General features: G+C 39.9%; 2 protein-coding genes and 4 non-coding genes across 9 annotated transcripts; 5 read left to right on the forward strand and 1 right to left on the reverse strand.

The window, feature by feature from the left end:
* Positions 1–12,179: 12,179 nt before the first annotated feature.
* TET1 (tet methylcytosine dioxygenase 1) lies at positions 12,180–153,366 on the forward strand. Of its 3 annotated transcripts, none has more exons than XM_047702924.1 (13): positions 12,180–12,439; positions 20,657–22,683; positions 48,157–48,210; positions 91,179–93,498; positions 97,824–97,914; positions 98,437–98,530; positions 120,596–120,807; positions 127,765–127,915; positions 128,252–128,338; positions 132,438–132,527; positions 134,713–134,850; positions 137,958–138,306; positions 144,892–153,366. In XM_047702924.1, exons 2-13 carry the CDS (start codon positions 20,779–20,781, stop codon positions 145,836–145,838), a joined length of 6,438 nt encoding a protein of 2,145 aa, XP_047558880.1. In that variant the 5' UTR covers positions 12,180–12,439; positions 20,657–20,778; the 3' UTR covers positions 145,839–153,366. The 3 variants fall into 3 exon arrangements, with proteins under 3 accessions (XP_047558880.1, XP_047558878.1, XP_047558881.1); XM_047702922.1 differs by having other exon boundaries at positions 12,181–12,439; positions 144,826–153,366; XM_047702925.1 differs by lacking the exon at positions 128,252–128,338 and having other exon boundaries at positions 12,181–12,439; positions 144,826–153,366.
* Positions 140,805–140,906, forward strand: LOC125085334 (U6 spliceosomal RNA). The gene has a single exon (XR_007122867.1). It is a non-coding gene; the product is annotated as a U6 spliceosomal RNA (small nuclear RNA).
* Positions 143,553–143,659, forward strand: LOC125085331 (U6 spliceosomal RNA). Its single transcript, XR_007122864.1, has one exon. It is a non-coding gene; the product is annotated as a U6 spliceosomal RNA (small nuclear RNA).
* Positions 153,367–174,552: 21,186 nt separating the features above from the next.
* CCAR1 (cell division cycle and apoptosis regulator 1) lies at positions 174,553–241,878 on the forward strand. Of its 2 annotated transcripts, XM_047702148.1 has the most exons (25): positions 174,553–174,768; positions 175,836–175,958; positions 190,073–190,245; positions 190,888–190,932; positions 193,704–193,736; positions 197,461–197,654; positions 198,521–198,635; positions 198,748–198,940; positions 204,188–204,317; positions 204,544–204,705; positions 207,895–208,120; positions 208,729–208,842; positions 209,371–209,537; positions 210,273–210,483; positions 211,300–211,383; positions 212,842–213,027; positions 221,266–221,457; positions 225,062–225,301; positions 226,504–226,615; positions 236,504–236,586; positions 236,932–237,078; positions 238,865–238,985; positions 239,063–239,248; positions 240,594–240,799; positions 241,528–241,878. In XM_047702148.1, the coding sequence occupies exons 2-25, from the start codon at positions 175,886–175,888 to the stop codon at positions 241,585–241,587; spliced, it is 3,453 nt and encodes a 1,150-aa protein (XP_047558104.1). In that variant the 5' UTR covers positions 174,553–174,768; positions 175,836–175,885; the 3' UTR covers positions 241,588–241,878. The 2 variants fall into 2 exon arrangements, with proteins under 2 accessions (XP_047558104.1, XP_047558105.1); XM_047702149.1 differs by lacking the exon at positions 193,704–193,736.
* Positions 209,175–209,239, forward strand: LOC125085383 (small nucleolar RNA SNORD98). Its single transcript, XR_007122906.1, has one exon. It is a non-coding gene; the product is annotated as a small nucleolar RNA SNORD98 (small nucleolar RNA).
* LOC125085357 (U6 spliceosomal RNA) lies at positions 217,143–217,250 on the reverse strand. The gene has a single exon (XR_007122884.1). It is a non-coding gene; the product is annotated as a U6 spliceosomal RNA (small nuclear RNA).
* Positions 241,879–268,035: the final 26,157 nt, after the last annotated feature.

Genomic DNA, 268,035 nt, shown 5'->3' on the forward strand with positions numbered 1-268,035 from the left:
TTATAAAGAAATTAGTCTTGCGGCACTTGGGTAGCTTGGTCAGTTAGGCATCTGACTCTTGATTTTGGCTTGGATCATGGTTTCAGGGTGTAGGATTAAGCTCCCTCGTCAGTCTCTGTGCTCAACACAGAGTCTGCTTGTCCCTCTTCTTCTGTTCCTCCCCCGGCTCACTCTCTCTCTTTCTCTCTCTCTCAAATAAATAAAGAATAAAATCTTTTTTTTTAAACGAGTTTATTTATTTATTTGAGAGTGAGAGAATGAGAGAATGAGCAGAGAGGAGGGGCAGAGGGAGGGGGAGAAGCAGACTCCCCACTGAGCAGGGAGCCTGGTGTGGGACTCCATCCCAGGACTCTGGGATCATGACCCGAACCAAAGGCAGATGCTCAACCGACTGAGCCACCCAGGCACCCCAGTTAATAAAATCTTAAAAAAAAAAAGAAAACAAAAACAAAACTAGTCTCAATTGTGCAAACAATTGCTGGATGGCAGCCATAGAGTTTAAATCAGACCTCAGAGAGGTATTTAACAACAAAAAAACACTTTTCTAAGTTTTAGTTATTTATTTTAGGGAGAAAGAGAGAGAGTGTGTGTGCAGGGGTGGGGAGGGGCAGAGGGAGAGGGAGAGAAACTTCAAGCCAACTCCCCTCTGAGCCCAGAGTCCTACTCCAAACTGGATCTCATGACCCATGAGATCATGACCTAAGATGAAACCAAGAGTCAGGGGCGCCTGGGTGGCTCAGTGGGTTAAGCCGCTGCCTTCGGCTCAGGTCATCATCTCAGGGTCCTGGGATCGAGCCCCAAATGGGGCTCTCTGCTCAGCGGGGAGCCTGCTTCCCTCTCTCTCTCTGCCTGCCTCTCTGTCTACCTGTGATCTCTGTCTGTCAAATAAATAAATAAAAATCTTTAAAAAAAAAAAAAAAAAGAAACCAAGAGTCAGACGCTTGATCTACTGAGTCACCCAGGTGCCCCTCCCCCAAATTTCTTCAGCTGTTTCCTGTCTGCTATGAGCCAGGTCCCGAGCTAAGCACTAGGGATATAAAAATGAAAGATAAGCCCCTTGAGGGGCATACAGCTTGGTAAGTGGAGTGGAGTGTGTGAGAAGCGTTATGACAGAGATGTGGAAATGTAGCAGACGCCATGTGGAGGGAGCTGTGACACTCCTGATTCTGCCTGGGTCATTTCATGAGGCTTCACAGACAAGGAGCTCTGTGAGCTGAGTTTTGAGGGATGAGGATAAGTTTGCCAGATCGACAAGAATAAGAGTAGTATAGAGGAAGGAGAGACAGAACAGGAGGAAAGACATTCCAGGCAGACCTGTATCTGTTTCAACCTTTCCATCCCTTCTATTCACAAAGCCAGAGAAAATATGTTTGTTAGGAGAGACTCACCAGGTAGTTAAGATCTCTTTGAATGAATTCTCAGTGGGGAGGAAGACAATGTCCAGAAATAATTCAGGCAATTGCTTTTAAAGTGCCTAATAGGGGCTCCTGGGTGGCTCAGGTGGTTGAACATCTATCTGCCTTTGGCTCAGGTCATGCTCACAGGGTCCTGGGATCCACACATTGGGCTCCCTGCTCTGCTGGGAGCTGTCTTCTTCTCTTTCTGCCCCTCCTCCCTGCTCAGGCTCTCTTGTGCTCGCTCTCTCTCTCTCTTAAGTAAATAAATAAATAAATAAATAAATTCTTAAAAAAGAAAAAAGTGCCTAATAGGTGGAGGTCACTACATGCGACATAGAGAAACATCAGCATGGAGCAGGACCCAGAATGCTTCAGGTAAAAATGAATGGAAAACAGATCAGGAACATCGCCCCTGGTTTCCAAGGTGAGAGATAATGGGCTGGAGTAACAAAGCAAAATATTCTGGGCTATGTTCAGCTTTGGAAGTCTTCTGCTGGACCAGGAGTCCTCAAGCCCTTGTAGTGCCGAGAGAACTCTGAAGAAGAGAGAGAAGATGCTGATGGCTTTTGGCTGGACATGTAAGATAAGACCAAGGATGGCCTACACGTGCCACAGAATTCCAGGACAGAGGTATGTCTTGGAAAGTAAGGTGGTGGGTGGGGAAGCAGCATGAAGGTGTGCTGGGAATGTGACCTCTGGAGAGTGGGTCAGTAGGCTTGGGGACAAATAGATTTTATAGGAACAAGAAACAGCAAGAAATAGAATTTGTCATGGAGAGAAATGGGACTGAAATTGGATGGGAGGGCAAGATCAGGCAAAGGGGTGACCTGGGCGTGCCAAACATAAAGAATCTAGAAGGCAGGGAAGATGGAGCATTGAAGAAACAATGGAAGATGCGAGAAAGAAGGGCCCTTAAAATAGTAAAAACAGAATAAACCTAACCAAAGAGGCTAAGAATCTATGCACAGAAAACTATAAAGTACTCATGAAAGAAATTGAGGAAGACACAAAGAAATGGAAAAATGTTCCATGCTCCTGGATTGGAAGAATAAATATTGTGAAAATGTCTATGCTACCTAAAGCAATCTACACATTTAATGCAATTCCTATCAAAATACCATCCATTTTTTTCAAAGAAATGGAACAAATAATCCTAAAATTTATATGGAACCAGAAAAGACCTCGAATAGCCAAAGGAATATTGAAAAAGAAAGCCAAAGTTGGTGGCATCACAATTCCGGACTTCAAGCTCTATTACAAAGCTGTCATCATCAAGACAGCATGGCACTGGCACAAAAACAGACACATAGATCAATGGAACAAAATAGAGAGCCCAGAAATAGACCCTCAACTCTATGGTCAACTAATCTTCGACAAAGCAGGAAAGAATGTCCAATGGAAAAAAGACAGCCTCTTCAATAAATGGTGTTGGGAAATTGGACAGCCACATGCAGAAAAATGAAATTGGACCATTTCCTTACACCACACACGAAAATAGACTCCAAATGGATGAAGGACCTCAATGTGAGAAAGGAATCCATCAAAATCCTTGAGGAGAACACAGGCAGCAACCTCTTCAACCTCAGCCGCAGCAACATCTTCCTAGGAGCATCGCCAAAGGCAAGGGAAGCAAGGGCAAAAATGAACTATTGGGATTTCATCAAGATCAAAAGCTTTTGCACAGCAAAGGAAACAGTTAACAAAACCAAAAGACAACTGACAGAATGGGAGAAGATATTTGCAAATGACATATCAGATAAAGGGCTAGTGTCCAAAATCTATAAAGAACTTAGCAAACTCAACACCCAAACTCAACACCCATTTCCAATCAAGAAATGGGCAGAAGACATGAACAGACATTTCTGCAAAGAAGACATCCAGATGGCCAACAGACACATGAAAAAGTGCTCCACATCACTCTGCATCAGGGAAATGCAAATCAAAACCACAATGAGATATCACCTCACACCAGTCAGAATGGCTAAAATTAACAAGTCAGGAAATGACAGATGCTGGTGAGGATGCGGAGAAAGGGAAACCTTCCTACACTGTTGGTGGGAATGCAAGCTGGTGCAACCACTCTGGAAAACAGCATGGAGGTTCCTCAAATGTTGAAAATAGAACTACCCTATCACCCAGCAATTGCACTACTGGGTATTTACCCTAAAGATACAAACGTAGTGATCCGAAGGGGCACATGCACCCGAATGTTTATAGCAGCAATGTCTTCCATAGCCAAACTATGGAAAGAACCTAGATGTCCATCAACAGATGAATGGATAAAGAAGATGTGGTATATATACACAATGGAATACTATGCAGCCATCAAAAGAAATGAAATCTTGCCATTTGGGAGGACATGGATGGAACTAGAGAGTATCATGCTTAGCGAAATAAGTCAATCAGAGAAAGACAACTATCATATGATCTCCCTGATATGAGGAAGTAGAGATGCAACATGGGGGATTAAGGGGGTAGGAGAAGAATAAATGAAACAAGATGGGATTGGGAGGGAGACAAACCATAAGTGACTCTTAATCTCACAAAACAGAGGGCTGCTGGGGGGAGGGGGGTTGGAAGAGGGGGTGGGGTTATGGACATTGGGGAGAGATATGTGCTATGGTGAGTGCTGTGAAGTGTGTAAACCTGGTGATTCACAGACCTGTACCCCTGGGGATAAAAATATATTATATGTTTATAAAAAATAAAAAATTTAAAAAAAATAGCAAAAACAGCTTAAATAAAATAGCATGGACACTATGGGCTCCAGGGCAAAAGTTACAGAGCAGCCATATAACAGGGAAGACACTTTAGCAAAGGAAGGAAATAGTACTGCTGAGGAAGGGTGGGAAAGGTAAGTAAGAAATCTATTGCTTGGGGGCACGTAGGTGGCTCAGTGGGTTAAGCCTCTGCCTTCAGCTCAGGTCATGATCTCAGGGTCCTGGGATTGAGCCCGGTGAAGGGCTCCCTGCTCGGTGCGGAGCGTGCTTCTCCCTTTCCCTCTGCTCTTCCTCTGGCTTGTGCTCTCTCGTGCTCTCTGTCAAATAAATAAATAAAATCTAAAAAAGAGAGAGAGAGAGAAAGAAATTTATTGCTTGAGGGCCTCACTTGACAGTTTGGGCTATGGGCAGCTTTAATAGTGAGGGGAATGAAGGCTTAGAACAGGTCCCATGGCAGAAAGAGGCTAAAAATCTCCCCAGACAGGGAGAACTAAGGAGCAATAAAGACTTCAGGCAGATTTAGGTCTTGAGATTTTGAAGCTGGCTAAGGCTCTAAGAGAATTCTGCTGCTTGCAAGCAGTAGAGGAAATGGATGATGGGAATTTAGAGGTCAAGTGGGGATGCTTCCTGGTTGAGTTTGGGAGATGTTATGAGAACAATTGAATTAGTGGATTGAAAAGGTTACCAGTGAATTCGCTGGACAAGGCATAAAAAGGAGAAAATGGCCTAATCTTGTCATTAGAAGTAGGGAAGTAGCTTGCACCAGAACAAGCTCACTTTGGCCACAGATAGTTCTCCATTTGAAGTTTGGTTCTTTTTGGAAGTTGTCTGTAATATAAAAGATACTGTTTCATCATCATAACTAGAATATGTCTTCATGCTTTACAATTACTGCGAAGACATGCCAATCCTACTTTCTTTCAAAACAATTCTGGCAATATCAGTTTTTTTTTTTTCCTTCAGAATACTAATTTGATTTCCTTCCTTCCACCTTCTGCACTGAAATGTCTTTTGGTTTGTATCCACCATGTGTTGTCTGGACCCTGTGCATTCCTTTTTTTTTTTTTTTTTAAGATTTTATTTATTTATTTGACAGACAGAGATCACAAGTAGGCAGAGAAGCAGGCAGAGAGAGAGAGGAGGAAGTAGGCTCCCCGCTGAGCAGAGAGCCCAATACAGGGCTTGATGGGATCATGACCTGAGCCTAAAGAAGAGGCCTTAACCCACTGAGCCACCCAGGTACCCCGCCCCTGTGCATTCTTGACAATTTTTGAATTCAATTTAGAAACTTGAGTAAAAAAGGGCTTTAGGTCTGCGTCTGCCATTAAATGGACCAATAAATGCCCTGAATTCCTACAGACTTGCTCAGTGCAAATCCTCTGGTAATTCCCTTGAATCTTTTCTGCTCTAAGTTTTCTTGCTCTCTTGAACTCCTGGCGGAATTGACAGCATAGATGTTTTTCAATATTTTTTTTTTTAAGATTTAGTTATTTGAGAAAGTGAGAGAGCACAAGTGAGCAACTGAGCATGAACAGAGAGAGGGAGAGGAAGAAAGAATCCTCTCTCTACTGAGCACAGAGCCTAGTGCAGGGTATCCCAGGACCCTGACATCAGGACCTGAACCGAAATCCAGAGTTGACAGCTTAACTGGCTGAGCCACCCAGGCAGGACAAGACAATAGACCTTTCTCAAAACTAAGCTATTGGGAGCATGGTTGGACCAATGGATTAAGCAACTGACTTCGACGGAGGTCATGATCCTGGACTTCCTGCACCGAGTCCCACATGGGGGTCCCTGCTTGGTGGGGAGTCTGCTTCTCCCTCTGACCCTCTTCTCTGTGTGTCTCTCTATCTCATTCTCTATCAAATAAATAAATAAAATCTTTAAAAAAAAGGTAAGCTATTATAGCTTGTGGAGCCTCCCCTGTTATCTTCTAGTATCATGCAAATTGTGCTGTTCTAGATCACCACAGGGCAATTAACTCTCTCCCACCCACTATTATATCATCTACCAGTCTATCCATCCACCCCTGATCTCCTAATACAGAATACTTGGTCTGTCTTCCTTAGTCCTGCCATTTACCGTACCAGGAATGTATAAGATGTCCTCACCAAAACTAGTACAGTGTTGCCAACTTTTTATTTTATTTTGTATTTTAACTCCTCTGTAGTTAATGGTGTTATATTAGTTTTAGGTGTACAAGATAGTGATTCAACAATTCTATACGTTACTCCGTGCTCATTATGATGAGTGTACTCTTCAGTCCTCGTCATGTATTTCACCCATCCCCCCACCCCTCTGGTAGCCATCAGTTTGTTTTCTGTAGGTAAGAGTATGTTTCTTGGTTTCTCGCTCTCTCTCTCTCTTTTTTTTTTTAACTTTTGCTCATTTATTTTGTTTCTTAAATTCCACATGTGAGTGAAATCCTATGGTGTTTGTCTTTCTCTGACTGACTTACTTCACTTAGCATAATACTCTCTAGATCCATCCATATTGCAAATGGCGAGATTCCATTCTTTATTATGGCTGAGTAATATTCCAGTGTGTGTGTGTGTGTGTGTGTGTGTGTGTGTGTGTGTGTGTGAGATCTTCTTTATTTTTTTAATTTTAAAAAATATTTTATTTGTTTATTTTTATTTTGTGGGTTTTTTTAAATTTTGGTAAAGATTTTATTTACTTATTTATTTGACAGAGAGAGAGATCACAAGCAGGCAGAGAGGCAGGCAGAAGAGGAGGCAGAGGGGGAGGGGGAAGCAGGCCCTCTGCTGAGCAGGGAGCCCAATGCAGGGCTTCATCCCAGGACCCTGAGATCATGACCTGAGCCGAAGGCAGAGGCTTAACCCACTGAGCCATCCAGGGGCCCCAAGATTTTATTTATTTATTTGAGAGAGAGAGAGTACAAATGAGCAGGGGGAGTGGCAGCGGGAAAGGGAGAAGCACGTTCCCCACTGAGCAGGGAGCCCCCGAGGCAGGGCTCCTCCCAGGACACTGGGATCATGACTGAGCTGAAGGCAGACACTTAATCAACTGAGCCACCCAAGCACCCCTTCTTTACCCATTCTTCTATTAATGGACACTTAGACTGTTTCCATGATTTGCCTATTGTAAATACTGAAATAAACAAGGGTACATGTATCTTTACAAATTAGTATTTTCATATTCTTTGGGTAAATATCCAGTAGTAGAAGTAAGTTCTATTTTTAATTTTTTGAGGAAACTCCAGTTTGGTGGAAACTCCATACTCTTTCTCTCAGTGGCTGCCCAAGTTTGCATTCTCACCAACAGTGCAAGAGAGTTCCTTTTACTCAGTATCCTTGCCAAAACTTGTGTTCTTTTATTGTAGCCATTCTGACAGATGTGAGATGATATCTCATTGTGGTTTTGATTTGCATTTCCCTGATGATGACTGATGTTGAACATGTTTTCATGTGTCTATTGGCTATCTGTGCATCTTCTTCAGAGAAATGCGTATTCATGTCTTTTGCCCATATTTTTACTATTATTTGTTTTTTTTGATGTTGAGTTATATCAGTTCCTTATATATTTTGGATCTTAACCCTTTATTGTATATATCATTTGCAAATATCCTCTCCCAGTTAGTAGGTCGTCTTTTAGTTTAGTTGATTTTTAAAAAAAATTTTTTTTATTTTTATTTATTCTTTTTTTAGTAGGCTTCTGGTCCCATGTGGGACTTGAACTCCCAACTCTGAGATCATGAGTCACCTGCTTTACCATGAGCCAGCCTGGCACCCCAGAAGCTTTTTATTTTGATGTAGTCCCAATAATTTATTTTTGCTTTTGTTTTCCTTGCCTCAGAAGACATATCCAACAAAGGGTTGCTATAGCTGATGTCAGATGCTCTCTGATGTCTGTGTTCTTCTAGGATTTTTATGGTTTCAGGGCCCACATTTAAGTCCTTAATTCACTTTGAGTTTATTTTTGTGTGTTGTGTAAGAAAATGGTCCAGTTTCATTCTTTTGCATGTTGCTATTCAGTTTTCCCAGCACCATTTGCTGAAGAGACAATATTGCCAAATTTAAAAATTTTTGCCAATTGAGATTATATTCTTTAGGAAAGAAACTGTGTATGGGTGTATGTGTGTGTGCATGTGTGTGTGTGTGTATGTGTTTGAGGAGAATATATGTATATTTTTTTTCCTAGAGCACTGCCTAAGGTAAATTAATACGCAGATAAGATGAAATTAGTTATATTTCACTTTTTTTTCTTCTTCTTAGGTAGACACTTTACGTTATTGACTAGTTCCTCATGAATTCTTCAGCCTTTTAGATTCTGTTATAAATATCAGACCCCTTTCCTTTTTTTTTTTTTTCTAAGATATATGTTTTTTTTGTTGTTTTTTTTTTTTTTAAGATTTTGTTTAGTGGCACCTAGGTGGCTCAGTGGGTTAAGCTTCTGCCTTAGGCTCAGGTCATGATCTCAGCCCCGTCTGGGGCTCTCTGTTCAGCAGGGAGCCTGCTTCCTCCTCTCTCTCCCTCTGCCTGCCTCTCTGCCTACTTGTGATCTCTGTCTGCCAAATAATTAAGTAAAGAGGCGCCTGGGTGGCTCAGTGGGTTGAAGCCTCTGCCTTCGGCTCGGGTCATGATCCCAGGGTCCTGGGATCGAGCCGCACATGGATCAGGCTCCTCCTCAGCGGGGAGTCTGCTTCCCCCTCTCTTTGCCTGCCTCTCTGCCTACTTGTGATCTCTCTCTCTCTGTCAAATGAATAAATAAAATCTTTAAAAAAAAATTAAGCAAATAAATAAAATCTTAATTTTTTTTTTTTTTTTTTTTTTTTTTTTTTTTTTTTTAAGTGGGGATCCTGTGTGGCTCAATCGTTAAGCGTCTGCCTTGGGCTCAGGTCATAATCCCAGGTTCCTGGATCAAGCCCCGTGTCAGGCTCCCTGCTCAATGGGAAGCCTGCTTCTCCCTCTCCCCCTACCCCTGCTTGTGTTCCCCTCTCTCGCTGTGTCTCTCTCTGTGAAATAAAATCTTAAAAAAAAAAATCTAATTTATTTATTTGATGTTTAACCACCGGAGACACCCAGGCGCCCCCAGACCCTTTTTCTGATAGGTTCAGATGGGCCTGATGATGTTTGGTGAGATGTTTAAGACTCAGATACCAAAGTGAGTATAAATATCATGTACATGTGGAGGTGTCTGGACGGCTGTCTGACTCTTGATTTCAGCTCAGGTCTTAATCTCATGGTCATGAGTTCAAGCCCTGTGTTGGGTAAATAAATAAAATAATAATGACTATTATCTCCATGCTGATGACTCTCACATTTGTTTTTCCAAATGAAACCTCTTTTCCAAATTCAAAATAGTCCCAGAGTTGGCCAATGGGAGTGCTCTATACTTTTTTCTGACATATTAATTTCCAGTACTATACTGTTGTGAAACGCAGTGAAATTGTTGTGTTACCACAAACACAATTTCACCTACAAGGCCTTTGCACTTGCTTTTTCCTACACATAAAATCTCCTCCAGCTCCCTCCCTTATCTTTTTCAGATCTACTCAATGAGCTCATTGCTGTGTTTAAAACTGCAGCTTTCAGGGCACCTGGGTGGCTCAGTTGGTTAAGTGTCTGCTTTCAGCTCAGATCATGATCCAAGGGTGCTGGGATCCAAGTACCTCATCTGGCTCTCCTCATCGGGAAGTCTGTTTCTCCTTCTCCCTCTGCCTCTCTTCCCCCTCTCCCCTCTCTCTCTCTCTCAAATAAATAAATAAAATCTTTAAAATTGCAACTTTCCCCAGAACTCCCTGTCCCCTTCCCTGTTTTTCTCCTCCTCCCTCTAACCATCACCATCTGACACACTATATGGATTCTGCTTCTTTGCCTTCTTTATTTTTGTTCCCACGCCCACTCCATTATGGAATGCAAGCTCCACAAGGGCAGAGGTTTCATTCTGCTACTGCTGTTTTCCCGGAGTTTAGAACAGTGCCTGGCACATAGGTATGGATTCAACTAACATTTATGGAATGAAGGGAATGAGTGTTACCATAGACATTTTTTAAAAATCACAGACATTTTAAAAAAAAGATTTTATTTATGTATTTGTCAAAGAGCACAAGCAGGGGTAGCAGCGGGCAGAGGGAGAAGCAGGCTCCCAGCTGAGCAAGGAGCCCAATGCTGGGCTTGATCCCAGGATCCTGGGATCATAACCTGAGCCCAAGGTAGATGCTTAACCATGGAGCCACCCAGGTGCCCTTGTTCTTTGTTTTTTTTTTTTTTTTTTTTAAAGATTTTATTTATTTATTTGACAGAGAGAGATCACAAGTAGACGGAGAGGAAGGCAGAGAGAGAGAGAGAGAGGGAAGCAGGCTTCCCGCTGAGCAGAGAGCCCACGTGGGACTCGACCCAGGACCCCGAGATCACGACCCGATCCGAAGGCAGCGGCTCAACCCACTAAGCCACCCAGGCGCCCATCTTGTTCTTTGTTTTTAATGTTCTTTCTTTTTTGTTTCTTATGGAGATCAAGTTATGAGTCAAGTTCTCCCAACATTCTTTTTTTTTTTTTTAAGACTTTATTTACTTATTTGACAGAGATCACAAGTAGGCAGAGATGCAGACAGAGAGAGAGGGGGGAAAGCAGACTCCCTGCTGAGCAGAGAGCCCAATTCGGGGCTCGATCCCAGGACCCTGGGATCCTGACCTGAGCCGAAGGCAGAGGCTTTAACCCACTGAGCCACCCAGGCACCCCCCAGGCACATTCTTTTCATCTAGGTCCTAGGTTGTTTCTGACATGTATTAATAATTAGGCTTCTGGAAACACTGAGAAAAGCCCATTATTGCAGATAAGATTTATTTCAAAGGCCACGTGTTTTTACTTTCTCCAGCTAAGGTATTTATCTGACTGTAGCTCTGAAAACACTGTAGAGCAGTCATTAGTTTGTTCTGCTTGCCACCCAGGATTCAGGTTCCTCCTGTTTAAGAGGTAAATTTTATTCATCTCTGTATACCTATATCCTAGCTCAAGAATAAATTTGAATGAATCAGTCTGTGAGAAAGGTTGAAAGTTTAGGAATCTTTCTCAAAGGAACAATCTGGTTATGCTTATTGAAGCAAGTATACCAAAGAATAAAACTTAGGTGGAGAATGGGGGTAGAACGGTGTTGAAAGTAATGATAGGGTAAGTCTTTCTCTCCAGCTGAAGTTTTGGCGTGGGAGGAATGATTGTTCCATGAATACCATTTTCATTGCCACTGTGAGCCCAGGAAAGACCTGGATTCCCTTGTCTGTGTCATGACTGACCGCTGGAAGAAGCAATAGCCATCCAACATTTAGGGAGAAATTCCAATGTACCACTCAGTCTTTAAAAAATATATATATATATATTTATTTATTTGACACAGAGAGAGAGAGAGATCACAAGTAGGCAGAACAGCAGGCAGAGAGAGAGAGGGGGGTAAGCCCGCTCCCTGCTGAGCAGAGAGCCCAACGTGATCATGACTGGAGCTGAAGGCAGAGGCTTAACCCACTGAGCAACCCAGGCACCCCATGCACCACTCAGTCTTAATTTGGCATAATGTACCTGGTTATTCCTTCCAATGCTGATAACTTACTTCTTCTGGAGCCTTCATTGTTTCATCCATGAAGTGAATATGACCACCTCAATGTGCAAGGGCCAAATGGCTAACAAAAATGTAATGATGACCTTTTCAGACATCAAGTGTAGAGTCAAGGGAACACAGCTCTCTTAGGGCCTCTCTTTGATGTTGAGGGCAGTTTACCATCATGTGCACCCTAGATATGGCTCAGTTGTGTCATCTCTGATCAGGCATTCCCTTGATCTATCTATAAACACTCAATTTAGAAACCCTAAAATTTGTCTCTCAGCCCAAGGGCCCCTTGGAAAAAAAAGATAATGACAAGAAAAACTTGACACCTCTCTTCCAGTCCAATACTCTCTTTTGACCTTAAGGGGGGGAAAAAAAAGGGTATTATGAGAGAGGAGGGCCAAGGGGAGGGGTAAGGGTCGAGAGGGGAGTCCAGCTCCAGTTTGGGGAAATCCAGCTCGCATTTTGACTGTAGCTCAGTGGTGCAGGGTCCAGCAAAGGCAGAGCCCCTGCTTCACTCCCTGAGGTCTGTCCTGGGGAGACACTGCTGCTCCGGGGGGCTGACCTGGCGGGGAGAGGCAGCGCAATCCGCTCCCGCACCGCTTTGTGCGCTCAGCCGCCGGTCCCTGGGCTCCCGGGTCTGCCCCCTGGGACAACCCCCTGCCCCGCCCCAGTCATGCAACTCTACCTGCCTCTCGCCCGTGGACCTTTGGGAAGCTGCCGCCCACCCCGGGGGCTCGGGCCCTGACCCTGCCAGGCAGCCGGTAGGTGTCCGCCCTGGGCCCGCTCGAGCTCCTCGCGCCCGCGGGGGCCCTGGGCTCCCAAGTTGTGGGGACCCGCGCGAGTTGGAAAGTTTGCCCGAGGGCTGGTGCGGGCTTGGAGCCGGGGCACGCGTGCTGCCCTCTCAGCCTGAGCCGGCCAGTGGTGAGCTGGGGCCGGGGCAGAGGGCAGGGGTGCGGGGACCCTCACGCCGAGGCCGGAAGGGGGTGCGAGGGGCGGTACTCGGCTGGAGCTGGGATGAGGGCCAGAGCTGGGCGTCCGCGGCTCCTCCGGGTCCTCAGGGGTGGGCCCACTCCCCGCGGAGACCCCCTGCCCTGAGCCGCTGGGGGAGCTTTTGTTGCGGGTGGTAAACAATGCCCCCGGCCGGAGGACTCGGCCGCCTGCCCCCGAGGCCCAGCTGCGGCGCGGGATTGGGGGGGATGTGGGGGGGAGCGGGGCCCGGGGCTCTTTGGGCTCGGACCTCAGGCGCCGCCGCAGCTGGGCTGGGGGAGGGCAAGTGTACCTTCGGGGATCCCTGAAGGTGCCGGCGACCCATGCGCCTCTTAGGAGACTTGAAAGTCCGGCGCCTTAAGATTGGAGGAGTTAGGGCAAGTTGCGGGTGGGGAACCCGTCCTGTCGCATAATCAAGCGCACCCCCCAAACATTTTCTCCCTCCCCCACGCTCGTGTCGGGCATAGGTTCGTTGGGAAACATTTGGCACTTCCCTCCCTGAGCATTTCGGGGAGGGGACTCCAAGGATGAAACTTTAGAGTGGAGGTAGCAGGGGAGTCAGACCCGAGGTGACCCGGAGTTACACCGATCGGGGAGGAAGGGAGTAGGGATAGAATTGGTGTTCTGTCAAAATGGCTTTTTGAAACTTCTTCTGAGCGCCACCAGGTCGCCGAGCGCGCTGGCGTTGCCTTCGCGTCAGTCGCACTGGCGGGATCCCGGGGGCCGTGGAACCGGGGGCGGTGGAGCCGGGGAGGGGCCGGATTCCGGCCGGAGCCTGCTGCCAGGGCCGCCAGCCCTTCACGTGTCGGGGAGGGAAGGGGCTAGATCTCTCTCCGGCTCCCTCGCTCCTCTCTTCCTCCCTCCACCCAGACCCCCAACTGATTGAGCTTCTGGAAGGGCTGTTTGCAGTCCACACAGTTCCACAAAAAGTGGTCAGGAAGTTGCCAGCCGTCTCCAGTAGGCTTTTCACATGAATGGGGAACCCAAATTGCGCATTTCGGACCCAATAAAATGAATGTATTACCAAGAAAACAAACATTGCTTGAACTAGGAGTGTTTCCCCCGCCCCCATCTCGTCCTCTTCCCAAATTAACCATTTTGCCTCGGTCACTCGTTTGCCACTCCTCCCCGGTTCCAGTCTCCAGTACCACATGAGCTGCACAATACATGGTAATGGACAGTTTATGAAGAAATAAGGTGTAAATGCTTCGAGACGAGAAGCGAGTGGAAGATAGGTGCACAGTTTAGTGTCCGTGGGGTGCGCTGCGCGCCGCACCGGGATGGGTTGAAGGGCGGCGCTGTAGGGCAGCAGCCTCAAGTCGGTCCTAAACCCAAAAGTGCTCACTTGCCTTTCTCCCCCCTCCCAACAATATTTAATAAAATAAATTTAATGAAGCAAAGACGATGGCTTCTTTAGGCCTCAGGATGCCAAACACACGTATGTATGTATGTATGCATGCATGTAGGCATGTAGGCAAATATATCTATATTTGCTTGTTAACCAGTTAGGGCAAGAGTAATTGAGGGCATATCAGGAATTTATGACGACAGTTAAACAAGGGTGGTACACGCAGGTAGGTGCCTAGATAAGGAAATGTTTGGAGATTAGTCCGTATAGTTTCCAAGAACTGAAAGACTTCCATACTGTGATTTTGGGTGTGTTTTCTGATTTTAATCAGTTTTAGGTTACCTTGCCTTCCCTTCCCTCCCCAATTAAGAGATCCTAAATAGGTTGGCTGCTAGCCTCTGACAGTGTTTAAAGCCATGTTATGAAATCAGCTAAACTTCAGAATCAAGATATAAGGGAGTTATTGGCACATAATGTCCCTTTTCCCTCTGCAAAGATTAGTAGCGGGGACTTAACAACTCTTCCACCACCGCTTACCATTTTAATGAGAGTTAACTACCTAATTCAGCTTTGGTCTTCCAGAATTGATAGGTCAGAGGTTTGAATCAGACATGGTTCTGCCCTTTGTTTCTCTTCCCTCTCCAATCTTCTTTATCTGGTTTGTCCATCCCCTCCCCCACTCTCTTTGCATCTATCCTTCTTTCCCTGCACACTTAAATTTCTTTTTTCCCCCTAGGTCTTCTACCTTTAGTCTTCAGCATTTTGATCCCAGTTATCTTTTTTATATTCTACCTTTATTACCATAAATCTCTTCCTCTTCCTCTTGTCTTTTACGCCCCCTCTCCCCTTTAAAGAGACTTTTTCTTCTTTAGGCTTTTTACTATTCCCCCTGTATTTTATGTTTTCCTTGTTTTTGGAAGAGTCATGCTATCTCCATTTTAACTTCTCCCTTCCCTTTTCTGTGGCCCTCTTAGGCCTTTTTTTTTCTTGCTCTCTGCAGGGCAGCGGGGTTATTTTACATATGGAAGGAGCCTTTGACTAAATCTGCTAGTATTCTAGTGAGTTTCCTTGAACAGCCTTTCCTTGTGCGGAGGGCTCTCACACTTCCTGTGGTAGAAGACTATCTAGGAACTGCAAGCAGCCCGCCCGCCTCATCTTCCTTTAGATGTAGAACTTAGTTGCTGGACGAAGCTAAGCCGGGTGGTGCCTTTTATTTTTATTTATTTATTTATTTTTTTAAAAGATTTTTATTTATTTATTTGACAGAGAGAGATCACAAGCAGGCAGAGAGGCAGGCAGAGAGAGAGGAAGGGAAACAGGCTCCCTGCTGAGCAGAGAGCCCGATGCGGGGCTCGATCCCAGGACCCCGGGATCATGACCTGAGCCGAAGGCAGAGGCTTCAAACCACTGAGCCACCCAGGTGGTGCCTTTTAAAAGAAATGTTTAACATCTTCTTTCTCTCAGTCAAGTGCAGTAGGCTTTAAATTCTAAGGCACTGAATGGAGTGACTATGAAATCAGAGCCTCTTTTGCCTCTAGCCCTACGATGAAAATACTCACCACTCTTTTTGGCCACCGCTGGTAGTGGGAAGGGTTGCAATATAATTTTAAATTGACATGCAGGCTGTATGGTTCCATCATTTCAGCCACTTCCTGCCCAGGGGACTTTGGGAGATGCAGGAGGAGGAGGGATGTAGGTAGGAGAGGATTTTCTGACGTCGTGCTATCAACATTGTCTTTTACAGAAAACTGATACAGTTTAGGAAGTCAGCTTTTTATTTTTTAAGCAAGGGGATTACTTCCATAATTACAAAAAAGGCCGTCTGTAGGGAAAAGTTGAATACTTAGTAAGCTCAAATAATAGTGATGAAAATACCTTATCCCATTTGTTGACCAATCTGGTTAGGTAGGTTTATGTTACTTGTGAATAATTAGCAGATCCTTACACTGGGATGTTTGTCATATTCACCCTGGTCCTGCTCCTGCCACTTCTGCCCTCTGTCTTTTAGCTTTATATTCTCTACTTTAGGCTGACATCATGTCTTTCCTGTTTGAAATTATATGTTGACCTCTTATCTCCTGGCTTAAGATGTTTGGATCTCATATGCTCTAGTCCCCTATATCACAAGGACATTTTAGGAAAAAGAATTTTTACTTTTGTGCCCTCTGGTGAAAAGACTTGCTAACTAATGTTTTGCGTCCCATAGTGGTTGGGGTTTTTTGTTTGTTTCATTTTGTTTTCTCTTCCAGGAAAATAAGAAGCCCCAGAATCATATCAATGAATTGCAAATAATTAGGGCCTATGGTATCTGTTTAATAACAGGAACACCATTTTCTTATTTTCTGCTCTGATAATATTATTCTGCAGCTATCTCTATAGCACTCAGACTCTTGGATATATTCTAGAGTAGAATAAAACTGATTTTGAGAAATACTATAATGTCAGTATTCATCGGAGATGAAAAATGGGAAAAAAAAGAAATGAAAACTGGAAGTAGAATTAATTTTCAATTGTAAATATCTTTTTGTATGACTTAAGTACTCTATAATAAACAAAAGCACCCAAAAAGAAGGAAATGGAGCCTCTAATAATGTTTACAGATTAATAAGGAAAATAAATATCAGGAGATCTGTGGGGATAATTCCATATTTAAATATGGACCTGTTAAGAGAATGGACTACATTGTTTTTTTTCCCCCCACAAATTAAAAAAAAAAAAGCAAAAAAAAAAAAAAAAAAAGCTTGCTGCCTCTCCTCCCAGAGTTCAGCCCTGGGGATAACTTAGTTTATCACAAAAGAAGGTCACATTTCATCAGTGGAGCCAAGGGTGATAAAATTAGGATCTTGTGGGAGCCCTTATTTTGTTTCTGATTGTCTGTTTCTTTGGCTGGGTGGTACCCAGTGGTTTCTCCCCTGCAGTTGGGTTTTTCAGGGGTCATTGGCCTCTTTCACGATCTCATAAAAAGGCTGTTACCATTTAAAGAGGCCACATCTTCCCAATCCATGTTGCTCATACCTTTTCCATTTCCTTGGCAGGCTCTTTTTCAGGAGATAAGGTTTGAATGGTAAACATTATCTTAATTACAAGCCTGAATTTCTAAAGCACTTTAATTTAAAAATATAAAAGAATAAATATATGGGACTGAGATCAATTTATAAACTACTTTCAAAAGCAGATCCCATGACACCTTCTGGCATATCCAGATTACTTGCCTACATATGTGAATTTTAATTTTCATGGCTGATTGCAATACCGAGATTATATGCTCCTAATAATTTTTTAGCAATGTAATCTTGATACAAGAGATAAAGCGAGCTTATACCGATATTGTTGAATTTCTGAAGAATGGAAAGGATTGCTTTTTGCTATCTGAAAAAACATCCTTATAAAGACTGCTGACTTTCTGGAGATTAGAACTGGAGTGTCTTTTGTTTTCTAAAAATACTGGTACAAAAAGCAGTGGTCTTTGGAGAAAATATCCTACAGTTTTTCACAGCCAAAAAGTTAGTGCAAGCCAAAACCTTTTTTTTCCTTTTTTTAAGAAAAGGGGGAAAGCAGTAAGCTTAGATGCCAAGAACTCAAGTGAAGTATTGTCTGGTCTAGTGTTTGTATTTAGTACAGATTTATCAGACTTATTTTTCTTGTGGTTAATGTTATCACTAATGTCAATTTAAAAAGTCTGTCTTAAAGGCACAATACTTTGACTTTCAGTGTTGTGCTCTGGGATCTTTTATTATAGTACCTGGCTTACTGTGTTAAGTGTTAACAGAAACAAAAGAACTGGATCTTGTTTTGCAGAATACAGCAGACTGTGGGTTAAAGTGCCTCTAATAATGATAACCATCCTTTCGCTTGTTTTCTCTTATTATTTTGTGTGTGTGTGTGTTTTAAGATTTTTATTTATTCACTTGACAGAGATCACAAGTAAGCAGAGAGGCAGGCAGAGAGAGATGAGGAAGCAGGTTCCCTGCCAAGCAGACAGCCCGATGCGGGACTCGATCCCAGGACCCTGAGATCATGACCTGAGCCAAAGGCAGAGGCTTTAACCCACTGAGCCACCCAGGCACCCCTTTTTTTGTGTTTTGGAAGTATAAGCAGCCTTTTATTTTTTTAGCTCCCATTTATTATTAAACATCTATTATATGCCAGCCCTGTGCTAAGTGTTTACACAGGTCATCTTATTTTATTCTCATGGTAACCCAATGAGGTTCAGTACTATTTCCTATTCTATTATACATGAGGAAACTGAAGGATAGAGAGACTAAGGAATATATCAGAATCCTATGACTAGTAATGTTTCTGAGCTGGAAACTGAACCCAAGTCTGCCTATTTCCAAAGTCCTTCTTACCTCCCCCCCCACCCCCCCACCCCCCCGTCTCTCCTCAACCTCAGATACCACTAGGAAGCCACCAGGCTTTCCTTGTAGGAGTCCAGTGATACCTCAAAACAACCTCGTTTTGATGTAGAAACTTTGACTCAGTTAAATAGGTTCTGGGAGGACATAGCTGGTGATCACAAATTCAAACTCAAAGCTTTCTGATGGACACATCTCTAGTTACTAAACCAACCAGTGCATCCCAGGATTACCTGGATGGAATTAGTACAGCAAAAACAAACGCACAATTGGAGAATGTTAGAGGGCTGTCAAATTTTTACTTCCTCAAGTAATAACAGTATAAAATAAACCTATCGCTATCATTTCACAAAAGAAAGGACTTTTATTTTTAAAAGAAAGGACATTTTTAAAAGGTTTTATGTATTTATTTATTATTTGAAACAATTTATTTGAGAGAGAGAGAGCGCGCGCGCATGAGCATGAAGTGGGAGGGGCAGAACGAATGGGGGAGGGGCAGAGGCAGAGGTAGAGGAAGAAGCCAACTCCCCCGCTGAGTGTGGTGTCCTGGCAGGCCAGCCCCCTGTGGGGATGGGGGTGGGGGACAGGGAGCGGACCTTCATTCTAGGACCCTGTATCATGACCTTAGCTGAAATCAGAGGCTTAACTGACTGAGCCATCCAGGCGTCCCTATTTATTTGAGAGAGAGCAAGTGAGCCTGAGTGCGAATGGCGGGAGAGGCAGAGGGAGAAGAGTGAGAGAATCCCAATCAGACTCTCCCTCAACATGGAGCCAGTCGTGGGGCTCCATCCCCTGATCTAAGATCATGGCCCGAGATGACCCCAGTGGAAACCAAGAGTGTGGGTTGCTTAACAGACTAAGCCATCCAGGCACCCCAAGAAGAGTTGTTTAAAATGAATAAATTCAACTTTATGAAAAACATGATGCTGCCTGTTTTTTTTCTGATTTTATCACAGACTGTTGCTCACTTGGTTGCAGACCAGTTTTTGGTAACTATCCTGTACCATGCTTTCTTACAAATCCAACAACTTGTCAACTGTTAAAGAATCCTCACCCATGGTAACACTCTTGATTCTGTGATCTTTAGGGAGTGTATTGATACATCTTGTATGGTAAGCTTTATTCTTTTTTTTTTTTTAAGATTTTATTTATTTATTTGACAGACAGAGATCACAAGTAGGCAGAGAGGCAGGCAGAGAGAGAGGAGGAAGCAGGCTCCCTGCAGAGCAGAGAGCCTGATGAGGGGTTCCATCCCAGGACCCTGGGAATCATGACCTGAGCCTAAGGCAGAGGCTTTAACCCACTGAGCCACCCAGGCGCCCCTGGTGAGCTTTATTCTTGTTCATAGTTTGGTTTTATTCTGCATTAGGGTAAGCAGTCTGAGGATACCAAAGACAATTATGATAGCTCTTAGTCCCCTTTCATTTTCTTCCTTTTTCTTGCTTACCTTCCAAATAATAGTTGCTTGCCTAGTATGATTTACTGTTCTAATGATCTCATTTTCTCTTTATTTCCAATTTCCTTGCCTAGGCATTCATCATGAAACTTTTGAGACCCTTGGTAGAAGGGATTTTAGAACCAGCAGTCTTTGGATTAAGTCGGGTGAAAGAGAAAAGAGGGACATCATTTCTGGGTGTGGGCAGTGCCCACCACAGTGCCTTCCTTATACATAGTAGGTACTCAACAGTTAATTGTTGGACCCGTGAGTCTTTTTTGTAACCTAATCTATCAATACTAACTCCTCAGATTTTATGCTATTTTTGTGTGCATGTGTAAAGCTCAGAATTTGTAGACTGTCCATTGGAATGTGGAACTAATATTATTGGATCTCCAAATAGAGTTTCTTGGATTATAATAAGGCTCTTCTTCTTATGGTTTTACCAGTTTTACTGTCCAACACATGACATCTTTGCCTGTGTGGTGATGTGCTGAGGAAAGAGATTAAGAGATAATTTTTTAAGGACCCAAAATTGTAAAGATTGGGATTTGACCTTTCAACTACACGTAACTACAACAGTTGTGGTTTCTAATACAGAATAACCCCCCTTGCTTACCCTGTGCATGGAACTTCGTCAACTAAGTCAGTTGTCACAGTAATTAAAGGGGCTTTATTTGTGAATCCAGGGTTTAAAGGATGCTTTAATATCTTTTGTGTTTATATTTTCTTTTGCAGTAAACCTCAGTGCCCTAATTTTGATTAATAATTGTTAGTAGATATTATATTTCAAATGGGAGAATACATAGGAAGAAGACTCACTCCCGTTTTTTTTTGTTGTTGTTGTTTTCAGACCAAAATCTTTTGCCAGTGAGCTCAGCCATGTTGCGTCCAGATTCTCCTCAGAAGTGAGACTTTCCAAAGGACCAATGACTCTGTTCCCTGTGCCCTTTCATTTTTTCCTACTCTGTAGCTATGTCTCGATCCCGCCATGCAAGACCTTCCAGATTAGTCAGGAGGGAAGATCTAAACAGAAAGAAAAGCAGCCAACTGAAGAAGCCATCTAAGGCAACCAACAAAAATGTGGCATCAGTCAAGACTGTGAGCCCTGGAAAATTAAAGCAATTAATTCAAGAAAGAGATGTTAAGAAAAAAATAGAGTCCAAACCACCTATGCCAGTCAGAAGCCTTCTGACAAGGGCTGGAGCAGCACGAATGAATTTGGATAGGACTGAGGTTCTTTTTCAGAACCCAGAATCCTTAACTTGCAATGGGTTTACAATGGCTCTCCGAAGCACCTCTCTTAGCAGACGACTCTCCCAACCTCCAGTGATCATAGCCAAACCCAAGAAAGTTCCACCTCCGAAGAATTTAGAAAAGCAACATGAGTGTGATTATAATGTAGTTACTGACATGGGAGTAAAACACTCAGAAAATGATTCTGTTTCAACGCAAGTCCCCCTAATTGCTTCCGATATAGAGAATCTAATTGGTGTACAAAATGCATCTTTATTTAAAGGTGAGAGCCAAGAGACAACCCAGTCTTGGTCCCAGAGGGTGGAGGGTTCCAAAGTAAATGTCTCCACTCAGAGTGATCCTATAGTAGAGATCGTTTCTGGGTCATCAGAAGGGACACGTGGTGGCAAAGGACTATTCTCTAAAGAGACTTTGAATGATATCAACGATTCCCCTAGAATGTTTGCTCAGGACACTCTGTGTGCTCCTTTGCTCCAAAGAGCAGCCCTCAAGGTTACTTATGAAGGAAACTCCAGCATTCAGTTAGAAGATTTGGGTTCACGAGTAGAATCTCTTAAGCTGTCTGATTCATACCTGGATCCCATCAAAAGTGAACGTAATTGCTACCCCACCTCAAGCTTTAATAAGGTTGTACCTGAATTGGACCTTAGAAACTGTTTGTCCATTGGTGGGTCCATATATCCTACCTCATTAATAAAACTCCTCTTGGCGAGCTCAGAACAAGAAGCCCTTGGTGCTAAACCGGATCATCAAGAGGTACTCAAAGCTATCCCAGATCAACCAGAAATTCCTAATACCACCCCTGTCATAGGACAGGCTTTTAGTGCTGTTCCACATCAATGGGAAGTTCCTGGTGCTAACATAATTCATGGAGAGGCTCTGGATGAGACCCCAGACCCACCAGAGATGCCTGGTGCTATTCCAGTCCAAGGAGAGGTCTTTGGTTCTATCCTAGACCAACAAATCCTTGGAATGGGTGGTGGTACTGCCTCCGACCCACCTATCTTTCTTCCTGCTCCTCTAAACCCAATTGCTACCTATAATGCTCTCCCAGAATGGCCTGAGCCCCAGAGCACTGTTTCATATGGGCTTGAGGTCCAGGGCGCTGTGCAGATTTTGCCCTTGGGCTCTGGTCACACTCCTCAGGCATCATCAAACTCAGAGATAAGTTCGGTACCTCCAATAATGACTATTAGCAATATAGAAAATGAGAAGCAAGTTCATATAAGCTTTCTGCCAGCTAACACTCAGGGGGTCCCGTTAGCCCCTGAGCAAGGACTCTTCCATGCTTCCCAGGGCATTATCCAACTTTCCCAGGCTGGTCCCAGCCCATTGGAAGGTGGGAGCTCCCAGATCGGCATGACCAGCGTGGCTGACCTCAACACCACAGTGGTGTCCAGGCCAGTGTCACTCGCCAGTACCTCTTCTCCTTCCTATACAACTTTGCTACCTACTTTGGAAAAGAAGAAACGAAAGCGGTGTGGGGTCTGTGAGCCCTGCCAACAGAAGACCAATTGTGGTGAATGTACTTACTGCAAGAACAGAAAAAACAGCCATCAGATCTGTAAGAAAAGGAAATGTGAGGAGCTGAAAAAGAAACCATCCATCATCGTGCCTTTGGAGGTGAGTAAATCCCCACAGGCTGGGAGATGCCTGTGGGGCTCCGTAGAGTGATCTGTGCAGAGACTAGGTGATTCAGATTCAGTATTATGTCCTTTGCCTTTGGTAACATTTTTTTTTTTTAAAGATTTTATTTATTTATTTGACAGAGATCACAAGTAGGCAGAGAGGCAGGCAGAGAGAGAGGGGGAAGCAGGCTCCCTGCTGAGCAGAGAGCCCAATGTGGGGCTCGATGCCAGGACCCTGGGATCATGACCTGAGCTGAAGGCAGAGGCTCTAACCACTGAACCACCCCGGTGCCCCCTTTGGTAACATTTTGTATTATCTATAAGAATTTGTGGATCTACCTGAAGTATATCTTGTCCAGTGAGTAATACTTTAGCTTATTTTTAGAATTTGTCTCAGAAAACTAGAACATAAAGTTTTTCCATTATGGGATTTGATGGAGACAGGGAAATGACATGAAATGTGGTTTTGCAAAGATTTCCACTATGCCTTATTTTGGCTAGTTGTGTGTCTTTTATGGAAGTTACAGATTTAACTTAAATTTAAATTAAGAGTGGAACAAATTAATTAACTCCCTTGCAGCTTGAGGAACCAGTGGAATTAAACTTCTACTCTTTTTTTTTCTAAAGATTTTATTTATTTATTGACAGACAGAGATCACAAGTAGTCAGAGAAGCAGGCAGAGAGAGAGAGGAGGAAGCAGGCTCCCTGCCGAGCAGAGACCCTGATGCGGGGCTCGATCCCAGGACCCTGGGATCATGACCCGAGCCAAAGGCAGAGGCCCTAACCCACTGAGCCACCCAGGCGCCCCAAACTTCTACTCTTTTGAAAGAATAAAACTGTCTGTATTCTTCATTTTGAAACTTTGCCTTTGAAGGTATAACAATAATAAAGCTTTAATCTTAACTTTTGGCAGATGATTTCCGCCTGATTCACATACCCCATGTGGTTGTTAGGATTATCAGAAGTTCAAAATGGTTTGCAAACTCCAAAGTGATACATTGGTTCTCATTATTACAGTTTATGAGCCTACGGTACTGAAAATATTGGTTGGCTTAGACTTTATTTAAAGGATTTTATGGAACTTGGTTAATACTTGATTTTCAGACCTTTAAAACACATGCCAACTATGGTGTTAATGATTTTTTGATCAATCATTTGAAGTTATGCTTATTTTGTGTCTGCTATAAATACAGGTATAGTAGAAGAGATTAATTTAAAAGTATTGTGAACTTAAACCTAGTCATTCTTTACTGTTTCACTCTTAAATTATCTGTCCCCAAATGCTGAATTTCTACTGGATCCTTTGTAAATGAGGTTGGACATTTAACTGATTATGTATTAATGGGCATTTGAGGTATTTCTAAAATATTCTGTTATTATAAACCTTACTGCAATGGATAATTTTTATTCAAGTCACTTCACATGTGTGGGAGTGGCCAGTAAATGGTTTACAAACATATGTCTAAACCACTAGCAGCAATATCTTACAGTTCCATGTTTGTAACATTGCCAAATGCCATCATTGCTGAAAGTACTCACGTGATCTCTAATAGGTATAGTTCAGTTTGTTTTCTTTTTTCTAAACCTGCTCCTCTTTTTGCATTATGTATTTGACTTAACGACTGACCATCTACATGGTCACCCAAAATGGAAAATTCAGTCATCTTTGAGGCCTTCCTCTCACTTTTCTAGATTTCTTGTTCTATGAGACTGGAGCACTCCTACCTTTCTATTTTCTTGGCTACTTCTGTAGTTGATGCCTTTGTCTTTTATTGGGACAATTTTAGTGTTCTCTATTACCAGCAAGTATTTACAGCACTTCTACTCCAGGTTGTGCACTGGGGATATAGTTGTGAGTGTCCCAGCTAAAAGAGAAGTCAGGATGTTGAACCCTTTTTTTTTTAAGATTTTATTTATTTATTTGACAGAGAGAGATCACAAGTAGGCAGAGAGGCAGGCAGAGAGAGAGGAAGGGAAGCAGGCTTCCTGCTGAGCAGAGAGCCCGATGTGGGGCTTGATCCCAGGACCCTGAGATCATACTTGAGCCGAAGGCAGCGGCTTAACCCACTGAGTCACCCAGGCGCCCCAATGTTGAACCTCTTAAGTGCAGTTCAAGTTTTCTTCCTAAAACCCTGATGATTCTCCTACTTAAATACATTTAGTTCTCTACTCTGTGTGATGTATCTCACGCAAAACAAAACAAAACAGAAATAGAGAAGAGCTCTTTGTGCCTTCCCAGTATAGATGAAGTCTAGCTTCTTTTTTTTTTTTTTAAGAGAGACTGCCAGAGGGAGAAAGATGAGAGGGGGTGAGGGAGGGTAGAGGGAGAAGGAGAGAGAGAATCTCAAGCAGACTCTCCACTGAGCACGAAGCCTGATGTGGGGCTTGGGATCCCATGACCCTGAGATCGTGATTTGAGCCAAAATCAAGAGTGGGATACCGGGGCACCTGGGTGGCTCAGTTGGTTGAGGGGCTGCCTTCCACTTAGGTTGTAATCCTGGAGTCCTGGGATGGAGTTCTGCATCTGGCTCCCAACTCCATGGAGAGTCTGCTTCTCCCTCTGACCTTCTCCCCTCTCATGCTCTCTCTCACTCTCATTCTCTCTCAAATAAATAAAATCTTAAAACAAACAAACGAACAAAACGTGAGATACTTAACCTGCTGAGCCACCCAGGTGCCCCCCAAAAGATTTACTTTTATCACTTACCAAGCTGATTCTGAAGAATGTATTTGGTTGTCCTTATACTGAACCCTGGCCCCAGATAGACCATAAGTTCACGGAGAGGCAGAGGAGAATAAAGGGAACACTTCTCTGAGGGAAGTTCGTTCTGAGAGACCAAAGAACAGTTGTATACTCTTGTTACTGGTTTCTTTGCTAATATTCATCAATAATATTGTTTATTCGTTTTTATTGCATTATGGTGTTCCATTGTATGTTTATATCACAATACATTAATCCATTCTACTGTTTTTTTTTTTAATTTTTAAAAGATTTTATTTATCCATTTATCAAAGAGAGAGAGAGAGCCCATAATCAGGGAGATTGGCAGACAGAGGGAGAAGCAGGCTTTCTGCTGAGCAAGGAGCCTGATGCAGGACTCAGTCCTAGGACCTTGAGATCATGACTTGAGCCAAAAGCAGACACTTACCAACTGAGCCACCCAGGCGTCTCCAATCCATTGTACTGTTAATGTGCACATTGTCATAAATGTCTTTTGGTGAATATATGTGTGCATTCTAGTGAATAGATTTCTGGGAGTGGAATTGCTGGGTCACAGAATATGAATGTGTAGCTTTCATGGATGTTATTCAGCAACTGTGGTTGTTTCTGTTAAGATTCTTCATCAGTACATATGAGAGTTTCCCTAGCTCCACATCCTTGTCCACACTTGGTATTTTCTGTCTTGTTTTACTTGAATCGTTTTGTTGGATGTGTAGCGGCATCACTACATTGGACTCATGAAATTGAGCTACTTTGCTTCTTAGTCATTTAGATATTGTCTTTGTCTATTTTTAAATGGGTTTTTCTGCCTTTTCATTATTGCTTTATAAGAGTTCATTACATTTTATTGATACAAATTCTTTGTTGAATATGTGATTGCATAGATCTTTACTGATGCCGTGACAACTTTTCACTCACTTTATCCTGCTTTTTAATGCATAGAAGATTTTTAACTTTAATGTCCAATTTATCCATGCTTTCCTTTATGTCCTGGTTAAGAAAATTTTGTCTATTTTTTGCCCATTCCAAGTCATGAAGATGTTTTTTGCTTCCTTCTTAAAAAGTTACTTTTTAAAAAAAATTTTATTTTTTCTTTTAAGATTTTATTTATTTATTTGACAGAGATCTCAAGTAGGCAGAGAGACAGGGAGAGAGAGTGGGGGAAGCTCCGTGCTGAGCAGAGAGCCTGCTGTGGGGCTCAATCTCAGGACCTTAAGATCATGATCTGAGCTGAAGGCAGAGGCTTAACCCACTGAGCCAGGCGCCCCTAAAAAGTTACTTTTTTAAGCTTTTCACATTTAGGTGTAAACTATATCTGGAATTGACTTCTGTGTGTAGTGTGAAGAGTCAAGAGTGATTCTTTTTCGTATGGATCTCTAATTGACTGGCACCATTAGTGAAATGACCATCCTTTCCCTGTTACTACAGTCTCGTTTTTGTCATAAATCAGGTGATTGCTTAGTTCTGAGTCTATTTCTAGACTCTGTTTCATTGGTCTTTCTGTCTATCCTTATGTCTAAACTCCTCATCAGTAGGCTTTATAATTGTAACAATTAAACTGGTAGTGTAAGTCCTTCAGCTTTGTTCTTCAGTACTGATTTGGGCTATTTCTATTGTTGTTCTTTGCATTTTCATTAACATTTTGAATCAGCTTGTAAATTTCCACTAGAAACTCTGCTGGGATTTTATTGTGATTATGTTCAACCTATACATCAATTTGGAAAGACTGACATTTTTACAATATTGAATCTTATAGTTCATCTTTATATCTTTTTTAAAAAAGATTTTATTTATTTATTTGACAGACGGAAATCACAAGTAGGCAGAGAGGCAAGCAGAGAGGGGGGGAAGCAGGGGGAAGAGAGCCTGATGTGGGGCTTGATCCCAGGACCCTGAGATCATGACCTGAGTTGAAGGCAGAGGCTTTAACCCACTGAGCACCCAGGTGCCCTCATCTTTCTATCTTTATATATATATATGTCATTTAATTTCTTTCAATAATATTTTATAGTTTCCAATAAAGAGTTATTTCATTTGTTTTATATCTAGGTATTTGATATTTTTACTCCTAGGTGTTTGATATATCCCTAGATTTTTTTTTAAAAAGATTTTATTTATTTATTTGACAGAGAGAGATCACAAGTAGACAGAGAGGCAGGCAGAGAGAGGGGAAGGGAAGCAGGCTTCCTGCTGAGCAGAGAGCCCGACGCCGGACTCGATCCCAGGACCCTGAGATCATGACCCGAGCCGAAGGCAGCGGCTTAACCCACTGAGCCACCCAGGCGCCCTATCCCTAGATATTTGATAGGTGTTTTTTTTTTTTAATATTTTACTTATTTATTTGACAGACAGAGATCACAAGTAGGCAGAGAGGCAGGCAGAGAGAGAGGGGGGAAACAGGCTCCCTGTTGAGCAGAGAGCCCGACTCGGGGCTTGATCCCAGGATCCTGGGATCATGACCTGAGCTGAAGGCAAAGGTTTTAACCCAGTGAGCCACTCAGGTGTCCCTGATAGTTTTTTTTAAATATTTATTTGTTGTTAGTATTAATGATTGGAGTCCATACACTTAGATGACTAAGAATACTGCTAAGCAAATATATTTCATGTATTTTTATGTTCCTTACATAAGAATTATTTTACTTATTGAGAGTTGGAGTGAGAAATAGAAAATACATTTATAATTTTAAAATATTAAAATTTTAGTTATTGCTTATGTTAAACAAGTGTACACTTTATTTTTTTATTTTTATTTTTTTAAAGATTTTATTTATTTATTTGACAGAGAGAGATCACAAGTAGGCAGAGAGGCAGGCAGAGAGAGAGAGGGAGAAGCAGGCTCCCTGCCAAGCAGAGAGCCCGATGTGGGGCTCGATCCCAGGACCCTGAGATCATGACATGAGCCAAAGGCAGAGGCTTAACCCACTGAGCCACACAGGAGCCCCCCGAGTCACAGTTTTTAGTTTTATTTTGGGGGGGGGAGAGGCAGAGGGAGAGGGAGAGAGTCCTTTTATTTAAAAAAAAATTTTTTTTTATTTATTTATCTTAGAGAGGGAGAGCAGTAGCACACGAGCTGCCTGAGGTTGGGAGGGAGAGAGAGAATCAACAAGTAGATATCCGGCTGAGCGCAGAGCCTGACCTGAGGTTCAGTCTCATGACCCTGACCGAGATCGTTACCTGAACTGAAACCAAGAGCCCTGTCTGTGCTCAACCTACTGAACAACCTCAGGCGCCCTAGAGAGAGGGAATCCTCCACACCCAGGGTGGAGCTCAATGTGCTCAATCTCAACCCTGAGATCTTGACCTGAGCCAAAATCAAGTTGAACACTTTACCCAGCTGAACGGCCCAGGTGCTCCTGAGTCAAGGTTTTCAAAAGAAAGTCATAGTGTTCTCCTAGAGAAAGAATAGTGATTAGAAGTGAGATGTTTGTTTATTTGTTTGTTTATTTATTTATTATTTTTTAGAAATGAGATGTTTAAATTACTTTAAAGCCCAAGCCTGGGATTTAGGAGGTACTGGCACTTAATAGGTGCTCAGTAAATGTTTGGTGAACAAATGATTCAATAATGAATGAATGAAAAAATGAAAATGTTATAAAAAATGGTAAGATTTTCACATTTCTCACATACCAATGTATCTTTTTATTTTTTTATTTTGTTTTATTTATTTTAATTTTTAAAAATGCTTTTTAAAAAAAGATTATTTATTTATTTATTTGACAGACAGAGATCACAAGTAGGCAGAGAGGCAGGCAGAGAGAGAGGAGGAAGCAGGCTCCCTGCTGAGCAGAGAGTCTGATGTGGGGCTTGATCCCAGGACCCTGGGATCATGACCTGAGCCAAAGGCAGAGGCTTTAACCCACTGAGCCACCCAGGAGCCCCCAAAATACTTTATTTTTATTTGCGAGAAAGAGAGGGTGAGAGAGAGCATGAGCAGGGGGAGCGAGAGGGTCATTGCGAGAAACAGGCTCCCTGATAAACAGGGAGCAACGTGAGCCAAAGGCAGACACTTAACCAACTGAGCCTCCTGGGTGCCCTTGATTTTATTTTTTTAAGATTTTTTAATTTCATTTTATTTTTTAAAGAAGATTTTATTTACTTATTTGACAGAGATAGACACAGCGAGAGAGGGAACACAAGCAGGAGGAGTTGGAGAGTGAGAAAAAGGTTCCTTGCTGAGTAAGCAGCCTCATATGGGGCTCCATCTCAGGACCCTGGGATCATGACTGAACCAAAGCCAGATGCTTAACAACTGAGCCACCCAGGAGCCCCTTAAAGATTTTATTTTATTTATTTATTTTTTTAAAGAATTTATTTATTTATTTATTTGACAGAGACAGATCACAAGTAGGCAGAGAGGCAGGCAGAGAGAGAGAGAGAGAGAGAGAGAAGCAGGCCCCCTGCTGAGCAGAGAGCCCGACGCGGGACTCGATCCCAGGACCCTGAGATCATGACCTGAGCCGAAGGCAGCGGCCCAACCCACTGAGCCACCCAGGTGCCCTAAAGATTTTATTTTTAAGTAATCTCTGTACCCACTGTGGGGCTAGGTCTTAAAACCCCAAGATTAAGAGTCCCAGGCTCTATCAACCCAGCCAATCAGGTGTGCTCAGTGTAGCTTTTCAAAAAGCATACTGCAAATCATCATTATATCCTATATGTACTTAATGTATCATCTTCACAGCTAGTACCCCAGAGCATTTTTTTTTTTTTTTATGAATGTCATTTTCAAGTACCAAAGATTAGGATCATGGGATATCCATAACAGAAATTCAAGAGGACTTGAAAAAGAGGTTGTTAGGAATGAAGACAGTGCTTTTTAAAATATATGTTAAAAAGCTTCTACCTATGTTGGTTAAAATTACTGGCATATGCACTTGAGATTGTGACTGATACCATGATGTGAAGTTTGGACAGCTCACAATCATGTATTTTTCTAATTGTAAATGGAAAAACAATTCTAGAAGGATACCTACCAAACAAAACTGTTGGAAGTGTTTACCTCTAAGGATAGGTTTTTTTTTTTTGGAGGAGAAAGGGCATATTAGGTAATAACATGATTTTAAATTTTTACTTAAAATTTTTTTACATGGTTTGAATTTTTTTATTATGAGCTTATGTTACTTTAAAAAATAATACAGCATACTAAGTCAAAGTTATATAATTTCCATTTAGAAAGTTTAGGAGCAGGAGAAAAAATAAACTATAATTCTACTACTTAGAGGCAACCATCATGGGTATATTAGCATATTTGCTTCCAGTATTTTTTCTGCATTTGAAAAATAACATAGTTGAAGTCAAATGGGGTAAATGTGTTTCTTCTCCTTTTTTCACATTTTCCCTTGTATTTAACATTTTATAAAGATTTGAAAGCTATGTGCAAAATACTCTCTTAGGTAAATGAACATAATCCTATTAAATTAATTTTCATTGCTGGATGCTTCAGTTTCTTACAGTTTTTTGTATGATAGTGAACTTCTTTCAGGATAAATCTTCGTTTACATTTCAGATTATTTTCTTGACACTGGAATCATTAGTCCCTTATTTCCAGCTAAAAGTATTAGCATAACCAAAATATTTAGTGTTTTTCTAATGAGTTATTGCCTAATGGTTTCTAAATCTTTACCACTTTTAGAAACCCAAGGTTTGTATTTATAGTACAAGTATCTTTTGGAAAGTCAGGTTTATTTCCTTCTCCGAAAATGAGAAACTGAAATTTCTATTACATTTTTTTTGGTTAGAACATCTTAGTTGCCTTCTCAAAGGTGGTGATTGAGGTAGCTCTATATTCTAATTAATGAGTGGATACTAGCCAGATCAGATTAGGTACTTGGTGAATTTTTAGCTACCATGGAAACACCAGAATTTTAAAATTACTGTTATTGTATTAGATTAGTTTTTTAAGTCCTGCTAAACTTGCCACATGCTTTTTTGGTTGCTAGACAAGAATCCCTAAGATGAATTTGATCCCGGTTTGAATGATCTCAACACTCATACAACATTTCAGTAATCATAAAAATAGAACTTATACATTAGAGTTTTTTTGAAGATTTACTCACTTATTTTCGAGAGAGAGTGAGGGCGAGGGGCAGAGGGAGAGACTCGAGTAGACTCTGACTGAGTGGGGAGCCCCATGGGGAGCTCTAGCTCACAACCGTGAGATCATGATCTGAGCCAAAATCAAGAGCCAGCCACTCAACTGAATGAGCCACCCAGGCACCCCTACACTGGAGGTTTTTTGATGTGGATGGCCTTTAGTATTCTGTGATCCCATTCCCTCAAAATATTATGCTCTCTCTCTATATATATTTTATGCTATATATATATATATATATAGATATATATTCCAGTATGGTTAACAAACTGTTATATTAGTTTGCAACATATTATTTTTATATGCATTTTTCTGGAGAGATGGTTCATAGTTTTTATTAGATTTTATAGAAATGTAAGTCATGTCTCCCATTCCCCAAAAGAAAAACAAGTATGAAAATCACACCACTCCTTTAAGCCATTGAAGGAATGAAATTAACAAGTGTTCCTATGGTTAAGGAAAAAACGGTTGTACTGAGTTTTGATATTCCCCTGTGTGGTCATCCGTGTGAGAATGGATCTATTTGTAACATTGTGACAGACCTGGGAAGGAGGGATGCTATAAGGAGCAGAAGTGATGTCTTTAAGAGCCCTGGCAGTGTACCTGCTACATACCAGGTACTCACTAGGGTAGTAGTTATTATATCCTTGAAGAGATTTGTATATTCATTTCACTACTCTCAGCCATTTCCCTCTTGCCACTTGATTCATGTTATTTAGAGAAAAGTAATTGAAGTCCTCAGAAGTAGCCAGTACACACCATTTTGCAACATCTGTAAAAGCATTTTTCCTGCTGGAGGATTAAGATGCCTTATGAATGAATTGGTTTCACTGTTCCCTTGAGATATAGAATTATAGTTGAGGTTTCCACTGAGACGACGATGGTACAGTTATTTTCTTGCCTTTGTATAATGAGAGGGTTTGGTGTTTCTGCTGTATTCTAGACATTTATACTACACAGCTTGTTTTCATATCAGATTTCATATGCAACACCAGTCTGTGGTGAGTTTTCTGTTAAAGAGCAAAAGTAGGATCAAGGCAAAGGAAGTGTGGGAAGACAAGGCAATGGAAGTCCACACTTCATGTGAGGCATGAAGTTTTGGATGGAGTCAATACAGTTTAGATTAGAAGAAAAGTGTGTACATGGGTGTGGGGGGGTGTGCCTGGGTGGCTCAGTAGGTTGGGGATCTGCCTTCAGCTCAGGTCTTAGTCTCTGGGTCCTGGGATTGAGCCCCACATCTGGCTCCCTGCTCAGTGGGTAGTCTGCTGCTCCCTCTCCCTCTTCCCCTCTGCCCTCCCTGAGCACCCTCTCACTCTCTTCCTCTCTTTCGCTGTATCTCAAAGAAATAAAAAAAAAATCTTAAAAAAAAAAAAAAAGTGTGCATGTGTGTGTGTGTGTTCTATACCTGGAAGAGTAAGTAACTTGTTTAGGAGTTAATTCAAAATTGTAGGGAGATTGGTGTACTGGGCAACATAGAAATTAAAATGCCTACTTTGTTCACCTAATTCCATTTCCTTGTGTATTATGAGATGTTCAAACAAACAAAAATCAATAAAACAAGGAAAACAAGATAATAACATTTTTCTCTTTTTTCGAAGAACTCATAACTTAGGGAACTCTGTCTTCATTGCTCATTATATACATAAGATTTTGAAAAAAATTAAACTTCTTTGACTTGAAATAGGAAACTGGCAAAGGGAAGAAAGAAGAAAGAAATGAGGGGTGCCTGGGTGGCTCAGTGGGTTAAAGCCTCTGCCTTCAGCTCAGGTCATGATCTCAGGGTCCTGGGATCAAGCCCCACATCAGGCTCCTTGCTCAGCGGGGAGCCTGCCTCTCTCTCTGCCTCTGCCTGCCTCTCGGCCTGTTTGTGTGCTTTCTCTCTCTCTCTCTCTCTCTCTCTCTCTCTCTCTCTCTCGTTCTGAAAAAAAAAAAAAAAAAAATTACCATATTCGATCCTGACAGTGATTGAAGTAGAAGCATTAGCACTCTCATTTTGCAGAGTGGGAAATAGAAACACACTTTAAAAATTGTGTTTAATTCCCATGGCTAGCAAGCAGTAGAGGCACTGCGTTAAAGGAGAATTAAGCAATCTCTATTTTTTAAAAAATTGAAATTGAGTTCACATAATAAAATTCACTCTTAATAGTGCACAAGTCAGTGATCTTTAATATATTTACAAGGATGTGCAACCATCACCACAGTCTAATTCTGGAACATTTTCATTATTCCAGCAGAAATCCTGTACCACTCTGCAGTCACTCCATTCTCCCCTCCCCAAGCTCCTGGCAACCACTAATCTGCTTTTTGTCTCTGTGGATTTGCCTGTTGTGGACATTTCATGTAAATGGAATCATACAGTATTTGGTCTTTTGTGTCTGGCTTCTTTCACTTAGTATAATGCTTTCAAGGTCCATCCATGTTGTACCATATATCAGTACTTTGTTCCCTTTTGTGGCTGAATAATATTTCCTTTGTATGAATAAACCATAGTTTGTATAAACATTCATCAGTTTATGGACTTCTAGGTTGTTTCCAGTTTTTGTCTATTACGAGTAATGCTGTTAGGAACATCTGTATACAGGTTTTTGTGTAGACATGTGTTTTCTGTTACATTTTTATATTCCTATAAGTGGAATTGCTGGGTCAAATGGTAACTTTAAATTTAAGGAATTACCGAACTGCGTTCCAAAGTAGCTGTACCATTTTGGATTCCAACCAGCAATGTATGAGGGTTCTAATTTTTCCATATTCTCACCAACACTTGTTATTATCTGACTTTTTGATTATTGCCATCCTAGTGAGTATGAGGTGGTATCTCATGGTGATTTTAACTTACATTTTTCTAATGATTAAGGAGGTCAAGCATCTTTCCATGTCTTTCTGGACTACTTGTATATCTTCTAGAAATACTTTGCAATTCTGTTTTAGTCTTTTTGGGCTGCTGTAACAAAATACTACAGACAGGTATCTTGTGAATAATAGGAAAATATTGCTCAAAGTTCTGGAGGCTGGGAAGTCCAAGATCAAGGTGTCAGCCTGGTCAAATTCTGGTGAAGGCCCTCTTCATAGTTCACAGTTGGTGCCTTCTCACTATTTCCTTACTTAGTGAAGTAAGTGAAGGATCTCTCTGGAGCTTCTGTTATAAGGCACTAACCCCATTCATGAGGGTTCCACTCTTATGACTTAAACATTTCCCAGAGAACCCATCTTCTAATATCACAGTGGGCATTGAGATTTCAACATAGATTTTGGGGGGACAGAAACATTCAGACCATAGCAAAGTCCTTTGTCCATCCTTATTTATTTATTTATTTAATTTTATTTAAAAAAATATTTTGTTTATTTATTTGACAGAGAGATCACAAGTAAGCAGAGAGGCAGGCAGAGAGAAAGGGGGAAACAGGCTCCCCACTGAGCAGAGATCCTGATGCGGGGCTCGATCTCAGGACTCTGGGATCATGACCCAAGTCGAAGGCAGAGGCTTTAACCCACTGAGCCACCCAGGCGCCCCCCCCTTATTTATTTTTTAATTGATTTTTTTGGTCGATCTTTTTTTTTTAAATTTTTATTTTTTAAAAGATTTTATTTATTTATTTGAGAGAGAGAGAGAGTGCATGAGAGGGGGTGCGATCAGAGGGAGAAACAGACTCCCCGCTGAGCAGGGAGCCTAATGTGGGGCTCAATCCCAGGACCCCAGGATCATGACCTGAATCAAAGGCAGTGGCTTAACCAACTGAGCCACCCAGGCACCCCTTTGTCCATCTTGAAATTGGCTTATTTGTTTTCTGTTGAATTGCCGGTGTTCTTTATATGTTCTGTATACTAGACCCCAATCAGATAGGTCATCCACAAATATTTTTCTGAGAGTTGTCTTTTCACTCTTGTCATAGGTCCTTTGAAACACAGGAAGTTTCAATTTTGATGAACTCTATTTTATTTTTTTCCTTTGGTTGCTGTGCTTAATCTCTTATTTTGTTTCTCAGTTCCAAGTGAACTTCACTTTTTGCTTTGTAGAAATGTCACGGACTTGACTGAAGAGGATTTTTTTTTTTCTTGCCCTTCATTTCCCTCCCTATGCAGTGCCTGGCATTTAGTTGCCACCAAACAGATGTTGGTCGAATTGAATGATACTCATCATAGATGTGGAAGTTGTATGCAATCAACTTGATATCTGAAGGGGTTAATAACAACTATCACGCTTTGAGTACTTACAATGCGCCCGATACTGTTTTAAGCACTGACATACTCATTGTCTCATTTAATCCTTTCAACAATCCTACTGAAATCTATATTCTTCCCCCAAGGTATAAAGTCAGCCACTGAAGCTTAGAGAGAGGCCCAGTAACTTGCCTAAGACCAAACAGTTGATCTAGGATTAGAACCCATGGCTTGGATGGTATGTGCTCATTTTCACCACCGTGTTCTTGAGCTAGGGCAACAATCAGAATGTGAAGAACCCAGAGGATGATGCTTTCCAAAGCAGTGGGACCAAGAGCCGGATTTGTGAATAGTCACATTAAGGGTATTCATGCTATCTTTCAGACTTGTGAAACTTTGAAAGAGAGGTTGTGTAAGAGTCTTAGGGGTTCATTTTGCAAAAGTGTCCGTCTTTTTTGACCTGAATCAAATCTTTTTTTTTTTTAAAGATTTTATTTATTTATTTGACAGAGAGATCACCAGCAGGCAGAGAGGCAGGCAGAGAGAGAGGAGGAAGCAGGCTCCCTGCTGAGCAGAGAGCCCGATGCGGGGGCTTGATCCCAGGACTCTGAGATCATGACCTGAGCCGAAGGCAGCGGCTTAACCCACTGAGCCACCCAGGCGCCCCTGACCTGAATCAAATCTTGAAACTCTCTGAGTTTGCCAGTTCCACTGTTTGTATATTTTACTTTCAAGGTTGCGTTTCTTTTTAACCATCTTTTTAGTTCTTTCCCTCCATTTTATATTTTTGCTTTAAAATATTTTGACCCTCCCTGGACCTCATTCCCTTTTGAATCTTAGTATGATAATTCTACACTATCATGGTAATTTTTCACTCTAAGGAGATGTTTTTGTATTTTGTGTAGCTTTTCTAATTGTCTTTAGCAGGGTGCTTGATCCAAATCACCAATTCTATTATCAGTGGAAGTGAAAGTTTCATATTCTTTTAAACTAATACATGTAAGATTGTGTTATAATGAAATGGTGGAGTTAGAATGCCCAACTCTAGCAGAAATCTTGTTAATACTACATTTATCTGGGAGAGGTTCTAATGTCCCCAAATAGTGTGTGCTTTGAATATCTTCAGTTTTTTATAGTAAATGAGTTTTAATTTCTCATTACATTTTTTTCATTACATTTTTAAAAATTCCAGTATAGTCAACATACAGTGCTAAATTAGTTTCAGATGTACAATATTGTGATTCACAATTCTGTATATCACTCAGTGCTTACCATCATAAGTGTACTCTTAATCCCCTTCACCTATTTTACCCATCCCCCACTCACCTTCCCCCTGGTAACCATCAGTTTTTTTTTTTTTTTTAAGATTTTATTTATTTATTTGACAGAGAGAGAGATCACAAGTAGGCAGAGAGGCAGGCAGAGAGAGGGGGAAGCAGGCTCCCTGCTGAGCAGAGAGCCCGATGTGGGGCTCGATTCCAGGACCCTGAGATTGTGACCTGAGCTGAAGGCAGAGGCTTTAACCCACTGAGCCACTCAGGCGCCCCTAACCATCAGTTTTTTCTCTATAGTTAAGAGTCTCTTTTTTGGTTTGTCTCCTTTTTTTGCCCCCCTTTGTTTCTTAAATTCCACATATGAGTGAAATCATATAGTGTTTGTCTTTCTCTGACTTCTAATTTCACTTAGAATTATACTCTGTAGATCCATCCATGTTGTTTCAAAAGGCAAGATTTCATTCTTTTTTATGGCTGACTAATGTCTTTATCCATTCATCTATTAATGGGCACTTGGGCTGCTACCATAATTCGGCTATTATAAATAGCCTATATATAATAGGCTATTATAAATAATGCTACAATAAACATATCCTTTCAAATTAGTGTTTTCATATTCTTTGGGTAAATACACAGTAGTGGAATTTACTGGATTATAGGGTGGCTCTAGTTTAAATTTTTTGAGGAACCTCCATACTGCATCTATGGTGACTGTACTGATTTGCATTCCCACCAGTGGTCCATGAGTGTTCGTTTTTCTCTGCATCTTTGATAGAGAGAGAGCACAAGCAGAGTGGGGGGAAGCATCAGGGAGCAGGTCAGAGGGAGAGGGAAAAGAGAAGCAGATTCCCTGCTGAGCAGGGAGCCCAACGTGGGGCTTGATCCCAGGACCTGAGTTCATGATACGAGCTGAAGGCAGATCTTCAACTGACTGAGCCACCTAGGCCCCCCCCACATTTTTTTCTTTATTACAGTGTTTCTTGTATACAGTTTTCCTAACTGGTGACAGCTGTGGTTCTCTGTTGCTGCAGTGGAACCACCTGTAAGCCAATTACCATTATCACATACTCTCCATAGTCATTTAACCCTAAGTCAGCATTTTCCTTCACTGAGTCTTGGGGAGGTTTACTTGCTCAAGGTCCCATATTTAATAACATCATTTGGGATTTGGACTCACCAGGGACATATGGATCTTTTTTTTTTTGGGGGGGGGACATATGGATCTTGTTTAAAATAATATTTTTGAGGAGCGTCAGGGTTCAGTTTATGAACAGTAGTAAAAGATTCAGAATCAGGGGTACCTGGGTTGCTCAGTCTTTTAAGCATCAGCTGTTGGTTTCAGGTCAGGTCATGAGCTCAGAGACCTGAGATCCAGCTTCACATAGGCTCCGGGCTCAGTATCTGCTCGAGATTCTCTCCCCCTTCCTCTTCTCCTCCCTACCTTTTGCTCTCATGCTAACTCTCTCAAATGAATAAATAAATCTTTTAGAAAAACCATTAAAAACCATTTATTTATTTAATTTTTTTAATCTTTTAAAATTCTATTTATTTATTTGACATAGAGAGACACAGCAAGAGAGGGAACACAAGCAGAGGGAGTGGGAGAGGGAGAAGCAGACTCCCTGCTGAGCAGGCAGCCCCATATGGGGCTCCATCCCAGGACCCTGGCTGGGATCATGACCCGAGCCAAAGGTAGCCGTCCAATGACTGAGCCACCCAGGTGCCCCCATTTATTTATTTTAAACAACAAGAGCTAATGTGTCTATTGAATAAATATTTGGAAGTCAGGGAAATAAAACATTGTTTTGGGAAAATTGCATTTTCTTAACTAGTATTAAGGGTAAATATCTATGGGTGCACCTGGCTGGCTCAGTTGTTAGAGCATTCCACTCTTGATCTTGGGGTTGTGAGTTGGAGCCTCATGTTGACTGTAGAAATTACTTAAAAATAAAATCTTGGGACGCCTGGGTGGCTCAGTTGGTTAGGCGGCTGCCTTCGGCTCAGGTCATGATCCCAGTGTCCTGGGATTGAGTCCCACATCGGGCTCCTTGCTCAGTGGGGAGTCTGCTTCTCCCTCTACCTCTGCCTGCCACTCTGTCTGCCTGTGCTCATGCTCTCTCTCTCTCTCTAACAAATAAATAAAAAATCTTAAAAAAAAAAATAAAAATAAAATCTTTAGGGGCACCTGAGTAGCTCAGTTTGTTAAGGTCAGCTTTAGGCTTTGGTCATGATCCCTGGGTCCTGGGTTCGAGCCCCGTGTTAAGTTTCCTGCGCAGTGGGGAGCCTGCTTCTCCCTCTTCCTCTGCCCCTGCCCCCCACCTCATCTTCTCTCTCTTTCTCTCAAAACAAATAAATAAAATCTTTTAAAAAAAAATCTATGGAAACTCCCTTAGAATAATTTATGCTAAAACATTCCTAATAAAGATAGGCAAGTTTTTCATTTGAATCTGCAGTTAGCACAGTTACAACCCTGAGCTCTATATTTTTTTCAAAAAGATTTTATTTATTTGAGAGAGAGAGAGTGTGTGGGGGAGGTAGGGGGTAGGGAAGGGGGTAGGGAAGGGCAGAGGAAGAGGAAGAGAGAATCTCAAGCAGACTCCATGCTGAGCACAGAGTCAGACTCAGGGCTGTATTTCAGCACCCCATTATCGTGACATGAGCGAAATCAAGAGTCCGTTTCTCAAACGACTGAGCCACCCAGTCACTCCTACACTTGCTGATTTCTAAGGTGAAGTGTGATGAAAATAACATTTTTGGTTTTTTGTTATGGCACATATATCTCTTGACTTCACAAGGTATTTCTAAAGGGCTTTACATTGCAAAAGTTTAAAAAGATCCCCTTCAAACAGAAATGGTAGCATGTTAGAACTGTCTCTAGTAAGGACTTTGAGAACCATTTCTTTATTTTACCTTAAATAAGAGATAACGTGCGCATTGAATAAGTGTTCGGCTGTCAGAAAAAATCAAGCAGACTTCAGAAAAAATTTTGATTTTTTAGGCATTCTGTTATTATAAATATTATAGACTCAATGGCAAGTTTTTTGGGTTTTGTCTTTCTGGTTCTTCCTGGGGGGAAAAAAAAAAAAGGTAGTTCCTGTCTTCTCTCTAGCTGAGTTAAGCTCCATGGAAAAGAATTACTCCTTTTTTTTTTTTTTTTTAAAGAATTACTCATTATTAAATCAGAGATCCCAAAGGTATTAAAAAGTGCCTCCAGGGGCGCCTGGGTGGCTCAGTGGGTTAAGCCGCTGCCTTTGGCTCAGGTCATGATCTCAGGGTCCTGGGATCGAGTTCCGCATCCGGCTCTCTGCTCAGCAGGGAGCCTGCTTCCCTCTCTCTCTCTCTCTCTCTCTCTCTGCCTGCCTCTCCATCTACTTGTGATCTCTCTGTCAAATAAATAAATAGAATCTTAAAAAAAAAAAAAAAAAAAGTGCCTCCAATATAGGGGGTAATCGCTTTTCTATTCCTGGCATGAACAAAGAGTACCCCTTACTTCAAACATCAAAAGCATCTGTCCAATACGTTACTCAGCTGAAAGAATAACTTACTTCCTGGCAGACAAGTTTGCTTCTCTATAGATTGTGTGAAATTCTGACATATAGCCTCAAAAACTAAAGGCGTTAACCCTTCCTGGGGTGCCTGGCTAGCTCAGTGGGTTGCCTTCGGCCCAGGTCATGATCTCAGGGTCCTGGGAATCCCTGCTCAGTGGGGAGCCTGCTTCTGCCTCTGCCCCTCTCTCCCGCTCATAACACACTCTCTCCCTCGCTCTCTCTCATTCTTTCAAATAGATAAATAAAAAAATCTTTTTTTTTTTTTAAGGAGTTGACCCTTCACAAATAACTAATCCTAACAGAAATTTTACGTACATTCATTTCCAAAACATGCTTTTCTCTGATTAGGAGACTTATTACACAGGGGTGCTTCTTACCTTAAAAACCAGGGTTTTCGAGATCGAAGCGAAATCAGTCACCTCTCCTTAGTTCTTCCCTTGAAAAAGTAGCTGATATTTGTGATGACTTAACAGGAGCATCCTTGTTGGCTTTTGAAAGGACTAATTATTGAAAATTGAAGGATGGAACAAAAAAAAAGCCGCATTTCACATTGGAATGATGGAGAATTGAAAGCTAATTATATCTCTTCTTGTGCAAGCACAGTGACCAGCCTTTTTATATGCCTTGTCCCCTAGTGTCCTTGTCCCCTCTAGTGTGACTTTTCTGTAGCCACAATGCTACCAGTGTCCTTGCACATGCCATTACCTTCATCGGGGGCACCTCCCTTTCTTCACTCCCCTGGATTTCACCAACTCCTGTTGAGTTAGGTTTTCTACCAAAACCTAAAGAGGTTAACTATTTAGGTTTTGGTAGAAAAGTCACTTGCCGGGGGAAGTCTTCTCTGCCTTTCATAGCTTTCTGGGCGCATTCCAGATGCTGTACTCTATCGTGACTGTCAGTTTGTGTCTCTTCTGAGTTGATGTAGGCTCAGCACCATTTTTTTTTTTTTAAGATTTTATTTATTCATTTGAGAGAGAGCTGGGGAGAGCAGCAGAGCGGGGAGGGGAAGCAGATTGCTGAGCAGAGAGCCCGATGTGGGGCTCCATCCCAGGACCCTGAGATCATGACCTGAGCCGAAGCACATACGGACTGAGCCCCCCAGGCACCTCATGGCCCAGCACCATTCTGCATATTGGAAGTTCACCAACATTTATTAAGTCTGTTGTATGGGTTTTTAATTATTACTTTTTATTATTAAGTTGTTAAAGGTTTAAATGGGGGAAGTTCATTGTAAAAAAATGAACTAACAAATTTTGAAGACAATGCTTTTGGGTGTGGGATCTTTTAAGGTTCAACAATTTTGATTTAGTTAAAGTTTGGGGATAACTAGATCTAACTTTCTCAAAAGGAAGTTGTGTGGGTGTAAAATGATTTGAGTTTCTCAGTGAAACAAATTTTTATGATTTTGCCATTAGACTTGATGAGACAATGGGATTATCTAAAAACGGAGCATACAATGCTATCTAGTCTCAGCTCTCTAGTAGGAATGACAGGGAGAAGGAGCCCAAAGATACAGAACTTCCTTTAAAAAAAAAAAGGATATTACCGATTCCAAAATACACAGGACAGACTAGCAAATTATAAGAAGCAAACTTCAATATATCACTCATAAAAGGGGACATTTTTCTAAATAGTATCATCTTCTGTGATTTCTTTGTTTTTGACAAAAACCCATAGATACTCTTGTTGGATTTACCTGTCCACATTATGGATCTAGACTGTAATGGAGTAGGCTTGTCTATTTCAAGGTAGTACTGAGAATGGCTGAGAAATGGAGGAGGTGGTATTTCAGGTCCATTAGTCTCTGGCATTATCTCTGGTTCACCTCCTTGTCAACAGTTTTCATTTGGCAACTACTGAAGACCATCGCTCACTTGTTCCTTAATTCTTGTAATTGAAAAGCAGTTATTTTTACCAGCAATAAGCATGATTGCTGAAGGGTATGGGGTAGTCACTAGGTAGACCTGGCCCCTTAGAAGGAAAAAGGGCTACTGCAGATAAGCCTCAGGGAAGGAAGTGGGGGAGGGAAGCCAAGGAAAGGCTGTTGTGAGGAGATCAGCCCCTTATACCCAGACTATTATTGTTTGCCCAGTCACCCAGGAAGATCTCCTGTTAATCTGAAGTTTTCATGTCTCACAGGAAATAAAACCAAGCTAACTTGGAGATCTCTGTTAGAACTGTGAAAAGAATGAGCCGTCCTTTTCTTACTCTTAATGATTGGAAATTTATAAAATATGGTTTTTGAGATATCTTTACCCAGGTGTCATAGTAAAAGCTATGACCAACTCCCTCCTCTTCCCGCCCCCCAATATGGGAGAAGAGAAATAGAGAAGGATTTCATGGAAGAGGAGAGTGTGGCTAATACCGGAAGGATTTTTTGCTGGAGAGGTGTCAGGCTTGAGGAACCGGGATCGCTTGAGATTACCTTAGGAGAAAACTCCTCCTGGGCAGTGTTTGTATGTGTAGTTTCTTATGGATGCAGAATGGTTTATGCTTAGAAAGAGAAGTAGACTTTTGAAATTACTCACTAATTTATCTCTGAGGGCACAAAATTAATCTTTTTTTTTTTTTTTAAAGATTTTTATTTATTTATTTGACAGAGAGAGATCACAAGTAGATGGAGAGGCAGGCAGAGAGAGAGAGAGAGGGAAGCAGGCTCCCTGCTGAGCAGAGAGCCCGATGTGGGACTCGATCCCAGGACCCCGAGATCATGACCTGAGCCAAAGGCAGCGGCTTTAACCCACTGAGCCACCCAGGCACCCACAAAATTAATCTTTTAAAAGCATACCTAATGTAAGGTTCATTTAAATACCGGTCTTCTAGAAATCTGAGCTGCTACTCCCGTATCCTAAGTATGTGGGACCACCTGGGTGGCTCAATAGGTTAAGCATCTGCCTTCAGCTCAGGTGCTGATCAGGGTCCTGGGATGGAGCCCAGCTTCAGCTCCCTGCTCAGCAGGGAGTCTGCTTCTTCCTCTACCTCCCCCCATCCCACCCTCTCCCTGGCTTAAGTGCATAGGCACTCTCTCTCTCTCTCTCTTCAAAAAGAGAAGAAAGAAAAGAAAACAACAACAACAAAAAACTTTAGCGTGTGGCTTTGAAGATGTTTCAGTCTTAAAGGTTATTAGGAGTTAGAGAAAGCAGTGTAGACGGTTGGTTATACCTCAGCTCAAGTTAAGTTCTTACTTGCTGTGTAATGTGAATTAAGGAATTTTATCTCTTCAAGCCTTAGTTTTTTCAATGAAATAATGTAGTTAGACTCAATTTTCTCTGATGTTCTTTTTTAGTTCTATAATTGTGATTTTAAGAGAAAAGAGATCTTGTTTTGTAATATTCGAAAGAACCTAATACTTGAGTTATCACAAAATTAAATACATCTCATGCAACTTAATAATCCATGATTCTTTGTGAGAAAAACAAATAGATTTAAGAGACAAAAACAAGGGATGCCTGGGTGGCTCAGTTGGTTAAGCGGCTGCCTTCGGCTCAGGTCATGATCCCAGCGTCCTGGGATCAAGTCCCACATCAGGCTCCTTGCTCGGCAGGGAGCCTGCTTCTCCCTCTGCCTCTGCTACCACTCTGCCTGCCTGTGCTCACTCTTTCTCTCCCTGACAAATAAATAAATAAAATCTTAAAAAAAAAAAAAAAAGAGAGAGAGACAAAAACAAGTTCTGAAGAAGTAGGATTATAACACAGGGTTTCTTAGTTTCTGACCTGCCATTCTTTCAATAGAATCTAGTTGTATGTACTTTGTCCTAAATAATAAGAGAATGGGAATGCCTCTCCTGCCTCCCAGTTTCTCTGCTAATAATGTCTGATTATTTTCTCCATCAAAGCTCACCATCACCTAAGCCCTAAGCTGAGAGACCGCCAAATCACTAAGTATAGGATTTAGAGCAGATGGTCACAACCAATATAGGTTACCAATGTATTCTGTGTTCAAACAAGTACAGACCTTCATAGCGTAGTATCAGTTGGATATTTTGAGTTAATCTTAGCTCTGGTCACTTTAACTAACCCTCATATTTAGCTGAGAAGAACTGTGGCTTTATTTATGAATTCATTTTACAGAACACTGCACACAGACCTCCAATGTTTGCTTAGTTTGCCGAGGGCAGTGTTGTATGGCTTCATGAGTGCCCCATGCAGTGAAAATGCTTGTCAGTGGGGCTTTAAAAAGTGGACTTCTCACTGATACGGATATTCAGTACACCTAACACTCAGAACCTGATTTTATTTTATTTTATTGAGACACACATGGATCTCACTGGTAATAGATTGTTTTTAATTTTAGAATTATATGCATTATATATGATGGACCACTTTACTAAATATTGAGCAATCGAGCTCAACGGAAAACATTGATGCTTTTTGAAAGTTATATTCAGGGTATTCAAGGGGGAGAGGTGTAATTTGTAACTGATATGCAAGGAACTTTAAGAAATGTAGACTACCCTTGTGTGCACTGCTGACAGGAATGTAGAATGGTATAGCCGCTCCAGAAAGTTTGGTGGTTAGCACCAAGGCTGTGTAACAAGCATTCCTGAACCAGTGGCTCCAAGAAGTCCTAGCCACTGATGCCGGCCCGTTCCGAGCAGCTCCTGGCCTAGGATCCAGCAGTAAGGCCCCCTCCCTGGTGGGTGACTGATTTTCTGTCTTCCTTAAATATTTAAACAGAATTATCATATGATCCAGCAATTCTTCTCCTAGGTATATATTCAAAAGAATTGAAAGCAGGGACTCCAATAGATACTTCTACCCATGTTCACGGTAGTATTGCTCACGATAGACAGAAGGTGGGAACAACCCAAATGTACATCAACAGAAGAGATAAACAGGTTTGGTGTATATACACATAGTGAAATACTATTGAGCCTTCAATAGGATGAAATTCTAATACATCCTACAACATGGATGAAGCTTGAAAACACTATGCAAAGTGAAATAAGCCAGACACGGAAGGACAGATATCATGTGATACCACTTAGATGCTAGAATAGGTGAATTTATAGCGACAAAAAGCAAAATAAAAAGTAGCAGGGACTGAGAGAAGGCGGATGAGTTACGGTTGAATGGGTAGAGTTTATGTTTGGGATAATGAAAAGATGCTGGAAATGGAGAGTGGGAATAGTTTCACAACATTGTGAATGGGGGCACCTGGGTGGCTCAGTCGCTAAAGCGTTTGCCTTCAGCTCAGGTCATGATCCCGGGGTCTCTGGATTGAACCCCCCTTCGGACTCCTTGCTCAGTGGGAAGCCTGCTTCTCCCTCTCCCTCTCCCCTAGCTTGTGTTCCCTCTCTCATTGTGTCTCTCTCTGTCATGTAAATAAATAAAAATCTGGAAAAAAGAAAAACATCGTGAATGTACTTAATGCTATTAAACTGTACACTTTAAAATGGTTAAAGTGGAAGATTTTATGTTACGTATATTTTATCGCATGTGAACACACGGACACACACATGTGCACACACATGCGCACACACGGACCTCAAAGAAGCAGCGTAGGGCCATTTCTAAGTCTTGCTGTATTAAGTCCTGTTTTTCTACCTTTTTCATGGCTTTGCTTCATTCGCCACAGAGAGCTCAGTATCCTCGATGTTGGCCTGATGGACGTGTTTAGGTCAGAATCCACTGGTTTTGCTACAAGGAAGCTTGCTTTATATATTTGTTGAAATTTTTGAGGGTGGGTAGGTGAGGGAGACGTAGTTTAATGTGGGAAAACAGTGCATGTTGGACTTAACCATGCTAACAAGGAAAGCGTGCCTTTGTGGCAAACTGAAAGGCTAGGAATCCCGAGTGATGAAACACAGGCCTTCCGGCCCTCACTCTGTTCCTGATTTCTGGTTGTGGGAATCTGTTCTGAATCCAACTGCAAGTGGAAAACCCATCTTTGGCTGGGCAGCCAGGGCGGCCCTCCTGCCAATCCCCTAAATGTGTTGTTGAAACTTTGGCCCTGTGAGGATAGAGCTGAGGCTGTCTTCCCAAGATCTGTGCAGCTGTCAAGGTGGCAGTGATGGGACTGTGACCACCTCTACACCACATTTTGGCAGTGACCTTGAGACCTGCCAGCTCACAGCAGCTGTCCTGGTTCTTTCTCTCCTGCCACGGTTGCCTGGCTAGGGGGCTGAGGGGAGGGAGCTAAACTCCGCTGGCTCTGGCATTCTCTGGGGACTGGCAAGTTCCAACTTCAGTGCCCAGCTCTCTCAGTGCCTACCACCCACTGGGCGCGGTGGCAGTCCAGGTGCGTGAGTGTGGGTGGCTGCTAGTGCCACCTCTGGCTCAGCTCCCAGTCTCTGGGAAGTGGGTGGCCCGGATGGCCCCAGTGGCCCCGGTGGTCCTGTCTGACCATCAGCCGGGTAAGCAGATAGGCTCTGGGGGTGTGGGGGTAAGCAGGGACCTGCTTGGCAGCTCCAGGGAGAGATGCTCAGTGACAGTTGATGATCTCCGGAGACTGAGGAGCCATAGGTGCCCCTTTTGTCCCAAAGGTATGAGCCCATCTTCTGGACCGGAGGGGTATCTTTAGGAAATGAAGGTCACCAGAGATGTCTAGAGAGAGAGAGAAATCTTTTCTCTCCAGCCACTGAGAGTGGCAAGTGTATTTTGAAAACTCCTCCCCCTCTCCTTGTCCTCATCCTGTCCTTTTCCTTTCAAGTGGCTTCATTAGTATTTTTTAATCCGCCTTTGTCATTGGACATTTATTGACAGAAATCAAATTGCTGTGTTTCTGGGCAAAGCGCCTGCTGCAAAGAGGTGTGGTTCCCAGGGAATGAGACACGCAGCCCAACAGCTGAGCCTACACTGTCCTCACATAACCTCCCTGCCTTAAATATCGCCAATATTTAGCCTTGCCTTATAAAGTAAAAATGCACAATACCTTCCAGAGTTTCAGCAAGCCCAAATGCCCCCCTCAGCTCAGTTATATCTCCTGTACGTTGGAGGCAGAGCCGCGTACCCCTCCCCCCCGCGCAGACCTGCCCTCGGAGCCGCCAAGAGGTTACTAATCAGGGAGCCTCCGCCATCGATCCGATGGTGGAGACCTGGGGGATTTGTGTGCATTGTTTTTGCTGAAGCCTCCTGTGATTTCGGCGCGACCAGATCCTCTGCAGCGCACTCCATGTCGCAGCTTGTGGCTGCCTGTGTCCTGTGGTGAGAGCGGAGCCGCACAGGAGATCCTTTGTCTAGGAAGGCTAGCAGAGAAGATCACTTTGGAGTTGCTAAGCTCTGCATTGCCATTGGCTGCACTCTTTGTGGGGCTGTTTTTGCAAAAGGCATGCCCAGCACGTCTACAGTGCTGGCAGGCCAGGGCTGCCTTTAAACACCATGATAATAATACCAAAAAGCAGTTTGCAGAACTGTTCCACTGTAGAGGCTTCCTCTGCAGAAGCAAGCAAGATGGCTACCTCGTGGGCTTCGCTGTGAAGAATGCAGAGGCTAATTAAGACAGACTTTAAGGGGAAAAAAGGGTATTTCCCTACTTCATCTTTATGCAGGGCTTTTTTTCAGTGACTTTTAAAGTATACATTTTACATAAGCTCTTTAGGTTCTGTCTAGCAAACATGTTGATGATTTTAAATGGTCTAAGTAGTTTTATAGAGAAATAGCCAAAAATTTTGGGGGGGTGGGAGCTAATTTTTTTTTTCTTAAACGGAGGCTCATTTTGCAATTTGATTTTTTTTAGGTTATAAAAGAAAACAAGAGGCCCCAGAGGGAAAAGAAGCCCAAAGTTTTAAAGGTAATCAGTTATTGATTAAATCATATTTAATTTTTTGCCATTTCATATAGTATTTTTCTGTCACTTAGGAGTAAATTTGGAGTACAGTGGATGTGAATTCTCCCAGATTTTCAGTAGATAAATGAATTTTCACTCAACTGAAGTGTTTCTGTCTCTCTTCCTCTCTCTCTTTTTTTGATGTGCTGTATGGTGTACATATTAGCATCCTTTATTTTCAACTCCACACAAGTCTGCAAAAGGAAAAGTTTATATGCAAAGTGTTGTGAATAAAATTTGTTTTTCTTTGTAGATCCTTTTGTAGCATCTGCCTTTGTGGTGTTGTACCAGTGTGTAAACTTAAGCTCTTGAGGAGACACTATTTGAAGTTGACAGCTATGATCCATTGTGATTTTAATAGACCTTCCATTAGATACTATTTTAAAATGTGTGGTTTTGCTTTCCAAAGAGAAAGGTCCTTAGAGGTTTTAGTTCAACTTAAAATATGTAAGCCATCGAGATCAGCCAAATTATCATTGCCTGATCCCAGATTCTCATTGTATCATTTTTAATTTTGGCATTCATAGAGCTGTAGAAATATGCATGTTTTCTTTATTTTCAGTAGTTTGCCTAATTAGTATTTAGCAGTAACCTAATTCGGTTGTAAGCTAACAGTCTGTGATACGAGCTTTGTACAGTATTTAGAAGGGTTAATTTAAAAGCATATGGCATTACTCAAAGTTCAAGGCTAGCTTTAGTTTAGCAAATGGGTGCTTATGTGTTAAAGGTTTCAAGTGGCATATTGCTGTTATAAATGTAAGAAACCTGAGCAAGTAATCTTTTTAATTAAAAAAAACAAACCTTAAGCAATAAAACTGATCTTTAAAATTATATCGTGTATATATAATTAACATTTTCACCTAATCTTAGCTTTTCTTTTGCAAATAAAGTTTTAGCACTCAAAGAGGAACAACATGTTGAACTATGGATGTGGCAAATTTTTATGTCATTTGCTTCCCCCATTGTGTACCTTGAAAATGTTATTGACATGGAGAACCAAACCTTGCATTGCTTTCAAATTTGTCTGACCACCTTGAGTTTCTGTTTCCTGTGTGTACGCGGCCGTTGCCATGTACATTTTCATCAACCAACAAGTATTTGTTTAATATTTACCACACAGTCATCGGTGTTCTAGGCACTGTGAAATGAATGAAATTGCTTGGCACAAATTCTCATTGGGCCTGGACAAATAGAATACTGGTTATTTTCAAGGTAAATTAACCCCTACTGTTTTTCTTCTGGATATTGATCCACTTGCCCCCTTTTACTTCCTTCCCCTCCTCCAACTGTCGAACTATATCATTAAAAGCCCGGCTTGTATTTCTTAATCTCTTCTCACACTTTCTGTGTTGGGTGTATCCATCTCAGGTGTTTTGTCTTCAGATTTTCAAGTGAGAAATCATTTTAGTGCTGCTGTTAAAATGGCTCTCAAATTTGCAGGGGTTAGGGTGGGGGCATAGAGAAAGAGTTCAATTGCATGGACAGACTGATCTAGAAGAAGCTTGGTAGCTAAATCATCATCTGCCTTTGCTAGGAAGTGAAATTGGGTTTTGGGGGATACTACTTAATTCTATGTTTATTTTGTTAGTCTGTGGGTCTCCTGTCACCTGAAATAAATTTCAGAAGTAAATATACCGTGTGTTGCTTTTTTGAATTTTGGCAGTGGACTCTGACTTATTTTAAAATAAAGTGCCTGTGAGTGGCTGAATTTCATGTGCCACAGCAATGGAACTGAACTGTTGCTCACTTTCCTCTATAGTTGTCAACTGTTATACAGGAGTAGGGAAATGCCCTAAAAGGAAAAAAAAAAATAATTTTTTCCTCTGATGTTGGCATTTTAAAGTGTTTTCTTTAATTTTCTATTGGCTATAATATATTTCATTCACCAGAGAAAGCTTTGTCTCTTTGTTCCACAGTAGAAATGCTAAAATACTTTCAGATTTTAGTTTGATATGTGTAAAATAGGTAGAATATTGTACAACCCTGAAGGAGATGTTATGAAAACTAAATTCATATTTTGGGAGGGAGGGCAGGGGAAGAGTACAACTTTCAGCTTAAGGTTTCATGGGTGAGGACTTAGCGTTCAGCTGGGTGCTACCTGGGGGAGCAGTGATGGGAGGCTACAGGTTACAACTTGGTCTCCTTTCATAATTCTCTCTTTGCCTTAGGCTTTGTGCCAGAGATCTAGTCCACTTCCTTTGACTCTGGCCTCTTAGATCTTCAGATCTGGGTCCCTTGCTCTTTGTCAGGGTGGATACTGCAGGTATCCTAAGCAAAGATTTTATCTGCATTTTCTGTGAAGAAGCAGTTGGACAGGTGAAGAGTCTGATTAAGGAAATTGGATGCAGAAGCCTGTCCCATTCTACTCTGAACCTGCTAACTAAATATTGAATCCAGTTGCAGGGCTAAAATTGCCTGGTATGTCTCATACCTCTCACTTTTAAGCACTCTATTATCTATATCAATAACCTGTATTCATTTTATTATAGTTCAGAATGTAAAAGTGTGGATAGTGACTTCAAGTCCCTGACTAGAGAGAGAATTCTCCTCTAGCTGATATGTTTCTGTTCAAAGTGCTCAAACTGCCAGAATGGGTATCAAATGATAGGGGTAGGAGGTAAGCGAAGCACAAATTCCTGTCCCCACTGGTCTGGAGGACCAGGTTCCTGCTCAAGCCCTATTTATTATCAACTAGAGTTATTTTATATATACGTGGTAGCTTATTGGCTGGGCTGTAATTGTCTCTTTGACTCTTAAGTAAGGTAAAAGTGGAAATAATTTCAGATTTTGATTTATAAAATTGGACTTGTGAGTGGCATGATTTTGGAACTCCACTTGGCAGAAACATTTATGTAAATATAATCTCTACTTGGTGTGTCAGGGTAAGAGGATATATTCCCTTAAGAGAATGTCAATTTTAAGGTAATACACTTTCGTTAGGTCATTAGTCATTGTCCCTGGAAAAAAATCAGATTGCATGGTCATTTGGGGGTATCGAGGGGAATTTAATAAAGGAATTGTTTAAAAGACATGGGCAGGGTAAGGGCGAAATGAGGGATGGCAAAGCATCCCAAGACTAGTGACTGCAGAGCTTTCTCACCGTTCTTAGACCTGAAGGGGCCAAGGAATGGGAGCAGAAACCCAGATAGAAACAGTAGTTGGAACTGAAGAGATGGAGGAGGGGTTTTTATTGCAGCCATTGATACTAGGATGTTTCTGCAGAGAGAAAGTTTTGGGGGTTGGGGGGTGCAAATAAATACCCTGCCCTCCAGTTTTCTGCTGCTTTCATTCGTGGATCTGATCAGAAGCCAAAAGGGACCAGTCGGCCAGTCAGTTGAGTGTGGACCAAGAGGGGCAGACAGGACATATTCAGCATCACTAGCGACTACAGGGACAGGATAGGATGATGGGTTCAAAAATGGTACCAGAACCATTATTACAATAGGGTAACATTAGACATGCCTGGGTGAAGTGTATGTAAGAAACCCTATACTGTGTTTGCAACTTATCTGTAAATCTAAAATCATTTTTAAAAAAAAATATTTTATTTATTGGGGTGTCTGGGTGGCTCAGTCATTAGGCATCTTCCTTCGGCTCAGGTCATGATCCCAGGGTCCTGGGATTGAGCCCCGACTTGGGCACCCGGCTAAGTGGAAAGCCTGCTTCTCACTCTCCAACTCCCTCTGCTTGTGTTCCCTCTCTCGCTGTGTCTCTCTCTGTCAAATGAATAAAATAAAGTCTTTAAAAAAATGATTTTATTTATTTATTTAACAGAGAGAGTAAGAGAGCATAAGCAGGGGAATTAGTAGAGGAAAAGGGAGAAGCACGCTCCGCACCCAGTAGGGAGCCCAATGAGGGAGTCGATCCCAGAACCCTGGGATCAACACCAAGCTGAAAGCAGACGCTTAACCATCTGAGCCATCCAGGCGCCCCTAAAATCATTTCAAAATAAAAAGTGTGGGCATCTGTGAGCGGCAACCATATTTATGCATTCTATAATTAGAGACACTCTTTCGAGGGCAGTAAGGGAATATTTTCTAGCTATTAGGTTATAAAATATAATCAGAGTCGCAATTGGAAGAACTGAGTGAACAAATACAAAGAAATGGCAGTAGATATTAAACCAGGAAACGGTCTACAGATGATTTAGAAAAGAAAAAATGAAAGCTAAGTGATCTTCCTGCTAGCTTCTACACTGGCAGCCCAGCTCTTCACTGTTTCCTTCCTTCCTTGATGATGCTGATAAAGGAGAGAACAAGTACTGCTGGCAGCTGATGGGGGACATAGACATACCTAAATAGATTTTAAAAATATTTTATTTATTTATTTTTCAGAGGAAGAAAGATAGCACAAGCAGGGGGAGTGGCAGGCAGAGGGAGAAGCGGGCTCCCTGCTAAGGAGTTTGATCCTAGAACCCTGGGATTATGAAAAGCGGAAGGCGGTTGCTTAAGCAACTGAGCCATCCCTACTTAAATATTTTTTGAAAACTGTTATAAAAGGAGAATCAAATCATAAATAAACCATATTCATATATGGTCTTGATTTGCATGACATAGTGACATTCAAAATATTTAGTACCATCATTGCCTGGCACATAGTAAATGCTCAGTAAGCTCAGTTTCCTGAACAACATTGAATAATTTCTCCTTTTTTTTTAGCCATATGCTAAATGCTGTGGCTACAATGGTGTATAAGACCAAAATGATTTCTGCCCTCATGGAGATTAACTTTGCTTAGGAAAAGCAGGCAAAAATTAAAGACAAATGAATAAATTACAAATTGTGGCATATGCTTTAAGGGAAACAAAAAAATTGCCAAGCTGGGGAAGTTTACCTCATATATTTGTGAGCTGTTCCCTTCATTTTTAAATTCTTATGCATTCTGGCGCTGATTTAAAAGTACCAAATTAGATACAATTGAGTTATCTTGTTTATTTTTAAAACCCATTAAGCTAAGAGAAGTGGAAGTTTGAACAGTTACTAAACATTTTTCTCTGCACGCTTATCTAGAACATTGTTTCAGTTAGTAAAAAATCATTGGTACATGATAAACTTTTCTTAACTATAGTTATAATGTAACATTCTATGATATAGTAACATGTTGCAAATTTAAGGGCCTGATCAGATACTGAGCTTGACCATTGTTCAGGCCAAAAAGCAAGACATTTTTATAGTCTTTCACAGTCAAATGCAGTGAATCCCAGACTTCTGAGTATAATGGGCTCATAGGGAAAAATTCAGAGTGGGTGGTGAGAGTATCCAGAAAGCAAGACCAGCTTTAAAAAAACAACAAAAAACAAAAACAAAACAAAAGACATATACATTCAAAGAAGATAATCTCAGAATATAGGACAGTTATAGAAATTTATTTATTTAGTTTTATGATTTAACATATGGTCCTTATTTTCCTCATTATGTCATAAACTGGCAAAAATTGTCAAAGATGTGTGCTCATGCATCAGTGTTTAGTCATATGATCAACGGCACGCATGGGGTTTCTGGTTTGCATACCCAGAAACTGTAATATAGCACTTTGCCTAGAGATGATCAGACTGATTTCAGGGCTAGGTTCTCACTAAGCCAGCTCACACACAGTCAAATCATTCATTTATTATTGGAGCACGTACATTTCCAGTGACTCAAGACCCATGTTCATTCTGTAATTTCTAGGAATGATCCCAGAGAATCCGTGAATAAAAGCCAACTGGGGTGAATGGGCGTGAGGAGAATTTCATTCAAGCTACCCAAAAAAACAAAACAAAACAAAACAAAACAAAAAAAACTGTTGAATTCTTCCTAGCTAAGAAAAGAATATATACCTTGTGTCTTGAATACTTATGCTCATTTGAAACTTGTTTGTGTTTTCATAGCGCTGGACTAGAATTTTTTTTTTTTTTAGAATGTATTTTTAAGAGTCCGAAAAAACGCTCAAAATAAATGTTAATAAATTTTTGTTGAAACCTTATTAGTATTTTAATTCATTTTCAGGTTTAATTAATGTAATAATTGAATGTCTTTCAGTGTCCAAAATGTTATAAAAGTAATATTTTTTTAAAGATTTTATTTATTTATTTGACAGACAGAGATCACAAGTAGGCAGAGAGACAGGCAGAGAGAGAGAGGGGGGAGCAGGCTCTCCGCCGAGCAGAGAGCCCGATGTGGGGCTCGATCCCAGGACCCTGGGATCATGACCTGAGCCAAAGGCAGAGGCTTTAACCCGCTGAGCCACCCAGGCGCCCCTAAAAGTAATATTTTTAAAGATCTGATCACAAAATTTACCCACCACAGAGCTGATGCAAGAGAATGAAGATTATAGAGTCTTTTTTTAACCTGTTGTGATGCTCTGTTGTTTTAAATACTAACTCTTTGAGTCCTTTTTGAACTAATAGCAGGACTTTCTGTATGTGACAGGTTTTAAGATAGGAGATGCTATAGTTTTATCATGTATGTTTAAAATTTACTGATGTCATATGAGTTTGATAAGAGCACATGTTCTTTTCATGGTTCTAAGGAACCAGATGTTAAACAGTAAACTTATTATAGAACTTCCTTATTTTAAAGAACTAAATTATTTATTTTAAGTATTATATGGAATATGTGCTTAATTTTAAATATAGTACACATGTAAACATACCTACATAAGACAGGATTACTATAGAGTTTAATTATTTAATACAAGTAAAGTGGTTAGGACAGCTTGGTATGTAATAATTTCTCAATTAGTGTATTATTATATCTAAAGGTCTTATATGTTACTAAAAATATTAAGTGAAACTTTCAGAAAATGTGTATTTTCTTTTTTAAAGATTTTTTATTTATTTGTCAGAGAGAGAGGGAGAGAGAGCAAGCACAGACAGACAGAATGGCAGGCAGAGGCAGAGGGAGAAGCAGGCTCCCCGCCAAGCAAGGAGCCCGATGTGGGACTCGATCCCAGGACGCTGGGATCATGACCTGAGCCGAAGGCAGCCGCTTAACCAACTGAGCCACCCAGGCGTCCCAGAAAATGTGTATTTTCTTAGCAGTACATTCACTTAATTACTTTATTTGAAAACTATAAACCTATATTCCAGAAAGCCTTTTCTTTCCTTTAAAAATTCCACTTAGCTTTTTGTAATGAGGAATATCAGAAATAAGAACTCAAACCCTGAAAGTCCTAAATTTCTCTTTCCCCTTTTATTTTTAAATATTTTATAGGGATGCCTGGGTTGCCCAGTTGGTCGGGCGCCTGACTCTTGATTTTGACTCAGGTCATGATGTCAAGGTCATGAGAAAAGCCCAAATTGAGCTCTGTGGTGGGCATAGAGTCTGCTTAAGATTCTCTGTCTGTCTGTCTGACTCTCTCTCTATGTATGTCTCACAACTAATGGTTGGTTTGAATTGTAGAACTCAGATACAAAGACAAAGGTAAGATGGACATGAACACATCCATCCAAAACAGAATACAAGTTTTAGGGATGTTTTCAGGTTATGTATCTTAAGCTTGTTTTCTCCCAGATAAGAATCACTTAATAAAGTTCTCACTAAATTATCAAAAAAATTATCTTAAGGGGCGCCCGGGTGGCTCAGTCGTTAAGCGTCTGCCTTCAGCTCTGATCATGGTCCCAGGGTCCTGGGATCAAGCCCCACATCCGGCTCCCCTGCTCAGCGGGAAGCCTGCTAGACTCTTCTACTCCCCACCCTCTATCCAGCCCCACCCCCCGCCGTCGCTTGTGTTCCTTCTCTTGCTGTCCCTCTCTCTTTCTCTCTCTGTCAAATAAATAAATAAAATCTTTTTAAAAAATTATCTTAAATATCTGAAGGCATTTTTTTCTATCTTAGAAATGTTTTCACTTAATATCTTACATACTCGGGGCGCCTGGGTGGCTCAGTGGGTTAAAGCCTCTGCCTTCAGCTCAGGTCATGATCCCAAGGTCTTGGGATCGAGCCCCGCATCCGGCTCTCTGCTCCGCAGGGAGCCTGCTTCCTCCTCTCTCTCTGCCTGCCTCTCTGCCTACTTGTGATCTCTGTCTGCCAAATAAATAAATAAGATCTTTAAAAAAAAAAAAACTTACATACTCATTTCACTTAAAAAATTATCTGATAACTTTATTTCAATTTTTGAAATAAGCTTAAGGTTTAGACAAAACTTCCTACTGAAAAAAAATAGGGAAAATATATCTGAAATTTTCTGAGCAATTAAATTATGATACTATAAATATCTGATGTTAATTACTTTTCATTTTTTTTTATTTTGAACTTTATATCTCCTAATTGTATCAGCAGTACCCAAAGGAAGGTGGGTGACCCTTAATGTCACATAGTCCTGGGTTAAGCCGTGTTTCATCTATTTACTATATTACCTAAGGAAGTTTAAGTAAAGTCTGAGACCTGTTTTCCATATCTGTAAAAGAGGAACAGTAACTAATCTACAGTGTTGTTGAATACTTGGATAATTTTTAATTTACTTAATTTATCTCATATATAGTGTATATTTAATAAATGATAGCTTATACCATCATTATTGTTTTTGTTATGATTGTTAATATAAAATCCTTTGTAGAATATTAATGTGTTTAGATTTTGAGTTCTCACTTCTTTTAAAAGATTTTATTTATTATTTGAGAGAGAGCAAGAGAGTAGGAACGGGGTGAGAGGGAGAAGCAGGCTCCCCACTGAGCGGGGAGCACATGGGGGGCTCAGTTCTAGGACCCTGGGATCTTGACCTGGGCTGAAGGCAGATGCTTTACTGTCTGAGCAACCCAGGTGTCCCAAGTTCTCATTCTTCTTCTTCTTCTTCTTCTTTTTTTTTTTTTTTTAAGATTTTTATTTATTTATTTGAGAGAAGAGAGAGAGAGCACACAACCAGGGGCAGCTGCCGGTGGAGGGAGAAGCAGGCTCCCCACTGAGCAGGGAGCCCTAAACAGGGCTCTATCCCAGGATCCCAAGATCATGACCTGAGCCCAAGGCACGTGCTTAACTGACTGAGCCACCCAGGGACCCCCTCATTTTTAAAACAAGATTGTAAACCTTTTAGTTCAGAGCAGCAGTCACTTTGTGTTCTGCATAGTGTCTTGGACTTATAATTCAATAAATGTTAGTTATGTGAATGATTAAATTAATACATATCATGGCTTGACTTCAGTTAGTTGGGTCGGAACTTTAGAAATTACTATGCTGACATGTTGGTGTACAAGAGAAACTGTTTTCTGAAAGCATCTGGCCAGGCCTGAGTAGTCTGTGAAATGAATTGCTATGGAAATCAGGATATATATCTAATAAATTTAAACTAGTTGGATTAATTTTTCTCTAATTTTTACTTGAAAAAGCTAAATTTACAGAGACATTGAAAGAATAATACATTAAACTTCTGTATTCCTTTATATACTTTTTTTTTTCTGGACCATGTGACATTTTACCTATAAATACTTCAGCATGCCTCTTCTGAGAAAAGATTATTCTATGTAACCATGATACAGTTATTAAACTAAACAAGTTTAATATTGACTCAGTCTAACCTAAAATACTGTCCATTGAAAAATCTTTTCAGTTGTCCTCCCAACCCCCTAAAAATCCTTTGCAGCTGTTTTCCTCCTGACTTAGCATCCAGTCTTAGATCACATCTTGCATTGGGTTCTGTCTCTCTGATTACCTGGCTTTTCTACCATTTTGTGTGTGTGTGTTTTTCTTGACTGAAGAGTTTGAATACTTCTTGTCTTTTCTGACATTCTTCTTTTTTTTTTTTTTAAGATTTTATTTATTTGTTCATTATTTGACAGAGAGAGGGAGAGGGAGAGAGCAAGCAAGCACAAGGAGGCAGAGTGGCAGAGGGAGGAGAAGCAGGCTCTCCACTGAGTAGGGAACCCCGGCATTGGGCTCAGTCCCAGGACCCTGGATCATGACAAGAGCTGAAGGCAGACGCTTAACGGACTGAGCAACCCAGGCGCCCCTCTTTACTTACATTCTTATAAAGTCTTTCAGTTTGACAGTCAAGAAGTCTGGGTAACTGGCAGTAAATTTCAGATTTTGGGTAGATTGCCCAGTTCACATTTAGCTGTTGGAGACTGTCCAGTGATTCCTGGATTGGATCCTAAATTTCTAATTAGAGGAGGTAAGCAGATTGAAAAAAAAATTAGTGTAAATTCAGAGATTAAATTGCTCTTTTGCATCTACACCTGGTGGTAGCAGGGAATGGACAAGAAAGGGATAGCTTAGTTATTGGTTCACTAAAATAAAGAAATAAAAAAGTGAAGTAGGAGTATTTATAGGGCCATGGGGAAGGACTTACAAATGTATTATTGGCTTGAAGTAAAGGTTTTGATGAACCTTATAAAAATCTGAAGTTTATTTGACTCAGATAAATAGAAGGTATTTCAAAATGTTAATTTTATTGCTCCACCCATGAAATCTAGTTTACTTAATGGCTGGTGTAAAATCACCGCACTGCAGGTTAGAACATTTCATCAGAAATGTAATCCAGCTGTCCGGGGTTTATTTAAAGCCTCTGATATTTGATCTCTTCACTAAAACAAGTTAGGACCATCAGAAAGCTGAGTTACCTGGGCCACATTGCCTAAGATCCCATATGCATTGGGACACATGATACAGTTATAGGGGGCCTGACGTCAGCTCAGTATAATTTCTAACAAAAATGGACTGTGAGGATTAATTTATGGGCTGCCCATGGTCAGAAAGAAAAAGACAATATAAATAATGTTTTCCAACTTCACTTTTCATTCAGAATACTCAGACTTGTAGGGCAAGCAGTGTAAGGTGCTCAACTTTGAAATGAGAAAGCATCCGGTCTACCCCCTACTTTTTTGTGAACTTCATTAAAATTAAAAAAAAAGTTTTTTTATATATTTTTGAACAACAGAAAAGCTATGAGTAGTACAGAGTAGTCCCTTATACCCCTCAGCGAGTTTTCCCAAATGTTAACATTTTATCTTGTTTGCTTTCTCTCTCTCCACATAGATAGATCTCCGTGAATTCTTTAGTGTAACTTTCAAATGTGATGTCTCTTTTTTTTTTTTTTAAAGATTTTATTTATTTATTTGACAGAGAGAAATCACAAGTAGGCAGAGAGGCAGGCAGAGAGAGAGGAGGAAGCAGGCTCCCTGCCGAGCAGAAAGCCCGATGTAGGGCTCAGTCCCAGGACCCTGGGATCATGACCTGAGCTGAAGGCGAGAGGCTTTAACCCGCTGAGCCACCCAGGCGCCCCAGTTCTCTCTTTTTTAAATTAAAGGTATTGTTTTATTATGCATAGCTTTATGATTACTTATATACATATATACATGCATGCACATATATACATATGTATATATAGTATACATAGTCATATAGATATGTCACTCCCAAGGTGACACAAGTTGAAATTCAGAATTTTATATCTATTAAAGAAATTGAAACTCCTTAAAATCCTTTCCTCAAAAAAGTAGAGTTTGTATAATTTTATTAGTGAATTTTTCTAAATAGGCCAAAAGCAAAATAGCATTTTTTATAAGCATTTTTCTTGAGAAAGGAACACTAATACTTATAAGAAGTAAGCGTAGTTTTTACTCCATAACAAGAATATTACAGAAAGGAAAATTACAAGTTAATCTCTTTCTGTATCTGAACATGCATGCGTACATGCATACAGCCTAAACAAAGTATTTCAGATAAATTCTAGCAACATATAAAGAGGATAATATATTGTGACCAAGTGGGTCCTAGTGTAGTAATGCTAGGTTGGTTTAGTATTCAAAGCAATCATTGCATCTTACCTCATTAAAAGAATAAAGGAGATAACGTGGGGCGCCTGGGTGGCTCAGTCTTTGCTCAGGTCATGATCCCAAGGTTCTGGGATTGAGCCCCGCATCAAACTCCCTGCTCAGCTGGCAGCCTGCGTCTCCCTCCCCACATTCCTTCCCGGGTTCCGCCCTCACTATCTCTCTCTCTCTGTCAAATAAATAAATAAAATCTTTAAAAAATAAAAAATAAAGGGGAGAACTCAAATGCTCATCTCAGTAGATGAAGGGGAAGCATCTGACAGATTTCAGCCCACATTTAAAACTGTTCAAAAATACAGAAAATTTTGGGTAGAATGGAACTGTACTTAATTTGATATATTTTGTTTAAAAACATTTAGAGCAGCCATTTTTTGTAATGGTTATATATTAAATTTTATCCTGAGACTGGGAAAATTAAAAGGCTGTCTCCCAAGACTAAGTGTATTCAATACTATATTTGAGTTATAAGCCATTGCAATAAGCTAAGAGACAAAAGATAGAAACCGTATAAAGGAATAAATAAAACTGATGAATATGACATAATATATATAGAAAATCCAAAAGAATCTACAGATTCTATTTAAAAAAAACAAACAACCAAGTAGTTTAATCAAAGTTTTTAAAAACTGAAGCAATTAATTTATTTTTTAAAATTTTTATTTATGTATTTATTTTTAAAGATTGTATTTATTTCTTTGAGAGAGAGAGAGTGAGAAAGCATGAGAGGGGGGAGGGTCAGAGGGAGAAGCCCAGGGAGCCTGCAGTAGCACTCGATCCTAGGACTCCAGGCTCATGACCTGAGCAGAATGTAGTGGCTTAACCAATTGAGCCACCCAGGCACCCTGTTTTTTGTTGTTGTTTTGTTTTGCTTTTTAGGTTAGCATATTTTATCTTGAAAAATTTCTTAATTAATTAATTAATTAATTAATTTTAAAGAAGATTTTATTTATTTATTTATTTGACAGATCACAAATAGGCAGAGAGGCGGGGGGTGGGGGGTGGGGGGAAGCAGGCTCTCCGCTGAGCAGAGAGCGGATGCGGGGCTCGATCCCAGGACCCTGGGACCACGACCTGAGCCAAAGGCAGAGGCTTTAACCCACTGAGCCACCCAGGCGCCCTGAAAAATTTTTAATTTAAATTAATTAACATATGATGTATTAGTTTCAGAGGTAGAGCACAGTGGTTCATCAGTCTTATGTAACACCCAGTGCTCATTACATTGCGTGTCCTCTTTAATGTCCATCACCCAGTTACTCCATCTGCCTACCCCCTCCCCTCCAGCAACCCTCAGTTTATTTCCTGTGATTAAGAAGAATCTCTTACGGTTTGTCTCCCTCTCTGATTTCATAATTTCCTTTTTTCCTCTCTTCATCTATATGATCCTCTGTTTTGTTTCTTAAATTCCGCATAAGAGTGAGATCATATAATGTCTTTCTCTGAGTTCTCTCTTTAATCTTGCCAGTCTGATGTTTTCAAAGAATGCAGGTCAGTTATTTTTGTAGAATGTCACTTAATTTGGGTTTATTCAATGTTTACTCATGATTAGATTCAGGTTATGTATTTTTAACAAGAATGCCGCAGAAGTGAGTTTGTGTTCTTCTCAGTGGATCTTACCTGGAGGCACATAATACCAGTTTGTTCCATTACTATGATCTTAACATTGATCACTTAATTAGGGTGGTATCTGCCAGGTTATAATTTATTCTTACCTTTTGTAATTTATTATAGTGAGGTACTCTAGGACTGTGTAAGTATTCTGTTTCTTCTCATTGATCTTTAGAGCCATTCATGATTCTTGTCTGAATGAAATATTATTATAATGTACTCAATTTTTAATCTAAACATTCTGTTTTTTATTTGATTATCTTTAAAGCTCCCTGACTTTTGGAGAGGGGCATAAAAAAGTTGATCTTAAAAACTTTTAAGTTCTAAAGATTAAATGAATAAAACATTTTAGTAGTAACGAAAAATGCCTTTGGCTGTATTTAATGCACATTGTAGGCAAATGGTTAATTTTGGTTAAGAATGTTGGATTCAGGCTACTGTGTGGTAAAAATGTGGGTAGAGTATCTGGGATGTTGAGAAAAAGCAGATATCAGGATGATGAGGCTAACTAGGCAAAGAATTCCAAGGGAATGTGACGTAGACCTCATTCCTTCTTTATCTTGCCCTTTCCATGTCTTATCTTCCACACAAACACACAATCTTACCAAGAACTTAATACAAAAGAAAGAAGCCCAACTCAGAAACTCACAGAGACAAAGTAAAATAGGAGATAATCAACCAGTGATAACCCACTGCCTCAATCAAGGACCCAATAGCTTTAAGAAGAAAGGACTGTTTATGAACCAGATAAGAAACCAATTACATTAGAGATTTCTTCAGAATATATACAAGAAACAACACTCACAAAATCACCTCTGGTGGAGTTAATAAGTTATAATAATCACAAAAGTATGCCATAATCCTATATACAGTTAGTGATCTGATGGAAACATCAAAGTGTAGTCAAAATTATGTTAAAAAATAAAATGCAAAGACCAGTATGATTTTTAAAATCCAGTAAACTCATTTAAAAATAGTTTGAAATTCCCCAAAAAAGAACACACTGGAAAGAAATTCAAACAGAAATGTGAAAAATCAGTTGTCTTATACTCACTGTCCAGCCCTTCTTTTTAGCCTCTTTACTGTCACATGGAGAGGTACATACTCTTAATAGTTTTGTGGGTATTTTCCATATATATATATATTTACAGTTCCATATATGTCATGTATATATACAGATGTATATATACAGATGTATCAGCTCATTTTTTAATACTGGTATTATTTTTTGAAATATTTGATATACTTTGAAATACTCAAATTTTATATGTGCTATTGAACCAGTTATGATGAATACATAGACACCAATCATATCTGTCACCACAGCAGGTTCTCCTATGATTCTTCCTTATATTACCCTCCCTCCACCCCAGCAACTACTGATCTGTTCTCTGTCATCATAGGTTAGTTTCTATTACATATGAAATTATATAGAATAAATTGGCTTCTTTCACTCAGTACTCGGTAGGTAGATTTGAACATCCTTAGTTTTTTGTTTTTGTTTTTTATTTTTATTTTTATTTATTTATTTTTTAAAGATTTTATTTATTTATTTGACAGACAGAGATTTACAAGTAAGCAGACAGGCAGAGAGAGGGGAGGAAGCATGTTCCCTGCTGAGCAGAGAGCCCTATGTGGGGCTCCATCCCAGGACCCTGAGACCATGACCCGAGCTGAAGGCAGAGGCTTTAACCCACTGATCCACCCAGGCACTCCTGTGTTTTATTTTTAAAACAGTTTTATTGAGATAAAATTCATACACCACACAATTCACTCATTGAAAGTGTACAATTCAGTGGGTTTTAGTATATTTACGGTTGTACAAGGACTACCATAGTCAGTTTTAGAAGATTTTAATTATCCCAGAGAGTAACCCGGTTCCCCTTCGCTGACACTTCCCCACCTTTCCATCGTCTCAAGCCGTGAGCAACCGGTAACTTACCCTCTATCTCAGTGGGTTTGCCTGTTCTAGACATTTCGTATAAATATAATCATTCAATACACAGTACTCTGTGACTGGTTTCTTTCATTTGGCATGATATTTTCAAGGTTTATCCTTGTAGCATGTATCAGTACTTAATTCCTTCCTTCCTTCCTTCCTGAATAATATTGCATTGTCTGTACATGGCACACTTTATTTATCCAGTCACCATTTGGTGGCCATTTTGGGACGTTTCCACTTTTTGGCTATTATGAGTAACGATGCTATGGTCATTCATACGTAAGTTTTCATGTGGGGCATATGTTTTCATTTCTCTTGGGGATAGACCTACAGGTAGAACTGCTGAGTTGTATGTTAACATTATGATTAACTTTTAGAAAAATTGCCAAACATTGCTAAAACAGCTGCCCCATTTTACGTTCTCACTAGAATTGTATGAGAGATCCAAGTTTTCTACATTTTGGCTGACACTCATTATTCTACGTCTTTTTTATTTTAGCCCTCCCAGTGGGTAGGCGAAGTGGTGTCTCACATGGTTAATGATAGTAAGCATCTCTTTATGTGCTTATTAGGGATTTGTGTGTCTTCCTTGGAGAACTATCTCTTCATGTTCTAGTGAGTTATTTGACTTGTAATTCTATGTGTGTATTCTATATTCAAAAACCTTATCAAGTTGTATGATTTGAAAATATTTTACCTCAATCAATAGGTTATCTTTTTCTTGATGTGTCTTTTGAAGCACAATAGTACTTTTATTTTTTAAAGATTTTATCTATTTATTTGAGAGAGAGAAAGAAAAAGAGAGAGAGAGCACAAATGGTGGGAAGGGCAGAGGGAAAGGGAGAAGCTGACTCCTCCTGGAGCGGGGAGCCCAATGCAGGGGCCCCTCCCACCATTTGTGCTAATACCAGGACCCTGGGATCATGACTTGAGCCGAAGGTAGTGGCCTAACCAACTGAGCCACCCAGGCACCCCGAAGCACAACAGTTCTTCATTTTGACAATGTTTAGTTTATCTGTTTTTTGTTGTTGTTGCTTGTGCTTTTGTTGTCATATCTAAGGAACAATTGCCTAATTCAAGTTTACAAATATACACAAGTTTTCTTTCTTTTTTTTTTTTTTTAAAGATTATTTATTTATTTATTTGACAGAGAGAGATCACAAGCAGGCAGAGAGGCAGGCAGAGAGAGAGGAGGAAGCAGGCTCCTTGCTGAGCAGAGAGCCCGATGCGGGGCTCGATCCCAGGACCCTGAGATCATGACCTGAGCCGAAGGCAGCGGCTTAACCCGCTGAGCCACCCAGGCGCCCCCACAAGTTTTCTTCAAAGAGATTCTTAGTTTAGCTTTTACTTTAAAATCTTTGATTCATTTTAAGTTGATTTTTATATGTTGTGATGCAGGGTCCCACTTAATTCCTTTGTAAATGGATGTCCAGTTGTCCCAACACCATTTATTGAAAAGATTATTTTCCCATTGAATTGCCTTGGAAGTCATCACATTTGTTAATTTCATTCATGCTGTTGTGTGTATCAGTACTTTGTTCCTTTTTATTGCTGAATAGTATTCCTTTGTAAGAATATACCACACTTTATTTATTCTCTCATTGATGGACATTTTGATTATTTCCAGTTTGGGGCTTTAACGAGTAATGCTATTATGAACGTTCTTACATAAGATTTTTTTTGGCGAACTTGTGTTTTCATTTCTCTAAGGGAGTTGAATTACTGAGTCATAGGGCAGGTGTATGTTTAGTATTTTAAAAATCTTCCAAATGATTTTCTGAAGTGAATGTGTCATTTTATACTCACACTGCGATTGTGAGAATTCTTAGTTGCTTCACATCTTATCCAACATTTGGTTTGGCACCTTTAAAATTTAGTCATACTCATGATAGCTGCATTCTTATGTTACCCATCATAAGGCTCTATAACTATATTTTTGAACACTATTCTGTACGTTACCTAAAAATAGTAACATTATTAAATTACATTAGTATTTTGGGAAAAACCTATCATCTAGGAGAATTAATTCACTCCTAGTTTTTCATCATTATAGTTATTATTAAAATAAGCATACTTGGCTAAACACAGATTTTTTTTTTTTAATTTTTTTTTTTTTAATTTATTTGTCAGAGAGAGAGGGAGAGAGAGCGAGCACAGGCAGACAGAATGGCAGGCAGAGGCAGAGGGAGAAGCAGGCTCCCCGCGGAGCAAGGAGCCCATTGTGGGACTCGATCCCAGGACACTGGGATCATGACCTGAGCCGAAGGCAGCGGCTTAACCAACTGAGCCACCCAGGCGTCCCCAGATTTTTTTTTTTTTAAAGATTTTATTTATTTATTTGACAGACAGAGATCACAAGTAGGCAAAGAGGCAGGCAGAGAGAGAGAGGAGGAAGCAGGCTCCCCGCGGAGCAGAGAGCCCTATGTGGGGCTTGATCCCAGGACCCTGGGATCATGACCTGAGCCAAAGGCAGAGGCTTTAACCCACTGAGCCACCCAGGCGCCCCTAAACACAGATTTTTAAAGGTATATGATCCAGGGCGCTTGGGTGGCTCAGTCGCTTAAGAGGCTGCCTTTGGCTCAGGTCATGATCCCACCCAGGGTCCTGGGATCGAGCCCTGCATTGGGCTCTCTGCTCAGTGGAGAACCTGCCCCTCTCTATCCCTCTGCCTGCTGCTCTGCATACTTGTGCTCTCTCTCTCTGTCAAATAAATAAATAAAATCTTTAAAAAAATAAAGGTATATGATCCATGCACCTATCATAATATTGAAGATGTCATAACAAGATGAAGAAAAATAGTAAAAATGCAGTGCAAAAAAACAAAAGCACAGTGCAGTGGATTTTTAAAAATTATTACTATTCTAAGCACTGGTGGTGAACTTTGGTAATTCTTCTATAGAGGAAGCAGGACCTATCTTGCATTTTTACCATTTGCCTTTAATCTTTGGATTAAAGCATAGATAGAACATCCAAAAGAGGAATTGAAGTTCAGGATGTTTGATGATAGTGTACAAAATTTTGCTCATAGTTGGTCCAAAAGTGTTCACAATCTACTTAAGATAGATGGCATCCCATAATAATGACAGTACTTGGAAATAAGAGTACCTAAATAATATCAGTGATGTTTATGGTGGCATGGAGAATGAAGGTGTTGTCTGGAAGTTTAAAATAAACAAAAAAACTTCCTAAGTGGTCAACATCACAATAGAAATATAAACATCCAAAAAATAGTTTTTCAGTGATCAGTCTCTAAAATCGTTTCAAAATGTGCATTAAGGGGCCTGGGTGGCTCAATCGGTTAGGTGTCTGCCTTCGGCTCGGGTCATGATCCCAGGGTCCTGGGATCAAGCCCCGCGTCAGGCTCCCTGCTCAGGGGGGAGCCTGCTTCTCCCTCTGCTTGCTGCTCCCCTTTCTTGTGTTCTTTCTCTCAAATAAATAAATACAAAATCCTTAAAAAAAAAAAAAAGAAAGAAAGAAAATGTGCATTAAGATTCTGTTTTTGTTTTTCTCTATATGTGAATTTGGAAAGGGAAAAGGATGAGATTAGCAAATATGAGAATTAGAATTAAAATGGGACACTTAGCACTCTGGGAAAAATAAATTGGTACTATCTTTCTGGAGAGCAGTCTGGCTTAGAGTCTTGAAAGTATGCATGCTGGGGCGCCTGGCTGGCTCAGTCGGTTGTGTCCGCCCCAGGGTCCTGGGATAGAGCCCTACATCGGGCTCCCTACTTAGTGGGGAGGCTGCTTCTTCCTCCCCTCTGCCGCTCCCCCTGCTTGTGCTCTCTCGCTCTCTCGCTGACAAATGAATAAATAAAATCTTTTTTTAAAAAAGTACGCATACCTACATCAGTCTTAAAAATGAGAGAATTATCTGGGACGCCTGGGTGGCTCAGTTGGTTAAGCAGCTGCCTTCGGCTCAGGTCATGATCCCAGCGTCCTGGGATCGAGTCCCACATCTCCCACATCGGGCTCCTTGCTCAGCAGGGAGCCTGCTTCTCCCTCTGCCTCTGCCTGCCACTCTGTCTGCCTGTGCTCCCTCTCTCTCCCTCTCTCTCTCTGACAAATAAATAAATAAAATCTTTAAAAAAAATGAGAGAATTATCTATATATTTTTTAATGATTTTATATATTTATTTGAGATAGAGAGCAAGAGCAGGAGAGGAGACAGAGGGAGAAGCAGGCTCCCCGCTGAGCAGGGAGCCTGATGGCGGAACTCAATCCAAGTACCCCAGCATCATGACCTGTTCCAAAGGCAGACATTGAGCTACCCAGGCACCCCTGTGTCTACATTTTTTAATTGAATAAAATAGGTTACAATATGACATGGTATAGATTTCACTTTTGTTTTAAAAATACAGTGCATCAAATATAATATACATGAGAAGGGATCTGGGAGACTACATATTAGTTTCCCCTGAGCAAATGATTTGTAGTCCTTATAATTTTCCTTGTCTGCCAGTTTTCATTTTGTTTTGTTCTTTTTTCCCCCATATGAGAATGTAATAAAATCAAAGAAATTTTAATTAAAATAAAAATTCAAGAGACCTTACCATTGTGATTAAAGAGCACCAACTACCACTCTGAACATTGCGAAAACCATTCCTTCTGTGTAAACGTTCTGTAAAGCTGTGAGGGCAGAAAAATCTTGGGGAGAGACTCTAATTTATAAGAGACTCTAATTTATAAGAATATTGCAAAATAGTACAATGTCTTTACCCAACATTCCCAGATGTTTAAGTTTTTATTTTAATTCCATTATAGTTAACATACAGTGTTATCGTAGATTCAGGCGTACAATATAATGATAGTGATTCTACAGATCTATTCATGACCAAGTCCTTATGACATTATATGTTCTTTTTAATCCGCATCACTTATTCCCACCCTGCTGCCTCCACTTACCTCCCTTCTGGTAACCATCAGTTTGTTCTCTATAATTAAGAGAGTTTCTTATTCGTCTCTTTATCTTTTCCCCCTCTTTGTTCTTTGTTTTCTTAAATTCCACATACGAGTGAAATTGTATTGTATTTGTCTTTCTCTGACTGACTTCACATAGCATTATACTCTCTAGCTCCATCCATGATGCAAATGGCAAGATTTCATACTTTTATATGGCTGAGTAATATTCCATTGTACATAAGTTTATAACATCCTCTTTACCCCTTCATCAATAGATGGACACTTGTGCTGCTTCCATAATTTGCCTTTTGTAAATAATGCTGCTATAAACATAGGGATGCATGTATCCCTTTGAATTAGGGGTTTTGTATTTTTTGGGTAAATACCCACTAGTGCAATTGCTGGGTTATAAGGTAGTTTTATTTTTAACTCACTGTTCTCCACAGTACCAGTTTGCCTTCCCACCAACCGTGCCTTTTCCCTGCATCCTCACCAACACCTGTTGTTTCTTGTATTGTTGATTTTAACCATTCTGAGGGAGGTGAGTTGGTATCTCATTGAAGTTTTGATTTGCATTTCCCTGATGATGACCATCCCCAAAAGTTAATATCTTAACATACTATGGATTGAAATTAAGACATTAACATTGACACAATTTTGTTTACTATTCTAAAGACCTAATTCGAATTTGTTCAGTTTCTCCACCAATGTCCTTTTGGGAGGGGAGGGGGCTCAGGGTTCAATCTAAGATCTCTTACCACATTTAATAGTCATGTTGCCTTAGTCTCCAAATTGTAGTAGTTCTCAGTGTTTAAGTCTTTCATGGCACTGGGACTTTTGAAGAATCCTGTTTGGTTATTTTGTAGAATGACCCACATGTTAGGTTGTGTGATGCTCTCTCATAATTAAATTTAGGATATGCATTTTTGGCAAGAATCCACAGAAGCAATGTGTCTTTCTCAGTGTATAATATCAGGTCTCATGTCTGAATTAACTTTGATCTCTTGGCTTATGTGTCTGCCTGGATTCTTCTCTATAAATTTACTGTTTCCTTTTGTAGTTAAAAGGTAGCTTATGGGGAGATACTTGGACACTATGCAAATATCCTGTCTCCCATCACATTTTTACCCACTAATTTTACTTTAGTTATATTTCTAGAGGTGGGTGAGAGGCAGAGGGAGAGAAGTAGGCTCATGCCCAGTTTGAAGCTGATATGAGGCTCAGTCTCACAACTCTGAGATCATGACCTGAGCCAAAATCAAGAGTTGGACACTTAACTGACTGAGCCATCCAGGTGCCCCTACCTACCTGCTAATTTTAGTATTCATATATAATTCTTGTTTCCAACAATGATTTATATGGTGCTTACCAAATGGTCATGTTCTACCATTCCTCTCCATCTATTAATAGGAATTGTACTGTAAGAAAACACTTTTCTTTTTTCTCCCTTACCTCCCTTATCTTTTTTCCCTTTTCTCCCACTTACGTATTCATTCAATTATTTATTCTATCAGTATGGACTCAGAGCTATTTATTTAATTCTGTGGGCTATAATCCATCACTAATCATTCAGTGAAGGGTTAAGGAAGACATACCATATCAGGTTCCAAGCATAAAAATAAGACTGATTAGTGTAGGATAGAAAGAAACAGCGTATTTAACTGTTTAGAGGTAGTTTGTTTAAAAAAAAAAAAATAGAGGTAGTTTGTTACTGCTTTGGATACTTAAGCAAAGGTGGATGAATCACTTAATAAAGGTAATGCAGAGATTGGGCTTGGCATAAGGAGGTGGATTCCATGACCTTGAAGGTCTGTTCTAACCTTGAGATCCTCTCATCTGCTTAAGCAGAAAACACAGATGGTCACTTCATAGCTTACTTAACTACTAAGCTTGTGTAGTAAGGGTTTTATATCAGAGCGTGTTTAGCCTCTGGTATATCTGTTGTGTAAATTGTAAAACCCAGCCAGCACCCCGGCAAAGGGTAAGGTGTGTGGAACCTCAGTGTGTATACTCTAAAAATGCCAGACCTGACAGTTTCCATCACTTTCATGTGGCGGGTTCTTACTTCTTAGAACTAAACATAATGATGTGTAAGTTTATCTCCAGGTGGCTTTTTCTTGGATGTGTAAAGGAAATAATTGCATTTATTTGCTGGTGTCATTGTGTTGTTTTATGATTTGCTGCCTGTTGTTCTTCACATCGTTTCAACTCTTCTTCCTTAGAATCTTAGCCTTGGTTTATACCCCCAGCCATTTTCATTTTTTCAAATGAGTTTTAAACTTGTCTTTGTTTCCATGGTTTCTGAAATATTTCCATGAAATAATAAAATCGTTTTAACAAACTTATTTTATTTTTTGTTCTTATATTTATTTTACACTAAAAAATACTGAATTTTATTTAAAAATTTTTCAAATTTATTTTTTCCCCACTTTTATTGAGATATACTTGACATACAAGTTTAAGGTAAATACAGTAAACAAAGGATCCTTGCCAGGGGTGAGCAGTACTTGGCTAGTAGAGATGTAAGTTTATAGTACAACATGCTTTTTTTTTTTTTTTTAAGATTTTATTTATTTATTTGACAGAGATCCCAAGTAGGCAGAGAGGGGGGTGGGAAGCAGGCTCCCTGCTAAGCAGAGAGTTTAATGCAGGGCTCGATCCCAGGACCCTGGGATCATGACCTGAGCCGAAGGCAGAGGCTTTAACCCACTGAGCCACCCAGGCACCCCTATAACATGCTTATTTGATAGACATATGTATTGTAAAATGATAACCACATTTTGGTGTTCATTTAGAATGTTATTTTGAAATTTTCCTCCCTTGTAGTAACTAGTAGCATTGGTCATAAATTTACTAGTGGCCCAAACTTTACTGTTTTCTGTGTTTTTCAATTAGTTGTTAGAGTTAGCAGGTCTTAGATGTTATTTTAATCTCCACTAGCCAAGTACTGCTCACCCCTGGCAGGGATCCTCTGTTTACCATATTTAATCCAGCTTTTAGTCCCACTGATTGCTCTTCCCAAGCTCATTTGTTTGAATCAGTTTTGCAAATACAATACTAAGAGGCCTGGTAGGAGTTGCCTCATTATTAATGTCCAAATGTGTAACAACATCTGGCGAGGCTTCTTCATGCTTGGAGCCCCGTGTTCTCAAAAGCCCTCTTAGCTCACAAGGCTGTCATCTCAGTTGTTCCTAAAGCATCCAAATGGTTCTAAGAACAGGCCACAAAAGTTTTCCTGGCAGCTTTCCAGGCAGGTACAGAAGAGAGGTATTTTAGGGTCAGACTGTAACTTTGGAATTCATAAAAGAGAGGTGAGAGGGGCGCCTGGGTGGCTCAGTGGGTTAAAGCCTCTGCCTTTGGCTCAGGTCATGATCCCAGGGTCCTGGGATCCAGCCCCACATCAGGCTTTCTGCTCAGCAGGGAGCCTGCTTCCTTTTCTTTCTCTGCCTGCCTCTCTGCCTACTTGTGATCTCTGTCTGCCAAAAAAATAAATAAAATCTTAAAAAAAAAAAGAGGTGAGAAAAATTCAGCGGTAACAGAAAGCCTTCAGTGTTCATAGAGTAGGAGACTTTTTTCTGGTGTTATTTTTGTTTATTTTTATTAAAAGCTCTGCACTTGGCTCTGTCCGTCTTTACAATCATCATCAGTTGTATGATAGTAAAATGTGACATTTTTCTATTTTATGACACCAGTCTTTTGGGAACTGTGGAATTCAGAATCGTGTCCCTTTCTGATTTATGTTTTTAATGCCTGTGTTTCTTACTTGGATTTATATTCCATGATGTTTAAGATATTTATGAAGAATTAAAAGGTAATATAGTCCCAGATTTGAATTTGTCTGTGATACCTGTCAAAGAAGTACATAGAGGGTGGGGGGAAATGCAGTGCTCTCTTCCTTAATGTAGTAATGACTTCTAAGTTCAGTGAAGTTTTTGTAATGCCTTCATTTTCTCCTCCATTTTGTTTGTGCTATGAAATACATAAAAAAATGATGATAACACATGTGCTGGTGTTCCATTCCACATAATGTGAGCCCAGGCAGATCACATTCTTTTTTAATGTTTTAAAGATTTATTTATTTATTTATTTGAGAAAGCGAGCAAGAGAGCATGTGCCGGTGTGTACCAGGGAGGAGCAGAGGAAGAGAGAGAGGAAGAATCTCAAGCAGACTCCTGGCTGAGTGAGGAACCCAATGGGGGGTCTATCTCAAAACCCTGAGATCATGACCTGAGCCAAAATCAAGACTCCAACGCTTAACTGAGTGAGCCACCCAGGCACCCCTAAGCATATGACATTCTAGACACTCTTTAAAAGTATCTCTTTCTTGGGGCATCTGTCTGGCTTAATCAGAGGAACATGCAAGTGTTAACTCATAAGTTCAAGTCATAGGTAAGATTATCTTTTTCATTAACTGTAAATTTATTTGTAGTGGACAGTTTACTTCCCCCAGCACACCCACATGGACCCACTTGGGCTCCCTGCTCAGCAGGGAAGCCTGCTTCTCCCTCTCACTCTCCCACTCTCCCTGCTTGTGTTTCCTCTCTCACTGTGTCTCTCTCTGTTAAATAAATAAATAAAATCTTTTTTAAAAAGGAAGAAGAAATGCCTCAGATTATGTAAATAAAACAAAGTCTATAAATTAAATGATTTATTGTCCACAGGGGACATGCCTAAAGGAAAGAGATTTGAAACTCAAAGGGTGGGCAAAAATATTCCAGAGATGGGCACCTGGGTGGCTCAGTTGGTTAAGCGACTGCCTTCGGCTCGGGTCATGATCCTGGAGTCCTAGGATCGAGTCCCACATCGGGCTCCCTGCTTGGCGGTGAGTCTGCTTCTCCCTCTGACCCTCCCCCTTCTCATACTCTCTCTCAAATAAATAAATAAAATCTTAAAAAAAAAATATTCCAGAGAAATATAAACAAAGATAGAATATGCTTCTATTTTGGGCGCCTGGGTGGCTCAGTGAGTTAAGCCACTGCCTTAGGCTCAGGTCATGATCTCAGGGTCCTGGGATCGAGTCCCGCTTCGGGCTCTCTGCTCAGTGGGGAGCCTGCTTCCCTCTCTCTCTCTCTGCCTGCCTCTGTCTAGTGTGATCTCTCTCTGTCAAATAAATAAGTGAAATCTTTAAAAAAAAAAAAAAAGAATATGCTTCTATTTTAAATTTAAATTTCTCATGATTATTGCCATCTATAAATTTAAAAATTGATCCGAGAGCAACAAGTTTATCACATCTAGATATTATCGATTATTCTTTGTCGATATGACATTTTTAAATGGATTACTTTTTAAAAAAGATTTTATTTATTTATTTAATAGAGAGAGACACAGCGAGAGAGGAAACACAAGCAAGGGGAGTGGGAAAGGGAGAAGCAGGCTTCCCGCTGAAATCATGGAAATCATGGAATCATGACCTGAGCCTAATGCAGATGTTTAACCAACAGAGTCAGCCAGGCACCCCTGGATTACATTTCTTTTTAATTAAAAAAAAATTGTTATTGAGGGTTTGTTTTTCACCTTTATGAGGTATAATTGTCAGATTTGTATGATACTTAAAGTGTGTGGTGTGGTGATTTGATACACATACACACTTTGGCAGGATTCCCTCCATCATAGTAACACATTCATTACCTCACAGATTTATCTTTTTATTTTCTTTTTAGTGAGAACATTTGAAGTCTACTCCTTTAGCAAATTTAATTATACAATTCAGTGTTATCAGCTATAGTCACCGTATATTGTACATTAGATCCTCAGACCTTTTTCACCTTATAACTGAACGTTTGTACCCTTTTTACCAACCTCTCCCTATTTCTTCCAGCGCCTCAGTCCCTGGCAGGCAGTTTTGTACTGTTTCTGTGAGTTTGACTTGTTAAGATATTAGATTCCAAATATAAATGTTTCCATGCAGTATTTGGTGTTCTCTGTCTGCCATATTTCACTTAGCATAATACTCATACAGATCATCCACGTTCATCCATGTTTCCAATGAAAGGATTTCCTTCTTTTGTAAGGCTGAATAAATATACCTCTGTGTGTGTGTGTGTGTGTGTGTATACACATATATACATACATGCACATATACTTGACCCCGTTCATCTGTCAGACACACTAGGTTGTTGCCTTATCATGGCTATTGTGAATAATGCTGCTACCTCACAGAGGTGATCTCTCCTTTTGGTTTTCATTTGCATTTATGTGATGATTGATTATGATTGGCACCGGGACACCTGGCTGGCCCAGTTGGTAGAGCATCGACTCTTGATCTCAGGGTCCTCAGGGTCAGGAGTTTAAGTTTCACACTGGTCATGGAGCCTATTTAAAAAGAAAAATACGATCAACACCTTTTTCAGTACCTTTTGGCCATTTGTATTTTAGTTGTTAGAAAAAAATATCTATTTAGGTCCTTAATCTTATTTATTAATTTTTTTAAAGATTTTATTCATCTATTTGACAGATCACAAGTAGGCAGAGAGGCAGACAGAGAGGAGGAAGCAGGCTCCCTGCCAAGCAGAGAGCCCAATGCGGGGCTCCATCCCAGGACCCTGGGATCATGATCTGAGCCAAAGGCAGAGGCTCCAACCCACTGAGCCACCCAGACACCCTGATCTTATTTATTATTAATGAAGTGAAATATGTTTTTTGTAGAAAATTAATTTAATACTGGAATTTGGCATATGTAGTTTTCTCAATTTTATTTCAGTTTTTCTATTTATAATTTATTCATTTATTTTATTTCTTAGAGAGAGAGAGTGGCAGGAAGGAGCAGAGGAGAGGGACAGAGCCCCGAAGTGAGGCTCTTACCCAGGACTCTGAGGTCATGACATGAACAGAAATGAAGATCAGATGCTCAATTGTTTGAGCCACCCAGGTGCCCCATGCCTTTATAATTAAAAACAAAACAAAACAACAAAAAACCCCAACTTTATTATAAAAGGAACAGATACTAGTTGAAAAAAGTTAAAATACCAAAGTGAGTGCTAAAAATTACAGTTCCCGTTTTCTTTCTCCATTCCTCCCCATCTCTTTTATTTCACAGCAATAACCTCAGGACTACTTTATTGTCTATCTCTTCAGCTATTTTATTTTTTTATTTTTAATTTATTTTTTAAAGATTTTATTATTAAGTAACCTCTTCACCCAATATGGGGTTGGAACTCACAACCGTGAGATCAAGAGTTACGAGCTCTAGTGGCTTAGCCACCGTCGGGCCCCTCTTCAACTGTTTTAAATCTGTGCTTAGGTCAAACTTTCTCCCCTCTACTGTACCCACATACACAGACAGAAGACTGTATCATATGTTCCTCATCAGTTGGTCTTTTCATGAAATGTTTTGGATCTTTGGCCATTTCAGTACATGGTATTTCGTTGGCTACCAAGAATTCCATTTATAGACGTATCACACCATACTTTATTCACCTAGTCCTGTATTGTTTTTGAAATATATGCTGTTACAGTGCAGCTCAAACAAGTCTCCTATAAACATTTCTGTATACTTTTTAAAAAATTCTTTTCCGTATTAAGGAAATATTTAAATCTGGAACTATTTTAAAATTGTTACTTCTCATAGAAGGAGAACAGTAAGGCAAAATTACCATTCATTGTACTTATTTTATGGAAATAAAAGGGGGTAAAAAAGGAGTGTACTCATGATGGGTATTGGTGGGTATACCTCTTAGCTTCATGGCTTTGCCTCAAAGTGCTTGTCTGGGTTTCTCTTCTTGACTTGCCAAGACTGAGTCATGCATTAAAAAGTGAATTAGGTAGAAGAAGACCAGAGCTCTGGTGAAGGAGAAAGGTGTTATATACAGACTGAGTGGTGGTGGATGAGAAAGGAACAGTTTAGTCATGGAAGGTGCTGGAGCCTGTTTTGCAGGAGGCAAGGAAAGACTAGAACAAGTTTATCTAAATTAACTTTTCCTTTGTCCTAAACAATCTTGCCACGTGAGGTATCTGGTTCTGGAAGAGCCACCTTGTGAAAACAAGTTTGGGTTTTTTTGTGTGTTTCTTTGATTGTTTGTTTTAAGATTTTATTTATTCGAGAGAGAGAGAGCGAGTGCGTGCATAAGCAGGGGGAGCCCATGTGGGACTCAATCCCAGGACCCTGGGATCATGACCGGAGCTGAAGGCAGACACTTAACCAACTGCACCACCCAGCGCCCTGAAAACAAGTGTTTTTTTAAATCGACATTTAGGGTGCCTGGGTGGCTCAGTCGGTTAAGCGGCTGCTTTCCGCTCTGGTCATGATCCCAGGGTCCTGGGATTGCGTCCTGTGTCCAGCTCCCTGCTCAGCAGGGAGTCTGCTTTGTCCTCACCCTCTGCCCCTCCACCCTGCTCGTGCTCTTTTTCTCTCTCTCTCTAATACGTAATATCTTTTTTTTTTTTTAAGATCTTATTTATTTATTTGACAGAGAGAGAGAGATCACAACTAGGCAGAGAGTCAGGCAGAGAGAGAGGTGGAAGCAGGCTCCCCACTGAGCAGAGAGCCGGATGCTGGGCCGGATCCCAGGACCCTGAGATCATGACCTGAGCTGAAGGCAGAGGCTCAACCCACTGAGCACCCCAGGCACCCCTAATAAGTAATAGCTTAAGAAAAAAATAAAATCTTAAAAAAAAAAAAAGTTGACACTTAGAAAGGAATGACTGTTCCTTTATTCTAAAATAACATTTACAAATCAGTAAAACTAAATTGGAAAATCTCTCCAGATTAAACCACCCTGTGGTTTTTTTTCTAAATTCATTTGTGTACTCACTCATTCTTATGATATTCATCCAGCTTTTTAAATAAGCATTTTAAGCAGAAAACAAGTTAGGAGAATAATGCAATGAACACCACTATTTCCATTAATGCAATTCAGTATTTGACTCTTTGTATGTGTATGAACCACTGGAAAATTGCAGGTTATCGTCTTTAAGAGTTCTACCATACAATCATAGGTTTTCCCATTTGTTCCCAAAATAAAACACATTTGTGAGCCTAGAGGACAATCACCAAGGTCACTCCTCTGGGGTCTAAAGTCCAGGATGACCGCAGTGCAAACAAGTAAGTAGGTACAATCAATTGATACGATAAAGATCTGTGTCTAGATAGTAAAGGGAGGAGTGTTCAGTTTTATCTGAGCGGAGCTGGGGGAGTGTTAAAAATAGTTGATTTCTACAGATACCTTTCTTCTAGTTTTAGGTGTTTTGGGGGCAAAATTGATGGGGGAGGGTTGAATCAGGAAAGGTCTTTTACCTAAAAACTGCTACTCAAGGAAGGACTGGGCAGCTTAACATAGCCTCAGAGGAAGCCAGGCTGGGGTGGGGCTGGTGTGAGGACACCGCTGTTGCAGGACACATTCTGTAAAATTTGGCCAAGGCTGGGATTTTGGAGGCCTTGCTGGCAGTAGTGGAAAATATGAGTTTTGCTCTGGTGGTTCCTGCTTCCTGGGTTCCCTTACCTTGCTGCTTTTTGAGTATAGAGTTTCTACCTTCAGACTAAGAGAACCTTACTGGGGCTAGTTTAGCATTTCTTTTTCTAAAAACCCCTAGGGTGATGTTGATGTTTAGCCAGGTGCTTGTGGAATGCAGCCTAAAGCAATGAGATTTGCATTTAAAATTGTCTCTGTAAATAACTGCATATCTGATCATTGAAATTTGGGTGGTATATCGAAGAAACTGACTTTGTGATTTTATTTAATTTTAATTGATTTAAAATTTAAAACTGAATTAAAGTGAAAATTTTTAAATTAAATACAACTTTGTTGTGGTACCACTACATTTTACTTTAACCATTGAAAGTTTAGCAATTAATTAATTTGCAGTATGTATAAAATATACATTGAATTTCTTGGACTTAATATACAAAAATAAAATATCTTCGTTCATTTTTTTTCCTTTTTCTGTTTTTTTAAGATTTTGTTTATTTAGTTGACAGAGAGAGAGCCCGCAGCAGAGGCAGGAGAAGCAGACTCCCCGCTGAGCAGGGAGCCTGATGTGAGACTTGATCCTAGGACCCTGGAATCCTGACCCAACCCAAAGGCAGACACTCAACCGACCGAGCCACTCAGGCGTCCCTTCATTAATTTTTTTTTTTTTAGATTTTATTTATTTATTTGACAGAGATCACAAGTAGGCAGAGGCAGACAGAGAGAGAGAGAGGGGGAAGGAGGCTTTCCGCGGAGCAGAGAGCCCGATGTGGGGCTCGATCCCAGGACTCTGGGATCATGACCTGAGCCGAAGGCAGAGGCTTTAACCCACTGAGCCACCCAGGCGCCCCCCTTCATTAATTTTTATATTACAAGTTGAAATTATATTTTTTATATGATGGCTTAAATAGAAATATTAAAATTTGTTTCACCTGTTTCTTTTTACTTTTAAGAAACAAACCTTTTTTAAAACCTTTACAATTATTTCTGTAGCCCACATTGTATCTCCATCGGACAGTGCTTCCTTAGAATTACAGCAAATGAAGATTTGGGAACCCTGAAGGCTGGAAACCAATCCCAATTCTGAGGTTAATGCACTAAGGGTAGTAGGTGAAAGGTTAGGTTCTGAAAATGCTTGTTACCTAACATTCACTAGAATGGAATATGCAGGGTCACCTGGGTGGCTCAGTAGGTTAAGCCTCTGCCTTTGGCTCAGGTCATGATCTCAGGGTCCTTTGAGTTGGCTCAACGGGGAGTCTGCTTCTCTCTCTGCCCCATTGCTTCCCACCCCCACCCCAATTCTCTCTCTTTCTTTCAAATAAATTAATACAATCTTTAAAAAATAAAAAAAGAATGTAGTATCCGTCAGGACTGGTACCTCTCATGTTACCTCTCCCACTAATCATGCCTGCAGCATGTTATGGGTATTCTTATAAATATTTGTGGAACGAACACACTGAGGCAAAAGCAGTAGAGAGGAAGAACTCAGGATGAAAGGAAAAGGTTTTAAGTAAGACCACCAAATTCCCTGGCTGAATTGGGGTGTTGAATGGAGGAGGCTTCCAAGGAAACTCAAGAGTTATTATATTAAGTGAGTTTTGGGGTTAAAGCGGGGTTGGGATAGAGGTGACTCAACTTTTAGATGTGATTGAGTTTTAATTGCCTGATGAAGATGCCCAGTTGGGGGATGACTGAGTTTGAAGTTTAGAGGAAAGATCTTGTCTTGCTGTGGGAGTGAGTCATCAGCAAATAGGTGTAGACTGGAGGCCCCTATCTAGATAAATGGGGAGCCTGGGGAGAAGGCAGAGGAGAACACCGTCATTTTTAAGTGTGCGGAAAAGCCAGCAAAGGAGACTGAAATGACCGGTGGAGAATTAAAGGGAGAACCTTAAAGATGTGAGCAACAGTATTAAAAGATACTCTGGCAGTCCGCTGAATTTGACGATTAGGACTCCATTGGTGAGTCCTGGGCAGTTTCAGTGAGGTGGTGGCTACAGAATGCTAATTACACCGGGCTGAAGAGTGCGTGATAGTGATTGCAGACAATTATTTGAAGACCTTTTTTTTCTTTTTCCTTTTTTGTAAAATGGTGCAGTGAGATAGGGAGAGAGCTAAATATTTCTCAAGGGTTTTGTTTTCTTTAGATAGAAAAGCCTTAAGTTTGTTATAGCCTGTGGGGAAGCAGCTAGAAGGGAAAGATTTACAGATCTTGATGGTTTGGCTCCAGAATGCTCTCTGATTTTTCTGTTAGGAATGTGTAAATACCCCTGTGCATAGCATCACCCGCTAAGTGCTGAATAAATACTCAGTATTCTTGGAGCTTATGTTCTTAGAAAACCTAAACAGAAATAGGTACTTCTTTTTTTCTTTTAAGGAAAAACATTGAGGAAGGAGACCTAAGGCCACATGAGCAATATTGGAAAGAACTAAAAGTTGAAATCTTTATTGGTGTCTTGTAGGATCATGAATTAACTAGTTATCTGATGGCCTTCTGGACGGAGTTGGTGAGGCAAGGTCCTTGAATAGATCTTTCATCTTGAGGGAGCATTCTAGGCAAAAATGACTTGATAGAGGCTAAATCCTAGTGGAAAACAGGATTTGTCATAAGACCACTTTTCCTGAAATCTTGAGGAGCATTTAAATGCCCTTAAACAAAAAACAAACATATTTGGAGGCTGCCTTCTATCATGAACCTTTACAGTATGAGTGCATATAAATTACATTTGTCAAATAGTCCGATTGACTTTAGTCTGATTGATTTAGATAATTGGCAATTTTTGTGTTCTTTTCCTTGTTTTTTAAAGAATTAATGTAGTACTTCATGTTGTGGTATTATTTAATACCCGTAAGTTTTCGGGGCACCTGGCTGGCTGAGTTGGTATAGAGTGGCATGGAGCATACTTAAAATTTAAAAAAACAAACAAACAAAAAAACCCCAACCCAGTATGTTTTCATTGAGCCTTCTAATGCTATGAACCTGAAAATTTTGAGTAAAAAGTTAGGAAAAAGGTAAAGCAAATCAGATTTATCTGGAAGTAAGGAGAGTTATAGTCTAGGGAATATTTGAAGAGAAAATAGACAATGACCTCTGATCATATCCCAAAGAGTTGGAATGTAAATTGAATTTTAATTTCACCCAACTCTCCTTCATAACTTGGTGTGAACCCAGTGTGCATATACAAAATTTGCACGAAAGGTGAGAATATTTTGAATAGCAATGCTACAGTGTTAAAACTAAAAAAACGGGTGAATGAAAGTAGGCCAGTGGGTTCAGAAAAACAATAATTCACACAATCTAGGAAAAGAAACAACCATAGGAATTGAGTTGTTCTCCTAAGTTTTAAGCATTGACGGTAATGTTAGGTCAGTAAATAGTACTAAATATTAGCAACTAATGGAATACATCGTAAATGTTAATTATTACTTAAAGAGCAGTGCCTTGGGAGAGACCTCTGGTTTGATTTTGGCTCTGAGAGTATTGAAATTACTTTGCCTGGTTATTCAACCTTTCTAAATCTTATCAGAAGAATGGAGATACTGATACTAAGTAGGAAAAGCAAAGGAGGTAATTCCTATAAAACGTCAATGATGATGTCTGGCAAGGAGTCAGTGGTCAATACATGAGTAATAGCTTCTGATAAATATTTTTTTTTCCTTAGTTGTGGATTTGAGACTGGAGTTAGTAGGTTTTTGCTCTATGTTGAAGGATATACAACAAAAAGAGAACTACCTAATAGGTGTTTTTCCCCTAAATAGTTCACTTCTACACACAGTAAGGTTCAACAATATGTGTAAATGCATTATTTCATTTAATCTTCACAATAAACTGGTTCAGTGAATGCTGTTACTCATCCTGATTTATCTTAGGGAAACTGAGGCTCAATGAGGCTTTGTAGAGCAATCGCTCACTCTTGGCCCCATGGTTGGTAAGTGATGGAGAAGGGAAAGTGGCCGAAATTTGTCTGATTCCAGTAAAGCCCCAATTCTGAAAACTATATGTAGCAAGGTACACAAAAAGACTAAATATTAACTACACTGGGCACTAAGATTTGTGAACTTTAAGCATAGGGAAGGCTGTTCGAGAAAGGGTGAAGGAACGGGCATTGCATTTGGCTTTGGAATCCTCTAAGTTGTAGGCTCAGGGGGACACACCTACAGCCTGGGGACAGAGGCTCGGAAGTGTGGAGCTCCCAGGGACACCGAGATTTCAGCGTTTCAGTTGAGACTCTCCTCGGAGGTCTACAAAAGAGCTCGTTAAGGAATGATGGAATTTGGCAGTTGAGGGCTCGCCTAGAACTTTGGATAGCCATTTAAGATACTTGAATGAGGAGGGAATTTGATAGGATGATAGCTTGAGGCGAATTTGGTGTCTGAAAAGGTTTTTTGTCTTTTGACTCTTAATGAATTGTGCTGGCTCAAAGCTCCGAGGAAGAAGGCAGGAATGAGGACACCTGGGACTAGAGAGATTGGTTCCTAGGTCAGTTTTGTGTACATTCAGAACCATTCTACAATTTACATGTTTTTGGATTAAATAGAAGTTGTCCCTCCCGCTAATAATATGCTTCCCCTTCTCTGCCCTACCCCCCCTCCCAAAGGATTTACTTTGGATTCTGAGACCCTGTGGCCAAATGAGGGTGGAGTTTTTGTTGGTGATAGGAGTAAAAAAGTTAGAATAGGAAAGAACTCTGGATGTGGTGGATCAAAGTGGGAAAGGAACTTTCAGAGTCTCTGGGATGGCTTCTGTTCAGCCCAGGCAAGGAAGAGCCATTAGGCTTTATGGCACCAAGGTAGGACAAGTGGGGATAAGGACAGATTTGGTCCCTTTGACCCTACCCCCCTGCCTTTCTATGAACTTTGAACATCTAACAGGGTGCCTGTAGGCAAAGTGGAGAAAACAGAACAGAGGCAAAGCTCAAATATTAGGGCTACAAAATGTGGTGGGGTAGGTGTCCTCTTTTTATGCCTCAAAAAGGAAAAGAGCTAGACCATTGTACTGCTGTAGGAAAATAAGGCAACTGTTTTGCAGGTCCCCTTTGAAGAAGGGTGTGTGTGTGTGTGTGTGTGTGTTTTCAATGTTTATTTTAGCTTTGGTGAATGGCTGGTTTATCTTTCTTTTGATTTCAATTTGGGTTTGTTCGAAAGCAGTTGTGCAAAGCAAGGTCTGACCTCCATGCTTCTGTGGGAATGTGGGAGGACAAATACCGCATCAGGCATGATTGCATCATATTCAAGTCAGCATTAATGGAGCCGCTAGTGATTCTCCTTAAGTTTTTATCCAAACACTTAATTTTTCTGGTTGAGGACATAGGGCCTGAGGGTGTCCCTTCTAATCAGGTATAAATACTCTGTGGGTTGCTCTTTGTCTTCTAGATGTTAGTTTTCTTTTTCTTTTTCTTTTTTTCCTTTTTTTTAAGGCTTATTTATTTATTTGGGGGGGCGGAGGGGCAGGAGAGAGAGAAGCTGACTCTTTTAACACGGAGCCCAATGTGGGGCTCTCGTGGGGTCTCTCCACCTCACCACCCTGAGATCATGACCTGAGCCTAAACCAAGATGTAGCGTACCCTTAACCACTGAGCCACCCAGGCACCCCTTCTACATGTTAGTTTTTTGAATTCCTCAAAGGGAATTAAGATCAGCTCTCGGTTGCTCAGAGAGGGTAAAAAAAAAAAAAATCTTAGATATTATGATGGGACCACAGTGCATAAGCAGATACATCCTATATCTGTGGAATTCAAATTTCCTGAGGAGGGCTATTAGGGAAAAAATGTTTTAAAAGACTACTGGGTGGGGGCTGAAAAACGAAAGCAAAACGGAACACAAAACCATCAAGGCAGGTTGAGAAACTGATCTGCCTGCAGTAAAGGTCATAGTCTTGTGGATCATGTCTCTCTACACGCTTTGAAAGACTTTCCATGTGATCTGAGCAGCTGTTTCTAGATACAGGAAATACAGCATGTATGGAATGTGCGTGTTGGGAGAGGCGACAGATTCTGTCCAAAGGGCATAGTCATTTCAGAATAAAACACCACTCTGCTTGGTGCCGTTTGAGCTCATTCATTCAAGAGTGGGTGTGAGTAGCACTACTATAGGCATGTGGAGAAATGAGAAAACAGGGTGCTTGATAGGAATGTGGAAAAATGAGAAGATAGGGTCCTTCACAGCTTTTGAGCCCAGACCTGGTCTAAGGAGATCAACATTCCTGTCGGTTTAGAAGGGGTAAGAGGGGCCCAGAGCAACATAGTCTTGTGACTAGCATAGAGTGCAACGCAGAGACTGGGAGAATTTGAATTACTGTCCTTAAAATGATACACTTGGGCACTTTTGGGGTGGTAGAGGAGGAAGAGAAGACACACTGGTGGGCATGAGCTTAGGTCCCCAGAGTATGTATGGCACTTGAGAGGGTAAAACAGCCAGTTTTTTGTGAAATATTTCCTTCAGAAAATTGACACGTCTCTCTCTCTCTCTTTTTAAGATCTCTCTCTCTCTCTTTTTAAAGATTTCTTATTTATTTGACAGAGAGAGAAGTCACAAGTAGGCGGAGAGGCAGACAGAGAGAGGGATCAGCAGGCTCCCCGCTGAGCAGAGAGTCCGATGTGGAGCCCGATGCCAGGACCCTGAGCTCAAGACCTGAGCCCAAGGCAGAGGCTTAACCCACTGAGCCACCCAGGCGCCCCAGAGACTTCGCATCTCTTTAGAGAGGCAGATGTTAACAAATATTTTGAGATTCAGAATGGATATTTGGGGATGCAGTACACCTAAGCAGATTAAATGTCAAGGAAATCTTCATTAAAAAAATAAACATTCGTAATGTAGTTAATGGAGCCTGTTTGACGAAGTACCTTGGGATTGTACCTTCAGTAGTAGGAAGGAGTCCGCTTCTTCCAGGTCAGTAATTACTTGCATTTCTTCCTAACACTGGCACAGGTGTCTCACTGATAGTTTACAGTCCACTGTGGAGGATGTATTTATATCACAAAAATCGGCCTACGGGGCAAAACAGGGTTCCCTCCCCTCTCAGTTTCCAGCCTGGTTGTTAAATATGTACCAGTAAAGTTTCTGTAGGACAAATGTAGCCTTCCTGAGTATTAACAAATGTGTATGTACTCCACACCCTTTCTTTATGCTCTGATATGTTTGTGAGTTGGTACTACTCAAACTTTTAGCATTTTTCACTTACTATATGCTAGAAATCTTTCCATAGACCGCTTCAATTTTGGTTTAAATTTAAAGGAAGTATATTTTAAAAATCAAGACAGTATTTAATCTGGTCTGGGTTTAACAGTTCCCAAGCTCCTGTATTGTTTTGGACTTTTTCCTCCTCATTACTTGTATTAAGTTTCTTTTGTATTCTTCCAGAGTTTCTTTATGAAAATAGGAATATATATATTAGTTCCCCATACTTTTTATTAACATAAAAGAAAACCGGTAGATGTAGGTTGTGGATCCTTTTTTTTTTTTTTTTTCAATCCTGGACATCTGCCTATTTGGAATGGAATCTTTTCATTCTGTTTTATAGCTGCAAAGTAATATGTAGATATGCCATAATCGAATTTGTGTGCTACAGGTGGACATTTGGGTATTATCAGTTACTTGTTAAACTATACAAAGCTGTCAAAACATATCATTAAGTGCAAGTGTAACTTTTAGGATAAATTCTCAGAAGTGAAAATGCTGTAGCAGAGGAGAGGTTGAATTTGTAATTTTGATAGCTATTGCCAAATTGCCCTCCAGAGGGATGATAAGATTTTGCACTCCACCAGCATTATATGAGAATATATATCCCCACAACTTCCCCAAGGGCCTAGCTAGGTGTTCAAACATTTTGATGTTTGCTGTTCTGATCAGTGAAAAATGTTATCTGTGCCATTTTTAATTTACACTTTTCTTAGAATTGAGCACCTTTTTATAGTGTCCACCTCGGGATTAAAGTGAAGGTCAAATGAGTTATTGCAGTAAGGAGTGTATATTATAATATAGGTAACATTCTTTGGATTGTAACTATTATAATGAAATTGTTAGTGTTCCCTCATAGTGATACCTCGTCCTTACTGTGCTAACAGCTTTGGTCATATGGTCTCATTGAATCCCCATCACAATCTACCTGACCTCTTAAAAAAGGAGGACACGATAGTTCAGGCTACATGGCATCTCGTGGACCAGACAACTCCGAAGAATTGCTCTTTCCCTATCTTAGTGCTCAAGGTTAACCAGTAATAGGGGCGCCTGGGTGGCTCAGTGGGTTAAGCATCTGCCTTCAGCTCAGGCCATGATCCCGGGGTCCTGGGATCCAGCCCTGCATTGGGCTCCCTGCATAGCAGGGAGCCTACTTCCACCTCTCTCTGCCTGCCACTCACTCCCTTTGCTTGTGCTCTCCCTCTCTCTGTCAAATAAGTAAATAAGGGACGCCTGCGTGGCTCAGTGCGTTAAGCCTTTGCCTTCAGCTCAGGTCATGGTGTCAGGGTCCTGGGATCGAGCTCGGCATAGGGCTCTCTGCTCAGCAGGGAGCCTGCTTCCCAAATTCCCCCCGCCCCCCTCTCTCTGCCTCTTTGTGATCTCTCTCTCTCTGTGTCAAATGAATAAATAAAATCGTTAAAAAAAAAGTCTTAAAAAAAAGATTAACCAGTAATAGAAATTAGATTGGTTTATTTTCTTTTCCACACTTCTGTTTAAAAATAAACATGTTTATACATTATTTAGATGTCCTTTTTAAACATAAGGCAGTGTTGCATATTTTTCAAGTTGCATTTTCACTCATCCATGCTTTTTTTTTTTTTTTTAAGATTTTATTTATTGGGCCCCTGGGTGGCTCAGTGGGTTAAGCCTCTGCCTTCGGCTCAGGTCATGATCCCAGGGTCCTGGGATCGAGCCCCGCGTTGGGCTTCTGCTCGGCAGGGAGCCTGTTTCCCTTCCTCTCTCTCTGCCTGCCTCTCTGCCTACCTGTGATCTCTGTCAAGTAAATAAATAAAATCTTAAAAAAAAAAAAACAAACAGATTTTATTTATTTATTTGACAGACAGACAGAGGCTTAACCCACTGAGCCACCCAGGCGCCCCTCTTCTTTTTTTTTTTTTTTCTTGTAACAGCTTTATTGAAATACTACATGTAAGATATAGTTTGTTGTGCTGATTCACCTTTAACAACAGGAACTTGAATTTTTGGTTTTTCCCAAGTAACAGTAAATGTTTGTTCTGACCACTCAGTTTCACTATGAAGAGCAAGTGAAACTGAGTAACTGTTTTCTTAGTGCACATACAAACATACACAGACAATTACATTTAATAGTATCTGCTTGTAAGAGCTCTGGTTGATTTCTGAGGACAGAGAAAATCTTACTAGTCCCTGCTGAAATGTCATATGTCAAGTTGTTTTTTCTTAAAGGTTACGTTTGGTAGTTGGCATTGTGTAGAGCATGTTCTCATGTACCTATAGACCCCATGTTTTCAAACCGCATGATTTTAAGCAGTCATGAGATAAGGGGTGCCTGGGTGGTTCAGTCAGTTAAGCGTCTGGCTCTCACTTCAGATCAGGTCATTATCTCAGGGTGGTGAAATAGAGCCCCACATCATGCCTTGTGCTGGCTGTGGAACCTGCTGAAGGTTCCCTCTGCTCCTTCGCCGTCTCCCTCCCTCTCTAAAAAAAAGTTACATGAGATATAACTGAATGATAAAGGTCAGTTTTTAATTAAGCTCATTATTTAATGAGAACGTTCTCTGTTTATAGTACATAAATCTTTTTTTTTTTTTTTTTTATCTGAGAGAGAGAGATCACAAGCAGGCAGAGAGGCAGGCAGAGAGAGGAGGAAGCAGGCTCCCCGCTGAGCAGAGAGCCCAATGCGGGGCTCGATCCCAGGATCCTGAGATCATGACCTGAGCCAAAGGCAGCGGCTTAACCCACTGAGCCACCCAGGTGCCCCAATAGTACATAAATCTTAAAAGATTCTCAGGATCTTCTCTTTAGAGTGATGTGTACGTTGAAGTCCCAGTATCTTAGATATGCATATTTGTAAAATTAAAAGCATCAAGTAAAACAAACAAAACTGGGGCACCTGGGGGGCTCAGTGGGTTAAAGCCTCTGCCTTCGGCTCAGGTCATGGTCTCAGAGTCCTGGGATCAGGCCCAGCATCGGGCTCTCCCCACGGCAGGGAGCCTGCTTCCCCCTCTCTCTGCCTGCCTCTCTGCCTACTTGTGATCTCTGTCTGTCAAATAAATAAAATAAAATCTTTTAAAAAAAACAAACAAAAAAAACTTCCCTTCTGTTTCCCCATGGTAACTGGTATTAACGTTTTACCTACTGGCTTTCAGCCTCTTGTTTATTTAGGATCTCTTGCCAGGCAATCACTAGACTGATAAATACAAGTAATGGCTGCACATTATTTCACAGTATGAGTATGAGTGTCTTTATTTCATACTTTCTCTAGTATAAATGTCCTATTACATTATAATTTGCTTACCTACATTTCTGCATTTTTAGTTTTGGCATTTGGGTGGATTAAAAAGTTACATTTATTTTCATTTGCTTGTCTTCTAGGAAAGTCAAACAGCTTTTGATCTTGTGGATTTCCACTTAAGCAAAGGACATATTCCTCTCTTTTTCTCACTCTTCTAGTGAGTCATTTACCTTTTCTTGTTGATTGTGGAAGCTCTTACATTAAGAATAGTAACTATTTAGGGGCGCCTGGGTGGCTCAGTAGGTTAAAGCCTCTGTCCCCGGCTCAAGTCATGATCCCAGGGTCCTGGGATCTAGCCCCACATCCTGCTCTCTGCTCAGTGGGGAGCCTGCTTCCCTTTCTCTGTCTGCCTGCCTCTCTGCCTACTTGTGATCTCTGTCAAATAAATAAAAAAAAAAAAAAAAAAAAGAATAGTAACTATTTACATGTAGTAGGAATATTTTCCCAGACTATCTTTTGACTTTTTATTTTTTTTAATGGCAATATTTCTCCTGCCTTTTTTACAACTATATATGAAGAAATAAATACATTTTACATCCTGATTCAATGCACAGAGACATACACACACATTACATAAAAGATTTACATCGTAGGGTAGCCTTGCTGACTCAGCCTGAAGAGCATCCAACTCGATCTCGGGGTTGTGAGGTCAAGCCCCACATCGGGTGTAGAGATTACTTAAATAAATACAAAATAAAAATAATAAAAAAAAAACGACACTGTAATATTTATTTTTACTAAATGTAATGCATTTATATTTTTCTGTATTATGCCATTAAGAAAAAGCTCTTGTTACAAAGCACTAAATTGGTATTGGAACTTGTACATTTTGATCAGCAGTTTGCAAAGAACTATATTATGATGCTTTAAAAATTGTTCATATAGGGGCACCTGGGTGGCTCAGTCATTAAGCGTCTGCCTTCAGGGTCTGCTTCTTCCTCTTCCACTCACCCTGCTTGCGTTCCCTTTCTCACTCTCTGTCAAATAAATAAATCTTTTTAAAGTAATTGTTCATATTATATGTAGTGAAAATACTTTTTTCCTTTCTGGCTTCTCATTTCTTACTCTTGCTTGGGACTATTGTTTCTGCTTTCTACTTTTTCTTATTTTAAAGTTATTATTGAAATGTAATATACATACAAAATATGTATGTGTGATAATTGTATATTTTGATGAAATTTGATAAGCTGAACATAAACTGTGTAACCTGTGTACCTTGATCAAGAAGTTAAATATAGGGGCACCTCGGTGGCTCAGTGGGTTAAGCCTTTGACTTCAGCTCAGCTCATGATTTGAGTGTCCTGGGATGGAGCCTTGCATACAGAGGGCTCTCTGCTCAGCAGGGAGCCTGCTTGCTCTGCTCTTCTCTGCCTGCCTCTCTGCCTACTTGTGATCTCTGTCAAATAAATAAAATCTTTAAAAAAAAAAAGTTAAATATAGTTTATTTCTACTAAGATTTTTTAATGTGAAGAAAAGATTGTTTAATGTTTAATTATACAATTGGGTAATGCTTACATATTTTATGGCTATTATGAACTTTGGTTTAGTTTTTCAGTCAGTACTGGACCCAGGTATATCACCTTCATTCAATAGGAAGTCTCCTGATCTTATATTTTTCTCTCCCTGAGTCATTGAATAGAAGGTCCAGAGCCACATTAGAGATTAGGAGGTGGAGGTTAACTTTACATTCGCTCGCAACAGCAGTTGGAAATGCCCCTACTGTCTCAATTCCTCTGTTGTAATTTTAGATGAGCTGTTGGGTTTTAAAAATAAGGATTTGTAGGGGGAATAGAGAGTGATTGCTTAATGGGTACAAGGTTTCTTTTAGGGGTGATGAAAATGTTCTGGAATTAGATAGAGGTGATTATTGCATAACATTGTAAATATGTTTAAAAACCACCCTTAAGGGGAGCCTGGGTGGCTCAGTGGTTTAAGCCTCTGCCTTCGGCTCGGGTCGTGGTCTCGGGATCCTGGGATCGAGCCCTGCATCCGGCTCTCTGCTCAGCGGGGAGCCTGCTTTCCCCTCTCTCTCTGCCTGCCTCTCCGCCTGCTTGTGATCTCTGCCTGTCAAATAAATGAATAAAATCCTTAAAAAAAATAGTATGAATCAATGGACTGAGGCATGTATGAATCACAAGTATAATTTGAATGAAAGGAAGTCAGTTTTGTCAAGTTTAGAAATCTGTGATAGATGTCAAAATAATGGTTACCCTTTGGCAGTGGAATGATGACTAGATGGGAGTTTCTTGGCTGGAATCTGGGCACTTGGGGGTTCATTTGTGAAAATTTAGTAAGCTCTATACTTGGGATTTGTTCACCTTTTTGTGTGTATTTTGTATTTCAGTACAGTTTGCATTAAGATAATAGATATTGGCCATCAAATGGTACCAGTGTAAAAATATTAAAGATTTATTTGGAGGGGCACCTGGGTGACTTAGTTAAGCGTCCAGACTCTTGATTTCTGCTTAGGTCATGATCTCAAGGTCATGAGGTTGGACCTGCATTGGGCTCTGCCCTGAGCAAGGAACCTGCTTAAGATTCTTTCCTTCTGCCCCTCACAACCCTGTCAGCCCCCACCCCACCACCCCCCGCCCAACACTTCCTCACTCTCTTTCTCTTAAAAACAAAAAACAAAAACGACACACATTATTTTGAAAAACAAATGAGTCTACCAAAATCTTTACAGGTATGAGTTAATGAAATTTTACTTCAACTTTTTTCTTTTTCCCTACACACTCCTTTGGTATTTTATTGAAAACATAAAAAGAAAAATTAATATTTTTTTCAGGGGCTTTACATTTCGTTCATGTTAAATCAAAACGTTCCTGTGGCTCTTACTCCAATATTTGCATAGATAATATGAGATATTTCTGTGTTTATTTTGTAGGCAGATTTTGTCAACAAACTAGTAAATGGCCCCAAGTCAGAATCCATGGAATACAGGAGGAGCTATGGGGGGGAACAGAGATTGGAATTAAACCCACCTCCTCTCGAAAATGTGACTAAAAATGAAGAAAGTATGACAGGTATTGAAGTGGAGAAGTGGACGCAAAACAAGAAATCACATTTAACCGATCATGTCAAAGGTGAATTTAAGGCAATTGTGACAGAAGCTGAAAAATTAAAAAATGCTGAAGATGACAGGAAAAAAGTCCTACTTACTGATTTAATTGAGCCTCAGAAATTGTTTGCACAAACCGTAAGAAATGGCATTAAAAATGTACACTATTTACCAACTGAAACAAATGTGTCTTTTAAAAAATTCAATATTGAAGAATTTGGCAAGGCATTTGAAAACAACTCCTGTAAATTCCTGAAAGACACTGCCAACCATAATGCCATGAGTTCTGTTGCCACTAGTGCGAGCTGTGATCATCTCAAAGGAAGAGGTAATGTTTCAGTCTTCCAGAAATCTGGCTTTAACTGCAAGTCTTTTCCAGATCCTGCAACGTTCAACTTAAATAGTCATACTAGTACACACAATGAAAGTGATCAACCCAAATCTCTAGAAAATATACCAAGTAAAGAACCAAAAGATGGATCTCCAGTTCAACCAAGTCTTCTATCCCTAATGAAAGATAGGAGACTAACGCTGGAGCAAGTCGTGGCCATAGAAGCTCTCACCCAACTGTCAGAAGCCCCATCAGAAAATTCCTCACCATCAAAGTCAGAGAAGGATGAAGAAACAGAACACAGAACAGCGAGTTTGCTTAATAGCTGTAAAGCTATCCTCTATTCTGTACGAAAAGACCTCCAAGACCCAAACTTACAAGGGGTGCCAGAAAGCCTTCATCACTATCCATCTTTGGAAAAGCAGAGTTCATGCAACACGGTGGTATTCAATGGGCAAAACATTTCCAAGTCACACAACAGCTCAGCTGCTAACCAGACAACTTCAAAATCGCAGGAATATTCAAAAGTCACAAATTCAGTCCCTCATTTTATACCAAATTCAAATTCATCTAAAATTGACACCAGTAAAAATGTTGCTCAAGGTAGAATTACTCTTGATAGTTCTAAGAACTTGCATCAGTTGCCACCAACAGGTGATAAATTGGGGCATTGTAACCAGTCACTGGCCAGCAGTAAAAAGATAGACCTAAAAGATGATCCATCGTGTCTGAATACAATACACAGCAAAATAGAGGAGGACGTTGCAACGCAGTTAACACAACTTGCGTCAATAATTAAATTCAATTACATAAAACAAGAAGACAAAAAGGTTGAAAGTACACCAACAAGCCTTGTTGCATATAATGTACAGCAAAAGTGTAGTCAGGAGAAGGTCACAATACAACAGAAACAATCTTCCAGTGTACAAAATAACCATAGCTCATCATTGACAAAGCAAAAGAACACAACACAGAAAAAGACAAGAGCTACCCCATCAAGAGATCGGCGGAAAAAGAAGCCTGTAGTCATAAGTTGTCAAGAAAATGACCAGAAAAAACAGGAACAGTTGTCATATGAGTATAGTAAGTTACATGACATTTGGATAGCATCTAAGTTTCAAAGATTTGGTCAATTTGGTCCACATGATTTTCCCATTCTGTTGGGGAAAATTCCTCCCCTAACCAAAGTATGGAAACCACTGACTCGAAGGAGTTCAGCATTAGAACACAAAAAATTATTTCCTCCACTCACTCAGATAAAATTTGAGCGTTATTATCCCGAATTAGCACAGGAAAGAAACATGAAGGTTGAACCATTGGATTCTCTCCCATTATGCCAGTTAAAAACAGAATCCAGTGGGCAGGCGTTTACAGAAAAAGTTTATAATTCTCAGGTACAGCCAACAGTGAATGTCAATCAGAAAGCTCACCCTTTACTCCAGCCCTCCTCTCCTGCTAACCAGTGTGCTAACGTAATGGCTGGCGATGACCAAACACAGATCCAGGGGGATGTTCAAGAACAACTCATGCATCAGAAACTGTCAACATTGCCTGGTATCTCCCATGAAACCCCTTTACCAGACCCAGCACAAATTCTCAGGAATGTCAATGTAGTATGTTCAGGTGGGATTACGGTGGTTTCGACGAAGAGCGAAGAGGACGTCTGTTCATCTAGTGTTGGAGCATCAGAATTTTCCCCGGTAGACAGTGCACAGAAAAGTTTTAATGATTATGCCATGAACTTCTTTACCAATCCTACAAAAAACCTGGTGTCCACCACGAAAGATTCTGAATTGCCAACTTGCAACTGTCTTGGTAAGTGTGTGCACATGTGCCTGAGTGTGTGTGTATGTGTGTGTGTGCGCGCGCACATGAATTCTTTGTTTACCTCCATTAATTGTCGTGACCATATCCAATTTTGGGTTATCTTTTATATGTGGCATTTTTGCCCCATTCGTATTCTGGCAAAAATGGACTGAATTCTATACCTGTTTTTCTGTTGCACCCTTATTGATTTTGCTCAATTAATTGGGAAATTTTTAACTCATAATTTGGAGACTCTCTCAAGTGGAAGATTTGCTGATTTCTCTTGGCAAAATGTCTCCTGAATTATTTCTTGTGCATATCATAAGATTGAATTCCTTCAGTATTCTATTAGAGTTTATTCTTCCTATTTAAAAGAATTTCAACCTATAAGCATTTTGTTTAAAAAATGTGTTTTATTGTGAGATATGATATACATACACAGAATGTAAAACATATGTGCAAATTAACAAATAGCTATAAGAAGTGTCTGTAATTACCACCCCATTCAAGAACCGGAATGGGTTTGTTTCTTTTTCAATGCCTGGTGCTTTTCTGCTCTGTGATACAAAGAATGTCCCTATAAATGAAATTCCAGTCTTGGCCATTGAAGAATTTGTAAACCTTTTGGAATTTTAAAATAAGAAATCATTGTATAATACTGATTGCCTATATAAAAAAAAAAAAAACAAATAGATATGGTAGTAGCTGATTTATGGAGCAGTTTATAGCTGATACATATTTTGTGCCTTAGGAGTCATTGAAAGAGAACAGCTAGGAACTAATTATTGAAGTTTTTAATCAATGTGTTAAAAGCCCTGGGAAAACTAACCGGACTAATGATTCTTAGGCAGTCCTTAAAAGAAATTTGCTCGGTATTTGAAATACATGAAAGTTAAATTTGAACCCTGTAGTGATTAGTCACTGTCTGTGGTCAAATTTCATGTAAGTGCTCAAATAAAAGAAGAATTAATTTACTCTAACACAGGGCGCTTGGGTAGCTCAGTCGGTTAAGCGGCTGCCTTCAGCTCAGGTCATGATCCCAAGGTTCTGGGATCGAGTCCCGCATCGGGTTCCCTGCTCAACGGAGAGCCTGTTTCTCCCTCTCCCTCTGCCTGCCTTTCTGCCTACTTGTGTTCTACCTATCTGTCAATTAAATAAATAAAATCTTTAAAAAAAAAAATTTACTCTAACACAACTGTAATTAGGAGATTAAAGAGATTTGTCATTAAAGTTTGTTAGGCTGCTTGATGTCCTCATTATTTCAGGTTTCATACAACTTATTAGGAGAGAATTTGTGAAATATCCTATTTTGAACTCAAATAGGTTTAATTATTAAAACAGTCTTCTAGGGGCACCTGGGTGGCTCAGTTGTTAAGTACCTGCCTTTGGCTCCCGTCATGATCCCAGGGCTGGGATCAAGTCCTACTTCGGGCTCACTGCTCTGTGGGAAGCCTGCTTTTACCTCTCCCAGTCCCCCTGCTTGTGTTCCCTCTCTGGCTGTCTCTCTCTGTCAAAAAAACAGAACAACAAAAACAAACAAACAAAAAAAAACCCTTTAAAATAAAATAAAACAGTCTTATTTTTAAAAGTCTTAAAATATAGCCCCAAATCATAAAGGAAAATTTTTTGCCTGACGTAGGTGGTTCATTAGTACATTCCAGAATGGGTAAATGATTGTTTGGAAGGATAAACTATATCATTTTGATTTTTTTTTTTTTAACAACAGTAGAAAAAATAGTGAAGTGTAGCAGTGACTTTTTGCTCTCGATTATCTAAAGTACATTTGATACTCTGAAATCAAGGCTTCCACTTTGCCACGCATCATTGGACAGTTTTGACAGCCTACTGTGTGCCAGGTCCCAGGGATAGGCTCTTTTTAGAAGGATCTCATAATCTGAAAAGGGTGACAGTGCTGAGTGGGGTTGAGTTGGGAGAATGAGAGGTTCTTTGAGCAAGGACAGAAGAGTACAGTAATGATGACTCCTATTCCAGATCTGTTACTGCAAGTCTGATACTGTGCCATGACCTTGACTTGTTATATTTATAACATGCCTGCAAAAGGAACTGTCTGTCAAATAAATAAATAAAATCTTAAAAAAAAAAAGAATGTATACACCCGAGCTAGTCTAATTTTACTCTGTGCATAATGTCAGTAGAATGATTGTCTAGTTTCAGGACAATCTAGTTTCTTTCCTTATATATTACATTATAACTAGTCACCTTGTAGGAGTTGAGACACCTAGGCATTGAAAATTTATTGAGCATCTGCAGTGGACCTGTGATTGTTTTATACATTGTTAATGTTTTCCTATAATCATTACATGTGAGGTAATTGAGCTCATTGTGTAGAAATGAGAACTTAAGAAAAACAAAAAAGCAGGGCTGACTGGGTGGCTTAGTCAGTTAAGCACCCGATTATTTCAGCTTAGGTCTTGAAATGCAGTCATGAGTTCAAGCCCCACCTTGGGTTCCATGCTGGGAATGGAGCCTTCTTTAAAACAACAACAACAAAGCTGAAAAAGCCACTCAGAAATCTTCCCAAGTGGAATGATCTCTAAGTGTAAAAGATTTCCCTGGAGGGGCACCTTAGTGGCTCAGTTGGTTAAGTGTGCAGCTCAGGTCTTGATCTGAAGTCTGCTTGAGATCTGCCTCTCCCCCTGCACACTCACTCTTGTCTCTCTAAAATGTAATAAATAAATAACAGTCTTTAATTTTAAAAAAAGATTTCCATGGAAGTATTGTGTTATAGCAGACTGAGTGTGATTAACCTCTGGATCATGGTTCCTCAATTTGAGCACTGCTGGCGTTTTATTTTATTTTTTTAATTTTAATTATTTATTTGACAGACAGAGATCACAAGTAGGCAGAGAAGCAGGCAGAGAGAGAGGGGGAAGCAGGCTCCCCGCTGAGCAGAGAGCTGGATGTGAGGCTTGATCCCAAGACCCTGAGATCACGACCCGAGCCGAAGGCAGATGCTTTAACCCACTGAGCCACCCAGGCGCCCCTTATTTTATTTTATTTTTAAAGATTTTATTTATTTATTTGACAGACAGAGATCACAAGTAGGCAGAGAGGCAGGCAGAGAAAGAGGGGGAGGAAGGCTCCCTGCTGAGCAGAGAGCCCGATGCGGGCCTCGATCCCAGGACCTGGGATCATGATCTGAGCTGAAGGCAGAGGCTTAACCCACTGAGCCACCCAGGCGCCCCACTTCTTTCTTTTTTTAATTATTATTTTTTAAAGATTTTATTTATTTGTCAGAGAGAAAGAAAGAGAGAGAGCAAGCGCACAAGCTGAGGGAGAAGCAGGCTTCCTGCTCAAAAAGGAGCCTACAGCGGGACTTTGACCCTAGGACCCTGGGATCATGACCTGAGCTGCAGGCAGACGCTTAACTGATTTCGCCACCCAGGCATCCTTAATGTTATTATTTTATTTTTGCTTGCAGTTTTAGAAAATTTAGGCCTTTTAAAATATACTATGCTCACAATTTGCTTTTTTAAAAATTTAATGAAATCTCAGGTTTTTCTATGTTTATAAATAATAGGGTTGGGGTTTTTTTAAACGATTTTATTTATTTATTTGAGAGAATATGAGCAGGGGTGGGGGCAAAGGGAGAGGGTGGAAACAGACTCCCTGCTAAGCGGGGACCCTGACCCAGGCTCTGTTTCAGGACCCCGAGATCATGACCTGAGCTGAAGGCAGACCCTTAACTGACTGAACCACCCAGGCATCCCAAAGTTTGTAAATACTTGTTTAATAGTTTTATTGTTTTCCACTATATAAACATCCCTTAATTTAGTCAACTTATCATTTAGTGACAGGTGCCAAGTGTGTTTCTCTTTCTTTTTTGATACTACAAATAATTGTGACAAGTAACGTTCCTCTGTACATTTGCTTTACAGATACATAACTATGTGAGTGTATAGTAGAATAAACTCTTAGCAGTGCAGTTGCTGGGCTCAGTTTTATTCAGATTCTGAGGCCAAGCTTTTAGAGATGTATTGCTCTTAGAAAACTTTTAATTTTGCACCTTAATTATTAATAGATTTCTTTTAAAGCAGGAGATAGGAGAAGAAATATGACCCACATCTTAATATTTTTTGTTTTCCTCCTCTGATGCTTAGAGGAAGAATTAAATAGTTAGGGGCTGTAAGAAAGGAACAAGTTAAATTCTAGGGCCTTTTGTCCTAGACTTTAATTATTAAAGTTTACCAAAACCTTGTCAAGATAAATTGTTCTGAATTGAAAAAAAAAAAAAAGAATTAATAAAAATAGCTCCTCCTTGCCCCTGTGCGATTCTGTAAGCTTTGGGTCTAATAATCTTATTCCTTCCACAGATCGAGTTATACAAAAAGACAAAGGCCCATATTATACACACCTTGGGGCAGGACCAAGTGTTGCTGCTGTCAGGGAAATCATGGAGAATAGGTGAGGAAATTCCCTTCCCTGTTAAAAATCATTCATTATTGTGCACCTGACTCAATGCAGAGACTATCTCTGGGAACAAATGAGAAGTGAATGGAAAGCCTTCAGGAGTATAAGTCGGATGTTTCTCAGGGCCCAGGAAGACAGTAGTGTCCTGGTGTACCCACTAAGTCACAAAGCAAGGCTGTCTTTGTTAAATCCAGAAATACTTATTTTTATATCCTTGTATAATGATAGAAGTAGTTAAAATTACCTCCAACCACACTGCGTTCACATTCCTTAATGCTTATCTTGGAGCCAGTCCTTTTTTAAACGAGAGATCTCTAAGGATAAGTAAGGAGAATGGGCTAACAAATAAAAACATCTGCCACACAAAAGTAAATTTCAAACAAATGTAAATTTTAACAAACAGGGTGTTGGGTTTTATGTACTTCTGTAAGCCTGTATCTTCTGTACCTTAAGATACTAAAAGGGTATATCGCAATTAATTGCAGTTATTTTCCCTTCACTGTGTTTTGTACTCAGGTATGGTCAAAAAGGAAATGCAGTAAGGATAGAAATTGTAGTGTACACAGGAAAAGAAGGAAAAAGCTCTCATGGGTGTCCAATTGCTAAGTGGGTAAGTATTTTGTACTTATGCGTTTTTCAAAAACAAGTTTATTCCACATATAAAATCAATCAGTTTATTTTCCCTGAAAATGTGGACTAGAGAATTATCCACTCTCATTATTCCCTGGGAAATAATAAGGCAGCTAACTATCTTGGCCTGGGTTTTTTATGAACAGAAGTTCTCAGTTATTACCAAGTGATCTTCATCTCCCTAAGGTCACCACTTTTACCAGTATCTTGTGTACTTTCCAGGATCTTTTAATGCAGTTATAACTGGATAGCATAAGTAAATGGTACTAAACTGAACATACTGTTTCCTAACTTTTATCTGTTTCTGTATTTTGTGATTATTTCCAAATCATTATCCACAGGAGCACCTTAATGAGGGTCATACGATTCTGAAAGCAAACTAAATTTTTTGTGACATGCTCCCAAAACAGTTTCCATAAGTACTTTGAGTTTTCTAAACATAGAGAACCATAAGAAGAACTGGATTCTGCTTCTTTAGGAAGTTCTCATGTGGAAAACAAGTTCATAGCCAAATGTGTATTTTCAATAGGATATTCATATCTACAAGGATATTAACCAGTCGATTTGGAATTTTTGACCATAGAATCATTTGAGATCCCTATACCATCATTTCTTAATAACGATGATGATGTAAAAAAAAAAAATTTTTTTTAATAGTGATGATGGTAACAATGGTAATAAAGTAATAGCAACTACATTTTATTACATATCAGACACTATGTTAAGAACTTGACATACATTGCTTCATAAATCCTTCTACAAGGACTCTGTTAGGATTTTGAATAAGGGAAAGATCATTAGTTTCGTACCTCTTCTGGAGCAAAACGGTAAATGCAAAACAGAGGTAGGATTTAAATTCATGTATTCATTCCTAAAGCAAGACAATTGCCACACCCATAGCTACTCTAGTACCAGACCGTTCGTCTTAGTTATTTGTCCAGCTTTGGGAGGTGACCACAGTTACAAGCACAAAGAGCTACACAATGAGTACTAAATACTTTAGAATGCTTCGTTTATTCAATCTAGATCTAAGTCTAGTCTTGTCAAAATACACATGAGCTCAAAGATCTGGATCTTACCTCATTTAGCTATCTTACATAGAGTAAAGTGCACAAATCATAAATGTATGTATCAGGGTTATTCTTCATGTGTATAACACTATACGGAGAAGAATATAATCATTTCAGCCACCCAGAAGCCTTCCTCATGGTCCTTCCCAAGCCATGAGTCCACATAATGATAACTACTATTTTGATACTTACCTCCATTACGTTTGTTTTTGTTCGAATGAACTTCATATAACTAGAATCATATAGCATATGCTCTCTTGTGTCTGTCTCCTTTCACTCAACATTTGTAGAACTTGGATTTAATGCCTGGAGCTCCAATAGCTACCTGGAAGCCTAGATTGACTTGATAGTGGGAGATACATACTAAGATAGTGGGAAGAAATATAGGAACCCACATTCTTGGTGATACCAGTGGAGCTGCCATACCAACCACAGCCCTTCTTAAATCTGAATTTCTTTAACATGAGATTTCTACTTACTTATTTTTTTACTTATTTAAAACCTGCTATTTGCGGGTTTTCTGTTACATGAAATAGACTCAATTACCAATTAAGATAAACTGCCTTCAATTTATTACAATGTGGGTGACTTTTAGAAGGAAAAAAAAAATTTTAGAATGAGAAAAATAAGTGAAGAAACTCGTGCTTGTTGAATACTTTTTATTGATTGCCAGGACTTAGGCTAGGTATTGGGGATGCAAACATGAATTAAAACCTACCGGACATTTCATTTTATAGACGGAAAGAAATTGGCCCAGAGGTTTGCTGAGAACAGTTTGCTTTACCCTCCAGGGACACATAATGTTTGCTGGGGTCACCTTGCCTCTCAAGAACTAAATAAAATTTCCTTAATATGCTTCGCAACTAGTTTTGAACTATTGTTTCCTCATTTCATGGATCAGTCTCTTGTCCTATCATGCACTGATTTTCATTCTGTGTTAACTCAGCTATGAAGATACATCCTTTACTCAGTCCCCACAAAACACTCTTATCAGTCAGACTCTATATGTAATAGTTTGGGTGAAGAAATACCTAAACAATGGCCAGAGTGTTTATTTTTTTGTTTCATTCACTCTTTTGAAAAAATAATATGGCTTATTCAGAGCATTTTAAAGTAGGAAATAATGTACACATTGCCCATTTTTTAGTCTTCTATTGATTTTATGGGAGCCCCTTTAGAAAATTGACATTCGTGATAAAAGTTGCAGATAGATTTCCAGTTTGTCATTATTTTTAACATCCAGCTTTTTTAAATTAAATTTTACATTAAAAAATTTTTTTTAAGTTGAGAAAAAAATTTGAAAGATGAAAAACATTTTTCATCTGCTCTTTTATGATTTTAGTATATTGTGTCTTAATTAGAAAAATCTACCAGTTCTCGCTTATAAATCTTCCATTTCTTTTTGTTGTATTTTAATTTCATTTTTCTGCATTTAACTATTTTATTCACTTTGTCTGTGTAGAATATTGGTAACAACTTACATTTTTTCAGATGACTACCCAGCCATCCAACACCACTTACTTAATTGTCCATCTTTTCTCCACTGATTTGTATTTGTTTATGTTTTTTTTTCAGTTCTGTTATCCCAATGTTATGTGTCTCCTGTATAAGCATCAAATAACTCTTAATTATTTAGGTTTTATGTTTTCATATCTGATAGAGGTAATTCTTCCTTTTAATTTTCAGAAATTTCTTGACTTTTCTTGACTTATTTTTCTGTGAGTTAATAATCATCTTGTCTAATTGCAAGAATAAAGCCCTATTGGTATTATTAGTGGAACCACATTCCACAGAAAATTTGGGGAATTGAATTCTCTTTGATGTTTGGTCTTTCTATCCTAGATAGTATACTTTTCTATTGGCTAATGCCTTCTTTTGTCCTTCAGAGGTGTTTTTGTTGTCGTTGTTGTTTGTTTGTTTTTTTGTTTCGTTTTTTAAGGAATTTCTACACTCAATATGTAGAGAACTCCAAACCCCGAGATCAGTAGTCACATGTTCCATCAACTGAGCCAACCCCATGCCCCTCCTTCAGAGGTGTCTTGAAGTTTTGTTCCTAGAATTTACATGTTTCTGGTTTTTCAGTTTATTTTTCTTGTGTATTGGAAGTACAGTCGGGGGCACCTGTATGGCTCAGTCAGTTAAGTGTCTGCCTTTGGCTCTGGTCAGGATCCCAGAGTCCTGCTCCCTGTGTCCGGCTCCCTGCTCAGTGGGGAGCTTGCTTCTCCCTCTGCCCCTCTTCCTCGACCTCTCTCCCTGCTTGTGCTGTCTCTTTCTCTCTCTAACAAATAAATACAAATCTAAAAAAAAAGAGAAAAGAAGTACAATCATGTAGTCTATAGTGACAAGTTTAATTCTCCTTTCCAAATTTTGTGTTATTAATTTCTTTCTTTCATTTAATGCAGATAGTCAAATAGACTAACTCCAGCTTTATATGGCTTTGAATAGGGCCTCCTTATCTTGTTCCTCTGTTTAATGGGAACTTTCCGGGGCATTCTCATGATCAGGTCATCAGGGAAGGCCTCTCTGGGGAGGGAATATTTAAGCTGTGAACTGAGGGACTAAAGGGAGCCAAGAATGCCAGAAAACTCTCTAGAAGGCAAGGAAGAGCATTCCTAAGCAGAGAAAACAGCAAATACAAAAGTAAAAAAGAGATTATATTCTTTAATAATCTCAGAGGAGTCCTGTGATTTTAAGTAGGTGGAGAGTAGAACCAGGTGAGGGTAAAAAGGTGTAGGCAGAAGCCAGAGTGTGAGTGCACTAATACAAGGAGTTTAGGTTTTTGTCCATGAACATGAAGCCTTGAAGCACTTTAATTAGGGAGATGTTCTCTATCTGGTTTAGGTTTTATAAAGAGCCTTCTAAGGAATTAACTGACAATCTGTTATCTGTTGCTGCTTAACAAGTACTCAAATTCAGTAGCTTCGAACGATAAACATCTCAGAGTTTTTGTTGGCAAGAATCTGAAAGCTGGGCACCTGGCTGGCTCATTCAGTAGGGTATGCGACTTTTTTTTTTTTTTTTTAAGATTTATTTATTTCTTTGACAGGCAGAGATTACAAGTAGGCAGAGAGGCAGGCAGAGCGAGAGGAGGAAGCAGGCTCCCCGCTGAGCAGAGAGCCCGATGGGGGGCTCGGTCCTAGGACCCTGGGATCAAGACCTGAGCTGAAGGTGGAGGCTTTAACCCACTGAGCCACCCAGGCGCCCCGCGACTTTTTTTTTTTTTTTTTTTTTTTAAAAGATTTCTTTATTTAGAGAGTGAGACAGCGAGCACGGGAGCAGGGACTGGGGGTGAGGGGCGCAGAGGGAAAGAACCTCACGCAGACTCCCTGCTGAGTGCAGAGCCAAATCAAGGCTTAATCTCACAACCTGAGCAAGAATCAAGACAAACTGGGAGTCTGTTGCTTAACCATCTGAGCCACCCAGGCACCCCTGCACATGTGACGCTTATTTTTTATTTGTTTTTATTATTTGACAGAGAGAGACACAATAAGAGAGAGGACACAAGGAGGGGGAGTGGGAGAGGGAGAAGCAGGCTTCCCGCTGAGCAGGGAGCCCGATGAGGGGCTTGATCCCAGGAAGCTGGGATCATGACTCCAGTGGAAGGCAGAAGCTTAATGACTGAGCCACCCAGTCACCCCCAGCATAGGAAGTTCTATGCAAGGGTGTATATACCAGGCGGTGGCGGTCCCTGGGGACATCTTGGAGGTGCCTAACACAATTCCATGTCTCTTCTTCACTAAAAATATTAATATGTTAAGGACACTGCATTAGCATCATACAACATACCTATCTCAGCTTTGCCAGTATATCTAATATTTGGGGCGCCTACTTGGTGCAATTGGTTGACGGTCTGTCTGCCTTCAGCTCCGGTCCCGAGTGATCCTGGGATTCTGGAATTGGGCCTGCCATCAGGCTTTCTGCTCAGCTCTCTGTCTCATTCTCTCTGGCTCTCAAATAAATAAAATCTTCATAAAAATCAATATATATAATATTTAACATATATCTAATCTATCTCACTTAGTCCTATTTTTTTTCTAAAGAGTAAGTCCTTTGTGGATCTTTATTCACAAAATATTATAGTATTAACTATTATAGTATTATAGTATTAACATTTTTAATTAGTATTAAAAATTATTATTTTTATAATAGTATTAACTATTATAGTATTAACTATTATAGTATTATAATAGTTATTATTATAGTATTATAATACTATTATAGTATTAACATTTTCCATTATGTCAACAGACATAATCAACAGAAAAGTTCATACAATATAAATGTACAGCTTACCGGGGCGCCTGGGTGACTCAGTGGGTTAAAGCCTCTGCTTTAGGCTCGGGTCGTGATCCCAGGGTCCTGAGATCGAGCCCCGCATAGGGCTCTCTGCTCATCAGGGAGCCTGCTTCCCCCCTCTCTCTCTGCCTGCCTCTCTGCCTACTTGTGATCTCTGTCAAATAAATAAAATCTTTAAAAATAAGTAAATAAATAAACAAACAAACAAATAAATAAATAAATGTACAGCTTAACTATAATTATAAAGAAAATACTCATGAAGCAACTACCCAGGTCAAAAATTGAGTATTCTTAGATTCCCAGAAGCCCTGAGAACTTCCCATCCTGACTTTTGTGGTAATTTTCTTGGTGTGGGAGCACCTGGGTAGCTCAGTCGGTTATGGTTCTGACTCTTGGTTTTGGCTCAGGTCACGATCTTGTGGGTTGTGGGATGCAGCCCTGTACTGGGCTCTATGCTTAGTCTGCTTGGGATTTTCTCTCTCTCCTGTCCCTCTACTCCTCCCCCTGTTCACATAGGCCCATGTTCTCTCTCTCTTTCTCTCAAATAAATAAATAACCTTAAAAAAGTGTTTTTCTTGCTTTTTCCCTCCACTTACATGCTTCTCAACAGTATAGTATTTTGTTGTGCATCATTCTTTTCTATCTTGCCCTTATATAGTACCTTGAACATTTGCTGAAATAAATAGCAGAGATTGGTTCTCAATATCTGGCATTGATAGTTGACATAAATTGATTAATCTGTATCTGTTAATTCTGAATCCTTTACTTTCTTGTCCATTAAGTATCAAAGGGTAAAAATTTCCTTACAATGTGGCAGCTGGCTCTCCCTAGAGTAAGTGATCCAAGAGAGTAAGGTAGCTTGGGATAAGCAGTGGGATTTTGGAGGATTCTTCCTTCCTGCCTTTCAGACCTTCTCTTATGTAGTAATAATTACACCAGTAGAATTTAGTGTATACCTTTTTTTTTTTTTATGAAGACAATATGAAATCTATAGTTCAGAGATTTTGGTAGCAACTTTCTGTCGCTATTATTAAGTCTTCAAGGTTTGTTTTTTGTTTTTAATTTGACAAAGAGAGATCACAAGTAGGCAGAGAGGCAGGTGAGAGAGGGGGGGAAGCAGGCTCCCTGCTGAGCAGGGAGCCTGATTTGGGGCAGGATCCCAGGATGCCAGGATCATGACCTCAGCAGAAGGCAGAGGCTTTAACCCACTGAGCCACCCAGGTGCTCCAAGTCTTCAAGGTTTCTTAGGCAGAAAAAAGTATTTAGCATTTTCCATGACACAGCAGTGGCAGAATTACTTTCTTATTTTCCCTTTTGCAATATTTCTTTCAGAATAAATAGAACATTTCAATATGTTGTAATATGTATCTGGCACTTCTCACAAATACAAAAACAATCCAAAGACAAGGAATGATGTAAAGCACAGTTGCTAAGCAACTTAATGAAAATTTTGATATCTTCTAGTGACAAGTCAGAAGTATAATCTTGATTTATAAAAAAACAAGAATTTATTTCCTGTATCTGTGAAAAAGCTAGGTGTCCTATATGATTATATGTTAGAAAAATCAAAATATTCATCAAACTTTATTTTTTGGAAACTTTCCAAGTTATTTAAAATATTCATATGTTTGTTGCTAGTGCCCGAAGCACTGCCCAGCGCATTGTCAACACTGAATAAGTTTTTGATGAGTGAAGGAATATAGAGCGTAAATAAAACTGCTTTAGAATATTGATTGTTTTGGGGCACCTGGGTGGCTCAGTTGGTTGGGCGACTGCCTTCGGCTCAGGTCACCATCCTGGAGTTCCAGGATCCAGTCCCACATCGGGCTCCCTGCTCAGCGGGGAGTCTGCTTCTCCCTCTGATCTCTCCCTCTCATTCTCATTATCTCTCTCTCAAATAAATAAATAAAATCTTTTAAAAAACACAGAATATTGAATGTTTTGAATTTGAGTTGGTATCTTAGAATAGTTTTGCTGTGGTTTTCACGGTTAGCTCTTTTCTGAGGAAGGCAGAACTTGGAGTATTACAATTGATAAGGTCGTCCATCAAAAATTTGAACTTTTGGTGGAGAGAGGATTAGGTCTCCATGGTCTATATGCTTTTTAGGATTTCATAACAGATTACTTTGAATAGCACTAGAATAATTCCTATATGGATATTTTATGCAGGAATGAAGTATGGGGAAGGGTAGAGGAAGTAAACTGAGGAATCCAGTAAACAATTAATTAGAGGGTTGCATTGTTCCAGATTTCTTTTGCATCTTGCACAGTATCTATTTGTTATGTATTTGATATTAAGCATTAGCCTAAAATTTTGTGTAAATTTCTTTGGCTCTGCGTGCAGGCTCCCATTTGTTCACAGGGGTTGATTTCTATCCTGTTTTTATTATGCTGTACTTGGCTTCTTTTCTTGAAGAAGAGGCTTATTGCTTCTTTTTTTAATGGTCGCACACAAAAGCCTAACAGCAAATTCGAACTGGGCAGCACAACTTTCTGAGCCAGGCTCACCCTGTTCTGCCCTTGCTCTTAACACTGTTTTCTTCGCCAGGTAGTCATTAACACTCCCCCATAATTGTTGGTCTTTGGTAGATGTTTCTGACTCTTTGCTGTCACTGTGGGTCTTGTCAGGGACTAGTTATCCTGTTACTCAGTAGATTTGGGGGGAAAGGTTGTACTTTGGACGTAACGATGTAGTTTCTTGAATCCAGCAGGCTCTATTAACTCCCTATACCACTAACTCCCACCTCTCTCTCTCTCTCTCTCTCTCTCTCTCTCTCACACACACACACACACACACACACACACACACACACACACTACAATAGAGCCTCTGGGGTGGTGGCAGGAGTAGGGAGAAGATTGAAGCAGTAGGCTCCCCGGATGGCTCCCATGCCTGATCAATTCCCACCAGGAATTAGTTCGTAGGTTCTCCTCTGTAGGACTATATATTGGTCCGTAGAACAGAGGTGGCACTGAACATCTACAATTTATATAAGTGAATATTTTGTTGCCTCCTCTGGTCTGAGGTGATCAGAGTTTTGGAAAAGGAGTAACCAAATATCCAAAAGGTTTCGAACGATCTTTCCTGGATTTATACGTGTATATGATCTTTCCCTTTGTGGTTCCTTTGTTCCAAGATTCTGCTTTAAATGTCTTTGGGCTGCATTTTTGTTTTGTTTTATGTGATGAAATGACTATATGTGTGTGTGTGTGTGTGTGTGTGTGTATGATGAAATATAGGTGGGGGGGGTTAAATGATAAATAATCAATGGGTTTTTTGGCTGGCCACCATCATTTTCTGTTCAAAGTATGGCTCTACTTTGTCCCCCACATGATTGTTTGATATACTCAAAAATGCATTCCAGTATACTTAACCTACAGTGCTAAATTAGTTTCAGGTGTACCATACAGTGATTGAAATACTCTATATATTACCCAGTGACCATCAAGATAAGTGGACTCTTAATCCCCCTCACCCAGTTTACCCATCCCTCCACTTACCTCCCCTCTGGTAACCATCAGTTTGTTCTCTATAGTCAGAGTCTGTTTTGGGGGTTGCCTTTTTTTTTTTTCCTTTGTTCACTTGTTTTATTTCTTAAATTCCACATATGAATGAAATCACATATTTGTCTTTCTCTGACTAATTTCACTTAGCATTGTGCTCTCTAGCTCATTCCATGTTGTTGCAAATGGCCAGATTTCATTCTGTTTTATGGCTGAATAATATTCTGGTGTGTGTATACACACATCTTTATCCATTCATCTATCAACAGACACTTGGGCTGCTTCCATAATTTGGCTATTACAAATACTGCAGTAAACATAGGAGTGCATATAACTTTTTGAATTAGTGTTTTCATATTCTTTGGATAAATACGCAGTAGTGGAATTACTGCATCAGACAGTATTTCTATTTTTAATATTTTGAGCAACCTCCATACTGTTTGTACACACTAGCCGCAGGCGTTTATGTTTCCACCAACAGTGCACAAGGGTTCCTTTTTCTCCACATCCTTGCCACCACTTGTTTCTCGTGTTTTTTAATTTTAGTCATAGACTAAATAGTCTATGTTGTGAGTGATATCTCATTGTGGTTTTGCTTTGCATCTCCCTGTTGATGAGTGGTGTTGAGAATCTTTTCATGTGTCTATTGGCCATCGTTTGTCTTCTTTGGAGAAATGTCTGTTCATGTCTTCTGTCCATTTTTTAATTGGATTATTTGGTTTTTGCATGTTGTTATATCAGCTCTTTATATGTTTTGGATAATAACCCTTTATCGGACATGTCATTTGCAAGGATCTTTTCTCATTCAGTAGGTTGTCTTTTAGTTTTGTTGATTCTTTCCTTTGCATAAAAATCTGTTACTTTTGGGGTGCCTGGGTGGCTTAGTCCTTAAGTGTCTGCCTTGGGCTTGGTTCATGATCCCGGGGTCCTGGGATCAAGCCCGGCATCGGGCTCCCTGCTCAGTGGGAAGCCTGCTTCTCACTCTCCCACTCCCCCTGCTTGTGTCTCCTCTCTTGCTGTGTCTTTCTCTGTCAAATAAAAAATAAATAAATAAAAATCTTACTTTCAGGGCCACCTGGGTGGCTTAGTTGGTTAAGTGTCCCAAGTTTTGATTTGGGCTCAGCTCATGATCTCAGGGTTGTAAGATTGATCCCCACTGGGCGTGCGGTCAACTTAGGATTCTCTCTCTCCCACTGCTCCACCCCTCAATAAACAGATAAAGAAAGAAATACAAATTTATTACTTTGAAATTTTAAAATCCATCTTAAATTTACCCTCTGAGATAATGATGTTTAACAACTTCCAGTATATACAAACTAAGTTTTGATGTTAAAACTTCCAATGACAAGTGATAAGACAACTGCTGAAGGATGTTGAGCAAAGAAGTGACAGGGTCAATACTACTTAATAGGAAATCTGTTTATTCTACAACTTTATTAATTTCAGTAGAAGCTTATTTGATTAAATAAGCATGGGGTTTGGGAGCAGAATCTACTCAAGATCATTTCCTCCTCCTTACACACTAAAATGGAAATCGTGTGTGGTTTAGATGCAGCATTAGAAATTATAAAGAAGGCATCTGAGAAATTCCTTAACTCTTAAATAAAAAAGGCTAACCAGGGGCGCAGTGGGTTAAAGCCTCTGCCTTTGGCTCAGGTCATGATCTCAGGGTCCTGGGATTGAGCCCTTCATCGGGCTCTCTGCTCAGCAGGGAGCCTACTTTCCCCTCTCTCTCTGCCTGCTTGTGATCTCTGTCTGTCAAATAAATAAATAAAATCTTCAAAAAAAAAGAAAAAAAAAAGCTAACCAAAAATGGACTCTTAGAGATTCTTTGCTTATGATACTTAGGTTAACTATAAACTTTTAGTTAATGTTAGTTCTTCAAAAACAGATTTATATATATGTACATGTTTATCTAATAGTGTAATCTATTTCATCATTGTCCACCTAGTAAGTAAAAATTGATATCGTGAATGAGCTTGCATTTTAACTAGTAAAGTTTAGGTTTTAAAAAAATATATTTAGGGACGCCTGGGTGGCTCAGTGGGTTAAGCTGTTGCCTTCGGCTCAGATCATGATCCCAGGGTCTTGGGATCGAGTTCCGCATCGGGCTCCAGGAGCCGGCTTCTCTCTCTGCCTCCCTGCCTGCTCTCTCTCTCCTTCTCTCTGACAAATAAATAAATAAAATCTTTTAAAAAATATTTATTAACCATTTGTGTTTCTGCCATGAAGTCACTCTTCATAACCATTTTTTGTTTTATGTTACCTTTTTTGTAAATAGAACTTCTATTATATCGTTTGCCATTGTTTAATTCTAGATTTTCTTATAGCCTTAGTGCTTGATTGTTATCTTTGTACAGACGTTTGAAATTCTTAGCAGGTCAAATCTATGTCACTATATACCTTCAGTCTTTCTTTTTGGTACAGAAGCCTATCCTCATCCGAACTATTATAAAAAATAGTGTCTCCTGTGCCTTCGTAATTTTATGTATGGATCCAATAGTTAATATGACATTTTTTCATTGATTTAAAATTCCATTTCATTTTCTACATGTAATTTTTGTTGACATTGCTCATTTACCCATCTAAATCTGAATCTAGATTTGCCTCCCCTCGTAGAAACCTCTCTTGGTCTTTGAATTCCTTCTTTCTATGCCCTAAAGCTGTGAAAACACTGTTATCTTATGTTTGCCTCTTGAGAAATCATAACAGTAATTTTGTTTTTCAGGACAGTCTTCTCTCTCCACCAGTTTTGTTTTAAGCTGGTTTTGTTTTAAGATTTTATTTATTTGAGAGAGTGAGAAAGAGAGAGCATGAACAGGGGGAGGAGTAGAGGGACAAACAGACGCCCAGCTGAGCTTGGGGGCCCAACTTAGGGGCTCCATCCCAGGACCCTGGGGTTATGAACTGAGCCGATGTCAGATACTCAACTGACTGAGCCACCCAGGTGACCCTCTCTCCACCAATTTTTATTTATTTATTTATTTTTAAGATTTTATTTATTTATTTGACAGATGGAGATCACAAGTAGGCAGAGAGGCAGGCAGAGAGAGAGAGGTGGAAGAAGGCTCCCTGCTGAGCAGAGAGCCCAATGTGGGGCTCGATCCCATGACCCTGAGACCATGACCTGAGCCGAAGGCAGAGGTCTCAATCCACTGAGCCACCCAGGTGCCCCGTCTCCACCAATTTTTAGACACGTGGTAATGAGTTGCCCTAAACCCCCCTAGACCAAAGGTTATATAGAATATCATAGGTGATTGCTCTTGATCCTGGCCTAACCTGCCTTAAGAGCATCCCATGGGGAATTTCAATAGGTTCTCTCATCTGGACCTATCATCTGAAAATAAGTTTAATATGTACTTTTCAGAGCTACTCATAAATAGGCTGTTGCGGCAGAATAATTTATAACCAGAGGTAAAAGAATTCTGTCATAGATTTGCTAGGAAATCTTTTCCTAATGATCATCAGACTGATCTATCTTCTTTCTTTACCCTGTCTCTGAAAGTGCTAGCCCAATGATCAACCAGTTCCTTTACTGTCAAAGAAAATTCTAGGTCCTCATAGCCTTTCTTCAGCAGCTCAAACTATTGGTTACACTTCGCTCTTCTGAGAAGTTCATGTGTTGCTAGGCTTCTGTAACACTGCTTTCCCCCATCACTTCTCAGCACTTCAGTCAGCCGGTCTGTAATCTGTCCTCTTGGTTGAGCTTATTCATGACCCTACCTCAAGCAGTCACCAGCATGCTATTTACTGTGAAATCCTACTGCTTGCTTGCTTGCTTGCTTGCTTGAAAATAGCATATAGAGGGAACAAGGAGGAGACCAAGTGTAATGCTTGGAGATGAGGGTCCAGGAAGGGCTTTGGGGAAATACTGGCTCTTGAGCTACATCTTGTACACACAGCATGCGTCATGTTAATGACAGAGATCCCAGAAATAGAATCAACTATGTATAATAATTTAATAAAGGAGGTTTTATAAATCACAGACGACATCTGGTATCAATACAATTAGCAGAATTCTTCCTCAAATAACATTCTTGCCTCTTAGAGCTTGCTTCCCAGAATCTTAGCATTGTCTTTGTACTGTCTTCTGTCTAGTGGCAAACTCCTGTAGTCCTTTAAGAGGAGTCTCCTCCATGAAGCCTTCCTACTCTAAACAGAAAGACTTAGCCCTACTTTGCAGAACTTAATTCATACAGACCCCTTACAGATGTCTTCTATTATCCCCCTAACAGTATTACAATATAAAAATACATTGCTAATATTATCCCCATTAGTTGAAATGATGCTGTACATTCAATTTTGCATTTGAATCATTTCATTTACAGTCTTACTTAATTGGCTTCCCAGATGATTACAATTTGTAGCATATCATAATTAGACAAAATGATATCTTGCTCACCTGACAGTATTTTGGACTTGCTACTAATTGTTTATCTAAATTCACGAATTTTTTTTAAGATTTTGTTTATTTATTTGACAGAGATCACAAGTAGGCAGAGAGGCAGGCAGAGAGAGGGGGGAAAGCAGGTTCCCTGCTGAGCAGAGAGCCGGATGGGGGCTTGATTCCAGGACCCCGGGATCATGACCTGAGCAAAATGCAGAGGTTTAACCCACTGAGCCACCCAGGCGCCCCTAAATTCACAAACTTTTTAGCTTAATTTACTTCATATATTATCTAAAACTTAATAAACAATGAATATTCATTGCCCCATAGATTGACTTTAACTCAAAATAGAGAAATCTTTTATTTTGCAAAAATGTGTCCATTGTTAATTCATCGGTTTATGTATGAACATACTCTTTGCCCTTCTTCCTTGGTGTCTGACAGTGGCCTGTTTTTAAATCACCCAGGTTTAGTACTTTCCATCCAGAGATCTGCTGGTGGCTTATCTCTTGACCTATGACCCCACACATCCAGTAGCTCTGTTTTGAAACTTGTCTTCCATTTCTACAGGTCACCAGCACTTGAATCCCAAGCTTGTACTGAGAATAAAATATACAATATGAAACTTTGGCCAGTACCATAGAAATATTTTTAAATAAATAATTTCAGACTTACTAAAAAAATTGCAGGAATTACGTAGACTTTCTATTTGCTCTTCCCTGACGTTTCCCAAATGCAGCTTTTTACCAAATTAGCTTTTCTTTATTTTTCACACTCCTTCCTTCTTTCTCCTTTGCTCCTCCCTCTTCTTTTTTTTCCTTTACGCATTAATAGTAATTTGTAAACATGATGCCTTTACCCCTAAATACATCAGTGTGTGTTTTCATAAAACCAGGACATTCAGGCTCAGTTGGGGGAGCATGAAACTCTTGATCTCTGGGTCATGACTTGAAACCCCACATTGGGCATAGAAATTATTTTTTTTTTATTTAATTAAAAAGAATTCAGTCTTTAAAAAAAAAGGCTAGGACATTGCCTTATAACCACAAAACAATTACGAAACTTTTACAAAACTACAGGACTATTATTGATGCTGTTATAATATTACTGTCTAATCTTTAGGTCTTGTAACTAATAATTTCCTTTATGGAAAAAGAGAACATTTGGTTTTGTATGTATATTCAATCCAGGATCACTTGTTTACATTAAGTTGTTACATACCACATTTCTTAAAATTAAAACTGTACAATAAATTGTCATGAAATACCTAAGTGACTTAAAGACTTATTCAGTAAACAGGCTTGAGATGGTCAATCATGTTTTCTTTTTCCCTTTAATTATTGAGGTATAATTAATGTAAAATGAAATAAACACATAGAGGGGCACCTGAGTGGCTCAGTGGATTGAGCATTGGACTCTTGGTTTTGGCTTAGGTCATGGTCTCAGAGTTGTGGGATCATGCCCCCTTTTGCCTTTCCAGGATAAGTGGGAATCAGCTTGGGATTCTCTCTCTCCTTCTCCCTCTTTTTCTACCTTTTCCTCTCATGTGCTCTGTGTGCACATGTATAAACACACACACACATACACACACACTTGCTCTCGCTCTCTCCCAAATAAATAAATCTTTTTGAAAAAATAAACACAAAGGAGGCACCTGGGTGGCTCAGTTGGTTAAGCATCTTCCTTCAGCTCTGGTCATGATCCCCAGGTCCTGGGATAAAGTCCTGCATGGGGCTCCCTGCTCAGTGGGGAACCTGCTTCTCCCTCTCCCTCTGCTGCTTCCCCTGCTTGTATTTCCTCTCTCTCTCTCTCTCTCTGTGTCAAATAAATGGATAAAATCTTAAGAAAAAAAAAAAAGTCAGAGAAAACTAAGAGTGGGAGAAAATATTTGCTAATCATTTGTCTAATAAAGAGCTTGTAGTGGCTCCTGGCTGGTTCAGTCAGTGAAACATGGGACTCTTGATCTCGCTGTTGAGAGTTCAAGCCCATGTTGGGTGTATAGATTACGTGAAAGTTTAAAAAAAAAATCTTAAAAAAGAAAAAAATAGGAGCTTGTATGACGACTTTTTATAAAACCTCCTGGGGTACTTGGGTGGCTCAGTCTGTTAAGTGTCTGACTGTGGCTCAGGTCCTGATCTCAGGGTCCTGGGATCAATCCCTTAAGTTAGGCTTTCTGCTCAGTCTGGAGTCTGCCTCTCCTTTCCCTCTGTCGTACGGGCTGCTTGTGCTCTCTGGCTCTCTCTCTATGTCAAATAAATAAATTAAGTCTTAAAAAAAAACCCTCATATCTCAATAATAAATGGACAGTCTAAACTACAAATAAACAATGTGGTTGAATAGTCCTTTTTCAAAGAAGATACACAGATGACCAATAAGCACACAGAAATATACTCAACATTGTTACTCATCAGAGAAATGGGAATCACACTCAAAATGAGATGCCTCTTTACACTACACTACACTACAATTTATAACTGTCCATTATAAATAAAGGACATACAATAACAAGTGTTGAGGAGGGCCTAGAGAGATGGGAACCTTTTGTACATTCCTAATATGATTGTCAAATAGTCGTTCCAGTTTGGAAAACAGTCTGATGGTTACTTAAAAGAATAAACATAGTTACTATATAACCAAGCAATTCCACTCCTGGGTATGTACTCAAGAGAAACGAAAACATATATCTACAGAATAACTTGTTATATGAATGTTCTTAGCAGCGACAGTCATAATTGCAAATTGTAGAAACAGTATAAATGGCAATCAGCCAATTAATGAATAAGTATAAATGCCATATCCATGCAATGGAATGTTACTTGGCAATAAAAAGAAATGAAGTACTGATAAGGGCCACAAATTTGAATGAAACATATGCAAAGTAGAAGAAGCCAGACACAAAAGTCCACAAGTTAGAGGATTCCATTTATATAAAATGTCCCAAACTTGTAAAATCCATAGAAATAGAAAATTGTTATGGGCTGAGAAAAGGGGGAATTTGTGATGTGTTTTGTAAGGATGGTGGAGAGGATAAAAATGTTCATATAGTGAGTCAACTCTGAGTATACATTGAATTCCATAATTTATTTACTGATTTATTTTTATTTCTTCATTTATCTTTAGAGATAAGAGTGAGCACCTGAGGAGGGTGGTGGGCAGAGGCAGAGGAGTGGGAGAGATAATCCTAAGTAGGCTCCACACCACATGCAGAGCCCAACTGGGGGCCAAGGCGGGCTCAGTCTTAGGAACCTGAGATCATGACCTAGATCAAAATCAAGAGTCGGGACATATATTTATTTATTTTTAAGAGTTTATTTATTTATTCGACAGAGAGGTAGAGGGAGATCACAAGTAAGCAGAATGGCAGGTAGAAGGAGAGAGAGAAGCAGGCTCTCTCCTGAGTAGGGAGCCTGATGCAGAGTTTGATCCCAGGACCCTGGAATCATGACCTGAGCCGAAGGCAGCTGCTTAACCAACTGAACCACCCAGGGGTCCCTGAATTCATACTTCAAAAGGATATATACATTATATTTCAGTTGCTCTGATAACAAATGGTATATTGTAATATATTTATGAAAAATATATTTATGAAAGCTATTTAAGACATTTTTCATTCCAACATAATCAATTTGCTATACATTTTCAGTTAACACAATTACCAAATGAATGTATGATGTTTGCATAAGATATAACAATTTCATAATATATAATGGAGATTATACAAATAGATTTTTTTTTAAAGATTTTATTTATTTATTTGAGAGAGAGAGAGAGCATGAGAGTAGAGAGGTCAGCAGGAGAAGCAGACTCCCCGCTGAGCAAGGAGCCCGATGCGGGACTGGATCCCGGGACTCCAGGATCATGACCCGAGCCTAAGGCAGTTGCTTAACCAACTGAGCCACCCAAGCACCCCTACAAATAGATATTTTTAAATAACAGAAGAGTAGTCACAGACATTACTCACCGAAGTTTGTATGCAACATTTACCATCTATAGTGACTGCCATGTGACCACAAATTCAACAGTTTACAGATTAATACACCCTCCAGTTATGAAATGTGATTCTCAAGAAAAGTTTTAAGATTTGGGACATTTGTATCATTTAAAATCTTTTTTTTGAAATGAGAGTTTTCATCTTATTACTAGTGTAACTTACACCTTTTGAAATTTTCATAAAATGCACCCACATTAGGCTTTTGTGGTTTTTAACCATCTGTTCAACAAATATTTGATGAGCTGAGTTCTGAGCTCAGGAGCCAGGTATGCAGAAATAAAGCAAAAAGACATAAAATAGTGGCCAGTATCTGTTAGATCCTAGCATGTAGGGCTACTACAGAAAAGTTAAGAGACTTGCTACATCCTGAGGCAGTAAATTGACTAAGTGGTTTCAGCCTTTTTTTTCTTAATTTAGGGTAAGATACACTTGTTTATTATTTTTTGTTTGTTTTTTAAAGATTTTATTTATTTGACACAGAGACAGCGAGATAGGGAATACAAGCTGGGGGAGTGGGAGAGGGAGAAGCAGTTTCCCCACAGAGCAGAGGCTTGATCCCACGACCCTGGGACCATGACCCGAGATGAAGGCAGACGCCTAAGGACTGAGCCTCCCAGGCCCTCCAAGATAAAGTTTTAAAAATAAATTATAGCACTTATAATTTATTTATAAATTACAAATTTATAAATTTATACTTACATAAATATATATATATATATATATAATAAGCAGAAGACTTATACAGCAGAAGACTGTAGAAACCTTAAGTCACAGAATTTTTCTAAATTGAGCACCGTTGTGTGACTAACATCTGATATTACTAGCAGTTCAGGAGCATTCTTTTCCCCCTGACCTGCTACCCCCTAAAAGTAACCACTCTCCTGTCTTCTGATATTATGGATTAATCCTGCCTGACTTTATATAAATAGTCTTAAAGTAATTATTCTTTTGTCTTGTCTTCTTTCATCAAGCATTAGAATTGTAAGATAAATTCATGTTGTGTGTCGCAGCTCATTCTCACTCTTATTGTTCTGTTATCATAAGCAGTTAAAATGTATGGATTTATTCTTCTGGTGATTGACATTGGAATTGTTTCCAGTTTGAGATAATTATGAATATTGTTGTCATCTTTGGGAAATAGAAGAATACATTTTTTTGTATGATGTATACCTAGAAGTGGAATTGCCGGATTACAGGGGAAGGCAGGTGTGCATCTGCATAGCTTTGGTTGATAGGAACACGCAGCTTTCCAAAGTGCTTATCTCTTCTTACATTCCCGTGAGTCACGTAGAAGTGTTCCCAGTTGCTCCACATTCTTACGAGTGCTCCACATTTTCCTTGTCATTTTAGATATTCTGCGTGGTGTGTAGTGTTGTGCCTCTTTTTTTTTTCTTAAAGACCTCTTTCATCTTTTTCTAATATAAAGTCTACAGTTCTGTAGTGTTATATATGTTCACATTGCTGTGAAATAGAACCCCAGAGCTTCTTCATCTTGCAAATCTGAAACTTTATACCCATGAAATAACTCTCCATTTCCCCATCACCACAGCCACTGGCAACCACCATTCCACTTTTATGTTTTATGAATTTGACTACTTTTGAGTAGTTCTGTAACTAGAATCATACAGATTTTCCCTTTTTTGTGTATGACTGGCTTACTTCACATAACATTTTCTCTTTATGGTTGACCCATGTTGTAGGATGTAACAGGATTTCCTTCCTTAAGTGTGAGTAATATTCCATTATACGTATATGCCACATTTTGTTTATCCATTCATCTGTCAATGGACATTTGAGTGATTTCCAGCCCTTGGCTACTGTGAATAGTACTGCTATGAACATGCATGCGCAAATCCCTGTTTGAGCCCTTGCTTCCAACTCTTTTGGATGTGTACTCAGAAGTGGAATTGTTGGATCACATGGCAGTTCTGTTTTTCATTTTTTGAGGAACTTCCAAATTGTTTTCTATAGCAGTTGCACAATTTTAGAATCCCACCAGCATATGTAGTGCTTGAAAATTTTTTTACTTTGTTACATGACTAGAAATGTGGAACATATTTCACATGTTCATCATCTGTTTGATATTCTCTTGTGTTGAGCCTATTTGATTTTTTTTTTTTTTTTTGGCCAGTTTTCCTTTGTGTTTTATTACTCACTTGCAGAAATTTCTTTATGTATTTTGGGTAAAAATATTTTGCCAATTATGCGTATTGCCAATATTTCTCCCACTGTATTGCTTGCCTTTATAACTTTTTAATCTATTGGTATTTAATGTTTTTGATGGACAGAGGTTCTTAATTATAATGTAATCCAGGGTTTTTTTTTTAATATTTTAGTTTTAAGTAATCTCTTCAACTAACATGAGGCTCAAACTTCTACGCGAGATGAAGAGTCTCATCTCTACCAACTGAGCCAGCTAGTTACCCCTATAATCCAACTTCTTAACTTTTTCCTTTTTAATTATTAAATTTGATAATTTATTCTAAAATGGTTTTACCTGCCTCAAGGTCATGAAGATGTTTCTTTCCCAAAACTTATTGTTTTAACTTTCATATTTAGATCAACAATATAACTCAAGCTACTTATGTGAAGTAGGGGTGACCATTCATATTTTTCCCATATGGATATCTACCTAGTATCATTCACTGAAAAGACTACTTTTATTGCAATGTCAACTTTGTCATAAGTCTGATGGCTATATATATGCATCTCCTGCACTCTTGTTATTCTATTGATCTATTTTTCTGTCATTGCACCAGTACTAAACTATAATTACTATAGCTTTACAATAGATAGTGATGATCTCATAAATTACTTTGCCTTTGTTCATTTTCTTGGCTTTTCATCTTCATTTCCATATATACTTGGGCACAAGTTTGTCAACTTCCACCCACAGCAAAATGAACTTTGATAGGATTTTGATTGGGCTTATGTCAAATCTAAGAATCCATTTGGGGAAAATTGACATGATAATAGTGTCTATTCCATGAACATGGTACTTCTGTCCATTTATTTAGGTCATCTTTAATTTCTTTTAATGTTTTTATAGTTTTCATAGGTCTTACACAGGTTTAACACTTGTCTTCCTCCATTTAGACTGCTATGAGAAAATACCAGACTGAATGGCTTCTATACAACAGAAATTTATTTCTCACAGTTCTGGAGTTTGGAAGTCTCAGATCAGGGTGCCAGCATGGTTGGGTGAGGGCCCTCTTCTCTTTGTGTTTTCACATGTTTAAAGGCATTAGGGAGTTCTGTGGTGTCTATTTGATATGAACACTAACCTCACTAATGAGAGCTTCCCCCTTATGACTTAATTATCTCCCAAAGGCCCTACTTCCTAATACCATCACAATTGGGATTCAGGATTTATTATATTGATTTTGGATGGCCACAAATATCCATACCAAGGCAATACCCAAGGTGCTTATCGAACTTTGATCTGAATTTAAGGCCCATTATGCTTAATTCTCTGATGTTTACTAAAGGATATTTGGAAAATCTGGGGAAAGCACAGATACCTAATAAGCAGCATTTCAGCATTTCTCGTACAAAAACCCAATCAATGTAACTTTGTTCTTTGTTCAATAACTTGTATCTAGAAAAATTTTGTTTGGTACAATATATATCATTTTGTTTGAGCTTATTTGAAAGCAAATGTGTTCTTATTTGGCTGTAAAAGGACATATAAATATAGAAAAAATTTTAATATAAATAATTGTGTTTAGGGGGAAGGTCCTAAAGCCAACTCTACTCAAGGGATGCCTTGGTAGCAATGATTGTTAACCATCTGGAGTGACAGAAGAAAGTGATATTGGGTAACTAACATCTTAAGAAGTTTCATCTCAAGTTTATGTAATATTATTATAGCAACAAAAATGGAATCTTAATTATGCTGTTGGCTGCTCCATTTTGGTCATAGGGGTGGGCACCTTTATCATTTACTGATTATGTACTGATTAATGTGGTCAGTATCTTTGCTCTGTAAATTTGTGATCTGTGGAGGGAGTTTTAAACAGAATTGGTTGGTTTTATGTCTTGTCAACATTTTTATGTAATTCTTTTTGTACGCACTGGGACCACCGGGCAATATTAAGTACTTTTGAGGCCTTTTTAGCACCCCGTGGGTATAATGTGGTGTAAGATAAATCAATCACTTACTCAAAATTAATTGTTGTATTTTGCATTTACCATGTCAACTGAACCACCTTAATCTTATGATAATACGGGTATGTTAAATCCTTGTGGTAGCATGGGAAAAAATCACAGAAATTGCAGGAACATTGCTCTGTATATTAATTATTCTGTATAATAAAGCCATTCACCCAAGGCAAAGATCCATAACTTTGTGCAAATGCTAAATTTCAGGCCGAAGTTGATTTTTTAAATTGGGAGTCCTTGGTTATTTGCATGTAGCTGGATTTGTCCCGTTGTGGCATTTGTGGAAGAGCAGAACACTTAGGCTCTTTTCTAGGATATCCTGTGTTGTCTGTTTTGCAATACTGTATCAACAGTGAAATAAAACACAAACAGCTTTGTTCTACTTTTACAAATAACTACCATACCACAGACTTCTGTTCTTCCTGTTGTTTGTTTAGTCAAGTAAGCTGGGATACTCGGATGAGTTGTGTGGACGCAGCTAGTCAGAAAACTGAATGTCATAGAGGCTCCAACCCTTTCAGAAATAGTCGTGTTAAAGACCTAAAATGCAATGACACAGAGCTTTCAAAACGATATCCATTGCACTCAACTGTAGGTTTCTTGTTTTCTATAAATAAATGCATTCTGCTTTTCCAGGTTTTAAGAAGAGGCAGCGATGAAGAGAAAGTTCTTTGTTTGGTCCGGCAACGTACGGGCCATCACTGTCCAACAGCTGTGATGGTGGTTCTCATTATGGTATGGGACGGCATTCCTCTGCCCATGGCCGACAGATTGTACACGGAGCTTACGGAAAACCTAAAGTCATACAATGGTCATCCCACAGACCGAAGATGCACGCTCAATGAAAAGTAATCAAATCTGTTTTGTACTGCTTTCCCATTCAGACCTCTGTCGTACAATATGAAATTGTTCATGAACTACCAGGATGCCTGGATGGCTGAGTCGGTTAAGCCGCTGCCTTTGGCTCAGGTCATGATCCCAGGTCCTGGGATCCCAGAGTCCCACATCGGGCTCCGTGCTCGGCAGGGAGCCTGCTTCTCCGCCTCTGCCTGCTTGTGCACTCACTCGCACTCTTGCTCTAGCTCTCTCTCTCTCTCTCTCTCTCTGACAAATAAATAAATAAATAAATAAATAAATAAAATCTTTTAAAAAATATTCATTAACTGCCAATTATGCATATTACAGAATTTCAGGCATTCTGAAACTGAAGAATAAGCATATATTTTAAAAAGCAAGACTTGGTTGCATAGTGAGTTGAAACCATCGTAGGGTCAGTCTATCTGTCTGTCTATCTATCTACTAGTAATCTCTACATCCAGCATGGCACTCAAGCTCACCACCCCCAGACCAGACCCCGAGATCAAGAGTCACGGGGCTCCTCTGACTGAGCCAACCAGGTACCCTTAGAGAGTATTCTTTTTCTGCTTCCCTCTTTGATGCCTGGTCCCACTCACCCAGGGTCTGGAAGAGAGGAATTTTTCCAGAAAGGAAAAGCTCTTCCATAGAGAATTATACCATATTCTCAGCAATGTAAGCGCATATCTGTTTTCCTACCATCTTGCTGGGAATATGATGTCAAACTTGAGGTTTTGCCTTTTTAGTAGGTGATAAGTGGCATTTTTTATGTTAGGAATGAGTGGTTAAGATTGCCTTTTGAGGTGGGGGTACTTACAGCTCAGTTGCCTGTTAATTGTTCTAGCCCTTGTTTCTAAAGGATTGCTGCTGCTTTTATGTATTGGAGCTCTTCACACTTTGCTGTATAATGTCTAAACATTTTTGCCAGTTTGATATTTGTCTTTTTACTTCTGCTATGTTATCTTTTGCAGAAGTTTTCCATTTTTATTACTTTTTAAGTAATCTCCACACCCTTGGGGCTCAGATTTACAATCCCAAGACGAAGAGGCACATTCTCCAGCAACTGAGCCAGCCAGGTGCCCCATCCCTTTTCCTTTTTAGTGAAATTAATCATAATCTATTTATTCTTTTGTGTCTGAATATTAACTGATATTTAAGAACATTTTTCTCTCTTTAAAGGTATACAGTAATTCACCCATGTTTTCTTTTAGTCCTTGTTGAAATTGTAAATTTTTAAAGCATGAATCTATGATGAATTTAAAATTTATGCTAGTTAATAGTGGGAGGAGGAGATCTATTTCTGTCCTTTTTTCCATTTACGAAAACACCACTTAACAAGAGAGCATTTCTGGGCACCTGGGTGGCTCAGTGGGTTGAAGCCTCTGCCTTCAGCTCAGGTCATGATCCCAGGGTCCTGGGATCGAGCCCCACGTCCGGCTCTCCACTCAGCGGGGAGCCTGCTTCCTCCTCTCTCTCTCTGCCTGCCTCTCTGCCTACTTGTGATCTTTGTCTGTCAAATAAATCTTAAAAAAAAAAAAAACAAGAGAGCATTTCTTTCCCCTTGTTTTGAAATGCCACTTTAATATAAACCAAAATTATATATGAGATGGAGTCCTCTCTTGTATTTGAAATTTATTTTTTTTTTAAAGATCTTATTTATTTATTTGACAGAGAGAAATTACAAGTAGTCAGAGAGGCAGGCAGAGAGAGAGGAGGAAGCAGGCTCCCTGCTTAGCAGAGAGCCCGATACAGGGCTCGATCCCAGGACTCCGAGATCATGACCCGAGCCGAAGGCAGAGGCTTTAACCCACTGAGCCACCCAGGTGCCCCGTATTTGAAATTTATATCAGTGTCCTGGCTTTTCATGTACTAGTACCACATTTTTTTTAATTATAGAGGTTGTATAATATATTTTCATTTTGGTAGGAATAGCTCACCTTACTCGCTCTTTTTCAAAGCTTTCTAGTATTCTTTTCTGTTTATGCTTCCATATAATCTTTAAAATGAATTTGTCTAGTTTAAGATGGATCCAGTGACATTTTTTTTTTTTAAGATTTTATTTATTTGACAGACACAGCGAGAGAGGGAACACAAGCAGTGGGAAAGGGAGAAGCAGGCTCCCCACCAAGCAGGGAGCCCAATGTGGGGCTCAATCCCAGGACCCCAGGATCACAACCTGAGCCGAAGGCAGACGCTTAACAACTGAGCCACACAGGTGCCCCTCCAATGACATTTTTAATGAGATTTCATTAAATTAACTTACTATGATATTGAATCTTCCTATCCCATAACATGGTTTTTCTTTCCATTTGTTCAGGTTTGCTTTTGTGTCCTTCAGGATTGTTTTGTGGTTTTGTGTTTTCTTCATACATGTCTCTCTTTTTTAAAAGAAATCTCATATATACTGGGGTGCCTGGCTGGCTCAGTTGGTGGAGTGTGCAACTCTTGATCTCGGGTTCTGAGTTCAAGCCACGTGGTCAATGTAGAGATTACTGAAAACATAAAAATCTTTTTGGGTGCTTGGATTGCTCAGTAGGTTAAGCGTCCGACTCTTCCAGGTCAGGTCATGAGATCAAGCCCTGCATTGGGCTCCACACAGAACATGGGCCCTGCTTGAGATTCTCTCCTCCCTATACCCCTTCCCCTGCTCATGCTTGCTCTCTATCTGTGTCTCTCTCTCTTTCTAAAATAAATAAATAGATAAATAAATAAATAAAATCTTTGCTAGAAATATTAAAAATCTTTAAAAACAAATATCATCATATATATAAAATATAAACATAATATATATTGTCCCCTCTCTGATCACCACACAAAATTAATTTGCATACCTTTAGAATAATTCCTTTATGCTTATGTCATGATTTCATTATACTCTCCTTATCTTTACAATGCTAGTAATATACAAACTATTTTTAATGTCTGCTAATTCTTTTGTATGTAGATTCACAGTTACCATAATAACTCTTGTATGAAGGCTCTGCTTTGAAGGATATATATATATATATATATATATATATATATATATGGTCTAATTTAATCTTCCCGAGAATCCAACAACATGAGTTTTATTCTGTTTCACTCAATGTAGATCTAGCATACCTATTTATTTATTTATTTGGCAGAGAGAGATACAAGTAGGCGAAAGGCAGGCGGGGGTGGGGGGAGCAGGCTCCCTGCTGAGCAGAGAGCCAGATGTGGGGCTTGATCCCAGGACCCTGAGACCATGACCTGAGCTGAAGGCAGAGGCTTAACCCACTGAGCCACCCAGGCGCCCCCATACCTTCTTAATTTTTAAGTAATCTCTATACCCAGTGTGGGGTTTAGTCTCATGACCCCAAAATAAAAGTCTTTTGCTCTACTGACTGAACCAGTCAGGCATGCCTCCAGCATATCTTTTTGTTTTTGTTTTTGTTTTTAAAGATTCTTGCAAGGGTTCCAGACTGGCTCATCAATCAGTAGAGCATGTGACTCCTGATCTCAGGGTTGTGAGTTCAAGTCCCATACTGGGTGTAGAGCCTAGTTAAGAAATAAATAAGATAAATAAATATTCTTACTGACAGACTATATGCAAGAATCCTTCAGTGAACACTTTTATACCTCTTACAGATTTCATCGTCACTAAGTTTGTAACATTTGCATTTATACACAAAGCCACACATACACACAAACATATATATTATTGTCGATTTTTTTTTAAAAGAACCTTTATTTATTTTTTTTTTTAAGATTTTATTTATTTATTTTACAGAGAGAGATCACAAGTAGACAGAGAGGCAGGCAGAGAGAGAGAGGGAAGCAGGCTCCCTGCTGAGCAGAGAGCCCGATGTGGGACTCCATCCCAGGACCCTGAGATCATGACCCAAGCCGAAGGCAGCGGCTTAACCCACTGAGCCACCCAGGCACCCTTATTGTCGATTTTTAAAAGCTTTTTCACTCTGGATTGTTAGGTAGTTGCAGGCTTTATGCCTTTTTCCTGTAAATAATACTTCAGATGGTATATTCTAAGAATGAGGACATTCATTTACATAACACCAGCAAATTATCAAAATAACCAAATTCGTTAAAATGCTATTATCTAATCTATCTGAATATTTTCCAGTTATGTACTTTACAGGGACACCTGGTGGCTTAGTCAGTTAAATGTCTGCCTTCTGCCCAGGTCATGGTCCTAGGGTCCTGGGACCAAGCCCTGCATTGGGCTCCCTGCTCAGTGGGGAGTCTGCTTCTCTCTCCCTATGTGCTCCCCCTGCTTGGATGGTCTCTTGATTGTTTCTTATCTCTTGCCTGGTCTTTCTTGGCACTGATTTTTTTTTTTTTAAGGTGTTTTTATTTATTTGAGAGAGCATGGGGAGGGGCACAGGGAGAGAATTTCAACTCCCCACGGAGCACTGAGATCTCGACCCAGCAGAAATCAAGAGTCAGATGCTTTTTTTTTTTAAGCTATTTTTGTTTTTGTTTTTGTTTTAGATTTTATTTGTTTATTTGACAGACAGAGATCACAAGTAGATGGAGAGGCAGGCAGAGAGAGAGAGAGAGGGAAGCAGGCTCCCTGCCGAGCAGAGAGCCCGATGCGGGACCCAATCCCAGGACCCTGAGATCATGACCTGAGCCGAAGGCAGAGGCTTAACCAACTGAGCCACCCAGGTGCCCCAAGAGTCAGATGCTTAACTAACTGAGCCACCCAGGCTCCTGGGCTTTGACATGCATTGACTTTTTTGAAGGCCTAATTTTATGGACCATTGCTCAGTTTTTGTTTGTCTGATTGTTTCTTTCTAATTAAATTCAATTGAGAAATTAGTGGTGGACTGCGTTTTGTCCATAACATTAAGACCTATTTTCAGTTCATTTGTCCTATTATTGGTGATGTTGACTATTTCAGATATTCTGCAAAAGCACTTTTAGGTCTCACAATCCTGTACATTTCCTATGTATTTCATTGTTTGAATAACTATCAGCTATTATTTAAACTACAATTTTCTTCCCATGTATCATTTTATTTTATTTTATTTTATTTTAAACGGTTTTTTTTTAAGATTTTATTTATTTACTTGACAGAGAGATCACAAGTAGGCAGAGAGGCAGGCAGAGAGAGGAGGAAGCAGGCTCCCTGCTGAGCAGAGAGCCCGATGCGGGACTCGACCCCAGGACCCTGAGATCATGACCTGAGCTGAAGGCAGAGGCTTAACCCACTGAGCCACACAGGCGCCCCAGCCCATGTATCATTTTAATGACATAAATGTATTATTTATTTTTCTTTTCATAGTCAATGTTAATCTTAGTATCAGGTATTTACTTGACTTTTTTTTTTTTTTTAAGATTTTATTCATCCATTTGACAGAGAGATCGCAAGTAGGCAGAGAGGCAAGCAGAGGGGTGGGGGAAGCAGGCTCCCTGCTGAGCAGAGAGCCCAATATGGGGCTCGATCCCAGGACCCTGAGATCATGACCTGAGCTGAAGGCAGAGGCTTAACCCACCGAGCCACTCAGGCGCCCCTATTTCCTTGACTTTTACAATTAAAAAATACTACTAGTTTTGATCTTAAAATTTCTATATACTTTTCATTTACTTATTTTTTTAACTATCTTTTTTTCCTTGTTTTTAATCATTACATTAAGTATCACATTCATACTATTAGAATTTTCAAGTGTTATGCAGTTGGAAACCACAAGAGTGTATGTTACTTCCTTGTTTTCATATCTTTGCATGAATACTCTAATCATTGTCATTCTTACTATTGGGTACATGTTAGGGCCTCAGAAATGCCCCCCAGTGTGCTAAAATAACCAAGTTACTGAATGAAACAAGCTTTCAGTTCTATTTTTCCTTTTGTAATCTTTTTTTTTTTTTTTTTAAGATTTTATTTATTTATTTGACAGAGATCAGAAGCAGGCTCCCTGCTGAGCAGAAAGCTCGATGCAGGGCTCCATCCCAGGACTCTGGGATCATGATCTGAGCCGGAGGCAGAGGCTTTAACCCACTGAGCCACCCAGGCGCCCCTCCTTTTGTAATCTTAATAAAGGTTTTCTTTCAAATTAACAGTGATTTCACTTATAATACATATTATCTATTATCAGTCCTCAGGATTATATCAGTATCAGTTTTTATTTTTATTTATTTATTTATTTTTAAAGATTTTATTTATTTATTTATTTGACAGACAGAGATTACAAGTAGGCAGAGGGGCAGGCAGAGAGAGAGAGGAGGAAGCAGGCTCCCTGCTGAGCAGAGAGGCTGATGTGGGGCTTGATCCCAGGACCCTGGGATCATGACCCGAGCCAAAGGCAGAGGCTTTAACCCACTGAGCCACCCAGGCGCCCCTGTATCAGTATCAGTTTTTAAGTGATGGAGTTAAAGTCCAAAGACATAACGAGATAATCTCATTTTCATTTCTAATAGGGACACACATCCAGGATATAAAATGCAGACTCTTTGGGGCACCTGGGTGGCTCAGTTGGTTAAGCGGCTGACTCTTGACTCTTGTTTTCGTTTTCAGCTCCGATCATGACCTCAGGGTCTTGAGATCAAGCCCCGGGTCAGGCTCTGCAGTGAGTGTGGAGCCTATTTTAAGATTCTCTCATTGCCTTTTTTTTTTTTTTTTTTTTTTTTTTTTAAGATTCTCTCTTAATAAGATAAAGTAAAATGCAGACTGTTTATTTCCTCTCAGTCATATCCAAGTCAAATAGGGCTGTGGGTATTTCTGTGTAGTTTATTGCTGTTTCTTTGGATTACAATCTTGAACGAACATTTTAGTTAAAAACTTGCTTATATCAAGGGCAGTTGGCTTTGTGTTGCTGACACTACTTACGATAAAATAAGTAACATAATAGATATGTTAAAATCAGTTCTTTGGTCATCTATACTTCTAAAGTTACAGGAATTGGAAATGTTCTGTCCGAGGTATTGGCCTCGCTTTGTCAGTTCATCCCCTTACAATTCTCATCCTACAGTCGTACCTGTACATGTCAAGGAATTGATCCAGAGACCTGTGGAGCTTCATTTTCTTTTGGCTGTTCATGGAGTATGTATTTCAATGGATGTAAATTTGGTAGAAGCCCAAGCCCTAGAAGATTTAGAATTGATCCAAGCTCTCCCTTACACGTAAGTGTCCTTTTTTTACTTTTCAATTACACAATGAATTTATAAGTACATTCCTTAAAATATTTTCTAAATAGTAAAACAATGAGATATTTTAAAATAGCGTAAAAAACCTAAGACTCTCTATATAAGTAAGTAGTTTAAAATTCTCAATAAATTAGGTAAAGTCTTTAACTACCAACCCAAATTCCAACTGTCCCTGGTTCCCTCCTCCTCTCCCCTAACCCCCAAGAAAGTCCTTGTTAAAAGAACCTAGAATTTTATACCCAGCCAAAGTAGGAAAAATAAATAAAGCCATTTGCCAACATTTCAAAGACTCAGAAAGTTTACTACCCACAGAACTACTATGAAAGAATTACTAAAGGACGTAATCCAGAAAGAAGATATATGAAACCGGAACCAATCTGTCCGGGACACGAGGCCATGGTGAGCAAAGAAATTAGTCAACCTTACTGTTAAGTTTAAATAAGTTGAGTACTTACATTTTTTTAATTAAAATAACAACCGATAAGTATAACTATACCGATAAGTATAATTCCATACTCTTATCAACTCAAGGGTGGGAAGGCACTGGGAGGGGGTGGGGCACCTATAGGAACTAAGTGTGGTAATGTTTTATTCTTTGTTTGGAGTGGGGAGAATTTAGATACTAAGATCAGTGTTTTTCAAACTTTGAGCTGTGACCAAGAATAAAAAACATTTTATATTACAAACTGCTATACAATAGGTATATGCAAGCAAATAGTTCAAATAAAATATCAGAAGATAATACTTCATCTTCTATGCAAAAGAAGACATTAAAATATTTAAAATTAATATTCAATCTAGTTATTGCTGAGGTTCACTATGATTCACTATAATATTTTTTATAAAATTTCATTTTTCTTTTTTTAAATGTTAGTTGTTACCTACTAAACTGATTTCTTGGCCCATGAATGAGTCATGACCCACAGCTTGGAAAACACTGCTCTAGGTGTCATCAGAAAAACATATATTTGAAAGTGTATTTTTAAGATTTTTTAGATTAATAGAAATAGAATTTTTACATTTTGAAGTAGTTGTGGGGGAAAAAAAATCTTTAAAAAGAAGACAATCTGAGAGGATTTTTAAAAATCGTTAGACTGCAAGATAAATAGGAAACACAAATAAAACAGGAATGAATCCATTTCTATAATACAATGAATATAACATCTCTCAAGAAACTCAGAATTAATAATGATCCCTTTACAGAGATAATCAGAATTATTTAGCATGTTCTTGAGTTCTCATCTACTATAATTAAGCAAGGAAATGATTCCAGAAAGAACTATGATTTGCTGATCAAGGGCCTTGGAAGAAATCTAATAAGTATGTTAGGGGCTCCTGACTGTCTCAGTCAGTAGATTGTGTGACTCTTGATCTCGGGGCCATGAGTTCAAGCCCCATGTTGGGCATGGAGCTTACATTAAAAAAAAAAAAGTATGTGAGACCTTTAGGAAGAAGACTTTAAAAATTTAGTAAAGGACATATAAAACACCTAATCATGGAAAGGTGCTATTATGTTCAACCATAAGAACGCCTAATAATGTGATGTCCTTCTCCCTTAAAATTAATCAGTTAAGTTTTCTTTCCATATATTTTATGATAAAACTACCAGTATATAAATATATTAGTAATATTGACGTGACTGTTAAATTTTTATTCTACAACAGAATGTTACATAATTACTAAGTATTAGATCAGTTTTTGTTGATGATTTTAAATATTGAATAACATCTATATAGTGCTTATAACATAATAAAAAGAAGCATTTCTCATTACAGAAACTGACAGAAGGCCAGTATGAAGCTCAGAGCAGGCAAGGGAGAGTAAGGTGAAAACGCTGGCCTTGTATGGGATGTCAAACATTTTGGAAGATCATTGAAGGGTTTTAATGAAAGTGATACAATTACACTTGTCTTTGAAAGAGATCTCTCTGGTTGCTCTTTGAATAATGGTTTGGAGGTGGTGAAAAGTGTGTTTAGCAAGATGAGCTAGCCTTAAGAATAGTTGAGTGAAGAGATAATTGTGACTTGGTTGTGACAGAGGAAAGTGTGAGCAGTGGTTAGTCTGGACAGGTTTTTAATTACTAGATGATTACTAGATGGTAGTGACATTGCTCAAGGTAAGGTACATGGAAATAGAACCCAGTTTCGAAAGGGCAGATTATAGGTTCGTTTTGGAGCCACTAGATGAGAGATTTCTATAAAATCCAAGTGGGAATGTCAGGTCAGTAATAAGAATCTGGGGACACCTGGGTGGCTCAGTAGGTAGAGTGTTGGACTCTTAGTTTCAGCTCAGGTCATGATCTCATGGGTCTCGAGACTGAACCCCATGTTGCGCTCCACACTCAGTGGGGAGTCTGCTGGAAAAGTCTCTCTTCTGCATCTTCCCCCCCATTCATGTTCTCTATCTCTCTCAAATAAATAAGTCTTAAATAAGAAAAAAGAGAAGAATCTAATACTTGTTTGATTTGTGGTCCAGATGTGGATATATGACAGTCCTAGGCATCAGGTATAGGAGGAGAAAAGCAGAGGAATGTAGGCTTGAGCCCCAGTGGGTTGATATCTGATAAGAAGAAACCTCTATATCTGACACACACATTTGTTCTAATGAAACAATTAATAAATCAAAATTTTTACATTAATGAGACTTAAATTTGTAAGATGATACCAGTGCTCAGCTATACAAGCTTTATTTTATTTTTTCTATGTGCCTACTGTATTTCAATATTTCTATACTGTAAATGAGCTATTTCATGATGACCAATTACTTAGTCTGACTTCTGATACCAGATGGTTCATAATCTCCTAGCAGTGAAACACAATTACCTATTCACCTAAATATTTCAGGTATTGGAAAACATAATCAAGGGGCAGCTGGGTGGCTCAGTGGGTTAAAGCCTCTGCCTTCGGCTCAGGTCATGATCCCAGGGTCCTGGGATCGAGCCCCGCATGGGGCTCTCTGCTCAGCAGGGAGCCTGCTTCCCTCTCTCTCTGTCTCTGCCTGCCTCTCTGCCTACTTGGGGCCTCTGTCTGTCAAATAAATAAATAAATAATCTTTAAAAAAAAGAGAGAGAAAAGAAAACATAATCAAAATCTTTTCAGTAGGTACTTAAATCACAATTGTAAGTTTTCCTCAAATAAATGAAATAATTAATGGGTGAGTATAGCCAGGAAGTGTTTCTTGACTATATGAAACTGTATTAAGCAAATACGTAAAACAGATAAAAGGAACCCAGTAATCTGTATATGGACTTGATATACATAAATTTCTTTTTCAATGCAAGCATCAATCTAAATTATTAAGAAACCAAAAGGGTTATCACTGATCCTTTACAGTTGCCCAAATTGGGGTTTGTTAAGTGCACTCAAGGATTAACTTCCTATGTCTACACTGTGTGTGGCTTTGGTTTTATTAATAATGTGATGCATATTAGAAGTGAACTCATCCACATCAAGGTCTTACTTATGTTCTTGACATCCACTAAATCTCAAATAAAGCAGAAGTGTGGAACTTTCTTAAGTCTCTCCTTCATCCTTACTCTCAATTCCCCTTCGATAGTCTTCCTTTAGAGTGACTGATCATTTCTCAATTTGATTTAGGATACAGTCCTCTCTCAAAAATTATCACCGTAGTCTTTCAACTATTGTTTCCGAAGCCTAACCTTATCTGCTGCATATGTTATACTATCTTCAATGATTTTTCTTTTAAGATTTTATTTATCTAGTTTAGAGAAGGAAACAGAGAGCATGAGCAGGGTAGGGGAGAATATCAAACTTTCTTAGCTCCAGGATTGGATCCCAACGTGGGGCTCAAACTCACAACCTTGAGATCATGACCTGACCTGAAACTTCAGTGACATTTTGAATAGAGACATTTGTCATGCCTGTTCTCCTTGGGAAAAAAGGTCTTACATGTTTCTACTATCAGTAGCAATCCAGACTCTTTTCATGGTGTCCCACTGTGTCTTCCTCGGTTTGTGGCCATTATAACGAGAAAAGAAGCCATTAGTTTTAGACAACCAGTTGCCGATATTTGAAGCTGTCAGCACAGGACCCGATGCGTAGTATTGCGCCTTATGTTTGTTGTTATAGAAACTTTCGTTATACAGACTTGTTGCACTGTGTCAGAGTTTTTCAACGTCTCCTCTTGCCACCAGGAACCCTGTCTTGATTTACTCCAAGTGCCCAGTACAACTGAATAAATACAACGTGGGGTGGGTTCTTCTCTTTAGCAACATGAACACTTTTCCTCTAACACCATTTAGATTTCTAACTACTTATAACATAGAACTTGAATTTCAAAAACTAAATTAAAGCATAACAATGACCAGTAGTTCAGGTTTTTTAAGAAACAACCCATGTGATTTTCTGTGATAGCTCTTTTACTAGGGTAAGTATGAGTCTTAACATCGACTGCACATCGGCAATGATTGATGATTCGTTTTCATACCTAAGACTCATGTCATTATGAAGCAACTTTCATGGACTGTCTTTTCCTGTAGGAGAAAAACCTTGAAGATAATTTACAGAGTTTGGCTACACGATTAGCTCCAATTTATAAGCAGTATGCTCCTGTTGCTTATCAAAACCAGGTATGTTTGGGGACCATGTATGCTGTGCTCTTAAATATGGTTGAAATTTCTATATAAGCCACATCATTGTTCATAGGAAAGCTTCGATTTGAACTTGAGTGTATATCTATTTTTACAGAACAGCTTAAAAAATGGTCTAGCGTGGGGGCGCCTGGGTGGCTCAGTGGGTTAAAGCCTCTGGTCCCGGGGTCCTGGGATCAGGCCCCGCATCGGGCTCTCTGCTCGGTGGGGAGCCTGCTTCCCCCCGCCCCTGCCTGCCTCTCTGCCTGCCTGTGATCTCTCTCTCTCTCTCTCTCTGTCAAATAAATAAATAAAATCTTAAAAAAACAAAAACAAACAAACAAACAAAAAATGGGCCAGCCTGGATGTGCCTGGCTGGCTGGCTAGTGGGTAGAGCATGTGACTCTTGACCTCAGAGTCATGACTTTGAGGCCAGTGTTGGGTGTCGATATTACTTTAAAAATATTTTTTTTAAAGAGTAAAAAAATTATCTAGCCTGTTTTTAAAAGACTTCCTGTTATGACAATTGAATTAAAACTGCAGAGTAACAGAATTGATTAATTCTAGAAATAAAATTTCTAAAACAGGAATGGATGATTGGTTCAATGCAAGAAAATCAGTGTAGTATACTAGCTACATTAATAGAACAGATGACAAAAACCACGTGTTCTCCCTAGAGATAGAACACATTTGACAAAATCCAACACCTTCATGATAAAAGTAGTTAACAAAACAGCAATAGAAAAGAATTGCCTTGGCCTAATAAAGGATATCTACAAAAATCCACGGATAGTATCATAATTACCAAAAAAGGACTAAAAATTTTTTTGCTTAATATCTGGAACAAGACAGTATCTACTTGCCATTTCTTTTAACATTTTGCAAGAGATTCTGTTAAAAACAAGTTGAAGAGGGGTGTCTGGGGGGCTCAGTTGTTGAGCATCTGCCATTGAGCATCCACCTTTGGCTCAGGTCATGATCCCTGCAGGATCCCACATAACAATGCAGGATCAAGCCTCACATGGGGCTCCCTGCCCTGCAGGAAGCCTGCTTCTCCCTCTTCCACTCCCCCTGCTTGTACCCCCCACCCCCATCAAATAAATAAATAAGAACAAGTTGAACAAATTCAGAGTCGAAAAGGAGATAAAATGATCTCTACTAGCCAGTGGTATGATCCTATGTGTGGAAACTACTGAGGGATACACATACACACACACACACTCAGTGTTACTGCTAATAAATAAGTTTAGCAGGGTTTCAGGATATAAGATCAATATGCAAAGTCATTGTTTTTTGTATATACTAGCACTAGGCCATCCAAAACTAAAAATAAGGAAGAACTAGGTTGTCAAAATTTCTAAATTTTTGTGCTTCAAAGGACATCATCAAGAAAATAAATGAGGGGTGTAGGAAATGAGGAGATGATCGTCCGGGGTACAATCCCCCAGCCATAAGATAAATAATAATATTTGGCCATCTGTCGCACAGCATGGGGAGTATGATTTACAGTACCATATCATAAACTCAGAAATTTTTAAGAGATCTTAAGTGTTACCACGACATACACAACATAATCCTTACTTTGTAAACGGATTGAAATATTACCTAACCTCATTCCGGCAGTCGTTTTGGAAGACATATATGTATGCAGTCATCACAAGTAGAAAATTAGTGTTAATGATCGTTTTATTTTAAACATAACCAGAAATCTAGATTTCTTAGATCTTTATTTCTGTTATCATGAATAACATGCTCTCTGTTAATTGCTAACCTTTGGTTTTAAAGAGAGTTATAAATTCAATTTCTATATTGACTCATGAACATAAGTATATAAGTTTACCTACTTTTCATAGACATTGAAACATCACACGTGCTTCATGCACTGTAGTAGTCTCTGTTCCTCCTGGGATAATTTAGCCTTACTCTGCTCACATACTCATCTCTAACAGGTGCTGTCGTCAGCCTGCCATCAGTCACACCCAGTCATTGTCATTTTACCTGATGTTCCTTCCATACTCTTCCTCCTGAATGTTACTGAACTGCCCATTTATTTTACCACACTAGTCAGAAATCTGACTTAAAACATAGAATTAGTTTAGATACGTGGTCAGGAAGTGATTTTTACTTTTTACTAAAGGTGATTCTTTCTGGCTCTTAAAACTGTGTCATACATTTCTCTTTTTAGGTAGAATACGAACATGTGGCCCGAGAATGTCGGCTTGGCAGCAAAGAAGGGCGTCCTTTCTCTGGAGTCACCGCTTGCCTCGACTTCTGTGCCCATCCTCATAGGGACATTCACAACATGAATAATGGAAGCACTGTGGTATGTACCTGGGTGGCTTTTGATCCTAGAAGGTCCATAGCTGTATGCTTAGGCTGAGCTTCTGAAATAGGATGATTGTTAAAAATTCTGTTTTATGTTCTGCGCCACATAGTGCGTAATATCAATGCTATTAAGTTATTGTCGATATACTTGCACAAAGTTACAGAACTGGCCTTAGATATTTTGTTGAAAGTCTTGGATCATTGTGGTGTGGTTGCTAGGAGGTAGGAGTACAATTCTGTGCCATCAAACTGGTAGGTAGGAAGTTAAGCAACTTACCGTTTTTTGTTTTTGTTTTTTGCCTTCTGTGCACTTCAGGGTTGTTGTGAAGGAACTATGCCAAATATATCATCTTTTTTGTGTGTGTTTGTTCTTAGTGCCAGTATATATGTGTGAAGTTACATTAATATACCAGCATTGTCAGAAATACTTGCATTGAGGGTGCCTGGGTGGCTCAGTGGGGTAAGCCTCTGCCTTCGGCTCAGGTCATGATCCCAGGATCCTGGGATCGAGCCCCGCATCAGACTCTCTGCTTGGCGGGGAGCCTGCTTCCTCCTCCCTCTCTCTCTCTCTCTCTCTGCCTGACTCTCTGCCTACTTGTGATCTTGGTCTGTCAAATAAATAAAATAAAATTATTTAAAAAAAAAGAAAGAAAGAAATACTTGCATTGAGCTGTGCAGTTAGGCTTACAGACATGAAAAGAATTACATGTCCATAGCATGAAGTCAATCAGGAGATGTTTCAGTTAGTTAAAAGACCCTGGGGAGAATCATGCAATAGTCCTTTTGTAAGTGGAATGGATTTGCTTCCAGTAATTTTCTTCTCCCCTGGTAAAATATACCACTCTGTTTTTGCACTACACCAGTCTGTTTGGTTGGCTCCATACAAGGAAGATAGCCACAGGCTCCCGAGAAAGTAATCCATTTAATCCATCTAAAGGTAGCCTTCCTTTGTTGTCTGGCCAATAAAGTCTAGGAGTGATAGATTAAGGAGGCCCCCCCCCCCTTTTTTTTTTTTCGTTTTTCTTAATCTTTCTTCTCCATTCTTGTTGACTGTAGTGTTTGACCCATCAGTGTTATTTTCAGATGCTGAAATATTATAATCTGTCCAGGTGAATCTTCGCCAGAGCGTGGTTCATTGTCATTGCTTGGCTAGTACATTTTACCTGATTTGCTTCCTTACAGACTATCTGTGCTCAGGCTGAATTAGGTTCAGAATCAAACTAAATTTTGGTTCCACTTCTCTCGTGCTCCTCCTTGTGCATTACTCTGCTGCCTCTTCTCCACTGCTCTCGTTCATGCCAGGAGGCTCGTTCCCAGAACCTGACAGAACTCCAAATTTCCCCATCTCTGAAACCCTGAGTTCTTCAAATGTGGCTGCAGTTCCCTTTTCACTCTGCCTGCTGCTTCCGTCCTTCTAATTATACTCCTCATATCTACTCCTTGTCACCTTCTTAATCCCCCTGCGAACAAATAAACTGAGTAAAATAAACATTTATTGGTGGAAGAGTCTACTTTTTAACACAGTTACTTTAAAATTACTGATAATACCCAAGATAATTCAGTATTTCAAGTCTTGCTGGTAAATGATTATAAATATTGAGAAAATATTGTGATTTTTGAAACTTTATCTTACTTTCCTGTCTGTATTCATCAAGTCTATTGACCTTAAAATCAGGCAGTTTTATTTCTTCTAGCATCTTAGAAAGAGCCCTTAGCTCTAGGAGAAATGTTTTTAATAAAAATAATGAAACAATTGGATATATATATTTTTTAAGATTTTATTTATTTATTTGACAGAGAGAAATCACAAGTAGGCAGAGAGGCAGGCAGAGAGAGAGGAAGAAGCAGGCTCCCTGCTGAGCAGAGAGCCCGATGCGGGGCTCGAATCCAGGACCTGGGATCATGACTTGAGCCGAAGGCAGCGGCTTAACCCAGTGAGCCACCCAGGCGCCCCTTTTGTTGGCTCTTTAATGACCCTTGAAAATTAATTACCACTAACATACTAATCTATGAAGAAAAATGTGAATATTAGGTCAGGAATTTTCTGTATGTAGTTCTGTAGTTTAATTCTCTACAATGAATAAAAATAACTTTTAAAGTCAGGAGGACTGAGATAGGTTATATTTCAAGACAGAATTTTCTTCAGATGTCTTGTCTTGTTCACATGCAAAAGAAAGGTGGGTAACTTAACTGGTACGTCCCTAGCCAGAATAGAAGCAACATGAAGCAGAAAGAGAAAATTTATCAAAATGAAATGTTCAATTTTTTAAAACTATTCAATTTTTTTAAAACTAAGTAATTTTTAAAAAATAATAAAAAATCAAATTTAAAAATAAAGCTATTAGAATATAAGTCCTGCTGGAGAGAGAAATCTCTTGTGCTCCTTTTACTTCATTAATATCTCTTCCATTCATTTAGTGAAGAGAAAAATCACCCTGACATGGGGGGAAATGCAGAAAAAAAAAATCTATATATCTATAGATAAATTCCACTTATAAGCAGAAGTGAAGAAATCCTAAAAGAAAACAGCAAATTAGAAAATTCTTCATAATTAAACCTCCTCTACACAAAGAATGAGACATTATTTAAGAAATAGGGAAATACATAGGCTAAAATAATGTCTTCTTAATACTTAATATTTTAAATGAATGCTATGGACAGTCCAGTAGATATTCCCTAACTTAGGCAATGAAGTAAAATGGAATGTAACAAAAGGCCTAATGTTTAAAATATAGGAGTTTGGGGCTGCATAACTGGCCAGTTGGAACAGCATGTGACTTGACCTTGGTGTTGCGAGTTTGAGCTCCACACTGGGGCTAGAGTTTACTTTAAAAGTACTATAAAATACATAAATGTATATAATACCATTGACTTATAAGATCAACTCAAAATTATACTGATCTTCTTAAAAACAGTTGATAAATTCCTAGAATTGAACTGTGTTGAGTGACTTAATATGTATTCTTTATCCAAAATCACTATACCAGCAGTAACCCACTGGAAAACAGAATGGGAATACAGACCCTTTTGACAATGGCAACAGTTAGAAGATAGAAATGACTGTGATGAATGTGCAGGACCTCTTTCATGTTTTCTTTCTGTCAGGTTTGTACTTTAACAAGAGAAGATAACCGCTCCTTGGGGGTTATCCCTCAGGATGAGCAACTCCACGTTCTACCGCTCTACAAACTCTCGGACACAGATGAGTTTGGCTCTAGCGAAGGAATGGAAGCCAAGATCCAGTCTGGGGCCATTGAGGTGCTCGCTCCCCGCCGTAAAAAAAGAACACGTTTTACCCAGCCAGTTCCTCGTTCTGGGAAGAAGAGGGCAGCAATGATGACAGAAGTTCTCGCACATAAGATAAGAGCTGTGGAGAAGAAATTCATTCCTCGGATCAAGCGCAAGAATCACGGGACAACAAACAGTAGCAAGGCTTCCTCGCTGCCGCTTTTAGGTGAGGCCTGTGGACGCTCCTGAGTTTCTGTGCACAACTCCCATTGGCCAAAGGGTTGGGACTTGCCTTTGCACTTTATTTCCTCTCTCTTTTATCTTTGCCGCTCTCCTAGGCATGAGGCATTCTGGGGAAAAAAGAAAGAAAGAAAAAAAGAACCCAACCTGAGATCAGATATCAATTCAGTTAGGTAGTTACTCTTAAATCTCCTTGGTTTTTAATGCAGGTTGGTTTAGACTTTAAAATAAGATTCTGACTACTTTCACATACGCAATTTCTCTGTACTGGCCAGAACTCAGAGTCAACAAGAAAGTGGCCCCTCGGTATTTCTTGGTATTTTTTCTAGTTATGGTGTTTGTTTTGTTTTGTTTTTGTTCCCCATCTGTTTGGAAGCCGTACTCCTCCTTCTTGGCATATGTGATCGCTTCCTTGAAGTCTTCCTCAGTCAAGTTTAGCTTCAATTTAAGTGAGGCAGTCAGCAGGTATTACCGAGCACCCCTTTGTGTGGTTGGGGGTGTTGGGAATGTATCGGTGAAAGATTTAGAGGGAGTGCTGTGCAAGCAAACCAGTTGAATATGGTTGTTAGAGAGTCATTTGCTGAGAATGAGGAATTAGAGTCAAGGCCTCAAAGCAATGAACATCATGAGTGAATTTTATTTGGAGAAATAGCATTCTAGGCAGAGTAAATGGCCGATGTAAAGGTCAGGAGGGAAGAATTTGCCTGGAACACTTGAGGCAAGCAAGGAGGCCAGTGTGGCTGACGCGGAGCAGGAAACGGGAAGAGCAGGAAGTTGATCAGAGGGGGAAGAGGGTGTCTGAGCGGCTCATCTCAGGCTTCATTGACTGATGTTGAGGGAAAGGAACGTTATTGGCTATTTCAGAATCTAGAAGGGCTGGGGCACCTGGCTGGTTCATTTGGTGGAGCGTGTGACTCTTGATCTCAGGGTTTTCAGTTCAATCCCACATTGGGTATAGAGATTACATAAAAATGAAATTAAAAAAAAAGAAAGAAAGAAAGAAAGAAAGAAAGAAAGAAAGAAAGAAAGAAAGAAAGAAAGAAAGAAAGGAAGAAAGAACAGAGAAGGACTATAACCTGACTGAAACCTAACATTCTGCTTACTGGGTTGAAACCAGAAAACAGTAGGCAGAGAACAAACAGTAGGGTGATGGTATAGCGGCCATTCTAACAGCTCAGGAGAGAGGTGATGGAGCTTGGACCAGATTGGCTAATGAGAAGAATGTGAGAAATGTCTGGTCCTGGATGTTTTCAAGGTAGAGTCAACAAGATGTCTCATAAATCTGGAATGTAGACAAAAAAAGAAGTGTGCGTGTTTATCCTGATGTTGGTCTGAAGGACTTGGAAAGATGGGGAAATCACCGAAGGTTATGAGAAAAGGGGAGAAAGGGATAGATTTGGAAAGATACAGAGGGAAATCAGAAGCTCACTTTTGGACATGTCAGTTTCTTTTTTTTTTTTTTTTTAAGATTTTATTTATTTATTAGACAGAGATCACAAGTAGGCAGAGAGGCAGGCAGAGTGAGAGGGGGGAGGCAGGGTCCCTGCCCCATGCGTAGCTCAATCCCAGGACCCCAAGATCATGACCTGAGCCGAAGGCAGAGGCTCAACCCACTGAGCCACCCAGGCGCCCCAACATTTTTAACAGAATAATTCTTATTTCATCTATATCCTTATCCAGGCGCCAGCCCTTCAAAATTTTTGATAACAAATTGCAGAAGTCGGGACATCTGGTGGCTCAGTTGGTTAAGCAGCTGCCTTTGGCTCGGGTCATGATGCCAGCGTCCTGGAATCCAGTCCTGCGTCAGGCTCCTTGCTCAGCGGGGAGCCTGCTTCTCTCTCTACCTCTGTCTGCCACTCTGCCTGCTTGTGCTCTCTTTGACAAATAAATTAAGGAAAAAAAAATCTTTAAACAAATTGCAGAAGTCACATCATATTATCAATTACCTCATCAGTATGTGTCACTAAAAGATAAGGAATGTTAAGAACCACAATACCCAAAACAAATAAATCAAATAATGCCTTAATACCAATCAGTGCTCACACTGCTCCATCTGTCTCCTAAATGATTCTTCTTTTTTGACATTTGGTATGTTTAAATCAGTATCCAAACAAGGTCACACATTACAGTTAGTTGTTATGTCTCCTATAGCTTTTTTCATTTAAAGCTTGCTTTTCCTATTTTTCGTTCTTTTTTCTTTTTTACATTTATCAGAAACCATTATCCTGTAGAGACAAATTCAGCTTCAGTTTTAAAAACACTTAACTAGGGACGCCTGGGTGGCTCAGTTGGTTAAGCAGCTGCCTTCGGCTCAGGTCATGATCCCAGCGTCCTGGGATCGAGTCCCACATCGGGCTCCTTGCTTGGCGGGGAGCCTGCTTCTCCCTCTGCCTCTGCCTGCCATTCTGTCTGCCTGTGCTCGCTCGCTCTCCTCTCTCTCTCTGACAAATAAATAAAATCTTAAAAAAAAAAACACTTAACTATGGGCTCGCTTCGGCAGCACATATACTAAAATTGGAATGATACAGAGAAGATTAACATGGCCCCTGTGCAAGGATGACATGCAAATTCGTGAAGCATTCTTTTAAATAAATAAATAAATAAATAAATAAACAAACAAACAAACACTTAACTATGGGGACACCTGGCTGGCTCAGTAGGTAGAGCATATGACTCGATCTTGGGCGAGATGGCGAGTGGAACCCCATGTTGGATGTAGAGCTCACCAAAGCAAAAACATCCAACCAGAAAACAAAAAACAATTACTGTGGCATGGACACTGGCTCATTTCTATACTCTTGTTTTTTTACATCAGGAAACACAGTATCTGATGGTATCTCTTTTTGTGATGTTAAGGCCGATCCATGGTACAGGTGTTGTCAACATGATTCACTGATTTAATGTTCCCTAGGAGCTTTTTACCTGATGGTTTTAGAAACACTTACTACAATGTTCTATATTCTTTATTCCATCAGGAGTAACACAGTCTACCGTTCTTTATCCATTTGTTAGGCGATCTTTTAAAAAGAAATACTGTCCGTACCAAGAACTTATTAACTCTGAGGTATGGGTCATATAGAGAAATTAGAATAAGTGCTTGGCAATTTGACTTTACTCTCCACTTTTCAGAATACAAGTTAATTTCTAGGCATCTTCCAGTGTGTTCAATTTCTTTTTCATTTAGTATCATTTTGATCTCATGTTTTTTATATTTTTGTTATTTTATTGGCAGTATTTCTAGTTCATTATTATTTATAATTTATATTTCAGTGCACATTATATAGGGTTATTTTCCCCCCAATTAAATATGAAAATGCCTTTTAAAGTCCTCAAATTGAGGCGTGCCTGGGCGCTCAGTTGTTAAGTGTCTGCCTTCAGCTCAGGTCATGATCCCAGGGTCCTGGGATTGAGCCCCACATCTGGCTCCCTGCTAAGCGGGAAGCCTGCTTCTCCCTCTCCCTCTCCCGCATCCACTGCTTTGTTCCCTCTCTCTCTTTCTCTCTCTCTCTGCCAAATTAATAAATAAAATCTTGAAAAAAAAAAAAACAAACGGGGCGCCTGGGTGGCTCAGTGGGTTAAGCCGCTGCCTTCAGCTCGGGTCATGATCTCAGGGTCCTGGGATCGAGCCCCGCATCGGGCTCTCTGCTCGGCAGGGAGCCTGCTTCCTCCTCTCTCTCTCCCTGCCTCTCTGCCTGCTTGTGATCTCTCTGTCAAATAAATAAATAAAATCTTTAAAAAAAAAAAAAAAAACACCAAACAAATAAACCCTAAAAAAAAAAAATCCTCAAATTGAAACCAAATATCCTTAAATTGTCCCATCTTTGATCAGTAGAAACCCATCATGCTGGCTTCTGAACTTTTTGTCATGACCCCAATTGTTTTTGAGGGCTTCCTTAGCTTCTGTTCCGACAAGATGTTCTAGGCTCATCTTATATAATCCTGCCCAGTATATAAATTCAGCCATCTCTTCGGGGAGTCTAAAGAAAAAAATACACCTTGAATTTATACTGAAACTCCACATTAGAGTTACAGGGTATTCCTTAACCTTAATTTTTATTGTTGTTGTTGCTGCTGCAAGGAGAGTTGGCTTATTTTGCGTTTTGTAAGATGAGAGAAATGATGGTGGACATTTATATAATGCTAGGAAAGATTCAATAAATAGATTGTGACGAGGCAAGGCAGAGAGAATTAGCATTCCTTTTTGCTTGTTAGCTCCATTCACAAATACTTAGATTGATTTATTTATAGATTCCCATGCCTAGTTCCACGCTGCCTGTAAACAGCATTCCTGTCATTTTCATCTTTTTGTCATTCCCTAATAGCATCTTCACAAGCTATGTTTTCAGTAACTTATATCCTGTTAGTAGCCCTCTGCACAATATTTGGCTTATAGCCCCTTGTCCTTTTATAATCTTACTCATAAGAATGTTTTTATTATTTATCTTATTTTTTTAAGATTTTATTTATTGATTTAGAGAGAGAGAGAGCACAAGCAGCAGGGAGAGGGAGAAGCAGGTTCCCAGCTGAGCTGGGAACCCAATGTGGGGCTTGATCCCGGGATCCTGGGATCACAACCTGAGCCAAAGGCAGGCGCTTAACTGGGTGAACCACCGAGGCACCCCCATAAGAGCTTCTTAAAATAGATTTATCCATTTCAATAAAAGACTCCTTACTTTTTTTTATTCTCCCTCCCCTAACCCAAATCCTCCAAGACTCATTACTCTTTTATAATCTTTCCTCCCCATGATTTATGTTCTGTTGACAACCTCTGTAATAGATGTAACCACAGATTTCTTAATGTGCCACCCCTTGGGTTCCATGTACAAGTTCTCTTAAAAAATGAGAATTGGCAGGGTGCCTGTGTTGCGCAGTCAGTTAAGCTTCTGACTCTTGATTTCAACTCAGGTCGTGATCTCAGCATTGTGAGATCGAACCCTGCATTGGGCTCCTCACTGGGACTCGAGCCTACTTAAGATTCTTTCTCCCTTGGCCTCCTCCAACCCCCTAAAGAGAGAGAGAGAGAACTGAGGCACTTGGCTGGCTCAGTCAGTGGAGCATGAGACTCTCCATCTCAGAGTGGAAAACCCACACAGGGCTCTCTGCTCAGCAGGGAGCGTGCTTCTCCCTCCCCCTGCCTGCCTCTCTGCCTACTTGTGATCTCTCTCTCTATCAAATAAATGAATAAAGTCTTAAAAAAAAAAGTAAAATAAAATAAAAGTGAAAATTATCTTGGTGCTGGCTTAAGCAGCACATAAACTGAAAGTGGAACAACACAGAGAAGATTAGCATGGCCCCTGTGCAAGGATGACCTACAAATTCGTGAAGTGTTCCATGTTGTATTTTATTTACTTTTTTAAAATTTTATTTACTTTTTTAAGCTTTTCATGTTTAAAAAGAGAGAGAGAAATAATTATCCTGTCTCCAGGTTGTATTGCATTATGTTAGTTTCAGGGGTACAATATATTACATGTGTTTGCTATTATATTGTTAATTACTTTAAAACATGGCCACATTTTCTATTTCTGGTCCTAAAATCTGCTGCTTTTGCTCAAGCAGAAAATTTTTAGAATCTCAAAACAGGAAGAATGTCCTCAAGAAAATGTTTCCATTTGATATGAGGTTTGTGTGGTTATGTCTAAACAGATTACCCACAATGGCCGATGTGGTAATAAAGATCTTCCTAATCAGTGAGAAAGAAACAAGGCTTACATGCACCCGGTCTTGAGGGCCACAAATGACTTATTTCCACTAAAATTTCTTTTTTTTTTTTTTTAAAGATTTTATTTATTTATTTGACAGACAGAGATCACAAGCAGGCAGAGTGGCAGGAAGAGAGAGGAAGGGAAGCAGGCTCCCTGCTGTGCAGAGAGCCCGATGCGGGGCTCGATCCCAGGACCCTGGGATCATGACCTGAGCCGAAGGCAGCGGCTTAACCCACTGAGCCACCCAGGCACCCCTCCACTAAAATTTCTTAACGTGACTTCCCTTTGCCTAATAATTGAGTTTGCCAGTTATGCTGTTTTCTCGATAACTATTACTTTATTTTTACTTTTTTGAAAGTGAGATCATGCGATATCTAAAATGTATCTAAATATCTCTTTGGGTAGAAATACTGCTCTAAATCATCATGTTATCCCCTGCATTGTGTTCCAATGTATGATTTTAACATTTAACTTCATCGCCAACTAGGTCATTTCTAATCTCTTACTGTTTCAAACAATGGACATCCTTCTGGCTAAATCTTTGTGCTTATTTATATTATTTGCAAGGGGAAGAATTCTTGAAGTAAAATTGTTGGGTGAAAAAGCATACCAGACGACGTGCAATTTTTAATGCCTGCTTGTGTGTTTGACTTAAAGGCAAGAGAACAAAACTGACCGACATTGCCGTCACCGATGTTTTGTTACATTATCCTTTGTATTTGTCTTTAAAATACTCCTTAAAGACAATTCCCAAAAAGTAGTTTGTACTTATCTTCGCATTTGGTGTCCTTTTCTCTGTTTAGGGAATAAAACCGAAGCCTTGCAACTTGAAATAAAAAGTGAAACTGAACCCCATTTTATCTTCAAAGGTTCGGACAACACTAAAACCTACTCATTGACCCCATCCATTCCTCACCCATTGAAAGAGGCAAACATACCTCCAGGTTTCTCTTGGTCCCCTAAGACGGCGTCAGCCACCACAGCTCCTTGTAAGAGTGATGCGTCCATCCCCTACGGGTTTTCAGAAAGAAGTAGCAATCCCCACTGCACGGTGCCTTCTGCGAGACACAGCGGTGCTAATGCAGCTGCGGGGGAATGCACTGGAATTGCACAGCCTGGCGAAGTGGTTTCTCTGCCCACGCTGCCCGCTCCCGTGGCAGACACCCTGGTTTATTCTGAGCCGCCCACTGGTCCGTCTGAACAGCCACCTTCCAATCACCCAAGCCAGCAACCCCCCTTCACCACCTATCCCCATGACCTGGCGTCCTCTCTAGTGGAAGAAGACGAGCCGCATTCTGATGCCGACGAGCCTCTGTCCGACGACCCCCTATCCGACGACCCCCTGTCCCCCGCGGAGGAGAAGCTGCCCCACATCGATGAGTATTGGTCAGACAGCGAGCACATCTTCCTGGACGCCAACATCGGTGGGGTCGCCATAGCGCCTGCCCACGGCTCCGTTCTGATCGAGTGTGCCCGGCGGGAGCTTCACGCCACCACGCCCATCGAGCACCCCAACCGGAATCACCCCACTCGCCTCTCCCTTGTTTTCTACCAGCACAAAAACCTGAATAAGCCCCAACACGGTTTTGAACTAAACAAAATTAAGTTTGAGGCTAAAGAAGCTAAGAATAAGAAAATGAAGGCCTCAGAGCAGAAAGACCAGGCAGCTAATGAGGGTCCCGAACTGTCCCCTGAAGTTAATGAATTGAACCAAATTCCTTCTCATAAAGCGTTAACATTAACCCATGACAATATTGTCACCGTGTCCCCTTATGCTCTCACACATGTTGCAGGACCCTATAACCATTGGGTCTGAAGGCTTTTCTCCCCTTCTTAATGCCTTTGCTAGTGCAGTGTATTTTTTCAAGGTGCTGTTAAAAGAAAGTCATGTTGTCGTTTACGTATCTTCATCTCACCCATTTGAAGGCTGAGGTAAAAAACAAAAACAAAACAAAAAAAAAAAACAAAAATGGGGTGGGTATTTCTTAACTGTGACTATATTTTGACAATTGGTAGAAGGTGCACATTTTAAGCAAAAATAAAAGTTTTATAGTTTTAAATACATAAAGAAATGTTTTGGTTAGGCGTTAACCTTGATAGAATCACTCAGTTTGGTGCTTTAAATTAAGTCTGTTTACTATGAAACAAGAGTCATTTTTAGAGGATTTTAACAGGTTCATGTGCTATGATGTAAAATCAAGACACAGTGTTAACTCTACACAGCTCCTGGTGCTTACCCACATCAAAAGTTAAAAATAAGCTGCATTATTATTTCATGGTGCCATCGTTCCAACATCTTCCAATCATTGCTAGAATATCGGCATATTCCTTTGAAATAAACCAATGAAATGTTTTCTCTCTCAAAATATCTCTCCTGTATAAAATAATTCATTATTGTTAATAATGGTTGGAGGCTGTTCATAAATTGTAAATATATATTTTAAAAGCACTTTCTATTTTTAAAAGTAACTTGAAATAGTATAGTATAAGAATCTTATTGTCTATTGTTTGTGCATATTTGCATACAAGAGAAATCATTTATTCTTGCTGTGTAGAGTTCCATCTTGTTAACTGCAATATGTATTCTAATCATGTATATGGTTTTTTTTTAATGTGTCCTTTCTCATGCAAATATTAGCTACTTATATAAAATAGTTAGAACATGCAAAAATCGTTAATTTTCTCTAAAGTTGGGATTAGGAAGCATATCACCAATATCGATTAACATTTTATTTGGAACTAAGTAAGCGTGGTCTCTTCTGATTTATCAAGCAACAGTGGCCCTAATTTCACTTTCACCCCAGCTTTCTCAAAATACTCATGAAAGGTTTTTCCAAAAGGAGATGGGACATTGTAGGATTCAGAAGAGTCAAATGCTTCTAAAGTTTCAAGGTGATAAAATATAAAAATGAAGTAGCAAGAACCCGACCCATTCCAAATTGCCTTGTTTGTTTTGGTACAGAATAAGAATAAAATTCCCATAGAAATCTTGTGAAAACAAATCCCCTATTGTTGTCACACATCCACACATCCCAAACAGTAGGAGTGGTAATCTAAGTATGGTATTGCCCATTAAGAGCTAATCCAAAGTAGTTTATCTAAGCATATTAGTATTAGGGAAATAAAAACTCATCTTCTCTGATACTTGCCTGTGTTCTAGGTAACAGGAAAATAGGCATTCCATTTAAGTTAGCCCTCCCATATTTTTTCCCGTTACTTATTGGCTCATTTTATAGCAAAACAAAAAGAATTGCCCAAACAAAATGTTTAGAGCAAGAAATTTCAATGAAATACTTGATTCTATTAAAATGCAGAGGTGCTATAACATTCAAAGTGTCAGATACCTTGGGAGTGTGGAAAACCTAAATAATGGTGCTTCTCCCTTGGAAATGCCATAGGAAGCCCACAACTGCTAACACTCAACAATTTTGGTGCAAAAGCAAACAGTTCCAGCAAGCTCTAAAGAAAAACTCATTATAACTTATATTAAAATAATATATGGTGCAAAGTATCAGTTTCAAGCTTTTGACTAGTCCAACTAAAGGAATATGAAGGGATTGTATATAACAAATACCATTGGTAGACCATCATCTTGTACAAGTGAATTTCTGCTTCTTGAATATGTAAAATAGGGTGATTCATTGACTTGTTTTAGTATTTTGTGTGCCTTAGATTTGCGTTTTAAAACATGTATATTTTTGTGAGCCTAAGGTTTCTTATACATACAAGTATATAAATAAGTGATTGTTTATTATTTCAGCTGCTTTGATATCTACTAGTATTAGACTATCAGGAATACACCCTTGTGATATTTCGTTTTAGATATTAGGCCTTAGCTCCCACTAGAAATTCTCTCACCAGATTTAATGAATCAAGTTTTAAGACCCTTTATCCATCCACCCATCTTCCTTCCATTCAACACTTCCTGAATGTCTGCAGAATTTAAATATTAGCTTTGGTTTTTCTTTGAACTGCCACCCATGGTATACGTGAAGAATTGAAATCCTAAAAGATGCTTTGGTCCATGCTTTTCAAAGAAACAGCAAATTTCCTTCAAAAGAATCCATTGGTGGGGGGGGGGGGGCGGCTGGCTGGCTCAGTTGGTAGAGCATGTGACCCTTAATCTCAGGGTCGTGAGTTCAAGCCCCACATTGGGCACGGAATCTATTTAAAACTGAAAACACAGAAAGAACAAAAACATCCGTTGTAATATATCTGCAGCAGTTCAAGTTAGTGTCACTAACTTTGAGGTTTCTTAACAACTGAACTTGAAATGGCAGTGTGACTTAGAGGAATCCTGGAATTTGTGAAGTTGGCTGTAGCTGCCCAAAGCCAGTACATGAAAATGTCCCTTCTCAACTAAAATGTTTCCATTCCATTATTATAATTAACACCATCAATGTCCTGCCTCAACTGATAACCCATGGTGGGAACCACATGTAATTCCCACTTTGTTGGACTCTACTTCATAAATTAACAGTTCACCATCCCATTGTCTGCCCTGTGATTTTTTTTTTCTTTTTAAAAGCTCATGCTTATTCAGTGTTCTCCAGCATTGTGATTGTATGCTAGTGACACTGCTTTTAAGAAGCAAGGAAATAAATTTGTTTGAAATGACATTTTCACCAGAAAACTGGTCATCTAACATTATTTCTGCACCTTCTATTATGTTTATCTGTAGCGATCACCTTTTGTATTACCTGTTTTATACTACTCAAAATGAGTTTTTCAATATTCTGCCTTTGTTCATGGTATGATAATTGAATTAGTTGATATGTGACCCCCCAAGTTAACCCAACTGTCCATAGTATGTTACAAACATCCTAACTACAATGAACTGCCTATTTTAGAAACCCACAAAATAAGCACGCTGTCCTTCAAAATCCCATTTCTAATGGCTCTCAGAGCATGATTGAAAAAAATTTTTCTTATGCTTATCAGCCTCACCTACATCTTTCCAGTTCATCCACAAAGTACCAAATACATCATGTCATAGACCTAATTGAAATATATTATTGGAAAGTGAGGCAAGCTGAAAATGTATAGCTGTAGGTAAATTTTTGCAACACATTAGCAAAATGTTTGCAGCTTAACCTTCCAACATCTTTGTTATGCAATCTGCATGTGGATGAAATAATTTGTTAAATATAGAACTTCAACTAGATGAGATCCATAAGCAATTAGTTAAGACATAACCCCAATACATACTTAATTGAATGCATACCCTTGTATAAATGAGATACCAGTTCATACCAAGTAACCTACTTTCTAATGTTACTACTTCAGTGGACTCAGCTGATTATCCTTTATTCCACAATAGCATGTATGAAAATAACCCTAAACTACTTAAGTTTACTCTTTGAAACAAATTCAATTGAGGTTTTTTTTATCTGGGACAAAGTTTTGACAATGCATGACAACTTCCACCAATAGTGGGCACATTATTTCCTTCGAATGTGCCTAGTAAATCAGTAGCTGTCATATGACTTTTTAATAATATATAGCTACCTTCTATTTCACAACTTCTTGATGCATGGAAATTTCTTTTTTTGTCTAGAGTTAGTACAACTATGAATTTTGGTCTTCTGTAAAAATTTATGATGAGAATTGTGAAATAATATGGTAGTGGCCTCCCACAACTCTAGAACTCACACCTTAGAAGTCACACAGTTCAATCACGGGCCCAGAGAGCAGTTGTTAATGTCAGTGTGTACTTAAGTTTATAATGAGAGTTCAAACTATTAAGTGGAGGCCATTTTGTGTTTTGGAGAACTGGAGGAAACAAACTTGATTTGCTCACCCAGAGAGTATCTTATCACTGGGAAATAACCTGATTGTGGTACAAGTAAAAAATCAAAATGGCTTTTTATTTTTTCTGTTGGGTTTTGTTGTTTTTTTCTGAGAGATTCAGGAAAACAAGACAAGTGAAATTGAATCAAGATTCCCCTGCCTGCAGAGTTTCGTGGGCCTTGTGTGGGAAATCTAGCTGACTTTTACCTATGACACTGTCCTGTTAACTCATCCAACAAAATGTGGCAATAGTCTTATTTGCGATTTCAATAAAGAAATATCAAGTACTTATATAGTACAGGCTTTTATTTCCCCTGATAAAAGTATTAGGCATATACAAGGAGTTAGAAAAAATTGAGTGGTTGAAAGAATTGGGGGAAAATACCAATTGTATATATTACCTATGGTTGTACAGTCTATTCCCACTTCTTGCCTAGTTGGCCTCACAATGAAGTCTAATTTACTTTGATGTGATTGTCTACATGTATTAGAATACTGTTTTATTGTGCACAGCTCCGAAACTTGCCCAGAAGTGTATTGAACTTGTAACTTCAACATCAACAGTAAGGCACCCTCAACCAGGTGATAGAATGAGTGCCCTGATTCCTAAAGAGTCTGGGTTTACCCAGATCGAATTGTGCTTGACATTGTGCTTTCATCTAATAGATTTAGAGAATGTAGCCATTCATGGCTCTGGAATGCAAGCCAGAGAATCAGCGTGTCAGAAGCTAAATTTGTGCATTTTCTTAGAGTGTATTGAGATTTACTGGCTTTTTTCCCTTTTCTCATTTATAAAATAGAGTCTAAGTTACTCTGTTCATTTTGGAGATGGTAAAATTGGCTTTTATGCAAGAAGACATCGCTCTTTTTGTCCACATTGAACTCTAGAAACTTGAATTCTCTGCATTCCAATATCTCTGGATGTCTGTTTCAGTCCCTGTTCTTTCTGGGCACCCAATCAAATACCATTGTTTACTTCAAAAGGCATACATTTTATTCCTTCGGGTAATGCAAAGGTTTTCCTTACTTGGCCACTTGTAATGTTCACTTCTCCTTTAAGGGCCCCACAATGTGTTTCCCTATTGATAGTATGCAACGTTTAATTTTTCTGGCTTTAAAAGTACAACACTCATTTCTGCGTTATTGGCTATAGTTTTCCGATCCCTACTGTGATATCCATGATCTGCATGGGTCACAAGTTTTTCTTGTTTCTTGATGTCCCCTATAATTAAAGCAAAACTTAGTCTAAGGTAGGAATGTTATTATCAGATGTTAAACACATTACCTGATTTAACTGATCTATGTTTGAATGCAACTTGGGAAGCCCTTGTTTAAGAATATAAACCTAGTTTTCCTAAAAATAGAAATTTTGTCCCTAGCAGCTGTTATGAAAGGCATTCTTTCTCTCTTGTCTTGTTCATCAGAAAAAAATATCACAGCTGTCAGAAGCATGTTCCCTTTTGGAGAAACAGTACTGAAAAGTAATTTTGTTCTTCATTTAGCTAAGTATAACCATCTTTGACCAGAATTTCTACTTGTTTTCTTTTTTCATTTTACTGAAGCTATGATGTCACTAAGTGTACTTTCCTTTCTTTTTACAGTTTTTGATCCTTTCCTCTGATTTTCCTTAAATTAAAACTCTGTTGCTTCCCCTCTCTGTTCTCCCTCCATTCCCCATGTCCCCTACACAAATACACATGGTTCGTATTAAGAATAGCAGTGATCTTGGTCAAGTTGTCTTTTTCCTGTTTTCTAAAATCATGGTTCACAAATCCTTCGTGGAATAATACCAAAAAGGATCATGATCTTTTATGTGGTCATTTCCTGTTAGAGGCAAATTCAGTTTTTAGGAAGAAATAGTGGTCACAAGGCCCGGTTAGCATCCACTTCTCTTTAACAATCCCAACAATATTTGTTTTGTTTTGTTTTGTTGCGTTTTAAATCCCAACAATGTCTGACTCAACATGTTTATTAGTGTTTGAGTGTTTTGCAAAAACTTTCATTAGAAGTTAAATGTTCTAGCATTATTTCTACATAGCTTTGTAATTTCTGTATGACGCATCATACTAATTATAAGTTGTCTGACCAGTGGCTTTGAATTAATAATGGGTCTGATTTATACAGTAGACAATATTTTCTTTTCACATGTTTTATCTCCCAGCCTAGTTTTGTGCATGGTATTTACTTGCCAGTGCAAATTTACCCCTTTGGAATTTGGGTTTTGGCAATAATAGGAACTATTCTGTAATCTGGGTGAGAAAGGTTAAAAAAGAATGAACTGAAAGTAATTTAAGGAATTCTTAAAGATGGGATAAATCAGTTATCAGGAGTCATGAGTATAACAGGACGAAGTTCAGGGGCAAGAAGGAGGGAGAATTGTGTTCCTATCAGCAATCTGCAGGTTCACTCCACCAGCCCAACACCAAAACATACTTTAATAGCTCTTCTCCCCACCCCATGACAGTTTTATGTGAAAAATAGCAGCTCAAAATGAGAAACCATTGTGAATGCAAATATGGTAGTAAGAAAAATTATAATCCCTGTACTTTATATAATGTTGTAGCTTATCAAACTGCTTTGCTGTGTGTCCCTTTTTCTTCCGAACACTGAAGGTTGGACAGATGTCCAAATGTTCCCATCTTACTGGTGATGGGAACCTGCATATTGGCAAGAAGAGCAAAGGCCATGCTCCAAGTCATAGAGCAGGTCAACCCATCTGAGACCAAACCATTTCATAGCCGCAGACTGCGGAAGGCATCTCTGCACCATAAGCTATGACTTAGAGAACGTTATTGAGTAGAAATTTTGTCAGATCTAATCTAAGAATAATGTAAAACCTACTTATTGTATGCAAAACATTCTTCTGAAGTATTTTGTTTCTACTATTTATTTAGCAGGTAGTTTTTTGTTATGCATACTTTGGAAGGTCTCCCAAATTCCCAAGACTTCTGCATTTTAGGATTGAAATTAATGAAGCTTTAGTTTTTCCCTGTAAATAAACTTTTCAATAAAGAATATCCCTGTGCTACTAAAACAAAGGGAAACCTCAATAATATTTGTCTTAAAAATATTATTTTTAAAAAGACTGAGATCACCAACTCATAATCCAAGTTTAATGTATTTGTTATATTGAAATGCAGGTTTCTAGAAGGGAATATGCTGGGTAAGCTATTTTAGTTCCCAGGTGCTCATGGTAAAAATATAGACTTGTTGGCATCTCAAAAAAAACAGTACTGTCTCCCACTTACTTAAATTTGTTTTGTTTTGTCTTTTGTTCCACTTTGTTTACACATACCTTTGCCCTGAGAGTTAAGAAAAATAATGAGATGTATTTGTAAAGTTTTTGGTAAGCTCTTTATAAATATAAAGAGGTGGGATGCTTTATGCTGTTCCATCAGTACGTTATGGGTTGCTAACAAAAAACCCAAACTTCCCTAAGTAGTCAAATAAATCCACTTTTGGTGATTTGGTTCAGTATCTGCCCATCCTCACTAAGGCCTCTTTGTGATATTATAAAATGGCTGGCCACATAGGACTTTACAAAAACAGCTCTTCAAAACAAAACAAAACAAAAAAGACTAACTATTTTTTATTAATAGGTATGGTCTTTTTTTTTAAACTTCTATAACAGGTGCTTTAAGAGAAATATTTTTCCAGAAATGGTTTTATAGTAAAAAAGGGGGGGCAGCTTTTGCATTGTGATGTATGGGTGGATAGTCCTCTTTGAGTTACTTTCTTAGTAAGTGAAGTGTTCCCTGAAGAGAAACTCCTAAAACTACTCCACAGAAAGAAAAGCATTAGCTTCTAGTTTTTTCATTTTCTCTTGTGTTATGTGGTGACCTACCAAGTGGATTCATGTGCATATCTATACTTTGGCACAAAGAAGACTGAATGCTTTTCAATAGTGGGAGTAAAATATTCACAGAATCTTCATCATGGGGAAATAGAGCAGTGCTGACTTTCCATAGACAATACCAATTTCACAAGTTAATATTCCTGTCTCTAGGTGACTTTGTCTCTCCTTAGGGTATATTTACTATTTATTTTGTAACTTTGATTTTTCGCTTTCGGGGATTATTTTTACCTATTGCAGTTCTACTGTATGAAATATCCCATATAAGGAAATAAGTTAGTAAGGAAAAGATTTTAAAACTCCACAAATTCTTAATATATGGGAGAAACAGTTTAAAGAAAAAGCACTTCACCATGCAGAAGGGAAAGAGAAAATCTTAATTATGATGATTTCAATTCAGGATCAACATATAGTGCTCTGCATACAAGGGAACACTTACTAGCAGTACTTGAAGACTTGTGAGTTGGAATTGCATGTTACTTGAAAGACCTAATTAAGCTAAATTTTGGTGCACAGCAGTTGTACATGATTTCATGTTTATGTAGCAAAATGCATTGAAATGTACTAGTATTGAAACATACATGTAAAGATAGTTGTGGAAATTGTCTATTATATTTTCCTTGTGTGTCTCATTTATTTAGAGCACAAAGTTTCTTTTTTTTAAGTGTTCTAACTGAATAAGGCTAAATGAATACTGTAATTGAAATTATATTTTAAATCTTTGTCATGAGTTTTTAAAAAAAATATTGCAAATTGTATCATTCCTGATTACACAGAACTTTGTGGGTGGTTTTAAATAAATTTTATACTTCTATTTTGCACCTGGTAGTCTAATTTTTCTTTCCTCTTCAAAAGAATATTTTAAAACTTTAATATCCAATAAAAATCACACATTTTTAACTACAAAGGACTATAAGATTTAATATTTGTAGCTGTCCAATTGTGTAGATTATGTTTAACAAAGTCAAGAGGACTACATTTATGGAATCCTTACTTTTTGTTTTGTTTTGTTTTGGGGGGTTTTTTGTTTGTTTGTTTGCTTTGTTTTTTTAAGTAGGCTCCATGCCCAATGGGGCTTAAACTTATGACCCTGAGATCGAGAATCGCATGTTCTACTGACTGAGCCAGCCAGGTGCCCCTATAGAATCTTATTGTGTACCAAACCCTTACATTTTATATAAATTATTTAACTTCCACAGTGATGCTATTCAGTAAGGACTCTTACCAACTCCATTTTACAGATTAATTCTGAAGCTTAAAAGTGGCTAAGATCATACCCGTAGTAATTGGCAGAGCTTTAAGTCAATTTGGATTTAGACTGACTCATGCCCTCCCTTGGGTTTTTCATTATTTTAATAAACTTAATCCTGGACACAGTATGTTAACAGTATTTTAAAGTTTACATCCTAATGTATTTACTAGAACCTGAGGTGAAAAAAAATAGGCTGATACTACAGCAAATATCACGAACTAATAAGTTACTTTAAATATATCTATGGAGCTCCAGGTGGCTCAGTCATTGGGCGTCTGCCTTCAGCTCAGATCTTGATCCCAGAGTCCTGGGATCAAGCCCCATATCGGGGCTTGTGGCAAGCCTGCTTCTCCTCCCACTCCCCCTGCTTGTGTTCCCTCTCTCACTGTGTCTCTCTCTCTGTCAAATAGATAAATAAAATCTAAAAAAAAAAATTTTTTTTTTCATCTGATCTGGGGCACCTGGGTGGCTCAGTCGTTAAGCGTCTGCCTTCGGCTTGGGTCATGATCCCAGGGTCCTGAAGTTGAGCCCTGCATAGGCTCCCTGCTCAGCGAGAAACCTGCTTTTCCCTCTCCCGCTCCCCCTGCTTGTGTTCCCTCTCTCACTGTCTCACTCACGCTCTCTGTCAAATTAATTAATTTTTTTCTTAATTCATCTAATCTGAGGGTGCCTGGCTATTTCAGTTGGTAAGACATGTGACTCCCGATCTCAAGGTTGTGAGTTCAAGCCCCATGTTGGGTGTAGTGCTTATTTTAAAAAATTAATTAATTGGGTGCCTGGGTTTCTCAGTTGTTAAGCTCTACCTTTGGCTCATGTCATGATCCCAGGGTCGTGGGATCGAGCCCAGCATTGGGCTCCCTGCTCAGCTGGAAGCCTGCTTCTCCCTCTCCTACTCCCCTGCTCGTGTTCCTTCTCTCGCTGTGTCTCTCTCTGTCAAATAAATAAATAAAATCTTTTTAAAAAATAAAATAAAAGTTAATTGATTGATTCATTCATTAATGTAATCTGAAGCGCAACTCCCCTGCTATAGCATCTGGTATTACTCTTCCTTCTAATAATGGAAACAACTCCAACTCCTGACCAGATCTCCTCAGGTTTAGCAAGGCCACTGGAGATTACATTTTCCACATTTTGCCTGACTGATTAAAAGGGAGATCTGCAAGTTAGGCTGACCATACAGACATGGGCAACACACTAGGTAATGCCAGAACAGCAAAATAGAAGGAACTTGGGTCCCTGGATGACCTACTCCCCTGACCCACCTATCAAATTTGTTTTTACACAAGAGAAAAAGAGGTATTCTTTTCTATGATTTTGCTCCCTGCTAAACAGCTCAATGAATATCCTAACTAAACATCCATCCTAAAAGACAACTATCGTGTGTTGTCTTGTTTTTTATCTTCAGGCCAAATACACAGTTCCTTCCCTCTAGTGACATGGTTTCTAGATTCTTTATCTTAATGGTCTCTAGACAAAAGCCCGTCTATGTGTTTATTTATTTACTAAGTTGGCTCCAAGGGATGCTTAACCAACTGAGCCACCCAGGTGCCCCGTGTAATCTTTTAAAAGCAGAGCTCAGGGGCACCTGGGTGGCTCCATGGGTTAAAGCCTCTGCCTTCGGCTCAGGTCATGATCTCAGGGTCCTGGGATCGAGCCCCACGTCGGGCTCTCTGCTCAGCTGGAGCCTGCTTCCTCCTCTCTCTCTCTGCCTGCCTCTCTGCCTACTTGTGATCTCTGTCAAATAAATAAATAAAATCTTTTTTTTAATTAATTAATTAATTAACGCAAAGCTCAGTGGTGCCTGGTGGCTCAATGGGTTGAGAGACCAACTGTTTTGTTTTGTTGTGTTGTTTTGTTTTGTTTTGTTTCTATTCATTTGAGAGAGACTGAGAGTGAGTGAGAGCTCAAGCAGGGGGGCATGTCAGAGGGAGAGGGAGAAGCAGACTCCCTGCTGAGCAAGGGCCCAGAACTCCATCCCAGGACCCCACGATCATGACCTGAACCAAAGACAGATGGTCAACCAACTGAGCCACCCAGGTGCCTGAAGAGACCAACGCTTGATCTTGGCTCAGGTTTTGATCTCACGGTCATGAGTTTGAGCCCTCAGTGTGGTCTGCTTGAGTTTCTCCACCTCCCTCTGCCCCTTTTCCCACCTTGAGCTCTCTCTCTCTCAAATAAATCAATAAACCTTTAAAAAATAATAAAAGAAAATAAAAATAAAAACAGATCTCCGATCATGATGTTTCCTTGCTTGAAAGGACCTCTATGGCTTCCCATTGCACTCATTGCACCTGTCTGCTCTCATTCATCATGCTCCAGCCACCCCAAGCTACCATTCCTTGAACAGGCCAAAGTCTTTTGACTCAGACCCTTTGCACTTGCTGCTTGGTCCTACCTTCAGTTCCTCATATGGCTAGTTCCTTCCCATTGTTCTAGTATCAGCTTCAGTGTCTTATCTTTTTCTTTTTTATACCCTCAGAGATACCAACATTGACCTATCTATCTATCTATTTATTTTCCAAGTGTTTATTTAAATTCTAGTTGGTAGGATGCCTGGGTGTCATAGTTGGTTAAGCACCCAGCTCTTGGTTTCCGAACAGGTCGTGATCTCTGGGGTGCAAGATCAAGCCCCATGTGGGTGCTGTGCTCACACAGAATTTGCTTGTGTTTCTCTCTCCCGCTCCCTCTTCCCCTTCCCCCTGCTTTCTCTTTCTCTCTAAAGATGATATGAATGAATGAATGAATGAATGAATGAACAAATAAATTCTGGTTTAGTTAACATATAATGCTCAGTTCCTTCACCTTATCTGGGCAACTTTTCTCCTCTTCACCAGAGCCTCCTTCTTCCAGTCACGGAATGGAATGTATCATCAATTCTCAAATCATTAGCTCAAATATGTCATATCATGACCTCAGCTTCCTATCTGTGCTGTTTGTCCCACCAGCTGTTTCCACAGCACTTTGTCTATGTCTCTGGAGCATCCGTTGAAACTTCTTCCTATGCAATCTTTCCTTCTCTGGCTTCTTTCCTGATTTCAGTCATTCTCTGGCCAACTCTACATTCTCTTTCTAATAAGCCCTTTCTGGAAGTTTAAAAAAATTTTTTTGGCCAAAGATCAAGGAAAATCCCTTCTCTTTGCCAGGCACCAGATTTGCTACCAGGCTATTTTATAAGACTGTGAATGAAAAGGTCAGAATTTTTAAGAGACAGATATTGTTTAAAAACATTTTTCAAACAAGATTTTAATTTTCTTTAGAACATTTTTTTTTAAAGATTTTATTTATTTATTTGACAGACAGAGATCACAAGTAGGCAGAGAAGCAGGCAGAGAGAGAGAGAGGAGGAAGCAGGCTCCCTGCTGAGCAGAGAGCCCGATGCGGGGCTCGATCCCAGGACCCCGGGATCATGACCTGAGCCGAAGGCAGAGGCTTTAACCCACTGAGCCACCCAGGCGCCCCTAGAACATTTTTTAAAGATTTGTTTGTTTGTTTTAGTAATCTCTATCCCCAGTGGGAGACTAGAACTCATGGCCCCAAGACCAAGAGTCAGGCACCCTTTAACTGTTATGTTTATTGAGAAATAATTTACATGCAGCAGAATTCTCCCTTTACCTGAGTTCTCTGAGTTTTGACAAACATATATAGTCCTGCAACCACCACAATAAACAAGATATAGAACAGCTCTGTCCAACAGAAAACCATCACATTTCTAATTAAAATTTTCGTAGGATAGCCTCATTTTAAAAAGTAAATAAGAAAAGTAAATTAAAAACAATAAAAAGGAGGGGCGCCTGGGTGGCTCTGTGGGTTAAGCCTCTGCCTTGGGCTCAGGTCATGATCTCAGGGTCCTGGGATCGAGCCCTGCATCGGGCTCTCTGCTCATTGGGGACCTATTTCTCCCTCTCTCTCTGCCTGCTTCTCTGCCTACTTGTGATCTCTGTCTATCAAATAAATAAATAAAATCTTAAAAAATAAAAATCAAAGGAAAAAAGAGAGGCACCTGGATGGCTCAATCAGTTCAGCATCTGTTTTCTGCTCAGGGTCTGCTCTTTTCTGCTCATGATATCAGGGTCCAGGGATCAAGCCCCACATGAGGCTCCCTACTCAGAAGCAGCAGGTCTGATTCTCCCTCTTCTTCTGCCCTTCTCCCTGCTTGTGTGCGTTCTCTCTCTTTCTCTCTCTCTGAAATAAATAAAATAAAATAAAATAAAAAGTAAAAAAGAGTCAAGAAATTATTTTAATTGTATATTTTAACTAAATATGTCCAAAATAATATCATTTTATTTTATTTTATTTTTAAAGATTTTACTTATTTGACAGAGACACAGAATAGAGGGAACACAAGCAGGGGGAGTGGGAGAGGGAAAAGCAGGCTTCCTGCTGAGCAGAGAGCCTGATGTGGGGACTCAATCCCAGGACACTCAGATCATGACCTGAGCCAAAGGCAGACGTTTAATGATTGAGCCACCCAGGCTCCCCTCATTTTTTTTTTTTAAGATTTATTAAAATTTTTGAGACAGAGAGTGTGCACATGCAAGAGCAGGGGGGTAGAGAGGGACTCCTCAGGCAGAATCTCGGTTGAGTGAAGACCTGACTTGGGGCTTGATCCCAGGACCCTGAGATCATGACTTGAGCCGAAATCAAGAATCAGCCATTTAACTGACTGACCTACCTAGGTGCTCCCCAAAATAGTATCATTCTAACAGTAATGATGAAGTATTTTGCATTAAGTCTTTGAAATTTAGTGTGTATTTTATATATACCTAGTATATCTCCATTCAGAAGTTAAATTTTTGTATGAAATACTTGATCTGCTTCATCAAATTTACTTGAAAAAGTAGATATGCATACCGGAGTTATTCTAAACATAATTTTTTTTTAAGATTTTGTTTATTTAACACAGAGAGAGAGAGATCACAAGCCGACAGAGAGGCAGGCAGAACGAGAGGGAGGAGGAGGCTCCCTGCCAAGCAGAGAGCCCGAGGTGGAGCTTGATCCCAGGACCCTGAGATCATGACCTGAGCCCAAGGCAGAGGCTTAACCCACTGAGCCACCCAGGTGCCCCTCTAAACATACTTTAAAGGTTTCCAATAATTGAATCAATGATCAATTTTTAAGTTTAAATTTTTGTTAATTAAAATTAAATACAAAAAAAAAATTAAATACAACCGGGGTACCTGGTTTGCTCTGTCTGTAGAGCATGCCACTCTTGATTTTGGAGTTCTAAGTTCAAGCCCCATGTCAGGTGTACAGCTTACTTTAAAAAGAAAATTTTTAAAATTAAATACAACTAAAAGTTCTGTTCCTTTTTTTTTTTTTAAGATTTTATTTATTTGTTTGACAGACAGAGATCACAAGCAGGCAGAGAGACAGGCAGAGAGAGGGAGAAGCAGGCTCCCTGCTGAGCAGAGAGCCTGATGCAGGGCTCGATCCCAGGACCCTGGGATCATGACATGAACTGAAGGCAGAGGCTTTAACCCCCTGAGCCACCCAGGTGCCCCAGTTCTGTTCCTTTCTTGCACTAGTCACAATTCGAACACTCAGTAGCCACTGTGGTTAGTGCCTACTATATCAGATGGCTCAGATTACAACATATTTCCAATAGCCCCCCAAATTCCCTGGTATCCTTTGTAGTCAGATTGCCTCCTCCCCAGATGGTTGCTCCTGGCAATGACTGGTCAGATTTCTTTCCTTAGTTTTTTTGCCCTTCTCAGAATGTTAATGAAAATAAAATAGCTAGCTTGGACCATTTACCATAATGCTTTTGAGATTCACCCCTGTTAAGACTGTATTTTCTGGGGTGCCTGGGTGGCTCAGTCTTTAGGCGTCTGCCTTTGGCTCAGGTCATGATCCCAGGGTCGTGGGATCGAGCCCCATATTGGGCTTCCTGCTCAGCGGGAAGCCTGCTTCTCCCTCTCCCACTCCCCCTGCTTGTGCTCCCTCTGTCGCTGTGTCTCCCTCTGTCAAATAAATAAAATCTTAAAAAAAAAAAAAGAAAATATAGTCTTTTTTTTTTTTAAGATTTTATTTATTGATTTGACAGAGAGAGAACACAAGTAGACAGAGAGGCAGGCAGAGAGAGAGAGAGGGAAGCAGGCTCCCTGCCGAGCAGAGAGCCCGATGCGGGACTCGATCCCAGGACCCTGAGATCATGACCTGAGCCGAAGGCAGCGGCTTAACCCACTGAGCCACCCAGGCGCCCAAAGACTGTATTTTCTACTAGAGATAAGCTTAAAGCATAATCAGATGTTATCCACACTAGTTGCCCAGCCCTCTAGTAATGAAGTTGCTCTCCTTGAACTGTTTCACGTATCTGAGCAGAAATGGAATAGATTATAATAGTTTACTATATGCCAACACTGTTCTAAGTACTTCCCTCTAAACCACTGCATGTCTAATAGTCATGTAATCCTCAATCAAGAAATAAGCACAGGAGAGGTAACTGGACTGCCCAGCATTAACACAGCTGTTAGGAGGAGCCAGATTTGAGCCGAGGCAGTCTGGTCCCACCGTCCATACTCTTAACTTCTGCTTCCAACCATCTCTGCCCCATCTCCAGTGATTCAGAATAAATGAGCTCCTCTATGAGATGATTTGGTCACTATCTTTCCATTTTGCGATGGCCTTCGTCCTTTATGCTCAGGAATGGTAATGATATGCAATGTTCCTTTCTTTTTGGAACCTGAAAGATGGGGTTTCTTTATCCTTTAACAGAATAATACAAGGTTGTGAGCACACCAAAATTATCAAGACCTAGTACATAATATAAAGTCCAAGGAAAATGTTACATTTTTGTTCTCTTTCTTTAGTTTTCACATAGAAATAATTTCATGAAAATGGATCAGCCTAGGCCTTGCTTACCTAGTGTCAGGTTATTACTTCCATGTGTTCCTACGTGAAGAAAGCAGAGTCATATGGCCTGTGGCCAAGAGGCCTTTCTGCTTCCTGAAGCTGGATTATGCAAAGGTCCTCTGGCAGGTGGTCCAAATCCCCACTCTCCCAGTCACACAGTCACAATTACCAGCGTCAATGAGGCCTCTAACACTGTTTTTCTAAACCATCCAATCCGTGTCCACCTTTGAACCCCATTTGTTCTCAATTATTGACTGCTTTTTTCCTAAGAGAAGTCGAAGCCACAGACGGAAAATCCTCTCCTTTTCCCAGCTGCAGTTTAGCGACCTCCCTCCACCCGCACCCATCTTCTGCTTTCCATCACCAGGAAGGAAATGTCCTTCCTCCAGTCAAAGATTAATCCCTCTCTGTGCGCGCTGGCCTCCATCCCTGTTCTCAAGGACTGCTAGTTCTTCAGGAGAGAGTAATTTCTTCTTTCCCTGTAATTTCAATTTCAATATTGGATCCTCCTGAGAAGTATTTAAACACATTCTAGGGGCACTGGGTGGCTCAGTGGGTTAAAGCCTCTGCCTTCAGCTCAGGTGATGATCCCAGGGTCCTGGGATCCAGCCCCACATCAGGCTCTCTGCTCAGCAGGGGAGCCTGCCTCCCCCCTCTCTTTCTGCCTGCCTCTCCGCCTACTTGTGATCTCTGTCTGTCAAATAAATAAATAAAATCTTTTAATAAATAAATAAATAAATAAATAAATAAATACATTCTAGTCTCTGGCCTCCTAAGACAAACAAGAAATTGCTCTTCCACCCCACATTCCTCTTCTTGCACCACTGTTTCTTCTTCAGTCAGTCATTTCAAAAAACAATTATTTACATACATGTAAGCACCTGGAACTTATGATCATTCCAAATATCTGTGGAGAGATGTAAAATCCTATCTTAAAAAGTATTAGCTCAGTATAATGTGGAAGGAACACTGCAAAAACGAAACTTGAATTACTTCTTAAATGAAGTAAAAACTTCATTAATTTTCCAGTACACTATTCATAGAACTTCTATTTCAGTGGTGCCTGGGTGGCTCAGTCATTAAGTGTCTGCCTTTGGCTCAGGTCATCTCAGGGTCCTGGGACCGAGCCCCACATCGAGCCCCACATCGGGCTCACTGCTCAGCGGGGAGCCTGCTTCTTCCTCCTCTCCCTCTGCCCTTGCTTGTGTTCCCTCTCTCTCTATCTCTCTCTTTGTCAAATAAATAAATAAAATCTTTAAAAAAAAAAAAGGTTTTATTTATTTATTTGAAAGAGAAAGTGAGTGAGAGGGAGAGTATGGTCAGAGGGGAGGGGGAGAAGCAGGCCTCCTGCTGAGCAGAGAGCTCCATCCCAGGACCCTGGGATCATGACCCTAGCTGAAAGCAGTTGCTTAACCGACTGAGCCGCCCAGGTGTCCCAAAATCTTTTTCTTTTTAGATTTTATTTATTCATTTGTCAGAGAGAGAGAAAGAGCACAAGCAGGGGGAGGCAGCAGGCAGAGGGAGAAGCAGGCTCCCTGCTGAGGAAGGAACCCAATGCAGGAACTGATCCCAGGACTCTGGGATCATGACCTGAGCCAAAGGCAGACACTTAACTGACTTGAGCCACTCAGGCATCCCAATAAGTAAATAAATCTTAAAAAAGAAAGGTGGGTGAGGAGATGGCTGAGATAGATAAAGGGGACTAAGAGGCACAGACTACAGGGTGCCTGCTTGGCTCATTCAGTGTAGTGTACCTCTTGATCTCTGGCTCTTGAATTCAAACCCCAAATTGAGTGTAGAGATTACTAAAGAAAAAATAAACTTAAAAAATAAGAGGTACAGACGCCCAGTTATAAAATAAATAATTCATGAGCATGAAAATACTCAGTAATATTGTCATAAGGTTATAGAGTGACAGATGGTGTATACACTTATTGTGGAGGGCACTGTATAATGTAGAGAATCAATGGATCTATATGGTGTACCCCTGAAACTAATACAACATTGTATGTTAATTACACTTCAATTAGAAAAAATAAAAAAATTAAAAAAAAAGAATTTCCAGGGGCGCCTGGGTGGCTCAGTGGGTTAAAGCCTCTGCCTTCGGCTCAGGTCATGATCCCATGATCCTCAGCAGGGAGTCTGCTTCCTCCTCTCTCTCTGCCTGCCTCTCTGCCTACTTGTGATCTCTGTTTGTGTGATCTCTGTTTGTCAAATAAATAAATAATAAAGAAAGAAAGAAAGAATAAATAAAAAGAAAGAAAGAAAGAATTTCCACATATGCATAAATATTAAAGAAAAATCTTAGTTTATTATAAATTAAAAGAGTTACTTATGGCAACAAAATTCCAAAAAGAAAAACATAGAAATGTTTTAAAAATGTATATTAAAGGGGTGCCTGGGTGGCTCAGTGGGTTAAAGCCTCTGCCTTTGGCTCAGGTCATGATCCCAAGGTCCTGAGGTCGAGCCCCACATCGGGCTCTCTGCTCAGCAGGAAGCCTGCTTCCTCTACTCTCTTTCTATGCCTGCCTCTCTGCCTACTTGTGATCTCTGTCAAATAAATAAATAAATTCTTTAAAAAAAATAAAGTTGCATTAAGCTATCTTTAAAAAAAATGTGTATTAAATATACATAATGGAAGAGTTGAGTGCATTTAAAAATGTTCACATGGTGGGGCACCTGGATGGCTCAGTGGGTTAAACCTCTGCCTTCGGCTCAGGTCGTGATCTCAGGGTCCTGGGATCGAGCCCCGCATCGGGCCCTCTGCTCAGTAGGGAGCCTGCTTCCTCCTCCTCCTCTCTCTCTCTCTGCCTGCCTCTCCACCTACTTGAGATTGAAATAAATAATATCTTTAAAAAAAAATGTTCACATGGTAGTCATACCTGGCTGGCTGGCTCGGTAGGTGGAGAGGGCGACTATTGGTCTCGGGGTTGTGAGTTTGAGCCTCACATTGGGTGTAGAGATAATTAAAAACAAAACCAAAACCTAAAACAAACAAAAGTGTTTACATGTTATAGGGTGACACTTAAAATTTAGCAACTGCGCTTACTAACGTCACAGTGACTTCCCCTCTGTCTAGTCTAGTCTGGCCAACTCTTCCTCATTCTTCAGGTTTAGCTAAAGGCCACCTTCTCAGGATCACCCTTCACTGGAAAGGTGTCCCCATTGCTCTGAAAGCACTCTGTTTCACCTACATAGCACATTACGTCACAATGCTAACTTAAATACAATCATTTGGTCCCATTTCCTGTTACAAAGCTTGGGGTAGGGGTGCCTGGGTGGCTCAGTTGGTTAAGCATCAACCTTTGGCTCAGGTCATGACTTCGGGGTCCTGGAATCGAGCCCCAAGATGGGCTCCCTGCTCAGTGGGGAGTTTGCTTCTCCTCCCTGGGCCTGCTGCTTTCCCTACTTGTGCTCGCTTTTCTTGCTCTGTCAAAAAAATAAGTAAAATCTTTAAAAATAAATAAGTAAAAAGCTTGGAGTAATGGGACTCCTGGCAGCTCACTTGGAAGAGCATGAGACTCCTGATTTTAGAGCAGTGAATTTGAGCTCTGCATTGGGGATAGAGATTACTTAAAAATAAATCAAATTTTTAAAAAGTTGGAGTAAAAATAAGATACTATCACTGATTGGATTCATTGCTGGCTGACAATAAGTTATCACTAATTTAAGCTATTTGTTGAGAGAAATCCTGATAAAAATACCACCTACAGGATATTTTGCAGGGAACAGGACAAGGTCACATTAAAGTTCATATGCAGGGGCACCTGAGTGGCTCAGTCAAGTAAGTGCCTGCCTTGGGATCAAGTCATGATCCAAGGTCCTGGGATCAAGTCCCATATTGGGCTCCCTGCTCAGCAAGGAGTCTGTTTCTCCCTTTGCCTGCGGCTCCCCCTGCTTGTGTGTGCTCTCTCTAGCTCTCACTCTCCCTCTCACTCTGGCAAATAAATAAATTAAATCTTAAAAAAACAAAAACAGGGGCGCCTGGGTGGCTCAGTGGGTTAATGCCGCTGCCTTCGGCTCAGGTCATGATCCCAGGGTTCAGGGATCGAGCCCCGCATGGGGCTCTCTGCTCAGCAGGGAGCCTGCTTCCTCCTCTCTCTCTCTGCCTGCCTCTCTGCCTACTTGTGATCTCTGTCTGTCAAATAAATTAAAAAAAAACAAAAACAAAAACAAAAACATAAAGTTCATATGGAGGGACGCCTGAGATGCTCAGTTGGTTAAGTGTTTGCTTTTTAGCTCAGGTCATGATCTCGGGTTCCTAGGAATGAGCCCTGTGTCTAGCTCCCTGCTCAGCGGGGGGCCTGCTTCTCCTTCTCCCTCTGCCCCTCCTAACCTCATGTGCTCTCTTTCTCTCTCTCAAATAAATAAAACCTTTTAAAAAAATACATATGGATTAGATAAAAACAGCCAAAAAAATACAGGGGCCAGGGAGAAAGGGAGAGTAGTTAAGGGATACTGGTTCTGAGTGCCTGGGTGGCTCAGTCGGTTCAGCATCTGCCTTTAGCTCAGGTGGTGATCTGGGGTCCTGGGATCAAGTCCTGCAGGTAGAAGAAATAATATTATGAGCCCTATGTCTGTTTTTCATGAATAAATAAATAAAATTTTTACAAATAGAAAAAATTTTCTAGAGATTTTGTTTATTTGACAGAGAGAGAGAGAGAGAGAAAGAGAAAGCGAGCACAAGCAGGGGGAATGGCAGGCAGGGGGAGAGGGAGTTGCAGACTCCCCACTGAGCAGGGAGCCTGATGTGGGGCTTGATCCCAGGATCCCAGGATCATGACCTGAGCCAAAGGCAGGCACTTAACCAACTGAGCCACCCGGTGCCCCAAGATATGAAATATTTTATAAAGCTACGAAAGTTGAAAGAGTATGGTACTGGTGTGATGAATTATAGATTGGTAGAACAGAACAGAATTCTTAAACAAACTGATCTGAAAATGTTTGGAGCAAACGGTCAAGGAAGAATTTTTTTTTTTTTTAAGATTTATTTATTTATCAGAGAGAGCACAAGCAGGGGCAGCAGCAGACAGAGGGAGAGGGAGAAGCAGGCTCTCCACTGAGTAGAGAACCCAATGTGGGGCTTGAACCCAGGACCCTGGGATCATGACCTCAGCCAAAGTCAGATGCTTAACCAACTGAGCTATCCAGGTGCCCCAAAAGAGAATCCTTGAGGCGTCTTCGGTGCAAAAAGGGTGGTTTTATTAAAGCACAGGGAAATAAATAAATAAATAAATAAATAAATAAATAAATAAGGCAAGCATGAAAGCAGGCACAGGGACAGGACCCCTTGGCAGAAAGAGCTGTGCTAGGGTCATGAGGAGTGGCTGGTTATATACTTTCAAGTTGAGTGAGGGTTAGGGATCATGTAAGTCTCTAAGGAATTTGGAAGCAAAGTTTCTAGGACCTTGAGGAGCTGCCTGTTGTCAGGAAAAGTTCATTTATTACGGTCTAGTAGAATCTTAATCATGAGACCCTTCAGATGTCTATCAGTAGGCCATATGCTTGGAGGCTTATTGCTAAAATATATCTTTGGAGAGTATGGGGTAAAGATAAAGGAAGTTTCCAAAGAGACTTTCGCAGGATCTTGGATGTCAGGCTAATGTGAACCTGGGGTTGCCTTTTGCCTCCTGCCATGTATTAACATCAAGGCAGTTACTCGCACTGAGAAATGTCACTCTGCTTGTCTCGAGTACTTGTCAATAGGCTCTAAGTTCTAAAGAAGTTTAATTCTTTTTCTTTTGCCTTTGCTCACATCACAAACCTAAATACCTATGGACTTTCACTATAATTTAAGGGTAGCATTTCAAATCACAGGGGAAATAAAGGGTTATTCAATGAATAGTTAGAATAACAGGGTAGCCATCTGTATAAACAAAATTAGTTAGATTTTTATCTCACTCCTTTCCTTAGGATAACTTCTAAATGGATTGAAAACTTAAAAAATAAATAAATAAATAAATTCTCGAAGAAACAATTATAGAATTTATTTTTTTTTTTTATAATCAGAGTGGGAAAGGCCATTCCCCCCACCCCCCCCCCAGAAATTCAGGGGCAATAAAAGAAAAATTTTATAGGGGCGCCTGGGTGGCTCAGTGGGTTAAAGCTTCTGCCTTTGGCTCTGGTCAGGATCCCAGGGTCCTGGGATCAAGCCCCACATCAGGCTCTCTCCTCAGCAGGGAGCCTGCTTCCCCACCCCTCTCTGCCTGCCTCTCTGCCTGCTTGTCATCTCTGTCAAATAAATAAATAAAATCTTAAAAAAAAAGAAAAAGAAAAATTTTATAAAATTTACTACATAAAAGTAAAAACTTCTGCACAGTAAAACGCTCCAAAATCCGAGTAAAAAATAATCAAAACAAAAATTAACAGAAGATTTTTAGGTGCTATGACAAAGGATTAAGATAATGAGCTCCCAAAAATTAATGGGAAAAGGAACAGTGTCCAAATAGAAAAAGAACAAAAGAAATGAATACTGGTTACTAGAAAAGGAAATAAAAGTATTTCTTACACCTATGAAAAGATAACTTCACTCATACTGAGAGAAATACTAATCAAAACTATATCAGGCCCAAAAAAAAAAAAACCAAACAAAAACCAGAAACTGTATCAGGTTACCGGAGAGGGCCATGAGGGCTACCATTTCTTTTTCTCCCTCTTTGTGCACTGAGATCTGGTATCTTTTCTTCCACCTCATTCAAACTGAGCTGACATTATCCCCTTCCTTACTTTGGAAGTGTGAGCTGTTATGAAAGGAGACCAGGCTGCTCCTGGAGAGGATGAGAGGAAAGGAGAACTCAAGTGCCAGATGTGTGAGTCAAGAGATTACCTTGAACAGGCCCGGATCAGATGACTCCAGCTTCAGCGGCCATCTGACTACAAGCAAATTAGAGACCTTAAGTCATCACCATCTAGCTGAGCTCTGTCATCCCAAAGAGCCAACAGATATGAAGAAGTTGTTATTTTATTTATTTTTTTTAAAAGATTTTATTTATTTATTTGACAGAGAGATCACAAGCAGGCAGAGAGGCAGGCAGAGAGAGAGGAGGAAGCAGGCTCCCTGCTGAGCAGAGAGCCCGATGCGGGGCTCAATCCCAGGACTCTGAGATCATGACCTGAGCCGAAGGCAGCGGCTTAACCCACTGAGCCACCCAGGCACCCCGAGAAGTTGTTATTTTAAACCACTACATTTTGTGATAGTTTGTAACAATAGATAATGGAAGCAGTGCTATTCACCTATGAGCAGGCTTAAAAATTTGAAAATAATACTATTTGTCAAGTGTTGGGGAAGATAGATGCTCTCATACATGGCTGGTAGGAGTGTGAACCGGTATAAACTTATGGAAGTCAAGTTGGCCACATGTATTAAAATTGTAAATTCACAAGATCTACCTCTAGAAACGTATTCTACTGATATAATTTTACAAGAGGGAAACGAGCTAAATATGAGGTTGTTTATTGCAGCACTGCTTGAGTGCAAAAGATAAAAAATCCCTTACCTAGGGGCACCTGGGTGGTTCAGTCGGTTAAGTGTCTGCCTTTGGCTCAGGTCATGATCTCAGGGTCCTGGGATCGAGCCCTGCATTAGGCTCCCTGACCAGTGGGCAGCCTGCTTCTCCTTCCTCTGCTGCTCCCTCTGCCTGTGCTTGCTCTCTCTCTCTTTCAAGTAAATAAATAAAGTCTTAAAAAAAAATCCCCTACATGGGGGTACCTGTCTGGCTCAGCCTGAGAACACGTGACTCTTAATCTCTGGGTAGTGAGTTCAAGCCCCACTTTGGGTGTAGAGCCTACTTTAAATAAATAAATAAATAAGTATTCCTTCCCATTAAAAAAAATAAGATATTTTTAAAAGATTTTATTGTTAAGTAATCTCTACACCCAATGTGGGGCTCAAGCTAAAACCCCATGATTAAGAGTTATGCACTCTACTGACTAAGCTAGCCAGGCACCCCATTAAAAAAAAAAGTTTTTTTTAAAGATTTATTTATTTATTTTAGAGAAAGTGTGCACACACACACAAGGCAGTGGGGGCAGGAACAAAGGGAGAGTATCTTTTTTTTTTTTTTAAGATTTTATTTATTTATTTGAGAGAGATCACAAGTAGGCAGAGAGAGGAGGAAGCAGGCTCCCCGCCAAGCAGAGAGCCCTATGTGGGGCTCGATCCCAGGACCCCGGGATCATGAGCTGAGTCGAAGATAGAGGCTTTAACCCACTGAGCCACCCAGGTGCCCCAAGGGAGAAAATCTTTAAGCAGTCTCCCAGAGGGTCGTTTGGGTGGCTCAGTGGGTTAAGCCTCCGCCTTCAGCTCAGGTCATGATCTCAGGGTCCTGGGATCGAACCCCGCATCAGGCTCTCTGCTCGCAGGGAGCCTGTTTTCCCCTCTCTCTCTCTGCCTGCCTCTCTGCCTACTTGTGATCTGTATGTCAAATAAATAAAATAATAAAATCTTAATTAAAAAAAAAATAGGCAGGCCCCAGGACCCATGAGATCATAACCTGAGCCAAACCAAGAATTGGACACTCAACCGAGTTACCCAAAGGTTGCCCAAAAAAAGGTTTTTTAAAAATGGCCTACATACTCATAAATTGGGGATTGAGTAAACATACTATGGTAATTCATACAAAAAAAATCATTTGGCTGGCAAAAAAAAATGGGAACACATTTTACATTCTGATATAGAAAAATTTACAAGATATATTATTTGAAATACAAGATACAGAATTTGTGTAAAAATGGGGAGAAAAGATGGGGTGCCTGACTGGATCAGTCAGTAGAGCACACGGCAACTGATCTCAGGACTATAATAAGTTTAAGCCCCATGTTGGGTGTAGAGATTATTTAAAAGTAAAATCTTTGGGCACCTGGGTGGCTCAGTTGGTTGGGTGTCTGCCTTCAGCTCACGTCATGATCCCAGGATCCTGGGATTGATTTCCACATCCTTTCCCTGCTCTGCAGGAGCCTGCTTCTCCCCCTCTGTCTGCTGCTCCCCCTGCTTGTGCACTCTCTCTCTCTCAAATGAATGAATAAAATCTTTAAAAAAATAAAAAAACCAAAATCTTAAGAAAGTTTTTTGAGTGGCGCCTAGGTGGCTCAGTCAGTTAAATGGCTGCCTTTAGCTCGGGTCATGATCCCACAGTCCTGGGATCGAGCCCTGCATTGGGCTCTTTGCTCAGTGGAGAGCCCGCTTCTCTCTCTCCCTCCGTTTGCCAATTTGTTTGTACTATCCCTCTGCCAAATAAATAAATAAAATCTTAAAAAAAATGTTTGGGGGGCACCTGGGTGGCTCAGTTGTTTAAGAGACAGCCTTCAGCTCTGTCATGATCCTAGAGTCCCAGGATGGAGTCCCACATCAGGCTCCCTGCTCGGTGGGGAGTCTGCTTCTCCCTCTGACCCTCCCCCTTCTTATGTGCTCTCTCTCTCTCTCTCTTATTCTCTCTCTCTCAAATAAATAAATAAAATCTTTAAAAAAAATACTATCTGCCAAGAAGTAAAAAAAATTCTAGGACAAGATGAATTCTATCAAATACTTAAAAAGGAATTCTTCTCTAGCATTTCTAAAAAGTGGAAAAAGGAATGCTTCCTAATTAATTCTATGAGACAAGTATTACTCTCATACTAAAGCCAGTCAAAGACATCGCAAGAGGGGTACCTGTTTGGCTCAGTCACTAGAGCATGTGACTCTTGATCTCAGGGTCATAAGTTCCAGCCCCATGTTGGGTGCAGAATGACTTAAAAAAAAATAGATTAAGAAGAACATTACAGCGGTGTCTGGGTGACTCAGTCAGTTAAGTATCCAACCCCTGGATTTGGCTCAGGTCCTGATCTCATGGCTCATGAAATGGAGCCCTGTGTTGGGCTCCAAACTCAATGGGACTTTTCTTGGATATTCTCTCCTTCTGCCCCCTCACCCACTTTCTCTTAAATAAATAAATAAATCTTTTTTTTTTTTTTAAGATTTTACTTATTTATTTGTTAGAGAGAGAGAGAGCATGAGCACAGGCAGACAGAGAGGTAGGCAGAGGCAGAGGGAGAAGCAGGCTCCCTGCTGAGCAAGGAGCCCGATGTGGGACTCGATCCCAGGACGCTGGGATCATGACCTGAGCCGAAGGCAGCCGCTTAACCAACTGAGCCACCCAGGCGTCCCTTTTTTTTTTTTTTTTAAAGATTTTATTTATTTGACAGACAGAGATCACAAGTAGTCAGAGAGGCAGGCAGAGAGAGGCGGGGAGGCAGGCTTCCGACTGAGCAGAGAGCCTGATGTGGGGCTGGATCCCAGGACCCTGAGATCATGACCTGAGCTGAAGGCAGAGACTTTAACCCACTGATCCACCCATGTGCCCCAATAAATAAATAAATCTTGAAGAAGGTGAGGTGGGAGAGGAGGAGGAGGAGGAGAAGGAGGAGGAGAAAGAAGAAGAGAAGAAGGCAACTATGGACCAATATATATATGCAAAAATTCTGAACAAAACAGTAGCAAATCTAAACCCAGCAGCATATTAAAAATATTACACACCGTAAGCAAGTGGGATTTATCCCAGGAATGTAAGATAGATCAATATACAAAAAACAATCAATCTAATACACCATATTAATACAGTGTGGTAAAAATTCACATGATCTTCTCAGTTGGTGGAGGAAAACTGTTTGACAACTGCAAATCCTTTCATAATAAAAACTGTCAGTAAACTAGGAATAGAAGAGAACCTTCTCTTTCTTTATTTAAAGTAGGGCTTGAACTCATGACCCTGAGATGAAGACCTGAGCTGATATCAAGTTTAACAGACTGAACCACCCAGATGCTTCTAGGACTAGAAGAGAACTTCCTTAACCTGGTAACAGGCATCTGTGAAAAAACCCAGAGCTAAAATCAAACAATAAAGACTGAGCTTTCTCCCTAAATTCAGGAACAAGACAAGGATATCTGATCTCACCACTTTTTTTTTTTTAAATGAAGATCTTGCCTATTTATTTATTTATTTATTTGACAGAGAGAGAGAGAGAGAGAGAGAGAGCAAGAAAGGGAACAGAAGCAGGGGGAGCAGGAGAGGGAGAAGCATGCTTCCCGCCAAGCAGGGATCCTGATGCCGGGCTGGATCCCAGGATCCTGGCACCATGACCTGAGCAGAAGGCAGATGCTTAACGACTGAGCCACCCAGGCACGCCCCCCCCCTTTTTTTTAAGATTTTACTTATTTATTTCACAGAAAGAGAGAGAGACAGCAAGAGAGGGAACACAAGCAGCAGGAGTGGGAGAGGGAGAAGCATGCTTCCTGCTGAGCAGGAAGCCTGATGCAGGGCTCTATCCCAGGACCTTGGGACCATGACCCCAGCCCAAGGCAGACACTTAATGACTGAGCCACATAGGTGCCCCCTCCACAACATTTTAAAAAGAAAAAGCTGAGGAGGATGTGGTGCATTGCCTGTGGCAATTAGTGTAGCCACTGGGAAAGAAGGTTGGCAATTTCTCAAAATTTAACTATGGAACTGCCATGTGACCCAGAATTCCACTCCTGTGCATACATATACCGAAGAGAATTGAAAACAAGAGTTCAAAAAGAACCTGTATGTGAATATTCACAGCCCCCTTATTCATAACAGCCCAATGTGAAGACAACCTAAGCGATCACTTTAGAACAAATGGATAAAAAATTGGTATTCACCATTTAAAGGATTAGTTTTAGCCATAAAATGTAATGAAGTGTGGATACTTGCTTCATGAACCTCGGAAACAACAGTTAAGTTAAAGAAGCTGTAGAGGACACTTTTAGGCAAACAGGGTTGAGCAATGGAATATACAAAGGCCCATAGGCCTACCTGACTGAATACAGAGGGGACCATCCCCGGATCCACCTCAAAATATCCATAGGTCCTAACTGGCCATCGGGCTACTTAACAACTAACCACAGTTACCAAGAAAGGGAGAAATCCGCATGTGACCATACTCATCTTCCCCCTTTCAAAACAGCCCCCACCCGCTGCCTCCCTTGCAGACAGCCTTTCCTCTGCTCTCCTGTCGGTGGCTCCCTTGAGGTGTATTCAACAAACTTTTATCTCCTTTGTTCTGCCTTAGGGGAATTCTTTCACCAACCGCGCCATTGGCTTCCACCTGAAGGGGTCGCTCCACACCTGGGGGCCGATCAGATCCAGAGTTACCACATTTAGATACCACAGAAACCAGACACAAAGTACCGAATGTTATATAATTCTATTACTATGAAGTATCTAGGACATTCGAATCCACAGAGACAAAGACGATTAGTGGCTGTAAAAGGATGGCGGGAGCTGGAATGAAGGAGTGACTGCTTAGCGGGTAGGGGTTTCCTCTGACGGTTGAGGTGGTGATGGCTGTAGAAACATATGATTGCATAAAGGCCATCGGAGGAAAATAAAAAATGAAGGTCACTGAACTGTACAAAATATTTAAAACATTGAATTATATGGTAAGTGAATTTTATCTCAATTAAAAAAAAAACTTAGGAAGATGGTACCGGGTATACTTCTAAGTACTTGAACTAGAAAGAAACACAGAAAAGGCGAAAAAACACAAAATGGCGGCGGGCTGGTCGGATCACGTGACCTACAATTCTTCCCTGCCCACCCTCCGAAAAGTCTTTTCTTCAGAGCTGGCGCAGAGACACTGGCGGCTCATTGTTATGGGAAGCCCAGGTAACCCTTTTAAAGCGCGCTCTAGCGCTGGCGGCTTAGTGAGCGTAGAAAGCGTATGGAAGGCTAGCTGGGGTGCGCGCACGTAGAACGTAAACCCGTAAGCGCCGTTCCTCGCAGAGATGCGGAGGAAGGGAGAGGCGTGGAGGAAGAGAGGGAAGTTGGCGCATGCGCTTAACTCTGACGGGTTTGAAATGGCTTCGGTGTTAGCCGGGACCCGATTCAGGTGAAGGTCTGGTCTTCGCGGTTGGAGCAGCGGGCGGCGGAGCCGGGGTCCTAACGTCCTATCGGATCCGCTGAAGGGCCAGGAGCGACCGTTTTGGTAGCACGGCGTCCGTAGGTCGGCGACGGTGGGGCTCTCGTGGGCCTGGGGCGGGAGGGCTATGGTCCCTTTTGTGCGGGTCGGAGCAGGCCCCGCGCGGCAGCCCCTCCCCCACCGCCTCGTTTTTTCGCCCACCCCTCCCCACTCCTCGGTTCTTCAGGTACACCCAGCGCCCCTCAGCCTCGGCTTGGCGGTTCTAGAGGCACTGCCGAGCGCCATCCTTCACTTCGGAGTCGCTAAGCTTTAGCTTCCCGGCCTCCGGCCCAGGGCGTCGGGTGGCTGGCGGCGGCGCGGGTTTTGGGGGATAGAGGCTCCTTGCCCGGCCTGGAGGTTAAGGGGACCAGGGCTTTCAGTAGTCCTCTCTTGGCGCTTCGCCCAGTCTCGTGAGACGGAGGATTCCGCCTTCTCTGGTCTGCGTCCCGCGAGGAGCTGGGGCTGGAAGAAGATGGAAGGCAGAGCTCTGGCCCCTCCGAGTCGCGAGGGGAGGGAGAGGGTGCGCGCGGGCTTAGATCTTGACCTTTCCTGGCTTGATTTTGGGGGGAGGGGTCCTAGCGATTGTTCTTTAGGGGACATCCGTTATTGTCAACCGTTTTTCCCCTCGAGGGAGGGGAGAAAGAAAAGGAGCTCCTCGGCCCTTCCCAACCCGAGAAAGTAAGATGTTCGTTATTTAAATGATAGTTTTAAATACTTTTATTCAGTGTATCGTCCCAATTTCCGTTATTGGTTCCACCACTTTCAGTCCCCAACTGATTGCCAAAGAAACACGCAGGCTCTATTTTCTTTGAACCTGGAGCTGTACTTACGAAGAACTGGGTGGATAACAGCACATGGGTTTTGTTAAAATGTGACAGTTTGGAGTCACGGAAAGAAGTGCCTTTCTTGTGAGTCTACCCCTAATATATTGAAATTTGGGGCTTTTGGTGAGCTGCTTGATGTAGAATTTTTTTGCTACATATTGTACGTTTATATATACCTCGTTATTTATACTAGAATCTAGGAAGATGTCCTTGACAAACATTTCTTTAATAACACTTTCATGATATTTATAGTTTGAACTTTAAAATGTGGATTATTTTTCTTAATAGATTGCTGCTATAGAAGACAAACAAGTGAAAGTGTTTTTCCCTCTTTCATCATGGCTCAGTTTGGAGGACAGAAGAATCCGCCTTGGGCTACTCAATTTACAGCCACTGCGGTATCTCAGCCAGGTCAGGCCACTGAACACATGTACTGTAAACTTGGGGGTTGGGGGGGGACGTGAATTAGGGTATGTGTGATATTGTAAAATGTTCCTAAATGACATATCTTTTATTTGTGAAGCTTTTAAAAAATTGATGGATCAATTAGCGTAAATCTGTTTTACATAGCAGTTTGGATAGTTTTATATAGTTTTTCAAACATTATATTAACTTTTATTTGATTTAAATAGGTTAGCAGCTACTCCATTGATTAGAGGTTATGTCACTTGGCATGTTAAGATGTCAGTATGCACATGCTATACTGAAAAATAAATGTATTAAAATTTTATATTTTATGAAATATATATTGTTGGAGTTTAAAGTGGCAAACCCGGTTCTAAAGAATTGATCAAGCAAAGGAGAAAGATAAATAGGTATAAAAGAGCAAATGAATATTTACATTTTCAAAATAAGGTCAAAAGATAATGTCATTGAAAATGTATTAATAAGCTGCTTCTGTTTGCTTTATGAAGTTTTTTTTTTTAACCATTTGATTTAAGGTTTGAATCTTAGATAAGTATCCCAAGGATTCTACAGTATGAATTTCAGTTTCATTGGGTGCCCCGAAAAGTTGCAGCTTTTTCTGTTAATTTGAATATATGTTTTATTTATGACATCTCTAATACTGGTTCTTTACTGCCTTTTACTTAAAATGTCTATTTTAGTAATTCAGGGTCAGTTAAAGAGACCCTATGACCTTCTGACTGGGTGTTATAAAATTTGGTGGACATGATTATCTTGTTAAGTAGGGGACCTTTCTTCTTCTTCTTCTTTTTCTTTTTTTTTTAAAAGATTTTATTTATTATTTATTTGACAGACAGAGATCACAAGCAGGCAGAGAGGCAGAGAGAGAGGGGGAAGCAGGCTCCCCGCTGAGCAGAAAGCCGGGTGTGGGCCTTGATCCCAGGACCTTGGGATCATGACCCGAGCCGAAGGCAGAGGCTTTAACCCACTGAGCCACCCAGGCGCCTCGGGACCTTTCTTCTTAAATGGATGCTTCGGAGTTTTTATTTTTGTTACTTTTCTTTTCTTTTTTTTTTTTTTTTTAAGATTTTATTTATTTATTTGACAGACAAAGATCACAAGTAGGCAGAGAGGCAGGCAGAGAGAGAGGGAGGGAAGCAGGCTCCCTGCTGAGCAGAAAGCCCGATGCAGGGCTCCATCCCAGAACCCTGGGATCATGACCTGAGCCGAAGGCAGAGGCTTTAACCCACTGAGCCACCCAGGCGCCCCTATTTTTGTTACTTTTCATTTGCAGGTTTAAATGGTCAGTTCTGCAGGCCACAAGAGATTATGAAATAATAGTTATAGATTATATTTAATTCAGATCCAGGTGGTACTTTATGTTAAATAATGGGGACTCTGGTGTTGACTTAGTTTTTTTTTTTTTTTTTTTTAAAGATTTTATTTATTTATTTATTCATGAGAGACAGAGAGAGGAAGAGGCAGAGGGAGATGGCAGACTCCCTGCTGGGCAGAGAGCGTGATGCGGGGCTCCATCCCAGGACCTGGGCTTATAACCTGAGCCCAAGGCAGACGCTTAACTGACTGAGCCACCCAGGCACCCCTTGACTTAGTTTTGAAATGGGAATTGTCAATAGTTACCCTATGTCCAGAAGCAAGTCAAAATACAATGACTTGTATTTTGGTCAACTAAACATGTTTTACCTGGCTTTTTCAACATATAATTTGCTTTGTTTATTTAAAACAAGGTCAGGAACATAATATTCTGAGTGACATTTGTTTTTGAAGGAATTTATTTATTTGATAGAGCAAGAGAGTAGGAGCAGGGGTGGGGGGGAAGCAGGTTCCCCACTGAGCAGGGAGCCTGATGGACCTGATGTGGGGCTCCATCCCAGAACCCTGGGATCATGACCTGAGCCAAAGGCAGATGCTTAACTGACTTAGCCACCCAGGCATCTCTGTAATTTGTTTTAAGTTGATATCTATATTGTTCCAGTTAAATAGCTCTTCAGGGGGAATCCTATTGTCTCTAGCTCTTAACATTTGTATTGTGGGGTGCCTGGCAGGCTCAGTTGGTTGGGCGACTGCTCAATGATCTCAGAGTCCTGGAATAGAGCCCTTGTAGGGCTCTCTCTGCTCAGCAGGGAGCCTGCTTCTTCCTCTCCTCCCCACTCATGCTTGCTTTTGCTATCTCTGTCTCTCAAATAAATAGATAAAATATTTTTAAAAATTTATTGTAATTACTTAAATTCATGTTATACTTTTTTTGTTTTTTATTTTAAGATTGAGCAGAGAAGACACCAGACGTTCATGAAAATTATCAAACACAAAGTCAGTAGTAAATATAGATCTCCCTTTTTGGCAAGAGTCCAAACATAAATAATGGGATTTGTGTAAACAGAGCTTTTGTTTCTGCTGTAGGAAATTTTTATGGGTTTTCTTAGACCTTGCTGTTAATCAGTTTTTCCAAATCAAATTTTATTGGTGCATCATAACTTCAGTAAGTAGGCCAAGTGTTTTGTTAGCATATGTCTCTCTTAGCTTTCCTGTAAAAATCCTGGAGAAGGTTCTAAAGAGAACTCTCTAGTGATACTGTTTTTATTAAAATGTTTATTTTCCAGGTGCTCTATTTCAGGCTGCTTCCTGAAAGCTTGCTCTTTTCTTACCTTCATCTTAAAACCTTATTTGTGACTAATCATCTCATCTTATTAGCTGATTTTCAGAGCCACACAAATTTCTGTAAAAGTTAAATTTTCAATTCTGATGCAATTAAAATGAGTTTTATTTACATCTCATCTAAATGGAGAATTTTTTTTTTTCCCAAGTAATCTCTACACCCAATATGGGGCTTGAACTTGCAACCCTGAGATCAGGAATCACATGCTCCACTGGTTGAGCCAACTAGGTGCCCATGAAATAGAGAACATTCTAACCTAATTATAGTACCTCAAGTTTTCTCCTAGTAGCTTCAAGTACAATTTGAGAAAAAATTTCAGCGAAGGACATATAAGGACTTAATCGGGGCAATAGTGTAGATGCTGGTTTTTTACTCTATTAAAAAAAAAAAAAAATGCACCCTTTGAACTATTCCAGACATATTACTTACTGTCAGAGGCTACAGTCATAAATAATCATGGAACAGAAAAAGGTTAACTGAGTAATTCAACTTGAATTAAATATTTTGATCTCTCTACCTATATTTCTGACCCATTTTCTCTTGAGAACAGTATGAAAATACTACTCTTTTTGTATATAACAACATAGTTTTGTTCAGTTAAAGTCTTTGCTCTTCCATTTTCTGACAAGGATATTTTGCATTTGTACTGACCTTGGAAATTCTCAGCTAACAGTGATATAAATTTCACTGCATTCACACAGATGACTGATTTTTTTTTTTTAAGATTTTATTTATTTGAGAGAGATCACAAGTGGGCAGAGAGACAGGCAGAGAGAGAGAGAGAAGAAGGAAGAGAAAGCAGGCTCCCTGCAGAGCAGAGAGCCCGCCGCTTGATCCCAGGACTCTGGGATTATGACCCAAGCTGAAGGCAGAGGCTTTAACCACTGAGCCACCCAGGCACCCCCAGATGACTGATTTAAAATAATATAAAGGGGCACCTGGCTGGCTCAGAGGAGCGTGGGACTCTTGACCTTGAGTTATGAGTTCGAGCCCCATGTTAGGTGTAGAGAGTACTTAAATAACTTTAAAAAAAAAAAAAAGTAATATTAAAAAATTTAGTAAAAGCATGCATGCTAGCAGTATATTGCTGAAATCTGTGGTAAAATTGAAGATCAGTGTTTGGATTGTTACTGATTAATTTTGAATTCCTAGATGTTATTATCTATCATCTTTGGTTTTCTTTTCCTTTAACCCCCATAATCAATCATATATCAAATCTTGACTTTTTTTCTCCTTTGAAAATGCCCCAGGTATTCTCTATTTTACATTTGGGCCCTGGGCACTTCACATTTGGATAATTGTCGTAGCAGCTTTCTCTTGGTTACAGCTCATATGCCAAAGTCTCTCATCTAACTTTCAGGTCTTTCTTTGCTTTTCCCAAATGTAATCCATAGTGTTTACCGTAGATCCTTAAGTCAGGAAGCTTTTTTCCTCATTTCCACTTGGTAGTGTTACTCTTTATTATCCTTTATTCAGTGTGTGGGTTTTTTTTTTTTTTTTTTTTTTTGAAGACTTATTTATTAGGGGGCACCTGGGCGGCTCAGTGGGTGTTTAGCCTCTGCCTTCGGCCCAGGTCATGGTCTCAGGGTCCTGGGATCGAGCTCCACATCTGGCTCTCTGCTTGGCAGGGAGCCTGCTTCCCCCTCTCTGCCTATGTGTGATCTCTCTCTGTCAAATAAATAAAATCTTTAAAAAAATAAATCTTAAAAAAAAAAAAAAGACTTATTTAGAGAGCAAGTGTGTAGGAGCAGAGGGAAAGGGAGAAGCAGACTCCCCGCTGAGCAGGGAGCCCAATGAAGGGCTCCATCCCTGGACCCCAGGATAATGACCTGAGCCGAAGGCAGATACTTAACCGACTGAGTCAACCAGGTGCCCCTCTGTTCTTTAGTTCTAATTGCTTTTATTTGCTTTCCTCTCTTACATACTGGATATGCTACTTATTTCTCTTTCTACTCCAGTGTATCTGTCAGATGTGATACAACTAAAGCATGATTTCTTTCTTTTTTTTTCTTTCTCCTCCAAGTAGACTCCACACCCTATGAGGAGCTCAAACTCATGCCCCTGAGATCAAGAGTCACATGATCTACCGACTAAGCCAGCCAGGAGCCCCTCCTAATTTCTGTCCAAGTCAAAGTATTTTTCAAAGCAGGATGGGACATGTCCTAGATTCTATCTCAACAACTTTATCAGATTAGGAATTTGAGGCCTAGAAAGGTGAAAGTTGTTTAGATTTTACAGATGGTCACAGGAGAGTTAATGTTAAATCATCAGAATTGTGGTTCATTGTATCTTCCATTATTTTTACATATCTACAAAAAATATCTTCAAGGATTTTAGAATTCATTTCAAACTCCTTGGGATGGTATTTATGATGTTCCATCTTTCCAGCCCTATATAACATTTCTCCTACACTGAGATAGTTGTTCTTATTATTTCCCCATTTTTTCCGTTCCCTAGCTGAAGTGCTGTGATACATATTCAGTGACAGTCATATTTGTTTCTAGAACTTTTAGGTTTGAAAGTTTCACAGTTTCCTGTGTGTAAGGAGATAGAGAGAGATAGCTGGTGAACCACTGATTGAATCTTTATGAGATTTCATTTTCTTTTTTTTTTTAAGATTTTATTTATTGGGTGTCTGGAGGGTTAAGTTGGTTAGGCATCTGCCTTTGGCTCAGGTCATGGTCCCTAGGTCCTGGGATTGGGCCTCATGTTGGGCTCCCTTCCAGGGAGTCTGCTTCTCCCTCTCACTTTGTCCCTCCCCCTGCTTGTTCTGTCTCTCTCTCTCTCTCTCATTGCTCACTTTCTCAAAATCCTTAAAAAAATAAAAGTTTTTATTTCTTTTAGAGTGTGCATGTGAGTCAGGGAGGAGCAGATGAGAGAGACAAGCAGATTCTCTGCTGTGCATGAAGCCCAACCTGGGCTTGATAGAATGACCCTGAGATCATGATTTGAGCTGAAATCAAGAGTCAGACGTTTAACTGACTGAGCCACTGAGGCACCCCCTGAGATATTTTTAAAATTTTATTTTTATTTTTGGGTGCCTGGTTCGCTCATTTGGTTAAGCAACTGCCTTCAGCTCAGGTCATGATCCTATGGTCCTGGGATCAAGTCTCACATTGGGCATACTCTGCTCTGCAGGGAGCCTGCTTCTTCATCTCCCTCTGCCTGCCACTCTCCCTGCTTGTGCTCTCTGTCAAATGAATAAATCTGCTTAAAAAATAAAAATAAAAATAAAAATAAATAAAATTCATTTCTGTTTTATGTACTTGAACTCGTGAACCCAAGATCAAGAGTTGCATGTTCCACTCTTTTTTTTTTTTTTTTTTAAAGATTTTATTTATTTATTTGACAGATCACAAGTAGGCAGAGAGGCAGGCAGAGAGAGAGGAGGAAGTAGGCTCTATGCTGAGCAGAGAGCCCAATTCGGGGCTCGATCCCAGGACCCTGAGATCATGATCTGAGCTGAAGGCAGAGGCTTTAACCCACTGAACCACCCAGGTGCCCCTCCTTTTTTTTTTTATTAAGATTTTATTTATTTGAGAGAGATGGAGACAGTGAAAGAGAGCATGAGCAAGGAGAAGGTCAGAGGGAGAAGCAGACTCTCCCTGGAGCTGGGAGACTGATGTGGTACTCGATTCCAGGACTCAGGGATCATGACCTGAGCTGAAGGCAGTTGCTTAACCAACTGAGCCACCCAGGCGCCTGCATGTTCCACTCTTTAGCCACCCAGGTGCCCCACTGATTGAATCTTTAACTCTTTGATTAATTATAATAGTTTGTAGATTTGACTCAAAACATTTGCATTTGTATCTGTATGTAATCATAATAATATTGAAATGTGGGGAATGAATTAGCATATTCTCCCCTATTTCTTTTGGACCATTTGTAAAATGACTGCATTCTGGTCATAGAGAAACATGAACTACTTTAGGAATTAAAACTATAGTTCTAATGTGCTTTTCAATAGGCAGCTGAAGCTAATGCTCATACAGTTGTTTTATTTATTTTTTTAATTTTTTTTATTTTTTAAAGATTTTTATTTATTTATTTGACAGACAGAGACCACAAGTAGGCAGAGAGGCAGGCAGAGAGAGTGGAGGAAGCAGGCTCCCCGCTGAGTAGAGAGCCCGACGTGGGGCTCGATCCCAGGACCCTGAGATCATGACCTGAGCTGAAGGCAGAGGCTTTAACCCACTGAGCCACCCAGGCGCCCCAATACAGTTGTTTTAAATATAACTCCATTTTTCCTGCCTCTTTGTTCTGGCCCAGTTGTCATCATTTAAAACCACAGCCTCTTGAATCAGCAGCTCAGATTGTTAAATTCCAAACTTCATGGTCTTTTTCAAACAAATAATAGCTCATATACTATGTATACTTAACATTAGTTACGCTTTAATGGACTTGAATATTTACAACTCATTTAGTAGGAAAAGATTGCTCCCAGTATTGGTTTAAGCCTGTTTAAACACTGCTTGTGTTAGTAGTAGCAAATAGTCTCGAAAACATTTTTCTAACAGTAAAAAAAAAACAAAAAAAAAACGCATAAAATCTTTTTTTTTTTTTAAGATTTTATTTATTTGTCACAGAGAGATATCACAAATAGAGAGGCAGGCAGAGAGAGAGGGAGAAGCAGGCTCTGCTGAGCAGAGAGCCCAATGTGGGGCCCAATCCCAGGACCCGGAGATAATGACCTGAGCCAAAGGCAGAGGCTTAACCCACTGAGCCACCCAGGCACCCCTACACATAAAATCTTTTAAGGCTCATTGTTAATGCATACTTTTCCCCCTCGAGTAAGTATGCCTTACTTGTGCTCTTATCCAGTGATAGCTGCATTAACATCAGACTACAGGGGCACCTGGCTTGCTCAGTTACAGGCCCGCCTAAGCACCTGCCTTCAGCTCAGGTCATGATCCCAGGGTCTTAAGATGGAGCCCTGCACTGGGTTCCCTGCTTAGTGGTAGGGAGCTGTTTCTCCCTCTGCCACTCCCCTGCTTGTGTTCTCTCTCTCTGTCTCTAATAAATAAAATCTTAAAACCAAAACAAAACTAGGAATCCCTGAGTACTGAGTGCCCCATCTTTCTATCCTAACTTTTCTTTTTTTTTCTCCCTGTCCTAACTTGAGCATGCAGCTTTGAGGTTTTGGACTTTATTTCAGGATGACTCATCTTAATAAAGATTAAAGGTAATAAGGATTTTTTTTCTTTTTCTTTTTTTTTTTTTTTAAGATTTATTTATTTATCTGACAGAGATCACACAAGTAGGCAGAGGCAGTCAGAGAGAGAGAAAGGGAAGCAGGCTCCCTGCTGAGGAGAGAACCCGATATGGGGCTCGATCCCAGGACCCTGGAATCATGACAGCTGAAGGCAGAGGCTTTAACCCACTGAGCCACCCAGGCGCCCCGGTAATAAGGATTTTTAAATTTAACAGTGAGTTTGATAAGATTAAGGGACAACAGAAAAGGGACAGGCTTCTCTTTTGTGTTGTTTTTTTTTTTCTTTTCTCTTTTGTGTTTTAATGGTGTGTTCACTGGTTGGTAATCAGTAAAAACTGCTAGTATGTCATAACACGAGTGTGTTTCAGTCATATGAAACTGATTTTACATTCTAGAAAATGGTACATAATTTACATTTGTCCTTAAAGGTTTAAGAAAACTTTGGGGCACCTGGGTGGCTCAGTCATTACGCATCTCCCTTCGGCTCAGGTCATGATCCTGGGGTCCTGAGATGGAGCCCCGCATTGGGCTGTCTCCTCAGTGGGGAGCCTGCTTCCCCCTTTCCCACTCCCCCTGCCTGTGTTCCCTCTCTTGCTGTCTCTCTCTGTCAAATAAATAAAATCTTTTTTAAAAGATTAAAGAAAAATTAGTCCTTAAGTTTACTTGTTTGCCTGGTAGCCTGTGGTCATCTAGGGCTCATTTCATAGGTTTGTCTCTGGAAGTATTGATACACAGTGATAAGCATATCTCTTTTAGAAGGGTCATAAGACCTTCAGCAATCATGTTGAATTAGGTATAGATATATGAACAGACTATTTTGTTGTGGATAATTGGAAAAGATCTCCATTCGACAAGTGTTTGGCCACTTAGGTGGAGAGAAAGATTAAATCAGGGATTGATACTTTTATGATATGCAAATTATAGGATTATCTTGCAGAATATTGATTATAATTCACAAATACTCAAGGATAGTTTCTCAGATAACCACAAAAAAGGAGTATTAATAATGAAATATACTTTATTGAGAGTAAAGTCTAAAATACGAATGATTTATTTTATTTTATTTATTTGAGAGAAAGCGAGAGCACAAGCAGGGGGGACAGCAGAGGGGGAAGGAGAAACATTCCCTGATGAGCGGGGAGCCCTATGGGGGGCTCAATCCCAGGACCTGAGATCACGACCCCAGCAGAAGGCAGATGCTGAACCATCATCCATCTGTGCCACCCAGGTGTCGCTAAAATAAGAATTTTTTTTTTTTAAGATTTTATTTATTTATTTGACAGAGAGACAGCCAGAGAGGGAACACAAACAGGGGGAATGGGAGAGGGAGAAGCATGCTCCCTACTGAGCAGGGAGCCTGATGTGGGACTTGATCCCAGGATCATGACCTGAGCTGAAGCAGACACTTAACTACCGAGTCACCCAGGCGCCCAACGATTGGCTTCCACTCAACATCTGGCTGTTAGTAGGTTTTTTTTTGTAAGATTTTTATTTATTTGTCAGAGCACAAGAAGTTGGGGGGGGCATGCAGAGCAGGCAGAGGGAGAAGCTGGCTCCCCACTGAGCAAGGAGCCAGATGCTCGGGACTCAATCCCAGAACCCCAGGATCATTACCTGAGCTGAAGGCAGTGACAGTCATATTTAACTGACTGAGCCACCCAGGCATCCCTGTTAGTAGTTATTTGTTTGTAGTTTGTTTTTAAAGATTCTGTTTATTTGGGGCACCTGAGTGGCTCAGTCAGTTAAGCATGGGACTTGACCTCTGCCCAGGTCTTGATCTCAGGGTCGTGAGTTCAAGCCCCGCATTGGGGTCCACACTGGGTGTGAAGCTACTTAAAATTAAAAAAAAAATTTTTTAAAGATTTTACTTTTAGAGAAGAGGGGGTGTAAGCTCATGTGTGTGGCGGGGGAGGGGCAAGCAGACTCCATGCTGAGGGCAGAGCCCTAAGTGGGGCTCTGTCTTACAACCCTGAGATCGTGATCTGAGCCAAAACCAAGAGTCACACACTTAACTGAGCCACCCAAGTACCTAGAGATACTTTATTTTCCCTTCTAAATCCAAAGGCTAGTTTTAAAAATTGAATGTCACTTCGTCTTATTCACAGAAACATTAATGTTTAATTTCGTTTTCAATGTCCAAGATTGAAAACTTGGAATTGAACACTGAGTAAGCCACATGTTTAGGTAATAGTTCATAAAAATTTTTTTTTGTTTGTTTTGTTCTTTTTTTTTCTAAACAAATGTCTTATGATAAAATATGATACAGCACCTAAATTTTCAGTGCCATATAGAGGCTATTAATACATGTTCTGAAATCGGGTAGTTTACATCAGTTCTGAGGTTTTTTGTTTTAAATTTATTCATTTCAGGATAAATATGGGGCTCGAAATCATGGTGCCAAGATCAAGAGTCACATGCTTCTCCCAACAGAGCCAACCAGGCACCCCCTGAATTAACTTTTAATATAAAAGAGAACTGAGCTTTATACTTTATTTGTGCTACTGTAGTTTTCCTTCTACTCATTTTAGTGTTTCACTTTATACTGTTTTCAGTTTTCTTCCAAAATCTTTGAATGGTAATCCTACAATGCAAAATTTGGGGAGAAATGATTATTTGAAAATATATAAATGACAAACTTATGACTAAGTGTTGATCCAGTCACTAACTGCTAATTCATGTGAATGGAATGTTTCTTTCTTTCTTTCTTTCTTTTTTTTCCCTGTAAGCTCTACACTCAACGTGGGGCTTGAATTCACGCCACTGTATTTTTAATTATCAAGACATCAGTATTGTCTTAAAGCCTTGTGTCTGTATATGCTTCCCTGTGTATGAATGGCTTACATAGATAGGACACTGTATGGTGGTCCTAGAAAAAGAATGCCATCAACAAATCAACTAATTAGTACTTCCTTTCATTAGGAATATTTTATTCCAAGGCCGTGTGCTATTGTAGTTAATTTGGGGGGATTCAGAAACTATATGCGGATTTTCATCTGTGTGTGGAGGCCAAGAACCTTTAACTCCCACGTTGTTTACGGGTCACCTGTAATTTTGTTGTAGTTTCTAATTTATCACACTGTTAACAGTAGAAGACAGATGTGTCTATCATCCTATCTACTTAATGCTAGACTGCTTGCTATATGATGCCAGGATTCAGAACACCTAAAAAAGTAATAGAAAAAAGTGTGTGTTACTTTCTGGGTTCTGGAAATTGGTACCAACAGAATGAAACAGCAGATCTGAGGTCAGAGCTCAGGTGGGTGAAGAATTTGGGTTATGATATTTGAATCACGGATGTTACTCTGTCAAATGTATACCGTGCCAATCTTAGAATTTAAACTACTATTTTTTCCTGTGGTCTTTATTTTGTGTTCGGTGTGTATTTTGCTTCTGTTATTCTAGAACAGTGCTTCTTAACCTTTTTGGTCTGTAATTCTCTTGAAAACTGATGAAAGCTTTGAACTTTCATCTGTAGTTTTGCTTATAATTTTAAAAGGTTAACAGGATCCACTGATTAGAACCTCTGTCCTAGATTTCAGTACCTTTTCCTTTATTCTCATTGTAGTTAACCTCATTTTCAACTTATGCTGGTATTAAGATATTCTCTACTTCTATTTAAATTCATTTAGTTAGTCCTGGTTTCCTCTTTCTGCCATCTGTGATATCTGACTTTCCTTAAAAATAAGAAAAGATGAATGTGGTAAGGACTTAAACCATTTAGAAATTTTTGCCTGCCTTAGACTGCTTTTCCTCACCCCTCCTTTTTTAATTTTTAAAAAATCAGTATTTTTTGCAGAGAGTAATTTGTAATTTACAAGAACTACAAACATACTTTCTGGGATTTTTGTTTTTGCTTTATTTCGTTGTTGGTTTGTTTTATTTTTGAATAAAATTAGTCTGGGGGTACCTGGGTGGCTCAGTGGGTTAAGCCTCTGCCTTCGGCACAGGTCATGGTGTCAGGGTCCTGGGATCAAGCCCCGAATCGGGCTCTCTGTTCTACTTGTGAAGCCCCTCTCTCTGCCTGCCTCTCTGTCTACTTGTGATCTCGCTCTCTCTGTTAAATAAATAAAATCTTTAAAAATAAATAAATAAGATTAGTCTGAACTTTATTTTTTAATTTATTTGACACACAGAGAGAGAGAGAGAGAGATCAAAAGTAGACAGAGAGGCAGGTAGAGAGAGGGGCGAAGCAGGCTCCTTGCTGAGCTGAGAGCCCAGTGGGATTTCTGTTCCAGGACCCTGAGGTCATGATCTGAGCCGAAGGCAGAGGCCTAACGCAGAGGCCTAAAGCACTGAGCCACCCAGGCGCCCCCTCATCTGAACTTTTAAACAACTGATTATGAACCTTGTACTTCTAAAGATTTTCTGGGATATTGTAGACTAGGTGCTTCAGTTAATTCATTAATATTCTCTGTTCTGTTCTTACAAAGCAAAATATTGTTCTTTTTATAAGGTTGTTAACTAATAATTATAGAGCAGCATTTTTTGAGGTTGTTTTCAGATTCAAGCAAGATGCTTTGGAAAAGGGAGTGTTCCATGTGTAAATATTGCTTTTATGGCAGTCTTTTGGGATTCAGAATGCTGAGTTGGCATATTAAAGGTTCTGAGAAATTCTGCGGTAAAAATAGGTGCTTAATTCACTGTTTCCTGAACTTTTAAGTAAGCTCTTTGACCATTGTAGGTCTTAAACTCATGACCCTGTGATCAGGAGTTGCATACTCTAGCAGCTGAGCCAGCCAGGTGACCCTGTTCCCTCAGCTTTTTAAACCTTGGGCCCTTTTTTGTTTGTTTTCCAACATTAATGTCCTGTGAAGCTAGTCATTGTATCAGGAGATACAATTTTAAGAACAGTAGTGTTGCACTGCAGTTTTTATGTATTTTATGTATTTTTTATTTTTATTATTTATTTTAAAGATTTTATTTATTCATTAGAGAGAGAGAGGCAGAGAAAGCACAAACAGGGGGAGGGAAAAGCAGGCTCCCCCCTGAGTTGGGAACCTGACATGGGCCTGGATCCCAGGAGCTGGAGATCATGACCGTGAGCCAAAGGCAAACACTTAATGACTGAGCCACCCAAGTGCCCCATACACTGCAGTTTTTAGATGATTGCTTTTTTTGCATTCAGTGGAATTGTATGAAAACATCAAGTAAAAACGTTCTCATGTTTCTTGAGCTTTTTAAGCATACATTAAACATTAGGTACCTGATTTATCATTCTGAGTCCTCTAAGTTTGGTTTAATCAAATTACAGTTTTAAGTCACTATGGTTAATCTTGTCTCATTGTCCCGTATAGTAGTGGACTAAATTTAAAAACTTTTTGTGCTTTAAAACACAAAAGTTAGGATGCCTGGGTAGCTCAGTCAGTTTAAGCATTTGCCTCAGGTCATGATCTCCAGGTCCCAGGATTTAGCCCCCATGCCCAGCTCCCAGCTCAACAGGGAATCTGTTTCTCCCTCTTCCTCTGCCCCTCCCTCTCTGCTCATGCTCTGTTTCTCACTTTCTCTCTCACAGAAATAAATAAAACCTTTAAAAAAAAAAACAACTCACAAAAGCTGCTTTGGTCTGTTTCCTATTATTTAAATCTTTAATGCAAAGTAAGTGTATGAAAATTTTGTCCAATGGAAAGTTTTAGGGTGGATCACTTTCAGTAACACTGTCTTCAATATGTGATTCTCATCTATTGGAGATAAAACAGTAAATTCAAGAAAAGTATAATAGGACAGTTTATTTTCTCCTCTTTTTCCTAAAAATACTTCTTGAGAGTACTTTAGCCTCTTGGTCTAGGTAAGGTTGGTTGTGTTCATTATGTAGTTTAATTTTATAGAATAATGTTTTCTTTAATATCTTATGATATGAAAATTTAGTATAAAGTCACTGGGATCTCGGGAGGCACTTGAATCAATTACATTTATTTATTTATTTTTAAGATTTTATTTATTTGACAGAGACAACAAGAGAAGGAACACAAGCAGGGGGAGTGGGGGAGGGAGAAGCAGGCTTCCCGCTGAGTGGGGAACCTGATGCTGGGCTTGATCCCAAAACCCTGGGATCTGACCTGAGCCACCCAGGTGCCCTGAATCAATTAAATTTAACAAGCATTACTGGAATTTTGCTTTAGGTTTTTACTGGACAATGGCAGAACATAATTCATAACTTAGCACTTACGGAAAACTCCTAGAAAGGATCCGAATAATGCTTTTTTTTCCTTTTCCTTTCTAATCTCATTTTAGCTGCATTGGGTGTTCAACAGCCATCACTCCTTGGAGCATCTCCTACCATTTATACACAGCAAACTGCATTAGCAGCAGCAGGACTTACCACACAAACCCCAGCAAACTATCAGTTAACTCAGACCGCAGCCTTGCAGCAACAAGCCGCAGCCGCAGCAGCTGCATTGCAACAGGTGAGTCTTCCCTGGGTTTCTGTGTGTGGCATAGTAAACCGTCATCTCTGAGTAGCCAGATAATTTTAAAGAATTAATAATTGTGGGGTTTTGTTCTGTTGGGTTTTTTGTTTGTTGGTTTTTTTAGATTTATTTATTTGAGAGAGCGAGTGTGTGCATGCACATGCACACAAATGCACATGGTAGAGGGGCAGAGGGAGAGGGAGAATCCCAAACAAACTCTGTGCTGAGCATGGAGCCTAAGGTGGGGCTGGATCCTAGGTCCCTGAGATCATGACCTGAGCTGAAACCAAGAAACTTAACTAACTTTGCCACCCAGGCACCCCGATAATTGTGCGCTTTTATTCTTATTGTTTTTTCATGTAGTAAAAATTATATGTGCCTAAGACATACAGAATAGTACAGTTGCACAGTCAAAATTCATAAAACTGGCAGTTCTTATACCTCAGTTATTTGAATAAAATTCAGTTCTTAATTCCTGAGTATAAGGAGAATCATCAGTTTGGTTTATTTTGGTGAACTTTAGTTCCACAAAATTTCTTTATAGTATGATTTTGTTTATGTATTTGTATGTATGTATATCGCTTCTCGAGAATGAATAAAACTGACTTCATATTTTTCTTTGAAAAATCTTTTTTCCAGCAATATTCACAACCTCAGCAGGCCTTGTATAGTGTGCAACAACAGGTTAGTTTATATTTTCCATGTTAAAAACTGATATAAAAAAGTAATTTGTCTCAGATTCAGTTTATATAGATTTTATTTCTTGTCTGCTACATTAATGTGTGATTTGAAATCTTTGAGGGTGGGCTAAATGAGGAATTTAGGAATGTTTCCGAGGGAGAGGACGATAGAAGAGAAGTCCTGAAAATCCAAACCCTCAATTAATAGCCAGTCTTTGTCACATTTCTTCCTTTCCTTTCTCCCTCGTTTATTTCTTGCTTTCTTTCTTTCAGAGATTGATTCATTTATGTATTTGAGAGAGAGCATGAGGAAGAGGGGAGGATCATAGTGAGAGGGAGAGGCAGACTCCCCACTTAGCAGGGAGCCTGACACTGGGCTGGATCCCAGGACCCCAGGATCCCAGGATCAGGACCAGAGCTGAAGGCAGACGCTTAATTAACTGAGCCACCCAGGTGCCCTGTCACATGTTTCTTGGAAAGAATCAATATATTACTGAATCTTTGAGCCAGGTCTTCTGTGTGGAACATCTACTCCTACTGTGCTGTACTAGACCACATAAGAAAATGAAAAGATCCTTTTTCCCATTTGAAGCCTTAATCCTAGATAGACCATTGGCTTTAAGCCTTTATTTTTTATTTTCATTTATTTTTTTGTAGAGCAAGAGCGTACTCGGGGGAGAGAGGCAGAAGCAGAGAGAGAAAGATAATCTTAAACAGGCTCCACGTCCAGCATGGAGCCCCATGTAGGGCTCAGTCTCACAACCTTGAGATCATGACCTGAGCCAAAATCAAGAGTTAGATGCTAAGGGGCGCCTGGGTGGCTTAGTTGTTAAGCAGCTGCCTTAGCTCAGGTCCTGAGTCCAGCGTCCTGGGATCGAGCCCCACATCGGGCTCCCTGCTCGGTGGGAAGCCTACTTCTCTTCTCCCTCTCCTACTCCCTCTGCTTGTGTTCCCTCTCTCGCTGTGTTTCTCTCTCTCAAGTCAATAAATAAAATCTTAAAAAAAAAAAAAAAAGGTGCTTAACTGACCGAGCCACTTAGGCCACCCCTACTTTATTTTTTTTAATCTTTTAAGTTTTTTAAATGGAAGCTTTATGCTCAGCATGGGGCATAAACTCACTTGACTTGAGATCAAGAGTTGCATGTTCTACCAACTGACCCAGCCAGGCACCCCATGAACCTCTATTTTTTATCTTTATTATTTTTAAGATTTTATCTATTTATTTGAGCGGGGTGGGGAGGGAGAGGGAGAAATAGATTCCCCACTGAACGTGGGGCTGGATCCTGGGACCTGGAGATCATGACCTGAGCCGAAGACAAGATGCTCGACCTGCTGAGCCACCCAGGTGCCCATTGTTTTGTTTATCTTAAGATTCTGCTTATAAGTGGAATCCTACAGTATTTCTTCCTCAGGCTGACATATTTCTCTTTGCATAATACCCTGTAGGTCCATCTGTGTTGTCTCAAATGTCACAAGCTCATCTTTTTATGGCTGTATAATACTCTGTTGCATGTGTGCATGTGTATACCCTCCAGGTTTTCCTTATCCATTTATCTATTGATGGACAGGTTGCTTCCACATCTTGGCTATTGTAAATAATGTGGTCAACATAGGGATACATACATCATTTAAATTAGCGTTTTTTCTCTTTGGGTAAATATCCAATGGTAGAATTACTGGGTTATATGGTATTTCTGCTTTTGATTTTATGAGGAACGTCTACAATGTTTTCCACAGTGGCTGTACCAATTTACATTCCACCAAAAGTACATGAAGGTTTTTTCTCAACATCTTGCCAAACACTTGTTTCTTGTGTTTTTGGCTTTAGCTATTCTGACAGGTGTCAGCTATCTGACAGTTCATTGTGGTTTTGATTTGCATTTCCCTGGTGATGCATGATGTTTTTTCATGTTTCTCTTCTCAATCTGTATGTCTACTTTTGAACAGTGTCTGTCCATTTCCTCTACCCATTTTTTAATTGGGTTATTTGTTTCTTGGTGTAAGATTTTGTGTGTTTTTTATATATTTTGTGTATTAACCTGTTATCAGATATATCATTTAGAGAGCCAGTATTTTTTTTTCCCAGTGATATTTCTGTAGCATGGTGACCAACAAGTCAATAATAGAAATTTCCCATCTAAGTACTTAAGGGTTTTTTTTGTGTGTGTGTTTTTGTTGTTTTTTTGGGGGGGGGTGTTACTCTTCTGAAATAAGGTAAAAGATCAATTTCTTTATTGGATGTGTTAGGTTTCTTTGTTTGTTTTAAGGATTTTATGTTTAGGGGCGCCTGAGTGGCTCAGTGTCTGCCTTTGGGTCAGGTCATCCCAAGGTCCTGGGATTGAGCCCCTCATCGGGCTTTCTGCAGCGGGGAGCCTGCTTCTCCCTCTCCCTGTGCCTGCGCTCTCTCCCTACTTTTGCTTGCTCTCTCTCTCTCTGTCAGATGAATAAGTAAGATCTTGAAAAAAAGAAAAGATTTTATGTTTAGTAATCTCTACACATAACTTGGGCTCAAACACTGAGATCAGTAGTCACATGCTCTACTGACTGAGCCAGCCAGGTGCTCCATTGAATGGGTTAGTGATAAATCAGGTTTGCAGTTAGAAATAGTTGTAGGAAATCTTACACCTGATGACTTCTGTTATTTTTCACCTTATTTCTTAATTAGAAATAAAGTACCCATTTAATAGGAATTTTTCTTTAGAACGTCTGTGAAACAATTTTGATTGATTCTTTTCTTTTTTCTTCCCTATTTTTGCTTGTTTTTTCTATTTTCAGTTACAGCAACCTCAGCAGACCCTTTTAACACAGGTTAGTTTGCCATTAATGTTTCTTTTGGATATCTGAGTGAAGAATAGACCAAAGTTTTATTCCTATTCTAGTATTTCTTTCAGGGTTTGAAGATGAATATTGGTTGATTTACATATTAGTTTAACAGTATATGAAATAAAAATGGAATGCATGTTGTTGTTTTGTCTTTAATGGTATTTGATTGTAGATCAAGCTGTGATCTAGTTTGAATAAATATGAGGTCTTGTTTAAAACTTAATTTTTTTTTTTTTTAAGATTTTATTTATTTGACAGGGAGAGAGGTATCATACACAAGCGGGGGTTGGGGGCAGAGGGATAAAGAGAAGCAGGCTCTTTGCTGAGCAGGAATCCCAATGCAGGGCTTGATCCCAGGACCCTAGGATCATGACCTGAGCTGAAGGCAGATGCTTAACCGCCTGAGCCCCCCAGGTGCCCCTAAACTTAATTCTTACTTTAAACTTAATTCCTTTTTTTTTTTTTTCTTTTAAGATTTTATTTATTTATTTGAGAGAGAGACAGTAAGAGAGAGAGAGCATGAGAGGGAAGAAGGTCAGAGGGAGAAGCAGACTGCTGGGAGCCTGATGTGGGACTTGATTCTGGGATTCTGGGATTATGACCTCAGCCGAATGCAGTGGCTTAACCAACTGAACCACCCAGGCGCCCTAAACTTAATTCCCTTTTTTTTTTTTTTTTTAACTTTTTTGTTAAAGTTTTTTTGTAAAACTTTTGTAAAGTTTTTTTGTTAAAGTTTTTTAACTTTTTTGTTAAAAAAAAAAAAGAAAGAAAAGATTGATTTATTTATTTATTTGACAGATCACAAGTAGGCAGAGAGAGAGAGAGAGAGAGAGAGGGAAGCAGGCTCCCTGCAGAGCAGAGAGCCCAATGTGGGACTCGATCCCAGGACCCTGGGATCATGACCTGAGCTGAAGGCAGTGGCTTAACCCACTGAGCCACCCAGGCGCCCCTAAACTTAATTCTTAATACACTTTCATTATAGTTAATACTTTTAGAAAAATTTTTTTATTACATCGTTTTAAGCTTGACCTTAATAGGTGAGAGTGTTGTATTACATTATCAATTTAATTTTTTAGCAGCATTGAAGTGTTTTTGAACTTCAAAAAATACATATTTGTTTGAGTGTGCACAGTAAAGAGCAGAGGGAGAAGGACAAGGAGACTCTACACTGAGTGCAGAGCCCAATATGGGCATTAATCCTATGATCCTGAGACCATGACTTGAGCCAAAATCAAGTTAGAGACTTAACCAGCCAGCCACAGAGGCTTCCCCGTTTTTAAACTTACTTTTTAAAACAAAAGATTTATTTATTTACGACAGAGAGCAAGAGAGGGAGCACAAGTACAGGGGAGCTGGAGAGGGAGAAGCAGGTTCTCTGCTGAGCAGGGAGCCTGATGTGGGACTCCATCCCAGGATGCTGGGATCATGACCTGAGTCAAAGGCAGATTCCTAATGACTGAAGCACCCAGGTGCCCCGTTTTTAAACTTATGACACTTAACATTTTTAAACTTACAATAGTGCTCCTTTAGGTTTGTGAATGACTTACAGTCTTTGTTGCATTTTTTATTTTCTTTTTAAAGATTGTCTTAAAGTCTGAGAAACCAGGGCACATGGGTGACTCAGGTGTCTGACTTCACTCAGGTGATGATCTCTGGGTCCTGAGACTGAGCTCTGTGTAAGATTCCCAGCTGAGCAGGGAGTCTGTCCCTCTCCCTCTGCGCAAGCCCCCCCCACCCCCCACCCCCGTTCATGCTCTGTCTCTCAAATAAATGAATAAAATCATTAAAAATTAATAAAGTGTAAGAAACCATCTCTGGTTTCTGATCTGTACAAAAATCACAAAATCATAAGCTGTGGGCTGGATTTGGACCAGGGGCCATGGTTTACTGACTTAAAGTGAAATACTATGAAACTGATAAAAAGGAAGCAGAACCTGTAGAACCTGTAACAGTGTCTGGTGACCGTGATTTCCATGGATAGGGAATTGGGTAGCTGAGGAGCAGGAGTAGAGAGGAAGCTTTGTAGTTTATAACCTTTCATACCATTTTTTTCCCCTTTCATACCATTTTAGTCTTGAATATGTTATCTTTGTAAAAAAAAAAAAATGCACTTGAGAAGTCAGCCTCACTTTGTTTTTATTAAGGAATCAAAATTAACTGACACTGATCTTGTATTTTCAGTCTCCAATAGGATTTCCAAACTGACTGGAAAGCTATAAAAATGTCTAGTCTTTTCTTGGAATAGCATTTCCTAGTTTGCACCCATAAATCATTATTGTCTTAGGATGTTAAAGAAATTTCCTGGGAAATAATTTTGTGATCATAGCCTGAGAAATGTTGAATTCTTGTTTTGCCTTGAAGAGTCAGATGATTGTTTCTTTGTTTCTGATGATTTTATTTCTATTTATATATAGACATTTTAACAACAATATGCTGTTCATGTTTGATTATGCCACAATAGACAAATGAAAGTGTTAACATTTTTCTTGTTTGTTCAGTTTTATGGAAAGATGATTGGTATGTAACGTTGTATTAACGGAAGGTATACAACATAGTTTGATTTATGTATATATTGTGAAATGGTGACCATAATAAGATTTTTTTTAACATGAATCACCTCACATCGTTAAAATTTTTTTCTGTTGAGAACTTTTAAGAGCTACTGTGTCAGCAACTTTCAAATACACAATACTGTATTATGGTCATCATCTGTACATTACATCCGTGGAACTTAATATTTAGTTTATAACTAGAAGTTTGTACTTTTTGACCAACTTCACCCATTTCTTCCTCCATACCCTTGGCAATCACCAAGGTTCTATTCTATTTCTATGAATTTTTTGTTTTTTTTTAGATTTCACATGTAAGTGAGATTATACATATTTGTCTTTTTTTTATCTATTTCACTTGTATAGGACCTTGCTGAGTATTATGCCACTATTTGAATTTCTAAGAGGGGACTAAAATTTGTAGGTTTTTGTTTTTAAGTAATCTCTACTCCCAATGTGGGGTTTGAACCCACAACCCCTAGATCAAGAGTCCCACGCTCCACCAACTGAGCCAGCCAGGCATCCACCCCTAACATACACAGTATTTTTTTAAGGGGGGCGGTGCACAGGAAGAGGGAGAGAGAATCTTAAGCAGGCTCCATGCCCAGCACATGAGTCTGATGTGGGCCTCCATCTCACAACCTGAGAAATCATGAATCGGATGCTTAAGTGACTGAGCCACCTAGGCGCCTCAATATGCATTATTTATCTTAGAGAGTGCATGCTCGCACATGTGCGCTCGCTCAACTGTGAGTAGGGGCAGAGGGAGAATAAGTAAGAGAATCCCAAAGGGACTCCCTGCCTAGTGCAGGGCTCCATCTCCACCCTGAAATCATGACCTGAGCTAAAATCAAGAGCTGGGACACTCAACCTACTAAGCCACCCAGGCGCTCCTGCAATATTCTTAAAACTCATTTTAGTATGGTATTTTCTTTGCCTGGAACAACCTGCGACAATATTAATTTGATGGAACTTAATGTTGTTGAGGTAGATAATGAAAGTTTTTTTCAGACTTGATTCTCACCTTCAACGTGTACATGAGTATTTCCTAACTTCAAATAAGTTAATTTTAGCATTTTGCATTAGTTTTGAGTGGTCATTTTTAATTTCTAGAGTATTTCAAATCATTAGCTTAATTCGATCTTGATTTTGTTTTATAGCCAGCTGTTGCATTGCCTACAAGCCTTAGCCTGTCTACTCCTCAGCCTGCAGCCCAGATAACTGTATCATATCCAACACCGAGGTCCAGTCAGCAACAAACCCAGCCTCAGAAACAACGTGTTTTTACAGGAGTAGTTACGAAACTACATGATACATTTGGATTTGTGGATGAAGATGTATTCTTTCAGCTTAGGTAACTTAATTAGGTGTTGGCAAATGCCTTCTTGTGTTTAGCATGAAATATATTGATAAGACCAAATTGTGGCATAGCATTATAGTTTAATTATAATTTTTTCTTTTAATCATCTAGCTTGTATTATATTTATATCTGGCCTTTATTCATGGAGAAAATGAGTGAAGATATCTTCTGGTTACTGAATAAAATAATTATGATGAATTCTTTATACATATTTTATAGGAGTGAGTTAATATTTTTAACTCACCATGGGCAGACTTACAGTGAGAGCAGAGATTGAACTAGTCATATGCCTTTTAAAATGTAATATGTTTGACTTATCTAATGACACTATGTACTAAAAAAGCATTTTTAATTGAAAAATTAATGGGTAGGATTGAATGAATAATGACTAACATTCAGAATAGTATTTTGTTAGTGTGATGTGGTTGCATGTGGATATTTCTACTGTATTCCTAGTGAACTGCTTTAGAAGTACTTTATTTGGGAAATTAAATTTAATTATCATATTATATTTTTCTGAAAATTGGTCTCCTGTGTTCCATCTTCATTTCTCTTACCACTCCACAGGACAAGGAAAATCTTACTCTTGGATTGTAAAAGTTAGAACGTACTATAGTGGAGAGACACAATAATGGCAGAATATGAGGTGCAAAGTTATTTCTAACATTTCAAACCCTGTGTTTTTCAGGGTAAAACATCTGTTCTAAAATAAAATAAGTCGAGGTATATTTACTTCTTAAGAGGGCTTTTTTCTTTTAGACTTCCATTTCAGATTACGTTTGATAAAATACTACATATACAAAATTTTTTTGGAGGAATCTCTTAATTGTGTGTATATTTAACTTAATTTTTTTTTCCAGTGCTGTCAAAGGGAAAACCCCCCAAGTGGGTGACAGAGTATTGGTTGAAGCTACATATAATCCCAATATGCCTTTTAAATGGAATGCTCAAAGAATTCAGACGCTACCAAATCAGGTATATAAAATACTGGGTTAGGTGTTAAAGAAACTTGGGTGATTCATCTTCTAATTTTCTCAGTTTTTTCTTCCTCTTCAAATTTTTATTTTATTTCTTTATTTTTGTTAAGAATCAATCCCAAACTCAGCCTTTACTGAAGACTCCTCCTGCTGTACTTCAGCCAATTGCACCACAGACGACATTTGGTGTTCAGGCGCAGCCCCAACCCCAATCCCTGCTGCAAGCCCAGATCTCAGCAGCTTCTATTACACCATTATTGCAGACTCAGCCACAGCCTTTATTACAGCAGCCACAGCAGAAAGGTATTACTTCTAATGTGTCTTTTCAGTTTCAGGCTAAAACATAACTTTTACAACTGTGTAGTTAAAATTATGAGAATATGCTTTTAATTATTAAAAAAAGGCAGGATTTCCAGAATACTTGGAAGTAAGTATCTTATGCAGACCACTTCTACTTCTGTAGCTGTTTGGAAGTATTTTTATTTTATTGCTCTTGTATTTTTTTTAATTTTAACTTTAATTTTTTTAAAGATTTTATTTATTAATTTGAGACAGAGACTGAGAGAGAAAGCACAAGCAGCAGGAGAGGCAGAAAGAGAGGGAGAAGCAGACTCCCTGCTGAGCTGGGAGCCCGACCTGAGGCTTAATCCCAGAACTCTGGGATCATGACCTGAGCTAAAAGCTTAACGTCTGAGCCGCCCAGGCTCCCCTTATTGCTCTTACAGAAAGAGGTGCTCTTTGTGAACTTAAATATCAGAACTGTTAATCCCCAATCCCTTTATTGGTATCTTATCTGTAATGGAAGAAAATTTCATATAATCATAACATTTTATTTACTATATTTTTAAAGATTTATTTAATTGCGGGGAGGGGCAGACAGGGAGAGAAGAGAATCTATAAGCAGAGTCTCCGCTAACCAGGGAGCCCAACATGGGGCTCAGTCCCAGGATTGTAACATCATGACCTGAGCCAAAATCCAGAGTTGCCTACTTAACCAACTGGGCCAACCAGATGCCCCTAAACATAATACTTTATGTATATGTTGTTTGGTGGTAGTACTCTATTTTTTTAAGAAGATTTTATTTATTTGACAGACACAGGTGAGAGAGGGAATATAAGCAGGGGGAGTAGGAGAGGGAGAAGCAGGTTTCCCGCTGATCAGGGAGCCCAATGCAGGGCTTGATACGAGGACCCTGGGATCTTGACCAGAACTGAAGGCAGATGCTTAACTAAGACTGAGACACCCAGGCGCCCCATGGTGGTAGTACTTTAAATTACTTGTTGAATTACAGCGCATGAAATAAGTGAGCTGTATTTTACATTTTCCTTTGTAAATTAATTATTTGAAATTCTGGACACTGTTTTAATTGAAATGGTAACAAGATAACCTTGGCTTAGGAGAAGCGTTTTTTTTTTTTTTCTTCAAGATTTTATTTATTTATAAATAGAGTGAACATGAGGGGAGGGAGCAGGGGGAGCGGGAGAAGCAGACTGCCTAGCAGGGAGCCAAATGTGGGGCTCGAACCCAGGACCCTAGGATCACGACCTTAACAGAAGGGAGATGGTCAACTGACTGAGCCACCAGGCGACCCAACAAAAAAGCCTACTTAATTCATTTTTTTGTTGTTTTTGGTAGGCTTTTTTTTTTTTTTTTTAAAGATTGACTTATTTTAGAGAAAGAGCACAGGAGCAGGGGGAAGAGCAGAGGGGGAGGGAGAGGAGAGAAATTCAAGCAGATTCTGACAAGTGTGTAGCCCAAAGCAGGGCTCCATCCCATGACCTTGAAGTCGTGATGTTAGCCAAAATGAAGAGTCACATGCTTACAGCTGAGCCATGCAGGTGCCCCTAATTAATATTTTTTAAAAGTGTCATTTATGGGGGCACCTGGGTGGCTCAGCAGGTTAAAGCCTCTTCCTTCAGCTCAGGTCATGATCTCAGGGTCCTGGGATCGAGCCCCACATCGGGCTCCCTGCTCAGCAGGGAGCCTGCTTCCCTCCTCTCTCTCTGCCTGCCTCTCTGTCTACTTGTGATCTCTCTCTCTGTCAAATAAATAAATTAAAAAAAAAGTGTTAAAAAAGTGTCATTTATGACATTTTTTCTTTTATTATATCACATATAAGATAATGATGAAAGAGATTACAGTGTAATGAGTTACTAAATGAACACATATGTAATTTTTTGGGTAAGAAATTAGAAATTTGCTGTTTAGTCTTTTTTAATGGTTTTACTCTATGCATCCTCATACTACAGGCGAGTTTTTTTTAACACATAATGTATTACTTGTTTCAAGGGTACAGATCCCTCATCCTCTTACCTCCCTCTCCTCCACCTAATACAGTTTAGATTTGTCTCTTTGAATGTTACAGTGTTTGATTCCATTTATATAATCTACTGTGTATGACTTTTTTTTTTTAATTGTTGTTTATTTATTGGAGAGTGAATGAGAGAGAGAGCATGTGTGCTTAAGTAGGAGTGAGGGGCTGAGGGAGAAGCAGATTTCCCCTCTGAGCAGGGAGCCCAATGTGGGGCTCAATCCCAGAACCGTGGGATCATGACCTGAGCTGAGCTGAAGGCAGATGCTTAACTGATTGAGCCACCTAGCTATCCTCCTGTTTTGTTTTGTTTTTTTTTTTTAAAGATTTTATTTATTCATGACAGAAATAGGGAGAGAGAGGTAACACAAGCAGGGGAAGCAACAGGCGGAGGGAGAAGCAGGCCTCCTGCTGAGCGGGAGCCTGCTATGGGGGGGGGCTCAATCCCAGGATGCCCAACTGGAGGCAGACACTTTAATGACTGAGCCACCCAGGTGCCCCTGTTTGTTTTTTTTTTTTTTTTTTTAATTTATTTATTTGACAGACAGAGATCACAAGTAGGCAGAGAGGCAGGCAGAGAGAGAGGAGGAAGCAGGCTCCCTGCCAAGCAGAGAGCCCGATGTGGGGCTCGATCCCAGGTCCCTGGGATCATGACCTGAGCCGAAGGCAGAGGCTTTAACCCACTGAGCCACCCAGGCGCCCCGCCCCTGTTTGTTTTTAAAGATTTTACTTAGGGGTGCCTAGGTGTTCAGCTGATTAAGCATCTACCTTTGGCTCAGGTCATAATCCTAGGGACTTGGGATCAAGCCCCATATCAGGCTCTCTACTCAGCTTCTCCTGCTCCTGCCTGCTGCTCCCCTGCTTGTGCTCTCTCTTTCTCTCTGTCAAATAAAGTCTTTAAAAAAAAGAAAATTTCCATTGGCAACTAAGGATTTCTTTCTTTTAAAGATTTTATTTATTTGACAGAGATCACAAGTAGGCAGAGAGGCAGGCGGCGGTGGTGGGGGGCGGTGGGGAGTAGTGGGGAGGGAAACAGGCTCCCTGCTGAGCAGAGAGCCTGATGTGGAGCTCCATCCCAGAACCCTGAGATCATGAACTGAGCTGAAGGCAGAGACTTAACACACTGAGCCACCTAGGCGCCCCAGCAACTAGGATTTCTTAACATAAGAAATGTTCATAAGTTAGCTGTTTCTTTCTTCCTTAGTTTTTATCATGAAAATTTTCAACTATACAACAATTTTGAAAGAACTGTAAAGTGATTACTTACATACTTACAATCCTGTAATATTGTTAACATTTTACTTTGTGTTTTGTCTGTTTACATGTGTTCAAATACATGCTTATTCATTTGAAGCATTTAGACTGATATTTCATGTCTATATGCTGAAGCATGTCCTTTCTTTTTTTTTTTTTTTTTTAAGATTTTATTTATTTGTCAGGGAAAGTGTGTGCAAAAGCGGGGGAGCAGCAGGTAGAGGGAGAGGGAGCCTGATGTGGGACTTGATCCCAGAGCCCTGGGATCACAACCTGAGCAGAAGGCAGATGCCCAACCGACTAAGTCACCCAGGCGTCCCAAGCATGTCTTTCTAAAAGAGAACATCTTTCTATTTTTTTTTTTTTTTCAAAGATTTTATTTATTTGACAGAGAGAGAGGGACAGCAAGAGAGGGAACACAAGCAGGGGAGTGGGAGTAGGAGAGGGAGAAGCAGGCTCCCTGCTGAACAGGGAGACCCATGCGGGGCTCAATCCTAGGACCCTGGGATCATGACCCGAGCCAAAGGCAGAGGGTTTATGCTCAACTGACCGAGCCACCCAGGCACCCTGAGACCATTTTTCTATATAATTGAAATCTATTATTCCATCTAAGAAAAAGGATTCAACTATTTTAGTATATTCAAATCTCTCCATTTGTCTCCCAGATGTCTTTGAAGGTTGTTTTTTGTTTCCTAAACAAAAAGCCAGTCAGCTTTTATCCATTGTGTTTGGTTATGTTACCTTAGTTTTTTTATTCTGGAATAGTTTCCTATTTTTTCTTTTTTTCAAATATTTATGTAAAAGAGTGTGGCGGTGGAGGGGAAGGTAGAGGGCTGAAAGAGAGGGAGAGAAAATTCCAAGGCAGAGGTCCCTGGGATTATGACTTGAGCTGAAATTAAGAGTTGGACACTCAACTGACTGAACAACCCAGGTGCCCCAGTTTCCCACCTTTTCTTTACGACATTGACTTTTTGAAGAAATTGGGCTAGTTGTCTTGTGGATTGTTTTGGAATATGGTATTATGGATGTCCCTTTACTCCTCGTGATGTTTTTACCTTGTTCTTCTATCTGCCGTATAAACTATGAACCTAATAGAATAAGTCTAAAGGCTTTAGTAAGGGGCACCTGGGTGGCTCTGTCAGTTAAGTGTCAGTTAAGCTATCTCCATTCAGTTCATGATGTTAGGGTTGTGAAGTTGAGTCTCTGTGTCAGGCTCCTTGCTGGGTGTGGAGCCTGCTTAAGATTCTCTTTCTTCCTCACCTCCTTCCCCCACCACCCCCTGACTCACTTGGCACACTCTCTCTTAAAGAAAATGAAAGGCTTTGGCCAGGACACATTATAGGTGAGGTTTTGTAATTTGTATTATATTATATTAGGAGGCACATTCTTCTTTTAATTGATGCTAAATTTGATTACTAGGTCAGAGTGGAGAGCTCTCACTAAGGAGTTCTTTTCTCTGTGGAAACTTTGGATAATAGTTTGGCACACTGTGAACAACTTGTACAGTAGTCTTTGGTTTACTCTCTGTGGATCGGGGATTTCAAACTATAGCCCTTTGATTTGGTCCATGGCCTGGTTTATATGGTACCTGAACTATAAATCACATTTGCATTTTTTTAAAAGATTTTTTATTTACTTATTTGACAGAGAGAAATCACAAGTAGGTAGAAGTAGGCAGAGAGGCAGGCAGAGAAGGGGAGAAGCAGGCTCCCTCCTGAGTAGAGAGCCTGATGTGGGGCTCGATCCCAGAACCCTGGGATCATGACCTGAGCCGAAGGCAGAGCCTTAACCCACTGAGCTACCCAGGCACCCCCTGACCTTTCCATTTTAAATGATTGTAAAAAATACATACAAATATACAAGTAGTGTCTACTATTTCTTGGCCACAAAGCTTAAAATATTAGCCAACTTTTTCTAGTTGTAAAAACTTAGCTAGATAATGCTTTTATTTAAGTTAAATTTTTTATTTCTGTGTCTTTTAAAGCTGGTTTATTGCAGCCTCCTGTTCGTATAGTTTCACAGCCACAACCCGCACGAAGATTAGATCCACCATCCAGATTTTCAGGAAGGAATGACAGAGGGGATCAAGTGCCTAACAGAAAAGATGACCGAAGGTATGTTTTTTTTTAAGTGTACTTTTGATGGTGCACACTGTGAATGCACATAATGCCACTAACTATACATTTAAAAATGATTAAATGGTAAGTTTGTGTTATACATATTTTACAACAATTTTTAAGAAGTTTAAATGTATTAGAGAATCTTTTATTACCTGTTTTATAAAAAGAACTGTTCAGTAATGCCAGAAATACTAGTAATTTTAGAAAATTTTGTTTTAAGTCGTGAGAGGGAGAGAGAAAGACGTAGATCCAGAGAAAGATCTCCTCAGAGGAAACGTTCCCGCGAGAGATCTCCTCGAAGAGAGAGAGAACGATCACCTCGGAGAGTTCGACGTGTTGTTCCACGTTACACAGTTCAGTTTTCAAAATTTTCGTTAGATTGGTAAGTTTTTTCCCCCATTGTTTTATTAAATAACCAATTTTGTAATTTGTCTAATTTAGTAGACTGTGTTATAGAGATACTTTTCTTACAACTTTAAATCCCTAGCATTTAATTTATATAGGGTAGAAATGTAATTTGAAGTAGGAGTGTATTTTCGTATATTCATAAAATCATTAATGATAGCTATTGAAAAAGCCCGTTGTGATCAACTTGTGTTTTTTTTTTAATTTGTTCCTTTAAGTTACAATCATTTAAGGTGCAGATTTATTGATAACTTTATTAAGTCCATGGGTAGTTCATTGTGTGTGATAGAGTAATAACACAGCAGTGGACCTATTATTTCAAGTTAGTTGTGACAGTGTGACATAATAGCAACATAGATCTTCATATACACTCACAGATGTGTAACATATATGCATAAAGATGTATATATAAATTCATTTTCAGCCTTTGGAGTCAGAGGTAATGGGTAAGTTACCAAGAATTTCTTAGTTTGAACTGTAAAATGGAAGTTTTATCAACTAGCAGAATTATTAAGGTTAAATTTAGTGTGTTTATATCTAAAGCAATCCAATCTGTGGCAGTTGTAGATACTCGGTAATTAATGGTGGTGGTAGGATGACGGCCAGGTAATAACTACAATGTTGTGGTTCATAAAAAGGCAAATTGGTAAAATGACTAATTTAGTCTAAGGAAGAGGAGGAATTATCTGAAGGCCCTGGCACTGGCAATTGAATAAAAGATAAATTAACAAGTGGAGCAAACAAATTAACAGTAAAATAAAAATGAAACATTACAGGCGCCTGGGTGGCTCAGTGGGTTAAGCCTCTGCCTTCGGCTCGGGTCATGATCTCAGGGTCCTGGGGTCGAGCCCCACATCGGGCTCTCTGCTGAACGGGGAGTCTGCTTCCCTCTCTCTCTCTGCCTGCCTCTCTGCCTACTTGTGATCTCTCTTTCTCTCTGTCAAATAAATAAATAAAATCTTAAAAAAAAAAAATGAAACATTAAGTGGTGCCTGGTTGGCTCAGTGGGTTAAAGCCTCTGCAGCTCACGACATGGTCCTAGGGTCCTGGGATCAAGCTCCGCATTGGGCTGTCTGCTCAGTGGGGAGCCTGCTTCCTCCCCCCTCTCTGCCTGCTTCTCTGTAATCTCTGTCTGTCAAATAAATAAATAAAATCTTAAAAAAAAAAAAAAATTAAAAGCAGTGTTTAAAGCTGTTTAGCATAGGAACAAATAACTGTGCACTTTAGTCTCCTGAGGAAGTATTACTGTGTTTCAACAAAGACTAATAATTAATATTCATAATTCTGGCCTATCAAAAATTTAAATTTCTGTACATTCAGTTCTCTATATATATATAAATTTAAATTTCTATACATTCAGTATAATTTACTTAAACTACTTAATGCTACAAAAAATCTTGCTTAATAACTTTGCTTAATTGTTATATAGTTCATATTCCTGTAGTCATGTGGTCAAATGAGCAGTTGTTCTTAATTTATACTAGTTTTCTTGTTATTCCTGTTTACATATATATGTTTAAATATCTAGAGTGCATATATCAGAGAAACTTATTAGAAGAAGAACATTTCTTCAGTCCCAAAGATAGTAAATAGAGCAGCTCTGCTCTAGACTATTGCAGTCTAGAATGCTACTTTTGGGGGAGAATTGTGATGAATAGAGTATAAATTCAGTAGCTATCTTCTTCCGAGTTAGACAATCACAGTTTCATTTCCGCACTTTGAAATAAATTCCCAGAGCATCAAATCAACCCATTACAAGTAAAAATCATTCTAAAATTACCATATCTTCTGTATACCAAGAAATGACTCATTTGTATATCTTTTGTTTTATTGTAAATTAAAATCCTATAGGTTAGAACACAACTTCAAAAAATTCTAGTGATGGAAAACTATAAAACTGTTATACATACTGTCTGTCTGCAACACTTTTTAAAAACACTCAAATACATCTTTTTCAAACTTTGTTTAATTTGGAAGCAGAATTTTATCCAAATGTTAGAAACCATACTTGACAAGTTTGTCATTATATATTTGTTATTTTTAATCTTTAAATTAACAAATTCCCTACAAATACATTAGATCATAACTTATACCTTGTCTTTAGTTGTCTTTAAAAAAGACAGTGAAGGGGCGCCTGGGTGGCTCAGCGGGTTAAAGCCTCTGCCTTCAGCTCAGGTAATGATCCCAGGGTCCTGGGATCGAGCCCCTCATCAGGCTCTCTGCTCAGCAGGGAGCTTGCTTCCTCCTCTCTCTCTCTCTGCCTGCTTCTCTGCCTACTTGTGATCTCTGTCTGTCAAATAAATAAATAAAATCTTTTAAAAAAAAAGTGAAAAGAGAAATTACCAAAAAAGGCAAGTGGTTATTTTTTCATCTTACAAATTGTTGTTTTCCACTTTTTGTTATGCTTTTAATAGAAATCCTTTGTTCTTTTACCAGATTGATTTACCTTTGAGTTCCTTTCCTTTAAAAGCTCTGCCTCTTAGGAAAAAGAAAAGCATCCTTTAAAAAAATCAATATGCCAGATTTAAAAGCAAGAAACTTGTTCTCTTTACGTAATAAACAATCAGGTATGGATCGTAATCATTAACAGAGAGAGCGGTATGGAGGTGTTAGATAATTAAAAAACATTTAGATTTAGCTTTGATGTGGATTTTTATGCTTAATTTTGAATGTAATAAAAATACGCTCGATACAGGATCTTACTATATAAGTAAGTTTTATTTGTTTACATTGTATGAACCTGATTGAGGAGTACGCATCATTTGGTACCAATCTTCTCCCTTCTTTGTATCCATTCTATATGAATTGTAATTTTCTAAAAAATTCATAGTTTCAGCAGAGGTAGAACTGCTTTTTATTCATATTTTCTCTGGAGCTGGTGTTGAAGTTATTTCAGAGGGTCTCTAATTTATTTCAAGCTACACACAAAAAGCAAAGAATTGAAGGTAACACTTAGGTACCAGTTATTTATTTAAAGCTGTAAGTAGACAAATTTGCAAGGTTTCATGGCTCTGCAGATCTGTAGCTCATTAATAATTGACTCTTGACCAATCTCAGCTGGCTTTAAATCATGTCAGATTACATATTTAGATGTGGAATGGAGTGAATGTTTATATAATCTTTGATATTAAGGCTATTTATTCACTTACTTATGTCTGTTTTTCAGTCCTAGTTGTGACATGATGGAACTAAGGCGCCGTTATCAGAATTTATATATACCTAGTGACTTTTTTGATGCTCAGTTTACATGGGTGGATGCTTTCCCTTTGTCAAGACCATTTCAGCTGGGAAATTACTGCAATTTCTATGTAATGCACAGAGAAGTAGAGTCCTTAGAAAAAAATATGGCTATTCTTGATCCACCAGATGCTGACCATTTATACAGTGCAAAGGTTTGTATTCTGTGAAATATAGCTAAAACATCTGAGCAGTTATTCATATTAAGAGTGTGGAATTTATCTCCTGAAAGTGGTTGAGTTTAAGACCTAAATAGCTTTTTTTTTTTCTTTTCTGCCTGATTTCTGTTTTGGTTATTTAAGTAATTTAATTTAACCTCTTTGTCTTATCTCTTAAGCTGTGAAATTCATGGTTATTGTTTTAACATTTTGAAACCCATAAACGTGAAGATGAAGTCGATTTTATTGAGCATTTTGGGATGTTCTGTGACTTCTGGTAGCATCAGATAAAATGTACTGTTGGTGAAAAAAAAATGTAATGTTGGTAAATACCCTGTATATTAGTCTTCAGGGTAACATTTAGTATATCGCTTATGGTTGGATAGTTTTTGGCTATTTTAGAACGTTAATCAAAAAGAATTTCTTGACAAGTTGAAACTCTATCACTATATAGTATATCTAATACCATTTCTGCTGTTGCATTTTACTTTCCATTTTTATAAAAAAATTTTGGATATCTAATATGTAAGGATAATTAGTAGTGCTTCTCATTTTTTTACATTACTTTAGACTTTTGACAGGATTGAATTATTTGACTATAATAGGTAATGCTGATGGCTAGTCCTAGTATGGAAGATTTGTATCATAAGTCATGTGCTCTTGCTGAAGACCCGCAAGAACTTCGAGATGGATTTCAACATCCTGCTAGACTTGTTAAGGTAAAGTGACACATTTATTTTAACGCCAGGTGTATATTTGCTTTGCTTAGTTCTAACTGTATATGTATATATAATTAAAAATACTACACTTTTATTAACTAATTTTTGTATTAAGGCACTCAAAATTTAATGATACAGATTTTTTCATTGCAGATTATGGCTATAGCTTATTTGTACATCACTAGTTCAGCTGTCATTTTGGTGTTTTATATTTGTAGCATAGCACAACTTTAGTGGTAATGGAATTAGTATATCTTTGGATTCCTTTAAGGTGTGAACTATAGCTTGTTTCTTTAAAGAATTCTTTATCTGAAGAAATATTTTAGAAGGATGAGTTATGATGTGTAAATCCTATTCCATTGCTGAAATGCAGTGTGGAACACGATGAACTGAACTCTTCCTTGACTGACAGATACCAGAGGTAGTAAAAATGATATTGGAAAGGTTTGTGCCTTTCCTTTTCAAGTATTTTATCTGTAATTTGACAAATTGCATAATACATGTAAATGATTCTTTGTTTTGAATTAGTTTTTAGTGGGCATGAAAGGCAAGGATGAAGCCATGGCCATTGGAGGTCACTGGTCTCCTTCGTTGGATGGACCAGACCCAGAAAAAGACCCCTCTGTGTTGATTAAGACTGCTATTCGTTGTTGTAAGGCTCTGACAGGCATTGATCTAAGTGTATGCACACAATGGTAAGTACCAATTCATTTCTTGATTAGAAATGTTTTTTTCATAGTTTATATAGATGTTCTTATCTGTCAGCCTCCCCTCCCCCCTTATTTTAGCAGTCTTGATCATGCAGGTAATCTCAAAGGAAAATCCCCATTTGTAGCAAAAGTTTATTTGGTGCCAAAAATGTTTGGGAGGGGAAAAGGATTAAGAACTAATCAAAATAAACTGAAAATTATTTAAATGTTTTGTTATGCTTTACTTCGGAAGTTGGATGTATGTTGAAAATATTTTTCATTTCATGCATAGCTGGAGAAGATCGTCAAGAGAGAACTTCATTTCATTATAATTCTTTTGTTATAAAATGATGTAGTTGCTGATTATTTTTGTTCAGCCATATTTTCTCTTGAGGCTTATTTGTCTTTTGTATTTTAGTGTATTTCTTGTGACTTAATTAAGAATATTCTTTTTTTAGCACATGAAATCTGAACAGCTATCCAGCTTCTTCAGGTATTCTCTAAAATATGGGTAGCTCTATAATCAAACTTGAAAATGCCTTGGGGAACATATTCTTTTAACCATAAAATATTGTACAAATGTACCAAAAGAGGAACTATGGCTTCTATAATTTTTTTTTCTTTAGACCAACCTCAAGTCCTTGCAGCAAAATTTCTTTACTTGATGTGCTACAAGTGAACTAGGGTCTTTAAAATGTATTTTAGAATTTTTTTTCCAACATGCTTCTTCCCTTGCAACAGGTACCGTTTTGCAGAGATTCGCTACCATCGCCCTGAGGAGACCCACAAGGGGCGTACAGTTCCAGCTCATGTGGAGACAGTGGTTTTATTTTTCCCGGATGTTTGGCATTGCCTTCCCACCCGCTCAGAGTGGGAAACCCTCTCCCGAGGATACAAGCAGCAGCTGGTCGAGAAGCTTCAGGGTGAACGCAAGGAGGCTGATGGAGAACAGGCACTGAACGCTAATCCCTTTTTCTATTTCCGCTTCTCACAGGCACAGGAACACAGGCACAAATGCACACCACACACTACATAACAAACACACACGGAGGAACATAACTGGTAACAGCGACTGGTAATCCAGCTTTCAGCAGTATAGTTGTATTTTCTTTTCTTTTAAAAAAAATCTGTATAGTATGCTAACTTTAAGAGTGCTGAGACCTCAAAGGAAAATAAGTTGTGCTTAAATTGCACAGAATTTTGTTTTTATCATAGGTCTAGTTGCTGGAATCTGGGACCAGTTGTTGAGCAAGATTCAGTATTAAGCCATTTTAAACATTTTGCCATTTTCTAAAATTTAAAAAATTTTCTCTTTTACGGTCATCAGTTCTAGTCATGGATATTTGAAATTGGACAACCACAAGTCTGAGAGATTTGGCATTTCAGGCTATGTGGCATCGTCTTTGGTACATTTGAAAGGTCTGACTAAATCAGTCTTAACTTTGGGTGGCTTGAAAATTGGGGCAAGATCACACACTGTGTGGTTAGTGGAGACCGGCAGTGTTTGTGCATCCCTGATATCCTTTGTGTTGTAATTTATCACCCTTTTGTGTTTCACAGATCTGGCTTTGATTGGCTGATGAGTGTCTTTGTGATCAGTTAAAAGTGGTAGAATGTATGTACGTGGACTTGCCTAAATAATAACTTTAGGAGAAGACAATCTGAAACATTTGTGACCTTGCACAGATCAGCAACAGACTTTTAAAAATAAATTACCTTTATTTTAAGGTTTCAGAATAGTAATTATGTTCTTAACTTTGTATATCAGGATGAAGAAGAGAAAGATGATGGTGAAGCGAAAGAAATTTCTACTCCTACCCATTGGTCTAAACTTGATCCAAAGACAATGAAGGTAACTTTGAAATTAATGGTATTTAATGTGAAATCTCTGGTAAGAATAGAGAATGAGATCAATGTTTTATCATAAAAAAGCCATTAAAAATAAAGTCCACTGATTTTATAGAAATACTCCATATTGTATTTATGTGTGTGTATAATGATTAAGTAAAGGTTGACTTCATAAATCAGTTCAGTCAATATCTGTCAAATGTAATATACAAGTATCTGTAGTGTGAGTAACATCATTTTTTTTTTTTTTTGGACTACTGACCAAGTAGGCAGAATTTTTGCACTTAAGTAATTTGAATTCAAGGAAAAGGGAAGAAACTGGAGAAGGATTATCAAGATTATTTTTGAATAATATTTAAAAAGTAGATTGATACACATCTGAACTGGAAAGGAATAATTTAAAAGCCTCTTTTGAAAAGCATTGGTTAAGCTCTACTAGTTTTTCTTTGGCCCCCAATGTCTTTGGACCTATTATCATTCTGCACGTTTTCATTTCTGGGCTTATAATGTGAATGTAGATCCATAAAATTCTATGCATGTACATTCTACATAGATCAGAAGAGCACAACATTTTGCAGACTGTTATTTTTAACACATAAAAGCTGACCCTTTTTTAAACTTCTGTTATCAGCAAAAGACTGGTTTTCTTCCTTTCTATGAAACTAGTTTTTTTAACCCACATTGCTTTTTTTAATAAGTAGAGAATATATATCATAAGAAGATTTAAGTCTGTGTCCTAGGATAGTTTTATCAAACTGATGGCTTTGCTGTTAAATTTCTTATTTTAAAACTCATATTTCTTTTGATTATAAATATAATGTATTTTAAAAACTGGTACCTACATAGAATAATAGAAGATAAAAGTTACTCAAACCTATAACTCAAACACAACCTCTGTTAAAATTATAATGCATTTTTTCTATTATTGTTTTATGTGTATAAGCTTTGTGATTGGTTGGTTGGTTCTGATCACGTATAAAACATTGGAAATCTCATCCTTTTCAGTTAAGGTTGGTGTTTCCCATGTAATTATTTTTCAGTGTTCTGTATTCCTCCCATCTAGTTGATGTGGTATTATGATGTTTTATTGGATATTTAGATTCTTCACATTTTTGAGGAAGGGACTGTTACGTGAAATATATGGAGGTTTGGTTTCTCGTTTTCTTCCTTTTTTTTTTTTTCCCCCTCACACAGTGTTTAGAATATGTCTTAAGGGTAAACTTATATACATTAGAATTTCTGTGTCAAAGAGCATTAATTTTTTTTAAAAAGCATTTTAAAACAGGTTACAGATCATTTCTGAAAAATACCTTATCAGTTTGCCTTTTCATAAACGTGTTCTGAGGTGTACAAGTGTATTTTTCACCATTTTTAAAAACCAGGCAAAAGATAACCGCATAGTTTATTCCCTATTTCAGTATCCCATTTTATTTTTCTGTGTTTTTATGTTCTGTATATTTAGGTAAATGATCTCCGAAAAGAATTAGAAAGTCGAGCTCTTAGTTCTAAAGGATTAAAATCCCAGTTAATAGCCCGATTGACAAAACAGCTTAAAGTAGAAGAGCAAAAAGAAGAACAAAAGGAATTGGAAAAATCAGAAAAAGAAGAGGAAGAGGAGGATGATAGGAAATCTGAAGATGATAAGGAGGTATATACTATTATATATTGGAGTATATATATATATATATATATATATATATTATATATAGGGAGTTCTTGAAATATGTCTGTGTGTATACTTTTATTAAGATAAAACTACAGTGGCCTCTTCCCCCTGCTTGCTTGCTCTCTATCTAAAATAAATATTTTTTTAAGTTATAACCACATAACTCTTAAGATTCAACCAGTTTGGCAAGTTTGACAAATGCATATAGTTTCATAAACACCACCACAATTAAGATATAAAACAGGGGGCGCCTGGGTGGCTCAGTGTATTAAAGCCTCTGCCTTCAGCTCAGGTCATGATCCCAGGGTCCTAGGATCAAGCCCCACATTGGGCTCTCTGCTCAGCAGGGAGCCTGCCTCCCCTCCTCTCTCTGCCTGCCTCTCTGCCTACTTGTGATCTCTGTCTGTCAAGTAATAAATAAAATCTTTAAAAAAAAAAAAGATATAAAACAGGTCTGCCACCCCCTAAAAATCCTCTGTGTCGCTTTGTAAGCCTTTTCCTCTCTCCATGTGTACCTTCTGCCTCCCAGACCAGCCTCTGGGAGCCACTGACCTGTTCCATGTAGTTTTGCCTATTCTAGTATAGCATGGAAATGGAACTGTATAACCTGTTGAGTCTGACCTCTTCAGCTTAGCATAATACATTAGAGATTCACCCATTTTGTTGTATATATCTCTGCTTTTTTCTTTTTTTTAAGCTTTTATTTATTAGCTCAGTGGGGGAGTAAAGTAAAGGGAGTAAAGGGGGATTGTCAAAGGGAGAGTATTCCAAGCAGATGCCACGCTGAGCACAGAGCCTCTTAGGGCCCTATCCCAAGACCCTGAGACCGGGACCTGAAGCAAAATCAAGAGTTGGTTGCCCAATTGACAGCCAGCCAGGTGCCCACTAATTTGTTCCTTTTTGTTGCTTAATAACATTCCGTAGTATCAATGTATCACAGTTTATTGGTTTCCACTTGAGAGACATTTGAGTTATTTCCAAGTCATGTATTTTTTATCTTTCCTTTTAAAAATGAAAATAAATTATTCACATGTTTGGGGCACCTGGCTGGCTCAGTAATTAGAGCATGAGACTCTTGATCTCAGGGTGATGGGTTCAAGCACCACATTGGGCATAGAGTTTATGTAAATTATTCGTATATCCTACATACAGAAAATGAGAGAAAATTTGATTGAGCCATTAAGTTCAGAGATTTGAGTTCTAGCGAAATGCTTTTCCCAGAATTTTGCTGCTTCTACAGCTCTGTGTTTGATTGTACTTCAGTTCTTAAGGTTCTGAGACTATAGATTCAAGCCATCTTGTCCTCTTAAGGTAATTCCTGGATGCATAAGCCTGTCATTTCTTTTTGAATTTGAAATATAGGAATACAAGAAACATGTTAGAATACCAGTAATTGGAGAAATCAATGTTTTTTGTAATGTGATGCATTGTGGAGTATACATCATTTATGAGGTATCTTGCCAAAAATGTTTACCTTTATCTAATTGTGAACGAACCATCAGATAAATTTAGAATGTGAAAAATTCTACAGAGCAGCTTGTCTGAACTCTTGAAAAAAAATGTCTATGTAGTGAGAGACAAAAGAAAACTGTTTTACATTAAAAGAGCTTAGAGGCACCTGGGTGGCTCAGTGGGTTAAAGCCTCTGCCTTTGGCTCAGGTCATGATCCCAGGGTCCTGGGATCCAGCCCCCACATTGGGCTCTCTGCTCAGCAGGGAGCCTGCTTCCCCCCTTTCTCTCTGCCTACTTGTGATCTCTGTCTGTCAAAGTTTAGCGAGGCATAAAGCCATAAAGAGGTTTTGTTTTTTTTTTTTGACAGAGATTACAAGTAGGCAGAGAGGCAGGCAGAGGGAGAGAGAGGAGAAAGCAGGCTCCCTGCTGAGCAGAGAGCCCGATTCGGGGCTCAATCCCAGGACTCTGGGATCATGACCTGAGCTGCAGGCAGAGGCTTTAACCCACTGAGCCACCCAGGCGCCCAGCCATAAAGAGTATTTTGGGAGTAATTGGATATACTTGGTTATGGATATGGATGTGATATTAGATAATACTGAAGTAGGGCTTAATTTCCTGGATGTGATAGTGTTTTTGCGATCAGGTAGAATTGCCTTGTTATTCAGAGGTGCATTGATTTGTGATTTCTTATTCATTAGATTATAAATATTTATCTTGATAGTGAAATTGTCTCACTTAGCCAGTGGGAGCCCTTTTGAGTTGGCTTCTGTGTCCTTTGGCATGCTCTCCATCTTTTTTTTTTTTTTTTTTTTTTTAAGATTTTATTTATCCATTTGACAGAGAGAGATCACAAGTAGACGGAGAGGAAAGCAGAGAGAGAGAGAGAGGGAAGCAGGCTTCCCGCCGAGCAGAGAGCCCGATGTGGGACTCGATCCCGGGACCCTGAGATCATGACCCGAGCCGAAGGCAGCGGCTTAACCCACTGAGCCACCCAGGCGCCCCTCTCCATCATATTTTGAGGACTTACTTATTTTATAGCACAAAGCAGTGTTGCAGTCTCACTGTGTACTCTCCCTGCCCTGGCTCTGAAATCAGCCATTTTCCCAGGAAACCCTGATACTTTTTAGTGAAGAATGGTAATAATATTTAGAAGCCAAGATGTACTCATTGGTATCACTGTTGTGCTGCTGGCAACCCTTGTCAGTGAACAAAGCTATGGTACAGATATATATTTGTTTATACTTATGTTTATACATATATATGTATTTACATCTGTATTTGTTAGTATATGTTGTGTGTATTGAACGTTGTAAGTTTATACTAGTATCTCCAATTCTGTTCCCAACACCAGAGTTCATTTCAGTTTCTCCCTTTTTCTTTCTTTCTTTTTTTTTTTTTTAAAGATTTTATTCATTTATTTGACAGAGAGAGAGATCATAAGTATGCAGAGAGGCAGGCAGAGAGAAAGGGAAGCAGGCTCCCTCCTGTGCAGAGAGCCCGATGCGGGGGCTTGATCCCAGGACCTTGAGATCATGACCTGAGCGGAAGGCAGAGGCTTAACCCACTGAGCCACCCAGGCGCCCTTTCTCCCTTTCTATATATCTAATTCTTTGTCCAGTAATGAGAGACACAGCTTCCGTTGTACTTAATAATTATCTACTTACTTGCTCAGTTGTCTGTTGCATTCCCTCTCCTATCTGGATACCCTCTTTACTCCACGTTGGTCTGATTCCCTACCCTGTATTCTGTCTTTATATGGATGCCCTTGCTCTATTTGGATTTTAATATCTGGTAACTGGGCAGCTTCCATCCCCTGTGTAGACACCTGCTTTGCTTGGAGGAGTTGCTTTAGAATTGAATTGTTCAGAAAGAGTAGAGAGAGAAGGCAGAGAAAAGCTGATTTTCACATTTTGTTGTTAGCAGCCACTGGGGTTGAAAAATGGTGATAATTCTTACCATTTTCTTTTCACATACTTTCCTCCTCTTCTGTTTGGTTACCTAGTGGTATTATTTACCTGTTTGTAAGTTTATACAAAAGAAGGCAGGATCAGTGCTTGATTCTTTTTCTTTCTTTCTTTTTTTTTTTTTTTTAATATTCTAAAGATTTTATTTATTTGACAGAGACAGCGAGAGAGGGAACACAAGCAGGGGGAGTGGGAGAGGAAGAAGCAGGCTTCCCGCTGAGCAAGGGGCCTGATACAGTGCTCTATCCCAGGACCCTGGGATTGTGACATGAGCTAAAGGCAGACACCTAACAACTCAGCCAACCAGGCACCCTTTCTTTCTTTCCTTCGTTGTCGTTTGCTATTCTTTCTTTCTTTCTTTCTTTCTTGTCTTCTTTTCTTCTTTTTTTCATTCCTCTTCCTTCCTTCCTTTCTTCCTTCTTCTCCGGTTCCTTGCCCTTCCTTTTTCTTTCTTCTTTGTTCCTTCTTTCTTTCTTTTCTTCTTCTTTCTTTCGTTTCTTTCTTTCATGATTGTAATGTATCTGAAGAGAGGTTACTGAGAGAGAGAGAGAGAGAGAGAGAGGGACATATCACAAGCAGGGGGAGAGGCAGGCTCCGCTGAGCAAGGAGCCTGATGCAAAGCTCAATCCCAGGACTCTGGAATCACAACCTAAGCTGAAGGCAGACGCTTAACCGACTGAGCCACTCAGGCTCCTTGTCTTCTTAATTATGAGTCATCCTTCTGCAAGGCCCATGCTAATCTTCTCCATGTTATTCTAATTTTATTATATGTGTTACTGAAGCAAGCACTGTTTTCATTTACTTTATGCAGCTTTCAAGGCATTGAATTGGTTCCCTATCATCTTCTGATGGTTACCTGTTTGTTTTTAAATATCATTGTAGGGGGTGCCTTGGTGGCTCACTCAGATGAGCGTCTGCCTTTAAGTCGCTGTCAGTTCATCATCCCAGGGTCTTAGGATTGAGCCCCACATTGGGTTCACTGCTCAGCAAGGAGCCTGCTTCTACCTTTCCCTCAATTCCTTCCCCTGCTTGTGCTTTCTCTCTCTCAAAGCCTTTTGGTTTTTTATTTATTTTTTTCTTTGTAAAAGAATTTATTTATTTATTTATTTATTTGACAGAGAGGGACACAGAGAGGGGACACAAGCAGGGGGAGTGGGAGAGGGAGAAGCAGGCTTCCTGTTGAGCAGGGAGCCCAAATCGGGGCTAGATCCCAGAACCCTGGGAACATGACTTGAGCCTAAGGCGGATGCTTAAAGACTGAGCCACCCAGGTACCCTAGATCCCTTTTTTTTTTTTTTTAAAGATTTTATTTATTTATTTGAAGACAGAGATCACAAGTAGGCAGAGAGGCAGGCAGAGAGAGAGGAGGAAGCAGGCTCCCTGCTGAGCAGAGAGCCCGACATGGGGCTCGATCCCAGGACCTTGAGATCATGACCTAAGGCGAAGGCAGAGGCTTAACCCACTGAGCCACCCAGGTGCCCCTAGATCCCTTTTTTTCAAGCAAAGTTTCTCTAACAGATTTTTTGTGATGAAATATACATAAATAAAAATAACCATTATACTATTTTTAGTGTACAATTCAGTGGCATTCAGTACATTCACAGTGTTGTGAAACTATCCTTACTTTATACATCAAGAACTTTATTCTGGAGGGTAACTCTACTTATTAAAACAGTAAGTCCCCATATTTATCTTCTTTTTTTTTTTTTTAAAGATTTTATTTATTTATTTGACAGACAGAAATCACGAGTAGGCAGAGAGGCAGGCAGAGAGAGAGGAAGGGAAGCAGGCTCCCCGCCGAGCGGAGAGCCCGATGCGGGGCTTGATCCCAGGACACTGGGATCATGACCTGAGTTGAAGGCAGAGGCTTTAACCCACTGAGCCACCCAGGCGCCCCCCCATATTTATCTTCTGCCATACCCTATAACCTCAGTTTTGCTTTCTGTCTCTGAATTTGCCTATACTAGATACCTCATGAAGTGGAATCATAAAGTATTTGCACTTTTGTGTCTGGCCTCTCTCACTTAGCATAATGTTTTCAGAGTTCATCCGTGTTGTAGCATGAATCAGTACTTCATTTTTTTGTTTTGTTTTGTTTTGTTTTGTTTATTTGACAGAAACAGCTAGCGAGGGAACACAAGCATTTGGAGAGGGCGAATCAGGGCTCAATCCCAGGACCCTGGGATCATGACCCAAGTTGAATGCAAATGCTTACCGACTGAGCCACCCAGGCATCCCAGAACATCATTTCTCTTTATGGCTGAATAATATTCCATTGCATGTACATACTACATTTTGTTTATCTGTTCATCTGTTGATGGACACTTGAGTTGTTTTCACCTTTTGGGTATTGTGAATAAAACTGCTATCTAGGGGCGCCTGGGTGGCTCAGTGGGTTAAAGCCTCCGCCTTGGGCTCAGGTGATGATCCCAGGGTCCTAGGATCAAGCCCTGCATCAGGCTCTCTGCTTAGCAGGGAGCCTGCTTCCTCCTCTCTCTCTGCCTGCTTGTGATCTCTGTCTGTCAAATAAATAAACTCTTAAAAAAAAAAAACTATCTACAAGCATTTTTTTAGGACACCGGGGTGGCTCCCTGTAATTGTTTCTTGTGTTCTGTCACCTCATCTTTAGTTTTAAAATTCTTATTTATATTATCTTGGGGTGTATGGGTGGCTTATTTGGTTAAGTGTCTGCGTTCAGTTCAGGTCAGGATCCTGGAGTCCTGGGATCAAGCCCCATATTGGGCTCCCTGCTCAGCAGAGAACCTGCTTCTCCCTCTGCCCCTCACCCCGTTTGTGCGCTCTCTCTCTCTCTCTTACGCTCTCAAATAAAATATTAAAAAAAAAAATAACATTCTTATTTATATTGTCCTTTCATATCTTGTAAGATCTTAATCTCTTTCAGTATGTTTTAAAATAGTTAAGATTTTTCTCTGTGCCTGTTTTTCTGGCCCACTTTCATTGTCTGTAGGGATGTGATTCTCCTTGTTCTCCTTTTTTAAATAGTAACTTTCTATAGGACTTGACCTCAATACTTTCTTTTGCTCGTTTTTATGCGAATTTAGTTTTCCTAACATTTTATTATAAGAGGTGGTTTAAGGGGCACCTGAGTGGCTCAGATAAGGGACCAACTTTTGGTTTCAGGTTAGGTCATCTGACCTTGGGGTCATGATATTGAACCCCCTTTTGAGCTCGGTGCTCAGGGGGGAGCCTGCATGACTCACGTTCACTCTCTCAAATAAATAAACCTTAAAGAAAAAAAAAAAGAAGAGGTTTCTTAAGATAGCTTTTTCCGAACTACATAAAGATCTCTATTATGGGGGCGCCTGGGTGGCTCAATGGGTTAAAGCCTCTCCCTTCAGATCAGGTCATGATCCCAGGGTCCTGGGATCGAGCCCCACATCGGGCTCTCTCAGCAACGAGCCTGCTTCCTCCTCTCTCTGCCTGCCTCTCTGCCTACTTGTGATCTCTGTCAAATAAATAAAAATCTTTAAAAAAAAAAAAAAAAGATTGATATTATGTTGTTTTCTTACTCTGTTTAAAACTGTGGTAGTTTGCGGGTGCCTGGGTGACTCAGTCACTTAAGTGTCTGCCTTCGGCCCAGGTCATGATCCTGGGGTCCTGGGATCGAGTTCTGCATCAGGCTCCCTGCTCAGCTGGGAGTCTGCTTCTCCCTCTGCACCTCCCCCTTTCTGGCTTGTGCCCCCTCACCCCCAAAGTAAATAAATAAAATCTTTTTAAAAAACCCAAAAGTATGGTGGTTTGCTTTCTAAGATTTCAGTCTCTCTTGCCCTTCTGTCACTGTTGGGACTTTTTCCTCCAATGTCTGTGTAATTGCTTTCCTGCTCACTATTGATACTACTTTCAGAAATTTCTTCTCAGTGTGAGACCCTGTGGATGCCATGGTAAATCATCTTTGCAAGTTCATAGGACTAAAATATTCTAGGCCCTTTCAGATCTTAACACAGGCTCCTTGTACTTGGTATTGTTGGGAATAAAACTAGTTGCCTAGTTTCAACTGCTGTTAGGAAATTGACCTCACTTACCAGTGAATTGCCTTTTGACTCTTTTGTGGTTTTCCTGTTCTTAGATCCATCAGACAATCTCATTGTTTCCTTCTGCTTTCCTTTTACACAGGTGCCAGTAGCATATAGGGCTTTTGGCTCTTGTGGCTTTTTCCCACTCTTTTGTGTATTGGCATTTGTGGGAATACCTTTTCACCTTCTTTTGTTGTGAATGTACATGGATGTTGAATGTTGGTTTCGGTATCTAGAGTATTCCCTTTTAAAAGTGGGGCTTCAGGAAGATGCAGCTGTCACTATTTTCCAGAATCTCTGGTTTATATAATTTTTATATAATACTTTTAAAGATTTTATTTAGTTGACAGACAGCAGGAACACAAGCAAGGGGAATGGGAGAGGGAAAGCAGGTTCTTGCCAAGCAGGGAACCTGATGTGGGGCTTAATCCCAAGGACCCTGAGATCATGACCCGAGCCAAAGGCAGACACTTAATGACTGAGCCACCCAGGCATCCCTGGTTTATATAATGATAACATAAGTATTTTATTTTTCTCTTTAGAAGTTAGTTTCTTGTGCTGGGAAACCCAGAGAAGTAGGAGCTCTAGAAGCCTCTATCACCTTTTCTAAATTTGAACTTTCTTCCCATCCCTTATGGTTGGCATAATCACCATAAGGAGTTATGGGAATTCCCCCCCCCCCTTTTTTTTTTAACATGGTGTGCATTTCATAACATACATACATATTGTGCATGGAGGTTTAACTATTACTTAAAATTTCAAATATGTAGGAAGAAGAAAGAAAACGTCAGGAGGAAATGGAACGCCAGCGTCGGGAAAGAAGATACATTTTGCCTGATGAACCAGCCATCATTGTACATCCAAACTGGGCTGCAAAAAGTGGAAAGTTTGATTGTAGCATTATGTCTTTGAGTGTACTTTTGGACTACAGGTTAGAGGATAATAAAGAACATTCATTTGAGGTAATATTTTAAGTTTGAATTGGAATCTAAATAAGGTATACACATTTTGATTGGTTAATACATTTCTTAAGTTTCTTTGATGGCCTTTTTCATGGATTCTGTTTTTTCGTTTTGTTTTGTTTTTTTCTTGCAATTTTGGCGGGGGGAACACCAGCTGATTTTTCCTACAAGATTCACTTTTGGTGATTGCATTCTTGTAGTATTTTTTTAAATGTTCCTCTGTACTTGTAAATTGATAGTTGGCTCTAAAGTATTAATCAAGTTCTGATTTAATTGTTATTTTTAAAAAAATACCTCATAAGTAGTGGTATGTTCTTTCATCAGAATATCAGGAGACACATGATACATAATGTCTAATTGCCTCTTTTGGGATTTACTCTAGAATTAAAATAACTTTCAGTGCAATTTAAAATTTTACTTGTGATTGACTGAAATGTAAGATAAAATAATTGATGTTTATTTTTCAAAATGAATCTATTTCCTACCATTATTGTAGAGCAGATTTACAACATATTTTTTTTTCTTCAAAATAATTGAAGATTTTTATCCCAAAGAAGTGATTAATTTATTCCTTAAATAAATGTAAAATATTCCAAAATATTAATTTCATAATAGCATGTGAAACCTTATAATTGTGTTCAATTTTTGTATCTTACCAACACATTTCACATTTTTGTTTGTATGTTTTATTTTATAAATTATATTGTGAAATTCCACCAGACTTGAGTAAGAGGTCATTGTCCACAAGATGAAAATGAAATACTTAGACTAGAGACATTTACAAACAAATATAGAAGATTACTGAAGCAGTTATAAAACATGACATGCATGCTTATTGGTCCTGATAAAAGATTACAAATCTTAAAATATTTATAAACTTTAGTACATTAATAATTCCAGTAAGCCTGTGTTTTTCAATAAGTACTACATGATTTTATTTTTATTACCATTTGTTTAATAGTGCCTACCATCTAGTCGTAATTTGAATAAATAAATGGAAAAATTAGTCTTTGGTATTACTTCCTGCTTAAACTATATATACCATGTATCTGACTGATGCTGTGGGAGAATCTCAAATTAATGCTATTCCAGTGGAAACAAAGCAATTTGTGAAATAGCCATTTGCTAGCAAAATGATCCTTTACATTTTTCCTCCCCACCTATCCTATCTCCTGGGTTAATTTCCTTTTAGTCTATTTAGAATGTAAATGTCATTTTGGTATAATTTTTTTTTTTTTTAAGATTTATTTATTTGAGGGAGAGAGGTAGGAAGAGAGAATCTAAAGCAGACTCTGTGCTGAGCGCAGAAATCAAGATAGAGCTTGATATCATCACCCTGGATAATGACCTGAGCTAAAGTCAGGAATCAGACATTTAACTGATGTAGCCACCCAGGCACCTATTGGTACATGAATTTTTAAAAAATATATTTAAGAAAAATCACTTATAAAATTAGAAGTTTTTGGCTGGTTTAATATTAATGCTATATTTTTCTTTTTCAATGCTTGTACATAAAAAGATACATAAAAATTAATTCTGTTCTTCTGGGTTGCACCTGATGCCTCAGTCAGAAGAGTATGAAACTCTTGATCTCGGGGTTTTGGGTTTGAGCCTCACATTTGGTGTGGAAATTTTTTTTTTTTAAGATTTTATTTTACAGAGAGAGATCACAAGTAGGCAGAGAGGCAGGCAGAGAGAAAGAGAGAGGAGGAAGCAGTCTCCCCAGCAAGCAAAGAGCCCAATGTGGGGCTCGATCTCAGGACCCCAGGATCATGACCTGAGCCGAAGGCAGAGTCTTTAACCCACTGAGCCACCCAGGTGCCCCTGGTGTGGAAATTTCCTAAATAAGTAAATAACCTTAAAAAAATTAGTTCCTGGGATTCCTGGGTGGCTCAGTCAGTTCAGCATATGCCTTTGGCTTAGGTCATGATCCCAGAATCCTGGGATCTCTCTGCTCAGTGGGGAGTCTGCTTCTCCCTCTGCCTGTTCTTCCCTCTGCTTATGCAGACACTCCTCTGAGTTTTCAACATTTGGATGGTTATTTTACTGATAAACTTCTGATTTTTAAAATGTGTAAAGTCTGGGCATGAGTTAAAAATAGATTATAAATTCAATTTTAATTTTAATACATTATATTATCTTTTATGATCAGGAAAATGGTCTGATTAAAGTGCTTTATCAGGGCGCCTGGGTGGCTCAGTGGGTTGAGCCGCTGCCTTCGGCTCAGATCATGATCTCAGGGTCCTGGGATCGAGTCCCACATCGGGCTCTCTGCTCAGCAGGAAGCCTGCTTCCCTCTCTCTCTCTCTCTCTGCCTGCCTCTCCGTCTACTTGTGATCTCTCTCTGTCAAATAAATAAAATCTTTAAAAAAAAAAAGTGCTTTATCAAATATACTGAACTCATTGCAAAAGGTTACACATATTAGAGTTGTGTTCAACCATTTCAAGTTCTGGACCTTTTTAAACTGTTGGAAACAACTAGCCTTAGAATTTTTTTTAAGATGTTATTTTATTTTTAAACTTTTTAACATTTTATTTATTTGAGAGAGAGAGTGTGAGTGGAAGTGGGGGCATAGGGAGAGGGAAAATCTCCAGCAGACTCTGCACTGAGTGCAGAGCCCGATACAGGGTTTGATCTGAGATCATGATCTGAGCTGAAATCGAGTTGGATGCTTAACTGACTTAGCCACCCAGGTGTCCCAAGATTTTATTTTTTTTTAATATATATTTATTTTTCAAGATTTTATTTTTAAATAATCTCTACACCTGACATGGGGCTCAAACTCAACCCTGAAATCAAGAGTCACATGCTCTAGTGACTGGGCCAGCCATGCACCCCATACTTAGAAATATTTATGTAGAAAATTTAGTGTATAATTTCAGGTTTGGGAGTATGTCATTATCCATGGATATTTGCATAGTAAAAATGCCTGCTCCCTATTCACAATTCTGAGTTGGTGTTCCTGCCTGAAATGCTTTATTAGGTATCTGTGTGGCCCATTCACTTGTCACCTTCAGGTCACTTATGATGTCACCTATTCAGAGAGGTCTTCTCTGACTACACTGTGCTTTTTTGTTACTCTCTGTGGTTATGCTGCCCTTTTTTTTTTTTTCCTTAAAATTTGATAACTGTTCTGGTTTTGTTACTTTTCCCTGTTAGATCGTTAGTACATTTGAGTCAGGATTTTTATCTGCTTCCTTCGCCTAGAATAATCCAGGGTACATAGTAGGTATTTCAGAAAAACTTGAGTAAATAAATAAAATACATTTATCATGAAGATAAATTGCTGTGTATAATAGAAATCTTTTTTTCTTACTCATTTTCAAATTTAAAAATCTCATTTCAAAATTTGTCAAATTTTTAATTATTGTTTCTAAAATGTGGCCAGAAGTATGCTAAACATAGTATTTATATCTTCAGGAGAGTTTTTTTGAGTCTTTGGAAGATCCTCAGCATCATTTACATCAATTATTGTAACTCTTATTAGTGCATGTTAATTGTTAGATGTAGCATGTTAGATGTGGCATTATTTGATAAGTTATGCTGGATTTATTCAATATTTCTATTAAAGTTGGCTGGGTTATTGTTGGTATCTTTCTGTAGGTTTCACTGTTTGCAGAACTTTTCAATGAAATGCTTCAAAGAGATTTTGGTGTCAGAATATACAAATCATTATTATCTCTTCCTGAGAAAGAGGACAAAAAAGAAAAGGAAAAGAAAAGCAAAAAAGATGAGAGAAAAGATAAAAAAGAAGACAGGGATGAAGAAACTGATGAGCCAAAACCCAAACGGAGAAAATCAGGCGATGATAAGGATAAAAAAGAAGATAGAGATGAAAGGAAGGTGTGTAATTATTTCCATTACCAGCAACCTATTTCAGAGTTTTCCCAAGTATAACAAATGATGATGAATTCCATCAGAAAAGCAAAATGTAAAGGGTAAACTCAAAGATTTTAGTATATTATTAGAAAGTTAAGTCTTGGGACGCACCTGGGTGGCTCAGTGGGTCAAGCCTCTGCCTTTGGCTCAGGTCATGATCTCAGGGTCCTGGGATTGAGCCCCGAATTGGGCTCTCTGCTCAGCAGGGGACCTGTCGTTCGTCGTTGTCCCCCCACCCAGCCACCTGCTTCTCTGCCTACTTGTGATCTCTCTCTGTCAAATAAATTTTAAGGGGCGCCTGGGTGGCTCAGTGGGTTGAGCCTCTGTCTTCGGCTCAGGTCATGATCTCAGGGTCCTGGGATCGAGTCCGGCATCGGGCTCTCTGCTCAGTGGGGAGCCTGCTTCCCTTTCTCTGTCTCTCTGCCTGCCTCTCTGTCTACTTGTGATCTCTCTGTCAAATAAATAAATAAAATATTTTTAAAAAAAATAAATTTTTAAAAAAGAAAGAAAGAAACTTAAGTCTTAGGGTGCCTGGATGGCTCAGTCGTTGGGTCACAACTTGGGTCATGATCCCGGGGGTCCTGAAGTCAAGCCCCCCGCCCCCCCGCCGACCCTGGGTCAGGCTTCCTGCTCAGCGGGACACCTACTTCACCCTCTCCCTCTCCGACTCTCCCCGTTTGTGTTCCCTTTCTGTCAAATAAAATCTTCAAAAAAAAAAAATTTAAGTCTTTGAATTAAGCCTATATAAACATCTAGAACTAGTTTCTGGTTATTTATTTATTTATTTTTTTAACTGAAGGTATATAGCATGATGGTATATTTACATGTATGTGAATGATAGTTTTTGTTTTGTTTTGTTTTTAAGGACAGTAATTCAAAGGCAGAGAGGCAGGCAGAGAGAGAGGAGGAAGCAGGCTCCCCATGGAGCAGACAGCCTGATGCGGGGCTTGATCCCAGGAGCCTGGGATCATGACCTGAGCTGAAGGCAGAGGCTCAATGGCTGAGCCACCCAGGCACCCCGATAGTTTACTTTTAAAGTGTATTGTTAAGAAAATTTTATAATTTGATTCTATTTCAAGTAAACTTAATGAATTTAATGATTTTGGTTGTAGTCATTTAATGTTTGGGCAGATACCTTGCTGAATTTAAGGCATTTTAAATTACAGAAAGAAGATAAAAGAAAAGATGATTCTAAAGATGATGATGAAACTGAGGAAGATAATAATCAAGATGAATATGATCCAATGGAAGCAGAAGAAGCTGAGGATGAAGAAGATGGTATGAATGATTCAAATTTACTTATTTCTCCTTAGGATAAAAAATACAATTTTTATTTGATGGCTTTGTATAATTGCAGTCTGTAATTTTTTTTTTTAAGATTTTATGTAATATTTGACAGAGAAATCACAAGTAGGCCGGGGGTGGGGGGACCAGGCTCCCCTGAGCAGAGAGCCCAATGTGGGGCTTGATCCCAGGACCCAGAGATCATGACCTGAGCTGAAGGCAGAGGCTTAACCCCCTGAGCCACCCAGGCGCCCCTGCAAGCTGTAATTTTAATATTTTTTCTTTTTTAGTTAGAATAGAAACAGTAAAATATTCTTTAGTAAAAATATTTTATTAAAGATTTTAGTTATTTGACAGAGAGAGATCACAAGTAGGCAGAGAGACAGGCAGAAGGAGAGGGGGAAGCAGGCTCCCTGCTGAGCAGAGAGCCTGATGCAGGGCTCTATCCCAGGACCCTGAGACCATGACCTGAGCTAAAGGCAGAGGCTTAACCCACTGAGCTACCCACGTACCCCAAAAATCTATATCTTACTAATAGTTGAGAGGGTTTAAAAAAAAAAAATTCTCTTTAAAAAAAAATAGTTGAGAGGGTTTTTCTTTAAGGTAGAACTTAGCATTTTATTTAGATCTTGTAAACTGTTGGAATTGAGAACCAGACATACATAATAAACCTTCAAAAATAGATCCTAACAGGTACTTTCTGCTTAAGGCAAGCAGTAATAGGACGAGCATGTAAACAAGCTGGCTTCTCTGTACCACACCAACCACATGAGCCTGCTCCATGGTCCCTGTACCAGTTCTGCCTTCCCTTACTGTTAATACCAGTCAGACCCCCATAGGTCTAACCCAAGGGTCTTTTTTTTTTCTTTTTAAGCTTTCATTTATTTATTTGACAGAGCGAGAGAAGGGAATACAAGGAGGGGGAGTGGGAGAGGGAGTAGCAGGCTTTCTGCTGAGCAGGGAGCCTGATGCAGGGCTCAATCCCAGAATCCTGGAATCATGACCTGAGCTAAAGGCAGATGCTTAATGAGTGAGCCATCCAGGTTCCCCTAACCCAAGGGATTTTGTAGGAAAAAAATCCTACCTGGGATTGGACTACCTGGAAATGCTGGAAAAATGTTAAAAAATCATGGTGTTGAGGGGGGGGGATTTTTTTTTTTTTAAGCTACTTTCTGAGGTGATGGCTTCTGTGTACTTATGCCATACCGCCACACTGCAGAATACAATAAATAAGCAATTAGAAAATGTTCAAATACATAGGGATTTTGTCCTCCCCACCCAAAGTACTACTCTCTGAAGGAAGCTGGTTTCTCTGTAGCTACACCAACTCTTCAGACTTGGTTTTGAAAATAAAACCATTAAAACCCTGGGAGGAATTACTGTGCAGTGTGGAGTATTCATTCTTTCTTACAAAAAAAAAAAAAGTTAACCTGGTACCAAGGTGTGCAACAACCTGCAGACCCTTAAGTATTGCCCTCTGACATCTGTGTATGATAGGATTTTTTTTAGATGTGCTTCTTTTTTTTTTTTTTTTTTTTAGTAATCTCTACACCCAACATGGGGCTCAATCTCATGACCCAAAAATCAAGAGTTGCATACTCTACCAACTGGACCAGCCAGGCACCCCAAAACATGTTTATTTTTTATTGTAATGTGTTCTGTATGTAAATAATACTTACTCAACTTGAGGAATGTGCTCTGTGTCATAAAGGTGTAATAGTTCCTGTTGTTCCATAGTTTCCTAAGGAAGAACATATTCTGTGTAGTCTTTGCATGTTTGACAGTTTCCCTAATTAAAACATATACTAAAATTAGTTGGCTAAAGAAGAATATATTTGGAACACTCCATCAGAAACTAATGAAGTACTGTGTAGTGACTAACATAATAATTTAAAAAAAGAAGATGATACTCTAGGGGTGCCTGGCTGGTTCAGTAGGTGGAACGTGCAATTCTTGATCTTCCAAGTGATTTCGAGCCCCACGTGAAGTGTAGAGATTACTTAGTAAAAACTTTAAAAAAAATATATAGACTAGAGGGGTGCCTGGGTGGCTCAGTGGGTTAAAGCCTCTGCCTCCAGCTCAGGTCATGATCCTGGGGTCCTGGGATCGAGCCCCATATCGGGCTCTCTGCTCAGCAGGGGAGCCTGCTTCCTCCTCCTCTCTCTCTCTCTGCCTGCCTCTCTGCCTGTTTGTGATCTCTGTCAAATAAATAAATAAATCTTTAAAAAAAAAATATATATATATAGACTAGAAAGGTGCTTGGGTGGCTCAGTCATTAAGCCTCTTCCTTTGGCTCAGGTGATGGTCCCAGGGTCCTAGAATCGAGCCCCGCATTGGACTCCCTGCTCAGTGGGAAGCCTGCTTCGCCCTCTCCCACTCCCTGCCTGTGATCGCTCTCTCACTGTGTGTCTCTCTGTCTGTCAAATAAATAAATAAAATCTTTAAGAAATAAAGACTGGGGCACCTGGGTGGCTCAGTCAGTTAAGTGTCTGCCTTTGACTCAAGTCATGATCCCAGATTCATGCGATCAAGCCCTATGTAGGGCTCCCTGCTCAGCGGGGAGTCTGTTTCTCCCTCTTCCACTCCTCCTGCATCCCCAGCCCCCCACCCAGCTGTGCTATCTCTCAAATAAATAAAATCTTAAAAAAAAAGAAAAAAAGGGTGGGGGGTGGAACCTATGTGGCTCAGTGGGTTAAAGCCTTTGTCTTCAGCTCAGGTCATGATCCCAGGGTTCTGGGATCAAGCCCTGCATCGGGCTCTCTGCTCAGCAGGGAGCCCTATTCCACCTCCCCCCCCCCCCATTCTCTCTCTGCCTGCCTCTCTGCCTATTTGTGATCTCTGTCAAATAAATAAATAAAAATATTTTTTAAAAAAGTTAAAAATAAGACTAATGAAAATAAACACCTGTTTATCACCCAAGTTAATAAAAGACACCAATGGGAATGATTCAAAATACTTATATTAGGGACACCTGGCTAGCTCAGTTGGTAGAGCATGCAGCTCTTGATTCAGGATCAGGAGTTCAGTCCCCACGTTGGGCACAAAGTTTTACTTAAGAATGACAACAATAGGGGATGTCTGGGTGGCTCAGTCTGTTAAGCAACTGCTTCCAACTCGGTCATGATCCCAGGGCCCTGGGATTGAGTCTCACATTGGGCTCCTTGCTCAGCAGGGAGCCTCCTTCCTCTGCCTGCCCCTCCCCCTGCTTGTGCGATTGTGCACGTGCTTGCTCTCTAACAAATAAATAAAATCTTTAAAAAAGTAAATAAAAAATAAATAAATAAGTAAGTAAGAAAAGGGGGGATGGCGGGGCACCTGGGTAGCTCAGTGGGTTAAAGCCTCTGCCTTCTGCTCAGGTCATGGTCTCAGTGTCCTGGGATCGAGCCCTGAATCAGGCTCTCTGCTCAGCGGGGAGCCTGCTTCCTCCTCTCTCTCTCTCTGCCTGACTCTCTACCTACTTGTGATCTCTGTCAAATAAATAAATAAAATCTTAAAAAAATAAAATAAAAAATAAAAGGAGGGATGGCGCCTGGATGCTCAGTCATTAAGTCTGCCTTCAGCTCTGGTCATGATCCCAGGGTCCTGGTATTGAGCCCCACATCGGGCTCCTTGCTCAGCAGGAAGCATGCTTCTCCCTTTCCCACTCTCTCTGCTTGTGTTCCCTCTCTCACTGTGTCTCTCTCTCTGTTAAATAAATAAAATCTTTAAAAACAAACAAAACCAAAAACTAACAACAGCAAATGTCCCGACGAGTCATAGATGTCAGCCGTAAAGTACCTCTGAAATACCACTGAGTACTTGTCAATCTCCATATAGATTTGAGACTTTAAAAATCCTTATTTTAGGGCTTCTGGGTGGCTTAGTCAGCAAAGTGCCTGCCTTGGCTCAGGTCAAAACATTGGGCTCCGTACTTAGCTGGGGAGCCTGCTTCTCCCTCTGCCTGCCGCTCCCCATGCTTGTGTGGTATCTCTCTCTCTCTCTGTCAAAGTCTTCAAAAAAAAAAAACTCCTTTTTTCAGATGAGAATATTCTAAGAGGTTTTTAAATAGTATATATCTCTGAAAATTACTACTACTTAAGGTATTTTTTGATTCACCTCTACCTTTGTTTCTACCACAGTATTTTATTTTTCCTTTGTGTTGATGAAAATACTCAAAAATAGGGATGCCTGGGTGACTCAGTCGGTTGGATGTCTATCTTCATCCCGGGTCATGATCCCAGGATCCTGGAATCGAGTCCCTAATCGGCCGGGGTTGGGGGTGGTCCTTGCTCAGGGGAGGGTCTGCTCTCTCTGCCTGCCAGTCTCCCTGTTTGTGCTCACTCACTTTCTCTCTCTCTCTCTGACAAATCTTTTAAAAAAAAAGAAGGAATATATTCAGACATTAACGAACTTGAGAGCATAGTGCATTGAACAGTCCATATCCAACAATCAATTGATTCGTTAATCTGCCTATTCATGTTGTGTATGTGTGTGTTTCTGATCCATTGAAAAATAGGAATTCTTCAACTTTCTTAAAAGATACTCTTAAACACAATTCTGTAATCACATAGGAAAATTAACAATAATGTCATGTTCTACCTTAGCCATATAATATCTAGTCTTAATTGTTCTAATAACCTCCATGGCAATGACATAATATACATATATCAGGTTTTTTTTTTTAATTTTTATTTATTTAACACACAGACAGAGATCACAAGTAGGCAGAGAGGCAGGCAGAGAGAGAGGAGGAAGCAGGCTCCCCGCTGAGCAGAGAGCCTGATGCGGGGCTCGATCCCAGGACCCTGAGATCATGACCTGAGCTGAAGGCAGAGGCTTTAACCCACTGAGCCACTCAGGTGCCCCATATATCAGTATTGATTGATTTATTTTCCATAACCTGTTTTGTCCATTGGAAGTTAACCCTTTTTATTACCCTGTTTTCCCCCCATTCTTCTAGTACAGTTCTGTCACTGCCTTAATTAAATCACTAAACTGTTTTCCTCATTATTTTGTCTATGTCACAATGTTCCGGCTCTCATCTCTTTTTGTTTTTATTCTTCTCTGCCGTGTAGTTCCCTTGGTGGTGGTCTAATCCACTCTCCTGGCTTTAAATACTATATGCTGACAATTCTTAAATCTGTATCTTAAGTCAGATCTCTCTCCCATTCTTGTCAATGACCTGCCTACTTGACATAGTTGGTTAAGTTACTTGACATTTCAAAATAAACATGTCTAAAACTGAACTCCTGCTTTTCCCCCTTCATCAGAAGACAAATCTTCCACCCTCAGCTTTACCCCACTAATTTGATGGCAGTTTCATCCTAAAGGTTGCTCAAGCTAAAATCTAGAAATCACTCTAAACTTATTTCTTTTTGTCATAATCCCATTTCCAATCTATCTGGAAGTCATATTGCCTCTGTCTTAACATATCCAGAAACAGACTGTATTCACCAGCTCCGCTAATCCAAGCCATGTGTCCCTTGCCTAGTTTATTTTAAAATCCTCTTATCTGAGGGCACCTGGGTGGCTCAGTCGGTTGAGTATCTGCCTTTGGCTGGGGTCATGATCCCAGGGTCTAGGGATCAAGCCCTGCATCAGGTTCCCTGCTCATCAGAGAGTCTTGCTTTTTCTTCTTCCTCTGCCCCTGGCCCCAGCTTGTCTCTCTCTCACTCTCTCTGTCAAATAAATAAAATCTTTAAAAAATAAAAGAATGAAAAAAATAAAAACCTCTTACCTGGTTCCCTTGCTTACTTCCTTCTCTAATGTGTCGTCTTAACACAATTGCCGGAACAACCTTGTAAATTTAAGTCATTTATTTGTTTGATTTCAGACTCCTTCAGTGGCACTTCATTTCACTCTGTAAAAAGCCAGTGTTCACAGTGATCTCTAAGACTATAAAATCGAGCCTCTGATTTCATTTCTTACCACTCTTCTTTACTTGCTCTTTGCACCCAAAACAATCGTGACTTCTTGACCTGTTACAGATGGCCCTGTTAATAGGACATTTGCATTGACAGTTCCTTCTGCATGCAAACTCCCAGAGATCCACCCTCCTGATGCTTTCAAATTTGAAGTCTTTATTCAGCTATCACTTTCTCAGCAAGGCCTGCTCTGCACCCAGCCCTATTTAAAATCATAGACTTTCCAACCAGTACACATTCTTTATCTGTCCTTTTTTTGCTTTACTTACAGAACCTGTTCTACTATACTACTTTTTACTTACTGTCTTTCCACTTTAATACATACAAGTCCCTAATAAGGAAAAGAGGAATTTGGGGGGAACCTACCTGGCTCAGTCAGTAGAGCATGCGACTCTTGATCTTCGGTTGTAAGTTTGAGTCCCACATTGGGTATAGAGATTATTTAAAAATAAAATCTTTCTTAAAAATTGCTTAAATCTTAGAAAAAGAGAGGTTTTTGTCCCCTCTTTGCTGATATACGTTGCAGGTTCCTGGAGCAGTGTATTCAAATAAGCTCTAAATAGGTACTTAATGAATATCATAAACTGCGAAGCCCAACAGTGATAGGATTATAGTTCTTTATTGATTTTTCCTGGGTGTTTTCAGTTGCTGCTTGCTTATGTTATCATAGCTCCACCCCTCCCCCATACTTTATATTTCATTATCCTATCATGTTACTTGAAGACTGCTCTTTTTCCAGTAGACAAGTAGAAAGGTGATTTTTTACAAAATGAAAATACAATGCAGCTCAGTGTCTAAATTTGTGTTGAATCTTCTTAGTAATTAGGGGAGCATATAACAGGAATCTATATTTTGCCAATCAATTTGATGAATTTTTTTAAGATTTATTTACTTGAGAGAGCAGGGGAGAGGGATGGGTAGAGATAGTCTTAGCAGGCTCCTATAAATGTGGACACTAATAATGGGCTCTACCCCGGGATCAGTATCTGAGCTAAAACCAAGAGTCAGATGCTCAGCTGACAGCACCACCCAGGCCTCCCTTGACGAAAGATTTTAAATAAAAGGTGAACATCAGTTTAACAGTTAACAGGTAAAGAGAAGAGTTCTTTCATTGCTCTTGCAGTCAGTTTAAATTGTTGCACTTTCTCTGGACATAAATTTGGCAATGTCAGTCAACTGTCAGTCATTCAGTCAACATATCAACACAGGTGTTCATTCCATAATTGCCTATAAACAAAAAATCAGAATTCGTCTCAATGTTTTTTTTTTTTAAGATATATTTATTTTAGAAAGAGTTGGTGGCAGGGGGAATGTTGTACAGAGAGGGGGTGAGAAGCAGACTCCCCACAGAATGGGGAGCCTGTCTTGGGGGCTCATTCCCACAACCCTGAGTTCATGACAGCCAAAATCAAGAGTTGGATGCTTAATTGACTGAGCCACCCAGGCACCCTTGTCTTAATGTTTAATAATAGAGAATTATTTAAATATATTTTGCTGTAGACATGCAGTTAAATTCTGTGCAGCCATTGAAGAAACTGTTGGAAGATTAATGACATTGAAAAAGATTACAAAGTAGTTTTTTATAGATAGCATCTTCCTTTAAATGTTTCATATGGGTAGTAGTGTATGTGGGGGAAAAATAAAGGGACATAACCTTAGTATATTTTTGTGTGGTGGGATTTATTTGTAAAAAATCTGTGTTCCAGGGGAGACAAAGTTTTGAAATAAATAGCTTTCAAGTTAAATACTCAAATAAGATGGATCATGTCTATAAAATGTTAATGAAGGAAAGAAATTTATCCTTGTGTAGTATATGGTACATTCTTAATAACAGTTATTTGTAATTACACTTTTACTCAGAGGCTATTGTTTTCTCTATTTTATAATTGAGGAAACAGGCTCTTAACAGTGAATTAATTTACCCACAATAATAAACCTATGTTTTATAGCATATATGAGAGAAATAGGTTCCAAGGATGCATTTTTATTATTTATTTATTTATTTAAGATTTTATTTATTTCTTTGACAGCGTGAAAACAGAGGGAGGGGCAGAGGGAGAAGCAGGCTCCCTGGTCAACGGGGATCCCAGGACCCTGCGATCATTACCTGAGTCTAAGGCAGTTGCTTAACCAACTGAGCCACCCACGCACCCCAAGGACACTTTTTTTTTCTTTTTTAAGATTTATTTTTTTATTTGACAGACAGCACAAGTAGGCAGAGAAGCAGGCAGAGAGAGAGGGGGAAGCAGGCTCCTCGCTGAGCAGAGAGCCCGATGTGGGGCTCGATCCCAGGATCCTGGGATCATGACCTGAGCCGAAGGCAGAGGCTTTAACCCACTGAGCCACCCAGGCGCCCCCCCAGGACACTTTTTTAACAATTTATTTATGGACCAATACATACTACAAAACTCAATACTTTTAAATGTGCACTTCAGTCTTTTTTTTTTTTTTTTAAGATTTTATTTATTTGAACAGAGAGAGGTCTTAAGCATGGGGAGCAGCAGAGGGAGGGGGAGAAGTAGGCTCCCTGCTGAGTTTGGGGTTTGATTTCAGGACTCCGGGATCATGATCTGAGCCAAAGGCCGATACCCTACCAACTGAGCCATCCAGGTGCCCCCACTTTAATCATTCTTAATAACTTCATAGAATTGTTAAACCATCACCACAATCCCGATTTAGACAATTTGCCTGTTTTCCTTTTACAAAAATGGCTTTGTTGAGTTATAATTCACATACTATGTAACTCATCCATTTAGAAGTATACAGTTCAGGGGACCTGGCTAGCTCAGTCAGCAGATTATGCAGCTCTTGATCTTTGGGTTGTAGGTTTGAGTCTCATATTTGGTGTAGAGATTACTCTAAATCCAAATTGAATGAATGAAATGAAATCTTAAAATAGAATGATTTATCCAAGTTACCATTTTTAAACATGGAATAGAATGTTAGTATAAGCAAATCTTGATACTAACACAGTTAGCTTTTCTTAATTATCTTAAGAACATCTTAGTTCGTCACATAGTTTTATTTTGCAGTAATTTATCTACAGTTAGTTTTAACTGCATTGACTAGTGTTCCTTTTAAGTTTTAGAAAATATGTTTTGCTCTATTTTGTTTAAATTTGTGTTATAATTTCCAATTTTATATATAAAACTAATTTTTTTTAACTATGTCCTTCAAATTTTTATGGAATTAATTTATTTGATTTAATAAAGGAAAATTTTTTTCACCTCTTAGCGTCTCTATACATTTCATCCTTTTCTTATTCTTCATAGTTCTTTATTTTCTGGGGTGCCTGAGTAACTCAGTCAGTTACATGACAGTCTCTCCCTCTTTTTTTTTTTTTTAATAATTTTTTATTTATTTATTTGACCGAAATCACAAGTAGGCAGAAAGAGACCAGAAAGCAGACTCCCCACAGAGCAGAGAGCCCGATGCAGGCCTCTATCCCAGGACCCCGAGACCATGACCTGAGCCGAAGGCAGAGGCTTAACACACTGAGCCACCTAGGTGCCCTGCACAACCATCTCTTGATTTTAGCTCAGGTCATGATCTCAGGGTTGTGAGATGGAGCACCATGTTGGGCTTTTGTGTTTAGTGGGGAGTCTGCTTGAGGTCTCTCTCTCCATCTCCCTCTGCCCCTCCTCCTACCTTTTTGCTCTCTTTTCCTCCTCTCTAAAAAAAAAAAAAAAACTTCTTTTTTCTTTTTTCTTTTTTTTTTTTTTTTTAAGATTTTATTTTTAAGTAATCTCTGTACCCAATATGGGGGCTCAGATTTACAACCCCAAGATCAGGAGTCACATACTCCACTGACTGAGCCAGCCAGGCACCCCATTAAAGTCCAAAAGATTTTTATTCATACAGTATTTCTTTAAATTGTGTCTTTCGAAAACTGACCAGTAACATAAAATTATTTTTGATCTCTACAGCAATAGAAAATATCTGTATTAATGAGTATTTTGCTATTGTATTGATTTTATAGATCGGGATGAGGAAGAAATAAACAAACGAGATGACAAAAGAGATATCAACAGGTACTGCAAGGAGAGGCCCTCTAAAGATAAGGTATTTATTGAATAATGTATTCTTTATAACATAATAATTTCCATTTCTCATAATCTAGACTTATTAAGCATAATGCTATCATGAAGTTTATTGGTCCTTATATATATCTATATATTACCACTCAGAGCAAAATTTAGCCTATTGTATTTTTATATTTGTAGTTAGGCCAGGTAACCAATATGTTTTATTCCTTTCTCCCGTACACATAAGCAAGATGAGCTCATTTTAACTTGTAATATGAGGCAGAGGTCTTTTCTTATTTTTAGCTATTATGTGGACATGGTCTCAATTTCTTACTTTTCAGAGGTAAAGATTATGTACTATTATCTTCTGCATTTTCTTTAGGAAAAAGAAAAGATTCAGATGATCACAATTAACAGGGATCTGTTAATGGCATTTGTTTATTTTGATCAAAGCCATTGTGGTTATCTTCTTGAGAAGGATTTAGAAGAAATACTTTATACTCTTGGACTACATCTTTCTCGGGCTCAGGTAATCTGTCATGCATGTTTAAAATGAAAAGCCATTTTAAGTAATTACCTTTTTAATCTCTGTCTACTGGCTAATAGAGATACTATAGTCAAGAAATAATGGAAATGTGTAAAATAAAAGTTACAAGTCCCCTCCATAGTTCTATTTCTCTGGCCTCATGTAATCCTGTAGATCTTTTTGTAAGCAACTTGATATGTATATTATATGTATATGTATGTGTGTGTGTATATATATATATATACACACGCGGGCGCATGAAATCATTTTATACATTACTTATATACAACTTTTTTTTTTCTTTTTCTTTTTTAAAGATTTTTCTTTTTTAATTTCATTTATTTATTTGATGAGGAAAGAGTACAAGCAGGGGGAGCAACAGGCAGAGTGAGAAGGAGAAGCAGACTGCCCACTGAGCAGAGAGCCCAGTGCAGGCTGGATCCCAGACTCTGGGATCATGACCTAAGCCAAAGGCAGCTGCTTAACTGAGCCACCCAGGCACCCCTTAAGATTTTATTTTTAAGTAATCTCTTCACCCTGTTTAGGGCTTGAACTTAAAACCCAAGATCCAGTCCCATGCCGTACCAACTGATTCAGCCAGTGCCCCTGGACAACTTTTTCATCTAACAGTATAGACCATTTTATGAAAATAGAGACCCACTTTGACCTTTTTATGACTACAAAGCATTCTGTAATACAGATGAACCATAATTGCCTTAACTAAGTGTCAGTTGCTAGGCAGTTTCCATTTTTTGGAATTATAGACTCTAGTGTAATAAATATCTTTGTACATACACTTTTTTAAAAAAAGATTTTATTTATTTGACAGAAAGAGAGCACAAGCAGGGGGAGTAGAAGGCAGCAGGGGAGGGAAAAGCAGGCTCCCTGGGATCATGACCTGAGCTGAAGGCACATGCTTAACTGAGGCTCCCAAGCACTCATGTATTTTTTTTTTTTTCTCTCTAAGACTGATTGATTGATTTGAGAGAGAGAGAGTGAGTATGCACATCCCAGGGTTGGGGAGGGGCAGAGGGAGAGAGTCTTTAAGAAGACTCCACACTGAACATGGAGCCCGATGTGTACGGCTCAGTCTTTGGACCCTGAGTTTACAACCTGAATTGAAATCAGAGATTGGATTCTTAACAAACTATGCCATCTAGGTGTGCACCCTCCCCGCCCCCCCATTTTAAGTAGGTTCCAGGCCCAATGTGGGGCTTGAACTCACAAGCCTGAAATTTAGAGTCAGCTGAGTCAGCCAGTTTATACACTTTAGTGTATGCTTTAGTGTTTCTATCAGTGTTACATGTTTTTTATTAACAAAAATTTTTTCAAATGATAATTTGGATTTTAGGTTTATAGAGAAGGCAGTTAGAAAATGCACAAGTGAGGGAGCCTGGGTGTCTCAGTCAATTAAGCTCAAGTCATGATCCCAGATTTCCTGGGATCAAGTCCCGCATCAGGCTTCCTGCTCAACACGGAGTCTGCTTCTCCTCAGTCTGCCTCTTTTCCCTGCTTATGCTCTCTCTCTTTGAAAGAAATAAATGAAAAAAATCTAAAAAAAAAAAAGAGGAAACGAAAAACACAGGTGGAGGGGGGCTTGATTTCAGCTCAGGTTGAAATAAATCCCCCCCCCAAAAAAAAAAACCCACACAAGTGTTTGAGTGGGAGAGGATAACTGAGAACACAGATGCCACTGATGTTTATCATATGTGAAAATTAGAACACAGTTAAGGCAATTCAAAAATGTATTCTATTCTCATCTTTTTTTTTTTACTTACTTACATAACAGGTAAAGAAACTTCTTAATAAAGTAGTACTTCGTGAGTCTTGCTTTTACCGGAAATTAACAGACACCTCAAAAGATGAAGAAAACCATGAAGAGTCTGAAGCATTGCAGGAAGATATGCTAGGTTTGAATATATTATTTTGAGATTATCCTATATAATTATTAAATAAGAAAAAGGTAATAAAATACAATCTTTTATAGGGAACCGGTTGTTACTTCCAACACCAACAGTAAAGCAGGAATCAAAGGATGTGGAAGAAAATGTTGGTCTTATTGTGTACAATGGTGCAATGGTTGATGTAGGAAGCCTCTTGCAAAAATTGGAAAAGAGTGAAAAAGTAAGAGCTGAAGTAGAACAGAAGCTGCAGTTACTAGAAGAAAAAACGGGTAAGGAACAGCATTGGGTATTTTGGTACTTTTTTTTTTTTTTTTTTTAAAGATTTCATTTATTTATTTGACAGAGAGAGATCACAAGTAGACGGAGAGGCAGGCAGAGAGAGAGAGAGAGGGAAGCAGGCTTCCTGCTGAGCAGAGAGGCCGATGTGGGACTCGATCCCAGGACCCTGAGATCATGACCTGAGCTGAAGGCAGCGGCTTAACCCACTGAGCCACCCAGGTGCCCCTATTTTGGTACTTTTAAAACCCTGCTGGAATATATATGTGTACACACATATATACAAACCTGTGTCACATGCATATCCATACTCTGCATTTTAGTCTAGGCACATTATACAACTCACTTTTGACCATTAAAAGCTATAAAATTCCTTGTCATTTTAAGAATTTATCTTAGATTTTTATATGCATTCTTAGATTCCTTTGTTGTTTTGTATTTTTTTAATCTTCTCCTAGTGCTACTTAGTTTTCATCAGTTTTTGCTACTTTCTCTAATCCATCTAAAAAGTGGATCCTGGGTGAGAAGACAGACTTAGGTAAAATTTAAATGAAGCGAGTATACTACATCATGCTTTATAACTGTGACATTTGTGGCCATTTTAAGGAATTATAACTGCTTTTTATTTTCCTTAATATTTTCTTAAATTTTTTTAAAAATTTATTTTTCTTAAAAAAAAAAGATACTATTTATTTATTTAACAGAGGGATTAACAGCGAGAGAGGGAACACAAGCAGGGGGAGTGGGAGAGGGAGAATCAGGCTTCCTACTGAGCAGGGAACCCAAGGCAGGGCTCAGTCCCAGGACCCTGGGATTGTGACCCAAGCCAAAAGCAGACACTTAAGGACTGAGCCACCCAGGCACCACTAAATTATTTTTAAGAGTGAAAGAGAGGGGCGCCTGGGTGGCTCAGTGGGTTAAGCCACTGCCTTTGGCTCAGGTCATGATCTCGGGGTCCTGGGATCGAGCCCCGCATCAGGCTCTCTGCTCAGCGGGGAGCCTGCTTCCTCCTCTCTCTCTGCCTGCCTCTCTGCCTGCTTGTGATCTCTCTGTCAAATAAATAAATAAAATCTTTAAAAAAAAAAAAAAAAGAGTGAAAGAGAGAATATGCAAGCAGGGAGGGGGAAAAAAGGAGAGAGTCCTCAAGCAGACTCCTGTGGAGCACCAAGCCTGATGCAGGGCTCAGTCCCAGGACCCTGAGATGACCTGAGCCAAAATCAAGAGGTGCCCCTTAACCTACTAAGCCACCCAGGCACCCCTTAGATATTTCTAACCTCATGATTTGAGATTTTAAGGGGTAAGATGGTGAATTCCTTTTTTTTTTTTTTTTTTAAACAGATGAAGATGAGAAAACCATACTAAATTTGGAGAATTCCAACAAAAGCCTCTCAGGTGAACTCAGAGAAGTTAAAAAGGACTTTAGTCAATTACAAGAAAATTTAAAGATTTCAGAAAACATGAATTTGCAGTTTGAAAACCAACTCAATAAGACAATCAGAAACTTATCTACAGTAATGGATGAAATCCACACTGTACTGAAGAAGGTTAGCTGTTTTATACTTACGTATTTTCAGTTTGTCTCAACTTTTAACTCTGGAAATTATAATGTCATTAAGCTCTTAGTGGTTTTTCTCGGAGCAAATAGTGGTTGGTGTTCTGTCCTTTGTCATATTAATCAAAAGTGATTTCCAAAAGATTGTATTCTTCTAGAATTTAGTTGAAATGTCAACATGGTTTATGTGTGTAGACTTGTTGAAACTTCTTGGAAACTTACAAGTTTTATTTGTATTTCTTTCAGAACCAGAGAGTGAATTGAATTTGAACTTGAGGAAAATAAAACCATTTATGCTTCTTTTTAAAGCCATTTATTTTTGGCAGAGTTGAGAAACTCTTTGGCACTATCAAAATCAATTTATTAGTATTTTTTGTCACTAAAAAATACCTGTAACTCAGCGCCATTATAAACTAATTAAAATGAGAATCTTCCATATCCTCAGTCTCAGAGAACAAGGGGAGAGAAATCATATTACTGTGCAAGGAATATACTACTATTATTCCTAATTACCTCTGATTTCTCAGGACGTAGATAGCTTTCTCAAATACTACAAACTGTTCTGCATAGAATTGAGGGGTTTCCTTTGTAGTTGTCTCTAGTGTCAGTTTTTCATAGATGGCAAAATGGGCTATTTAGAGTTTCTGTTAACTAATGTTTATTATTTTTTAAGTTATGTTTAAGAGAATCTAATTAAATACTTTGTCTTTTGTGTTACAGGATAATGTCAAGAATGAAGATAAAGATCAGAAATCCAAGGAGAATGGTGCAAGTGTATGATAAAATACATGTAGTGGTGAAGAATGGTGTTAAATAATGTAATATATAAAATCATGATACAAGAATGTTTGAAAGTGATGCATGTTTGATTTTAGTAGTATAAAAATGTTAGTTCAAATGATGTATAAAGTTTTATGAATGTGAAGAGTCTGCTTTTGAAAATTGCTTGTAATTCCTGGCATTCAAATTATTAAACACTCCTTGAGTGAAATAATTTTGCATTGCAAAATGTTTTAGGATGAACTTTGTTATAGTTTTTAACCCCAATAAAGTTCATCACTTTAATTGATAGTAGTATTTAATTACCAAATGTCTTTTATTAAAATACTTAGAATAATTGCAGTTTTATTTATAGAATTATCATTATTAGGTTTTTATAAAAAATTTTTAGTCTTTTAAAATTTCAGTATAAATCATAAAATAGCATGCTGCTTAATTTTTTTGCAAGTTTTTTGAATCAGACTTTTTTACTTGTCTTAAAAAAAATCCCTTCTATCAGCCTCTAAACTATTCATTAAAAATTCAGTTCATCCAAAAGACATCAAAAACTAAGAAAGTAATAGATAATTACCATTGTTACTATATATGTTAGACTTACAAAAAAACAAATAGTACTGATGTTAATGTTACTGCTTTCAATTAATTGTTCTTTCCCAAAATAGCACCTATATTTTAATTTTGAGGGTTTTTTTCCCTTAAATGCAGTGTTTGTCAAATGTACAGTTTAGCACCAAGCCAGTAGATGTCAGTATGATGTCTTAAGTTAAGCCTTCTTTAATTAAAAATAATTTTTTTATTAGTCTGTGTACTTCCTTCAGCATTTTAGTGGGTACATAAGAGTTGATTAACTGTTGAGTGAAAAGGGTAGAAAATGTGATATACTCTAAAGAAATGGTTCTCAGTAGGGAGTGAACGTGCCCCAGAGGACATTTAGCAATGTCTGGAGACACTTCTACTTGCCACAGCTGGGTGAGTGAATGCTACTGCATCTAGTTGTTAGAGGCCAAGGATGTTGTTAACCATCCTATGTTGCATAGGACAGCCCCTCAACAAGAAAGGATTATCCAGGGGGGCCTGGGTGACTCAATCGGTTAAGTGTCTGCCTTCAGTTCTGGTCATGATCCCAGGGTCCTGGGATAGAGCCTTGTGTCGGGCTCCCTGTTCAACAGGGAGCCTGCTTTTCCCTCTCCCACTCCCCCTGCTTTGTGTTCGTTTTCTCTCTCACTCACTCTCTCTCAAATAAATAATAAGTAAATTTTTTAAAAAATAAAAATCTTGGGGGAAGAAAGAAATACATGGCTGGCTCACTCACTAGAGCATGAGACTTATTTATTTATTTATGTATTTATGTATTTTAGTGGGGGGCAGAGGAAGAAGAGAATCTTAAGCAGACTTCCCACTGAACATGGAACTTGACACAGGGCTCAGTGCCAGGACCCCAAGATCATGACCTGAGCTGAAACCCAAAAGTGGAATGCTCAATGACTGAACCACCAAGGCACTCCTAAATGACTTTTTTTTTTTTTTAAGTTTTTTTTTAAGTTTTTATTTATTTGAGCGAGACAATGAGAGCAAGAAAAAGCATGAGCAGGGAGGAGAGAGAGAAGCAGCTCCTCCCTGAGTAGGGAGCCTAACTTGGGGCTTCATCCCAGGACCCTGGGATCCTGACCAGAGCTGAACGAAGACACTTAACTGACTGAGCCACCCAGGTGCCCCTGTTTTTACATTTCTGATGCTTGATTCAGTCATTGTAGAGCAACTGAAATTTTAAGAATTTATTATTTCTTACTGACTTTTGCCCAAGTCCTAGTAAAACTGTAAGAACACAAAAAACTCCTTTAAGCAACACTTAGACTTTATGTATGTTCACATTACATTCCTCTCAAAATATTGAGTAATGGGCGCCTGGGTGGCTTAATTGGTGAAGCATTTCCCACGTTTGAGCCCCCCTGTCACACTCCCTGCTCAGCGGGAAGTCTGCTTCTCCCTCTTCCCCTCACCCTACTCGTGTTCTCTCTCACTCTGTCTCTCTCTCTGAAATAAATAAAATCTTTTTTTTTTTTTTAAGATTTTATTTATTTGACAGAGATCACAAGTAGGCAGAGAGGCGGGCGGGGGGGGGTGGTCAGCAGGGGAGGCAGGCTCCCTGCGAAGCAGAGAGCCGGATGCGGGGCTCCATCCCAGGACCCTGGGATCATGACCTGAGCCAAAGGCAGAGACTTTAACCCACTCATCCACCCAGGCGCCCCAAATAAATAAAATCTTCAAAAAGAAAAAAGTTGAATACTATTCAACCACACTTTTTAAATATTTTACATGCTCTGATCCCTAACCTACTACATAATTACTTAGAATTAGAGATAACTAATACTAATTATGAATCAGTGTTTATTCAGAAACTGTAGAATTCTTAAACTTTTTAGTTATTTGTGTACCAGTTTAAGAAGATTTGAAGTGCTCTTGCCTTTTACCCTAACAATTCTAAAACCTCAGTCATAAAGTGTTTGTTGCTCGAATACGTGATCATTCTGCTGATGAAGTAAGAACATTAATCCTATTATAAATGTAAGACTTCCTCTAAAGTGGCGAAAGAGGGGGTGCCTGGGATTTCAGGGTCCTGGGATCAAGTCCCACTTTGGGTTCCCTGCTCAGCTGGGAGTCTGCTTCTCCCTCTATCCCTCCCCGCTGCTCACTGACATTTAAATCTCTTAATACACTTGAAAAATCTCAGAGGTGATTTTGGTATTTAGGATGACATCAAATTTTATAGGTTTAAAAATATTTTATATAATTTGACCTCAGCTTATATAAAGAGTTGGAATTCCAAAGTCATGATGGCAGATTTAGGACGGGCTAACTAACATAGGACTCTTCCGACTTACCTTTCCATAATGTTTAGCATGTGAAACCTAAATAATTCAGTCCTCAATAGTAATTCCTTGGAAAACATTATTTCAGTCTAAGTGGAAAACAAAGGAAATGTAAAGACCCTGAACTTGAGGAGCTGGACTAGATGGAACAGATTGAGCTAATGTCCTTTTCGCCTGCCCTGTCTGCATGTCCTGAACGCTCCCAGGAGCACTGCATGTCTTACTGTGTAACCGCGCCTCACCCTCTGCACAACTGCACGACTGCAGAGAACTTTCCATCAGTTGGGCACCACTGGGCCTTTCTCTCTCAGCCCTAAGAGTGGGAAGGGTATGGAGTTGTACCTTTTTTGAGCGGTCATGCTTTGGAGACTGCCAAAGGTAAACTTAGAGGAGGAAAGACATTTGATGCTTTTACATTTTTGATAAATCTTAACATCCACTGTTAGCGCTAGTAGAGACGTATGATCTTGGACACAGGACCAAAGACCAGGGCAGTCCCAAGAGTATCAACTTTCCTTAGGTTTCAGTTGGTACAAAAATTTCAAGTGCCGGGTTTGGCTCGGTTGGTATCTGCCCTCAGCTCAGGTCATGATCCCAAGATCCTGGGATCAAGTCCCACATCAAGCTTCTTGCTCAGGGGAAACCTGCTTCCTCTGCTGATCCCCCTGCTTGTGGTCTCTGACCAATAAATAAAATCTTAAAAAGAAAAATTGAAGTACCTCAGTTTCTGGGCCACAACTCAGCCTTACCTGAGATCTAGAGGTTAAAACAGGGATTTCTGCTACAGTGACAGTGTAACTGTGTTGAACCTTAATACAGAGGTGGTCACTTCTTGTAAAAAAGTGCAATATTTATGTAGGAAGCAAAAAAATAATTCTCTTTCTGCTAAAAGAAATTTGGAGTATGTTAAGCATGGATGAGTTTGCTTATTAGAATATGGGAGAAATTTATCATGAAACTAAGGAATTTACCTGTGGATATCCATGCCCACAAGGCATTAAAGAATTGGGTGAAAAAAGATAATGCTACATGTATGTAGCAAACAGTAAAGATAACTGTTTAGATACCTAGATAGAATTACTGACTTTCCGGCAGGAAGCTGGATCCAGGCGTCTTTGTAACTTCTCTCTGATCCAGGCAATAGTGGACCCTTGAGAGGCTTCTCAGAGCCTGAATTGTACATAGATCTCTTAAATACTGGCTAGAATTTATTAAAAATACTACAGTAGGGACTACACATAAGGGTTTGGCAGAATACTAGCAAGCTCTCAGAGCATTCTGACAGTCCTATACATAGTATACAAGGGGCACTCCTCCCCTATTTCTTCCATGGGGACTTCCTCACCCAGCTGGTACTCCTCTCATGAGACCTTTGGAAGTCCACAGGTTAATGCTGAAATGGCACTCAATCTTTGGGGGTTCTGAGATAGCCTGAGGTTTTCATTGTCAGAAGCCATACAAGTTTGCTAGTCCTAGTGGGTGTAAAGTGAGGGTGTAGAGTCAAACTAAGTTCAAAAAAACGTATTGATGGGACACCTGCGTGGTTCAGTCATTAAGCATCTGCCTTTGGCTCAGGTCGTGATTCCAGCGTCCTAGGATCAAGCCCCATATCAGGCTCCCCACTTGGCATGGAGCCTGCTTCTCCCTCTCCAGCTCCCCTGTGTTTGTGTTCCCTTTCTCACCATCTCTATCATTTACAAAAAAAAAAAAAAAGTATTGCTGGGATGCCAGGGTGGCTCAGTCAGTTAAGCACCAGGCTCCTGGTTTTGGCCCGGGTCATGATCTCAGCAGGAGGATGAGTTCGAGCCCTTCCTCCGTCTACACTCTTCAGAGAGCCTGCTTAGGATTTTCACTCTCCCTCTGCCCCTCCCCTCCACATACCTGCACGTGTTGTCGCTAAAAAACAAAAAACAAGAACCATGGGTTTTAAGCAAAGGATTGAAGTGATCATAGTAATTAGAGGCACAATAAAAGCCTCCTCTATTGGACATGTAGTGTGCCGCACATTTCCTGGTTTAACTGCAAAATAGTTGCCAGGCCTGTGGGTTCCATGAAAGAAAGGTTTCCCTTCCCACTATAATTTTGTATTCAGATTATTTTGGAAATTAAAATTAACATCTTAATATCTTTATAGTTGTTTTTGTTAGACATAATGGAGTAATGAGAATGTTTCAAGAATCGTTGACACATTTCACCGCCTATTTTGTGACTTACTAATAAGGGGATATTTAGGCCATAATTTATTGTCTATACTGGGAACTTATTTTGAGAAGAGGGGGCTAAGGATAATTATACCAAGATACTGGTTATAAACCAAGACTAAATCAAACATTATTGCCTACTTATTATTCATCTTGAAGGTAAAATTGACCTGCTCTTGGTGTTCACTAGTTTCAAAACAAGTCTCGGGCTTGAAAGAAGATGTCCCAAACTACTATCAACCATGAAGTATTAGTTTTTCTTGTGTATATAGAAGACATATATCAGATTATCAGATATGGTACTACCTAAGGAAGTCACTGAGTCAGCTCCTTATTTGAGCCCCATTAATGATGGAGTTTGAAGGTGATCATTATGCCTAAACGAAGGCAGTGGTTCTTCAAACTGGTATGCAGCAGAATCACCTGACAAGCTTGTTAAAAAACACAGAGTGCTTGGCCTAGTTTCCAGAATTTCTGATTGAAAAGGTCTGGGGTTGAGCCAGAGTTTGCATTTCTACCAAGTCATCAGGTACTGCTGCTGCTCTTCTGGGTTAACACCCTTTTCACTAAGGTATACATAGTGGGTTTCCCTACCTAATACATGATTTAAAAAAACAAAAAAACAGGAGGGGTACCTGCCTGGTGACTCTTGATCTTGGGGTCATGAGTTTGAGCCCCATGTTAGGGGTAGAGATCACTTAAAAAATTTGTTTAAATTCTATTTGTTTTGGGGCGCCTGGGTGGCTCAGTGGGTTAAGCCGCTCCCTTCAGCTCAGGTCATGATCTCAGGGTCCTGGGATCGAGCCCCGCATCGGGCTCTCTGCTCAGCAGGGAGCCTGCTTCCTCTTTCTCTGACTGCCTCTCTGCCTGCTTGTGATCTCTATCAAATAAATAAATAAAATCTTTAAAAAAAATTCTATTTGTTTTTAGAGGGAGAACTGTGTGCTCTGGGGTAGTGGGAGAGGGAGAGAGCATCTTAAGCAGGCTCCAGGCCAGTGTGGAGACAGTCGTGGGGCTCGATCTCACAACCCTGAGATCTCAACCTGAGTCAGTCAAGAGTCGGATGCTTAACTGACTGAACCACTCGGGCGCCCCCAAAACTTTTAAAAACAAGACACCACCAAGCGGGGTGCCTGGGTGGTTCAGTTAAGCAAGCGTCTGCTTTCGGCTCAGGCCATGATCAAGTCCCGTATTGGGCTCGCTGCTCAGCTGCTCCCTCTTCCCCTTCCTCTTCCTCTGCTGCTCCCCCTGCTTCTCTCTCTCTCTCTCTCTCTCTCTCTCTCTCTCTCTCTCTCTGTCAAAACAAAACAACTCCAAGAAAAGTAGCAATTACCTTGGAGATATTATCTGAGCAATTTGGGCTTTTTCTGTAGGGGTAAATATTTCCACATTGGATAAGCAAGCCTTGGAACCTGCAAGGTACTTACTTTGAAAAGCTGCTCTGACATACTTTTTTATGGGAAGGGTCACAACTACATAAGCAACAAATAAGCTGGGAAAAATAAAAAAAATTTTCTTCATACTGTTTTGTTTTACTTCTCACCCTTAAACTGACATGACTATATATTTCTCTTGTGAGGTGTCCTATAATGAACATAATCCGTGTGTTTGGTGTGGTCTCCACCATCCGCTGGGGGGCTGACAAGCAGGACGGTCAAACTAAATAGTTTGTTAAGGCCATGAAGGGCTTGACTGGGAGAACAGGTAGGTGGTGAGGGGGCCTGTCAGCTGGCTTGGGCAGAAACACTCGGTTTCTGGGCTGAGAGGGAAAAAAAGAATTAAGGTGGTCAGCAGAGGGAGGGGTAAACAGTAAGCAACAAAGTATTTTTGACAATGGAGAGGCCAAGAAAATGGCAAGGCATGGATTATGCAGATGTCAAGCAATGAGGGAGGGAGGATCTGTCAAAGAGATGTGACTTGTTTGCAAAGGCCCGGGTTCCAGGCTATGTGTCTCCAGCCAGAGGTTAGTGGTCTGCCTGAATCTAAAGGGACTGTTCTTCAAGACTGTGACTTCATCTTCCGAAGCCTTACCTGGAAAGGCTGTGTTCTCTGCATCAGAGGGAGAGGGAGCTTCCATGACTAGTTAGGCCCCCACAGAGAAATTGTAAGCAAACGGTGAGAGACAATTTATTTGGCTAAATTAGATAAATCCTAAAATGTTGCTCCATCGAGCATTTAAAGGATTAGAATATGTCAATAATGACACTGGTGATGGGTGGGGGTCATCTTCCCTGTGCTGCTCCCCCATGCCCTTCCCAGGGGTGACTGATAGTCCCGACTCTGATTCCTGTGTACAGGCAGATTCACTGCCCAAAGGTTTCTAATCTGATGAGTGGAGAGGGTAAGGGAAGTGAGGAAGTAGCCCTCTAGGCTGTGTACTGAAAATCAGGCAGATTATAGTTCCAGGGAAATTGATCAGTTTGAATTAGACTATAGCTGATGACAGGACCATGAAGACAAAGTCCAGTCCCTAAAAACGGGAGGATTTTGCAGACTATCAGAACCCCAACCACAGAGGCAGAATTCAGAGCTGGGACCCCAGCTTCATTGCAAACAACTTAGGCAGAGGCCAGGAGCCAAGGTAGAGGCTCATCTGTACAGATCTTGATGAGATTGAATATTTGATTGAAGGTGAGAGCTTGATACAGGTGGTGGCATTTGGGTTCACACCACATATAAGGCAATGAAAGTTTTAGTTCCTGTCCACTGGGGTGATGAACTCCCAACGTGTTATCAGGCAGTTTGGATTAGCTCAGAGCCTAAATCTACAGTTTAAAGGTATCTGATTCTTAGAGCTAGGCAGGGCTGAAATGCAGGCTTAACATTGGTTATACAAATATGTATTCATCAAAAGTAAGCATTTATATATTTAATATGTTTTGATAGTGTGAGTCAGCCTAATTTCAAATTGGGTGAAACCAAATCTAGAGTAAATCTGGATTTGGAATAAAATAAGAATGCTGCCATTCTAAAGGTAAGACTTGAGCTCCAGTTAAATTTTCTGTTTTAGAACTTGCAGTAAGGGTACTTGGGTGGCTCAGTCGGTTAAGCATCTGCCTATGGCTCAGGTCATGACTTCCGGTCCTGGGATTGAGCCCCAAGATGGGCTCCCTGCTCAATGGGGAGTCTGTTTCTCCTCCTCCTGCCCCTCCTTCCATTGCTCCTGCTCTTCCACCCTCTAATTCTTTTTTTAAAATGTAGATTTAAAAAAAAAACTTTATTTATTTATTTGACAAGAGAGCAAGCACAAGTAAGGGGAGCAACAGGCAGAGGGAGAAACAGGCTCCCGTCTGAGCAGGGAGCCCGATGAGGAACTCCACCCCAGGTTCCTAGGATCATGACCCGATCCAAAGGCAAATGCTTAACCCACTGAGCCACCCAGGCGCCCCTCAAATAAGTTCTTTAAAAAAAAAAGAACTTGCAGCACTCTTGCTCATTAGCAAATTCACGACCAATGGGCAAAACTTTGTGTTTGCTATAGGAAATCCTAAACTCTTGTGAATCTGTGTGTTAAAGAGGTTTTATTCATGTAAAGAGCATGAATATGTTGGGAGAGCTTCCTTCTAATGGTAACAAAAATCTTACTGTGGACTTCACTGGAGTAACTGTCGATTCTGGCTTACTCTCTTTGGGTTATTTATCCCTCATATTTTCAAAGTGGATATTTTAAAACATCTATTCTTTACTAAGGTATTTGAACTTTAAAAATATTTTAAGTCTAGGGGTGCCTGGGTGGCTCAGTCGTTAAGCATCTGCCTTCGATTGGGTCATGATCCCAGGGTCCTGGGATCGAGCCCCACATTGGGCTCTCTGCTCAGTGGGGAGCCTGCTTCCCCCTCCCCCGCTTGTGTTCCCTCTCTTGCTGCATCTCTCTCTGTCAAATAAATAAAATCTTTAAAACGAAAAAAACAATAGTTTAAGTCTAGGTTTGGATATCTCAATCACCTTTTAAATACTTGGCTCTTGGCATTGTTTTACAGTGTCTTGAGAACAGATGGCTTTCTAATTCATCAGTTTTAGAACACATATGCCTTGGACCTAACATCAAAGAATCTCATATAATCACTTTAATTTCTATCCTTTATTGCACTACTGCAGTTTCATTATTGTTAACATGTGGCTAAGCAGGTGCCTCTTTGTATGAGGTTTGTTTTAGGTTATCAAATTTGGGGAATTAACTTCAAAATTGAACTTTCTCCAAACAATTTTTTTTTAAGATTTTATTTATTTACTTGACAGCCAGAAATCACAAGTAGGCAGAGAGGCAGGCAGAGAAAGGTGGAGAACCAGGCTTCCCACGGAGCGGAGAGCCCGATACGGAACTCGATCCCAGGACCTGAGATCATGACCTGAGCCGAAGGCAGAGGCTCAACCCACTGAGCCACCCAGGTGCCCACCAAACAATTTTTTATAATTGGTACTTATTGTATTTTTATGACCTTTGCCCTAAACACTCTCTAAGCTACTAAATCAGGTGGAAATTTCACCTTTGGTTACATGTGCATGTGGTAAACAAAAATAGATATTGGGGGGCACCTGGGTGTCTCAGTCATTAAGCATCTGCTTTCTGCTCAGGTCATGATCCCAGGGTCCTGGGATTGAGCCCTGCATTGGGCTCCCTGCTCAGCGGGAAGCCTGCTTCTCCCTCTCCCACTCCCCCTGCTCGTGTTCCCTCTCTCGCTGTCTCTCTTTGTGTCAAATAAATAAAATCTCAAAAAAAAATTGATTTGTGCCACTATGGTTCAAGCAAATGAAACTTCATAAAGTATAGGGGATAACTTTTTAAGATTTTTAAAATTTTGGGGGGCACCTGGGTGGCTCAGTGGGTTAAAGCCTCTGCCTTCGGCTCAGTCATGGTCCTGGGGTCCTGGGATTTAGCCCCACATCGGGCTCTCAGCTCAGCAGGGAGCCTGCTTCCCCCTCTGTCTCTCTGCCTACTTGTGATCTCTGTTAAGTAAATAAATAAAATCTTAAAAAAAAAAGATTTAAAAAATTTTTAAAGTAATCTCTCCACCCAGTGCAGGGCTTGAACTCACAACCCCAAGATCAAGAGTCGTATGCTTCTCTGACTCAACAACCCTGAGATCAAGAGTTGAATCCTCTACCAACTGAGCCAGCAGGTGCCCCAGTAGGCAGGGAATAACTTGGAAGTGTACTCTACAGAAGCCCATTAAACAGAGGTTCTCATAATACTGATCTTGGAGGGGTTTTTTGTTTGTTTTGTTTTTTAAGATTTTACTTATTTAGGGGCGCCTGGGTGGCTCAGTGGGTCAAGCCGCTGCCTTCGGCTCAGGTCATGATCTGAGTCCTGGGATCGAGCCCCGCATCGGGCTCTCTGCTCTCTCAGGGAGCCTGCTTCCTCCTCTCTCTCTGCCTGCTTGTGATCTCTGCCTGTCAAAAAAAAAAAAAAGATTTTACTTATTTATTTGACAGACAGAGATCACAAGTAGGCAGAGAGGCAGACAGGTGGGGGAAGCAGGCGCCCTGCTGAGCAGGGAGCCCCGATGCGGGGCTCAATCCCTGATCTGCTTCCTAGTTCAACCGGGCCTCCCAGTCTTTTATAAGATTATATTTCCTTTTATTTTATTTTTATTTTTTATAAGTTTTTTTTTAAGACTTTATTTATTTATTTGACAGAGATCACAAGTAGGCGGAGAGGCAGGCAGAGAGGGAGGGAGGAAGCAGGCTCCCCGCTGAGCAGAGAGCCCCATGCGAGGCTTGATCCCAGGACCCTGAGATCTTGACCTGAGCCGAAGGCAGAGGTTTACCCCACTGAGCCAGCCAGGCGCCCCTATCTCTAGCCTTGTTATCTCCCTTCAGGCAGGGAAAGAGCAGAGTGTACTTTTAACGTGTACAGAATAAATATTTAATGTCCATTCATTTCCTTGCTGAGACAGACCTGTTGGAAGCCAGGGGCTGGCCACACAGAGACGATTGCTGTTTCTGGCTGTAACATAAATATTTAATTAAAACCTACTTTGAGCCATTCTTCTTAAGGTATAAAATATACCAGCCTTGGGGTATACTTAGGCCATTTCCCAAAACCATCTATTATTTATAACAGGGTCTTTTATCAGCTTTGTAAACTCAGGAGGCAGTCGCTTGGCTGTTGGAAATCCTTCCAAGAGGCGAATGTTTAACCTTTGAGCTACTGTTTCCAGAAAAGTATCAAGCAACCAACCCTCACTATAAGAACTGGAATTAGGAATAAAATGAGAATTCTACCATTCTACTATCGTTTAGCTCCACGGTTAATTTGCTTCTGCTTGAAGGCTGGGGCATGCTTCCCTCTTGGTTGCCTGAGACCTCGCACAGTCTGAACAGAAAGATCCCTTGGGGAAACTAAAGCCTCGAGGTACAGGCTGTGACCCACACGCTTCTGGCTTTCCCCTGTATTCAGCTTCCTCCAGCGGTAATTTCGTACTGCTTTAAATTATTAAGGATTTGTTATAAGTAAAGATTCTGTCTTTGATAAATAGCCTATCAGGGGCGCCTGGGTGGTTCGGTGGGTTAAGGCTCAGGTCTCCATCTCAGGTCGTGGATGGAGCCCCACATGGGGCTCCCTGCTCATTGGGAAGCCTGCTTCTCCGTCTCCCACTCCCCCTGCTTGTTCAGTCTCTCTCACTCTCGCTCTGTGCTCTCTCTCTCAATTAAATAAATACATAAATAAAATCTTTAAAAAAAATAGATTAGTTCCTGTTTCCTTGGAAGCCAGTCTTTATCTGCTTGGATAGGAAAAAAGGTTTTAAGAAAATCATTACATCTTTTTTCTTTTTTTTTTAAGATTTTATTTATTCATTTGACAGCGAGAGACACCATGAGAGAGGGAACACAAGCAGGGGGAGTGGGAGAGGGAGAAGCAGGCTTCCCACTGAGCAGGGAGCCCAATGCAGAGCTCGATCCCAGGACCCTGGGATCATGACCTAAGCCAAAGGCAGATGCTTATTGACTAAGCCACCCAGGGGCCCCTACATCTTTTTTTTTTTTTTTAAATTTTATTTATTTGAGAGACCACAAGCATGAGTGGGGGGAGGGGCAAAGCTGAAGGCAGATGCTTAACCTACTGAGCCACCCAGGTGTCCCCATCATTACTTCTTTTGACTCCTTTGCCCAAGATGATGAAGTCACAATTTAATTCTGTTTTAATTATTGAGAGGCTTGGCAGTTACTCTGTTAATATACCTATATCCAAAATGACAGTCGGGGGCTCCTGGGTGGCTCAGTGGTTTAAAGCCTCTGCCTAGGGCTCAGGTCATGATCTCAGGGTCCTGGAATCGAGCCCCACATTGGGCTCTCTGCTCCTCTGGGAGTTTGCTTACCCCTTGTCTCTGCCTGCCTCTCTGCCTACTTATGATCTCTGTCTGTCAAATAAATAAAATAAAAATCTTAAACAAACTAACAAAATGACAGTCAGAAAAAGCAAAAGGTTGAAATGTCACTGTATAAACATAAGTGGTAAGAACCAAACTAATAAAGGAATGGTGTATGGGGTTTAGTCGGTGCAGACGCGGAGGATTGATTTGACCAGGCATGGTAAAACGGATTTTTATTACAATTAAAAAAAAAAAAATTAGGAATCCAATCTTCAGCTCCATTCCACACTAAAAAAAAAAAAAAAAAAAAAAAAAAAAAAAAAAAAAAAAAAGTGATTCAAGCCAACTGTGATTTAATGGTACTTACATTGACAGTAAAACTCTTTATTAAAGTTAAAATAGCAGTAGAGTTGAAAGTCTGAGTTGCAGGGTCAGAGCCTCTCCTGCCTTGTACTATTTCTTCCAGTAGCTACTAAAGTGCCGCCTTGCCCAGCTTAAAATGCTTCCCATTTTGTAAAGGGACTATTAACTGTTCTTTCTTTCTTTTTTTTTTTTAGTATAGTTGACAAAAAATGTTACATTAGTTTCCTGTGTACATCATAGTGATTCAACTTTTTTTTTTTTTAAGATTTAATTATTTATTTGACAGAGATCACAAGTAGGCAGAGAGGCAGGCAGAGAGAGAGAGAGAGGAGGAAATAGTCTCCCTGCCGAGCAGAGAGCCCGATATGGGGCTGGATCCCAGGACTCTGAGACCATGACCTGAGCCGAAGGCAGCTGGTTTCCCACTGAGCCAGCCAGGTGCCCCGATTTCATTTATTTTAGAATGAGAAAGATCAAGCTGGGGAGAGGGAGGAGCAGACTCCCTGCTGAGCAGGGAGCCCCAAGTGGGACTCCATCCCAGGACCCTGGGATCATGACCTGAGAGGCAGAGGCTTTAACCCACTGAGCCACCCAGGCGCCCCACAGTTACATCATTCTTAATCTACATCTATCATGGGGCACCTGGGTGGCTCAGTCAGTTGAGCTCAAGTTATGATCTCAGGGTCCTGGGATCAAGCCCCAAGTCTGGCTCCTTGCTCAGCAGGAAGTCTGTTTGTCCCTCTGCCCCTTCCCCCCACTTTTTCCTTCTTCTCTCCCCTTCCTCCCTCCCCACCCCCGCTCCTATGCTCTCTCAAATAAATAAATAAAATCTTTTTTTAAAAAACCCTACATCTATCATAAAGTGTTTTTCCAAAAATAGTCTAGGCTCTCAAAAAGAATTTTTAGTAAATTTCCCTTTATTCCAGTTCATAATGAAAGGAATCCAAGACATCTTGTTTTTATTTGGTGTCTACCATGAGAATTAAGAAAAGCAATCCAAATGTTTTCACTTCTTTAAGAAGCTGGGGAGAGACTTTCAGCTCGTGTTACATGGCTTGGCAGGCAAACATTCCTCACAATGTTAAGCATGATTTGAGCTCAGTCCCACAGTTCTGGTTCATTTCCTAGGTGTTCTCACCTACAAAGTGGGAGAATGAGGAAAAGCCCTATCTCGTAACTTTAAAAGGTGATTCAGTGAAGGATGATTTAGGGTAAGGATCGGGATAGAAGTGTAAACCAGAGGCATCTGGTTGACTCAGAAGAGGTGTAAAACAATATTGAAATAAGATTAAGATTATACATTATACTTAGAAACATAGATTTTACAAAGTATTTCTTACATGTCTTACAGCTATTAATATCTATCTTGTTTACACAAAATTCCAGAATTATGTCTATTTGTTCTTATCCTAACCTAAGTTGTTATGATTTATATTTCCTCTATCATCTTCTCAATTATAATTTGAATATAAAACCATTTTCATTTGAGAGAGTGTTGTTTTGAAAGTATTTAGTAAAGGTATCAGCATCTGTGGTTATCTATGGGATTATGCCATTTAGAGATAATATACGTTAGCTCAAAGACATTTTTTAAAAAGATTTTATTTATTTGAGAGAGAGAGAGAGAGCACACGAGATGGGGGAGGGTCAGAGGGAGAAACAGACTCCCCACTGACCAGGGAGCCTGACATGGGCTCCATCCTGGGCCTCCAGGATCATGACCTGAGCCGAAGGCAGACGCCCAACTGACTAAGGCACCCAGGTGCTCAAATTAATTTATGTTAAAAGTTGAATCACTGGGCGCCTGGGTGGCTCTGGATCTTATTTAAATTTTGTATTTTAGGGGTGCCTGGGTGGCTCAGTGGGTTAAGCCTCTGCCTTTGGCTCAGGTCATGATCCCAGGGCCCTGGGATTGAGGTCGGCATAGGGCTCTCTGCTCAGTGGGGAGCCTGGTTCCCCCTCTCTCTCTGCCTGCTGCTCTGCCTGCTTGTGAACTCTATCAAATAAGTAAATAAAATCTTTAAAAATAAATAAATAGGGCGTCTGGGTGGCTCAGTGGGTTAAGCCGCTGCCTTCGGCTCAGATCATGATCTCAGGGTCCTGGGATCGAGTCCCACATCGGGCTCTCTGCTCAGCGGGAGGCCTACTTCCCTCTCTCTCTCTGCCTGCCTCTCTGTCTACTTGTGATCTCTCTCTGTCAAATAAATAAATAAAATCTTAAAAAAAATAAATAAAAATAATAAATAAATAAATAAATTTTGTATTTTAGCAGACAACACTCAAACCTCTGACACCATGCCAGTGGGTGAAGAAGCATGCCACCATGTTATTGCCACATCCAGGGGGAAGTCCAGGCTTTTTACTCTTGCCCCTTTGACAGTGAGGAGAGGGGACTCAGTGCTTCTAGATTGGGTGGGCTTTCAGGCTGTCCACTAGGCCTGAAAGTGGTGGTGCATCTTGTAACTGCTTTCCACGTGGCTTCCGCCAACACCAAGAAGGGGGTGGCCTTGTTACTGCTGTGCTGTGCTGGGGGAGCTCGTTCTCCACCTGACCGCCTCTGACACCATCCGAGGGGGGAGGGGACCTGCATTTGATGTTGGTGGTGAGGAGTAGATATCTGAGCTCCCCATGTGCTTGTCACTGACCCCGCAGGGGGCTGGGGTTGGGGGGGGTGAGCCGGGACGTGTCATTATAGCTTGGCAAGTGTGGAAGTGTAGGTTTTCTCATTGGCCTTTGCTGGGGAGATGGTGGTGTTGAATGGCTACTGTGTTGAAGTTTCCTTTTTTTTTTTTTTTAAAGACTTTATTTATTTGTCAGAGAGAGAGAGAGCATACAAGTAGGGGGAGTAGAAGGCAGAGGGAGAAACAGGCTCCCCACTGAGCTGGGAACCTGATGTGGGACTTAATCCCAGGACTCTAGGATCATGACCTGAGCCAAACGCAGGTGTTTAATGGACTGAGCCACTCAGGCATCCCAAATTTCTGTCTCACTAGGCTATCCCTTCCCTATTCCTTTACATAGAGAAAGGAGGCTTTTCTTGAGGTTTTAGTTTTGTCTGTGCCCATTGGTATTTCCAGGTTGCTGGCTTCTCTGGTATCCAGTTTGGCATATAGAAAACAAAAAGAAAACCCAAGGAACCAACCAGTGGGGTGCTGTTCTTGGAGCCCTAGATCCCTAGCCAGCTGGTCCACCAGTCTGTCTCTCTCCACCTCTCAGAGATATATATTCCCAAGGTTTTTAGTTAAGCTAAATGCAAAGAATAGGGGAAGGTGCTTCCCTCCCATCTTCCTGGAATTAAATCTAATATTTTTCATTTAAAATATGATACATGAGGGGCGCCTGGGTGGCTCAGTGGGTTAAGCCTCTGCCTTCGGCTCGGGTCATGATCTCAGGGTCCTGGGATCGAGCCCCGCATCAGGCTCTCTGCTCAGCAGGGAGCCTGCTTCCTCCTCTCTCTCTGCCTGCCTCTCTGCCTGCTTGTGATCTCTCTCTGTCAAATAAATAAAATCTTAAAAAAATATATGATACATGATATGATTCTATTTTTCTAAAATTATTTCTATCTGTCTATATATCTACCTAGAAAGATGATCATTTCTGGGTGGAAGAATTTCAAGTGAATTTTTTTTGTAGTTTAAATTTTTAATATTGAGATACATTGTTTTTTCCAAAAGAATAGAGGCATTGTAAAAAAAAAAAAAAAAAAAAAAAAGCCAGTGTGTGGCTTGGGGGAAGGTTAGGAGATGTTAATATCTCCCAGTAAAATGTCTACATCCTAGAAAACCCAGCAAATTTCCTTTCTGAAGAATTGTAATCAGTTTAAAAGGATTCTTTTCCAGGGCACCCGGGTGGCTCAGTGGGTTAAAGCCTCTGTCTTCGGCTCAGGTCATGATCTCAGGGTCCTGGGATTGAGCCCCGCATGGAGCCCCCCATCGGGCTCTCTGCTCAGTAGGGAACCTGCTTCCTCCTCTCTCTCTGCCTGCCTCTCTCTGTCAAATAAATAAATAAAATCTTAAAAAAAAAAAAAGGATTCTTTTCCTGTTGTCTGCTAGTGTATTTTACCTTTCATCATCATTTGACAATTTGAATGTCCAGGAGGGACTATTTATTGGTTTAAAAAAACAGTTCTTGGCTTTAAATTCATTGAGGAGTAGGGGTGTACGTACCCTGTTAATATTCAAAATATAAACGAAATTTTAGGCCAATGAGAAAAGCCTACATTGACGTAAAAAACAAATCCTTCCATTGTGAATGCCATGGAGACATTCTCTTTAAAGTGAACAATTTTGATTTAGGTACAATCAGCAAGTTATATTATGTGAATGGCATTTCAATTTGAAAAAAGTTCTGAGATTCCTTTGAATAACAAACTATGAATTGTCAAAAAGAAAAAGATAGTCTTTATGAAATGATCCACCAAAGGGTTTGCTCTGTTCATCTTGTTAAAATGTTCTAACATAAACACACCAATTTATTTACAGTAAATTTGTAGACAACCTAGTATAAACTACGTTTGCCCATAAATGCATCTTTCCCCTCAGGCCAAAGAATATTTTTACTTGGAAGAAATGTACTTTGGAGGACTCACTGGTTCCTAGAGTTGAGTCTCTGATTTCTTAAGAAATTTAGAACTCTGGAGTGGAAGGCCTCCTCTCTGGTGCTCTTGAATTCCAAGGAAACTGATTGCTACATATGGTTCTAATAAAGTTTTGCCCTAAACATCTGTGGGAAATCTGAGGGTAATCTTGCAGAGGGATATGAAATTTGCAGGGTCTGCTGGCTGTTCCCCCTGAAGTGTTAGGTCCCCGTCTGGTAAATGAGGTGAATTCTTTGACACTTTTTTCCTAAGGAGTCTGGAGAGCTCTAAGGATTGGTGAGAGGGCTGCCTTTCACTTTTCAAGCCCTGGTTTGAATCTAACCGGGGTTAACCTTGTGACCCCGAATTGTTTGTGTGAACAAGGTGGTGATCTCAGTCTTGCCTTAAGGAAACGCCTTTTGCATAGAAATTGGCACTAATTGGTCTCCCTGTTGACAGGCTGAGCTGAGAGGCCATGATTGAGTAGGCAGTGAGAACAGAAACTAAATTGCCCCACCTCTGCTCAGCATGTTGGCTGGAGGACACAGGGCAGCTCCCCGTTCTACCCTCCTCCAGCAGCATCCAACATGGAAAGCAACAGTTGGCCCAAGGAGGCCCAAAGGCTTACCGGTTGTGCTTGAAGAATGTTTTCCATATGAAAGGCCCCGTTCTGCAAAGGAGCCTTGGCCCTTTGGGGCTCTAGACTGGGATTTTGCAAACTTTTTCTATAAAGGGCCAGAGAGGAAGTAGTTTTGGCTTCGCAGACCATACAGACTTTATGGCAACCACTCAACTCGACTGAGAAAAGGAGCCACAGCTAAGTGGTACATGACTGAGTGTGCTCATCTTACCACTTGACGAGATGGACATGGAAAATTGAGTTTTATGTAATTTTCACATGTCAAGAAATAGTCTTCTTGGGGCGCCTGGGTGCCTCAGTGGGTTAAGCCGCTGCCTTCGGCTCAGGTCATGATCCCAGGTCCTGGGTTCGAGCCCCACATCGGGCTTTCTGCTCAGCAGGGAGCCTGCTTCCTCCTCTCTCTCTGCCTGCCTCTCTGCCTACTTATGATTTCTCTCTGTCAAATAAATAAATAAAATCTTAAAAAAAAAAAAAAGAAATAGTCTTCTTCTTCTTTTTTTTTTTCCAAGCATTTAAAAATGTAAAAATCATCCTTAGCTTATAGGCCATACAAAAACAGCCAGTGGCCAGATGTGTGGCCCACCATCTGTGGGGCCTCTGAGTCTGCGATCTCTGCTTTATTTTATTTTACTCTATTATTTTATTTTATTCATTTTTTTATTTTATTCATTTTTATGCCATATTTTTCAAATTCGAGTATGGTTAACATACAGTATTACATTAGTTTCATTATGTTAGAATCGATATAATGATTCAACAATTCTATACGTTTCTTGGCGCTCATCGAGATATGTGTACTCTGGGGGCGCCTGGGTGGCTCCGTGCGCTAAGCGTCTGCCTTCCGCTCAGGTTATGATCCCAGAGTCCTGGGATCGAGCCCCACATCAGACTCCATGCTCAGCAGGGAGTCTGCCTGTCTCTCTCCCACTCCCCCTGCTTGTGTTCCCTCTCTCGCTGTCTCTCTCTCTCTCTCTCTCTGTCAAATAAATAAATAAAATCTTAAAATAAATAAATAAAGGTAACACCAAGTGGTGTCGGGGTTGCTCAGTCCGTTAAGTGTCTGACTCTTCATGACTCTTGGTTTCTGCTCAGGTTGTGATTTCAGGGTCCTGGGACGGATCCCTGCCATGAGAGTCGGCTTGAGATTCTCTCTATCCCTCTGCCCTTCCCTCCTCAAACAAATAAATAAAGATCCATTAAAAGGTAACAGATAAATCTATTCTCAGTGTGATTCTTCGCCCTAGTAAGAGGAGCAATGTCACAATCCTGAAAGCAAGACCAAGATGTGTAGCCGCCCATCTCTGTTTGAAGGCTTTCTAGCCTTCTCCCTGTTTTCCCAGTGCTATTCTTTTTCATTCCTGGATTGTTGGGAGGTTTTTTTGTTTGGTTTTTTGTTTTTTTTTGTTTTTTTGGTGAATGGGAAAAGTATGATCCCAGAGTTTGTTGGAAAACAGAAATTTTTTTCCTTCGAAGATGTTATTTTAAAATAGTAATGTTTTGGGGTCTTGTTGGCAAGTATATTTTATAAGCACTCTGCTACCCAGATCTACCCTATTGTAGGAGGTGATGACTGAGGGTCAGTAATCATTTTTACTGAAGATCAGAAAAGAAAATCACCAAACAATTCACCCAACACACTGATGTTTCTTTTTAGAAGGTGGAAGTATTTTAAGAGCATATTCATTTCTTCATAAATCACACTCATGTATTCCTTTGTTTTTCCTTTTGTTCTTTGTGTCAAATACCCAGTCAGTGTTCAGATTTCTCATAAATTTTTTCCCATTTATTTTGTTCCAGTTAGGTTCCAGATAAGGTCCACATTGACCATTGCATTAGTGGACATCTCATTCTTTTTACTTTATCTCTCCTCTTCTGCTTTTTCTCATCATAAATTTGTTATGAAGGCTCTAATTTTTTTTTAAAGACTTTATTTATTTATTTGACACACAGAGAGATCACAAGTAGGCAGAGAGGCAGGCAGAGAAGGAGGAGGAAGCAGGCTCCCTGCCAAGCAGAGAGCCCTATGCAGGGCTCAATCCCAGGACCCTGAGATCATGACCTGAGCCGAAGGCAGAGGCTTAACCCACTGAGCCACCCAGGCGCCCCGTGAAGGCTCTGATGTTTTTGAAAAACACTAGATGGCAAGTTATCTGAGTGAATGGAAATGTTTCCTCATGAACGGAAATGTTTCCTCCACGTGTCTTCCTCTTTATTACCCAAAGCGGCACCTCAATAAGTACTTTTTCTTATCATGTTACAGGTACTTCTACAAAGCCTCCTGTTTTTTTTTTTTTTTTTTAAAGATTTTATTTATTTATTTGACAGAGAGAGATCACAAGTAGGCAGAGAGGCAGGCAGAGAGAGAGAGGGGAGGAAGCAGGCTCCCTGCAGAGCAGAGAGCCCGATGCGGGGCTCGATCCCAGGACCCTGGGATCATGACCTGAGCCGAAGGCAGAGGCTTTAACCCACTGAGCCACCCAGGCGCCCCAAGCCTCCTGTTTTATTTGGGTCCTCTGGAGAACGCTGAATGAACCGCATCTGTGCGTCCCAGACCAGCGTTGGTTGGCACCAACTTTAACGGCCTATCTTCCCTTATACACCGTGCTCCTTACCATCTTGTTCAGGGGGCTGTAATCTGGCTTTTGAGCCACACTATGGGGGGCACTCGAGAGGGTAGGCAGATGAATACCAGGTCATCCTGCATTCCCGTTAAGAGGCTTAAACAGCTTGGGGCACCTGGGTGGCTCAGTCAGTTGAGCGTCTGATTCTTGATTTTGGCTCAGGTCATGATCTTAGGGTTGCAGGATCAAGCCCTGAGTCGGGCTCTGGAGTCTGTTTGAGATTCTCTCTCCTCCTTCTGCCCTTCCCCTCTCTCTTTCTCAAAGTAATAAATAAATCTTAAAAAAGAAAAAAGAGAGGTGCTGGGTGTCTCAGTGGGTTAAAGCCTCTGCCTTCGGCTCAGGTCATGATCTCAGGTCCTGGAATCGAGCCCCACATGGGGTTCTCTGCTCAGCGGGGAGCCTGCTTCCTCCTCTCTCTCTGCCTGCCTCTCTGCCTATGTGTGATATCTGACTGTCAAATAAATAAAATATTTTTTTTAATAAAGATTTTATTTATTTATTTGACAGCAGGCTCCCCACCGAGCAGGAAGCCCAATGACGCGGGACTCGATCCCAGGACCCCGGGATCATAACCTGAACCGAAGGCAGAGGCTTTAACCCACTGAGCCACCCAGGTGCCCCTCAAATAAATAAACTCTTAAAAAAAAAAAGGCTAAAACAACTGGTAACAGGTAGATTGTGAGAAGGGACAAAGCAACATTCCGTTTCCCAATCCAAGATCATTTCAGCATGTGAGGGAGATGCCATAGCATCTTTACTCCCCTCCGTGCCCAGGAAAGCAGAGAAAAGAGACTCATGGCATGGAGTAGGGGCCTCACTGGAAACAGAGTTCCTTTGAGATCTGGACATCTGGAGAGGGGCCAACTCATTTTTGGTGGGATTTGCATGTAAATAGTGGGATATGAGGCCCAGCTTTACAACCTGTGCTATAAACAAGCTGAAGAGAAGTGGTTTCTCCTTTAAAATCCTGAAACTGGGTTTGGCATCTTGCCATAGGCCTGCATACTTTATTCCTGTTTTTTGTGGGGTTTTGCGGGGGGAAAGGAGGTTGTGTGTTTGTTTGTTTGTTAGGTGTAGGGAAAATCTGATTTTCCAGGTTTCAAATAAGAATTTTGCTGACTTGCTCTGATTCAGGGCACTTTGTTGCATGTCTTTTTGACAGACTGGTGTTGTGGCTTTCTTTCTGGGAGTAATTTTTTCCAGCTCTGAGACCTGCCCTCTGACCCGAAGTTGAATAGGGAAGTTAAATGATGGAGTCTCTTCATGTTGGTTAGAAAGCTTACTGGCTCTGATGACCCCAGTGCAGGAGAGCCAGCGGCCTTAACTTCTTTGAAACCAAAGATCATTGGGGACTTCTTCTCCCCCGTCCCCCGCCCCCGGTAAATTTTTGGCAAGAATAGAAAAGCTCAAAGAAAGAAAGAAAAATTACTTGTAATTTCACCATCTAGAAACAATTTCTGTGAATGATAATATTCAAATTCCCCCTCCCCAAACAAAAATGGGATTATGGGGATGTTTTAAATGTTTCACAGTGGGGTGGGGGCACTTGGGTGGCTCAGTGGGTTAAGCCTCTGCTTTCGGCTCAGGTCATGATCCCAGGGTCCTGGGATCGAGCCCCGCATCGGGCTCTCTGCTCAGCAGGGAGCCTGCTTCCTCCTCTCTCTCTGTCTCTCTGCCTGCCTCTCCCCGAATTTGAGATCTCTGTCTGTCAAATAAATAAATACAATCTTTAAAAAAAATAATAAAAAAATAAATGCTTTACAGCTGTTAGTTCTTTTAACCAATAGGGAGGGGAAGAGTGCAGGGAGTTTGTATTGGCTGCTGACAGGGACCCTTCTTCACCAAACTTTGGTCAGGCTCCTCTAAGCCACCTCCCTCCCTCCCTCCCTCCCTCCCTTCCTTCCTCTCTCCCTCCTTCACGCTTCCTTCCTTTCCCTTCCCTTCCTTTCCCTTTACTTTTCTTTCTTTTTAGTAGGCTCCATGCACAGCGTGGAGCCCAGTGTGGGGCTCAAACTCAGGACCCTGAGATGAAGACCTAAACTGAGATCAAGAGTCAGATGCTTGGGGCCCCTGGGTGGCTCAGTCAGTTAAGCATCTGCCTTCGGCTCAGGTCATGGTCCCAGGATTCTGGAATGGAGTCCCATATCTGGCTCCGTGCTCAGCAGGGAGTCTCCCTCTCACTCTTCCTCTGCTGCTCTCTCTCTCAGATAAATAAATGATTAAAAAAAAAAAAACACCCTGGGCGCCTGGGTGGCTCAGTAGGTTAAAGCCTCTACCTTCAGCCCAGATCATGATCCCAGCATCCTGGGATCGAGTCCCGCATTGGGCTCTCTGCTCAGCAGGAAGCCTGCTTCCCCCTCTCTCTGCCTGCCTCTCTACCTACTTGTAATCTCTGTCTATCAAATAAATTAAATAAATAAAAAATTAAAAAAAACACCCTAGCATTTATTAAAAAAATTAAAAAAAAAAATAAAGAGATGGCATTAAATGCTTTTCTCCTGTCCCTGCCTCCTTTTCTCTAGCCTTTGCCTCGACACAGTTGCTTTGCAAAGCCTCACATTTTTCTTTGAGAAATACAAACAAAAGTCTCCAGGATTTTTTTTTCTTTTTCTTTCTGTAAAGGGCAAAAAGATGCTGTAGAAGTGGAAATGGTATAATAAAGGGAAACCAGATAGAAAACGATTTCTAACTCAGCCTTAAGTGTCAAGTCTTCATTTTCTGAGGTAAGGGGAAGGAAGTTCAGCTTGATGAATTTGGGTGTGGAAAAAATTTTGAGGTAGTTAATCTCAACATCATCCTCAGTGTAACATGTGTGCTATAAACAGCCTCCAGAGAAATCACTGAACTCCAAATGCCTGGGTGTGTGAGGCCTAGGTGTGCCTGTGCCTTGAGGCTTTGTGCTGGCATTGACTATTGGGTAACTAGGTCTTCCTGTAATCCACCCACAGACCAGAAATGCTTAGGTGTGTGGTGATCCCAGACTCATGAGAAGCAGAAAAAGTGGAGTAATCCTGGATCAAGGATCAGTTCGATTGGACTGGATTCACGTGGAATGACTCTATGGCCCAGGTACTTGGCCATGTGCTGGGTCAGAGAGATGACTCAGTGAGGAGCCTGGTCCCCAGGGAATCCTGATGAGACAGATAATTAAGTGTTACAACCCTTAACACACACGTGTTATAAAAGGTTAACAATGTGCTCCAAGAACAGATGATATCTCCCTGGGATGTGTCACAGGTTTTACGGGCTGAGCCTTGTAGGACAGCAGCTGGTGGAAGGAGGAAGGCCTTCTAGGCAGATGGAATAATGGGAGCAAAACATGGGAAGGTGTGTCCTTTTGTGTAGCTGGAGCACAAGGTCCTTGGTGTGGATTACAGGAGGAGGGCAAGGATGGAAATGGAGGGGCACCTGGTTGGCTCAGTGGGAGAGGCGTCAGCCTTCAGCTCAGGTCATGATCCCAGGGTCCTGGAATCGAGCCCCACATTGGGCTCCCTGCTCATCAGGGAGTCTGCTTCTCCTTCTCCCTCTGCCTGCTTCTCCCTCTGCTTGTGCTCTCTCTCTCTCTCATTCTCTCTCAAATAAATAAATAAAATCTTTTTAAAACAAAGATAGAAATGGAGATGAAGTTAGAAAGACGGGCTGGAGTCAGAGTGTGAAGAGCACTGAATGCTTTACTTAGGATAGACCCCAGGCAGATGTGAGCATCCAATGATCAAGTTTATCTTTGGTAGCAATGACAAACGGAGCAGCTACGTCCTTGTGCCTCCTCCAACTTCAGTTCTCTAACCCAAATAAAATCTATCTCTAAGCTTTATATGCCAGAGTTGGCCAAATATTGAATCTTGGCTATGTTTTATTGAGACACCCTGGTGCCCTAATAAATAAAATCCTTTTTAAAAAATATTTCTGTGTCTGGTCTCCAGAGATCACAAAGATGGAAGACCCTTGAGAAGTTTCTGTCTCTCTAGTTTTGACATGTAATACTGACCATTCAGGTTAGAGGTCTTTAGTTTTCCATTAACATTTTATTTTAAAAAATTTTAAAAAATATTTTATTTACTTTTTGACAGAGAGAGAGAGACACACACATCGAAGAGGCAACACAAGCAGGGGGAGTGGGAGAGGAGGAAAGAGGCTTCCCGCTGAGCATGGAACCGGATTCAGAGCTCCATTGCAGGACTTTGGCCAGGCGCCCCTCCATTAACACTTTAAAAAGATTATTTCTTTGAGAGAGAGAGAGGGAGAATGAAAGCGAGGGAGGGAAAGGGAAAGGGAGGGAGAAGAAGAATCAGGCTCCCCACTGATCAAGCAGCCGAGCTAGGTTTTCTCCCTGGACCCTGAGATCATGACCTGAGCCCAAGGCAGATGCTCAACCAACAGAGCCACCCAGGCGCCCCCTCCATTAACTCTTAAGTTCCATTTGGTAGGAGTTTAGGGATATTTGCAAGGTAGCTGATCCTTTGGGAAAACAAGTGGATACACATTTGGGTGTAGTTTAAAATTTTCCTCCTTACAGTCTTCCCTCTTCTTTTGTTAATTGGACTAGCTGAAGTAAAATGATAATGGAAATGTCACATATCTGAATGAAAGTTTCCACAATTTAAGAGAGTTCTACCTCACAAGTTCAGACCATGAAATCTCATAGCTGGGTCTACCTGACAGCATCCCAGCAGCTACAAGCTCTGCTAATGAGGGCCTTATTGTGTGTTTCCAGTTCAAAGGCTTAGCAGAGAGAATCAAGCTCAGGACAATTTTTCAGACCAGGCAACAGGTTCCATGAGTCAGGGTGTGGTCCTCTGGCTTCCCCGTCTAACCAGGTGTAGGAACAATGTTGGGATCACTATTTGATCTTGCATTCGTTTTGTCCGCATAGGCTCTTGGCCTAAGCTCTCTAAGCTTTTGTTTTGCTTTTCTTTTTTGGTTTAAGTAGGTTCTACACCCAGCATGGAGCCCAACACAGGGTCGTGAATTTACCACCCTGAGATCAAGACCTGAGCTGAGGTCAAGAGTTGGATGCTTAACTGACTGAGCCATCCAGCTACCCTCATTTAAGCTTTTGTTTTTCTTGTGGAAAATGGGGCTTACAATAGTTACCCATTTCAGAGGGTTAATTTTGAGGATAAAATTAAATCACACATGTAAAACCCTTAGTACAATTCTAGGCATAGAGTGAGCTGAGAGTAAATGAGAATTATCATAATCGTTATTATATTGGAAAAGACACTGTGCTAAATGCTAGATATAGAGATGTCATAGTTCTTTAGGGTGGGAAACAGCAAAATTATCCTTGATCCCACAGGGTTAGGGCTATGATAAAGAGAACTCCGAGGAGGAAACTGCCCTCCCCAGGGAGCTTCTACAGACACAGGAGTTTAGTTCATCTAGGCTCTCTCCCGTTGTTTATCCATCCATCCATCTCCATCAGTGTCAGAATTCGACCTGAGATGGTATCTCAGGTTCGCATGCTTATTTGAATTGAAAATTGTGTCATACTTATTTGTCATAGGGAACCCTGAATGGTAGTTGTCTAACTCTCTCTCTTACTATCTGTGTGATCAGGATGCATCTTTTTTTTTTTTTTAAGATGTTATTTATTTATTTGAGAGAGAGACCGAGATATCGAGCTGGGAGGAGAGGGAGAAGCAGGCTCCCCACTCAGCAAGGAGCCCAGTGTGGGACTCGATCCCACGACGCTGGGATTATGACCTTAACTGAAGGCAGAGGCTTAACCGACTGAGTCACCCAGGCGCCCCAGGACGCCTCACCCAGCCTGAAGTTTCCTCATCTCTAAAAATAAAGAAATACTAACAGGAGTTAACGCCGAGTTGTAAAATTAACACCCCCAGCATATAAAGTTAAATAAA

The sequence above is a fragment of the Lutra lutra genome, chromosome 14 (genome assembly GCF_902655055.1).
Source record: "Lutra lutra chromosome 14, mLutLut1.2, whole genome shotgun sequence".
Taxonomy (NCBI): Eukaryota; Metazoa; Chordata; class Mammalia; order Carnivora; family Mustelidae; genus Lutra; species Lutra lutra.

Excerpts from the sequence above, each read along its gene's own strand:
- TET1 (XM_047702922.1), top strand. The coding sequence starts at position 20,779 with ATGTCTCGATCCCGCCATGCAAGACCTTCCAGATTAGTCAGGAGGGAA. Across the intron at positions 120,808-127,764 it reads AGATGCACGCTCAATGAAAA|TCGTACCTGTACATGTCAAG; the intron begins GTAATCAAATCT and ends CTCATCCTACAG. Across the intron at positions 134,851-137,957 it reads TGAATAATGGAAGCACTGTG|GTTTGTACTTTAACAAGAGA; the intron begins GTATGTACCTGG and ends TCTTTCTGTCAG.
- CCAR1 (XM_047702148.1), top strand. The coding sequence starts at position 175,886 with ATGGCTCAGTTTGGAGGACAGAAGAATCCGCCTTGGGCTACTCAATTT. Across the intron at positions 204,318-204,543 it reads AACAGAAAAGATGACCGAAG|TCGTGAGAGGGAGAGAGAAA; the intron begins GTATGTTTTTTT and ends TTTTGTTTTAAG. Across the intron at positions 225,302-226,503 it reads AAGATAGAGATGAAAGGAAG|AAAGAAGATAAAAGAAAAGA; the intron begins GTGTGTAATTAT and ends TTTAAATTACAG.